Raw genomic sequence first — 243793 nt, forward strand, 5'->3', positions numbered from 1 at the left:
ACTGCAGGTCTCTTGCAATGTTAACCCCACCAGCAGGATTAATCCTAACTGACAGGGGGCCTACAAGACAGCTGGGGAGGGACTTTTGAGGGTGTCAGGGAGTGATAGGATTGGGGGGATGGAGCAAAACTAGAAAGGGGTACATTGAGATTGGATGTGAGGAAGAAGTTGTTCCCCATGAGGGTGGTGAGAGCCTGGCACAGGTTGCCCAGGGAGGTGGAGGAGGCCAGGCTGGATGTGGCTGTGAGCAACCTGCTGTAGTGTGAGGTGTCCCTGGGCATGGCAGGGGGTTTGAAACTGGCTGTTCCTTGAGGTCCCTTCCAACCCTAACAATTCTATGATTCTGTGATGCTGGTCTCAGAGGAAAACCTGTTGGGCCAAGCCCCTGTGCAACTGAGGGGCATGAGCTCCTCCCTGGGCTGCGGTGGGGCAGCTGGGGTGTAAGACACAGCCAGGAGATCCACTCCTTCCAGCTGGTGGAGCCTAGCTCCATGGCTGCTTGCTTTCTGAGCTTCTGATGAAAGAAGATTTGGGCATTTCAGATAACCCTTCCCCATGAAAAACAGAGAGAGTCCTTTCTCCATCACACAGGACCACATCTGAAGGTCTGACTTGTGCCCTGTGACCTACTGATTGAAGAACATAAACCACACTGTGCTGCCATCAGGAAGCTTGTTAAATATTTGATCCCTTTCTGAAATGTCATTTATGAGAGCTGTGAGCCTTCCCTGGGGTACAAGAGGGAGATGGAGCTGGGGAAAATACTCTCAGTGCTCTTTATGACCCAGCTGAACTGTGTGACTTCAACAAGAGCTTTATGATGAAGCAATATGGACTTAACATCATTTGTGGCACAGAAGACAACAGGGGCTCCACCTCAGGTCTCACTGAAGGCTTGAGAAAACAATTCCAGCTCTAGACAGGCTGAGAGCAACCAGAGGTGTCACTGACCCTGATTTTGCCCTGAGTCAGCTGCTAAAAAGCCAGCAGATGCTGGAATAGAATAGAATAGAATAGAATAGAATAGAATAGAATAGAATAGAATAGAATAGAATAGAATAGAATAGAATAGAATTAACCAGGCTGGAAAAGAGCTTTGAGATCATCAAGTCCAACCTATCATTCAACACCATCTGATCAACTAAACCATGGCACCAAGTGCCTCATCCAGGCTCTTTTTAAAGACTTCCAGTGATGGTGACTCCAGCACATCCCAGTGGCCAATCTCTCTTGCTGGGAAGAACTTCTTCCTATCCTCCAGCCTGAACGTCCCCTGGCAGAGCTTGAGACTGTGTCCTCTTGTTCTGGTGCTGCTTGCCTGGGAGAAGAGACCAACCCCCACCTGGCTACAACCTCCTTGCAGGTAGTTCTGGGTCAGAGAGGAAGCTCCTGGACCACTCAAGTGCTGCTACAGGGGGGAAAAAATGAAGCAAACAGGGTTTGTTTCCAAAAATAATGGCAAGATGTCTGAGAGGAAGCTGTGAAGGGAACACAAAGCTGGAGGCACCTGCTGGTATTCCCCTGAACCTGAGGTATGTCCCCAAGAAGGGGTGGAGCTTGGGGATACGGTTTAGGGGTGAACCTTGTAGAGCAGGGCTATTGGTTGGGCTTGGTGATCTTTTGGAGACTGAATCATAGAATCAGTAAGGTTGGAAGAGACCTCAAAGATCATCAAGTCCAAATCTGATGAAGAGCAACTGAAGGAGCTGGGGATGGTTTGTTGGGAAAAGAGGAGGCTGAGGGGAGACCTCCTGGCTCTGTACAACTACCTGAAAGGACATTGCAGAGGTTTGTGCTGGTTTCTTCTCACAGGTAATTAGTGACAGAGGCTGAGGGAGCTGGGGTTGTTTAGCCTGGAGAAGAGGAGGCTCAGGGGAGACCTTCTTGCTCTCTGCAACTCCCTGAAGGGAGGTTGTAGCCAGGTGGGGGTTGGTCTCTTCTGCCAGGCAAGCAGCCACAGAACAAGAGGACACAGTCTCAAGCTGTGCCAGGGGAGGTTTAGGCTGGAGGTGAGGAGAAAGTTGTTAGGCATTGGAATGTGCTGCCCAGGGAGGTGGTGGAGTCCCCAAGCCTGGATGTGTTTAAAGGAGGTTTGGATGTGGTGTTTGGGGCTATGGTTTAGGGGTGAACCTTGCAGAGTAGGGGTCTGGCTTGGACTTGGTGATCCTGAGGGTCTTCTCCAACCTGAATGTTTCTGTGATTCTGAGAACAGAGTTCTTCATGTACAACACAGCAGATTCTTGGTCTAACAGTAGGACACCAGGACTTCTTCTGGGACTGGGGATACCAGTGTCCTCCCTGGTGCCTTCCCTCTTCACCTTCCTACCACCCCCACATGTGTGCTGTGGCTGTGGCAGGTCAGAGCAGCCAGGAGGAGCTCAGGAGCAGCCAGGACTTGGTGAGGACAGCTGGTGTGACAAGGACCTTCTCTGGGTCCTCAATGCCTTCTATAGTTTCTGAGGCCTGCCAGGGGCAGTTGGTTGTGCTGGGAACACGGATCAGTGTGAACAATGCTATCCAAGTCCGTGACAAGGCATCCTTGCTGTGCAGTTCCTTCAAGACAAGCTCATGAAGAGCCCTGACAAAAAGATCCTTTATTTTTGTGCTAATGTGCCTAAGCCAGAGGCAGCCCAGGGGATGTCACAGCATAGATTAGCTGAGTTTAAGAGCCTGAGTTATGAAAGGAGCCTGCTCTGCACGAAGCATGGGGTCACATTTGATGATTCACTAAGGCCTTTCTCTTGACCATTAGCTGAACACTTTGTGTCAGAAATGTGATCCACATCAAATTGCTGCAGCCATCCAGAGAACACTTCCCAGCTCTCAGTGTCCAGCAGCTACAGGAGGAAACTTTTGCTTCTCTGCCAGCAAAGCCAGGGCAATGGTATGGCAGCTCCATGCCTTGACATAGTGAGGACAAATTCCCATCTCACTTCACATCCCAGAGGAGGGCAGGTGCAGCACACACCTTCTCTGGCAGCTCCCCCTCTTCTCCTTCCCCTCTGGCAGCTCCCCCCCTTCTCCATCCCCTCTGGCAGCTCCCCCTCTTCTCCATCCCCTCTGGCAGCTCCCCCTCTTCTCCATCCCCTCTGGCAGCTCCCCCTCTTCTCCATTCCCCTCTGGCAGCTCCCCCTCTTCTCCATCTCCTCTGGCAGCTCCCCCTCTTCTCCATCCCCTCTGGCAGCTCCCCCTCTTCTCCATCCCCTCTGGTAGCTCCCCCTCTTCTCCATCCCCTCTGGCAGCTCCCCTTCTCCTTCCCCTCTGGCAGCTCCCCCTCTTCTCCATCCCCTCTGGCAGCTCCCCTTCTTCTCCATTCCCCTCTGGTAGCTCCCCCTCTTCTCCATCCCCTCTGGCAGCTCCCCCTCTTCTCCATCCCCTCTGGCAGCTCCCCCTCTTCTCCTTCCCCTCTGGCAGCTCCCCCTCTCCTCTTAGAATCATAGAATTGTCAGGGCTGGAAGGGACCTCAAGGCTCAGCCAGTTCCAACCCCCCTGCCGTGGGCAGGGACACCTCACACTACAGCAGGCTGCTCAGAGCCACATCCCATCTTCTCTTGCAGCTTCCTACCTTCCCTCACTCACAGAAACTTCCTGAGCTGGAGGTTGTGTCTGTCTCTGTTTCAGAGCATTGTTTCATTCCTCTGCTTTCAAGCACCATGAGTTCTTCCAGGAAATACTCAGCACCATCACTGTGCACTGTTTGCAAAAATACTTCCCTGGCTTTTTTTTTGAGGTTTTTTAAGTCTCCTCTTGGTGGTTTCATTGGCTGCCTCTTAGGTCTGGTGCTGTGAGAAAACAGCAAGGATCTGTTCTCTGTTCTTTTCCGCTGTGATGGTGAGGAGATGAGGTGGTGGAGTCCCCATCCCTGGAGGTGTTCAAGAGGGGATTGGATGTGGCACTTGGTGCCATGGTCTAGTAGTCAGGAGGTGTTTGGTGACAGGTTGGACTCAATGATCTTTGAGGTCTTTTCCAACCTTATTGATTCTATGATTCTAAGAGAAAATGGCCTGAAATTGTGCCAGGGGAGGTTTAGGTTGGAGATTGGGAACAATTTCTTCCCTACAAGAGTTGCCAGGGATTGGTACAGGCTGCCCAGGGAGGTGGTGGAGTCCCCATCGCTGGAGGCACTGAAGAGACGCGGCCGTGGCACGGGGGATGTGGTTTAGTGTCCATGGTGGTGTTGGGTTGCTGGTTGGACTGCATGATCTTGGAAGTATTTTCCAGCCCAGGCCGTTCTGTGATGCTCTGATGCATTTGGGACTGACTGGCACTGAAATCCAGGCCTTCCTTCTGCAGGCATTGGCTTTTCTGAGGGACTCATTTTGTTCCGCCGCTGCTGCAGCCGATTCAGGTTTTGATTGCCCTGATTAGTTGTGTGTCGTGAAGAGATGTTGTTGCCTCTCTCCTCACTCTCCTCCCGTCCCCAGAGGGTTTGTTAATAAGTGAGGAGAGATCTGTTTTGCCAGTCTCTCTCTGGGATGACAATAAGAAGTTGATTTCATGATGAAAAGATTGTTTGCTTCCTGCTTGCTTTCCCCCTCCCCCTCAGGAGGGAGAGCAATGCACACAGGTCACTTAACCTCTCTGCTGTGCCCTGTCCCTCCTGAGTACCTGCTTTATTTGGCCAAGACCTACTGGCCACACCACCTCCCTGGCTAACTTCATTTCCCTAATGCTTCTGAAGTGCTTTTATTGTGACCTCTTGTGTCTCCTCAAGCTGTTGTTCCAAAGCCTTTCTGGCCTGCCTCATTATAGAAGGATTGAATCAGTAAGGCTGGAAAAGGCCTTCAAAGTCCAACCATCAACCCAAGACCACTATGCTCACTAAAGCATGGCCCCCAAGAGCCATGTCTGTGTGGTTTTTGAACACCTCCAGGAATGGGGGCCACTCCACCTCCCTGGGGAGCCTGTTCCAACGTCTGACAACCCTTTCAGTGAAGAAATCTCTTTTCATATCCAAAACCTCCCTTGGTGCAACCTGAGGCCATCTCCTCTTGGCTATCACTAATTACTTGAGAGAAGAAGAGCAGAGAAGAAGTGTCCAGAGAAGGGCAAGAAAGCTGGGGAGGGGTCTGGAGCACAGCCCTGTGAGGAGAGGCTGAGGGAGCTGGGGTTGCTTAGCCTGGAGAAGAGGAGGCTCAGGGGAGACCTTCTTGCTCTCTGCAACTCCCTGAAGGGAGGTTGTAACCAGGTGGGGGTTGGTCTCTTCTCCCAGACAACCAGAACAAGAGGACACAGTCTCAAGCTGTGCCAGGGGAGGTTTAGGCTGGATGTTAGGAAGAAATTCTTCCCAGCAAGAGAGATTGGCCATTGGGATGTGCTGCCCAGGGAGGTGGTGGAGTCACTATCACAGGAAGAGCCTGGATGAGGCACTTGGTGCCATGGTTTAGTTGATCAGATGGAGATGGGTGATAGGTTGGACTTGATGACCTCTGAGGTCTTTTCCAATCTGCTTAATTCTACTCTATACTATTCTATTCTAAGAGACCAACACTCACCTCAGTGAAACCTTCTTTTATGTTGTTAAGAGCCAGAAGGTCTCCCCTGAGCCTCCTTTTCTCCAGGCTGAACAACCCCAGTTCCTTCAAGCCACTCTTGTGCTCTCGACCCTCCACCAGCTTCATAGAATCAGAGAATCCCCAAGGTTGGAAGAGACCTCCAAGATCACAGTATCACAGTGTCACTAAGGTTGGAAGAGACCTCAAAGCTCATCAAGTCCAACCTGTCACCACAGACCTCATGACTAAACCATGGCACCAAGTGCCACGTCCAATCCCATTTGCCTTTCTGGGGAGCTGCTCAGACCCAGCAGCTTATACACAGTTCCCTCAGCTGCTCCTCAGCAGACTCACTCTCCAGACCCTTCACCAGCTTTGTTGCCCTTCTCTGGTCCAGCTGCTATTGTTCCTTGTTCCTTTCTGTACAATTGATCATGCTCAGGGTTCTGCTCTCTCCTTGAGCATCCTTTGTGCTTTCAGAGCAATGCCTTTGAACTCTTGTTCTCTGCTGCACAAACCTTGTCCCTTTAAACTCTGGGTGGTTTGGAGGTGTCAGATTATTCTGGCCATGAAAGAGAGTTCTAAAACATTTTGCTCTCTCAACTTCTCCTCTTTTTTTCAATCTCTTTTCAAGCAGCTCCTTAATATTTAATATACTTTATATATAGTGTGTGTATATATACAGATAGATATATATAGTGTAGTGTGTGTGTATATATAGTGTATGTATAAATATTTAAGGTCATATGAGCAATGCTTACATCCTGAATCATGGAATAGTTCAGAGCCAAGCTGAGAGTAGCTTTTTCTTTTCCTTTCTGCTCACAGAGTTGATGGGTTTAGCTCCAAGGGTTATTTATAATGTCCAAAAAGTTCTTCTTAGAACCAGAGAATAGAGTCACAGAATCAACAAGGGTGGAAAAGAACTCAGAGATCAGGTCCAACCTGTCACCCAACACCTCCTGACTAACTCAACCATGGCTCCAAGCACCACATCCAATCCCCTCTTAAACACCTCCAGGGATGGGGACTCCACCACCTCCCTGGGCAGCACATCCCAATGGCCAATCTCTCTTGCTGGGAAGAACTTTCTCCACACCTCCAGGGATGGGGACTCCACCACCTCCCTGGGCAGCACATCCCAATGGCCAATCTCTCTTGCTGGGAAGAACTTTCTCCTCACCTCCAGCCTAAACCTCCCCTGGCACAGCTTGAGACTGTGTCCTCTTGTTCTGGTGCTGCTTGCCTGGGAGAAGAGACCAACCCCCACCTGGCTACAACCTCCCTTCAGGTAGTTGCAGAGAGCAAGAAGGTCTCCCCTGAGCCTCCTCTTCCGCAGGCTAAGCAACCCCAGCTCCCTCAGCCTCTCCTCACAGGGCTGTGCTCCAGACCCCTCCCCAGCCTTGAAACAAACCCCAACCATCTCACACAGCACTGCAAATTCTAGCAACATTATTTTTCCCCTGCAACACATTAGCACAGCATATTTAGGGCTGACCCCAACCACCATCCTCATTTTCCTTCAAACATTTCAATTATGACTTCATTTAGGCCCACTCAGATCGTTCTGCCACCTCTAATGTGACCATTGCCAGAGCCCTACTGCAGCATCTCCACGATGAAAGAGGTTTTTAATTGTCTGGAAAAACCATAGAGTCCCAGACTGGTTTGGGTTGGAAGGACCTTTAGAGGTCATCTAGCCCAACCCCCCTGCAGTTAGCATGGACATCCCCAACCAGAACAGGCTGCTCAGAGCCCCAAAACCTGACCTGGAAAGGTTCCAGGGATGGGGCATCTCCCACCTCTCTGGGCAACCTAGGCCAGGCTCTCACCACCTTCAGCATCAAACATTTCTCTCTTCTTTCCAGTCTGAATCTTCCTCTTTCAGTTCAAACCATCACCCCTTGTCCTGTCACGACAGGCCCTGCTCAGGAGCCTCTCCCCAGCTTTCTGATCAGCCTCTGTTAAGCACTGAAAGGCCACCAGAAGGTCTCCCAAAGCACTGATGTTAATGCAATGCATTTATTCAACAGGGAGGATTCTACCTCTGCACACTTACCCTGTCTCCTGGAGATGTGGCTCAGGTGGGAAACAACAAGGCAGGAAAACAACAGGGCTTGCCTTGGGTCAGAATGGTGCAGAGGAGTGGTGCACAGGGCTGGAATCCAGGCCCTCCCCCACAGCCCTGTCTTCTGCTGACCCACGGCTGAGGATGCACTATGGGCAACCTCCAGCTGGCATTGCTTCATTCTCAGAAGTGGAAACCAGCTCCTCCTGTTGCTGCTGTTTTATCAGCACCATCTGAAGCAGGCAGGAGCGTAGAGCACAGTCCAGAGCAGTTGCCTGAAGGGAGGTTGTAGCCAGGAGGGGTTTGGTCTCTTCTCCCAGGCAACCAGCACCTGAACAAGAGGGCACAGTCTCAAGCTGTGCCAGGGGAAGTTTAGACTGGATGTTAGGAAAAAGTTCTTCATAGAAAGAGAGATTGGCCATTGGGATGTGCTGCCCAGGGAGGTGGTGGAGTCCCCATCACTGGAGGTGTATAGGAAGAGCCTGGATGAGGCACTTGGTGCCATGGTTTAGTTGATTGGTGTTGGGTGAGTTGGTGGTGTTGCTCTCTCCAACTCCCTGAAGGGAGGCTGTAGCTAGGAGGGAGTAGGTCTCTGCTCTCAAGCAACCAGCAGCAGAACAAGAGGACACAGTCTCAAGCTATGCCAGGGGAGGTTTAGGCTGAAGGTGAGGAGAAAGTTCTTCCCAGAGAGAGTTGTTAGCCATTGGAATGTGCTGCCCAGGGAGGTGGTGGAGTCCCCATCCCTGGAGGTGTTCAAGAGGGGACTGGAGGTGCCATGGTTTAGTCATGAGGTCTGTGGCGACAGGTTGGACTGGGTGATCTTTGAGGTCTCTTCCACCCTTGGTGATTCTGTGACACACAAGAGTGTGGTTAATAAGATGCAGGTCCAATGAGAACTTAAAAGCACAGTGAGGGAGAACTTTGGAGTTTCAAATCAGAATAGGTTGTGTTTAACACAACAAAAAGACAACCCAACCCTGAACGTTTGAAGGTTTGGCTACAATGTGCATCCCCTGCTTGATGGAGTGTTTATCCAGCACCTGAAAGCTGGGGAAATAGAGCAGCTTTTGCTATGTAATAGATCAAAGTGCTGCTGGAAAGTAACCTAAGCACAGAAAGAGCTGTTTGAGGGAACTCAAGAGCTGCTAGCAAAGTGCTGGTTTAGGAAAACAGAGAACTTCAAACGTGGTAGCTAAAAGAATCAAGAGCACAGGAGCAGATGCTGAGGGGAAGCAAGTCCAGAGGGGTTCTCATAAATCCTCACATTTGCTTTCTTGACCCAGGGCAAAGCCTTATGCCTGGATCAAGCAGCCCAGGACAGTTGTCTGCCCTGCTTGCAATTTCACCAGCAAATCAACTGCTGTGTGCTGCAAGAAGGATGCTGAGGTGCTGCAGCGAGCACAGAGAAGGGCAACAAAGCTGGGGAAGGGTCTGGAGAACAGAGCTGGGGAGGAGCAGCTGAGGGAACTGAGGTGGTTTAGCCTGGAGAAGAGGAAGCTGAGAGGAGACCTCATTGCTCTCTGCAGCTCCCTGAAACAAGATGGGAGCCAAGTGGGGGTTGGCCTCTTCTCCATAGTAAGAGTGATAGGACAAGAGGAAATGGCCTCAAGTTGCACCAAGGGAAGTTTGGGTTGGATATTAGAAGAAACTTCACTGTAAGGGCTCTCAAGGGCTGGAGCAGGCTGCCCAGGGAGGTGGTGGAATGCCCATCCCTGGAGGTGTTTCAACGAGGCAGAGCTGTGGTGCTGAGGGCCATGGTTTAGCACCAGCCTTGGTAGAGTTAGGGCAGGGTTGGACTTGGATGATCTTAAAAGCCTCTTCCAAGCAAAACAATTCTGCTTCTATGATTCAGTGCATCAGCTTCCTGTCACCATGGCACAGAGCAGCCCTGAGAGGAGCATGAATTAAGATGCTGGAGCAAGTGTCAAGGTTTTTGATATTCATCACCTCAAGCCCGGTCCCACCGTGTTCCTTACTGCTGGGATCAAGCCTTAAGGCTCTCAGAGCCCTGAGGGCACATTTAAGGAGCCCATTTCAGTTCAGCTGTGGGCCTTACACCCAGTTTGTGCTGTGGTTGTGCCTGTTTTCAGCTGGTCTGGAAGCATCTCCGAGCTATATTGCAGGTAGGTTTTCTCCCACCCAGCCTCCTGGCTAGACCTACACTGTAGCTTTGTTTTCAGCCCCATCTGCCCCTGTCTGAGCTTCTTGGGTGGACCTTGGACCTAATTTCTCACCTTGTCTGGGCCTGTTGCTGGACCCTGTTACCAACCCTCAGCTCTGCTCATCAAGTTCCGCTCCTGTAGGATCTGTTGGTGAGGGTACTGCTTGCACTAGGCTCAGCTTTGGCTCCTGGGTCTGTTTTTCCTACCATGGAGCAGATCTCTCTCTGCTGATAAAGCTGGTCTTGACCAGACATTTCATCTCTGAATCTGAATTCTTAATCCTCTGCTGAGTAGGTGTCAGTGTTAGTAGTAGTGGTGGGGCTGGGGTTGAGCTTGGCTTTGTCAGGGCTGGGGTTGAGTTTGGTTTTGTCACCTGCCTAACTGGGAGCTAATGCTAAGGAGGTCAGGAGTAGGACATGAAAGTGATTTTAGAGGTCTCCTTAGCTGGATAGAATCATAGAATTGTTAGGGTTGGAAGGGAGCTCAAGGCTCAGCCAGTTCCAACTCCCCTGCCATGGCCAGGGACACCTCACACTACAGCAGCTTGCTCACAGCCACCTCCAGCCTGGCTGCAAACACCTCCAGGCAGGAGGCTTCCACCACCTCCCTGGGCAACCTGTGCCAGGCTCTCTTCACCCTCATGGGGAACAACTTCTTCCTAACATCCGATCTCAATCTCCCCATTTCTAGTTTTAGAATAGAATGGAATAGGATAGACCAGGTTGGAAGAGAACTTCAAGATCATCAAGTCCAGCCTATCATCCAACACCACCTAATCAACTAACCCATGGCACCAAGCACCCCATCAAGTCTCCTCCTGAGCACCTCCAGTGGTGGTGACTCCACCACCTCCCTGGGCAGCCCATTCCAATGGGCAATCACTCTCTCTGTGTAGAACTTCCTCCTAACCTCCAGCCTAAACCTCCCCTGGCACAGCTTGAGACTGTGTCCTCTTGTTCTGCTGCTGCTTGCCTGGGAGAAGAGACCAACCTCTGCCTGTCTACAACCTCCCTTCAGGTAGTTGTAGAGAGCAATAAGGTGACCCCTGAGTCTCCTCTTCTCCAGGCTAAGCAACCCCATTCCCTTCAGTCCTATCACTCTCTGACACCCTAAAAATTCCCTCCCCAGCCTGTCCCTGCCCTCTTGACAGCAGGGCACATCCCTGTGCTCAAACAACTGCTGAGCACCTGCCAGATTTTGACCCAAACCCTATTTCCCTTTGCTTCCCTGGCTGCTGCCTGCACTCCTGGGTGGGTCTTTGAGGACAGGAGCCTCTTGTTTTGCACAAGGTGGGAAAGTGGTGGTTGCACCTTCCCAGCAGAAACATCTCTGGCAGCTGAGCTGCAGCTCGCAGTAATTATGCCACGGAAGCTGGGTGAGAGGGAGCAGGAATGGTTTGCAAGTCCTGCCAACAAAATCCCTCTCATTTTTGTTGATGTTGTTGTGGGTTGAGGGTTTTTTTTCCCCCCCCTCCCCATACCTTGGCAAGACTCTTTCCTGTTTTTCTTGCATTAGATGGCAAATGCATAATAGGAACAGGAGGTCATTTACTCCAAATCCTTCATTTAGAATTTCTCTCTCTCATTGCTAGTTGCTTTTTCTAAGGACAATGAACTAGGCAAAGTTATTGCTTAGCAGCAGTCATCATGAGAAGCTTTCTCAGTGTGCTCAGCACACTCCCTCCCTTAAAATCCTGTGCTTCCATATTTACCCTAATAGATGCTGGGGAGAGCAGGGATAAGTCGTGGTGCAGTGGCCAGGACGAGCAGTGACTCCAGCACAGGAGGTTCCACCTCAACATGGGGAGGAACTTCTTCCCTGTGAGGCTCCCAGAGCCCTGGAACAGGCTGCCCAGAGAGGTTGTGGAGTCTCCTTCTCTGGGGACTTTCAAACCCTATGTGGATGTGTTCCTGTGTGACCTGGGCTGGATTCTCTGCTCCTGCTCTGGTAGAGGCTTGGGACTTGATGATCTCCTGAGGTCCCTGCCAACCCTTAACATCCTGTGTGACCCTCTGTCCAACTGACCCCAAAGCTGCTGCCCTGCAGGTCTGGGGAGCAGTATATGAAGGTATAAAAGGGATAGTTGGAATGGAAGGAATGTGTCCAGAGAAGGGCAAGAAAGCTGGGGAGGGGTCTGGAGCACAGCCCTGTGAGGAGAGGCTGAGGGAGCTGGGGTTGCTTAGCCAGCAGAAGAGGAGGCTCAGGGGAGACCTTCTTGCTCTCTGCAACTCCCTGAAGGGAGGTTGTAGCCAGGTGGGGGTTGGTCTCTTCTCCCAGGCAAGCAGCACCAGAACAAGAGGACACAGTCTCAAGCTGTGCCAGGGGAGGTTTAGGCTGGATGTTAGGAAGAAATTCTTCCCAGCAAGAGAGATTGGCCATTGGGATGTGGTGCCCAGGGAGGTGGTGGAGTCCCCATCCCTGGAGGTGTGTAGGAAGAGCCTGGATGTGGCACTTGGTGCCATGGTTTAGTTGACCAGATGGTGTTGGGTGATAGGTTGGACTTGATGATCTCACAGGTCTTTTCCAACCTGGTTAATTCTATTTCTATTCCTATTCAATTCTATTCTATTCCCATTCCATTCTATTCTGTTCTATTCCCCTCATGTCTAGATTGGTAGAGAAATAATATTTTTGCCTAAGTTCTCCCCAAAAAGCTGACACAGGAATCTCTCAGGGATCTACTTGAGACAGTCCAAGGGAGGGCAACCAGGATGCTGAAGGGACTGGAACACTGCCTGGTGAGGAGAGGCTGAGAGCCCTGGGGCTGTTTAGTCTGGAGAGGAGAAGGCTGAGAGGGAATTTAACAAATGTTTATCAATATCTGAGGGCTGGGGGTCAGGAGGGAGGGGACAGCCTCTGCTCAGCTGCACCCTGGGATAGGACAAGGGGCAATGGATGTAAACTCCAGCACAGGAGGTTCCATCTCAACATGAGGAGGATCTTCTTCACTGTGAGGGTCACAGAGCACTTGAACAGGCTGCCCAGAGAGGTTGTGGAGTCTCCTTCTCTGGAGGCTTTCCAGCCCTGTCTGGATGCATTCCTGTGGGACCTGTGCTAGGGTCTGTGGTCCTTCTCTGGCAGGGGGGTTGGACTTGGTACTCTCCAACCCCTAACATCCTGTGATCTTGTGAAGCAGTAAGAAATTGTTGTTGCAGCTCCATGTGGTCAGATGAGCGTGGTTGGGTGGATAGGAAAGCCAGAAGTGCTGCCTATGAAAGTAAAACTGAATGAACTTTCACCTGGCTGGGGATGAAAAAGGCAACTCCAGGGAGGCAAAAGGAGACTCTAAGTCAATAGGAGGAAGCTGAGAGCCCTTTTTCCTCTGTCACAATGAGACCCTCTGGTTTTGGCCTGGAAGTGTAGTTTTGGATCAGCTGAAGCAGTTCCTGGCTTGGGTGTGTTGAGATTGAGAGGAATTGTTTACTTTGTTTTCCCTTCAGCAGATCGTTTTAGTTTGCATGGGAAGTTCTCCAGGGGGTGTAGTGGAGAGCTGAGTAACCCACCCCTGGGCTGGGAGCAAACAAGCCAGCAAGGTCTGCTGGAGATGCCTGAATCAGCCACAAACCCCAACCCAGCTCCAGCCTGCAGTGTGGGTCCTGTCTGTAACCCACTTCCCCCAGATCTCCTGGGGCAGGGTAGATGCCTTGTGGTTCCTGACCACATGAAGACTGGGAGTTGCAGTCTCTAGGGTCAGGGAAGCATGCCAGGCTTTGAACCAGCAGTGAGTCAGGAGGTGGGATGTGTTGGCTGATGGCATCTCTCTGCTCAGTTTTTAAGAAGGTCTTGAGCCAAGGACTTTTGCCCTCCTAGTGCAAGTTGCCTCCAAGATTGTTTCCTGCCTTTGGGTTCCCCTGCTGCTGCTCTGCACTGCATAAACAACTGGCTGTTTGCTGGGCATGAAGAAATGTTGGACTCTGTGATCTCTGGAGGTCCCTTCCAACCTCTAATGTACTGTAAATGTCAATCTGCTGCCTGGGTTTTCATGGTAGGATGAGATGTGTGAGCTCTGATCTCTGTCTTCTTATAACTGGGGCCAAACCAGCTCCTCATTTCTGACAGCCTGAAGTTGGACTTTGGCTTGCATCTGGCCAACTGAGCTCTTGGGCTTGGGTCATCTGCCTCTCACTTTGAGTGTTTGAAACCAGTGGGGGGTGGTTGTAGCCAGGAGGGGATTGGTCTCTTCTGCCAGGCAGCCAGCGCCAGAGCAGGAGGACACAGTCTCAGGCTGCACCAGGGGAAGTTTGGGCTCGAGGTGAGGAGAAAGTTCTTCCCAGAGAGAGAGATTGGCCATTGGGATGTGCTGCCCAGGGAGGTGGTGGAGTGCCCATCCCTGGAGGTGCTCAAGAGGGGATTGGATGTGGCACTTGGTGCCATGAGGTCTGTGGTGACAGATTGGGCTTGATGATCTTTGAGTTCTCTTCCAACCTTGGTGATTCTGTGATCCCATGACTAAACCATGGCTCCAAGTGCCACATCCAAGCCTTCTTTGAACACCTCTAGGGCTACTTTGAACACCACCTCCCTGGGCAGCACATTCCTGTGGCCAATTACTCTTTCTGGGAAGAACTTTCTCCTCACCTCCAGCCTAAACCTCCCTTGGCACAGCTTGAGACTGTGTCCTCTTGTTCTGGGGATGCTTGCCTGCCTGGGAGAAGAGACCAACCCCCACCTGGCTACAACCTCCCTTCAGGGAGTTGGAGAGGGCAAGAAGGTCTCCCCTGAGCCTCCTCTTCTCCAGGCTAAGCAACCCCAGCCCCCTCAGCCTCTCCTCACAGGGCTGTGCTCCAGACCCCTCCCCAGTCTCGTTGCCCTTCTCTGGACACCTTCAAGAGTCTCAATGTCCTTCGTAAATTCCTCCCATCACTTCTTCCATCAGGCCAACACCTCTTCATCCTGGGGAATTCAACATCTGTTACATAACTCAGAGAACAGCTGGTTGTTTTCCAGGCTTATTAATAGCTCAGACCCAAAGATCTGAGCTGCAAAGTGGCAGCTGCTCCAGACTTCACCTCTTGGAGAAGTAGGTGAGAGCAGGTACAATGGCTGGCTGAGCATCAGGGCTTTCAGGCACTCCAGTGCTCCTAATTGCAAGGCATAAAGGGCCTAGCTTGGACTGCTGCTGAGACATCTGGATTTCCAGATTTTCCTCAATACTTTTTTTTTCCTTTCACTTTCTCCTTTTTGTTTTCCCCCCAGTGGAGGCAGAGCAGAGGATCCCAGATGTAAAGAGTGGGCTGGAGGAGTGCAGAGAGAAAGAGAAGTGGGATAATGCCTCCTTGTCCCCTTTCATACACAAACCACTTCCATTCACAGGGTGCTCAGTAACACCCAGGATGACTAAGAGTGGCTTCCAGGAGCTTTGATGCAGGTTCTTTTCTTAATGCATGCATTGCCTTGAAAGTTGGAGGGAAGGCTGAAGAAAAGTATACTTTGGCACCTGGAGCAGTGAGAAGGTTGATTGTAGGTTGGGCTGCTGCTGTTCCTGGTGGGGATGGGAGTGCACCACCATGGGCATACCTCTCCACTCCCATGTCCAGTTCTGGGGCCCTCAATTGAAGAAGGACATTGAGACACTTGAAGGTGTCCAGGGAAGGGCAACGAGGCTGGGGAGCTCTCTTTTTTCCTCTGAGCTGGGTTTCTTCTCTTATTAGTGATGCTGGTTGGAGGCTAAAAAAGGAGAGCAATAACATCACCCCCCCCCAACCCCTCCCTCCCCCAGCTTGACCCAACCCAACTGTGCCTCACCTCTTCCCTTTGCTCCCATGTTTATGCATCTCCTGGCTGGCTCCAGCATCAGGTTTTGAAGACAAGTGCCATCCAAAACAAAGTCCCATTGAAAGAATGTGTTGTGATGAAGAGCTGTTGAATGAGTCACGGCGCTGGTGCTGGCAGAGCAGGCTGGGGAGCGGGCCAGAGCCTTACGCTTGGCACCGGAGAGCGAGAAGCGAAAGAGGAAAGTGAACTCGCGGCCAGCAGCTCGGCCAGCCAAGGGGCTGGGCTGGAAATGCTTTCCCACTTAACCCTTGCAGTGATGCAGCTGCCACCAAGGCAGCTCCAGCGAGGTTCTTCTCTCCCTCTTGCTTTGCCCTGCTTGGGACCGCAGCTGCAGTGCTGTGTCCAGTTCTGGGCTCCCCAGTGCGAGAGAGGCAGAGACCTGCTGGAGAGAGTCCAACAGAGAGCCACGAGGATGATCAGGGGGCTTGAGCATCTCCCCTGTGAAGAGACCAGCACCAGAACAAGAGGACAGAGTCTCAGGCTGTGCCAGGGGAGGTTTAGGCTGGAGGTGAGGAGAAAGTTCTTCACTGAGAGAGTTGTTAGCCATTGGGATGTGCTCCCCAGGGAGGTGGTGGAGTCCCCATCCCTGGAGGTGTTCAAGAGGGGATTGGATGTGGCCCTTGGAGCCATGGTTTAGTCATGGGGTCTGTGATGACAGGTTGGACTTGATGATCTTTGAGGTCCCTTCCAACCTTGGTGATTGTGTGAGAGACTGAGAGCCCTGGGGCTGTTTAGTCTGGAGAAGAGAAGGCTGAGAGGGCTCTGATCAGTGTCAGAGGGGTGGGGGTCAAGTGGAGGGGGCCAAGCTCTTTTGGGTGGTGCACAGCAATCAGTCAGGGAGCAGTGGATACAAACTTGAACAGAAGGTTTCAGCTCACTGTGAGGAGAAACTTTACAGCGAGGGTGACAGAGCCCTGGAGCAGGCTGCTCAGAGGGGTTGTGGAGTCTCCTTCTCTGGAGACTTTCAAAACCCACCTGGATGCATTCCTGTGTGGACTACCCTGGGTGACCTTGCTTCTGGCAGGGGGGGTGGATTGGATGATCTCTTGAGACCCCTTCCAACCTCTAACATTCTGTGATTCTGTGTTTGCAGCCTTGAGTAGAGGGAGAAGTGCTGAAGGCAAATACAGAGGAGGTGTCCTAAGGGGCAGAGGATCAAAAAGGGTCTAATTTCTGCCTCCTTTCTGCTAACCATCTCTAATTTGTCTTCTCCCTGATGCAGCTCTGTCTCAGAGTGTGCACTGGTGACTCGACATGAGCAAAGATCCTCAGCAGCTTGGGGGCAGTGGGTACAAGCCAGAACACAGGGGATGAGGTTTCACCTGAACTTCGGGAGAAACCTGGATTTTGATGAAGGGCTTCACACAGCCAGGCCTGGGGCTGCTGTCTCTCCTCACCCCTCCACAGTGAGGAAGTGCATGGATATAGGTGGAGATGGATGGTGGAGGTCACAAGGATGGGGCTGGGCTCTTCTCAGTGGTGCCCAGTGATAAAACAAGGGGCAACAGGGACAGAATAGAACACATGAGGCTTCGCTTGAACATATGTCCTCTGAGGACAGACTGAAGGAGTTGGGGCTGCTCAGTCTGGAGAAGAGAAGGCTCTGAGGAGACCTCATTGTGGCCTTCCAGTATCTGAAGGGGGCTACAGGAAGGCTGGGAAGGGACTGCTCAGGATCTCAGGTAGTGATAGGACTAGGGGGAATGGAATGAAGCTGGAGGTGGGGAGATTCAGGCTGGCGGTGAGGAGGAAGTTCTTCCCCATGAGAGTGGTGAAGCCCTGGAATGGGTTGTGCAGGGAGGTGGTTGGGGCCCTGTCCCTGGAGGTGTTTAAGGCCAGGCTGGATGAGGCTCTGTCCAGGCTGATCTAGTGTGAGGTGTCCCTGCCCATGGCAGGGGGGTTGGAACTAGCTGATCCTTGTGGTCCCTTCCAACCCTGACTGATTCTATGATAAGGAAAAACTCGAGTGTGACAGAGCCCTGGAGCAGGCTGCCCAGAGAGGCTGTGGAGTCTGCTGCCCTGGAGAGATTCCAAACCCACTTGGACACTGGGTAGGCAAATCTGCTTCAGTAGAGAGATTGGACTAGGTGATCACCAGAGGTCACTTCCAACCCCCACCATTATATGGCACTTAAGGCTCCAAGGAAAAGAGCCATCCTGGTTGTCTCATGCCTTGCACAGAGCTGGAGAGGAGCTGCCGTCGGCTGCCGGCACCGCAGCTGAGCAGCCCCTTGGGAGAGGTGTTTAGAAATGCAGATTGAAGACATTGGGCCCCAAGGGTGCCACATTTTCTCTGCCTGGTAAATCAGCCTCTGCACTAATGGAGATGGCTGAGCTCTTGTCTCTGACCCTGCTGGCTGCTCTCTGAGGGGTGACTTTGCTCCGGCACTTATTGCTGAGCTCTGCTTTAAGCATCCCCTGCTACACTCCCGCTGGCATGACAACTGCAGGAGCTTGTTCCAACACAACGTGCCCTTGCCTCCTGGGGATGCTTCTGGGGATGCATAGCTCCAGTCAGAACAAGCTTACAGGGGGAGAAAGTCCTGCTGGAGGTGTGAGCTGTGTCCTACCACCACCCCTGTCATTAATGGGATTGTAGGGAGGAGCCCTCATGGATTCTTCCCTCTTATTTTTTTTGTGTGTGGTCTGTACCAGGGAATGGAAGAAACTGCAGAGGGTGAGTTCCTGCTAAGGAAGGACTGTGAATGTAATAGAGACCTCTCAAGTCATGAGTCTGGAGTGTGTCCAGAGAAGGGCAATGAGGCCCTATGAGGAGCAGCTGAGGAAACTGGGGTTGTTCAGCCTGGAGAAGAGGAGGCTGAGGAGAGACCTTCTGGCTCTCTGCAACTCCCTGAAAGGAGGATGGAGGCAGCTGGGGGTTGGTCTCTTCCTCAGGCAACAATTGATAGGATGAGAGAATAGGGTAGGGTAGGGTAGAGTAGAGTAGAGTGGAAAAGACCTTCAAGATCATCAAGTCCAACCCATCAGGAAATGGCCTGAAATTGTGTCAGAGAAGGTTTAGATTGGAGACTGGTCAAAATTTCTTCCCTGGAAGAGTGGTCAGGGATTGAAACAGGCTGCCCAGGGAGGTGGTGGAGTCACCATCCCTGGAGGTGTCTAAAAGACATTTAGATAAGGAGTCCAGGGCCATAGTCTGACAGTTGAGTACAGGGAGATACCAGGTCATGGTTGTGCTCGATGATCTCAAGGTCTTTTTCAGCCAGGCAGTTCTATGATCTAATTGGAAGAGCAGACTACCTGACACACATCCTGGGCAACAGGTACAAGCCATGAAGGGTCCTGGCAGTGGAGGCACTGGCTTGCTTGGATGCAGAAGAGAAAGGGGAGTGTGGAGAGGTACACCCACAGTGGTGGGGAATGAATATTGCAGGTGTCTTTTGAAGGGCAATGCTACAGCAAGGGGCATGTGGAGATGGAGGGGAGTTTAGTATAGGATCATAGAATCAGTAAGGTTGGAAAAGACCTTTGAGATCATCAAGTCCAACCTGTCACCCAACACCATCTGAACAACTAAACCATGGCACCAAGTGCCACATCCAATCTCCTCTTAAACACCTCCAGGGATGGGGACTCCACCACCTCCCTAGGCAGCACATCCCAATGGCCAATCTCTCTTGCTGGGAAGAACTTCCTCCTCACCTCCAGCCTAAGCCTCCCCTGGCACACCTTCAGACTGTGTCCTCTTGTTCTGGTGCTGGGTGCCTGAGAGAAGAGCCCAACCCCCACCTGGCTACAACCTCCCTGCAGGGAGTTGGAGAGAGCAAGAAGGTCTCCCCTGAGCTTCCTCTTCTCCAGGCTAAGCAACCCCAGCTCCCTCAGCCTCTCCTCACAGGGCTGTGCTCCAGACCCCTCCCCAGCTTTCTTGCCCTTCTCTGGACACCTTCAAGAGTCTCAAAGTCCTTCTTAAATTGAGGGGCCCAGAAGTGGATATGATGATGCAGGTGGTGCTGGTCAGACTTGGAGGTCTAGTGTGTCACACCTGGAGAAGAGATGTTCTCTGGTAGAGGCTATCCTGCCTGAGGGCTTGGGTGTACCTGCACCTGCATCCCTATAGCATGGGAGCAGCAGCTGGACCCAGCTCACTCCCAGCACCAGTCCTCCATGGGAGGGAGGTGGACACGTTCTCAACTGGGTGCAGGGACCCTGTGCTCCAGGTTGGCACTGGTGGCAATGGACATAGAGCACAACAGGTTGTTGGGAGGACTCCTGGCACGGTGTGTCCACGCTCAGAGGTGTCATGCCAGCACCTCCCCAGCTCCTGAGGAGATGCCTGCAGCTGCTGCAGGACTGCTCCCTCACCAGTGCTGGGCTGCAGCTGAAGCCAGCCCTGGGTGTTTCGTTTGATGTGTGCCAACTCTGCCTTGCAAAACAAACGTTGCCCCCTGGAAGGAGCAGCAGGGCTGTGTCCCAGAGCACACTATCCCCAGGGCATTTAACCATTCTCTGCAGAGCCCAGCTTTTTTAGCTGGAACTGAACATCTGTTCCAGATGTGGTTTATTCCCTGCCTGCCTCGCCGCGCTCCTGCCATTGTTGTCCTGCTCCCCAGCGAAAGGCTGGCATGAATTATTGAGAGATGGAGCTTAAATAAATGATAAAGTGGTGCTGTGTGTGCAGTGAAGTTTCTGTCCACTCCTTCCAGAGTCACACTCCCGGCTTTGATGTCCCCATGATGAGCTCGCACGTCTCCCGCAGCCTGCCGTCTCATCTGCCTGATGGGGCTGATCGAAGAGCGTGGAGAGGGGCAGCCCAAGCATGAAGGTGGCCAAGGGGAAGAGTCTCCTGGGGAGAAGGAGGAGCCGCAGCACGGAAGCAGGCAACCGGAGTTCCCCTCCTGGCAAGTGCCCTTCTCCTCTCCAAAGGCTTCTGGCACGGGGGGAGGGGGGCGGAGGGACAGCTGCTCGGCCCGGGGCGGTCGGTGGGGCAGGGAGGGATGCTGCCAGCTGCCAGAGGTGGGAGTGGGCACAGCGCTGGGGCTGAGCTGGGGGCATTTCTTTTCAGTGTCAGGGAACTTCAGTTAAAATCCTGGGGGATGAGAAAAAAACCCTCATCCCAGGGACTGGATGGGGAGCTTGGTGCCATGGTTGAGTTGATGAGATGGTGTTGGGTGAGAGGTTGGACTGGATGATCTCAAAGGTCTTTTTCAACCTGGTTAATTCTATCCTATCCTATCCTAATTCTATCCTATTTCTATGCTTATTCTATCCCATCCTATTCTATTCCTGTCCCTATCTCTCCCTTCCTATCTCTCCCTTCCTATCTCTCCCTTCCTATCTCTCCCTTCCTATCTCTCCCTCCCTATCCCTCTCCCTATCCCTCTCCCTATCTCTCTCTCCCTCCCTATCCCTATCTCTCTCTCCCTCCTTCTCCCTCTCCCTATCTCTCTCTCCCTATCTCTCTCTCCCTATCTCTCTCTCCCTATCTCTCTCTCCCTATCTCTCTCTCCCTATCTCTCTCTCCCTATCTCTCTCTCCCTATCTCTCTCTCCCTATCTCTCTCTCCCTATCTCTCTCTCCCTATCTCTCTCTCCCTATCTCTCTCTCCCTATCTCTCTCTCCCTATCTCTCTCTCCCTATCTCTCTCTCCCTATCTCTCTCTCCCTATCTCTCTCTCCCTATCTCTCTCTCCCTATCTCTCTCTCCCTATCTCTCTCTCCCTATCTCTCTCTCCCTATCTCTCTCTCCCTATCTCTCTCTCCCTCTCCCTCTCCCTATCTCCCTCTCCCTCTCCCTCTCCCTATCCCTCTCTCTCTCCCTATCCTATCCTATCCTATCCTATCCTATCCTATCCTATCCTATCCTATCCTATCCTATCCTATCCTATCCTATCCTATCCTATCCTATCCTATCCTATCCTATCCATCTCGTGGGTCTGTGCTGAATGCAGATGTCTCCAGGTCACACACATGGTGTGCTGGGGGTGAGCCCACTGTGGGGGCCAAACCCCTCCTGGGTTTTGTTGGTTGCCAGCTGGGAAGTCTGAATGGATTTTTGATTTTAATTTCTTTTGGAAGCCTGCTAGTCTTGGAAATCAATTTTTGAATTTTATTTGGATTTGTTTTTTAAAGTCTATTTTTCCTCCTCCCTCACCTTTCTTTTCCCCCCTCCCTCACCTTTCTTTTCCCCCCTCCCTCACCTTTCTTTTCCCCCCTCCCTCACCTTTCTTTTCCCCCCTCCCTCACCTTTGTTTTTCCCCTCCCTCACCTTTCTTTTCCCCCCTCCCTCACCTTTTGTTTTTCCCCTCCCTCACCTTTGTTTTTCCCCTCCCTCACCTTTTGTTTTTCCCCTCCCTCACCTGTTTTTTCCCCTCCCTCACCTTTTGTTTTTCCCCTCCCTCACCTTTGTTTTTCCCCTCCCTCACCTTTGTTTCTCCCCTCCCTCACCTTTGTTTCTCCCCTCCCTCACCTTTGTTTCTCCCCTCCCTCACCTTTGTTTCTCCCCTCCCTCACCTTTGTTTCTCCCCTCCCTCACCTTTGGTTTTCCCCTCCCTCACTTTTTGGTTTTCCCCTCCCTCACTTTTTGGTTTTCCCCTCCCTCACTTTTTGGTTTTCCCCTCCCTCACCTTTGGTTTTCCCCTCCCTCACCTTTGTTTTTCCCCTCCCTATCACCTTTTGTTTTTCCCCTCCCTATCACCTTTTGTTTTTCCCCTCCCTATCACCTTTTGTTTTTCCCCTCCCTATCACCTTTTGTTTTTCCCCTCCCTATCACCTTTTGTTTTTCCCCTCCCTATCACCTTTTGTTTTTCCCCTCCCTATCACCTTTTGTTTTTCCCCTCCCTATCACCTTTTGTTTTTCCCCTCCCTATCACCTTTTGTTTTTCCCCTCCCTATCACCTTTTGTTTTTCCCCTCCCTATCACCTTTTGTTTTTCCCCTCCCTATCACCTTTTGTTTTTCCCCTCCCTATCACCTTTCGTTTTTCCCCTCCCTATCACCTTTCGTTTTTCCCCTCCCTATCACCTTTCGTTTTTCCCCTCCCTATCACCTTTTGTTTTTCCCCTTCCCCCTTTTTTCCCCCTCCACCACTTTTCCTCCAAGTGGCTTGACTCACAGCTGCCTGAGGCTGTGGGGATTCACAGCAGACCATCTGCTTCAGCTGGTAGCACTCATTAATTGGTTTCTTTTTGGTTGTTGGTTTGGTGTGTTTTGGTGTTTGTTGGGAGGTTTTTTTCCCCCCATATTTATTGCTACTTCTGAGATACTTTGGGAGGAGGGGGAAAAAAAATAATAGTGGCCTTGGTGGCATTGGTGGACTTCAGAGCTGCTTGCTTTTCCTCCTCTCAGAGAAGCAGTAGGCAGTGGCTGCTGTTGTCACAGAAGCATTGCCTTTTTATTGAGCCTTTCTCATTTGTCTCCTGTTGACAGGCAGGAGTTCATGGTGTGGTGTTTATCTGCTTTCCCCCCATGCATTTGGCTGATACCTGCCTTGCTGCTGCTCTGCAATCCATCTACTAAAGGGGTTGTTTGGTGGTTGGTTTGGGTTTGTGTGGTGGGGTTTGTTTTTTACCCTGGGTTAACTGTACTGCAGAAAGGTTTTCTTTTCACTTAATAAGAAAAAATGGAGTGAGATTTGCTTTTAAGCCTCTGTGTTTCTGGAGCTAAGCACTGACTGATTAAATCAACCTTATTGTCTCCACTTATTCTACCCAGAAACTGGAAAATTACTCAGCTCCTTGACAGGTGTTCACAGCTGATGGCTCAGATTTGTGGATGGAGTGCTGGGGCATATGGCACGATAAATAATAGAGCAAACTAATCCTATTGACACTGTCCACCCTCCAGCCTGCTCACATTTATCCTCCTGCCTTGCTCTTGATGTCTGACAGCCTGCTCCTGAGCCAGCTCCTCTTGGAGGTGCTGCTCCCAAGCCACTGACCAAAGAGTTTGGCTCATCAACATTTGAACAAAGTGATGTAGAGCTGCTTTAGCAGGGACCTCAGCTCAGCAAGATGGGCAGATGTCCACTATGGGCTTGCTGGTGGCCTGCTTCTAATAGGAGTTTGTTCAGCTGCTGCTTGTGATGACACACCAGAGAATCAGAGAGCTGTTTTGCTTGGAAAAGACTTCATTGAGTCCAACCAACAACCTAACACCACCATGGCCACTAAACCATGTCCCAAAGTGCCTTGTCTACATCTCCAGGGACAGTGACTCCTCCACCTCCCTGGGGTATCATGCTGGGGTTGGGCCAAGAGCTCCAGTGGTGTTTCCTTGTTGGCTGTGGAAAGCAGGGCCAAGAGCTCCAGTGGTGTTTCCTTGTTGGCTGTGGAAAGCAGGACCAAGAGCTCCTATTCCTATGTAAAGCAGGGCCAAGAGCTCCAGTGGTGTTTCCTTGTTGGCTGTGGAAAGCAGGGCCAAGAGCTCCAGTGATGTTTCCTTGTTGGCTGTGGAAAGCAGGACCAAGAGCTCCAGTGGTGTTTCCTTGTTGGCTGTGGAAAGCAGGACCAAGAGCTCCAGTGGTGTTTCCTTGTTGGCTGTGGAAAGCAGGGCCAAGAGCTCCAGTGGTGTTTCCTTGTTGGCTGTGGAAAGCAGGGCCAAGAGCTCCAGTGGTGTTTCCTTGTTGGCTGTGGAAAGTTGGGCCAAGAGCTCCAGTGGTGTTTCCTTGTTGGCTGTGGAAAGCAGGGCCAAGAGCTCCAGTGGTGTTTCCTTGTTGGCTGTGGAAAGCAGGACCAAGAGCTCCAGTGGTGTTTCCTTGTTGGCTGTGGAAAGCAGGACCAAGAGCTCCAGTGGTGTTTCCTTGTTGGCTGTGGACAGCAGGGCCAAGAGCTCCAGTGGTGGTTTCTCTGTTGGCTGTGTAGAGTTTGAGATGCAGCAGAAAACCAAACCCAAACCACTTCCTTGAGTTTAAAGGGTAGTAGTCATCTCTAACACTGGGGAATGACAAAGGCTGGTAGCAGGAGGGAGGGTACTGTGTCTTGCATGGGAATATGTGCTGTGGAGATGTTGCCAGCTCCTCCAAAGGATGCATCCCCCTGGCTTTGTTTAAACGTGAAGCTGTGGGCACAGCAGAGAGCTCTGCACTGGGCTCCTGCTTTGTGCTGGTTTGGGTCATGGATTCCTGAAAGGGAGAGATGTGGACAGGATATAAAATGTGAGCTGTGAAGCTTCAGACCTGCTCCTGAGTCTTGTGCTGGTGGGAGACTGCAGAGCAGAGAGCACCTCAGCCCTGCCTGTGACACCTGGCTGGAGTGGCAGCCAGAGAGCCATGGAGCATTTCCAAGCGGCCATTAGGACTGCGGCTTTCAGCAGGATGACAAATGTGTCCTGGAAAATGCTCCTCTGAGCTGGCCAGGGAGCTGTTAGCATCTCTGGGCGTGGGAGCTGGTTCTGCTCTTGGCAGCCACCATGGGGCTGTGCTGCAGCCAAGCCCAGCGTGTGCCTCTGCGGAGCCAGCCGGCACCCAGGGACACCACCACGGGGCTGGTGGCTTCCCTGTCCTGCTGCTTGCTTCAGGGTGGCCCAAGCTGGGGAAGCCAAGATGTGTCTGTAGTGCACAGCAGAGTCACAGGCTCACAGGATGTCAGGGGTTGGAAGGGACCTCTAGAATAGGAATAGAATAGAATAGACCAGACCAGGTTGGAAGAGACCTTTGAGATCATCAAGTCCAACCTCTCACCCAACACCAATCAACTAAACCATGGCACCAAGTGCCTCATCCAGGCTCTCCCTACACACCTCCAGTGATGGGGACTCCACCACCTCCCTGGGCAGCACATTCCAATGGCCAATCTCTCTGTCTATGAAGAAATTTTTCCTAACATCCAGCCTAAACCTCCCCTGGCACAGCTTGAGACTGTGTCCTCTTGTTCTGCTGCTGCTTGCCTGGGAGAAGAGACCAACCCCCACGTGGCTACAACCTCCCTTCAGGGAGTTGCAGAGAGCAAGAAGGTCTCCCCTGAGCCTCCTCTTCTCCAGGCTAAGCAACCCCAGCTCCCTCAGCCTCTCCTCACAGGGCTGTGCTCCAGACCCCTCCCCAGCTTTCTTGCCCTTCTCTGGACACCTTCCAGCATCTCAACATCTTTCCTAACCTGAGGAGCCCAGAACTGGACACAGGACTCAAGGTGTCAATGATCAAGAGATCATTGAGTCCAGCCCCCCTGATACAGCAGGACCAGAGAATCCAGTACAGGTCACACAGGAATGCATCCAGGTGGGTTTGGAAAGTCTCCAGAGAAGGAGACTCCACAACCTCTCTGGGCAGCCTCTTCCAGTGCACTGCGAGCCTCACAAGGAAGAAGTTCCTCCTCATGTTGAGGTGGAACCTCCTGTGCTGGAGTTCATATCCATTGCTCCTTGTCAAATCCAGTGGTGCAACTGAGGAAGAAGTTCTTCCCAGCAAGAGAGATTGGCCATTGGGATGTGCTGCCCAGGGAGGTGGTGGAGGTGTTTAGGAAGAGCCTGGATGAGGCACTTGGTGTCCTGGTTCAGTTGATCAGATGGTGCTGGGTGATAGGTTGAACTTGATGATCTCAGAGGTCTTTTCCAACCTGGTTAATTCTATTCCATTCTATTTTGAGCAGAGCCTGGCCCCTCCCTCTTGACCCCAGGCCCTGAGATATTTATAAACATTTATTGAATCCCCTCTCAGTCTTCTCTTCTCCAGACTAAAAAGCCCCAGTCCATGGGATGGGATGGGTTGGGATGGGAGCTGTTTGGTGCCTGTGTGGTTTTCATTTGGGACACCTTAGAATCAGAATCACAGAATCAACCAGGTTGGAAAAGAACTCAGAGATCAAGTCCAACCCATCACCTAATACCTAACACTTCATGACTAACTAAACCATGAGTCCAAGTGCCACATCCAAGCCTTCTTTCAACACCCCCAAGGATGGTGACTCCACCACCTCCCTGGGCAGCACATCCCATGGAACCATAGAATCAACAAGGTTGGAAAAGATCTCAGAGATCATCAAGTCCAACCTGTCACCCGAGACTTCATGAGTACTAGACTATGGCACCAAGTGCCACATCCAATCCCCTCTTAAACACCTCCAGGGATGGGGACTCCACCACCTCCCTGGGCAGCACATCCCAATGGCCAATCTCTCTTGCTGGGAAGAGCTTTCTCCTCACCTCCAGCCTAAACCTCCCCTGGCACAGCTTGAGACTGTGCCCTTTCCATGTCCTTTCCATCCTTCTTGTAGCCCCCTTCAGGTCCTGGCAGGCTGCTATTAGGTCTCCCCACAGCCTCCTCTTCTCCAGGTTGAACCACCCCAGCTCCCTCAGCCTGTCCTCTCGTAGCAAGATCAGCCAAAGCACCCTGGTGGCAAGGAAACGCTGCTTGCCCTTGTTGATTGAGGAAGAAAAACCAAACCAACCAAGCAACAGAAAAAGGGCAAAAAGAGAGAGGCAGGCAGGACTGAGCCTGTTTTTTTGTCTCCTTGTTGTTGTTGCCTGGTTCTGAGGGCTGCAGAGCCCAATTCTCATTCTGAAATTGCCTTGGCTTTTTATTTTTAAAGCTCCCCAAGAAGATCCTGAGCTGCAAACTGAAAAGGAGGCGTCAGACTCTGCACAGCAAACCCCAGCCCAGCTCCACTGACTCACTCAAAAACCATTTTTCTGTTTTGCAAAGTTAATTCTCTGAGAAAGGAAGGGGAGGGGGGGGGGGGAGGGGGAGAGAGAAAAGAAGAAGAAAAGAAATATTTCATTTCTTTTCCAGATATATTCATTGCTTTTTATAACTTCTCTCAAGTCACCAAGGTACCTAATGTACCCCTCAAGGGTTTCTTTTTGTGCCCCCAGTAAGGAGAAATCTTGGAGTCTTCTTTTCCTAGGGGACTTTCAAAACCTGCCTGGATGCAAACACCTGATCTAAGTGAAACTGCTTTGGCGGTGGGCCTGGACTAGAGGGTCTCCAGAGGTCCTTTCTAGCCCCACCAAGCCATGAATCTGTGAAATGTGGTTTGGTTCCTTGATTCTGGGCTGCTCTCCCCTCTTAGAATCATAGAATCAATAAGGTTGGAAGAGACCTCAGAGATCATCAAGCCCAACCTGCCACCCAGCACCTCAGGACTAACTGAACCTGGCTCCAAGTGCCACATCCAAGCCTTCTTCCAACACCTCCAGGGATGGGGACTCCACCACCTCCCTGGGCAGCACATTCCAATGGCTAACAACTCTCTCTGGGAAGAACTTTCTCCTCACCTCCAGCCTAAACCTCCCCTGGCACAGCTTGAGACTGTGTCCTCTTGTTCTGGTGCTGATTGCCTGGGAGAAGAGCCCAACCCCCACCTGGCTACAGCCTCCCTTCAGGCAGTTGGAGAGAGCAATATGGTCCCTTCCAACCCAAACCATTCTGTGGATAGGAGGGAGGAAGGTAATTAGTTATCCTGTAGCCCCCACTTGCTCTTCATGCCCCACTGTGCATCTTCTTTTGCTTGCAACCATCCTCCTCCTCCTTGCTGCATCAGGCCAAACCTCAGTTCATCCCCAAGACACCCCCACTTGTGGCATAGGCTACAGCCCTGAAAATCCCTGCCCACATGCTGAGAGAGAGAGAGATGTAGAAGCAAGGCAAAGGAAGAGATGACCTCCCCATGGGGAAATTTTGCCTTTTAACACCCCAGGCACAAAAGTCTCAATGGAGCTCTTCCCCTCTGACCCAGCTGAAATGCCTCTCTCCCTGATGGGAAGTCTAAAAATAAGCTCCCTCTCCACAAACAGCTTAAAGATGTTGAAAAGGAAAAGCAACAAAGGCTGTAGAACGTATGAGTCATTAAATTACAGGGCTATCTTTCTAAGAGCAAAACAAAACACACACACAAGAGGGAAAAAACCCACCCTTCCCTCCCTCCCTCTCTCCCCAACCCTCCCTGCTGAAATCCATTGTGAGTGCTCTGGGGCTGGTTTGGGGCTGTTGGTGCCTGAGCAGGCACTCATCTGATTTTTGGGGGCTAGAGGAGGGCTGAAGCCTTCCCTGGTTTCCTTCCACAGTGTGCCAGAGCAGCTGGGTATGAATAATGCAGAGCTACAGGCTGGGGTCAGAGTGGCTGGAGAGCAGCCAGGCAGAGAGGGACCTGGGGGTACTGGTCGATGGTAGGCTGAACATGAGCCTGCAGTGTGCCCAGGCAGCCAAGAGGGCCAATGGCATCCTGGCCTGCATCAGGAAGAGTGTGGCCAGCAGGAGCAGGGAGGTCATTCTGCCCCTGTACACTGCACTGGTTAGGCCACACCTCGAGTCCTGTGTCCAGTTCTGGGCCCCTCAGTTTAGGAAGGAGGTTGACTTGCAACGAAGTTGGTGAGGGGATTGGAACACAGCCCTGTGAGGAGAGGCTGAGGGAGCTGGGGTTGCTCAGCCTGGAGAAGAGGAGGCTCAGGGGTGACCTTATCACTCTCTACAATTACCTGAAGGGAGGTTGTAGACAGGTGGATGTTGGTCTCTTCTCCCAGGCAGCCAGCACCAGAACAAGAGGACACAGTCTCTGGCTGCGCCAGGGGAGGTTCAGGTTGGATGTTAGGAAGAAGTTCTACAGAGAGAGTGATTGCCCATTGGGATGGGCTGCCTGGGGAGGTGGTGGAGTCGCCATCATTGGAGGTGTTCAGGAGGAGACTTGCTGGGGTGCTTGGTGCCATGGGTTAGCTGTTTGGGTGGGATGGATTGGTTGATGGGTTGGACACCATGATCTTGAAGGTCTCTTCCAACCTGGTTTGGTTTATTCTAAATAAAAATAAAGGTAAAATAAAAGGAGAGCAAACCCACTGTGCTCAGCAGCACGAAGAGGAGGTGCTTTGCTCTCACACATGGGAAGTTCTGTTGGTTGATTGATTGATTGATTGATTGATAGATATTTGGGTTGGGAGATAATCCTCCTTGCCAGAGCTTGCTGGATGTGGAGCTGTCTAAGCAGGGAGGATGTGAGCATGCATTCATCTCAGGAGCATCTTGGAATCATAGGGTTGTTTTGGTTGGAGAAGGCTTTGAAGATCAGCAGGTCCAACCTTCAACTCAACACCACGGTGCTCACTAAGCCATGGCCCAGAGTGCCATGGCCACAGGTTTCCTGAACACCTCCAGGGATGGGGACTCCACCACCTCCCTGGGCAGCCTGTTCCAGTGCCTGACCAGCCTTGCAGGAAAGAAATTCTTCCTAACATTCAACCAAAGCCTCCCCTGGTGCAGCTTGAGGCCATTTCCTTTTGTCCTATCACTTGACACTAGGGAGAAGAGGCTGAGCCCAACCTCATTGCAACCCCTTTTGAGATAGTTATAGAGATCAATGGGGCCTCCCTTCAGCCTCCTCTTCTTCTGGCCCTGGTGAAGCCACAAGTCTCTGTTGAGGGCAAGCAGATTTTTGGGGGTGTAATTGTGTTTGCCCCTAGATTGAGTTTGTTGAGGTAATGTCATTAAAGGGAGTGCTTGGTTTGTTGTTTTTCTCCTCCTCCTTGAATGTCTCATTTCATGATGAGCTCCACTAGGGTGGACTCTTGCAAAACTGAAGCTTTTTTAGTGCTAGCAGATGAGCCTGAATCAAAATCTTGGCGTCTGAGGCAGCAGGAAAGGGGATGGACTGATGCCAAACCTATGCCTACATCTGATGTTTGCAGCCAGCCCCAATCTCTCTAATAGGCTGAAATGAAACCTTGGATCCAAGCAGATGGCAGGGCTGGAGATGTGAATCTGCTATAGCTGTCTCATCCCAGACCTGCTGCTTGGGTGTCCAATCCCCTCACCAGGCTTTGAAGGACCTGGAGGCTGCCCCTTTCTGCCCATCACTACTTTACTGTGGAGGTGACTGAGCCCTGGAGCAGGCTGCCCAGAGAGGTTGTGGAGTCTCCTTCTCTGGAGCCTTTGGAAACCCACCTGGATGTGTTCCTGTGTGGCCTGCTCTAGGTGATCCTGCTTTGGCAGGGGGGGTTGGACTGGATGATCTCTGGAGGTCCCTTCCAACCCCTACCATTCTGTGATTCCCTGCCTCTGTGAAGGGACCTCTGGAGATCACCTAGTCCACTCCCTGCTAATGCAGGTACACCTGGATCAGGTTGCACAGGGATGCAGCCAGGTGGCTTTTGAAAGCCTGCAGAGAAGGAGACTCCACAGCCTCTCTGGGCAGCCTGCTCCAGGGCTCTGGCACACTCAGAAGTTTCTCCTTAAATTCAAGTGAAACATTTAGACAAAGTTCTTCACAATGAGGGTGGTGGAACACTGGGCCAGCTTGCCCAGAGAGGTGGTGGAGGCCCCATCCCTGGAGACATTCAAACTCAAATGTGATGGGGCCCTGAACAACCTGATCTGGTTGGAGGTGTCCCTGCTGACTGCAGTGGGGTTGGACAAGATGACCTTTGAGGGTCCCCTCCAACCTGAGGCATTCTTGGTCTCTTCTCTCAGGCAGCCAGCACCAGAACAAGAGGACACAGTCTCAGGCTGCACCAGGGGAGGTTTAGGCTGGAAGTTAGGAGGAAGTTTTACACAGAGAGAGTGATTGCCCATTGGAATGGGCTGCCTGGGGAGGTGGTGGAGTCACCATCCCTGGAGCTGTTCAGGAGGAGCCTTGATGGTGTGCTTGGTGCCATGGGTTAGTTGATTAGATGGTGTTGGATGATAGGTTGGACACGATGATCTTGAAGGTCTCTTCCAACCTGGTCTGGTCTATTCTATTCTATTCTATTCTATTCTATTCTATTCTATTCTATTCTATTCTATTCTATTCTATTCTAATTCTTCCTGGGTTCTGGTTTGTGCCTGTTGCCCCTTGTCCTGTCACTGAGCATCGCTGGAAAGAGCCCAGCCACATCCTTAAGACTTCCTCCATGGAATCATAGAATGTTCAGGGTTGGAAGGGACCTGCAGAGATTACCCAGTCCACCCCCCCAGCCACAGCAGGGCCACCTCGGGCAGGCCTCACAGGAACCCATCCAGCTTGGCTTTGAAAGTCTCCAGAGAAGGAGACTCCACAATGTCTCTGGGCAGCCTATTCCAGGGCTCTGTGACCCTCACAGTAAAGAAGTTCCTTTTCTTCCTTCATCCATCCTCTTCCTAGCTGTGGTGGGTTGAGGAAGGACAGCAGCACCACACCAGGCCGTGCAAAGCCCTTCCCTGAGCCTGTCCTGGTTCCGGGGCTGCCTCATTCCTGGCCCAAATAAGCCATTGATCAATAAATCAGTTCCCTGAGCTGGCAGGTAGAATGGAAGCTGTGCAGAGTGACCATAAATCCTGGAGCAGAGCTGGCTAGGCAGTGATTTTAATCTAGATATTCAGTTCTGAAATGCGCTAATTAAACTGCAGGATAAAGCATCCCGCTCGAAAGCCAGGAGAATGAAAAGGTCCAACTGAAAGTTTCACCTGGAATAATTAACCCTCATAAAAACAGGGAAAATCCAGCCTAGGGAGCAATTGTACAGCCTGCCACCCAGTGTCTCATCAGGAGTAATGGGGGGGGAAATGAAGCACTAGGAAAATAGTAGGCTGTGAGATGAAAAACCTTCTCCTGCTCTTGGGGGCCATCAGAGTGGGAAATGTCCCTGCAGCTTCCCTCCAAAGAGGCTGAGTGTGAATGTCTCAAGACGTGAGGAGGCTGAGGGAGCTGGGGTTGCTTAGCCTGGAGAAGAGGAGGCTCAGGGGAGACCTTCTTGCTCTTTACAACTAACTTAAGGGAGGTTGTAGCCAGGCGGGGGTTGGTCTCTTCCAGGCAAGCAGCACCAGAACAAGAGGACACACTCTCAAGCTGCACCAGGGGAGGTTTAGGCTGGAGGTGAGGAGAAAGTTCTTCCCAGAAAGGGTAATTGGCCACTGGAATGTGCTGCCCAAGGAGGTGGTGGAGTCTCCACCCCTGGAGGTGTTCAAAAAAGGCTTGGATGTGGCACTTGGAGCCATGGTTTAGTTGTCAGGAGGTGTTAGGTATTAGTTAATAGGTTGGACTTGATGATCTCTGAGGTCTTTTCCACCCTGGTTGATTCTGTGATTCTGAGTCGTTGTGACCCCATTGTAGAGCTGGCAATCATGCTCTGCCTTGCCCTGCCTCCCTGTGGGTGCCACATTTACCACTGCCCTATTTATCCCATGCTCACCTGCTGCTTTCAGCCACCTCTTTCCTTTGCCTCAAAACAGGAACCCAAAATGAAACCAAGGCCTCACCCTGCCTAGGTAGCTGTGGGCTTGCTGAGCATCTCCCTGTGAGCTGGGTGGTACCCAAAACTCATCAGCCTGACTGCTGTTTAACAGCTTGATAGCAAATTGCATCAAGCCATAATCCACTTGTTATTGGAGTGACAGCTCTGCACTGAGAGTGACAACTATCACTGCTCCCCAGCAGGCAGCTGGGCAGGTCTCTGACAGCAACCTGCCCTGCCCTGCAGAACGTCTCAGCCCCTGGCTTTGTCACATGAATATTATATTGTCTCTCGCTGTGTCATTTTCAGGAGGGGAGATGTGAGTGTCATGGTGTAGCCTTCTTGTGCTGCAGAGGGTGTCCTCCTCCTCCTGCCACCCCACAGCCCTGGGAGCTGCCAGGCTGCTGGGACCTTCTTGCAAACAAGGATTTGGACACTGTCAGCCCTGTGGAGTAAGCAAGGAAAGGAAAAGAGCCATTGACTGGGCTTGTTCATGTGGAGACAATTTCACAGGAGCAGAATCATGGTAGAGTTTGGGTTGGAAGGGACCTTAAAGATCATCTAGTTCCAGCTCCCCTGCCATGGGGAGATTCAGACTGGATGTGAGGAGGAAGTTCTTCACCATGAGAGTGGTGAAGCCCTGGAATGGGTTGTCCAGGGAGGTGGTTGAGGCCCCGTCCCTGGAGGTGTTTAAGCCCAGGCTGGACGAGGCTCTGTCCAGCCTGATCTAGTGTGGGGTGTCCCTGCCCATGGCAGGGGGGTTGTGGTCCCTTCCAACCCTGACTGACACTATGATACCTCTTAGCTGACTAGGTTGCTCAAGGCCCCATCCAACCTGGCTTTGAACACTTCTGGGCTTGGAGCCTCCACAGCTTCTCTGGACAACCTGCTCTAGTGCCTCAACACCCTCATGGGGAAGAATTTCTTCTTAATATCTTATCCAAATCCAGCTTCTTCCAGCTTGAAGCCTTCCCCCCTCATCCTGTCACTCCATGCCTTTGTCAAAAGTCCCTCCCAGCTCTCCTGTAGCCTCCTTCAGGCGCTGGAAGGCTGCTCTAAGCTCTCCCTGGAGCCTTCTCCAGGCTGAACAGCCCCAGCTCTCTCAGCCTGTCCCTCTAGGAGAGGTGCTTCAGCCACATAATCATCTTTGTGACTTCTCCTGGACCTTCTCCAACAGTTCCAAGTCCTTCTTGAGTTTGGAGCTCCAGAGCTGGGCACAGTTTGGAGACATTCTGGGTGTGTTTAGGGATGTGGCTCAATTAGTAGCACATAAGACCCTTAATGGGAAGGTCGTGAGCTCAAGCCTGCAGTGGGCAGTAGTGTCCTCTCTACTCTAGTCATGAGGTCTGTGGTGACAGGTTGGATTCAGTGATCTTTGAGGTCTCTTCCAACCTTAGTGATACTGAATACTAATGAGGACTTGGTCCTTTAACAATATTTAATTATGAATGGATAAGCCTAATGGATTTTCCAGCTACTGTTTTCAGCCATGAGGTTGGGACCTTTCTAACTAATGCCTTCCAGAGCTGGAGGAAAGGAAATTAGCTGAAGGCAGGAATAATGTTCTGCAAATGAGGGGCTTTGCCCTCCCTGTACTCACTTAAGCAGCCCAGATGAAGCTGAGGGAGTCACAGGTGAATGTTCCCTGATGGAGCAAGAAAAACAGGTAGCTCTTTACAACTCCCTGGAAGGAGGTTGGAGCCAGGTGAGGCTTGGTCACTTCTTCCAAGTAACAGAATCACCAAGGTTGGAGGAGACCTCAAAGATCATCAAGTCCAACCTGTCACCACAGACCTCATGACTACTAAACCATGGCACCAAGTGCCACATCCAATCCCCTCTTGAACACCTTCAGGGATGGGGACTCCACCACCTCCCTGGGCAGCACATCCCAATGGCTAACAATTCTTTCAGTGAAGAACTTTCTCCTCACCTCCAGCCAAAACTTCTCCTAGTGCAGCTTATCATAGTATCATAGTATCAGTCAGGGTTGGAAGGGACCACAAGGATCAGCTAGTTCCAAGCCCCCTGCCATGGGCAGGGACACCCCACACTAGATCAGCCTGCCCAGGGCCTCATCCAGCCTGGGCTTAAACACCTCCAGGGACAGGGCCCCAACCACCTCCCTGGACAACCCATTCCAGGGCTTCACCACTCTCATGGGGAAGAACTTCCTCCTCAGCTCCAGCCTGAATCTCCCCACCTCCAGCTTCATTCCATTCCCCGTAGTCCTATCACTACCTGAGATCCTGAGCAGTCCCTCCCCAGCCTTCCTGGAGCCCCCTTCAGGTCCTGGAAGGCCACAATGAGGTCACCTGGGAGCCTTCTCTTCTGCAGACTGAACAGCCCCAACTCCTTCAGTCTGTCCTCATAGGAGAGGTGCTCCAGCCCTCTGAGCATCCTTGTGGCCCTTCTCTGGACACCTTCCAGCACCTCCAGATCCCTCTTGTAATAGGGGCTCCAGAACTGGAGGCAGTACTCCAGGTGGGGTCTCACCAGAGCTGAGCAGAGGGGGAGGATCACCTCCCTTGCCCTGCTGGCCACACTTCTGATGCAGCCCAGGATCTGGTTGGCTTTCTGGGCTGCAAGTGCACCTTGAGAGCTCCTGGTGAGCTTCTCCTCCCCCAGAGCCCCCAAGTCTCTCTCCTCAGGGCTGCTTTCCAGCCAGTCCCTGCCCAGCCTGGATTTGTGCCTGGGATTGCTTTGACCCAGATGCAGGACCCTGCCCTTGGTCTTGTTGAACCTTGAGACTGTGTCCTCTTATGGTGCTGGTTGCCTGGGAGAAGAGACCAACCCCCACCTGGCTACAACCTCCCTTCAGGTAACTGGTGATAAGATGAGAGGAAATGGCCTTAAGCTCCCTCAGGGGAGGTTTAGGTTGGACATCACGGACAATTTCTTCACTTCAAGAGTGGTCAAGTGTTGGAACAGGCTTCTCAGGGAGGTGGTGGAGTCACCATCCTCAGAGGTGTTCATGTGGATATGGCAGTTGGGAAGGTGGTTTAGTGGGCATGGTGGTATTGGGTTGATGGTTGGACTTATCTTAGAGGTGTTTTCCAGCCTTAATGATTCTATGGTTCTGTGGGAAAGGAATGAAATTAGAAGGACTTGAAGAGGTCAACCTGAGTGTCACCTTGATGAAATAGTGTTTGGCCCCATCCTTCACCTCTCACTGGAGGTGCTGAGGGCCACATTGCTGGGGTAGGAGACTTATTTTCTTACTAGACATAGGAGTGGCAATGAATTAATGAACATGCTAAAATTGCAGGAGGTACCTGGGCCTGCACAGCCCTGATGGTTTAGAAGGGACTTGGGCTGTGATTAGATGGTGTTGGGTGATAGGTTGGACTTGATGATCTCAAAGGTCTTTTCCAACCTGGTTTGGTCTATTCCTATTCCTATTCTATTCCTATTCCTTTTCTATTCCTATTCTATCCCCATTCCAATTCTATCCCCATTCCTATTCTATCCCTATTCTATATTCCTATCCTATTCTATTCCATTCTATTCCTATTCCATTCTATTCCTATTCCATTCCTATTCCAGTCTATTTCTATTCCCATTCTATCCCTATCTTATTCCTATCACTATCCTATCCTATCCCATCCCTATCCCATCCCTATCCCATCCCTATCCCTATCCTATCCCTATCCTTATCCCTATCCTATATTCTCCATCTAGGCCCAGAGGTGCTGAGCAAGCAGCATGCAGGCACTGGGTGAGGGGCAGCAGGGTGCAGAAAGCCCAGCTTTGGGCAGAAGAGCTGAGCTGATGAAGCCAAGATAGTTTAGTATCAATGACAATGAAATTTCTAGCTTGCACAGTGACCAGAGGCAGCAAAAATCCCTCTGCTCGTGGTTCTTGAGCTGGTGATCATGTTCCTTCTGATGGTAAAATCCCAGCATGACCCCTGAGGCTGGAGGGAAGGAGACAGGAAGGATTTTACATCAGCACAGTACAAGGCAGGCAGGATGTGAATTAAACACATGAAATCCACACTTGCTCTGAAGGCCTCATTTGGTGCTTCCCATCACGGGAGCACTGCCTGGTGGCTCTCCAGGCTGCTTTCTGGAGCCAGCCAAGGTGGTTTTAGTTGAGTGCTGGGTTTCCATTAGAGACTCTTCTGCAGCCACCCACTTCTCTCCATGTGTTTAGCCTACATTGTCTCAAATTAACCTGACCTTAAGCTGATTGTAGTGTGAGGTGTCCCTGCCCATGGCAGAGGGGTTGGAACTGGATGATCTCTGAGGTTCCTTCCAACCCTGGCAGCTCTGTGATGTTGCACCCCACTGGAGGTGCCAGGGTCCAGCTTTCCCCAGGTATGACTTTTTCACTGGGTTGCTGATACTGGGCAGTGAGTGATGCAAAGGGTGTGTGCCTCTGGAGCATTCAGACAGGGAACTGGGAAGATGAGCAAGCTCAGCCAAACTCTGGCAGCCAAGGAGAAGACTGAGAGGGGAATCAAATGAATGTCTATAAATATCTGAGGGCTGGGGGTCAGGAAGGAAGGGGCAAGGACAACCTCTGCTCACTTGCACCTTGTGACAGGACAAGGGGCAATGGATATAAGCTACAGCACAGGAAGTTTCACCTCAGCATGAGGAGGAACTTCTTTACTGTAAGGGTCACAGAGCCCTGCAGCAGGCTGCCCAGAGAGGTTGTGGAGTCTCCTTCTCTGGAGACTTTGAAACCCTGTCTGGATGCGTTCCTGTGTGACCTGTGCTGGATTCTCTGGGCCTGCTCTGGCAGGGGGGCTGGACTGGAAGATCTCCAGAGATCACTTCCAACCCCTAACACCCTGTGATCCTGTATCTCCTGCCTGATCTGCAGTGGTAGTTTTAGGGCAGCTGAGAAGCCTAAGACAACTCTGAGGGACCTGGGGTTGTTCATCCTGGAGAAAAGGAGGCTGAGGAGAGACTTTATTGCTCTCTACAACTCCTTGGAAGGAAGTTGTAATGAGGTGGGTGTTGGTCTTTTCCCCTTAGTAATGATAGGACAAGGGGAAATAGCCACAAGTTGCCTCAGGGGAGGTTTATGTTGGACCTGAAGAACAATTTCCTCTCTAGAGGGCTTGTCAAGCCCTGGAACAGGCTGCCCCAAGCAGTGTTGGAGTCACCATCCCTGGAATGATTGAAAGGCTGTGGTAGCTGTGGTGCTGAGGGACATGGTTCAGTGGTGACCTGTCAGTGCTGAGTTAATGGTTTGACTCTCTGACTTTCAACCAAACCAGACCTCATCCAATGAAAACAATTCTCTGATTCTCTGCTTCCCAAGCTGGGAGGACTTCAAACACTTGCTCTTTCACTCTGGTGAAGTTACCACCCCCTTGGAGCCGCCAGCATTAGAGAAGGGCAGAGAGTGAGAAGCTCTCCCCTCAGCCTCCTCTTCTCCAGACTGAACAATCCCTGTTCCCTCAGCCACTCTTGTGCTCTAGACCCTTCACTGCATTAATTCTCCTTCTCTGGACTTGCTCAGACCCAGAAGCTTATACTCCCCACTCCACTCCATGTTAAAAAGAGATCTAGAGAACAGTCAGGGAGATAACCTTGGAAGGGGCTCAGCCCCCCATTACTCATTCCTTTCAGGACATGGACTTCTCTGGGGGTCGTGTCCCTTCTTTGGAACATGCTTTAGAGGTGGTGGCTTAGCAATAGCCGTGGGGCTGCGAGCTCCAGGCAAGCAGTTGGACTTGATGATCTCCAAGGTCTCCTCAAACCTCAGCACTTCCACGGTTCTCTGATTCCCAGCCTCCGGGAGGGAGGCAAAAGAGGGGTGGGGAGGTGGGCTGGTGGGATCTGCCGGAGGATGGAGCCCCTCTCCTCTCGCGTTTAGCATCTCTCGGCGGGGCGTTGGGATTTAGGGAAGGGAGGGCCGAGGGGGTGGCTGGCAGCGAGGTGCCGGCGAGGAAGGGGTTAGCGGGGGCCTTGCCGCAGGGTGGGCTGCGGCGGAGGCCGGTCCCCGGGCGGGCGCTTTGCGCTGCTCCCCCCGCCCTGCCCGGGGGCTGCCGGGGCCATGGGGCTCTGAGCGGCAGCGCAGCCCCGCGCTCAGCCTGCCCCTCCGGCGCTGCTTTGGAGGGGGGCGGGAGGGGGGGCGTTAATTGTGTTTAGTGGCATCATTTGTTTCTTTTATTTTCTCTCCCTCCCCCCCACCCCTCCGCCATCCTCACCGCCCAGATCTCGCTCTCTGCCTCCTCCCTCCATCCTCCTTTGAATAACTCAGCCAGGAGAGATCTGGAGGGGGGAGGGGGGGAGGGTTTGGGGTGGGGGGTGGGGGGGTGAGGAAGAGGAGCTGAACAAACCTGTAGCGGAGAAGCCGGCTGGTGGAGAGGTGAGTTCAGGGGGGCGGGCGGGAGGGGGGGGGGGGGGGGAGGGGGCGAGAGCCTGGAGAAGGATGGGGAGCACTGCCTGCTCCCCACCCTGGGAAGAGGGGAGGGGGGGAGGAGGGGAGGGGGATTACAGGGAGCTGGCTACACGATCGCAGGTCTGTCCCCCGCCTTCTCCATCCCCGGGTAGGGAGCAGCTGGTGCTCCACGGGGAACCGACCTGTTGACCGGAGAAGGAGCTGGTCCAGCCCTTACACCTTGCTTAGATGGAGTGGTCCCCCGTGGGGTGCAGCGAGGTCCAGAGATGGTGGCTGGGAGGGCGTGTGTGTGTTAATATATGCAGGTTGGGGATGCTCATCCCCATTGCTTGATCCCCCTGACCCCTGCAGGTGTGCTTTGTTCGTGAGTGAGGCGGTTTCTCCCCTTCCTTTTTTGGCTGTGTGCAGTTTGGCTCCATGAGTGTGTGTGGAAAGGGGCATCAAGTTGCCATGGAGCGGTGGAACATCACTTTCCCTGCCCCAAAAGTCTTTTTCTTAATTTCGGGGCCCTCTCCTCACGGATGATGTAATAAGTGCTCGGTGTCTATGCGGTGTCCTGCTCTCCTGGAGTTAGATAAGGATGAAGATCCCAGAGCAGAGGAAGCAACCCCCATCCGTTTGAACAGATGGGTCTTAATCAGCCTCTCCAAACCAGCCAGTGTACACAACGGAGGAATCTGGCCCCAAACAACGCCCTGATGCCACTGTCGGGCACCCAAAAGACTCTCGAAGAGAGTCCTGCCTGTCGCCCAGATGCCTGCTGAGAGCTTTAACGTGTCGAGCCCAGCCTTGATTTGTCTCAGATACCGTTTCAGCCACCACATTTAACTCACCATTTGCAGTGGTTGCCTCCTGCTTTACCCACGGAACTAGCAGAAGGGATGCGCTAAGGAAGGCTGAGCTGCCCTGCCTTGCTGGTGTCCTGACTGGGAGCTGCTCCTCCTGTTACTCACCAGCAGCTCAGACCTTTTCCACCCACCAAGTTTTCCCTGTTTCCCATCTAGCAAGCTGCATCCCCCTTAGCGCACGCCGCGCCGTGCCGCGCTCCTTCACCGGGCGCCTTGCGAGCTTCCCTTGGCTCTCGGTGCCTTCTGGAGCGTGTTGGAAGTCGTCGGGATACAGATGGGCTCCGCTGGGAAATAATAGCGGGATGAGATCAGCTGCGGGAGCGACTCGCTGAGGTCTGGCCGGGCTGTGGCTGCCTGGAACTCCGCTGGAGAGAGGAGGTGTGTGTGTGTGATCCTGTCTCCCCCGATGTGCTTGCTGGACTACAAGAGGAGCTCCTCATTGCCTGGGAAATCGAAGGTCCCCATTGTTCAGCTGTAAAATAGCTGCACCAGGCTGTGATTGCCAGCGGACTGGATCACCCAGGTTGCTTGCATCACGTAGGCAGCTGCCACCGAAATGACACACTTGATTGAAGGCCAAAAGAACCATATACGTAACTGCCTGTGATTAAGCTCCATATGATGCCTCAGAGCAAGTAAAAAAACCCCTCCTTCATCTCATCTTGTTTGTAACGAGACAACCGTTGCAGGGATCTCATTTGGGTCATGTTGTGGCTTTTGGGGGATTTGGGGGGTTTGGTTTGGGTCGGTGGTTTGGTTCTTTTTTTCGGTTTTGGGGTTGTTTTTTTTTTCGCTTCTGGCTGTAAACTTCCATGACCTGCACCAATCTGCCGTTGCACCCTCGCACGATGCCCCATGAGAGCCTGGTGCTGTAGGTGTGCTGGTAGCTGGGAAAGCAAATTTTACCAGGTAAGAGCTCCCAATGCCATATATATATATATATATTTATTTATTCTTATTTTATGTTAATGTTCTATTTTAACAAGGAATATTCCAGCTGGCTTCTTCTGGGGAGGGGGAAGGTCTTTGCACGACTCCTTTCCCCACCAGCATGCATGAGCGGCTGCCCGGCTGTTGATTGCCTGGGAAGGGGTCTGGTAGGGGAAGCTTCATCCTTTCAGTTTCGGGAGTCTTTGTTGGATGCTTAACTGTTTGCTCAGAGTATGCACCGTACCTGTAGATAAAGCCTCTCTGCACTGCACCTGTAGATAGATAAATCCTCCGCTCTGGCTCCAGCGAGGCAGTTTCCGTATCTCCGGGCAGAATCCCGGTCGGGTGGTGAGGGATGGAGAGGTTTGGTGGACCCGTGCCAAACCCTGCACCAGGTGAAACTTCCAGGTAGTGTAAGGATCGCAGGGGTCTGCTGTGGGGGAGGGCTCGGTCCTGCAGGAGCTGACTTCTCCTCCTGTGCTCTTTGGGAGCTTGTAGATTCCATCTGCTTCCTGCAGCACCTTCCTTGAACTTTTCGGTGGGGCAGGGTCGGGCCGGGGCTTGATCCTGCAAGCTGATTTGTTTCATCGGCGACCAAAAGCACTTTGCAAGCAGCTCTCTGCTACTGAACGCCAGGGCAGAACTTGTCTTGCCAAAGGGGAAAAAAAAACCAACCCAACCAAACCCCACAACATCCCAGTATTTCACTTAAAGAGAAATACTTTGCACAAATGCTAATTGAACCAAAATCTTCATCCTTTCCTGGCTGAGCTGCATGGGGAGCCAGGGTCGTACCTCCTCCCTCCAAGACTCACACTCTCTCTGACTTTCATTATCATGCAGTTTTTGTCCAGTCATAACCTGCTCGAGTGTTATGCTGATGCAGCTTGTTCCCACCACATCATGACATATGGCTACCTGTGTCACCCTAGATGGAGAGGCACAAACAGCCTTCGGGTGGCCACTTGGCCCGGGGGCTTTCCTTCCCCGGCCCCAATCTCAGCCCAGGCTCGGTACGTTTTAAATGGCTGGTCCCGTGCCTCTCACACAGCCTCCAGAAAACCTCTGCCTGTAAGTTAACAATTGCAATGCAAGCCTTCTCGTTTCATTTTGTTGGGTTTGGTTTTATTTATGTATTTTTTTTTTCCCTTGACAAGACCTCATTTCAGAGCAGAAATCAGGGCTTGGCCGGCAGCGAGCCGATAGCGCCGTGCGTGGCTTTATCTCCCGGAGTTATCACAGACTGAGCAAAATGCCCACTGAGGAAACTACTTGGTGTTAAGGAAATACCAGCAAGCATCATTTCAGTCCATCTCTGCACATAGAACTTTATTGATTTGGCATGAAAGATGGCAGGCAATCTATCAGGAGATGTAAACCGAAGCAGGCAGAGCCCTGTCAGGATGCGTCGGGAGTGTCAGATGGGTCTGAGAGCGTTCATTTTAGCTGGGTGGCTTAGCTAAGGTAAGCTGAAATGATTCTCTCTCTCTTTTTCTTTCATGAGTCCTGTAAACAATAGCAAGTCAGTTTTGTACAGTTTTATACCCTGCTGAAGATATCTCTGTCAGCTTGGCTCTTAACTGCGAGAAGGGAGCCTGGAGGAGCTGTGCAGGACCAGGGAGGATTTAATTGCCTTTTTAACCTGGGACTGTGGTTAGTGTTAAAAGTGTTGAGCAGGAAACTAAAGCAAATCCTGGCTATTATGCAACGGCACTTGGGCCATCGTGAGCAGAGGGCAAGAGAAACAGAGTGGGGGTTAGGTCTGCTTTTAATTAGATGCAGTCTACTTTGATAAAAAGCACTAGAATGCAGAAATGTTCCTCAGGAGAAAGCCATGAAGCAGTGGTAATTGGAGCCCCGGTGCAAATTTAGTCTGTTGAACCTGAAGTCTTTGGGCAGGACGTGGAAAATGTATAGAAATTCAGTGGGTGGTTCTAAAACTGCTCTCTCATTCCTCCAACTTCAGATCTGCTGGTGGAGGCTTACTGGGCATAATTGGATGTACATTTTTACAGCATGATAAAAGCAAACCTGAAACATCTGCACTGCACGCTGTCCTCGGGTCTGCTCCTAGCTGGAGCTTCCAGGCAGCATACACCTCCCCTTTTCATACCTTCCCAAAGCGTCTAACCCAGATGGAGGTTTTGCAGCCGCGCCGTTTGCTGCCCGCAGCCCTACCCCGCTGTGCTGGCATCTCAGCAGCTTCCACGGGGACCTGCCGGTGCTCAGGCCTTGAAAAGTGGGGTGCTGAGGCATGGCAGCTGCTGTATTTGTCCCTGAACACCCAGCAGTGAGCTGGTGGCCAGCAGTGCTGGGGAGAGCTTGGTGGAGGTGCTGGGTTGGGGCGCTCTGAGCTGTCCCCTCTGTTATTTCCGTCATCTTTGTGTGTGTTTATTGAAGTTCTTCCCTGTGGTACCTGCAGGAGGGGCTTGGGTATTGACACAAGCAGCAAGGGGCAAAACCTGGCTGCTTTGCCTTCAAAACAGGGCAGAAGCAGATAGTGGCTTTCCCTGTGGTCACTTGAAGTCCTGCAGGAAGCTTGCTGAGGGTGACACAGGTGACAGCAAGGTGGGCACATGTGCATGGAGAGTGTGTTTGTGGGCAAATAGTTTCCTTGGGATCTTTTGATCCTCGGTGCTGGCATGTTGAACAGTAACAGGAGCAAGGCTGAGGAGCTGGAAGCTTGTTCAGGCAGCAAGGGAATGGCCACCACCGATATCCTGCACCAGTTCATAGTATCATAGTATCATTCAGGGTTGGAAGGGACCACAAGGATCAGCTAGTTCCAACCCCCCTGCCATGGGCAGGGACACCCCACACTAGATCAGGCTGGACAGAGCCTCATCCGGCCTGGCCTTAAACACCTCCAGGGACGGGGCCTCGACCACCTCCCTGGACAACCCATTCCAGGGTCTCACCACTCTCATGGTGAAGAACCTCCTCCTCACATCCAGCCTGAATCTCCCCACCTCCAGCTTCATTCCATTCCCCCTAGTCCTATCACTACCTGAGATCCTGAGAAGTCCTTCCCCAGCCTTCCTGTAGGCCCCCCTCAGATACTGGAAGGCCAGTTCCAGTTTGGCTCAGTTCCTTCCTAAGCCAAATTCTCTTGGTGTTTGCACCTGCTTGCTGCCCAGGGCCTGACTCTCCAAAAAGGTCAGTAGGGCAGAGCCTCACTGAAGTTCATTGCAGTTGTGCCTGCACCAGGATTGATCCACTTTAACGAGGTCCTCTTCATTCCTCCCTGTTTGCAGGACCGTAGCTGTTTGCACAGGGACCATGGCCATTTTCGAGGGTTACTCAATCCTGCAAAGCCTTAGACAAACAGCTAAGTAAACAGCCCCTTGGCTTAGGTGAGCACTCCTGATGCTGGCAACCTGTCCCAGCGAAGGGAGCTGGAGTTTTGCCATTGCCACCCCTGACTGCTGTGGCTCCCCGAGGGAAATGTGCCCCACGGCCACACCTTTGAAGAACCAGAGACGTTTGTGCTGCTCGTTGGCAGGCTTCTCAAAGGGTTTGAGGACTTATCTAGAGGCTACCAAGGATGTCACAGTAATGTGGTGTTTGAGCTGTATTTATGTATTCATCCTTGATCTTAGACACTCTGCTGTGACCCCTTTTAGAAAGGGCACTAGAAGAACAATGCCTTTGCTCCCCTCTTTTCTTCTGCACTTCGCTGACCTCTGCCAGGGCTATAGTTTCCCCAGGGAGAGCTGTCAGCACATCAAGTGCTATGCAAATGAGATCCCAAAGAGTTGATCGTCTCTGCCAGGTATTAAGGTTGGGAGCAGCCAGCCCAAGAGCAAATCCCGGGGAAAAAAACAAGCAAACAAAGTCCCCAGAACTGTTTTCAATTATTCAGCCTCGCTGGTTCTCCTTATGTTTCAAGAAGAAACATGCAAACCTCTCTGGGTCTAGCTTGTTTACAGAGTGCTGGTGGGTTTAAACTACAGCCAGCATCACATTTCTGTTCTGCATTTCCTTCGACTCAAGAGTGAAGCAAAAATAAGGATGCTGTAATTTGTGCCACCCCAAAGAGCTAAATGCTGTGCTCCAGCAAGAAAGGATCAGTTTGGTTTCTTGGAACAGCTTTGCTATAATCTTCCAAAGCCCAGTAGCTTGCAAAGGAAGAAGCACAGACTTTCTCAAGGCAGCTCAGCTCTCCCTGACAGGATCTGATTCCTTGTGAAATAAGATCTTGGATGATGAGGTGCTTCAGCACATGCTCGGATGCTGCTGAGTCCAGGCAGTGCTTCGGCACAGAATCACAGAATCAACACACAGAACGTTAGGTCCTCTGAAGATCATATTAATCCAACCCCCTGCTAACACAGGTTCACACAGGAACATGTCCAAGGTGGGTTTTGAATACCTCCCAAGATGGAGACCACAACTTCACAGGGCAGCTCGTTCCAGTGCTCTGCCACCTTCAAGGTGAAGAGCTTTTGCCTTATGTGCCCACCGGTCCTTGTCCTGTCACTGGGCACCACTGACTTGGCAGCATCAGAGCTTCCCCCTTGAGAGGGGCCATTCCTGTGCTTATAGAGAGGTCACTGCAGGTTTGATCTTGCTGGAGGTTTAGCCTGATCTAGTTGGAGGTGTCCTTGCTGACTGCAGGGGGGTTGGAGAGGGTGACCTTTGAGGGTCTCTTCTAACCTGATGCAATCTGTATATACATCAGCAGCCACCTGGTGTAGTGGTTGGTGTTAAGCAGCTGCTTGAGGTGGACAATGCCCTGTTCCATGGATGCCTTGGCCACCTTCTGCAGTTGTGCTACACATCCTGAGCACCCAAAGGCAGCTGATACTTCCTGTTTTCTATATGAAGTGGTTCCAAGAGCACAACAATCTCTGAACCTTTTCTCACCATAGCTTGCTCCTAGCTTAAGAGTAAATAACCAGCCTGGTGACTCTGGAAACTTGTTATTGAAGCAGGTCTCTATTTGGGTCAGTTAACCTTCACCCAGCAAGAGACTTGGTGGTTGTTGTTGTTGTTGTTGTTGTTGTTGTTGTTGTTTTTTAAAGGGTCCTTTCCTAAATCTGCACCCATCTTGTAGTGTGTGCATGAAGAGGAAACCAAGGGCCCTGAATGTCTGCAGTGGGGAAATGCTTGGAGCATAGCCTGGTTTGAATCTCACACTGTGAGACACCTCAATTCCTCTGAAAATGACTACAGTGCTATGGTTACCCTCACCTCTTTAGGATAGGGATAGGATGGGATAGGATAGGATGGGATAGGATAGGATAGGATAGGATAGGATAGGATAGGATAGGATAGGATAGGATAGGATAGGATAGGATAGGATAGGATAGAATTAACCAGGTTGGAAAAGACCTTTGAGACCATCAAGTCCAACCTATCACCCAACACCATCTGATCAACTAAACCATGGCACCAAGTGCCTCATCCAGGCTCTTCCTAAACACCTCCAGGGATGTGGACTCCACCACCACCCTGGGCAGCACATCCCAATGGCCAATCTCTCTTGCTGGGAAGAATTTCTTCCTCACCTCCAGCCTAAACCTCCCCTGGCACAGCTTGAGACTGTGTCCTCTTATTGTGCTGGGTGCCTGGGAGAAGAGACCAACCCCCACCTGGCTACAACCTCCCTGCAGGGAGTTGGAGAGAGCAAGAAGGTCTCCCCTGAGCCTCCTCTTCTGCAGGCTAAGCAACCCCAGCTCCCTCAGCCTCTCCTCACAGGGCTGTGCTCCAAACCCCTCCCCAGCCTCATTGTCCTTCTCTGGACACCTTCCAGCATCTCAACATCTTTCCTAAACTGATGTGCCCAGACCTGGACACAGGACTCAAGGTGTAATTACCTTCTGGCTCATTAGGATATGTTGATGGCTCTGTGGAAGCCATCAGCTGCTGCTTTTCCAAACTAACCCTCAGCAGATGTCCAAAAGCCTCCCTTCAAGACGAGGCCTGGCACGAGCCGCGTTTATTGGGGGGAATTAATTGTCCTGCTAATGATCAAACAAGCAAACAAACAACCAACCCCCAGCCCTTGAATGTTTTGGCATTTCCTTAATAACACAGAATGGGCTATTTGTGGTGGATTGCTTTGTGAAATCTGCTTGGGGGGGGGAAGTCATTATTGATAGGTTTCGTGTTGGTAATTACTCATCTGTGACGCACTGGGTCTGTGGTGAATAATCCATTGTATATTGTTTCCTTCAATGAGGATGTGCTCAGCGTGCTGGGGGGTGCCAGGAATGGCTGCTAGCGGTGTCTTCGTGTCTGATTTATGCCTGTGGAGTGAAGGCAACAGGACGTGAGTTAAATGAGTTAAATGGAGTGCACCCTCAGCGAGTTTGCTGATGACACCAAGCTGTGTGGTGCAGCAGACAGCTGGAGGGAAGGGAGGCCATCCAGAGGGACCTGGACAGGCTGGAGAGGTGGGCACAAGCCAAACTCATGAGGTTCAACAAGACCAAGGGCAGGGTCCTGCAGCTGGGTCGAGGCAATCCCAGGCACAAATCCAGGCTGGGCAATGACAGCCCTGAGGAGAGAGACTTGGGGGTGCTGGTGGACAAAAAGCTCAACATGAGCTCTCAAGGTGCACTTGCAGCCCAGAAAGCCAATCAGATCCTGGGCTGCAGCAGGAGAAGTGTGGCCAGCAGGCAAGGGAGGTGATTCTCCCCCTCTGCTCAGCTCTGGTGAGACCCCACCAGGAGTACTGCCTCCAGTTCTGGAGCCCCTATTCCAAGAGGGATGTGGAGGTGCTGGAAGGTGTCCAGAGAAGGGCCAGGAGGATGAGCAGAGGGCTGGAGCTGCTCTCCTGTGAGGACAGACTGAAGGAGTTGGGGCTGTTGTCTGGAGAAGAGAAAGCTCCAAGGTGACCTCATTGTGGCCTTCCAGGATCTGAAGGGGGCCTACAAGAAGGCTGGGGAGGGACTGCTCAGGATCTCAGGTAGTGATAGGACTAGGGGGAATGGAATGAAGCTGGAGGTGGGGAGATTCAGGCTGGAGGTGAGGAGGAAGTTCTTCCCCAGGAGAGTGGTGAAGCCCTGGAATGGGTTGTGCAGGGAGGTGGTTGAGGCCCCATCCCTGGAGGTGTTTAAGCCCAGGCTGGATGAGGCTCTGTCCAGCCTGATCTAGTGTGGGGTGTCCCTGCCCATGGCAGGGGGGTTGGAACTGGCTGATCCTTGTGGTCCCTTCCAGCCTTGACTGATTCTATGAACAGAAGCATGCTCAGAAAACTGTCCTTCATAAGCCAACCCTTGGCAGTTGTGAGTGAAGGAGCAGGCAGTTAACCAGAGCAGGGGAACATGTCTGGAGAAGGGCTACAAGGATGATCAGAGGGCTGGAGCACCTTCGCTGTGAGGACAGGCTGAGAGGATTGGGGCTGTTTGGTCTGGAGAAGATAAGGCTGTGGGGAGACCTTAGAGCAGCCTTCTGATACCTGCAGGGGGCTGCAGGAGAGCTGGGGAGGGACCTTTATAAGGGCCTGTGGGGATAGGAGAGGTGGCAATAGTCGGAAACTAGAGTAGGGTAGATTTAGATTGGACATTAGGGAGAAGCTCTTTTCTCTGAGGGTGCTGAGACACTGGAATGTGTTGCCCTGAGAAGCTGTGGGTAACTCATCCCTGGAAGTGTTTAAGACCACTCTGGTTGAGGCTTTGAGCAACCTGGGCTGCTGGGAAGTGTCTCTGCCCACGGCAGCAGGGTTGGAACGACGTGATTGTGAAGGTCCCTTCCAACCTAAACCATTCTGCTATTCCATGTTTGTTAGAAGTGCATTGCCAAAGGGTAAGGATGCACAAGTGACATTTCCTCCCTGCTCTGACATTCTCTTCACCTCAGCTGAAAGCTCTGTGATATTTTTTCTCCACTTACTGCCAACAAGGACCTCGTCACCCTGCGCCGTCGGTTAGTTCTGCTTTATCTCCCTGTGCCCTTCCACTTGGAAAGAAAAATGAGCTAAGTATTGCAGGGGGAAAAAAATAGAGAGAGAAACCTGCTAAGTTTTTATTTGAACAGTCAGGGCTGTCCAGGGGATTGTTGTGATGGTGTGAGCAGGTGTGGTGTGGTGATGGTACAGAGCCTCTCGTGCATCACTGACCTGCGATGTGTGCTCAGCTGAATGTCCTCGGTGCTGACGTTTCCCATACAGAATCACCAAGGTTGGAAGAGACCTCAGAGATCATCAAGTCCAACCTGTCACCCAACACCTCATGATTACTAAACTATGGCACCAAGTGCCACATCCAGTCCCCTCTTGAACACCTCCAGGGATGGGGACTCCACCACCTCCCTGGGCAGCACATCCCAATGGCCAACAACTCTCAGTGAAGAACTTTCTCCTCACCTCCAGCCTAAAATTCCCCTGGCACAGCCTGAGACTGTGTCCTCTTGTTCTGGTGCTGGTTGCTTGAGAGCAGAGACCAACTCCCTCCTGGCTACAACCTCCCTTCAGGGAGTTGGGGAGAGCAAGAAGGTCTCCCCTGAGCCTCCTCTTCTGCAGGCTAAGCAACCCCAGCTCCCTCAGCCTCTCCTCACAGGGCTGTGCTCCAGACCCTTCCCCAGTCTTGTTGCCCTTCTCTGGACATCTTCAAGTGTCTAAATGTCCTCAAACTGAGGGTCCCAGAACTGGACACAGGACTCAAGGTGTGGCCTAACCAGTGCTGAGTACAGGGGCAGAATGACTTCCCTGCTCCTGCTGGCCACACTGTTCCTGATGCAGGCCAGGATGCCATTGGCCTTCTTGGCCACCTGGGCACACTGCTGGCTCATGTTTAGGCAGCTATCAATCAGCACTCCCAGGTCCCTTTCTGTTTGGCAGCCTTCCAGCCACTCCAACCCCAGCCTGTAGCTGATTCCTATGTGGGGTGCAGGAAGTCCCTGGGGTAGGCACAGGATGGTAATTTCTCCCCTTGGTAGTGGTAGCTGGACAGTTTTGGAAGGGGCAAAATGAAACAGGGGTGAGGTGGAAGGTGCCCAGAGCAGTGCTGAGGGATCTGGCAGGGCTGAGATGAGAACAGCTCCACACGTTCTCATCTCAGCACTGATGCTGCTCAGCCCTGCAGGGTGTGTTCACAGACTCCTGGGTTTTACAGCCCGGGAGGAGTGTCACAGCCTCTAATCTGGATAAGAAAACATCACAAACCATTGGATTTCACCTCATTAGCTCCAGCACTAAGCTCAGCAGCTCACACTTGGCTAAAGCGTGTCTTGCAGCAAGGCATCTGCTCTTGTCTGGGAGGCAGCAATGTGTCACTTGTTCTGGTAGTTTGTTCCAACACTTAATAACCTTTGCTGTTAAAAACTCTTCTTTAATTTCCAATTTGCATGTTTATAGCCTTCAGCTTCCCACCACAGGAGCCCTGAGCCTTGAGATTTTAGAGCTTTTGAACAGCCTGAGGTTTTTTTTCCTCTCATAAACTCCTACCTTGTCCTCAGACACTTCTTGGCAGCCCCATGCTGTTGGTTCTGTTGAGAAGGACTTGTAGTGATAGGACAAGGGGCAAGAGTTTGACACTGGAGCAGGGGAGAAATAAGTTGACAGTTGGAGGAGGTTCTTCACGATGAAGGTGGTAAAAATGTTGGAACAGGTTGCCCAGGGCTGTGGTTGAGGATCTGGCCCTGGAGATACTCAGGATCAGACTTGATGTGGGCCCTGGGCAGCCTGATCTAGTTGGAGGTGACCCTGCTGGCTGCAGGGGGTGGGATCTGGACAAGGTGACCTTTGAAGGTCCCTTCCAACCCAATGCAATCTGTGAACAGGAGTCTGGTGCATTCACACTGGGTAGAAGCTCCCTTTCCAAACTTAAATTGTTATTGTTTCCAGGTGCATTATTAGAGCAGGGAGGTCAGAAAGGGTCAGAGATTTTTTTGTTCTGTGGGGTTTGGGTTATGGTTGGTTGGTTGGTTGGTTGGTTTTGTTGTGTTGCTTTTTCTTTTACTCCTTAATATCAGCTCAGAAGCTTTCGAAGCCATCTGCTTTATGTGAAGATGGAAATTTTGACTAACCCTGGTGAAATTCCTCTCCTGCAGCCAGAGGCTGGAAGCAACAGTGACAAAAAGTGGTTCTGGTGGCGGAAAGTGGGGGAGGGAGGGCAGGGAAAAACCATGGGATTACTGGCTGCTAAAGCCTGAGGGCCAAGAGGAGAAGGGCTGCCTGAGGAGGTGGTGGAGTCACCATCACTGGAGGTGTTCAGGAGGAGACTTGATAGGGTGCTTGGTGCCATGGGTTAGTTGATTAGGTGGTGTTGGATGATAGGTTGGACACAATGATCTTGAAGGTCTCTTCCAACCTGGTCTGGTCTATTCTATTCTATTCTATTCTATTCTATTCTATTCTATTCTATTCTATTCTATTCTATTCTATTCTATTCTATTCTATTCTATTCTATTCTATTCTATTCTATTCCATCCTAGTCTAGTCTATTCCATTCTAGTCTAGTCTATTTGAGGTGAATGGATGGAATGCTGGTGAGTTGATTATGATAGGTCTTCACTTCTGGAGCTTTAAGCCTGTTTGGGAATGGGAAGAGGTCTTTAGCCCTTTAGTGTGTGATGTGCTTGCCTTGGTGGTACCAGCTCTGGATGTGTTTAAAGGTTGTTTGGGTGAGGTTCTTGAGGATATGGTTCAGAGGTGAACCTCCCAGAGCAGGGTTCTGGGTTGGACTTGGTGATCCCGAGGCTCTTTTCCAAGTTGAATGTCTCTGGGATTCTGTACAGAGCTCTCAGAGGATTGCAGCCCTCTCCTCCTGGCACTTTAAGCTGAGGATCAGCCTAGGCCAGAGTTAAAAATTAACAAACCCCAGCCATGGTTCAGAACTGTCCCACTGTGTTCTGACACATTCAGCTTGCAGAAGGGAATGTGGATTTGTGGGGTGGTGTTTTTTTCTGCCTGACCTGGCATCTGCAGCTCTTCCTTTCGGCCATGCAGGATTCAAAGGCAGCCGTGAAGCAGCAGTTGTTTAGCAGTGTGATACCTTTTGAAGTGACCTTCCTCTTCTCTTCTCTTCTCTTCTTTCATTTCAAATGTTCTGGAGAAGGTGGGGAAAATGCCAGCCCCAAACCATCTGAAGCTCCTGTCACTTTGTAGTCCTCAAGCCGGGAAGTCTGTTGCTCACGCAGCTCCTCTGTGGCACTACATCTGTTAGGCTTGTCACTCACCCCTTGTTTGCTGCATTTCAGAGGGTTGGTTTTTTCCCAGTTCACAGAATCACAGAATCACCAAGGTTGGAAGAGAGCTCGAAGATCATCAAGTCTAACCTGTCACCAGAGACCTCATGACTAAACCATGGCACCAAGTGCCACATCCAAGCCCCTCTTGAACACCTCCAGGGATGGTGACTCCACCACCCCCCTGGGCAGCACATTCCAATGGTGAATGACTCTCTCAGTGAAGAGCTTTCTCCTCACCTCGAGTCTAAATCTCCCCTGGCACAGCTTGAGACTGTGTCCTCTTGTTCTGGTGCTGCTTGCCTGGGAGAAGAGACCAACCCCCACCTGGCTACAACCTCCCTTCAGGGAGTTGGAGAGAGCAAGAAGGTCTCCCCTGAGCCTCCTCTTCTCCAGGCTAAGCAACCCCAGCTCCCTCAGCCTCTCCTCACAGGGCTGTGCTCAGGGCACAAGGACTTCCCTGCTCCTGCTGGCCACACTCTTCCTGATGCAGGCCAGGATGCCATTGGCCTTCTTGGCCACCTGGGCACACTGCTGGCTCATGTTTAGGCAGCTGACACTAAGCACCCCCAGGTCCCTTTCTGTTTGACAGCTCTCAGCCACTCCAACCCCAGCCTATTTCATCCTTAAATGCTGGGGGAGGGGGGAGGGAATGGCCTAAGGTTTCTGAAGTACTTTGAGCCATTGATCACCACGGGGAACTTGATTGCTTGGATCTTAACCCAGTATCTACCAGCAAGGAGACCTCCATTTTCTTGGTCATTGTCTGAAACAGGGGAATATTTCCTCAGGTTTATGCCACGAAATGATCACAGAGCATCAATGCCATGTGTGGTGTGATGAGGGTGAGGACAGATGGGTGTGGAGAGTTAGAGCTGAAAGTGATCTCCAGGAGCCAGTTTTAGTTTGTCCCTCACCACCAGCAAATGCATTGTGAATCTTACTGGGAGGGTGTGGTGTGTATGCACTGTGGGTTTGAGTCTCATGTTTGCAGTCTATACATCCTTGTAAAAGGTAGGCAATCAATCTTGGATAGATTAATTTGCTGAAGATATCATCTGTGGAGATGCTGGGTTGAGCTTCTGCTTTGCCAGGGGTGTGGGTTGGACTCGATGATCTCTAGAGGTCCCTTCCAACCCCTACCGTTCCCTGCTTGTGCTAAGCAGCCCTGCTTTCAGAAATTGGAGGCACTCTTGTTCTCAGAATGAGAGAAGAACCCCTTCAGAGGATGCTTAAGGGCTCACTTTTGCACTCACAGCCTGATGACTTTGCATTACAGTCTGAGGAGATTTGGCTTCCAAGACCGGCCCAGTGTGTTTACCGCTCTGTGCAGGCTGCAGCCGTGCCCTGGGAGCAGGGAGGCTCTTCTCTTTCTCTTCTTCCTGCCAATAGATGTGTTTATATATAGCCCAAATGTGCCTTCCCATGTGGTTTGGGGGGGTTTGGCTTTCTTGGTATCAATAGTCAGGAAACACAAACATCCTCAAAGATTTTTCCTCCCTGGGGGGATCTCTCTTCAGGCTTTCTTTTAAGGATCCTTATGCACCAGACCTTATTCTTCTCAATCCCAAGGGGCCCTTCCAAGACCTAGCAGAATTGATTTCTGTAGCTACAGCAAAAGCCATCTGCCTGAGCAGGCTTTCATTCCTGTGTCTCTTCTGAGTTGAGGCTGATTAAACAAGGCTCCTGCATTTTATTGCAGCAGCTTAAACCCTCACACCTCGTGGCTGATCTCTTGACGCGCTCTCCTTCTCTGCACCCTCACAGCTTGTCCCAGTGCCAAAATGAGACTCTTTGGGCCCTTCAGACATTCCTCTGGTAGCTTGGGCTCAGATTGCATTGGAGGTGCCAAGTTGGGGTGGTTTTTTTTTGCAGAAAAGAAATTAAATAAAAGTCATCTTGAAAGCTATTGTCAGCAGCAGCCAGTGCAGGGGATAAAGGACAGAGTGACTTAGTGCTCTTCCTAGCAGAAGGATTTTGCCCAAGCCAAGAGTCTGCAACAGATGCTTGAGTTGGCTTCTCAGAACTGTATTGGCCACAGACAGAGATAGAATGGAATAGAATAGAATGGAATGGAATAGTGTAAAATGGAATAGAACAAAATGAAATGGAATGGAATAGAATAGGATAGGATAGAATAGGATAGGAGTAGGATAGGATAGAAAAGAGTAGGATAGAATAGAATAGAATAGAATAGAATAGAATAGAATAGAATAGAACAAAGTTGGAAGAGACCTTCGAGATCATTGTGTCCAGCCTATCATCCAACACCATCTAATCAACTAAACCATGCACCCAAGCACCCTATCAAGTCTCCTCCTAAACACCTCCAATGATGGTGACTCCACCACCTCCCCTGGCAGCACATTCCAATGGCCAATCTCTCTCTCTCTCTGTAGAATTTCCTCCTAACATCCAGTCTGAACCTCCCCTGGCACAGCTTGAGACTGTGTCCTCTTGTTCTGGTGCTGCTTGCCCAGGAGAAGAGACCATCCTGGCTAAAACCTCCCTTCAGGTAGTTGTAGAGAGCAATGAGGTCTCCCCTGAGCCTCCTCTTCTGCAGGCTAAGCAACCCCAGCTCCCTCAGCCTTTCCTCACAGGGCTGTGCTCCAAACTCCTCATCAACTTTGTTGCCCTTCTCTGGACACATTTCAGCAGGTCAACATCCTTCCTGAATTCTATGGGGATTTAGCTCAGCTCAGTGGCTCCATGCCACAGAGCACAGGCTAACCACAACCCTCTGTCTCCTTGGGGAGATAGAATGATAGAATCAATAAGTTTGGAAGAGACCTCAGAGATCATCAAGTCCAACCTGTCACGCAACACTTCATGACTGCTAAACCATGGCACCAAGTGCCACGTCCAGTCCCCTCTTGAATACCTCTAGGGATGGTGACTCCCTGGGCAGCACATTCCAATGGCTAACAACTGTCTCTGGGAAGAACTTTCTCCTCACCTTGAGCCAAGGAAGGCTTTTGTGCCTGGGCAGCAAAGTAAGGGAAATGTCATAGAATCAGAGAATGGTGGGGATTGGGATGGACCTATGGAGGTCATCCAGTCCAACCCTCCCCACAAAAGCAGGTTCACCTAGACCTGGTTGCACAGGATCACAATGCCCAGGTGGGTTTTGAAAGTCTCCAGAGTCAGAGAGTGAGAGTCATTAGCCATTGGAATGTGCTGCCCAGGGAGGTGGTGGAGTCCCCATCCCTGGAGGTGTTCAAGAGGGGATTGGATGTGGCACTTGGTGCCATGGTTTAGTCATGAGGTCTGTGGTGACAGGTCGGACTTGATGATCTCTGAGGTCTCTTCCAACCTTGGTGGTTCTGTGTAACCCCTCTGGGCAGCGTGGTCCAGGGCTTTAGCACTCTCAAAGTAAAGAAGTTTTTCCTTAAGTTCAAGTGGAACCTCCTGTGTTATAATTTGTGCCCATTGTCCCTTGCCCTTTCACTGGGCACCACTGAAAAGAGCCCAACCCCATTCTCATGGCTTCCATTCTTTAGGTATTTATATGTATTTATAAGGTCCCCTTTCATCTCCAGGCAAAGTAGCTCCAGGTCTCTCAGCCTTTCCTCCTCACAGAGATGCTCCAGTCCCTAGCCTCTGTTGGACTCTTCCCAGTAGTTCCCTGTTCCTCTTGAACTGGGGTCCTCAGGACTGGACTCAGGGCTCCAGACATGGCCTCACTAGGGCAAAGCACAGAGGGAGGAGAACTTTTCTTGGCGTGCTGGCCACACTATTCTCAGTACAGCACAGGAAACCATTCATGGCCATGAGGGTTCATTTCTAGCTCATGAGGAGCTTCTGCACCCCCAGGTCCTTCTCCACAGAGCTGCTTTCCAGCAGCCTAACCCTTCACCTGTACTGGCACAGGAGTTACTCCTCCCTGGATGCAGGACTCTATCCTTGCCCATCTTGAGCTGGGGTAGCAATGAAAACTGTTTGGAAAGTTGGTTTCATCCTCTGCCTGCTGCATCCTGCCTGGAGCATCAAGCACCAAATAGCCCAGGCATTTCTCAGGTGATGCTCACCCTTGTAGCCTCTGTTGGACTCTTCCCAGTAGTTCCCTGTTCCTCTTGAACTGGGGTCCTTAGGACTGGACTCAGGGCTCCAGACATGGCCTCACTAGGGCAAAACACAGAGGGAGGAGAACTTTTCTTGGCATGCTGGCCACACTCTTCTCAGTGCAGCACAGGAGATCATTCTTGGCCATGAGGGTTCATTGCTGGCTCATGGGGAGCATCTGCACCCCCAGGTCCTTCTCTACAGAGCTGCTTTCCAGCAGCCTAACCCTTCACCTGTACTGGCACAGGAGTTACTCCTCCCTGGATGCAGGACTCTACCCTTGCCCATCTTGAACTAGGATAGCAATGAAAACTGTTTGGAAAGCTGGTTTCATCCTCTGCCTGCTGCATCCTGCCTGGAGCATCAAGCACCAAATTGCCCAGGCATTTCTCAGGTGATGCTCAGAGGGTGTGTTTGCTTTGCTCTTCCCTCTGGATCCAGCTAGATGTTACACAGCCTACCTGAAAAGATAATGGCAGTTGTTCAGCTTGGGGGAAAATGAGAGCCTTTTTTTGTGAGAAGCCACTGCTCTTACTTTGCCTTAGATATTCTAAACGCTGCTCTGCCCAGGGAGAAGCATCTTTAACACCCTCACGTTGTTTGATGCATTTTTAAAGGCTTTTAGAGCAAGCTGGGGGACTTTACAGCTCCTGCTCCTCTTTCCCTGCCATCTGGTTGCCTTGTGGATTTGCTGTGTATTCTTCTATTTGTTTGAGCCTGGTTACCTAAGAAAATGAAGCTTGCATTGTGGTACCAAAGCAGCTCCACCTGGGCTGGTGTGAGCTTTACATCTCTTCAACTGGTTAGGGTTTGGAAAAGCAGTGTAATGGATTTTGTATTGGGCATGTAGCACCAGAACAGGCTCCCCAGAGAGGGATCTGAATCCCTCCATCCCTGGAGGTGTTTAGGGGATGCAGGGGTGTGGTGCTGAGGGATGTGGTTTGGCGCTGGGCTTGATGGAGCTGGGTAGTGGTTGGACTTGATGATCCTGGAGGTCCTTTCCAACCACCCATGTGTGTGTGTTTCCCCATGCTATCAGCTTGAACCTTCTGCTCAACCTCAGCCAGACTTGTGGGAAGAGATGGTACTATTGACAAGGGCTTGTGGTTACAGGATGAGAGGGAATGGATTGCAGCTTGAGGAGGGCAGATTTAGACTGGAGGTTAGGAAGACATTCTTCACAGTGAGGGTGGGGAGACACAGGCACAGGTTGCCCAGGGAGGTTGTGGATGCCCCCTCCCTGCAGGTGTTGAAGGCCAGGTTGGATGAGACCTTGAGCAACCTGGGCTGGAGGGAGGTGTCCCTGCCCTTGGCAGGAGGTTGGAACTAGATGATCTTTAAGGTCCCTTCCAACCCAAGGCATTCTGTGACTCTGTGAATCTCAATTTTACCATCTTCCCTTGTTTTTCTACCTGCATAATTTCTGCCCAGTATGTTTGACATCCATAGGCTGTCACTGAGGGTCTGGTCAGCATCCAGGACCCCGGGGACCTGTGAGCTCATGTGGTGGGCAGCAGCTAGGGTCCACCAAATTACATCTGGCTAAAGGAGGCAAATGCATGGAAGTGGCTGGGCCTGACACCCAGGCAGTGGAAATCATGGGATTGTTAGGGTTGGAAGGGACCTCAAGGAACAGCCAGTTCCAATTCCCCTGCCATGGGCAGGGACACCTCACACCAGATCAAATTGCTCAGAGCCACATCCAGCCTGGCCTTAAAAACTTCCAGGGATGGGGCTTTCACCACCTCTCTGGGCAACCTGCTGGAGGGCTGAGCCCACGACAACCTCGTGAGGTTCAACAAGACCAAGTGCAAGGTCCTGCATCTAGGTCAGGGCAATCCCAAGCATTGATATAGGCTGGGCAGGGACTGGCTTGAGAGCAGCCCTGAAGAAAAGGACTTGGAGGTGCTGGTGGATGAGAAATTCAATATGAGCCAGCAGTGAGCATTTGCAGCCCAGAGAGCCAAGCAGAGCCTGGGCTGTATCAAGAGAAGCATAGCCAGCAGGGCCAGGGAGGGGAGTTTCCCCCTATTCTCCACTCTGGTGAGACCTCACTTGGAGTAGTGTCCAGTTCTGGAGCCTCTATTACAGGAAGGATGTGGAGGTGCTGGAAGGTGTCCAGAGAAGGGCCACGAGGATGAACAGGGGGCTGGAGCTGCTCTGCTATGAGGACAGACTGAGGGAGCTGGGGAAACTATGAGTTGATGCTGTGCATGATGTGCCCGAGGCTGTAAACCCAGGATCAGCTCCTGGGTCTCATTTTGTGCTGCAGGGAGCAGAAAAGTTAGTGAAAAATCTGTTCCAAACGGGTAACCACCAAGGGAGATCCAGTATCAATACAAATTGATCCTGATTCCATCTCCTTGAGCAATACTTAAGCTGAAGCTTCCAGCTTCGCAGCCGTGCGGGTTTGCAGTCGGGGCCGGGCAGCCTGTTTGAAACCCAAAGCGCAGGAGGTGGTGAAGAACGCAAACCAGAGCGAGTGTAGACATGTGAGCATCGGGTAGCTGCCTTTTTCTTCCCCCCCCCCCCCCCCCTTTCTTTTTATTCCTGATGGCAAATTGCTTGTGAACATCTCCTGCCTTTCACAAACGTGGTTGTGCTGAGAGGAAGGAGCGCTGCTGGCAGTGCTGCTGCCGGGCGTTGCGGGGGATATAACCTGCTGGCGAGCCTGGCTTCGAGACCGAAACCTTGGCAAGGTACCATGGTAACATTTCCACACACATGTTCATGGGTTCTTTGAGGGCTTGCCTTTCTTTTTCTGGTTAAATGTCAGTGTTTTCATGCTATTGTTCGAGGAGGTCTCGGTGCTCCCGAATCCCACTCTGCCTTTGAAAACTGCACTCGGTTCGCTGGGTGCGAAAATGCGTCTGGCTCGAGTGCTGGGAGGCAGAGAGCAGAGCTCACTGCTTAGTTGCTGCTCACAGGCTTGTGGTAGAGCTCTGCAAAATGGGGCAAGAGGCAGGGCACCTTCCCCGTTCACACCCAGGGGAGGTGAGTGCTCAGTGCTGCATTTAACAGGCTGAAGAGCTGGGAAGCTGTCAGCACCCTGCGCTCCCCACGCCAGCATCTGCTGCTGATCAAACACCCAGGAAGGGCATCGCTCTTGGGGGATGGATCCCACCAGCACCAATTCACTTAGGGTTTCAGTTCACCCAGGATCTCAGATGACACTGAGACCTCCCTGTTTCTAAGACCTTTTGGCTAACTTCAGAATGAGCTTGGCCCAGCCTGGCTGTGCCAAGACCAAACCTTTTGTTCCCAGACACCTACACGTTTCCATCAAGCTTCTCATGTGCTCCAGCACAGGCTGCTTTGCTTTCCTTTGTGAACTCTCCCACAATGCACACCTTGCAGTGCTGTTTCCTCCCCTTGTGCAGGCTCGGGTTTGTCAGCAGGGCCCTGTCTGCAGGCTGCTGAGAGCTCCTGAGGCTTGGCTGAGCACCCTTGTTTGGACTGCTGGTGCTGGAGCTGCTGCTAGTCCAGTTTTGAGCATTGATGACGCTGGAGGCAGGCTGAGAGCTGCTGAACTCCAGAAACACTGCAGGGCTTCTGTTGAATAACATTACAAATTTTGGGGGAAAAATATATATATAAATATACTTAGGAGGTAGAATTTAATCTGGAATGTCTCACTCTGGAATATGATGGGTCCCTCCTAGTAGAAAAACATATTACAGGGTCCCAGGTGGGAGCTGATTTTAAGCACTTCAGCCCTCAGGGGAGATGCATTGTCATTTTTTCCTGATGGCTGTAGAAGAAAGGCCCAGAAAGTGATTTCAGAAATGCTTTATTGCTCCTAAATTCATGGTTTGAAGCTACTCCAGCTGTGGGTGAAGCTCAGGGAATGCCAGGAGCTGAGCTCTTGTTGTTCAGGGGCCAGGAGAGGCAGGTGCTGGCATCACCCAGCCCCATGGGCTCATCACATGCTGTGCTTGCTGCCCCCCCAGCTCCACCTGGGCTGGTGTGAGCTTTACATCTCTTTAATTGCTCAGGGTTTGGACTTTAATTGGTCAGGGTTTGGAAAAGCAGTGTAATGGATTTTGTATTGGGCATGTAGCACCAGAACAGGCTCCCCAGAGAGGGATCTGGCTCCCTCCATCTCTGGAGGCATTTAGGGGATGCAGGGGTGTGGTGCTGAGGGATGTGGCTTGGCACTGAGCTTGATGGAGCTGGGTAGTGGTTGGACTTGATGATCCTGAAGGTCCTTTCCAACCCAAAGAACTCTATGTTTCTATGGTTGTTGAGAGTGAGCATGAATTGATGGCTGCCTGAATCCTTTGTGGTGGGACTGGAAGCTGGTGAAGGTGGTGCAGAAATCACAGACTTGCCTAGATGGGAAAAGACCTTTGAGAATCTTGAGTCCCATCATTAACCAAATATTGCCAAGTTCTTAAGTAAATCATACTCCTAAGCACCACATCTCCATGACCTTTAAAACCCTGCAGGGATGGGGAACTCCACCACCTCTCAGAGCAAGTCATTTCAGTGCCTGAAGACCCTTTCAGTGAAGAAATTCTTCCTAATATCTAATCTAAACTTCCCTTGGTGCATCTTGAAGCCGTTTCCTCCTGTTGCTATCACTTGGTTGAACTGACCAACCCCCACCTGGCTCCAACCTCCTTCCAGGGAGCTGCAGGAAGCCACGTCTCCCCCCTCAGCCTCCTCTTCTCTGACCAAAGCTGTGTTGAGAGCTGCAGAGTGATTTTAACCTCAGAGTTTGTCACTTTTTGTCCTAGACAAAGAAGTGGCTTTCTGAAAGAGGGAGGCTGCTTTTGGTGGGCAAAACTTTGCAAGAGAAAAGGTTGGGCTGAGACCTTATTATAAAGCTGTCTTCAGCCTTTCCTGGGACCCTGCAGAGCAGAATCTCTCTTCCTAGCAAGGCTTCTCATTTGCTTTGGGGCTTTTCAGAAGGGAGGTTTCTCTCTGTCTCTTAGTATAAGCAGATGGTCAGAGGTGGCTTGTGGCTTAAGGAGCTGGAAAGAGCTTTAAAATTCCCTTTTCCAGGCCAGTGATTGGGAGCACAGACCAGGTTCAGGCTGGCAAAGGCTCTCAGGATGTGAGCCCCACCTGGCTCCAACCTCCTTCCAGGGAGCTGCAGAAAGCCAGAAGGTCTCCCCCCTCAGCCTCCTTTTCTCCAGGCTGAACGACCCCAGCTCCCTCAGCTGCTTCTCACCAGCCCTATTCTCAAGACGAGGTCTGGTGCTTTGTTGCCCTTCATTGGACACACTCCAGCACCAAAGCATCCTTAAATGTCCTCAATGTCCAAAGAGCTGGAAGTGTGCCTCCAGCCCTGCTTGTCAGAACCGAGAGCAGTACCCAAGCTGGCATCACCTGGGTGACTCCCCGCGGGTAGGTGAAATTCCCATTGGTGCGCGGAGCAACCTGTCAGAGGGAAAAGACCTTAATTGGCAAGTGGCTGGGAAATTACAGATATGCCTAATGAAAAAGGAAGGGAAAAAAAAACCCACCTTGTTTACAGCTTCTAAATGTGCTGCTGAAGAAAACTGGCTCCCCAAATAAAAATATTTGAAAATGACGATTAGGATTTATTTACATAATTACCGCGAGAGGAATTCTCCCTACGTGCTGAGCAGTGCAAGAGAAGCCTCCTGGCTCTTCCTCCTCCCTTCCCTGGCTCTTGAGGTTACTTTCATAGAATCAGAGAATTGTCAGGCTTGGAAGGGACCTCAAGGTTCAGCCAGTTCCAACCCCCCTGCCATGCCCAGGGACACCTCACACTACAGCAGGTTGCTCACAGCCACCTCCAGCCTGGCTGCAAACACCTCCAGGCAGGAGGCTTCCACCACCTCCCTGGGCAACCTGTGCCAGGCTCTCACCACCCTCATGGGGAACAACTTCTTCCTCACAGCCAATCTCAATCTACCCACTTCTAGTTTTGTTCCATTCCCCCCAGTCCTATCACTCCCTGACATAAAAAGTCCCTCCCCAGCTTTCTTGGAGCCCCCTTCAATTACTGGAAGGCCACAAGAAGGTCTCCTCAGAGCCTTCTCTTCTCTAGACTGAACAACTGCAAATCCCTGTCTGTCCTCATAGCAGAGCAGCTCCAGCCCACTGCTCATCCTCATGACCTTTCTCTGGATACCTTCCAGCACCTCCAGATCCTTCCTGTAATAGAGGCACCTTTTCTTCAGGGCTGCTCTCAAGCCAGTCCCTGCCCAGCCCTGCTCTCACTAGAGCAGAGCAGACAGCACAAATCCCCTCCCTGGCCCTGCTGGCTATGCTTCTCTTGCTGCAGCCCAGGCTCTGCTTGGCTCTCTGGGCTGCAAGTGCTCACTGCTGGGCTCCTGTTGAGCTTCTCATCCACCAGCATCCCCAAGTCCTTTTCTTCAGGGCTGCTCTCAAGCCAGTCCTTGCCCAGCCTATATCAGTGCTTGGGATTGCCCTGAAACAGATGCAGGACTTTGCACTTGGTCTTGTTGAACCTCATGAGGTTCTCATGGGCTCACCTCTCCAGCCTGTCCAGGTCCCTCTGGATGGCAGCCCTTCCCTCTAGTTTGTTCTCAGCGAGTCTATTAATGCTTTTAGTGGCTCAGTGAGGCAAGAAGGCATTTGTTGGAGAATTAATGCACACAGACAGAGACACACACACACACATATATATACATATATTTGTTTAATTGACTGTGATAAGAACATATGGCTGAGTAAGAGCCAGATCATCCTTATAATTGTAGTGTTGGCTGGAGAATGATTCTGTAGTGGCACTTTATCTCTTCATGGCAAAGGAAACTGATGTCCCAGCCTGGCTATAGTGAGGGTGCCCTTGGAGTTTGTTTCCAAGGGGCTGCGTTCCCCACTGGTGTGACTGCTTAAGCTGCCATGGGAGTTTATATTAATGGTCTGCTCCAAACCATACTGCCCAGCACGTCCTGGCCACCTTCCAGCCCCTGTGGAGCCCCTGGGCCAGATCCTTGGTTGATGTTTGGGTGGCTTTATTGACTCTGCTGATTTATATCTGCTGGAAACGCGCAGGCGAGAAGGCTCTAGGCCCATGATGGGGCTGCTCTGATTGAAACCAGCCAAGGGGATGACAGAAATGCCTCTTAATATTTCAATTGACTTTGGCAAACTTGCCTCTTTCCTTGTGGATCTTAAATCAATGTGTAAGTGCTGCTGACAGTAATTTCCACTTTTGTCTGTGCAGATGGCTGCCCTTCACCAGGCTGCGGTGTTTATACCTGCTAAGTTTGCAAACACTTCTCAGCTCCAGCCTCCCATCGAGCAGCATTCCCCCCCCCCCACCTCCCCCCCTTTCCCTGTCATATCTGCAAGATGAAAATGTTCTTTGTTGGGCCCCTGCTGAAATGTGAATTTTCTTCTCTCAGTCAGGGCTGCTGAAGCCTGGAGTTGGGGTACTGCTGTGATGGGCGTCTTGCCCGGCACAGAGCGTAAAGTCGTTGAAGCTGGAATTGATCTCTGAGATCCTCAAGCCCAACTATCACCCCAACACCACCAGGCACACTAAACCATAGAATCACAGAATCACCAAGGTTGGAAGAGACCTCAAAGATCATCAAGTCCAACCCTTCACCACAGACCTCATGACTAAACCATGGCGCCAAGTGCCACGTCCGATCCCCATGTCCCAAAGGGCAATGTCTACGTGGTTTCTGAACCCCTCCAGGCACAGTGACTCCACCACCTCCCTGGGCAGCCTCTTCCAATGCCTGACCACTCTTTCAGGAAAGAAATTCTTCCTAATACCCAACCTAAGCCTCCCCTGGTGCAACTTGAGATGATTGCCGCTTGTCCTATCACTTCTTATTCTAGGGAGTAGAGCCCAACCTCCACCTCACTGGTGGGCCTCTGGGTGAGGAGGCTGTTGAACCATCTTTGGGGGGGGGTCTAGATGCCCTAGAGTGGGATCTAAGAGCTGGTGTCAAGACACTTGCATGGCATTGGAAGCTGGATCCCATGACTTTTTAATTGCAGGGCAGTGTAGACCTCTGTGCACTTTGTAGTTATTATCAAACAGGAAATCTCCAGGCTGAAAGCTGCCTGGTGCCTCCTGTTTTCCTAAGGCACTGCTGTTCTGTCTTTGCTAATTCAAGCCTAAAGAAGGAGCTGCTGCTTCCCCCCCCCCACTTTGTTTAGCTCCTGGCTTAGGCACTAAATCAAATCTGCAACCCATCGCTCACGCACCCACCCTCGGCGCAGGGCCGGCCCCTGGTGTAGGATGCCTCGCTCCAGCTCCTCTCTCCAGGCAGCTTTATTGTACTATTCAAAGGCAACTAATTAAAAGCAAGCCTCCTCTTCCCTTGTGCCCAGGGAGAAGATGCCATTCCACCATGTAACAGCTGGCTTGTTGTACAAAGGCAACTACCTGAACCGCTCACTCTCCGCCGGCAGCGACAGCGAGCAGCTAGCGAACATCTCCGTGGAGGAACTGGATGGTGAGTAACATCCTTGCGGCTTTCCAAAGTGGGGGCTGAGCATGGGGAAAGGCTCACTTCTCATTTTCCACCTCCTCTGGAGCGTTGTCATGCAGTAACTGAAGGTATTCGTGCCGGGAAGCAAAAGGCAGGTCAGAAGCGAGATGGCTGAGAAGGTCAGGGTCAAAGAAAAGGTCTCCTGACCAAAGCTGTGTTGAGAGCTGCAGAGTGATTTTAGCCTCAGAGTTTGTCCTTCTGCCTGGACAAAGAAGTGGCTTTTTGAAAGAGGGAGGCTGCTTTTGGTGGGCAAAACTTTGCAAGAGAAAAGGTTGGGCTGAGACCTTTTTATAAAGCTGTCTCCAGCCTTTCCTGGGACCCTGCAGAGCAGAATCTCTCTTCCTAGCAAGGCTTCTCATTTGGTTTGGGGCTTTTCAGAAGGGAGGTTTCTCTCTGTCTCTCAGTATAAGCAGATGGTCAGAGGTGGCTTGTGGCTTAAGGAGCTGGAAAGAGCTTTAAAATTCCCTTTTCCAGGCCAGTGATTGGGAGCACAGACCAGGCTCAGGCCAGCAAAGGCTCTCAGGATGGTTGTCCACGGTTGCTGCCTGTAGGATCCCTTAATTTTCTTCCTAGAAGCTGGTTGTTGCTGATTTCTTCTGCACCACAGGTGGGATGTGAAACCAGTTAGAGTCCCAGCGTGGTTTGTGGTGGGGTGATCTCTTTTGCAGGCACTTTGTTGGCTTACCAGGGTCATTTCTAAGGAAGAGTTAATCTTGTTGACAGCTGGACATCGAGGGTTGTGGAACGAATTGAAGCTCTTGGTGCTCTTCTCAGTGGAGGAGCTCATGATCATATCAGTGGTTTCAACAGAGAACTTGATAGGAAATGAGCAAGGGAATGGTGTAAAAGGGAAACTATCCTTCTAGGACAGGCTGGAAGTATTTTGGCAGAGCAGAAGCCCAATATTTCTGCTCACCCTCCTCCTTTCCCCCTGTGTTTTGGTGAATCAGACCTTAGTTTCGAAACCTTTTCAACTCAGAGCCTTAGGATTTGGTTTTGTGAGCTTGACATTAACTTCTTTAAAGCACAGACAGTGTCCTCTGGGTATCTGTAACTGCTTCTCCTCTTTACAACATGTGCTGAACGCAGTTTGGGTGAGAGATGCAACGTGAGAAACTGCTTTCAGTGCAGCTTAGCTGAGACCCCAGGAGCACAAGAGCTGCAGGAGCACCTTCTGGCTGCTTCCCCTGGGTTACAGCAGCTTTACTTGAAGATTTGAGTTGGTGAACTGGCTTGGCCTCTCTGCATCTTTGAGGTTACATGTTGCAAGGTAAAGCTTATCTGGTGTCCCTCTTGCGATGGCAGGGGTTGGCTGAGCAGACAGGAGGATGTTGGACGAGGTTTCAAATGCAGAGACAAGGGGGTTTCTGCTCTGCCTACCCTGATTAGAGCACATCTGCTGTAGTTGCCTTTGAGATTTGCAAACAGTTGTCAAGAGCTGATTCAAGAGGCCTCGAGGCTGCAAGCCACGGCCAGGGCCATTCCGCTGCACAAGGGAGACTCGTCCTTGGTTCGTTCCCCTGCTGTTTGCATGGAAATGGGCTTTGGCTGTACGTGGCAAGGAAGCTCAGGCTCATTCAGCCTTCCCATGTCTCCCTGCTGTCAGCCCATGCCTCCTCAGGTGGTCTGCACGCTCGGTGAGCCTTCTCAGCATCCTCCTCACTAGCTGCTCCGGGGTGGGAGCAGCGGCTGCGGGAGGCGGCAGAGCTGCTCCCCGGTGCCAGACCTGCCTTCACCGAGGAGAAACCAGCGCTCCAGGGGCTGTGGATCATCTCCCATTAATTAACGGCAAAAGGAAGGGAATTAGGTGTCGAGGAGGCTGTCCTTTGAGAAAGCAGCAGGCGAGTGGCTGCTAATGCGAGTGGCGAATCCATTGAAGGTGGTGGGCGCCCATTGTAGTGTTGCTATTGAACTGGAGAGCAGCGGAGTTCATTCATCACTGGTGACAAAGAGTGTCCCCCTCCTTCCTCGGGAGGATGGTTACAGCTCTTTAACTAATCACCCATTTATTCTCTAGCTGTTAAGCACAGGCTTCTTGTTAGAATTCAGCGGTGATCATTTTGTTTTCGTTCCCCTGACAGCCTTTTGCTTTCCAAACACCTATTTCGGAGGGCTTTGTGTCTCTGCCTTGAAGAGATGCCCCGCTCCTTAGCTTAGCAGAGAAGAACTCAGCCTCAGGATCCTTTGTTTTTTTCTCTTCCACCTGCAAAGACAGAAGTGGTGCTGAATTGATTCATGTCTGCTAAAGCCAGAGCAGCATAAGAAGCTGGTAATAGTTTTCCCCATGCCAGGTGCCAGAGCACAGCCTAGGCACTGTAAATCATGTGTGGGCATAGAATCACACAACCAGAGAATGCTAGGGGTTGAAGGAGAACTCTAGAGATTGAATCCAGGCCCCTTGCCAAAGCAGGATCATATAGGTGCAGCTCACACAGGAATGCATCATGGTATCAGTCAGGGTTGGAAGGGACCACAAGGATCAACTAGTTCCAACCCCCCTGCCATGGGCAGGGACACCCCACACTAGATCAGGCTGCCCAGAGCCTCATCCAGCCTGGGCTTAAACATCTCCAGGGCTGGGGCCTCAATCACCTCCCTGGACAACCCATTCCAGGGCTTCACCACTCTCATGGGGAAGAACTTCCTCCTCACCTCCAGCCTGAATCTCCCCACCTCCAGCTTCATTCCATTCCCCCTAGTCCTATCACTGCCTGAGATCCTGAGCAGTCCCTCCCCAGCCTTCTTGGAGCCCCCTTCAGATACTGGAAGGCCACAATGAGGTCACCTCAGAGTCTTCTCTTCTGCAGACTGAACAGCCCCAACTCCTTCAGTCTGTCCTCATAGCAGAGCAGCTCCAGCCCTCTCCTCATCCTCATGGCCCTTCTCTGGACACCAAGAAAGCTGGGGAGGGACTTTTGAGGGTGTCAGGGAGTGATAGGACTGGGGGGAAAGGAACAAAACTAGAAATGGGGAGATCCAGATTGGCTGTGAGGAAGAAGTTGTTCCCCAGGAGGGTGGTGAGAGCCTGGCACAGGTTGCCCAGGGAGGTGGTGGAAGCCTCCTGCCTGAAGGTGTTTGCAGCCAGGCTGGAGGTGGCTGTGAGCAACCTGCTGTAGTGTGAGGTGTCCCTGGCCATGGCAGGGGGGTTGGCACTGGCTGATCCTTGAGGTCCCTTCCAGCCCTGACAATTCTCTGATCCCATGTCAGCTCAGCAGTCGCTGTCTTACTGTGCCTTGCCACTAACACCACATGTGCTGGTAGCTGGGGAAGACACCACTGTGCACTGCCCAAACCCAAACCAGAAATAGTCTTTCTGCCTTTCAGCACAAAACTGCCTCTGAGGGTGAGTAACAAAATGTTCTTTCTTGAGAAGCTAATGTCAGCGTAGGGGAGAGCTTGGTGGATCCATCAATCTGTGAGAGCCCGATGCCAGCAACATATTTGCATTCAACCTTACAGGCTGGCAAAGAGATGCCAAATTCTCCTTGGTTTCTTCTTCTTCTCTTCTTTCTTTTTTTTTTTCCCAGTGAGAGTTTGATCCTGAGGGAGTTCCAGCCCACTGAGAAACTCCAGGCACACATATTCAGTTATCACAGGGTGGAAGCTGGGGAAGTCAGTGGGAAGTTTCCACTCCGCTCCTCTGCGCTCGAGGCTCCAACAAGTGCCTGATCTCTCAGGGGTTCCTTTTTCCACCAGACTTTCTGGGGTTTCCTTCCTTTTTCTTTCTGTGGTGTCTAGCATTGTGTGTCTCAATGCTGTGCCCAGGGATTGGAGGAATGTTTCTCTAGGGGATGTTTATTGTGTGCTGGGTGAATGGTGCAGCCAGTCAAGGCGTTTGGCTGCATGCCCCTGCACTCAGCACTGGTTAGGCCACACCTTGAGTCCTGCGTCCAGTTCTGGGCTCCTCAGTTTAAGAAGGACATTGAGAGACTTGAAGGTGTCCAGAGAAGGGCAAGAAAGCTGGGGAGGGGTCTGGAGCACAGCCCTGTGAGGAGAGGCTGAGGGAGCTGGGGTTGCTTAGCCTGGAGAGGAGGAGGCTCAGGGGAGACCTTCTTGCTCTCTCCAACTCCCTGCAGGGAGGTTGTAGCCAGGTGGGGGTTGGTCTCTTCTCTAAAGCAACCAGCACCAGAACAAGAGGACACAGTCTCAAGATGAGCCAGGGGAGGTTTAGGTTGGATGTTAGAAAGAAATTCTTCCCAGCAAGAGAGATTGGCCATTGGGATGTGAGGTGTTTAAGAGGAGCCTGGATGAGGCACTTGGTGCCATGGTTTAGTTGATCAGATGGTGTTGGGTGATAGGTTGGACTTGATGATCTCAAAGGTCTTTTCCAACCTGGTTGATTCTATTCTATTCTAGTCTAGTCTAGTCTAGTCTATTCTGCTCTTCAAACTCCTTTTCTGCAGACTAATCAACTCCAAAGTTTTCTACTAGGAAACCTTTTCCCCCTCGGCTCAGCCATCTGTCGATTTCCACTCTGCTCTGGGTGCGTTTTTCTACCCCCCCCCCATCCTGCTTTAAATACCAGGCTGGCAGCAAGGAAAGAGGATGGAGAGACAGCAGGTCACTCTGATGATGGCTTTTCTATTCCTAGCAGTGGTGTTTGCTATTTGCAGTTCTGGAGGAACGTGAGGGTGTCTAGAAGCTGTCACCCTCACACAGGGAGCTGGCTTGCAGGGAGCTATATTAGGTGAGAGGCCTCCAGCACAAGCCCTACGAGGAGAGGCTGAGGGAGATGGGATTGCTTAGCCTGGAGAAGAGGAGGCTCAGGGGAGACCTTCTTGCTCTCTCCAACTCCCTGCAAGGAGGTTGCAGCCAGGTGGGGGTTGGTCTCTTCTCCCACACAAGCAGCACCAGAACAAGAGGACACAGTCTCAAGCTGCACCAGGGGAGGTTTAGACTCAAGTTGAGGAGAAAGTTCTTCCCAGAAAGGGTAATTGGCCACTGGAATGTGCTGCCCAGGGAGGTGGTGGAGTCCCCATCCCTGGAGGTGTTCAAAGAAGGCTGGGACGTGGCACTTGGTGCCATAGTGTAGTCATGAGGTCTATGGTGACAGGTTGGACTTGATGACCTTTGAGGTCTCTTCCAACCTTGGTGATTCTGTGATGCTTAACTTTGTACCATCAAGCAAATGACCAAGCTGGAAGTGACAGCCCATCCATAACCTGTCTCCTAGGGCCTGTGAATTTCAGTGGAGCCTTGGATGGCTCTTACTGCTGCATGCTCAGTGGTCTCCCTGTGGGAGATCATAAATTCAGGCTGGGAGGAACTGGTTTGCATCTAGGAGTTCTGGTTGTCGTTGGCTGATCTGAAATTAGGGCACAGTTTGGAATTCAGAGTCACAGAATGGTTTGGGTTGGAAGGGAGCTTAAAGATTCTCTGGTTCCAACCCCTCTGTCATGGTTAGGGACACCTGCCATTAGCCCAGGTTGCTCAAAGGCTTATCCCTCCTGGCCTTGAGCAGCTCCAGGGAGGGGACATCCACAACCTCCCTGGGCAACCTGTGCCATTGTCTCCCCACCCTCACTGTGAAGAATTTCTTCCTCATCTCCAGTCTAAATCTGCCCTCCTCAAGCTGCAATCCACTGCCTCTCATCCTGTCACTGCCAGCTCTTGTCAAAAGTCCCTCCCCATCTCTCCTGTAGCACCCTTCAGGTACTGGAAGTCTGCTCTAAGGTCTCCCTGGAGCCTTCTCTTCTCCAGCCTGTCTTTGCAGGAGAGGTATTCCAGCCCTCTGCTCACCTTTGTGGCCCTCCTCTGCACCTGCTCCAGCAGGTCCATTGCCCACATGCCCAGGTGGGTTTCAAAAGGCTCCAGAGGAGACTGCAGCCTCTGATCATCTTCATGACCTCCTCTGGACCCAATCCAACACTTTGATGTCCTGCTCATTTCCACATCCCTTCTGAAGCCAGCTTCTGCCTTCACATTAGGAGCTGCTAAGAGTATTTTTAATGAAAAATGGTGGATGGAAATCATCCTGCCAGGCTTGAGTCATCCTCCTCCATAGGCACTATCTAAAGGGTATTGTCAGGAGGTAAAAACATTTCCATGGCAGGAATCTGACAAATAACCACCTGAAGGGAGGCACATGCATTGTAAGCAGGCTTTGCAAATGGTGTTTGTGAAATGCATGCAGGGAGAACCCAAATGTGGACCACAGCAGCAGCTATTCGTCCAGAAAGATGTGGTGATAAACCCTTACCTGGCCCAGATTCCTTTGAAACCAGCAGTGCCTGTGCAGGAGGAAGCATTGCTGCATGGCAACAGGACAGCTGCTGACATCTGCTGCTTTAGACCATGTAGCCTCTGTCCCCACTGGGGTCTGGTGCCTGCAAGGTCTGGGATCTACAATGCCTGGTGTCTACAAGGCTCTTTCTAGGCTGGGAGGTATTTGATGTTGTTGGGTTTCTTTGTGGTTGTAAACATCAAGTTGGAGAGCTTGATGCAGTCCTTAAGGTGGAGGGAGCTGGGGTTGCTTAGCCTGGAGAGGAGGAGGCTCAGGGGAGACCTTCTTGCTCTCTCCAACTCCCTGAAGGGAGGTTGTATTCAGGAGGGGGTTGGTCTCTTCTCCCAGGCAAGCAGCCCCAGAACAAGAGGACACAGTCTTTGGTGTCTGGCATTGTGGGTCCCAATGCTGTTCCCAGGGATTGGAGGAATGTTTCTCTAGGTGAAGTTTATTGTATCCTGTGTGATGGTGCAGCCAGTCAAGGCGTTTGGCTGCATGCCCCTGTGCTCAGCACTGGTTAGGCCACACCTTGAGTCCTGTGTCCAGTTCTGGGCTCCTCAATTTAAGAAGGACATTGAGACACTGGAAGGTGTCCAGAGGGGGGAAGAAAGCTGGGGAGGGGTCTGGAGCACAGCCCTGTGAGGAGAGGCTGAGGGAGCTGGGGTTGCTTAGCCTGGAGAAGAGGAGGCTCAGGGGAGACCTTCTTGCTCTCTCCAACTCCCTGAAGGGAGGTTGTAGCCAGGTGGGGGTTGGTCTCTTCTCCCAGACAACCAGAACAAGAGGACACAGTCTCAATCTGTGCCAGGGAAAGGTTTAGGCTTGAGGTGAGGAGAAAGTTCTTCCCAGAAAGAGTTAATTGGTCATTGGGATGTGCTGCCCAGGGAGGTGGTGGAGTCCCCATCCCTGGAGGTGCCACATCCAATCCCCTCTTGAGCACTTGGAGCCATGGTTTAGTTGTCAGGAGGTGTTAGGGATTAGGTAACAGGTTGGGCTTGATGATCTCTGAGGTCTTTTCCAACCTGGTTGACTCTGTGATTCTCTGAGATGCAGAGTGCAAATGCCAGCGGCTGTGCCTCCTTGATCTGCAGCAGAGCAACAGAGGAATGGGGGAAAGCTGCTGGCTGCAGGAGTTTGGGGTGCAGTAGACTTCAAGGCAGAATTCTGGAGGCTTTCCTCACCAGGAGGCTTTTCTGTCTTTATATATTAAACACCACTTTGCAGGACTTGCTTTACCTGGTTTCTGCTTCTTGCCAGCAGCCTCCCTTCTGTTACCTGAAGAAGCTCTTAACTGGGTGGCACTTCCCTGAGTTCCTGCATACAAGTCACCCATGAGCAGCTTCAGCATGGAACAGCTCTGGAAATCAGTTAAAGGCCATGGTTTCATGATTCCCCAAATGGATTTGAAACCAACAGTTGTCTGCTGCATGCCAGAAATACAGGCAGTGAAGGTGTGTTGGGGCTAAAGCTGATTAAGGAGCAGAGTGAGGTGGTCAGCTGTAGGGCTGGTGGTATGCTGGGTCTCTGCTGGGGGGGTGGCACTGGGTGGAATAGTCCCACCCTGCAAACACAGTCTTACCATCTTAGTGCTGCCTCTGAACACCAGGCCAAGATCAGGGGGATTTGTCCTCCTGTGCCTGTCTGATATGAAGGTCCTTGGTTGCTATTAGCCCTGGGAACCATAGAATCATAGAATGGTTTGGGATGGAAGAAACACTTAAGGTCATCCAGTCCAAACCCCCCTGCAGTCTGCAGGGACATCTGCAACTACAGGAGGTTGCTCAGAGCCACAAACACTCTGACCTGCAGTGGTTCCAGGGATGGGGCATCTCCCACCTCTCTGGGTAGCCTGGGCTAGAGTCTGCCCACAACCACTGTAAGATATTTTCCTTCTCTCCAGTCTCAATCTCCCTCTTAGTTCAAACCATCACCCTCTGTCCTGCCACATCAGGCCCTGCTCAAAAGTCTGTCCCCAGCTTTCTGCTAGTGGAAAGTGCAGAGCACTGTCCCCATGCAGAGCACTGTCCCCCTGCAGAGCACTGTCCCCTGCAGAGCACTGTCCCCATGCAGAGCACTGTCCCCTGCAGAGCACTGTCCCCCTGCAGAGCACTGTCCCCATGCAGAGCACTGTCCCCTGCAGAGCACTGTCCCCTGCAGAGCACTGTCCCCATGCAGAGCACTGTCCCCTGCAGAGCACTGTCCCCTGCAGAACACTGTCCCATGCAGAGCACTGTCCCCTGCAGAACACTGTCCCCACTCAGAGCACTGTCCCCTGCAGAGCACTGTCCCCTGCAGAGCACTGTCCCCTGCAGAACACTGTCCCATGCAGAGCACTGTCCCCTGCAGAACACTGTCCCCACTCAGAGCACTGTCCCCTGCAGAGCACTGTCCCCCTGCAGAGCACTGTCCCCTGCAGAGCACTGTCCCCATGCAGAGCACTGTCCCCTGCAGAGCACTGTCCCCTGCAGAGCACTGTCCCCCTGCAGAGCACTGTCCCATGCAGAGCACTGTCCCATGCAGAGCACTGTCCCCTGCAGAGCACTGTCCCCTGCAGAGCACTGTCCCCATGCAGTCTCCTTTGGGGGCTGTAATTCAACAGGAGCCCCAGAGGCCAGCAGGGCTGTGCCTGGTCCAGAAAGGGTTCTGTGTTGTCAGGCAGGTTTGGTAAAGTGTCCCTGGCTTGCTGACGAGTTGGGGCTGCTGTGCAGATCCTCATCCCTCTCTCCAGGTGTCCATTTCCCTCGGGCTCTGCTTGTTTGCTAGCAGAGATTTAATCCTGTTGATGAGCACAGGAGGGGAAGGGGCAGGCAGGTTCCCTGCGCTGTGGCAGTGGCTGAGGCTGCTTGTTTGCGGTGCCCCAGGTGAGATCAAACGGTGTTCTGGAGAAGCAATGAGCTCCAGGAGGGAAACCCAGCAGGGAGAGGCATTAGTCACTTCACTGACTCATGTAGCAGCAACAGGCTGAGTCTGCTCTGCTCAATGTTTTTGTCTGTGGGGAAGTAAAAACCACATCACAACCACCCCACCCCCACCAAGAAACCACACAACTAAGTGCCAGGTGCTGCACATTGGCCACAGCAACCCCAGGCAGTGCTACAGGCTGGGGGCAGAGTGGCTGAGAGCAGCCAGGCAGAAAGGGACCTGGGGGGACTGGTTGACAGCAGCTGAACATGAGCCTGCAGTGTGCCCAGGAGGCCAAGAAGGCCAAGGGCATCCTGGCCTGCACCAGGAAGAGTGTGGCCAGCAGGAGCAGGGAAGTCCTTGTGCCCTGTGCTCAGCACTGCTGAGGCCACACCTTGAGTCCTGTGTCCAGTTCTGGGCTCCTCAGGTTAGGAAAGTTGTTGAGATGCTGGAAGGTTTCCAGAGAAGGGCAAGAAAGCTGGGGAGGGGTCTGGAGCACAGCCCTGTGAGGAGAGGCTGAGGGAGCTGGGGTTGCTTAGCCTGGAGAAGAGGAGGTTCAGGGGAGACCTTCTTGCTCTCTCCAACTCCCTGCAGGGAGGTTGTAGCCAGGTGGGGGTTGGTCTCTTCTCCCTGGCAAGCAGCACCAGAACAAGAGGACACAGTCTCAAGCTGTGCCAGGGGAGGTTTAGGCTGGAAGTGAGGAAGAAATTCTTCCCAGCAAGAGAGATTGGCCATTTGGATGTGCTGCCCAGGGAGGTGGTGGAGTCCAAATCCCTGGAGGTGTTTAGGAAGAGACTGGATGAGGCCTTGGAAAAATACCCTCCCCTTCAGGTACTGGAAGGCCTCCCTGAAGGCTTCTCTTCTCCAGGCTGAACAACTCTAACCCTTTCAGCCTGTCTTCACAGGAGAGGTGCCCCAGCCCTCTGATCATCTTTGTGGCCCTCCTCTGGACCCTCTCCATCAGCTGCACGTCCTCCTTGTGTTGGGAGCTTCAGAGCAGGGCGCAGCACTCCAGGCTGTGTCTCACCAAAGCAGAGCAGAGGGGCAGAATCTCCCTTGACCCATTTGTGCATGGATCTGTAAGTCTTCAGTGTCAGTGCTGTAAGCAGCCTGTTCATTAAGTGGATGAAGCTGTGTAAAGCTCATTTGCTCTTTTGAGGAGCTCTCTTTAAGGAGAGGTTTATCCCCAGTGCCTCCACTGTGAGTGCTCCTGGCTGGGAGTGGAATAACTCATGTCTTAGATTGGCCTTGAACAGTGTTTTGTGCCCCTGAATGTAAAACTGGGGCATCACTATGCAGATTCTTCTGTGGCCAGAAGCAGCTGGAGCTCCCACCTCTGCTCAGCTCCTTCTGCTCATTTGCCAGTTCCATATTTTAATTGTGCTGTGGCTTTCCTTGGGACTTGATAGCTTCAAGCATGAAGCAGCTTCCATTTAAAACCCCCTGGCACAATATTAACCCTCTGCAGAGTGTTCTTCTGTTGCTCCTGACAGTCCATGTCCAGTGGAGAGGGGAGATGCTGATGGAGAAACTGTGGCTCCTTGGCCAGGCTGTGTGCTGGCTTAGCCCTGGGGAGGCTCAAGGGGGTTCATCCAGGGAGAGATTTGTAGTTAGAATTCACTGTGGTCTGCCCCAGCCTCATTCAGTCAGATAATTGCTGCAGTGCACCTGGAAGGACTCCATTAGGCCATACCGACTTGGGGAAGCTTTTCCCTGCCTTGCACAGAGCAGCAAAGAGGTCCTGTTTACCACAAACACCCATCCACCCTTCCATCCATCCACCCTTCCATCCATCCACCCACCCTTCCATCCATCCATCCACCCTTCCATCCACCCACCCTTCCATCCATTCGTCCATCCATCCATCCACCCTTCCATCCATCCATCTACCCTTCCACCCATCCATCCACCCTTCCTTCCATCCACCCTTCCATCCATCCATCCCTCCATCCATCCATGCATGCACCCTTCCATCCTTCCATCCCCTCATCATTATCATCCCCCCACCCCAAACAGGCAGTGCTAATGTTTGGACCCCCAGAGTGGCTGAGCACAGGGAGGTCTGGCTCCTCTGGGTTTCATGCAACATAGGCAGTGGCATTGAGTGCACCCTCAGCAGGTTTGCTGATGACACCAAGCTGTGTGGTGCAGCTGACAGCTGGAGGGAAGGGAGGCCATCCAGAGGGACCTGGACAGGCTGGAGAGGTGGGCACAAGCCAACCTCATGAGGTTCAACAAGACCAAGTGCAGGGTCCTGCAGCTGGCTGGGCAGGGGGTGGCTTGAGAGCAGCCCTGAAGAAAAGGACTTGGGGATGCTGGTGGATGAGAAGCTCAACAGAAGCCAGCAGTGAGCACTTGCAGCCCAGACAGCCAAGCAGAGCCTGGGCTGCAGCAAGAGAAGCAGAGCCAGCAGGGCCAGGGAGGGGATTCTGCCCCTCTGCTCCACTCTGCTGAGACCACACTTGGAGTACTGTGCCTCTGATCCAGGCAGGCTCTGGAGGTGCTGGAAGGTGTCCAGAGAAGGGCCACAAGGATGAGCAGAGGGCTGGAGCTGCTCTGCTATGAGGACAGACTGAGGGAGTTGGGGTTGTGCAGTCTGGAGAAGTCTCTGAGGAGAACTTCTTGTGGCCTTCCAGGATCTGAAGGTGGCTACAAGAAGGCTGGGGAGGGACTTTTTAGGATGTTAGGGAGTGATAGGACTGGGGGGAATGGAGCAAAACTAGAAATGGGGAGATTCAGGTTGGATGTGAGGAAGTTGTTCCCCATGAGGGTGGTGAGAGCCTGGTACAGGCTGCTGCCCAGGGAGGTGGTGGAAGCCTCCTGCCTGGAGGTGTTTGCAGCCAGGCTGGATGTGGCTGTGAGCAACCTGCTGTAGTGTGAGGTGTCCCTGCCCATGGCAGGGGGGTTGGCACTGGCTGAGCCTTGAGGTCCCTTCCAACCCTGACAATTCTATGATTCATCAGAGAAGGAGTCCATGTGTAGAGAGTTTTAGCTGCTGCATTGTCTTAGGGACAACTGGAGGTGAAGATCAGCACTGAGTTTTCTCCAGAACTAGAGATCCCCATCAGGAGAGTGGCAGAGAGCTATGGACTGGGGGAAAACTCCAGAACAGGCAAAGGTTTCCACCCTCCAACCCAAGCCCTACAGAAGGCACCCAGTGGCAGGCCAGTTACCCAGTGGGACAGGTAGCCTTGGGGTAGGGCTTTCTGTTCCCCTTGTGCCAAAGGACAATGTGTCACCCTGCCCCCAAAGCACAAGAACAAGCAGCAGCAGCATCTCCAAGGAAAGAGTCCTTGTGGCAAGAGAGTATAAATAAAATGAGAGTGGCTGCCAACAAATTAGAGTTACAGAGATGCCATCTGGACAACAATTAAAGAGACTGTCTGAACTCCAGCTATGCTGACATAGTTATAGGAACTGGCTGGCAGGAGAGCTGCTAGTGCTGGGTACTCAGGCATCCTTGGTCAGAGGTTTGAGGGCTTCTGCCATATTGCAGTGGAGAAAGAGCCTCTTGAATAGAATAGAATGGAGTGGAATAGAATGGAATGGAGTGGAATGGAATGGAGAGGAATAGAATGGAGTGGAATGGAATAGAATAGAATGGAATGGGATGGAATGGAATGGAATAGAATAGAGTGGAATGGAGTGGAATAGAATGGAATGGAATGGAGTGGAATGGAATGGAGTGGAATGGAATGGAATGGAATGAAGTGGAATAGAATGGAGCGGAATGGAATAGAATAGAATGGAGTGGAATGGAATAGAATAGAATGGAATGGAGTGGAATAGAATGGAATGGGATGGAATGGAATGGAATAGAATAGAATGGAATGGAATGGAATGGAGTGGAATAGAATGGAATGGAGTGGAATAGAATGGAATGGAGTGGAATAGAATGGAATGGAGTGGAGTGGAGTTGAATTGAATTGAATTGAATTGAATTGAATTGAATTGAATTGAATTGAATTGACCAGGTTGGAAAAGACCTTTGAGATCATCAAGTCCAACCTCTCACCCAACACCATCTGATCAACTAAACCATGGCACCAAGTGCCTCATCCAGGCTCTTCCTAAACATCTCCAGGGATGGGGACTCCACCACCGCCCTGGGCAACACATCCCAATGGCCAATCTCTCTATGAACAACTTCTTCCTAACATCCAGCCTTGGAGCTGGAAGAAGGTGGTTTTAGGGAGAGGGGTGCAGATTTGTGTCCTCACCCAGCTCCTTCCAAAGCAGCTGGCTTTCTCTGGCTGCTGAGGCGCTGCTGATCACAGAATCACCAAGGTTGGAAGAGACCTCAAAGATCATCAAGTCCAACCTGTCACCACAGACCTCATGACTAACTAAACCATGGCTCCAAGTACCACATCCAATCCCCTCTTGAATACCTCCAGGGATGGGGACTCCACCACCTCCCTGGGCAGCACATCCCAATGGCTAACAACTCTCTCAGTGAAGAACTTTCTCCTCACCTCCAGCCTAAACCTCCCCTGGCACAGCTTGAGACTGTGTTCTCTTGTTCTGGTGCTGGTTGCTTGAGAGCAGAGACCTACTCCCTCCTGGCTACAACCTCCCTTCAGGGAGTTGGAGAGAGCAAGAAGGTCTCCCCTGAGCCTCCTCTTCTCCAGGCTAAGCAACCCCAGCTCCCTCAGCCTCTCCTCACAGGGCTGTGCTCCAGACCCCTCCCCACCTTTGTTGCCCTTCTCTGGACACCTTCAAGTCTCTCAATGTCCTTCTTAAACTGAGGGGCCCAGAACTGGAGACAGGACTCAAGGTGTGGCCTAACCAGTGTGGGTGCTTCCTGAGGGGCTGTGCATGGTGCTGGTTCAGTCACTGCCCACCCTTGTGAGGTGGGCTTTTGGTGGAGCAGGTGGATAGCTCATTTGCCTGCCTTGCCTCAGGCCATGGGAGAGGGAGCAAGTTCAGATCAAGAGCTAAATATGCTTTAAAGGGGGTTTCAATCTTGCTGTGACACATTTATACAAGCTTTAATAAGGATTTTTAATTTTTTATGCAAGCTTGTAGTCTGGATCATTAATTTTACAAGTTCCTTCTCTTCTGCAGGCTGAGCAAGCCCAGCTCTTTCTGCTTTCCCTTGTAGCAGAGGTGCTGCAGCCCTCTGCTTGGTTTTGTGGCCCTTCTCTGGTCCCTCTGAAGCAGGTCCAAGCCTCTCTTGAGGTGCTGCAGCCCTCTGCTTGGTTTTGTGTCCCTTCTCTGGACCCTCTCCAGCAGGTCCATGTCTCTCTCGAGGTGCTGCAGCCCTCTGCTTTGTTTTGTGGCCCTTCTCTGGACCCTCTGAAGCAGGTCCAAGTCTCTCTTGAGGTGCTGCAGCCCTCTGCTTGGTTTTGTGGCCCTTCTCTGGACCCTCTGAAGCAGGTCCAAGTCTCTCTTGAGGTGCTGCAGCCCTCTGCTTGGTTTTGTGGCCCTTCTCTGGACCCTCTGAAGCAGGTCCAAGTCTCTCTCGAGGTGCTGCAGCCCTCTGCTTGGTTTTGAGGTCCTTTTCTGGACCCTCTGAAGCAGGTCCAAGTCTCTCTTGAGGTGCTGCAGCCCTCTGATTATCTTTGTGTCCCTTCTCTGGTCCCTCTCCAGCAGGTCCCTGCCTTTCTTGTGCTGAAGGTCCCAAAGCAGGACACAGCACTCCAGGTGAGGTCTCAGCAGAGCAGAGTAGAAGGACAGAGCCACCTCTCTCGATCTGATCTGGAGGTGCTGTGCCTTTTGTTGGTTGTGGTGCTGTGGGGTTGTCCCTCTGAGCTCTCCTGGCAGATAGTTTAGCCAGGCTGTGTTGGCTGGCAGTGGGTTTCAGCACCTCAGCTTTAATCAAGTGATGGCAAACCATGAGCAAGCCATGGGCAAACCTGAACCTGTTCCCTTGCCTCCAGCAGAGCAGACACCTCACCAAAGCACAAACATCTGCAAAGAGCCTCTGCTCTGCACCATGTCTGCACAGAGAGGAACACCTGTTGCCCCCTAAATCAGGGTGTTTAGGAGTTAGAGGTGCAGAGGGGGAAGGAGAAGTCCAGGTTGTGGCTTTCCAGGACTCAAAAGGGCTGTTCAGAAGGTTGGGGACAGAGTTTTGAGCAGGGCCTGTTGTGACAGGACAAGAGGTGATGGTTTGAACTGCAAGAGGGAGATTCAGACTGGGGAGAAGGGAGAGATTTTTGATGCTGAAGGTGGTGAGACCTTGGCCCAGGTTGCCCAGAGAGGAGGTAGAAGCTCACTTGCTGGAACCATTCCAGGTCAGGTTGCTTGTGGCTCTGAGCAACCTGCTCTGGCAGGGGGGTTGGACTTGATGATCTCTGGAGGTCCCTCCCAACCCCTAACATCCTGTGAGCCTGTGGTGTCCCAGCTGCCTGCAGGGGGATTGGATGAGATGAGCTTTTAAGGTCCTTTCCCAGCCAAACCAGTCTGGAATTCCATCCTGTGACTCTGGGATCATTGTTTGTAGCTCTTCCCTGGGATGTTTTGGCCATCACTGATGTTTCTGTGCCTTGTGATGGGAGAGGGAAGCAACATCCACCAGTGCTTGGGGGGGCTGTAAGACCTCTGGGTCAAGCTTCATCTGTGGATCCCCATGAGCAATGGCTCAGCCTTGACTCCACAGTGCCTGTGCTCACTAATGAGCTGGTGGTGATATGAGCAGGGGGAAGGCTGGCACAGAAAGATGATGTCTTGGCACAACACTGCTGCAACAATGTCAGGGAACAAAACTCAGTGATCCAGAGATGGTTTCACCTGGCTCTCTTGCACAGAGTGTTTTCCAAATGCCATTCCAAGCTCTGCCATGTCAAGGTTAGTGCTCCTGGCCTCGTTTGGCTGTTGGGGCATCTGCTCAGCGGCACCACAGATCATCCCAGCCCTGCTGTGCTCCTGGGCAGCAGCCATCACCTGCAGCTGCTCTTTGTGAGCTGGTTCTGCTGAGCTCTGCTGATGGCCTTTGTGGTCCAGGTCCCCTTGGCACTGCTCATGAGAAAGTGCATTTATCTCCCTTGGCAATGGGAAAAGTCACTTAGCAGGGTGAAAGTCCAGATGAGGGAGGTGGATGATAGTAGTCATGGAATGGTAAGGGCTGGAAGGGACCTCTGGAGATCATCTGGTCCAGCAGCCCTGATAACACTGGTGCTCCTGGGTCAGGTGGCCCTGGATCAAGTAGCCCAGGATCACAACATCCAGGCAGGTTTGGAAAGCCTTCAGAGAAGGAGACTCCCAAGCCTCTCTGGGCAGCCTGCTCCAGGGCTCCAGCAGCTTCACAGCAAAGAATTTTCTCCTTAAATTCAAACAAAAACCTCCTGGGCTCCACTTTGTACCCATTGCTCCTGGTCCTGTTGTTGGACAGGACTGAAAAGAGCCCAGCCCTACCCTCCTGGCCTCTACCCTTCCGATGCTCTGGGAATGAAACAAACAGACCTCAGGGTCATAGAATCATCGAATCAATGAGGTTGGAAAAGACCTCAGAGATCATCAAGTCCAACCTGTCACCCAACACCTCCTGACTACTAAACCATGGAGGCCTTTCCCTCTGTCTGGAAATCTTAGCTTCCCAGTTTGCCTTGCCAAGTTGTGGGTCCTGAGACCACCCCAGCCCTAGCTGGGTGCCTGTGTTCCAACCTGTTGTGCCTGGTGCCCAGGACAAGGAACAGTGTGTACAAGCTGGAGTGCAGAAGGTTCCACCTCAACATCTCTGCTGTGATGGTGCTGGAGCCCTGGAGAAGGCTGCCCAGAGAGGTTGTGGGGTCTTCTTCTCTGGAGGCTTTCACAACCTGCCTGGTTCCTGTGCAGCCTGCCCTAGGTGATCCTGCTTTGGCAAGAGGTTGGACTCCATGGTCTCTGGAGGTCCCTTCCAACCCCTACTGCTCTGTGATTCTGTGAAAGCCTGGGGGCTGGCTGCACCCACAGCAGGATGGGTTCTGGGTGGGAGGGAGTGGAGGGGCCAGAGGGCAGAGTTTAGAGCTGGAGAGGAGGTGAGAGGATGTGCAGCTGCATCCAGGGCTGGATTTGCTGTTCCTGGAACTGACCAAGCTGGCAGCCAGAGCTGTGTGCAGCAGTTGTCAGCTTTCACAGGACCCTCTGGCTACAGCCACCAGCCAGATGGGTACAGGGGATGGAGAAGGAGCCCCGTGGGGAGGTGCTGCTTTCCCAGCTTGACTGGCTTTGGTAACATCAAAGGGGATCAGCACAACCCCTTTGAAGTCAGACTTAGCTGCAGCCTGCCTCAGAAAACAAAGGGGTGCAAATCTCTCCGGGTGCCCACGATGCTCTGAGGAGGAGGAGGAGGGTGCTGAGGAGGAGAAGGAGAAGGTGGAGAAGGAGGAGGAGGATGCTGCTTCAGTAGCAGAAGCCATGCAGGTGCAGCACTGCTCCTGGGCACACTGGGGCAAGGCACAGCAGCAGCTCAGCCCCCTTTGCATCTCTGCTCTGACACTGGATGTCATGGAAGTGTCCAGGGGCACAGGGCATGCAGCAAAACTCAGGAGAGCCAGGCAGGGGCTGGCAGTTCTCAAAGTGCTTTAGGAGCCTTCAGTGCCAGAGCAGCCACTGCAGGGAGGGTGGATGGGCTGAAACCACTGCAGTTCCTCAGGCTGATGCCAGCCTGGCTCAGCTTGTTCACTCTCCAAATGAAATGAGTTAAAACTACCCTGGGTTGGTGCAGACTAAGGTCAGCCCAAGGTCCTCCATCTCCTGTGTCACTGGGTGATGCTGCTTCTTCCAGGGCTATGTTCCCAGTGCAGCAGAGAGGGCTGAGCCAGGGGCTCTCTGGGTTTGTGGAGGATGAGCTGAGCCAGGACCTTGCTGTCTGCCTTGGTCTCTAATTTGTCTCCCCACTGAATGACTGTGGTGGCCTGGGTCCAGCTGGGAGGACTGGAAGAGGAGGATTGCAGCAGTGCTTCTGGGACCAGCAGCAGGACCTTGTGTGAGCATCACATGAAGCAATTCAAAATGAGTCTTGACACAGATTGTAGACCTTGGTGTCCTTGGGGAACCAGGATGCAAAGTCCTGGCACCATTCAGGAGGGGGAAAGCAGAGAGGGCCAAACATCTGCCTGGAATGTGAATGGGTTTGGCAGGTAGTGGGCTGCTCAGTCCCAAACCATGTCCTGCCCAGAGCTGAGGTGCTGGGGCCAGAGCTGCAACCCTTTGCAGCAGCAGCCATGAGAGAGTGAGAGCAAGAAAGGGAACTTCCAGAAGTGGCAACATTTCTAACCTGAGCCCTGAAGAGCAGTACAAAGCCTTTCAAAAATCCCAGAATCCCAGCAGGGTGAGGAGTTGGAAGACACCTCTGGAGATCATCCAGGCCAACCCCCCTCCCAGAGCAGGGGCACCACCCAGCAGCTTGCCCAGGATCACAATGGCCAGGTGGCTTTGGAACCTCTGCAGAGGAGGAACCTCCACAGAGGAGGAACCTCCACAACCTCTCTGGGCAGCCTGCTCCAGGCCTCCAGCACCCTCACACCAAAGAGGTTTCTCCTCATCTTCAGATGGAACCTCCTGGGTTCCAGGCTGTGCCTGCTGCCCCTTGTGCTGTCACTGGGCATCTTCTTCACCCATTAGCTCTTTGCTGATCATTGATCAGATCCCCTCTCAGGCTATTCTTCTCCAGGCTCAACAGCCCCAGGGCTCTCAGCCTTTCCACCACACAGAGGTGCTCCAGGCCCCTCAGCATCTCATGGCATCACCATTTGGGTTGGAAGATTCCTTTAAGCTCCTCCAGTCCAACCACTCTCTATCTCTACCATGGCTGATGTAAACCATGGCCCTCAGCACCACCTCTTTGAAACACCTCCAGGGATGGGGGATTCAGCCAGCTCTGGGGAGCCTGTTCCATTGTGGCCCCAAAAACATTTCCTTTATTTTGAGAAGAATTCTGTAAAGCAAAATATGGAAGACTGCAAAGCCTTTGAGGAGTGACAGACATTTATTTATGCCTTGTGCTCTGGAATGCACAGCATTAGGATGGCAGAGAATCAACCAGGCTGGAAAAGACCTCAGAGATCATCAAGTCCAAGCTGTCACCCAACACCTCCTGACAACTAAACCATGGCTCCAAGTGCCACATCCAATCCCCTCTTCCTAAACACCTCCAGGGATGGAGACTCCACCACCTCCCTGGGCAGCACATCCCAATGGCCAATCTCTCTTGCTGGGAAGAACTTTCTCCTCACCTCCAGCCTAAACCTCCCCTGGCACAGCTTGAGACTGTGTCCTCTTGTTCTGGTGCTGCTTGCCTGGGAGAAGAGACCAACCCCCACCTGGCTACAACCTCCCTTCAGGGAGTTGTAGAGAGCAAGAAGGTCTCCCCTGAGCCTCCTCTTCTCCAGGCTAAGCAACCCCAGCTCCCTCAGCCTCTCCTCACAGGGCTGTGCTCCAGACCCCTCCCCAGCTTTCTTGCCCTTCTCTGGACACCTTCCAGCAGCTCAACATCTTTCCTAACCTGAGCCCAGAACTGGACACAGGACTCAAGCTGTGGCCTCAGCAGTGCTGAGCACAGGGCACAATGACTTCTCTGCTCCTGCTGGCCACACTCTTCCTGATGCAGGCCAGGATGCCCTTGGCCTTCTTGGCCAGCTGGGCACACTGCTGGCTCATGTTCAGCTGCTGTCACCCATTACCCCCATCTCCCTTTCTGCCTGGCTGCTCTCAGCCACTCTGCCCCCAGCCTGTAGCACTGCCTGGGGTTGCTGTGGCCAAAATGCAGCACCCAGCACTTGGATGTGTTCAGTCTCATGCCCCTGGCCTCTGCCCATCTGTCCAGCCTGGCAAGGTCCCTCTGCAGAGCCCTTCTACCCTCTAACACTCAACTCCTGCCCCCAGCTTGGTGTCCTCTGCAAATTTACTGCTGATGGCCTCTCTCCCCTCATCATCATTAGGATGTCACCTGAGCAAAGCCCTGCTGTAAGCCATTAGGACCCCAGCTTATGAGCAGCACCTGGGATGAGGCTGTAGTTTGTGGTTTAGGATTATTCTTTCAGGTAATTTCGATTTCACTTGCTAGGCAACACACATCTCATTAGTTTTCTTTCAACTCAATCTAATCCAGGGCAGGAGGCTTTGTGAATAGGGCTGGGTAAGGGAGATGGGGGGAGAGGGGGAGGTGGGGAAGACATATTGCTGTGTAAGTGATTGTAATTGCTGGCACTTCCCAAAGGTAACCAAGATGTAAAGTCATTGCCTTTTTTTGTCCCCTCCAGTAATCCTTCATGTTTGCCCAGAAGCAGCAAATTGTGCTTTGCAGTGACACAGTCATTTCTGCCTGGAAAATGTGAACCTGTGGCTGCCAGTGGGGCTGATGGATGAAATGCCCATCACCAGGACTGAAGTGTAGCTTGTCACTGCCTTGTGAAGTTGATTTCAGCCTTGCAGAAGTGAAAATGGGGAAATAGAGATGGAGCTGGAGACTGGGACCTCGCTACAAGAGGGACACTGAGGGGCTGCAGCAGGTCCAGAAACAGACAGTGAGGATGGGGAAGGGTCTGGAGGGCAGGGCTGGTGAGGAGAGGCTGAGGGAGCTGGGGTTGCTTAGCCTGGAGAAGAGGAGGCTGAGGGGAGACCTCATTGCTCTCTACAGCTACCTGAAAGGAGATTGGAGCCAGGTGGGGGTTGGTCTCTTCTCCCTAGTAACAAGTGATAGAACAAGAGGAAATGTGCTCAAGTTGCACCAGGGAAGGTTTAATTTGGATATTAGAAGAAACTTCTTATTGAAAGGGTTCTGAAAGACTGGGACAGGCTGCCCAGCAAGGTGGTTCAATCTCCAACTCTGGAGGTGTTTCAAAGAGGCAGAGACATGGCACTGAGGGGCCCAGAACTGGACACAGGACTCAAGGTGTGGCCTCAGCAGTGCTGAGCACAGGGCACAATGACCTCCCTGCTCCTGCTGGCCACACTCTTCCTGATGCAGGCCAGGATGCCCTTGGCCTTCTTGGCCAGCTGGGCACACTGCTGCCTCACTTCTTGGCCATCTTGGCCCTCTGGAGGAGGATCCCCAAACCTGGTGGCATCATGGAGTCACCTGGAGACTTTGTGTCTGCAGGACCTCACTCCCTTCATGCAGCTGCCCATCAAATGGTCTCTCAAGAGCTTGAATTGCTTCTTTGCAGGGCTTCTGTGAGCTGAGCCTGGTCTGCTGGTGATCCCACAAGGGCTGGGTGTTTCTGAACAGTAAAATTATACAAGAGTTTGCTTTGGCTTGAGATGCAAAGAGAAAGCACACTCCCCCCACCCTCCATTTAGGGGCTGCTGAAGGGGTTAGGTAGCCAATGAATCCTTCAGAGCTCATTGCAGATGCTTTCCAGGCTCCCTTCTCAATAGCTTTATTCTGCTGCATTCCCCATCATCCTTTTTCCTCTCTCTCTCTTTCCCTTTTCACCACAAAGAGAGGAAGACACAAGCTGAGGAAGTGGAAGCAAAGCAAATAAAGGAGCTGGTTAAACAGAGAGCTCTGGGGGGAGGTTCTGGCTGGCCTCAGGTTTTTTCCTGTTCCATGCTGAGGTCCAGCATTTTATACCTGCCTTTTTTTTTCCCCCCCTCTGATAATAGCAAACAGGAGATGTGCATTGGTTTCTCTGACTACTAACAGGCTAAGATTTAGTTGTCCTTGTAGGGGGAGAAGGTCACATCCTTGGCATGGCTTGTCCAGAGCAGCAGTGATGTCCCCACCCCTGGAGGGATTTAAGAGTGGTGTGGATGCGGTGCTTAGGGATGTGGTTTAGTCAAGGGTTTGTCAGTGTTAGGCTCCTGATTGGACTCAGTGATCTTAAAGGTCTTTTCCAATCTGGGCAATGCAGTGATTGTGATAATCAACAGGCAGAAGGACATTGGATTAGGCAAGCAGCCTCTCACTTACAAAGCTGTTTAGCATTAGCTGTTCTGGGGGTTTGGAGGGTTGATTTTTTTTTAGTGTTTTTAGTGTTTCAGTGATTTTTTTGTTTGTTTTTAGAAAGGGATTGGAGGAATGTCTCTCTAGGTGAAGTTCATTGTGTCCTGTGTGATGGTGCAGCCAGTCAAGGCGTTTGGCTGCATGCCCCTGTGCTCAGCACTGGTTAGGCCACAGCTTGAGTCCTTTGTTCAGTTCTGGGCTCCTCAGTTTAAAAAAGACATTGAGATGCTGGAAGGTGTCCAGAGAAGGGCAATGAGGCTGGGGAGGGGTCTGGAGCACAGCCCTGTGAGGAGAGGCTGAGGGAGCTGGGGTTGCTTAGCCTGGAGAAGAGGAGGCTCAGGGGAGACCTTCTTGCTCTCTGCAACTCCCTGAAGGGAGGTTGTAGCCAGGTGGGGTTTGGTCTCTTCTGCCAGGCAAGCAGCACCAGAACAAGAGGACACAGTCTCAAGCTGTGCCAGGGGAGGTTTAGGCTGGAAGTGAGGAGAAAGTTCATCCCAGAAAGAGGAATTGGCCATTGGAATGTGCTGCCCAGGGAGGTGGTGGAGTCCCCATCCCTGGAGGTGTTCAAAGAAGGCTTGGATGTGGCACTTGGAGCCATGGTTTAGTTGTCAGGAGGTGTTAGGTATTAGGTAGTAGGTTGAACTTGTTGATCTCTGAGGTCTTTCCCAACCTGGTTGATTGATGCTATGAGCCTGAGGGGCACCTTCTGTTTATTGGTATACTGTGGAAGGAGCTCTGCTGTGGGAAAGTGCTGACTCAGTGGTGCACTGGGGGATGCCTCCAGTGGTGTTTATTTGCAGTGCCAGAGGCCTGGAACTGCTTTTTTCCCAGGTATTTTGTGCAGTTCTTGTGCCTTCTGAGGCTTCCAGAGTGCTTTGCAGCACACAGTAAATTCAGGGTCGGAATCACAGTGTGAAGCTCCAGCAAATAAAAAGCTTTCCTGCTGGCTTGTTGACCTTGGCAGCCTGTGTCTCTCCATCAGAACCATGTTTATAGCTGAACACAGCACACCTCTGAATCCCCTAATTGCTTGGCTTCATGGAGAAGCTGCCCATGAAGTGTTTCTTGTGAGGCAAGAGGGTTGATCTCCTCCTCCTCCTCCTCGCCTAGCCAACAGAGGAGCTGCTTTCAGCTTGCTTATTTTGCCAATGTGAATGCTGATCCCAGTAGTGAAAGGAGCAAAATGCCCCTTGGCAGAGCTGGGCTTGCACTCTCAGCAGCTGAGCAAGCTGGCTAAGTGGTTAATCTCCTCAGTGTCTACTCCTGTTTCTCAGGGAAAGCTTTTTACTACTGATTCCTGGAGAAAGTTTTTGTTCTCCCAGCTTCCCAAGCTTAGTGCTAACAGATTGGACATCAGGTCTCACCACGGGGTGCTTCTGGGCTGGAGCTGCCTGTGTGTCTCTGTGCTTACCTCTTATCTGGATATGCCAGTTCTGGATGGCCTGAACACCTTGAGTCCAGTTCTGGGCCCCTCAATTTAAGAAGGACATTGAGACACCTGAAGGTGTCCAGAGAAGGGCAAGAAAGCTGGGGAGGGGTCTGGAGCACAGCCCTGTGAGGAGAGGCTGAGGGAGCTGGGGTTGCTTAGCCTGGAGAAGAGGAGGCTCAGGGGAGACCTTCTTGCTCTCTCCAACTCCCTGAAGGGAGGTTGTAGGCAGGTGGGGGTTGGTCTCTTCTCCCAGGCAAGCAGCACCAGAACAAGAGGACACAGTCTCAAGCTGTGCCAGGGGAAGTTTAGGCTGGAGGTGAGGAGAAAGTTCTTCCCAGAGAGAGAGATTGACCATTGGGCTGTGCTGCCCAGGGAGGTGGTGGAGTCCCCATCCCTGGAGGTGTTCAAAAAAGGCTTGGATGTGGCACTTGGAGCCATGGTTTAGTTGTCAGGAGGTGTTGGGTGAGGGGTTGGACTTGATGATCTCTGAGCTCTTTTCCAACCTTATTGATTCTATGGTGATACCAAAGCAGGAGTGGCTGGCACTCCATCAGGCTGTGCTGTCATTCAGCCAGAACTGGACAGGCTGGAGAGCTGGGCAGAGGTGAACCTCATGAAGTGCAACAAGAGCAAGTGTAGGGTCCTGCACCTGGGAGAAATAACTCCCTGCACCAGGACCTGCTGGAAAGCAGCTTGCCAGAGAAGGTCTTGGGAATGCTGGGGTGCAACTAGTTCAACATGTGCCAGCAATATGCCCCATTGGCCAAGAAGCTCAGTGGTCTCCTGGGGTGCATGAGGAACTGTATGGTCAGCAGGTCGAGGGAGGGTCTCCTCCCCCTCTGCTCTGCCTGGTGATGCTACATCTGGCATCCTGGGTCATCAGTTCTGGGCTCCCTAGCTCAAGAGGGACAGAAAACTACTGGTGGGAGTCCAACAGAGGGCTGCAAGGATGTTGAAGGGCCTGGAGCATCTCTGAGAAGGGAAAGCTGAGAGCCCTGGGGCTGTTTACCCTGCAGTAGAGCAGCCTGAGAGGAGATTCAGGTGGGGGTCAGGAGGATGGGGCCAGTCCATGGTGCCCAGTGATAGGACAAGGGGCACTGGGCACAAACTGGAGCCCAGGAGGAGAAAAATCTTTGCTTGTGAGAGTGCTGGAGCCCTGGAGCTGGCTGCCCAGAGAGGTTGTGGAGTCTTCTCTGCAGAGATTCCAACCCCACCTGGTGGATGTGGTCTGGGCAGGCTGCTGTGGGTGCCCTGCTTTAGCAGTGGGGCTGGACAAGATGATCTGCAGAGTTCTATTCTAGCTCCCAGTGTGCTGTGCTTCTGTGAACCCCAGTCCCACCCCAGCTTGTGATGCACCTGAGCAAGGCTGCCTGTGTGACCTGGGCAGCCCAGGGCTGCTGTGGGTGCTCAGACTGAGGACTGATGTCTGAAATGAGAGAAGCTCTGTTGAGCCTCAGTCCTTTGGGTAATTACCACTGTGGTCATTATGTGGTGCATCAGGAATCAGCTTCCTCCTTTCCCACTTACCTCTTCCAACACCTGAGTTCAAGAGGCCTCTGAGGTTTTGATGGGATGGGGGAAAAAAGGGGCAAATTAAAAACATAGACTAAAGGGCAACAAGGCTGGGGAGAGGCCTTGAGCACAGCCCTATGAGGAGAGGCTGAGAGAGCTGGGGTTGCTTAGCCTGCAGAAGAGGAGGCTCAGGGGTGACCTCATTGCCCTCTACAACTACCTGAGGGGTGGTTGTGGCCGGGAAGGGGTTGGTCTCTTCTCCCAGGCAACCAGCCCCAGAACAAGAGGACACAGTCTCAAGCTGTGCCAGGGAAGGTTTAGACTCGAGGTGAGGAGGAAGTTCTTTACCGAGCGAGTCATTCGTCATTGGGATGTGCTGCCCAGGGAGGTGGTGGAGTCCCCATCCCTGGAGGTGTTCAAGAGGAGATTGGATGTGGCACTTGGTGCCATGGTCTAGTCATGGGGTCTGTGTTGATAGGTTGGACTCAATGATCCTCGAGGTCCTTTCCAACCTAAGTTATACTGTGAGACTGTGATACTGTAAAGAGAGGAACTCTGAGGCAGGAGGACCTCTCTGGTTTAACCCTGAAAGACACTAAACAAATTGGTCTGATGCCAGCTGACATTTTCTTCCTGCCCATGTGGAGAGGCACTTTAGGTGCTCCCATCATGGCCTCAGCCCTGCTTTGGCTGGTGGTGGTTTCCCCATGACTTTGCTAGAATCAGGACTGCCATCCAAAGGACTAACACAGACCTCAGGCAAGAGCAAGGGGGAAACCCTGGTGTGGTTCTCAGCTGTGGGCATGGGCAACACTTTATTCCCTCTGCTGGAGAATTCCCCACACCCTGCTCTTCTGCTGTCCATGGGGACAGATGGGCAACTCCCTTGGGAGTTTACCAGGGAGCAAGGCAACCTCTGCAGCTCTTTAGCTGGTGAGGCACCCTGAGCTTCAGCATCACTCTGCTGGGGGAAAACGCTGGACAACTGTGACAAGCTTTTCTGGGTGTCAGCTCGGAGGACATGTGTAGGAATCTTCAAGCCATAAATACTTGGGGAGTGCTGCAGTGACTTTTAAAAACCTCCCTGGGAAAACCAAAATGTGGCAGCCAGGGGGAGGGAAACAAAAAAAAAACAAATGAGAAGGAGCCACAGAAATAGTAGTAGCCCTTTTGGGAAGAGGAAATGGCATTCCCCTAAGAACAGCAACCCCAATTAAATGGGAGCCTGTAAGGAAGCAGGGAGCTAATTACCTAGCTGAGGAGGAGGCAGAGTCTCACACATGGAAGCCAGATTTATTGGGGCACTTTTTATCTCTGTGCATATGTCCCAGATGATTTATTTTCTGGCCACAAGGCCCAGAGTTGGTCTCTGCTTTGTAAATATTGTGGTGGGTGGCTGTGAAGATTTCCGATGAGGGCAAGTTGGGAAGAGTCAGAGGGGCAGCCACAGGCACCAGCCCTGGGGAAGCTCATTATGGGCTGCAGCAGCTGAGCAAGGCTTGGGGGCAAGGCCAAGCCCAACACAACCCTTCCTCTAAAGTACCACTGGCACATGAAGGCAAGGCAGGGCCTGCCCTGTAAGCATCCAGTGGGAGGTGGTGGAGTCCCCATCGCTGGAGGTGTTCAAGAGGGGATTGGATGTGGCACTTGGTGCCATGGTCTAGTCATGAGGTCTGTGGTGACAGGTTGGACTTGATGATCTCTGAGGTCTCTTCCAATCTTGGTGATTCTGTGATTCTGTGATGAAGGGAGGTTGTAGCCAGGTGGGGGTTGGTCTCTTCTCCCAGGCAAGCAGCACCAGAACAAGAGGACACAGTCTCAAGCTGTGGCAGGGGAGGTTTAGGCTGGAGGTGAGGAGAAAGTTCTTCCCAGCAAGAGAGATTGGCCATTGGAATGTGCTGCCCAGGGAGGTGGTGGAGTCCCTGACCCTGGAGGTAGCTGTAGAGGGTGATGAGAATAGAATAGAATAGAATAGAATAGAATAGAATAGAATAGAATAGAATAGAATAGAATAGAATAGAATAGAATAGACCAGGTTGGAAGAGACCTTTGAGATCACTGAGTCCACCCTATCACCCAGCACCATCTCATCAACTAAACCATGGCACCAAGCACCTCACCAAGACTCTTCCTAAACACCTCCAGGGATGGGGACTCCACCACCTCCCTGGGCAGCACATCCCAATGGCCAGCGTCTCTCTCTGGGAAGAATTTCTTCCTAGCATCCAGCCTGAACCTTCCCTGGCACAGCTTGAGACTGTGTCCTCTTGTTCTGGTGCTGCTTGCGTGGGAGAAGAGACCAACCCCCTCCTGGCTACAACCTCCCAGCAGGTAGTTTTAGAGTTGTTCAAAAAGGGATTGGATGTGGCATGTGGAGCCATGGTTTAGTTGTCATGAGGTGTTGGGTGACAGCTTGGACTTGATGATCTCTGAGGTTTTTTCCAACCTTATTGGTTCTGTGATGCTATGATCTTGGTGGCCTGGTATGACTTTGGTGGGGCAAAACATATTTAACAGCAGGTTTGTGTTACAACCTGACACAACTGTGCAAGAGGAATTGGGAATGGAATGAAGCTGGAGGTGGGGAGATTCAGGCTGGAGGTGAGGAGGAAGTTCTTCCCCATGAGAGTGGTGAAGCCCTGGAATGGGTTGTGCAGGGAGGTGGTTGAGGCCCCAGCCCTGGAGGTGTTTAAGCCCAGGCTGGATGAGGCTCTGGGCAGCCTGATCTAGTGTGGGGTGTCCCTGCCCATGGCAGGGGGATTGGAACTGGCTGATCCTTGTGGTCCCTTCCAACCCTGACTGATACTATGATACTAAGAGAGACCATGTATGATCATGTGCCCTTGCACCCAGCATTGGTGAGGCTGCACCTTGAATGCTGGGGTCAGCTCTGGGCCCCTCACTCCAAGAAGGACACTGAGGAGCTGGAGTGGGTCTAGAGAAGGGTAACAAAGCTGGGGAAGGGTCTGGAGAACAGGGCTGGGGAGGAGCAGCTGAGGGAACTGGGGGTGTTGAGTCTGGAGAAGAGACTGAGGGGAGACCTTATTGCTCTCCACAACTCCCTGAAAGGAGATTGCATTGAGGTGGGGGCTGGTCTCTTCTCCTTAGTATCAGGTGATGGAATGAGAGGAAATGGCCTGAAATTGTGGCAGGAGAGGGTTAGGTTGGAGATTAGGAAAAATTTCTTTCTGCAAGAGTGGTCAGGGATTGGCACAGGCTGCCCAGGGAGGTGATGGAGTCCCTATGCCTGGAGGTGTTCAAGAAACCTGTGGCCATGGCACTTGGGGACAGGGTTTAATGGCCATGGTGGTCTTAATTTGACAGCTGGACTTGATGATCTCGGAGGCCTAATCAATAGAATGGAATGGAATGGAATGGAATGGAATGGAATGGAATGGAATAGACTAGACTAGACTAGACTAGACTAGACTAGACTAGACTAGACTAGAATAGAATAGAATAGTCCAGACCAGGTTGGAAGAGACCTTTGAGATCATCATGTCCAACCTATCATCCAACACCACCTAATCAACCTCTCCCAAATGAAACAGTTCTAGGATCAGTTTCCTAACTGGGATGTGGGAAGTGTCTCCTGGTGTCATGCTCTGAACATGGCTACAGTGTGGCTGTGAGCAACCTGCTGCAGTGTGAGGTGTCCCTGCCCATGGCAGGGGGGTTGGAACTGGCTGAACCTTGAGGTCCCTTCCAACCCTGGCATCTCTGTGATTTGTGCTTGCATTGGATGGGGTGGGGATGGCTGCCTGCACCCTTGCAGGGCTCCCTGCTCCCCATAGGCTGTTGTTGTCACCTCTGCCAGTACAAACTGTCACCACATCTTCAAGTCACTTTTGTTTTGACATTACCAAGAATAGCAAAGAGTTTGGAGAAAATAGGGTTTTTTTTTGGCATCTACTGTGTTTAATTTGCACAAACTTTCATGTGGAGTTTAATTTAGACTGATGAGAGAGGCAGTTTTATGAGTCTAAAACTCAATTAATTACAGATCCTGTCTTAATTATAAATGGCTCCATTTTAAAGTGAGTTTTACAACTGAAATTAAGACTTGGAGCAGTTCAATCAATACAAACATCAATTAGACCTGACTTTGTACTCCAATTAATTTATAAAGCTTCCCAATGAAGTGTAAAAAGTGTGCCACTTTGTACTCCTCTTGCTGCCACTCCTGGGCATCTGGAGGTCTCTGTGGTTTCATTAACAGCCTCCTGATGATCAGTGTGGATGGAACAACAAACCTCTCCCCATGGTCTGCTAACTGCTGGCGTGGTCAAACTGGCACAAGCACAAGGGACAAGAGCTGTGTCTTGCAAGTACTCAAACTGCACTTGTTGGGCTCCTCACCCTCTGCTCTGCTCTGGTGAGGCCACATCGGGAATATTGTGTGCAGTTCTGGGGCCTTCAATTCAAGAGGGACCTCAGGGAGCTGAGGGGAGACCTTGTGGCTCTCTACAGTGCCTTGAAAGGAGGTTGGAGGCAGATGGGGTTTGGTCTCTTCTCCCTGATAACAAGTGACAGGATGAGCAGAAATGGCCTCAGGTTGCACCAGGGAAGGTTTAGGTTGGACATTAGAAGAAACTTCTTATAGGATCAATAAGGTTGGAAAAGACCTCAGAGATCATCAAGTCACCCAACACCTCATGACTATTAAACCATGGCTCCAAGTGCCACATCCAATCCCCTCTTGAGCACCTCCAGGGATGGGGACTCCACCACCTCCCTGGGCAGCACATCCCAATGGCCAATTTCTCTTTCTGGGATGAACTTTCTCCTTACCTCCTCCCCTGGCACAGCTTGAGACTGTGTCCTCTTGTTCTGGGGCTGCTTGCCTGGGAGAAAAGACCAACCCCCACCTGGCTACAGCCTCCCTTCAGGGAGTTGCAGAGAGCAAGAAGGTCTCCCCTGAGCCTCCTCTTCTCCAGGCTAAGCAACCCCAGCTCCCTCAGCCTCTCCTCACAGGGCTGTGCTCCAGACCCCTCCCCAGCCTCATTGCCCTTCTCTGGACAGGTTCAAGTGTCTTAATGTCCTTCTTAAATTGAGGGTACAGGACTCAAGGTGTGACCTAACCTGGGTATAGAAGGAGATCAGGTTGGTGAGGCAGGACCTTCCCTTCCTAAATCCCTGTTGGCTGGACCTGATCCCTTGGCCATCCTTCAGGTGTGCAGTGACTGCCCCCAAGGTGATCTGCTCCATAATTTTCCCTGGCACTGAAAGGGCTCTCAAAGACTGGCACAGGCTGCCCAGGGAGGTGGTTGAATGCCCATCTCTGGAGGTGTTTCAGAGAGACAGAGATGTGGTGCTGAGGGACGTGGCTTAGCCCCAGCCTTGGCAGAGTTATGGAACAGTTGGATTTGACCTTTAAGGTCTTATCCAATCTAAAAGATTCAATGTAGGAAGAGAGGGGGAGGGATGGAGCTAGGGGTTAACAGAGCTTTTAGCTCCTTTCTGGTGCAACTGGGGGCTTTAGTAAAGCCAAGCTCCGGGCTGTGCAACTGTTTGACACCAGGAATCAAGAAGCAAGTGACGGGCAGGCGAACAAACCCCAAATCTGCTCTGAATTATCTTCGGGGTTGGTTTTTGTTGCTTTGCTGCTGCTGTTGTTGTTGTTTTAAACCCTTTCAAGCAGAGCCATTTGCACTGGAGCAAATTCTCCCAAGATATTTTTAGCTGATACCAGCAGAAGCACATTACTCCACGGCAAGCTGTTTACAAATCTGCTAAGCTTGTTCGGTGCGAGTAAAACTCGCAGCTTGGTGTGCTCTGGAGCACCCTAATTACTCGACAGAAATTACACGAGGCTGACTTCCCCAAGTGATCCACCTTGGCTTGGCCCTGTGCAGCCTTTGGTGTAATTAAGTGTGAATGGTTTCTGCTGCTTTTCCATTAAAATAAGGAGAGCCAGGCAGGCAGGAGACAGACCCTGCCAATTATCAGCTGCTCTCTGGCCTCTCCTCGTTTCTGTAATGTGACCACTCTGCAAAGTGTGACTCTGGCCATTAGCAGCTGATTTGAGCAGCACCAGAGACATTTCTTTCCTGGAAGAGTGGTCAGGCATTGGAACAGGCTGCTCAGGGAGGTGGTGGAGTCACCATCCTTGAAGAGGTTCAATAGAATCATAGAAGGACTGGGCTCTCCAATCTCTAGGAGTTCACAGCAATCTTTAATGCATTCATATGCCCTATTACCTGAATGCCACCATGCTACAGGCATTTGTGCACCCAAGATGTCATAGAAGCAATGAGGTTGGAAAAGACCTCAGAGATGTCAAGTCCAACCTGTCACCCAACACCTCATGACTACTAAACCATGGCTTCAAGTGCCACATCCAATCCCCTCTTGAACACCTCCAGGGATGGGGACTCCACCACCTCCCTGGGCAGCACATCCCAGTGGCCAATCTCTCTTGCTGGGAAGAGCTTTCTCCTCACCTCCAGCCTAAACCTCTCCTGGCACAGCTTGAGACTGTGTCCTCTTGTTCTGCTGCTGCTTGCCTGGGAGAAGAGACCAACCCCCACCTGGCTACAACCTCCCTTCAGGGAGTTGGAGAGAGCAAGAAGGTCTCCCCTGAGCCTCCTCTTCTCCAGGCTAAGCAACCCCAGCTCCCTCAGCCTCTCCTCACAGGGCTGTGCTCCAGACCCCTCCCCAGCTTTGTTGCCCTTCTCCGGACACCTTCCAGCATCTCAACATCTTTTCTAACCTGAGGAGCCCAGAACTGGACACAGGACTGAAGGTGTGGCCTAAGCAGTGCTGAGCACAGGGCACAATGACCTGTATGGATATGGCACTCCCAGACACAGCCTCATGTCTATGGTGGTATTGGGTGGATGGTTGGACTCTGTGACCTTAGAGGTCTTTTCCAGCCTTAATGGTTCTGTGCTTCTATGACCAGAGGCACTGCTGGGCAAGCTGCTGCTGCTTCCACCTCCCCAGGAAGTTGGTGGAAATGATTTCTTGGGTTCCCACTGGACATGGCCAAGATGCATGGCTGCTGCTGGCCCATTGTGGGTGTCTAGTTTAGAAGTCCAGGTGTTGCTCTCTGTCACTCCCTCAGCCTTGGCTGGTCATGGAGTGGAGATAACAGCCATTCCCCATCACATGAGGACACAGTCTTTAGTATGCCAGGGGAGATTTAGGCTGGGGGTGAGGAGAAAGTTCTTCCCAGCAAGAGTCATTGGCCACTGGAATGTGCTGCCCAGGGAGGTGGTGGAGTCCCCATCCCTGGAGGTGATCAAAAAAGGCTTGGATGTGTTACTTGAAGCTATGGTTTAGTTGTCAGGAGGTGTTGGGGGACAGGTTGGGCTTGGTGATCTCTGAGGTCTTTTCCAACCTTATTGACTCTATGATTCTGTGACATCTTGGATGCACAAATGCATGTAGCATGGTGGTATTCAGATGATAAGGTAATAGGGCATATGAATACACTAAAGATTGCTATGGGCTCCTATAGATAGGAGGTCCCAGTCCTTCCCAGTAGAGCTCCCTAGCCTGTCCTTTTCATGAGTGGTGGCTATGGGACTGTGAGCAAGCTCCTAGCCCTGGTGAGCTTAGAGGAGCTCCTGCTCCTATGGGAGCTGCTTCCAGTACTGCTGATGACTGCAGTGAGGGATCTCCACCTTGAACAGAGCTGGGATTTATGTAGAACTGCATAAGTGATGGGAGGGAGTAGAGGAGGCAAAGCAGCTGATGTGCTACAGCCCTAAACTAACTGACCTGCTTGGGACTTCTCCTCCTTTTAATGCCCTCCTGCACTGTTGCTTACAGAATCACAGAAACATTCAGGTTGGAACAGACCCTCAGCATCACCAAGTCCAACCCAGACCCCTGCTCTGCCAGGTTCACCCCTAAACCATAGCCCCAAGCACCACACCCAAACCACCTTTAAACACATCCAGGCACCACCTCCCTGGGCAGCACATCCCAATCCCTGACCACTCTCGCTGGGATAAAGTGTTTCCTACCATCAGAAATTGAATCAAATCAATGCAAACTAAGAGCAGGCAGCAAACTCAGCCCTGCAGCCTCACAGCCACAACCTCAGCAGGGCTGGAGCACCTCTGCTACGAGGACAGGCTGAGGGAGCTGGGGGTGTTCAGCCTGGATACACCAGAAGGGAATCTCAGGTGGAGATGGAGAGCAAATAGCTGTCTTTATCCTTCCCTCATCTCCTGGCTCATGTTGCATGGTTGTAAAGCAGTGGTCTTGTGTCCAGGACATTCCAGTGTGCTCTTGCTGGGGCGCAGGCCTGCTCTGCAGGCAGCTGGCACACGGGATGGAGCCTGTGGAAGGAGCACAGCTGGGATTTCCCTCCTCCTTGTTTTCCTTGGCCATCGTGAAATCCCCTGGAGCTATTGGCAACCTGCATAACTTGCAGCAGCTTTCCTAATGGCTCTGGTGATGTTGCTTTAGTGTAGCAACCTCTCCAAGACAGCAGGGAGGTTTTGTCCAGCCCAGCAGGCTTAGCTGGAAAGGGAAGCAGGGAATCTCTGTGAGAAGGAGCTACACGCAGCTCGGGACACCAACCAGCAGCAGGGCTTCTGTTTTGGGAGGAAAGGTCCTTTTGTGGGACAGGGGGGTGGAAATAAGAGAAAATTTCCCCCAGCTTCTAAAAAACATCATCTTCTCTGAGCTAATTTAGAAAGTGTCCCTCAGGGGTCCATCCTGGTGTCCCTCAGGGGTCTGTAGTGGGACCAGTGCTGGTTAGCCTCATGGAATTGTTAGGGTTGGAAGGGACCTCAAGGATCAGCCAGTTCCACCCCCTGCCATGGCCAGGAACACCTCACACTGCAGCAGGTTGCTCACAGCCACATCCAGCCTGGCTGCAAACACCTCCAGGCAGGAGGCTTCCACCACTTCCCTGGGCAACCTGTGCCAGGCTCTCACCACCCTCCTGGGGAACAACTTCTTCCTGACAGCCAATCTCAATCTCCCCATTTCTAGTTTTGCTCCATCCCCCCCAGTCCTATCACTCCCTGACACCCTCAAAAGTCCCTCCCCAGCTTCCTGTAGCCCACTTCAGATCCTGGATGGCCACAATAAGGTCACCTTGGAGCCTTCTCTTCTCTAGAGTGAATAATCCCAAACCTCTCAGTCTGCCCTCAAAGGAGAAGTGCTCCAGCCCTCAGATCATCCTCTAATCATCAATGCCACAGCAGCACTGAAGTCATCCTCAGAAAGCTTATGGGTGGGGTGTGGTTGACCTGCCAGGGGTACCTGGACAAGCTGTAGGATTGGGCCCATGTGAATCTCATCAGGTTAAATGAAGTTAAGTATAAGGTCCTGCACCTGGGTTGGGATAGTTCCCAAATCACCACAAACTGGAGGAAGAGCTGGAGAGCAGCTTTCTGAAGGAGGACATGGAGGTATTGGTAAGTGAAGAACTAAACAAGAGCTGGCACCTAGCCCTGCCAGCCAAGCCCCATCTGTGTCCTGGGCTGATCCCCAACAGCGTGGGACTGGGGTGATGGTTTGAACTGAAAGAGGGAGATTCAGCCTGGAGAGAAGGAAGAGGGTTTTGATGCTGAAGGCGGTGTCCTAGGTTGCCCAGAGAGGTGGGAGCTGCCCCAGGGCTGGAACCATTGCAGGTCAGGTTGGTTGTGGCTCTGAGCCACCTGCTGCAGATGTCCCTGCTGACTGCAAGGGTGTTGGACTGGATGGGGTTTAAAAATCCCTAACCACCAAACCAGTCAGGGATTCTAGGATTAGAAACATTGCTTCCTTGTCCCTGTTTTCTGAGCAAGATGCTTCCCTGGTCCTCTCTCTCTCTCCCTCTCTGTCCTAAGGTGTTTCTCTGGCCGAGCCCAGAGAGTGGTGGTGAATGGTGCCGCAGCCAGGCACCAGTGGTGTGCCCCAAGGATCAGTGCTGGGCCCTGTGCTCCTTAACATCTTTATTGATGATCTGGAGGAGGGCATTGAGTCCATCATCAGTAAATTTGCTGACGACACCAAGCTGGGGGCAGGAGTTGATCTGCTGGAGGGTAGAGAGGCTCTGCAGAGGGACCTTGCCAGGCTGGACAGATGGGCAGAGGCCAAGGGCAGGAGATTGAGCACATCCAAGTGCCAGGTGCTGCACATTGGCCACAACACCCCCAGGCAGAGCTACAGGGTGGGGTCAGAGTGGCTGAGAGCAGCCAGGCAAAGGGCGACCTGGGGTTACTGGTTGATGGTAGGCTGAACATAAGCCAGCAGTGTGCCTAGGCCGCCAAGAAGGTCAATGGCATCTTGGCCTGCATCAGGAACAGTGTGGCCAGCAGGAGCAGGGAGGTCATTCTGCCCCTGTACACTGCACTGGTTAGGCCACACCTTGAGTCCTGTGTTCAGTTCTGGGCCCCTCAGTTTCAGAAGGAGATTGACTTGCTGGAAGGTGTCCAGAGAAGGGCAACAAAGTTGGGGAGGGGTTTGGAACACAGCCCTGTGAGGAGAGGCTGAGGGAGCTGGGGTTGCTTAGCCTGGAGAAGAGGAGACTCAGGAGTGACCTTATTACTCTCCACAACTCCCTGAAGGGAGGTTGTAGACAGGCAGAGGTTGGTCTCTTCTGCCGGGCAGCCAGCACCAGAACAAGAGGACACAGTCTCAGGCTGTGGCAGGGGATGTTTAGGCTGGAGATTAGGAAGAAGTTCTATACAGAGAGAGTGATTGCCCATTGGAATGGGCTGCCCGGGGAGGTGGTGGAGTCACCATCATTGGAGGTGTTCAGGAGGAGACTTGCTGGGGTGCTTGGTGCCATGGGTTAGTTGTTTAGGTGGTTTTGGATTGGTTGATGGGTAGGATGCGATGATCTTGAAGGTCTCTTCCAACCTGGTTTATTCTATGTATTCGTAGCAAACTTCTGAGTGCAGCTGTGCAGATGTTGGAACAGGGTCCTTGAGCTGTCCCCTCCTCAGGGACTGCAGTTGTGCACCTCTGGAAGGGCCCTGGAGCCTCTTGCTCACTTTAGGGAGTTGTGTGTTGGTTGCTCTAGGAAAGGGATTAGTGCTGCAGCCTTTAGCCTTCTTGCAGTTGGTTTCTCTGTGCTGAGAATCTAGACTAGGGACTAGGTTTACTTTGAATTTAATTATGCATCTAATGGCAAAGCTGCCAAGAGCTGTGAGGTGGGAGCTGGCTTTTTCCCCCCCCCCTTTCTTTCCTGTTCTTATTTTCTTCATTATGTTTTTTAATGTGTCTCAATAGATTAATATTTGCAAGAAAAGCTTCCAGAGTCATTTTATCAAACAGCTTCCCTACTGCCAAGGGGAATTCGATGCAATTTTAATCTGGGAGCAGTTCCACTTTGCAGTCTGGCTCGATGATGAGCTTCAGAGGCAGGCACTGTGCGAGTGCTGCATCCATGGTGTGTGCTGGACATGCACGTCATGGTGATAAACTGAGCCTGCTGGTGCTGCTCTGCACGGCCTGCCTAGGTGCCTGTGCTGAAGTCTGTGCAGGTGACCAGTTAATAGTTGACAATGAATGCAGTCCCCTCCTTGCAGGTTCCTTTTTTTCACTCTGTCTCCTTGCTGTGCTTTGGGGATGCTGGCTGGCAGCCAGCTGAACATAAACCAGCACATGTTTAGAAGAGGAGGCTCAGGGGTGACCTCATTGCCCTCTAGGACACAGTCTCAAGCTGCACCAGGGGAGGTTCAGGCTGGAGGTTAGGAGGAAGTTTTATGCAGAGAGAGAGATTGCCCATTGGAATGGGCTGCCTGGGGAGGTGGTGGAATCGCCATCACTGGAGGTGTTCAGGAGGAGACTTGACAGGGTGCTTGGTTGCATAGGTTAGTTGATTAGGTGGTGTTGGATGATAGGTTGGACATGATGATCTTGAAGGTCTCTTCCAACCTGGTCTATTCTATTCTATTCTATTCCTCCCTGAAGGGTGGCTGTAGCCAGGTGGGGGTTGGTCTCTTCTCCCAGGCTAAGCAGCACCAGAACAAGAGGACACAGTCTCAAGCTGTGCCAGAGGACGTTTAGGCTGGAGGTGAGGAGAAAGTTCTTCACTGAGGGAGTCATTAGTCATTGGAATGTGCTGCCCAGGGAGGTGGTGGAGTCCCCATCCCTGGAGGTGTTGAAGAGGGGATTGGATGTGGCACTTGGTGCCATGGTCTAGTCATGGGTCTGTGGTGACAGGTTGGACTTGATGATCCTTGAGGTCTCTTCCAACCTTGGCTATACTGTGATGTCCAGGTGGCCAAGAAAGCCAACAGCATCCTGGCTTGTATCGGCCATAATGTGACCAGCAGGACTGGGGGAGTGCTTGTGCCCCTTGTACTCACCTTGAGGAATGGGTTCAGTTTTGGACCCCTCACTCTGAGAAGGACATGGAGTTGCTGGAGCAGGTCCAGAGAATGGCAAGAAGAAGCTGATGAAGGGTCTGGAGAACAGGGCTGGGGAGGAGCAGCTGAAGGAACTGGGGGTTGTTTAGTGTGGAGAAGAGGAGGCTGAGAGGAGACCTCATTACTCTCTAAAACTCCCTGAAAGAAGGTTGCAACCAGGTGGGGGTTGACCTCTCCTCCCTAGTGCAAGTGATAGAACAAAAGGGGATGGCCTCAAGCCGCACCAGGAGAAGTGTAGGTTGGATATTGGGAACAATTTAGGCTGGAGGTGAGGAGAAAGCTCTTCCCAGAGAGAGTTGTTAGCCATTGGGATGTGCTGCTTGGAGAGGTGGTGGAGTCCCCATCCCTGGAGGTGTTCAGGAGGGGATTTGATGTGGCACTTGGAGCCATGGATTAGTAGTCATGAGGTGTTGGGTGAGAGGTTGGACTTGATGACCTCTGAGGTCTTTTCCAACCTTCCTGATGCTATGAATTTCTTTCCTGCAAGAGTGGTCAGGCATTGGATCAGGCTGCCCAGGGAGGTGGTGGATTCCCTATCCCTGAAGGTGTTCAAAAAGCACTCTGACATGGCACTTCAGGATATGGTTTAGGGGCCTTGATGGTTGGACTGGATCTCAGAGGTCTTCTCCATCCAAAGCATCTCTCTGATCCTCTGTGTCGCAGTATAACAAGCGAGGCAAGCAGTGCACCAGCAGCTGCTGAGAGGCTGCCTGAAAGCTGCAGCCACATCAGCCCCTCCTTGACTAAAACTTTAGCCCCAGTGTGTGTTTGAACAGCAAGCTGCTACCCACTCAGCAACCTGAGACAGCAAATGAAGGCTGCACGTGGCAGCCCTGCGTGGCAGCCCTCAGAGCCTGCTGTCAGATTGATTACTTCGAGTGCATCCGAAATACAGTGCTGCACAGGCAGCTCTAGATCATTTCACAATCATTTTTCATCTGCCAGTAAGTAAACCCAGGGTGAATAATGCAGCCAGTTGAAAATGGGGAAGCTGCTCTGTCTTGTAAATCTAAATGGACCTCACTGGCTCTTCCCTCTGCCCTTGAGCTCGGCACAGTCCTGGTGATGCCAAAACCTACTGCAGAGATCTCATGGAGTTGTACAAGGGCTGCTCTGGGGAGTGCTGTGGGAAACATAGAAGGCATTGGGTTGGAAAGGATCTCTAAAGGTCATCCAGTCCAACCCTCCTGCAGTCAGCAGGGATATCCCCAAGTAGAGCAGGCTGCTAGAAGCCCCATTGAAGCTGCCCTTCAAAGTCTCCAAGGATGGGGCATCCACTAACTCCCTGGGCAACCTGTGCCAGTGTTCTACCACCCTCAGAGTAAAGAACTCCTTCCTAATGTCCAGTCTAGTTTCAAACCACTGCCCCTTCTCCTGGTGCCACAGGCCTTTGTAATCAGTCCGTCCCCAGCTTTCTTGTAGGCTCTCTTCAGGTACTGGAAGGCCACAACTAGGTCTCTCCAGAGACTTCTCTTCTCCAGCTCCCTTAGCCTCTTGTGTGTGCTGAAACCACCACACCTGTCCTCAGACAAGAGATGCTTCAGCCCTCTGATAATTGTTGTGGGCTCCTCTGCCCCCTCTCCATCAGGTCCATTTCCTTCTTGTGTTGAGGACTCCAGAGCTGGATGCAGCACTGCAAGTGAGGTCTCACCAGCCCAGAGGGGCACAATCATTTCTCTCCATCTGCTGGCCATGCTGCTTTTGATACAGCCCTGGATGTGGCTGTCCTTTTGGGTTGCAAGTACACATCAATAAGGTCAGCAGTGCTTGAAGGAGCTGAGATGAGAGCAAGGACTGAATTGATTTCCTTTTATTTTCATATGTCAGGAGAGAAGGAAAAGGAAGCAAGTTGGTTACAGGTTGGATTTGATGATCTTTGAGGTCTCTTCCAACCTTAGTGATACTGTGATACGAGTCCCAGGATGTTTGTGAAAGATTCAAGGATTTGCCTCTGCAAGGTGGTGGAGCAGTAGACATCCACCTGTGGCTGCTTCTGAGCTTTTGGTTCCATCCCCTCCCAAGGCAGCTGTGGTGCTGGGTGAGGCATAAGCTGCTGGTCTGGAGGTCTGATTGATCTGTGGTAGTCAGCACTTGGCAGTACCTGAGATGTGGGATGGGACTGCAGTGTGAGATGTGGCTGCAAGGCAGCAGGAGGGAGCACAGCAAAGCCAAGGGAGCTGCTCCTCTCCTTTCAGTCCAGAGTTTCAATTCAAAGAGTCAGGGCAAGGAAATATCACAGAATCACCAAGGTTGGAAGAGACCTCAAAGATCATCAAGTCCAACCTGTCACCACAGACCCCATGACTAATATGCTCCTTATTCTCAGTCTTGGCTGGTCACCACCAGCCAGCAAGGTGAGTTTGATCCACTGCACAGGCTGGTGGATGAAACTGTGGCATTTAGCCACTGGGGTCCTCATCTCAGTAGCCCTCTCAAGGAGCTGCCCATGGCAGAGGAATGTTCCTGGTGCCTACACTCCCAAGGTGATCCTGTCTCCTGGGTCTCACACATGCAGACCCTGTGGTTCTAGCCCCACTCATGCTGGCCAGAGAGGATGGGATTTCAGCCAAATCAAGCCAACTTCAAGCTGAGTCCTGGGGGACAGAGGGAGAAGTTATGAGTTGATTTGTCAGATGGAACTGGAGCCCTGCTGGGAAATAAGACTCCAACTTTAGACTAGCTTATTGAAGTACTGTCTCCTGAGACACGTTCCTGTTCTGTGCTCAGAAGTTTGCTCTGTGTTTGTGAAAGAAAATAGTCAGAACTGGTGGGTGGACAGCATGTGAGCTCCATGAGGACAGGAGACCCAGTCGATGAAGTTGCTGGGTGTGATCCCTTCCATGTTCAAAATGCTTTCATGCACTTCTGCAGCACCCTCTTTCCTGTGGTGTCCTGTGGCGGGATCTGGAGCATTGCACACAAACTGGAACCCAGGAGGTTCCATCTGAACATGAGGAGAAACCTCTGTAGTGTGAGGGTGCTGGAGCTGCCCAGAGAGGTTGTGGAGACTTTCAAAACCCACCTGGATGCCTTCCTGTGTGACCTGCCCTAGGTGGCCCTGCTTTGGCAGGGTGGTTGGACTGGGTGATCTCCAGAGGTCCTCAGGCATTCTGGGACTATGTGGACACTCTGCCTTCCTGCAGAGGACCTTGAAGTGTTATTTACCTAAGGAAAGCTTACCAGAAGTGTGCACTTCTGTGCTGGGCTGGAAGGAGCAGATGTGACCGTGGGAGTCAGCAGCCCTTTCCAGAACTCCTGTTGGAGGAAGGAAGGCATCGAATGGCTCTTCCAGCACTGGGCTGAAAACACAGCAGGCAAGAAAAGTGAAGCTTTCCTTTAGCTCACCCCTGCCCACTGCTTAAAGGCTGCCACCCAAATCAGATCCAGATGGAAGAAAACAGTTCTTTCCATTATTCCTCCCCCAACACTTTCTTATCTTATCAGTTCTTGCTACTCCTTTGGTTACATTCAGCTTCTCCTCTCTTATCTCGTTCCTCGCATGAAGCAGATACGCCACACGTTTCCCTCACGTGCCTAAATGCTCTGTGGAGAGAGGATATGGAGTCAGCTGTGTGTATGTACACTCTGTACACATCTAGAATCCCAACCACCACTTTCCCACTGCCGTGCCTTTCATGACAACCTGCTGCTGAGGTGCACAAAGGGCTGCGGGAGACGGCGGTTCCACCGCGCTGGCTTCGAAACACAAAGAGTACTACGGTTGCTAAGAGACCGCTACCTCCAGTTTGGAACTCTTCAGCCACACTGGAGAGATTGTCTTGGCAAAAATTGGGCTCGGGGAGCTGGCAGCAAAGAGGAGAAAAGAGTAACTTGTAAAAATAGAGATAATGTGGCTGACGTCAAAGGCATCTGGTGTCCTTTGCTAGAAACGTGAGCCTGATGGCTCCTGCACCTAGTGTCAGCTCCAGCTTGTGGCTGCAGCTGAGTCTCAGCAATCACTGAACTCACTCCAGGTGTAAGCTAGTTAGCCAGGTGCATTTGAATGAAATTGGCCCTGTGTGTTTACAACAGACAGTGCCTGCCCACCCTGCTTATCTCAGGAGGGCCTCAGCTTTGTGCCCTGCGTGAAGCACAGGCTCCTAGTGCCCAGAAAGATCCATCAGGCTCCACAGAGGATGGTCACTGAGTTATCTCCTTAGTAAATCTACTCCTCATCCTGGAGCACTGCCCTGTGAGGAGAGGCTGAGAGCCCTGGGGCTGCTCAGTCTGGAGGACAGAAGACTGAGAGGGGATTTAATAAATGTCTGTAAGTACCTGAGGGCTGGGGGTCAGGAGGGAAGGGACAGGCTCTGTTCAGTTGCTCCCTGGGATAGGACAAAGGGCAATGTCTATAAACTCCAGCACAGGAGGTTCCACCTCAACATGAAGAGGAACTTCTTCATTGTGAGGGTCACAGAGCACTGGAACAGGGTCCCCAGAGAGGTTGTGGAGTCTCCTTCTCTGGAGACTTTCAAGCCCCATCTGGATGCATTCCTGTGTGACCTGTGGTCCTTCTCTGGCAGGGGGGTTCGACTTGATGACCTTCACAGGTCCCTTCCAACCCCTAACATCCTGTGTTCCATGTAAATACCCTGGCAGTGGGTCCTCAGGATAGTATGGCTGCAGACTTGATTGTCACCTTGCTAATGGATTGCATCTCTCATCCTAATTCCCCACCCTGAATTGATGGGAGCAGAGAGAGAGGCAAGGTGTGTCTGGGCTTAATCATGCTTTATCATCCTTAATGTATTTTGGTCTTGAGAAGTGCTTCTGAATGGCAAGGAAGCTTTGAGTGACAGCTGGAAGGCAGCTAGGGAATGTCTCAGGTGGTACATGAAAGGCAGGGGAGAAGAAATGAGAGAACTGCAGGAAGAACTGAAATGGGCAGCATGAGGCTGACACAAGAGAAAACAAACACATTAGAAATGAGTCAAAGATGGATGTGTCAAAGATGGAGGGTGGTTGTAGCTAGGAGGGGGCTGGTCTCTTCTCTCAAGCACCCAGCACCAGATCAAGAGGACACAGTCTTAAGCTGCGCCAGGGAAGGTTTAGGCTGGAGGTGAGGAGAAAGTTGTTAGGCATTGAGAATGTGCTGCCCAGGGAGGTGGTGGAGTCCCCACCCCTGGAGGTGTTCAAGAGGGGACTGGATGTGGCACTTGGTGCCATGGTCTAGTCATGAGGTCTGTGGTGACAGGTAGGACTTGATGATCTTTGAGGTCACTTCCAACCTTGGTGATCCTGTGAGATGGCACCAGATTGTCAGGGGAGAAGGATTATGCTTGCTTAGTGGGTGCAAGGAGCAGGAGAGGAGGGGAGTGATGCAGCACCGTGCAGATAGGGCAGCCAGGGTGCAAGCAACGAGAGCGGTCTCGTGGAGGATCAGCAAGAAGAGGCTCAAACATCTGCCAGAGGCTTCAGGTAGCATCTTTCCTAGGTGCCAGCACCCGAAGTCACATATCACAGTATAACTTAAGTTGGAAAGGACCTCGAGGATCATCAAGTCCAACCTATCAACACAGACCCCATAACTAGACCATGGCACCAAGTGCCACGTCCAATCTCCTCTTGAATGCCTCCAGGGACAATGACTCCACCACCTCCCTGGGCAGCACATTCCAATGACGAACGACTCGCTCGGTGAAGAATTTCCTCCTCACCTCGAGTCTAAACCTCCCCTGGCACAGCTTGAGACTGTGTCCTCTTGTTCTGGTGCTGGTTGCCTGGGAGAAGAGACCAACCCCTTCCTGGCTACAACAACCTTTCAGGTAGTTGTAGAGGGCAATGAGGTCACCCCTGAGCCTCCTCTTCTCCAGGTGTAGCTGTCTCTGTCATCCTTTCCCTCTGGCTTGCAATGCTGAAGAAGGCTGTTCCCCCAACTTCAGGCATTCTGCTTTCCCAGACAGAGATGGATGGGCAAGCATAAATTCTTTCCTCCCAGGCTGAAGCTGGACTTCTTCAGAGGTGGGAAGGAACACCTCTGAATTTTAATCTGGGCTCAGAAAGGCAGCTGCAGCCTGTGCACTGGGTTGTGTGCTCAGGTGATGAGCTTTCCTATTATATATAATGGGTTTTTTTTAAGAGGTGTTCACTTGTTCCAAGGAGCAGGAGACAGGCAGTGGCCCCTGGAAGGTGGACATGGGAAAGCATTTTGGAAGCAGCAAGCGAAACTCAGAGCGGAGCGGGGCTCGAGGCGAGGCTGCGTGGGCTTTCAAGCTCAGACAATGCACTGTAATTGTGTGTCAGAAGTCGTTCAGGTTTGATATCACACCAGCTAATTAAACCATCCTCTCTGAAAGGGACTTTCTGTGCTTTCAGCTTTGGCTGCTGCCTTCTCAAGAACAAAAAAGAAATAGTAAGAAGAAAGCCTGGAAGGCAGCTCTGGAGCGCAGTGCCCACATTGGCATGAGTTTGGATGGGAACCAGCCCATGGGAAGTGTGAGCCCTGATCAAATCCTCCTCTTGTTTGGCTGCTGTAAACCAGCTTCATTTCCACCACAGGTGATGGAAGGGAGAATCATTGAATTTACATACACAGAATTGTTTCCATATGAAAAATTAACCAGGTTGGAAAAGACCTTTGAGATCATCGAGTCCAACCTCTCACCCAACATCATCTGATCAACTGAACCATGGCACCAAGTGCCTCATCCAGGCTCTTCCTAATCACCTTCAGTAAGTGCCCCATCCACTCTCTTCTCAAACACTTCCAGTGATGGTGACTCCACCACCTCCCTGGGCAGCACATCCCAATGGCCAATCACTCTGGGAAGAATTTCTTCCTAACATCCAGCCCAAATCTCCCCTGGCACAGTTTGAGACTGTGTCCTCTTGTTCTGGTGATGCTTGCCTGGGAGAAGAGACATTGTTTTGGTTGGAAAAACCTGCAGGATTATCAGGTCCAGCAGCACTATGGACATTAAACCTTGTCCTCAGTGCCATGGCCACACACTTCTTGAACGCCTTCAGGGACTGGAGCATCACTGTGAGGAGGAAAGGCTGAGAGCCCTGAGGCTGTTGAGCCAGAAGAGTAGCCCCAGAGGGGATCTGCTCAATGCTCAGGAAGAGCTGAAGTGGCTGTGGGGCACAAGAGGCTGGGGCCAGACTCTGCGGAGTGGTGCCCAGTGACAGGACAAGGGGCAGCAAAGGGCACAAACTGGAACCCAGGAGGTTCCATCTGAACAGGAGGAGAGATTTCTTTGGTGTGAGGGTGCTGGAGCACTGGAGCAGGCTGCCCAGAGAGGCTGTGGAGCTCTCTGCAAGGGATTCCAAACCCCCTCCCTGAGCATTGTGATCCTGGGCAAGCTGCTGTGGGTGCCCTGCTTTAGCAGAGGGGTTGGACTGGGTGATCTCCAGAGGTCTTGTCCAACCCCCACCATGCAGGGCTTCTGTGCTTCTGTTATGGGTGAACCTTCAGGCAGAGAGAAGGAAAGTCTCAGAGGCTGCAGCTTCATGGCAAAACTCAGATTTTAATGTGGAATTCTTAGGGACTTGCAATGAATTTTCTGCTCTCTGCCTAAGGAAATGCTTTGGAATTGCTGAAGCTGTGTCAGAGTTTCACACAGGCTGAAGATGCTGCTGTGGTGCATTTCAACACTCCCCATCCCTAAAGGACGATGTTCCACTGATGCTTTGCAGTCAGGGTGGAGTGGGGAGGGGAAAAGCTTTCTCCAATTGCTTTCTACTCTCTAAAGCAATACACTTGGGCCCACAAAGCATGGAGGGAGCTGGGGAGCAGCAAGAGCTGATTGTAATTCTTGCTGTGGAAACATTTTTTTCCATCAGAAAAATGCAGATTTGATTACACTCCCTGTTGACAATGGCCCTTTCAACAGGAAAATAACAGAAAAAGCCTCATTCCAGCAAGGCTGCAATATTGCATTGTGAATTTTTGATTTCACTGAAAAAAAAGGGGAAAGAAAGCCAAACAAATTAAGTAATGGAGCCATAAAATATCAGGGACTTCACTGTGGTGTAGCCCTTGCTGGGAGCTATTCCTCAACAGAGTGGTGGCACTGCAAAGCCACCACCAGAAAAGCAAAGGGCAGATTGTTTCAGGATTCAGTTTTCCTCTCCTCCCCCACCAAGTCTTTCTTTCTGCTGGCTCCATCCTGTTTAATCTCTTCATTGATGATCTGGATGAGGAGGTTGAGTCAGCCATCAGTGAATTTGCGGATGATACCAAGCTGGGAGCAGATGTTGATCAGTTAGAGGGTAGAAGGGCTCTGAAGAGGGACCTTGACCGGCTGGACAGATGGGCAGAGGCCAACAGGATGGCATTCAACAAGTCCAAGTGCCAGGGGCTGCACTTGGGCCACAACAACCCCAGGCAGAGCTACAGGCTGGGGTCAGAGTGGTGGGGAGCTGCCAAACAGAAAGGGATCTGGGGGTAATGGGTGACAGCTGGCTGAATATGAGCCAGCAGTGTGCCCAGGTGGCCAAGAAGGCCAAGGGCATCCTGGCCTGCATCAGGAAGAGTGTGGCCAGCAGGAGCAGGGAAGTCACTGTACCCTGTGCTCAGCACTGGTTAGGCCACACCTTGAGTCCTGTGTCCACTTCTGGGCTCCTCAATTTAAGAAGAACACTGAGAGACTTGAAGGTGTCCAGAGAAAGGCAAGAAAGCTGGGGAGGGGTCTGGAGCACAGCCCTGTGAGGAGAGGCTGAGGGAGCTGGGGTTGCTTAGCCTGCAGAAGAGGAGGCTCAGGGGAGATCTTGCTCTCTCCAACTCCCTGAAGGGAGGTTGTAGCCAGGTGGGGGCTGGTCTCTTCTCCCAGGCAAGCAGCACCAGAACAAGAGGACACAGTCTCAAGCTGTGCCAGGGGAGGTTTAGGCTTGAGGTGAGGAGAAAGTTCTTCCCAGAGAGAGTTGTTAGCCATTGGGATGTGCTGCCCAGGGAGGTGGTGGAGTCTCCATCCCCGTAGGTGTTGAAGAGGGGACTGGATGTGGCACTTGGTGCCATGGTTAAGTAGTCATGAGGTCTGTGGTGACAGGCTGGACTTGATCTCTGAGGTCTTTTCCAACCTTATTGATTGTATGAATATTTGGAATCAACCCCTTTGCTCCATTGTCTCCTGACTATGGCTACCACAAGGCTGAGGAAGTGGCAGTGAGCAGCCAAGCTGCCCAAAAGCCAAGCAAGCACAGGATTGTAATTTATCACCTGGCAGAGCTCACACTCCAGGCAGTGTCTCTGTTGCATTCCCCTCTTGCCTGCATCCAGGCTCGCTCCCATCACTGTTCTCTTCCCTTGCAATGAGCTCTCACCTCTGTCTGCATCACCCAGAGCTTGCAACCTCCTGTTCTGTCTGCTCTTCAAAGCAAGCTTCTTTATCTGGTGGCAATTCTGAGTCTGTTTGGATAACTAAGGGAGTTCCCAGTGGAATTAGCAGCTTTCAATGGAAGTGGTGAAGCACTGGTGCTGTGGGGTTCAGGTACTGAGGGGCAAGGCAAAGCTCAGCTCTTCTGTCAGGCTGTTAATAGTTTCTCTGGGATTTGAGGACAGAAAAAGACCACTTTGATCACCTCAAAGTGATCTTCATATGCCCACCAATCCCTGAGATAAAGCACTCAGCAGAGTTCAGAGACTGAGGTGGTTGTCAGCCAAAGGAGATGAAGAGGTACCAGTTTTTGCTGTGCAACTGGAAGTGAAAAGAAGGGGGGGGGGGAAAAATGGCCTAAAGCAAGGGGGGTGTGGGGAAATAGGATTTGAATTCACTGCATTAGAGTTTGAGTTTCTGTGCATAAAAAGCAGAGATGACAGTTTGCCTCTGGCACTCAGACCAAGACAGCATTTCTGGCATTGCTGAGTGCTTCCCAGAAAGTTTCATTTCAAACCAGAGCCAGCTTGGCATTTTTCCTCCTTTTGAGGCAGGATTGGTGTTTGCAGGATGAAACTCGTGTTCCTGAGCTTCAAAATGGTGAAGAGGGAGGAAATGAGAGGCTGCATTACAGGCAGATTTGTTGTGCTGAGCTCCTGTTCACAAGACTCACTCTCAGTGAAGCAATTTGTGTTACAATCACTTTGGCTTTTAAGGAGGGAAAAAGTATTGTTTAATTCTTTTCCCCAGAATGGAGCAGATTCTGGGACTTGGGGAACAGCAAACGCATGAGATCATGAAACTCTGAGCTGAAACCCATGAGATCATGAAACTCTGAGCTGAAACCCATTAAATGCTAGGTGTAGTGTGGTAGAATCACAGAATCAGTCAGGGTTGGAAGGGACCACAAGGATCAACTAGTTCCAACCCCCCTGCCATGGGCTGGGACACCCCACACTAGATCAGCCTGGCCAGAGCCTCGTCCAGCCTGGGCTTAAACACCTCCAGGGCTGGGGCCTCAACCACCTCCCTGAACAACCCATTCCAGGGCTTCACCACTCTCATGGGGAAGAACTTCCTCCTCACCTCCAGCCTGAATCTCCCCACCTCCAGCTTCATTCCATTGTACTTCCAAGGGGCAGGTTGTCACCTTGGGTGGTGGCACTGGAGAAGCAAGTGGGAAGATTGAACCCAAGTGCCAGGGAATAAATGTGTGGAGTAGAAAAGGACTAGGGGGCTACTGAGGGTGCTGCTCCCATCCCACCTGCAGGAGTCAGTGGAAGAACAATGAGCAATATCTTATAGACTGGCTTAGGTTGGAAGGGACCTCAGAGATCTGCTCCAACCTCCCCACCACAGGCAGAGATGTCTCTCAACTAGACTCAGCTTCTCAAGGCCTCAGCCAACCTGGCCTTCAGCACCCCCAGGAGGAGGAATCCCCAACCTTCCCAGGCAACCTGTTCCAGAGTCTCACCACCCTCATACTGAAAAGACTTCTTTCTAAGATCCAGTCTAAACCTACTCTCCCTTAGCTTCAAACCATTCCTCCTTTTCCTGTCTCTAGACACCCTCATGAAAAGTTCCTCTGCAGCCTTCCTGTAGGATCCCTTCAGGTATTGGAAGGCAGCTCTGTGGTCCCCCCAGGGTCTTCTCCAGGCTGAACAAGCCCAGCTCCCTCAGCCTATCCTCTCAGCAGAGATGCTCCAGCCCTTGGATCTCGTCTGGGCTTAGGGGTGTGAGGGTTCATCTCCTAAGTCCTGAGCAGGCGCTGCCAAGACCCAAGACGTTTCTCTGGTCTTTAGTATAACCGTAGTAAGGACATATTAAATTTGGTTTAATGTGCCTCTGAGCAACCACGTAGGAGCAAATCAAAGGCAGAGGGTCTGGGGAAGCAGTTGGACGCCAGTAAAACTTGCTGCAGGTACTGCCTGTCCTGCCTGGAGGGTCATTTTGCAACGGGAAGAAGAATGTCAACTTATCACAAGGCTCCGGCTGCTTGAGACGCTGGTAACAAATGGGTCTCTGCGCAGCTGTTTCAAGGACATTATCCTAAATGGCAGGTACTTATGCTGCAATATTGGGCAGTAAATCTCCCACAGAGATTGTTCAAAGTCTGAGTAAGCCTCTCTTGCAAAGTCTCTTGCAGGGAAGTCATTGTGCCCTGTACTCAGCACTGCTTAGGCCACACCTTGAGTCCTGTGTCCAGTTCTGGGCTCCTCAGTTTAAGAAGGACATTGAGAGACTTGAAGGTGTCCGGAGAAGGGCAAGAAAGCTGGGGAGGGGTCTGGAGCACAGCCCTGTGAGGAGAGGCTGAGGAAGTTGGGGTTGCTTAGCCTGGAGAAGAGGAGGCTCAGGGGAGACCTTCTTGCTCTCTCCAGCTCCCTGAAGGGAGGCTGTAGCCAGGTGGGGGTTGGTCTCTTCTCCCAGGCAACCAGCACCAGAACAAGAGGACACAGTCTCAAGCTGTGCCAGGGGAGGTTTAGGCTGGAGGTGAGGAGAAAGTTCTTCCCAGAGAGAGTTGTTAGCCATTGGGATGTGCTGCCCAGGGAGGTGGTGGAGTCCCCATCCCTGGAGGTGTTCAAGAGGGGATTGGATGTGGCACTTGAAGCCATGGTTTAGTCATGGGGTCTGTGGTGACAGGTTGGACTTGATGATCTTTGAGGTCTCTTCCAACCTTGGTGATTCTGTGATTCTGTCTGGGGAAAGGGCTGCAAGTTATACAACCAGAGAATGGTTGGAAGGGACCTATGGAGATCACCTTGTCCATCCTTCCACTGAAGGCAGGATCATCTAGATCAGGTTAGGCAGGAGCACGTCCAGGCTGGTTTGGAAAGTTTCCAGAGAAGGAGACTCCACAATTTCTCTGGGCAGCCTGCTCCAGGGCTCCAGCACCCTCCAAGTAACTAAGTTTTCCCTTATGTTCAAGTGAAACCTTTTGTGTTCTAGTTTGTATCCACTGCCCCTTGTGCTGTCACTGGCCACCACTGGAAAGAGCCCAGCCCCATCCTCATGATTTCCACCCTTCCCTCTCAGGTTGCTCTTCCCCTGGCTACACAGCTCCCAGTCTCTCAGCCTTTCTTCTTCACAGAGATGCTCCAGTCCCTTCATCATCCTCCTAGCTTCTGTTGGACTCTCTCCAGCACTTCCCTGTCTCTCTTGAACAGGGAAGTCCGGAACTGGACCCAGCTCTCCATATGTGGTGTAAGCAGGGCAGAGTAGAGGGGGAGGAGAACCTCCCTTGACCTGCTGCCCACACTCTCCTCAATCCACCACAAGAGGCCACTGGCATTCCTGGCCATGAGGGTGTGGTGCTGGCTCCTCAGCAGCTGCTTGTCCACCAGCACTCCCTGGTCCCTCACCTGCACTGGTGTAGGAGATTGGTGGTTCCTCCCCGGGTGCAAGACTCTACACTTGCCCTGGCTGAACTTCATGAGGCTGCGCTCTGCCTGAGTCTCGAGGCTGATGGGAGAGGCTCTATTTTGCATGCAGCTATTGCCAGGCAAGCCTGCAGACTGGGAAGAGATGTGTGAAGGCTGGTCTGGCAGTAAATCACTACAGGATGCAAATTATATATATTAAAAACAAAGGAGGGGGGGAAAAAAAAGGCATAATGGGCAACCATTATCTCCTCACCATGAATGTGAGTCCATCCCCAAGCAATCTTGAATCCAATCACTCTCATTCTCCATGCTGTTGCAGGGTGGAGTCCTGAGCTCCTTGCCTATTGATGCCCAGCAAATGTTGCACTTGTGATGATGAACTGAGCCTTGGTGTCAGTAAACTAAGTCAGCAGCTCTCAGATGTTAGAGGGTTATGTCTGAGCAGCTTCAAAAAGACAACAACTGTAGTGGAGTTAAGCAAGTTCTGTACATGGCTCAACTGTTCCCTGGAGAATCCATGCTGTTCATGAGCTTTCTCTGAAGTTAGATCATGGAAGGGGGAAAAAATGTTTTGTGCCTGCTGTATGTGAAGGGCAAGGGAAGGATAAAGATCGTTTCTTAGGAAAGAGAACCAGAGGTGTCTCTGGGCAAACACTGGAGGTCTGCTCTCTGCTTATTCACCTTTTTAGCAGCAGGTGCTCCAGTGGTAAAGAGAATCACAGAAATAATCAGGTTGGAAAAGAGCCTCAGGATCACCAAGTCCAACTGAGAACCCTGCTCTGCAAGGTTCACCTCTAAACCATAGCCCCAAGCACCACATCCAAACTGTCTTTAAACACATCCAGGGGTGGTGACTCAAACATCTCCCTGGGCAGCACATTCATAGAATCAGCCAGGTAGGAAAAGACCTCAGAGATCATCAAGTCCAACCTATGATTCCAATTTTTCCCTAATGCCCAGTCTAAACCTACCCAGTCACAGCCTGAGGCCATTCCCTCTTGTTCTGTTGCTAACTACCTGTGAGAAGAGACCAGCACCAACCTCTCCACAACCTCCTTTCAGGGAGCTGTAGACAGCAATGAACTCTCCCCTCAGCCTCCTCTTCTCCAGACTAACCATCCCCAGCTCCTTCAGTTGCTCTTCATCAGATTACTTCTCCAGGCCCTTCACAACTTCCTTGCCCTCCTCTGCCCTGGCTCCAGCACCTCCAAATCTCTCTTGTATTCAGGTGCCCAAAACTGGACACAATACTCGAGGTGTGGCCTCACCAGAGCTGAGTACAGGAAGTAGGAGGCATCTGACATTTATCTGGTTGTGGAGTGGTGCTCTTCTTTCATTGGCAGGAGTGTTTTGTTGGGTCCCCCTCTCCACTCCCCCATTTTTCTTTTCCCTGTTCTTTTCCCTTTACAGCTAGAGAGGGTAGTGAATTTTTTACCCTGCTGTAAACACTCTGGATTAGAATAGAATTAATCAGGTTGGAAAAGACCTTTGAGATCATCGAGTCCAACCTATCACCCAGCACCATCTGATCAACTAAACCATGGCACCAAGTGCCTCAGCCAGACTCTTCTTAAACGTCTCCAGTTGTGGGTACTCCACCACCTCCCTGAGCAGCACATTCCAATGGCCAATCTCTCTTGCTGGGAAGAACTGCTCCCTAACATCCAGCCTAAACTTCTCCTGGTGCAGCTTGAGACTGTGTCCTCTTGTCCTGGTGCTGGTTGCCTGGGAGAAGAGCCCAACCCCCTCCTGGCTACAACCTCCCTTCAGGGAGTTGTAGATGGCAATAAGGTCTCCCCTGAGCCTCCTCTTCTCCAGGCTAAGCAACCCCAGCTCCCTCAGCCTCTCCTCACAGGGCTGTGCTCCAGACCCCTCCCCAGCCTCGTTGCCCTTCTCTGGACACCTTCCAGCACCTCAACGTTGTATTGAGTGCTGCAGTGTGTGCTGAAGTAAGCCTTTCCTCAGCATGCTGAGGAGTAGGGTCACCCACAAAACCTCCCTGGACAACCTGTGCCAGAGCTTCACCACCTTCACTGGGAAGCATTTCTTCCTGATCTCCTGTCTAAATCTGCCCTGCTCAGCCTTCAATCCATTCCCTTTCATCCTATCACTACAAACCCTTCTTGGAGGGGGGGGGAGGGGGGAGAAACTGAGGATCATTTCCATTAATTTTGTAGCAATTTGCGGGGAAGGGGAGGAGGGAAAAAAAAAAAGGCAGAAAAAAAAAAGTGTAAGGCTAGCAGATGGAGGGTTGGAAATTTCCATGTTTCTCCTTTTTTTTTCACCAGAGACATAGTAGTTATGAGATTCGCTCAACAGTTCACTCAAGGACGCGCTGCCTGCAACTTTGAGAGCCTTCACTTTGTACTTTGGTGCCCCAAATGAAAGGGAAGGAGATGACTTGCAGGATTTGGGGGCAGTGCTATTGTCTGCCTCTGCTCGCACTGATGCAAATAGCCACTCTAGGACTGGGAGGGCAACCCCTGTGCTCTCAGGGTACGGCAGTTACAGGGCAATTACGGCGCTGATGGTGGTGTTTAAACCCGGCTGAAATAACCTGAGAGCATCTGCAGTGCCCGAGGGGAGCTGGTGGACACCAATGGCTTGAGCTGAATTTATTTCCCAGAGGATCGTGATTCATTCTCATGCAGGAAGCAAAACAAAAACCCAACCAAAATAACGATGGCTTTTTGCCTCTAGTAACCAGGCTGAGGGAAATCATCTGTAAATAAAGCTGCTGCCGAATGGGGAGAAGGGATGAGCCGGGGAAGGGAGCGCAAGGTCAGGCTCCTGCTTGCCCCAGGCGGCTGGGAGTGCAGAGAAGAGCTTGGAAGGGAAGGGCTGGAGCGGGTGCAATGGGAGCAGGTGGGTGAGGACGTTTTAGAGGGTGAGATTAAACGACCTCAGGTTACACCAGGGCAGGTTTAGGGAAGAATTTCTTCAGTGGAAGAGTGGTCAGGCATTGGAACAGGCTGCCCAGGGTCTACAACTACCTGAAGGGAGGTTGTAGCCAAGAGGGGGTTGGTCTCTTCTCCCAGGCAACCAGCACCAGAACAAGAGGACACAGTCTCAAGCTGCACCAGTGGAGGTTTAGGCTGGAGGTGAGGAGAAAGTTCTTCCCAGCAAGAGTAATTGGCCATTGGGATGTGCTGCCCAGGGAGGTGGTGGAGTCCCCATCCCTGGAGGTGTTCAAGAGGGGATTGGATGTGGCACTTGGTGCCATGGTTTAGTAGTCATGAGGTGTTGGGTGACATGAGGTGTTGGACTTGATGATCTTAAAGGTCTTTTCCAACCTTGTTGATTCCATGATGGAGTCACCATCCCTGGAGGTGTTAAAAAATGCTGTAGACACCTTGATGGGCATGGTGGAGTTGGGTTCACAGTTGGACTCAATGCTCATGGAGGCCTTTTCCAGGCTTAATGATTCTATGATCTCTTCTGGATGCAGAAGGAGAGAGTTAATATCTTGCTAGGCTGTGTGGCAGTTCCAGCTCTGACAGTGGTCACAGAATCACCCGAAGTTGGAAGAGACCTCAAAGATCATCCAGTCCAACCTGTCACCACAGACCTCATGACTAAACCATGGCTCCAAGTGCCACATCCAATCCCCTCTTGAACACCTCCAGGGACGGGGACTCCACCACCTCCCTGAGCAGCACATTCCAATGGCTAATGACTCTCTCCATTGGGTCTTGTTTGTGCCCTTTGGCAAAGCAGTGAAAGCAAGTCATCCTGTGCCCTGCTTCTTCCCCTCTTCCTTCCCAGAGGAGCTCAGGGTAATAGGATGTGCTCTGTAACAGGGAATCTGGAAGGTGCAGCTGCTAAATGTGAGGGGAGAATGAATCAAAAGCAAACCCCCCCCCCTCCCCACCCCAAACCCAACAACCCGGAGTATGTGACTGATGAGATAACTCTGTGAGGGCTGTGCTCTCACTTCCCATGGAACTTCAGTCCTCACCTGGCAAAAGCATTGGGCTGAATATTCCTCAGAAATGTGCCTTCCCATCCAGCTCTCCAAACCTGGGCAAGGGCCAACTTCTGCTCCCAAATTTTGGCTGATTTGCACAGCTCTGTCTCCTCCTTCCTGGACTTTTTGTCCCAAGCACTCTTTCCAGCCTTGTGTCATTTAGGAATTTAATTAATCACAGGATGTATTTGGTTGGAAGAGAGCTCCATGTTCATGCAGTCCAACCTTGGACCCAGTTCACCTTAGGGAGGTGTAGTGGTTGCTCCTTCTTTGAGATCACTAGCAAAGATGCCAGTTAGGATAGGGCCAGATGCTTATCCCTTCTCTCCCCATGTTCCCTTGTGTGATGTTCAGCATCATGTAAGGCCCATCTGAGAAGGTCTTTGTCCCTGCAGTAGCATAGCTTGCTGATGCTGGTTGAGTTAATTCTGGGAGTGAGATGGATTTGTGTTGCTGCTAGTCACTGGCAGTCAGGTGAGCAGATTCAGCTCAAAATCACCTTGCACAGAGGAGCAGTGTCACTGCTTTCAAGGCAGGAGAGGCTGAGACCTGGAGAAAAGCATTCAGGTCCTAGCCTGGGCACCTTGAGAAGAACTGGTGTTTCCTAAGACTCAGGCTAGTGCCACCATGAGCAAAGAGATTTAACACATCTAAGTGCTGGGTACTACACATTGACCACAACCCCAGGCAGTGTTATAGGCTGGGGTCAGTGTGGCTGGAGAGCAGCCAGGCAGAAAGGAACCTGGGGATGCTGATTGACAGTAGGCTGAACAAGAGGCAGCAGTGTGCCCAGGTGGCCAAGAAGGCCAAGGGCATCCTGGTCTGCATCAGGAAGAGTGTGGCCAGCAGGAGCAGGGAAGTCCTTGTGCCCTGTGCTCAGCACTGCTTAGGCCACACCTTGAGTCCTGTGTCCAGTTCTGGGCACTTCAGGTAAGGAAAGATGTTGAGATGCTGGAAGGTGTCCAGAGAAGGGCAAGAGAGCTGGGGAGGGGTCTGGAGCACAGCCCTGTGAGGAGAGGCTGAGGGAGCTGGGGTTGCTTAACCTGGAGAAGAGGAGGCTCAGGGGAGACCTTCTTGCTCTCTGCAACTCCCTGAAGGGAGGTTGTAGCCAGGTGGGGGTTGGTCTCTTCTCCCAGGCTAAGTAGCACCAGAACAAGAGGACACAGTCTCAAGCTGTGCCAGAAGAAGTTTAGGCTGGAGGTGAGGAAGAAATTCTTCCCAGACAGAGAGATTGGCCATTGGGATGTGCTGCCCAGGGAGGTGGTGGAGTCACCATCCCTGGAGGTGTTTAGGAAGAGCCTGGATGAGGCACTTGGTGCCATGGTTTAGTTGATGAGATGTTGTTGGGTGATAGGTTGGACTTGATGATCTCAAAGATCTCTTCCAACCTGGTTCTATCCCATCCCATCCCTCTCCAAATCTTTGTCTTCTCCTCTTATTTTCCCTTTTATCTTCCAATATAGCTTTGTGTCAGCCGCCTGCATTCAGAAGCAACAGAAGGTGTTACAGAGTGCAAAGGGGAATAAATGTCAGTATTTACTGACACCCCAGGGGAGGTGTAAGCTGAGTGTACGTGCTTGGTTGGGTCTAGAGGCTCTGCTGCCAGCCAGACTGGGCCAGGGGAAAGACAGCTGCAGGGGCAGCAGTGTTTTGCAACCCCCTTCCTCCTCCCTGGCCCCATTATCTTTGCTCCTCTTTTTATAGCCAAAGCAGGGCTCTGCTTTTCTTGCATCCCTTTGCAGAGCAGCCTGCAGCCAAAAATCAAAGAGGTCTCAAAGTTTCTCCCAAGCCCTGGCAATGTCTTTATTGAGAGATTTACTCCGTGGACCACATCCGCTCCCGGTTCTGAGCCAGGAGCATCAGTTGCCATGGAGACTTCTTGGGGAAAGTCATATGGGGAAAGTGCTGGCTGTATTTTTAGCTTTGGATAATGAAACTGAACAGCTGGAAATAAAGGTGAGAGCAGCCAGGCTGCCACAGGTTCATGGACCACTATTTGGGAGCAGCTCTTTGTCAGTGCTGCTGAGGAGAGCTGGGGGAGCAGCAGGTAGGAAGGATGCTCGTGGTCTGGGTGCTGTGCAGGACAGCACTGGTGAGTGGATGGGAGGAGAAAGGATCACTGTAAGGAAAAGCTGATAGGGAGGTGGTGTTACATGTAAAGATAAAGAGGAGGCACTGACTGAGGTCATAGCTGCTTCATGTACAGTGTGTTCAACCTATTAATAGCTCCTCAAATATACCTCTGCACAAGAGGTATTTATAGAGTGAGGAGTGAAAAAAAGCTCCACTGGGTGTCAGCAGTTGAGGTGTGAAGGGTGTTTCAGGCTTGGCCAAGAGTTCAGGCTTCTGACAGGTGTGGGGAAGAGCTGGGACCCAAATGTGTGGGGTGTCCTCCTCTGATCATGGCTCCAAGGTTGCAGCTCTGTTAAAGGTGCCTTCTGGAATCAGTGTCTCTGGAGAAGAATCATTGAACACTTCGGGTTGGAAAGGATCTCTAGAGGTCACCCAGCCCACCACTCTCAACTAGATCAGGCTGCTCAGGGCCTTCTCAAGCATGACCCTGAATGTCTCCAGGCATGGTGCCTCCACCACCTCCTTGGGCAGCCTGTTCCAGAAAGATGTTGAGTTGCTGGAAGGTGTCCAGAGAAGGGCAAGAAAGCTGGGGAAGGGTCTGGAGCACAGCCCTGTGAGGAGAGGCTGAGGGAGCTGGGGTTGCTTAGCCTGGAGAAGAGGAGGCTCAGGGGAGACCTTCTTGCTCTCTCCAACTCCCTGAAGGGAGGTTGTAGCCAGGTGGGGGTTGGGCTCTTCTCCCAGGTAGGCAAGCAGCCCCAGAACAAGAGGACACAGTCTCAAGCTGTGCCAGGGGAGGTTCAGGCTGGATGTTCGGAAGAAATTCTTCATAGAAAGAGAGATTGGCCATTGGGATGTGCTGCCCAGGGAGGTGGTGGAGTCACCATCACTGGAAGTGTTTAAGAAGAGAGTGGATGGGGCACTTACTGCCATAGTTTAATTGATTTCTTGGGTGATAGGTTGGACTTGGTGACCTCTAAGGCCTTATCCAACCTGGTTAACTCTGTATTCAGGCTTTCATAGTTTCATAGAACCAGTCAGGGTTGGAAGGGACCACAAGGATCAGCTAGTTCCAACCCCCCTGCCATGTTTTATTTTAGGAAGTATTGATGGGTTTATTCTTGTTGCACAGAGGCAAAGCAAACCATGAACTGCAGTTGTGCATTATGAAAGATTGGTGGAAAATGAAGTTGTTGTAAAACCCCCTCCTTTCACCACCCCCTCCCCTTTCCCACCCTATCTGCCCCTTTTCCACCCCACCCATCCCATTTTTCTCCTCAAATCATAGTATCATAGTATCAGTCAGGGTTGGAAGGGACCACAAGGATCAGCTAGTTCCAACCCCCCTGCCAGGGGCAGGGACACCCCACACTAGATCAGCCTGGCCAGAGCCTCATCCAGCCTGCTTTTAAACACCCCCAGGGATGGGGCCTCAACCACCTCCCTGCACAACCCATTCCAGGGTTTCACCACTCTCATGGTGAAGAACCTCCTCCTCACCTCCAGCCTGAATCTCCCCACCTCCAGCTTCATTCCATTCCCCCTAGTCCTATCACTACCTGAGATCCTGAGCAGTCCCTCCCCAGCCTTCCTGTAGCCCCCTTCAGATACTGGAAGGCCACAATGAGGTCACCTGGGAGCCTTCTCTTCTGCAGACTGAACAGCCCCAACTCCTTCAGTCTTCAGTCTTTCACCACCCTCAGAGCTTCTTCTGGGATGCTCACTGGATAGGATATCCTGCAGCAGAACCCTGACACAGACCCCACATTAACAGCAGCAAACCAGATCAGTGTACCTCCTGTGTGAAGCTCTCTGAAGCTACACTCACGTTTTCCTTCCTGAACCTCTCTCTCCTCTCCCTGCAATATTTTTAGTTCTTTCGTCTTCAGCTGTCAAAAGTTTATTTTAACATTAATTGATCTCAGTGTAATGTTTACTGCACTTGAGCTTTCAGCACAGCATATGAAAATAAACTTCACTACAGTTGGCAGTGTCTAATGGGATTTGTTCCTGCTCCAAAGGCTCTCTGCATTATGTGCTGATACCTCCAGCCGGGCTTGCTTTGAGCAGCCTCGCCACTCCTTCTTACCACGGAGCTTACAGAGCCATAGAAGCACAGAGTGGTTTCAGCTGGGAAAAGACCTTTAAGCTCAGCCAGTCCAACCATTCCCTAAAGCTGCCAAGGCTGGTGCTAAACCATGGCACTCAGCACCATATCCCTGCAGCTTTGAAACACCTTCTGGAATGGAATCGCAGAATCACCAAGGTTGGAAGAGACCTCCGAGATCATCGAGTCCAACCTGTCACCACAGACCTCATGACTAAACCATGGCACCAAGTGCCACATCCAATCCCCTCTTGAACACCTCCAGGGATGGGGACTCCACCACCTCCCTGGGCAGCACATCCCAATGGCCAATCTCTCTTGCTGGGAACAATTTCTTCCTAACCTCCAGCCTAAACCTCCCCTGGCACAGCTTGAGACTGTGTCCTCTTGTCCTGGTGTTGGTTGCCTGGGAGAAGAGACCAACCCCCACCTGGCTACAACCTCCCTTCAGGGAGTTGCAGAGAGCAAGAAGGTCTCCCCTGAGCCTCCTCTTCTCCAGGCTAAGCAACCCCAGCTCCCTCAGCCTCTCCTCACAGGGCTGTGCTCCAGACCCCTCCCCAGCCTCGTTGTCCTTCTCTGGACACCTTCAAGTGTCTCAAAGTCCTTCTTAAACTGGACCATCTTCCTGGGCAGCCTGTTCCAGTCTTTAAGAACCTCTTCAGTGAAGAAGTTTCTTCTAATCACCAACCTAAACCACCCCTGGTTCAATTTGAGGCCGTTTCCTTTTGTCCTGTCACTTGATAGTAGGGAGAAGATTCCTACCTCCACCTGGCTCCAACCTCTTTCCAGGGAGTTGTAGAGCACCAGACGGTCTCCTCTCACCTTCCTTTCCTCCAGGCTGAATCCCAGTTCCCTCAGCTGCCCCTCCCCAGACCTTTTCTATGCATCCTTCACTAGCTTTGCTGCCCTTCTCTGGTCCTGCTGCAGCCCCTCAATGTCCTTCTTGGAGTGAGGGCCCCAAAACTGAACCCAGGATTTGAGGTGTGGCCTCAGCAGCGCTGAGCTCAGGGGAACAATCCCTGCCCTGGTTCTGGTGGCCACACCATTGCTGATCTAAACCAGGATGCCATTGGCCCTGTTGGCCGGCTGGGCACACTGCTGGCTCATGTTCAGCAGGCTGCTCAACAGCCCTCTCAGGTCTTAACACCAGCTTGGGCTGGCAGGGAGTCAAGGTGAAGCATTTCAATTTGAAGAAGCCACAGTTGCTGCATACCTGAACTCAAAGTGTAGCTACTGCAGACCTGCTCCAACATTTCTGGGTGTTAAGAGGCTTTTCCACTTTTTGCATCTGTGGGCTCTCTGGGCTGGATTAAAAATGGATCATATCTCATTGTGATCACCAAGAGCAGTGGGGAAGAATTAAGCAGGAGGTCGTGGAGGTGCCCAGGCACGTCAGCAGGGTATCACACCTGGCAGAAAGCAGCACATGGAAATTGGAGCAGACTTTGCTCACACACTGGTGGTGCCAAGGGAGGTGGTGAACTTTGATGTGAGCTGATTTAGAAGCAGCTTTTGGATTGCAAAGCTTTTAATAACCTATTAGCCAAGACGTCACTGAAGCCAGCTCCTGGTGGGTTGTGATGGCATTCAACAAGTCCAAGTGCCTGGTGCTGCACTTTGGCAACAACAACCCCAGCTACAGGCTGGGGACAGAGTGGCTGGAGAGCAGCCAGGCAGAAATGGACCTGGGGGGAATGGTTGCTAGTAGGCTGAACATGAGCCAGCAGTGTGCCCAGGTGGCCAAGAAGGCCAAGGACATCCTGGCCTGCATCAGGAAGAGTGTGGCCAGTAGGAGCAGGGAAGTCCTTGTGCCCTGTTCTCAGCACTGCTTAGGCCACACCTTGAGTCCTGTGTCCAGCTCTGGGCTCCTCAGGTTAGGAAAGAGGTTGAGCTGCTGGAAGGTGTCCAGAGAAGGGCAACAAAGCTGGGGAGGGGTCTGGAGCACAGCCCTGTGAGGAGAGGCTGAGGGAGCTGGGGTTACTTAGCCTGGAGAAGAGGAGGCTCAAGGGAGACCTTCTTGCTCTCTCCAACTCCCTGAAGGGAGGTTGTAGCCAGGTGGGGGTTGGTCTCTTCTCCCAGGCAGGCAAGCAGCACCAGAACAAGAGGACACAGTCTCAAGCTGCACCAGGGGAGGTTTAGGCTGGATGTTAGGAAGAAGTTCTTCATAAAAAGAGAGATTGGCCATTGGGATGTGCTGCCCTGGGATGTGGTGGAGTCCCCATCCCTGGAGGTGTGTAGGAAGAGCCTGGCTGAGGCACTTGGTGCCATGGTTTAGTTGATCAGATGGTGTTGGGTGATAGGTTGGACTTGATCTCAAAGGTCTCTTCCAACCTGGTCTGGTCTGGTCTGGTCTATTCTATTCTATTCTATTCTATTCTATTCTATTCTATTCTATTCTATTCTATTCTATTCTATTCTATTCTATTCTATTCTATTCTATTCTATTCTATTCTCCCCTAAGCAAAGCTGCAGTGGGTTTTCCTGTATCCCCATTTGCAATGAGAGATGGGCAGAGCATCCTGTGTTTCCCTCTCCACAGCATGGTGCCAAGACCAGTTACTGAGGACTAAGAAACCAGCACCTCTTTTGCATCCCCCTGCCTCCTCCAACCAAACCCTGTCAAGGCTCTCCCAGGTGGCTTGAAATATCAACATTTCTCAGTTTGACATTTGCAACAGCCAGATCTGGTGGTGGGGTTTCAAGTTGAGAAGTCTGTGAGGAGCAGGGAGGTGCAGAGGTGCTGTGGAGGCGGTGGACGTGTGGGGGGTCCTGCGGTGTGCCGCACGTGCGGCTCTCAAAGGCTGGGGAGGGGGGGGGGAACGTGCCAGAGCTAAGATGCAAAACAAAGTCAGATGTGAGCAGCTGAGGCAGGCTGAGGAAGAATGATGGAAGTGATTCCTTTGATGGTGTCAGCGTTTTTATTGATCTGAGGCTGTTTATTGCTGTAACCCAGTCATAAATTAGAGCAGAGCTGCGAGGAGGAGTGAGAGATGGAGGCTGCCCGGGGATGGTTTCAAAGGTGTCCATCCACATTTGTCAGACAAGGGAGAGCCTGCACAGCCAGCTTTGGGCTGCAGAGTTCTGTGCCCTGCAGAGCAGGCGTTCAGCACCCCACCATTGCCCTTCACAGAGCTGCATGCCAGGTTGGAAGGGACCCCAGCAGCGATAGTGTAGCTGAGATGCCTCAGCACTCAGTGAAGCCGAGTCTTAGAGCTGCCCAGAGTAGGGGAAGCCACTGCTTCTCCTGGGAGATGGTTCCAATGTCCAACTGTTCTTCTGGGGAAAATATTTCTTCTGGAAATCAATGGGAATCTCCCTAAGAGTATCTTGAAGCCATTGCCCCTTCTCTTTTCCTTAGGATTCCTTGTAGAAATGAAATCTCCATCTTCTTGCTAGCCACCCTTTATGTACTGGCACATGGTAATAAGGTCTCCCCTAAGCCTTCTCTTCTCAAGGATGAGAAGACTCAGTTCTCATAGAATCAAGCAGGTTGGGAAAGACTTCAGAGATCATCAAGTCCAACCTATTACCTAATACCTAACACCTCCTGACAACTAAACCATGGCTCCAAGGGCCACACCCAAGCTTTTGTTGAACATCTCCAGGGGCTGTGACTCCACCACCAACCTGGGCAGCACATCCCAATGGCCAGTCTCTCTTTCTGGGAAGAACTTTCTCCTCACCTCCAGCCTAACCTTCTCCTGGCACAGCTTGAGACCGTGTCCTCTTGTTCAGGTGCTGCTTGCCTGGGAGAAGAGACCAACCCCCACCTGGCTACAACCTCCCTTCAGGGAGTTGGAAAGAGCAAGAAGGTCTCTCCTGAGCCTCCTCCAGGCTAAGCAATCCCAGCTCCCTCAGCCTCTCCTCACAGGGCTGTGCTCCAGACCCCTCCCCAGCTTTCTTGCCCTTCTCTGGACATGTTGAAGTGTCTCAATGGCCTTATTAAATTGGGGGGCCCAGAACTGGAGGCAGTACTCCAGGCGTGGCCTAACCAGTGCTGAGCACAGGGGCATTTTTATTCATATGGCAGGGCTTCCACTCCTGTGATCATTCTCATGGTCCTGCTCTGGACAGAGAAGAAGAAACTTAGAACTTGTTTGCAGAACATTAGAGCTTGGTCTGCCTGTGTGATGTGGAATTAGATCTGCCTTGTGGACAGTCTGAAAGGCTTGGGGAAATGCTTCTAGAGAAGGAGGTTAAGGTCTGCAAGACTTTACTGTAGATCAGGATGGTTCCCCTACAGCAGTCCAGGTCAGATGCTGCAGAACAAAACCAGAGTTCCTTGTGCAGTGACTTTGTTAGAGGAAACTTCTTCACTGAAAGGGTTCTCAAACACTGGAGCAGGCTCCCCAGGGAAATGATTGGATGCCCCTCCTTAGAGGTGTTTCAAAGAGGCAGAGATGCTGTGCTGAGTGTCATGGTTTAGCCCCAGCCTTGGATAGAGTAGGAGAATGGTTGGACTGCATCATCTTAAACCAGAACAAGTCTGTGACTCTGAATCCTTTTCCAACGATATTTAGCAGAGAAAAGAGGCAGCAGGAGTGTGGATGCTGGTGAATTTGTCTGTCTCCATGGAGCTGTGGAGGTGTGACTGCACAGAGATGTGTATACATGTGTATGAGCACATCATGATGACCCTGCCATGAATTGAGCATTTAGGTGTCATGAATAGCAGAAAAAAATCATAGCATGGTAAGGGTTGGAAGGGACCTCTGGAGATCCTCTGGCCCAAGCCCCCTGCCAAATGCAATACAATACATGCTGCTTCTGCAGCCCAGGGGTTCAGATGCAGGGACTTTTAGAATCATAGAATTGGTAGGGTTGGAAGGGACCTCAAGGATCAACCAGTTCCAACCCCCCTGCCATGGCCAGGGACACCTCACACTACAGCAGGTTGCTCACAGCCACCTCCAGCCTGGCTGCAAACACTTCCAGGCAGGAGGCTGCCACCACTTGCCTGGGCAAACTGTGCCAGGCTCTCACCACCCTCATGGGGAACAACTTCTTCCTAACATCCAACCTGAATCTACCCATTTCTAGTTTTGCTCCATCCCCCCCAGTCCTATCCCTCCCTGACACCCTCAAAAGTCCCTCCCCAGCTTTCTTGGAGCCCCCTGCAGATCCTGGAAGACCACAATTAGGTCTTCTCGGAGCCTTCTCTTCTCCAGACTGAACAACCCCAACTCTGCCTGTCCTCAGAGCAGAGCAGCTCCAGCCCACAGGGGGAAGAACTTCTTCCTAACAACCAACCCGAATCTACCCATTTCTATTGTTTTTTCCCATTCCCCTTAGTCCTATCATTACCTGCTGTAGTGGTTGAGATGGTTTAATCCACCCACACCCACATGAAGCCCAGCTAAACTCAGCCAGAGAAGTGAATGCGAAGCTGTGTTTGCAATGCGATGAATAGGTACAAAGCACACTGCATTTACAGCATCATAGAGGAATCTACAGGAAAGAACACCACACAGAAATCCTCCTGAGGAGAATCCCACCTCAGGTTCCCCCCCAAACTCTCTTCCCCTTCCCTTTCTGTCCAGTTAATTAGATGAAAAAGGAGAGAGAGAGAGAAAATGAGCTCTCAGTGTGCACTTGCAGCCCAGAAAGCCAATCAGATCCTGGGCTGCATAGGTTACAGGTTGGACTCGATGAGCCTCGAGGTCTCTTCCAACCTTACTGTGATACTGTGATACTGTGAAGAGAAGTGTGGCCAGCAGGTCAAGTGAGGTGATTCTCCCCCTCTACTCAGCTCTGATGAGACCCCACCTGGAGTACTGCATCCAGCTCTGGAGCCCCTATTACAAGAGGGATCTGGAGGTGCTGGAAGGTGTCCAGAGAAAGGGCCACGAGGATGAGCAGAGGGCTGGAGCACCTCTCCTGTGAGGATAGACTGAAGGAGTTGCAGCTGCTCAGGTGACTAATTATGAGGTGACCTAATTGTGGCCTTCCAGTATCTGAAGGGGGCTACAAGAAGGCTGGGGAGGGACTGCTCAGGATCTCAGGGAGTGATAGGACTAGGGGGAATGGAATGAAGCTGGAGGTGGGGAGATTGAGGCTGGAGGTGAGGAGGAAGTTCTTCCCCATGAGAGTGGTGAAGCCCTGGAATGGGTTGTGCAGGGAGGTGGTTGAGGCCCCAGCCCTGGAGGTGTTTAAGCCCAGGCTGGATGTGGCTGTGAGCAACCTGCTGTAGTGTGGGGTGTCCCTGCCCATGGCAGGGGGGTTGGAACTGGCTGAGCCTTGTGGTCCCTTCCAACCCTGACTGATTCTGTGACAAAAGGACATTAAGGGAAATCTGTTAGCTCAAAGCAGTTGGTAAGAAAAGTTAGCTGTTTCTCCTCTCAGTTTCAGTCCAGGGTCAGCAGCATGCATTCTGGCCAAGCAACAAAAGACAGGCTGGGACAGAATGTGAAATTCATAACCCTGCATCCCAGGCATCTACCACTGAAATTCGTTCAGGATTAGTCTTTGTTTTCCTTTTTTACCCCCAAACATTTAGCTAGAGAGCTCTGCAGCTATCCTTTGATTAAAGGCACAGCCTAAACTGTCACACCTGCACACCCTAAGCAGTCCCAGCCCACCACAGACAGCTTCTCTTTTCTCCCTTGTTCTTTGCAGAGATCCGTGAAGCTTTCCGTGTGCTGGACAGGGACGGCAATGGCTTCATATCCAAGCAGGAGCTGGGCATGGCCATGCGCTCCTTGGGATACATGCCCAGTGAGGTGGAGCTGGCCATCATCATGCAACGCCTTGACATGGATGGTGAGTCCTCCCTGCTGCTGCTTCTCTCTTGCTGGTGGAGGAGGGGCTTTCCCAGCGCGTTGCACCCCCTGGTTTTGGCTCAAATCCTTTACGGCCACCAAGGAAGGTCTGGAGAGGAAGCTGTGAACTTTTGCCTCTCCCCGCAGCAAGGAAAGGGCAGTCTCCATCTCTGGAGTCAATCAAAGCCTGCCTGTCCTGGTGCAGCCTGCTCTGGGTGATTGTGCTCTGGCAGGAGGGGTTGGACTAGATGATGACCCCCACTAGGTGCTAGGGTCCCTTGCAACCCTCACCTTCTGTGATTCTGTGACTGTCAGCCATCAGCCTCCCACAGATAAACCCAACCCATGCAGGGGGTAGCCTGAGCAATTCTTAGGTGACCCACACCTTGAGTCCTGTGGCCAGTTCTGGGCTCCTCAGTTTAAGAAGGACATTGAGAGACTTGAAGGTGTCCAGAGAAGGGCAACAAGGCTGGGGAGGGGTCTGGAGCACAGCCCTGTGAGGAGAGGCTGAGGGAGCTGGGGTTGCTTAGCCTGCAGAAGAGGAGGCTCAGGGGAGACCTTCTTGCTCTCTCCAACTCCCTGCAGGGAGGTTGTAGCCAGGTGGGGGTTGGTCTCTTCTCCCAGGCAAGCAGCACCAGAACAAGAGGACACAGTCTCAAGCTGTGTCAGGGGAAGTTTAGGCTGGAGGTGAGGAGAAAGTTCTTCCCAGAGAGAGTTATTTGCCACTGGAATGTGCTGCCCAGGGAGGTGGTGGAGTCCCTGTCCCTGGAGGTGTTCAAGAGGGGATTGGATGTGGCACTTGGTGCCGTGGTTTAGTTAGTCAGGAGGTGTTGGGTGAGAGGTTGGACTTGATGATCTCTGAGGTCTTTTCCAACCTTATTGATTCTATGATTCTGTGACTGCTACAGCTGGGTGAAGGCAGAGCAGCTTTTGGAAGCCTGCTCTGCAAACATGCACCTGGTCTTTTGCAAGGCTATTGAAGCCTCTCTCATTGCTTTCCTGAGCAGCATCTGGCCCTGTGATGCTGGGAGATGACCTGAGCACCTCATCCTGCCAGAGGTGCCCAGTCCTGTGGCCTCACCAGTCCTTGCAAGGAAAAGATGCCGTGGATGGGAGCTGTGCTGTGTTGCAAGGGAGTGTTTATGGGTTGGGAAGGAGAAGTTTAGCAGGGTGGAATAATTTTGAGCAAAGTCCTGCTGTGAGAGCTCGTCAAACGATTACTGAGAGGTAATAAAAGAAACAGAACCCACCATTAACGGGAAGAGAAAGGCAGCATCAGGATGCTGGAGCCAGGGGGGACTTTTTAACTGCTGCAAGGCTACAATCAGGGCTGATCACAGTGAGCAGCCTGCCTTTAAAATGTCCTTGGTCAGAGCAGGAAAGGAGACTTTCCTGATGCCTGAAAAGTGCAGGGAAGCTGAGGTGAAGATCCAACCTTCTCCCACCCTTCTGCAGGTGGCCATGGTGAGGTGGAGATGCTGTGTACAAGGCATCACAGCAAACCAGGGTGCTGGATGCAGCCCTGGTCTGAAGTGGGATCCTTGGCAAGCTGATGTGGCCAAGACCATCAATGACATCCTGACCTGCATCAGGAAGAGTGTGGCCAGCAGGAGCAGGGAAATCATTGTGCCCTGTGCTCAGCACTGCTTAGGTCACACCTTGAGTCCTTTGTCCAGTTCTGGGCTCCTCAGTTTAGGAAAGATGTTGAGATGCTGGAAGGTGTCCAGAGAAGGGCAAGAAAGCTGGGGAGGGGTCTGGAGCACAGCCCTGTGAGGAGAGGCTGAGGGAGCTGGGGTTGCTTAGCCTGGAGAAGAGGAGGCCCAGAGGAGACTTTCTTGCTCTCTCCAACTCCCTGAAGGGAGGTTGTAGCCAGGTGGGGGTTGGTCTCTTCTCCCAGGCAACCAGCAGCAGAACAAGAGGACACAGTCTCAAGCTGTGCCAGGGGAGGTTTAGGCTGGAGGTGAGGAGAAAGTTCTTCCCAGAGAGAGTTGTTAGCCATTGGGATGTGCTGCCCAGGGAGGTGGTGCAGTCCCCATTCCTGGAGGTGTTCAGAGGGGATTGGATGTGGCACTTGGTGCCACAGTTTAGTCATGAGGTGTTGGGTGACAGGTTGGACTCGATGATCTTTGAGGTCTCTTCTATCCTTGGTGATTCTGAGGTGTTCAGCATCTCCCCTAGACAGGCAGCCAAAGCAGTGCAGAAGCTGGCAGATAGAGAAGATGGTTTGTGGAAATGATCTCATTCCTAAAAGAAAGAAAAGAAGGAAAGAAAAAGAAAATCCATCACTTTTAAAAGGCTTTATTTTATTGTTGTTTCCTCCAAAAAAATTATTGTCTGCACCTTGTTCTGTTCTGCTGGCCCTGCCCAAGCACACCAAGTGATTTCCCTTTAGCTTTTGCAAGGGCCAGACTCAGCACCATGCCAGTTCCTGAGGGATTGTACTGCAAATCCCTGCTTGGGGCGGGGGGAAGAGGAAAAAAAAGAGTGCTGGGGACTTGGCTTCCAGTTTTGATTCGCCTCCAGTTGTTCCCTGCCTCTCAGTCTCGCAGACTCGAGACTTTGGCACGGCTTGGGATACGCTCCTGGTGCGCAGGGAGCTGTAATCGGAGAGGTGGAGTTCAAAACGTTAAGAGTAATGGGCTGCAGATGGGAGGTGTCAAATTCCTGATGGAGGCTTTGCCGGGAGCTCGGTGCGCTTTCTGCGGCAGCGATGGGAGCTGAGCCTCCACCTCTTCCAGCTCACCGCTTCCAGCAGCTCCGAGGAGACAGCCTGCTTGTGCTGGGTGGATGTTTTTTTTCTGTTGTCCTCCCGTCTCAGCTGCCTGTTGTTGGAGAGTTTGGAGGAGAGGGTTTGGAGGCTGCAGACAAGCCTGAGCTGCCGCGGGCAGGTCAAATGGGCCATACATTAAACAAAGAGGCAGAGTAATGGGAAATTCCTCAGGCGCTGAGTAAAGAGTGGAATAGTATGTGAAAGATTTACTTTGCCTGCAGATTGAATTAAGGCTTGCATTATATATACCTCTATGGCTTGAATCTATATTCCATGGCCTATGGCTACTTTTTCTCCCATGGATTGTCTTCATTTTTTCCCTGAGGTTTAACTTGGACTTTGTTGGACTCAGTGACCTTTAAAGGCCTTTTCCAAGCAAAATGATTCTATGGTTTTGTAACTTGAAATGTGTAGTGAGAGAACCAGCAGCAGCTTCCTCCTTCCTCTCCCTCTCTGTGTGAGCATCATTCAGTAGCAGGGCTCCAACCCAGCAAGCTCCCAGGGATATCATCCATGCCCTGCGCTCCCAGGCACAGCCTTTCCCTCCTTCCTGCCTGCTCCTCTTCAGGGCTGCTGAGTTTTCCCAAGGCTTTGGCTCGGCATCAGGTGGGTGGGAAGCCCGGGCTGGATGAAAGGTCACATTCAGGGAGGAGTCTCCTGTGGTCAGGAAAGCCGTGGAGGAGATGGTGATCCTCCTGAGCATCTCCCAGCACCTGACATGAGTTATGGTGTGCCGGGAAGCGCAGCCAGACGTCCGTTTCCCCCTGCAAGGCTGCTGCCAGTGTCTGCTAATAATGAGGTAATACAATTGGCAGTGGCTTATACTTAATCTGAACCAGCCTGAGCAGACCTAGTGCAGACAGATGGTTTGCATCAGAAACTACCTTGGGAGTGCCTTCACCTTGCAGCATGGCAGAGTGGCTGCATCTGCCATGGCTTATTTAACTGATGGGCTTCAAGCAGTGAGCAACCAGAGCTGGTCTGAATCTGGGGTTCATTCCAAATGCTGTTTGCTGCAGGAATATGGAGGGAAGCTCAGCCCTGTCCAGGTCAGGCTGAGGAGAGGTTCATGCTGAGTGAGCAGGGCTGCTAGGTTGGACAAAACATGTTTTTAAGAGGAGCAGACTCGGTGTATGCTGGCATGGCTTTGTGGCTGAGCATAACCCGATGTGACAGGAGCATTTCACACCTGTGTGCCACCTTCTGCCACAGAGGATCTCACCAGGCTCTGTGGATGAGGTAGAGATGAACTCCAGGGGCACCCAAGGAGAGCTGCTGCTGGGACCGTAGCGTGCAGCTGCTCAGTAACACGCAGAGAGCCTCCCAAGGCACAGCAGAAGTGAAGGCACAGTTCATAATTCATTGAAGGCAAAAGGTAGTTGGGAAATGCTGCCTGAACTTCAGTGAAAAGTGGCAATTGCACAGCTTGGAATTTGCCCAGGAACTCTTCCCAGGTCTTGTATTGCTCTGTGGCTCTTGAGTGCTACCATCAGCCTCCCTTCAGCTTGCATTTGCTTGTACACAGGGAAATAGGTCTTGCTCTGCTTGCCAGCCTGGAGCCATCCTCATTCTAGTTAGATTGGCCATTAGGAAAAATGTCTTTGCTACAGGAGTGCTCAGGCATTGGGGCAGGCTGCCCAGGGAGGTGTGGTGGAGTCACCATCCCTGGAGGTGTTCAAGAAACCTGTGGGCATGGCACCTGTGGCCGTGGTTTGATGGCCATGGTGGTGTGGGGCTGATGGACTTGATGGCTTTTCCAGCAGAAACAGTTCTCTGATTCTATGAAGGGATGTAAGGAATGGGGGTTCCAACACATGTCAAAGCATGAGATTCACATTAAGCCAAAGCTTTGCTTACATCTTGGTGGAAGTGGTGCATGACCACTCTACTCCACTCTGGTGAGAGCACTGCAGCCAGTTCTGGAGTCTCTGTTACAGGAAGGATCTGGAGGTGCTGGAAGGTGTCCAGAGAAGGGCCACCAGGATGAGCAGAGGGCTGGAGCTGTTCTGCTATGGACACAGACTGAGGGAGATGGGGCTGTTCAGTCTGGAGAAGAGAAGGCTCCAAACTGACCTAATTGTGGCCTTCCAGTATCTGAAGGGGGCTCCAAGAAAGCTGGGGAGGGACTTTTGAGGGTGCCAGGGAGTGATAGGACTGGGGGGAATGGAGCAAAACTAGAAATGGGGAGATTGAGATTGGATGTGAGGAAGAAGTTGTTGCCCATGAGGGTGGTGAGAGCCTGGCACAGGTTGCCCAGGGAGGTGGTGGAAGCCTCATCCCTGGAGGTGTTTGCAGCCAGGCTGGACGTGGCTGTGAGCAACCTGCTGTGGTGTGAGGTGTCCCTGCCCATGGCAGGGGGGTTGGAGCTGGCTGATCCTTGAGGTCCTTCCAACCCTGACAATTCTCTGATTCCATGAGCATGTGCCAGCAGTAGGTCCTTCACTGTAGCTGGGCATCTCTCCAGTGTCCTGTGCCTTATAGGGACACAGTGCTTTTGGTGTGGAAATAGAGGTCAAACTCTTGCCTTGGTTTGTGGTACCCTTGATTTGCTTTATTCTTAGCCACAATTAGGTATTGCATGGATGCAAACACTGCAGATGCTGAGAGGTGCCTCCATTTCTGTCTGCAGTCTGGAGAGTGACCTGAAACGTTCTGCCAGCATGCAGGAAGCAAAGCATCTTATATATTGATGTGATGGAGAGGAAGGGAAGAGGGAGGAGGGTGGAGGGGGGGGAGAAAGCACATCAAATTATTTGTAAATTCTTCCAATTGGCAGTAATGTTAACAAAAACTGCAGGGAAATGGCACATTAAATGTGTTGCTTTATCTGGGCTGCCTGCTCCTTAAGCAATAAAATAGATGAATGTGTGAGTGAAGTGTCAGAGTGTTTCCTTACAACAGAAGACACTTTTATCTGAGGAATAAAATAAGCACTCAGGCTACTAATTAGAGGAGCAGCTGGTTTGCAGGCCCCTAGAAAAATAACTTCAGGCTAACTTCAAGAGGAAGGGAGGGGAGGGGGAAAAAAACCCCCCAACCACACCAAACCCAACCCACCCCAGTGTGTGTCAGGTTGTTTATTATAGTACAACTAGGGAATACTTTGATCAAGCTAAAGACGAGCTGGTTCCAGCAGCCCACAGGCGAGCTGTTACCTTTTATCACATTAGGTGATGTGTCAGCAGGCGTAGGGAAAAGGCAGCTGAGGCATCCTCCTGAGCACTGAAGCACACAGGGGAGAGAAAGCCCAGTTGCAAATGGTGTAAAGCCCCAAGCTGCTTGCCACTGGCTCTTGGTTGCAGTGGGGGTGGGTCTCTTCTCTCAAGCAGCAAGTGATAGGACAAGAGGGCAACCTGATCCAATGGGGAATGGCCCTGCTCAGTGCCAGGGGGTTGGACTAGATGACCTTTGGTGGTCCCTTCCAACCCAAACTATTCTATGATTCTATGATCTTATGATCAAAGAATCATAGAATCAACCAGGTTGGAAAAGACCTCAGGCAGTTTCAGGCCTCTGGCACTGGAGACATCACCCAGTGCACCACAGAGTCAGCACTTTCCCACAGCAGCACTCCTTCCCTGCCATACCATGACACACAAGGTGCCCCTCAGGCTCATAGCATCATAGAATCAACCAGGTTGGAAAAGACCTCAGAGATCATCAAGTCCAACCTATTATCTAATACCTAACACCTCCTGACAACTAAACCATGGCTCAAAGTGCCACATCCAAGCTTTTTTGGAACACCATCAGGGACAGGGACTCCACCACCTCCCTGGGCAGCACATTCCAATGGCAAATTACTCTTTCTGGGAGGAACTTTCTCCTCACCTCCAGCCTAAAATTCCCCTGGTGCAGCTTGAGACTGTGTCCTCTTGTTCTGCTGCTGCTTGCCTGGGAGAAGAGACCAACCCCCACCTGGCTACAACCTCCCTTCAGGGAGCTGGAGAGAGCAAGAAGGTCTCCCCTGAGCCTCCTCTTCTCCAGGCTAAGAAACCCCAGCTCCCTCAGCCTCTCCTCACAGAGCTGTGCTCCAGACCCCTCCCCAGCCTCGTTGCCTTGATCTTTAGCTTGATCAAAGTATTCCCTGTTTGTACTGTAATAAACAATTTGTAGTGATCTGATGATCTGATGATCCTGTGATCCAATGATCCTATGAATGGCTTCAATCTACACCAGAGGAGGTTGAGGCTGGGCATCAGGAAACCTTTCCTCACTGCAAGAATGGAACAGACTGCCCAGGGAGGTTGTGGAGTCACCATCCCTGGAGGTGTTTAAAAGCTGTGCAGGTGTGGTGCTTGGGGCTGTTGGCTTAAGGGTGGACTTGGTAGAGTAGTGTTGCTGGTTGGACTCACAATCACAGACTGGTCTGGGTTGGAAGGGACCTCCAAAGGTCACCTAGTCCAAGCCCCTCCGCTGTAAGCAGGAGCACCCTCGACTAGATCAGGTTACCCAGAGCCCAGACTCGGTGATCTTGAAGGTCTTTTCCAATCTAAATGACTTTGTGATATATGGAGCAGGGAATTGGGGAGAGGAAACAATGGTGACATTGACAGGTTGAAAACATTTCATCTTCCTTCTGTCTCTCTCTATATCTCTTCTCTTTTTTTGCCCTTCGGTTTTGGTTTGTTGGGCTTTTTTTCCCCCCTCCACTTTACTGCCCTGGATAATTCCTTGTGTGTTTAATGCTGGAAGGAGACCAGGAGCAGTTTGTGTGTTTAAAGTGCAAAGTTAACAGGGGGTGGGGGGGAGGAAGCATGGCCAGGTCGTTGCAGACTTTGGGCTTGCCCTCTGCACTCAGCTTCTGCTATGTGAGAAGTGATCTAGCAGCATTTCAGCGTGGCTGTCCTTTGCAGTGTGTTGCTGGGCTGAGAAGTTTGGTGGGGGAGATGGATTGGATGAGACTTGCCTTTATTTACAGAGGCCACTTTCCTCCTGCCTGCTCTGATTTGTAAGAGGCAGATTATCATATTATTGTCTCCTGGCTGTGAAGAATGAAGAGTAATTACTGTGGCTGCTGAAGCTACTCAGATTTGCAGCTCACTAAATGGGAAGAGGTTCATAAGTAATGTCAAATCCTGTCTGGGATGCAGTGCCTGGGTGCAGCCACTGTGAATAAAGAGGACAAGAGCAAACACTGAATAGCAATTCCCTCCCTGAAGCGTGTCCCCCCTGTACTCCCAGCAGGGCAGAGTCCTCTGCAGAGCCAGGGGGTCTGTAGGTTGGTTCATAGAGTCACAGGGGTGAGAGCCCTCAAGCACAAACCCTGTGAGGAGAGGCTGAGGGAGCTGGGCTTGTTTAGCCTGGAGAAGAGGAGGCTCAGGGGAGACCTTCTTGCTCTCCACAACTTCCTGAAGGGAGGTTGTAGCCAGGAGGGGGTTGGTCTCTTCTCCCAGGCAAGCAGCACCAGAACAAGAGGACACAGTCTCAAGCTGTGGCAGGGGAAGTTTAGGCTGGGGGTGAGGAGAAAGTTCTTTCCAGAGAGAGTTGTTAGCCATTGGGATGTGCTGCCCAGGGAGGTGGTGGAGTCCCCATCCCTGGAGGTGTTCAAGAGGGGATTGGATGTGGCACTTGGAGCCATGGTTTCGTAGTCAGGAGGTGTTGGGTGACAGGTTGGACTTGATGATCTTTGAGATCTCTTCCAACCTTATTGATTCTATGATTCTATGACTTCCTCTTCTCCTATAACTTGTTGTTTGGGAGAAGAGATTGGCCAACCTGTCACCCAACTCCTCATGACTAACTCAGCCATGTTCTTTCTTTGTGTCCTAGTTTGATTTTACTTATTCCTTCCAATGCAATATCCTGGTGTTATGCTTTTGGTGTCAGAGTGTGTGCCACAGGGAGCACATCTTCCTCTTTTTTAATGAATCTGTGCCTTGCTGGTTGTCTCAGAGCTGTGTCAAGCTGTCTGATAGCTGCTGTGATGCACACAGAGCTCTCCTGATATTCTCTGAGCATGGGAAGCAAAAATAATTAAAGTCCTGGGTAGTAAGGATGTGATTTTGCTCCTCCTGACCCCTTTGACAAAGGCAATGACTTGTTACAACTTGCAGAGGTGGAACTTGCCTCTTTACAAGGGCAGGTGGTGCCAGGATGAGGGGCAATGGTTTGAAAGTAGAGCAGGGTAGATTTAGACTGGACTAGACTGGACTGGTGCCATGGTCTAGTCATGAGGTCTGTGGTGACAGGTTGGACTAGATGATCTTTGAGCTCTCTTCCAACCTTGGTGATTCTGTGATACGGAAGAAGCTCTTTGCTGTGATGGTGGTGAGATGCTGGAACAGGTGGTGAAAGCCCCATCACTGGAGTCATTCAAGGTTGAAGGTGCTCTGAGCAACCTGCTTACTGCAAGGGGGTTGGACAAGATGAGCCAGCAGTGTGCCCAGGGGGTCAAGAAGGCCAAGGGCATCCTGGCCTGCATCAGGAAGAGTGTGGCCAGCAGGGTCAGGGAAGTCCTTGTGCCCTGTGCTCAGCACTGCTTAGGCCACACCTTGAGTCCTGTGTCCAGTTCTGGGCTCCGCAGTTTAAGAAAAACACTGAGACACTTGAAGGTGTCCAGAGAAGGGCAACAAGGCTGGGGAGGGGTCTGGAGCACAACCCTGTGAGGAGAGGCTGAGGGAGCTGGGGTTGCTTAGCCTGGAGAAGAGGAGGCTCAGGGGAGACCTCATTGCTCTCTCCAACTCCCTGCAGGGAGGTTGTAGCCAGGTGGGGGTTGGTCTCTTCTGCCAGACAGCCAGCACCAGAACAAGAGGACACAGTCTCAAGCTGTGCAGGGGGAATTTTAGGCTGGAGGTGAGGAGAAAGTTCTTCCCAGCAAGAGAGATTGGCCATTGGGATGTGCTGCCCAGGGAGGTGGTAGAGTCCCTGTCTCTGGAGGTGTTCAAGAGGGGATTGGATGTGGCACTTGGAGCCATGGTTGAGTTGTCAGGAGGTGTTAGGTAATAGGTTGGGCTTGGTGATCTCTGAGGTCTTTTCCAACCTGGTTGATTGTATGATTCTATGATCTTTAGAGATCCTTTCCAAGCCAGTGCATTGCAGGCTTCTCTGGTAGCAGTTCAGCACAGACCTGCCAAATGAGCCCTCTCTGTCTTGCTTGTTGTCTGCCTTTGCACAGGGGAGAAGATCCAGGCCCCTGGGGTTGGAAGAGACAAGGGCTAGCAGTGGCCACGCTGGAGGCTGCCGCGCTCTGTGGTCTCTGCAGTGCCTTTCCTGCAGATGCTTGGTTACAGGGCCAGTAATGAGGGCATCCTGTGGCTTCCTAGGGCTGGCATGAAGCTGGCATGCTGCTGGGCAGCTGTCTGGTGGATTGGTTTTTTTTTACTGCAGCTTTCTTGGCCTTTTCTTCTTGCCAGGCATTAGCAGCATCCTGCTTGGTTTAGTGCTCATGGTGGAGCTCAGGGCATTTCACATGTGGCACCACAGAGGCAAAGCCCTCACTCCTCTTCCATCACTGTCTCTCAGGGCAGCTGCCAGACAGGCTCCTCCTGGGCAAACATGGGGAGTTAATAGATCTTTGTTTTTAATGGGGAAGCAAACAAGCCCTCTGCAGCCATTTCTTCTTCCTTGCAAGACGAGCCAACTGCCTGTCAACAAGAGCATCTTTCAAGGTCTTTTTCTCAGGGTTAGGTGGATGCACCCCCAGCTCCATCTTTCTGGGCTCTCTGAGCTTTTCAGGCTCCATGGAATTTGCCCTCCCCCAGCAATATGTCTGCACAAGTTGCTAACCTTTTCTGGGTGGCTGTTGTTGAAGCAGAGCTCTGCACTGCTGCTCCTAAAACCTCAGGACCTGGAGGTGCCCTCAAGGGGCAGCTGGGCTTCGGTGGAGATGTTTCACTCTTTCCTTCAGCTCCACTGAAGTTCTTCCTCACAAAAGTCACTAAGGCAGTGGGATGTGTGGCAGAGCTGGTGGACAGGAAGATAGTGGCTGGTGGGTATGCTCTGGCTGTTCCCAAGGAGCAGGAGGAAGGAGAAATTGAAGACATTCAGGGTCAGGCTCGATGGGGCTTGGAGCAACCTGCTCTGGTTGGGGGTGGCCCTGATTGCTGGAGGGGGGCTGGGCCAGATGGCCTCTAAAGGTCTCTTCCAAGCTAGTGTATGTCTCAGTGAGATTGTGTATTTTACATGTATGGTTTGTTAGGGGACATCAGAGACCCTCTGCAGGGGGCTCTGGGGCACAAAACGCCAAGGGAGTGCAAAGAGAACTCTTTGGAAACAGGAGAGGCTTTGTTGTTGTCTTTCTCCATCCTGGGGCCTGGTTGCATGTCCCATGCCAAGGGAGGTCTAGTACCTGACTCTGCTGGCAGCCTCTAATCTGGTACTATCTGGGGAGGTGATGCTCCATGCCTCAGTTTCCCCACTGTGAAATAGCTGTGCCAGCACCGTGGTGGAGCTTTGTCTCTTTGTATCATTAGATGTCCTGGGAGGCTATGATTAAAACTGTTTTCAAAGTCAAAAGTTCTATGAGAGACTTCTCCCTAAGCTCTCATTGAAGTTCTGGATTGAGGCTGTAATTAGGCAGAAAATGCCTGGGTCCTGCTGGGGGAAGGGTCAGGCTGGCAGTCCGACTGCTCTCCCCTGACCTTCAACTCTCTGAGATCAAAATCCTAGCCTGGGAGACATCCCCTGGCTGGAGCTGTTCTGTGCACATCCTCTGCACCATTTCAAGGCACAGCAGCAAGAGCCTTCCCCAGACTGCATTGGGACTGCACAGGTGACTTTATGGGCACCAGCAATGACACAGAGTGGGGCAGAGAGTCACTGCAGCTAGCTATTAAGAGCATAAAAATAAACAGGAGTGTTGTGTGTGCCTGGGACCCAAGCTGCAAAAGACTAGCTCATTAACTTTAAATATATCACCTAGCTGCACTCTGGAGGTCAAACTCCAAGGGGAAAAAAAACAGTGGAAGTGTGAATACTTATCAGTCTACACACAGCAGATCCTCATCTCTCTTCAAAGGTGTGCCTCCATTTAGTGCCATGACAAGCAAGCAGGCTTTAAGGAGGAAGGAGAACCTGCTTATCCTGAGACTGGCCAGGGAAAAGGCTGATGTGGGAAGCAATCAGGCTGGATTATCCAGATTATGAAGGTGGTGGAAACCTGGAAGAGGTTGCCCAGGGAAGGTGGTAGAGGCCCCATCCCTGGAGACATTCAAGGTCAAGCTTGATGGAGTGCTGAGCAACCTGACCTAGTTGGGGATGTCCCTGCTGACTGCAGGGGGACTGGTCTGGGTGACCTCTAGAGATTCCTTCCAGGCCAAACCATTCTATGATTCTACTGCAGAGGAATCTGAAGCCCAGGTGTAAGTCCCTGTTCTGCCCTTGAGCAGGGCGATGCAATCCATGCACGTATTCCCCCCTCTCTCTTTGTTTCCCCCCTCTTCCATTCTGTCTCTCTTCAGCCCAATGAATATTTAATTATGTCCTCCAAGGGAGCTGCTCCAATGGGAGACATTTGGACAGGCAGCAGCTGACAGGAGGCTGAGGGTTGGGGCTCTCCCATGGGATGGAGGGCGAGGAGGGTTCACACTGCTGCTCTTCCAAGCATTTAATTATTTCTTCAAAGCAGAAGAGCTCTGGCAGCAGAGTTTGCAAGAGCCCCCACACAGGCTGCTGCTCCCTGAGATGCAAAGATTTAGCAGCTCAGCTCAGCCCAATCCCTCTCTCCTCTTCCAGGTCCTGCATGGTTTAAGGGTGATCTACTGCTATGTCTCTGTCCAGCACATCCAGCCTGAGCAAACCACTGCAGATGGTAGATCCTATGTGGGATCAGGAGAGAGGCAAGGTGGAGCTTGGTTTGGTGTAAGAATGCAGCTGGAGGTATCTCAGGCTGTTGTTTTCCTCCTGGGTGTCCTGACAAGGTGACTACAGAGCTCTGCCTGCCCTCAAACACTTCATGTTTCCTACTAAACATCCTCCAGCAAATGCAACCTTCCCTTCCCTTAAAGTCAAAGGGGCTGAGGGGAGACAAAATCCTTGGGCTGGAGCTGAAAGCTCATCAACTTGGAGAGAGGGCTTTGATTTTCTGTGCACAGCTCATCTCCCAGAATCCCAGTATGAGGAAGATTGGAAGGGTGGAGATCATCTACTCCAAACCTTCTGCTAAAAGAGGCTCATCCACAGCAAGGTTGCCCAGGAGCAGAATGTCCAGGTGGGTTTGGAATCTCTCCAGAGAAGGAGGCTCCACAGCCTCTCTGGGCAGCCTGCTCCAGAGATCCAGCACCCTCACACTAAAGAGGTTTCTCCTCATCTTCAGATGGAATCTCCTGGGTTCTAGTTTGTGCCCTTTGCCCCTTCTCCTGTCATGCTGCACCACTGAGAAGAGTCTGCCCCCATTCTCTTGCCTCCCCACAGCTCCTTTAGCTCTTGCTGAGCAGTGCTCAGCTCCCCTCTGGGGCTGCTCTTCTCTAGGCTCTCAGCCCCAGGGCTCTCAGCCTTTGCTCCTCAAAGAGATGCTCCAGGCCCCTCAGCATCTTACACACCAGCATCATGCACACTGCTCCAGTCAGAGGATCCAAGTGCCGGGTTCTGCACATTGGCCACAACAACCCCATGCAGTGCTACAGGCTGGGGTCAGAGTGGCTGAGAGCAGCCAGGCAGAGAGGGACCTGGGGGTGCTGGTTGATGGTAGGCTGAACATGAGCCTGCAGCCAAGAGGGCCAATGGCATCCTGGCCTGCATCAGGAAGAGTGTGGCCAGCAGGAGCAGGGAGGTCATTCTGCCCCTGTACACTGCACTGGTTAGGCCACACCTCGAGTCCTGTGTCCAGTTCTGGGCCCCTCAGTTTAGGAAGGAGGTTGACTTGCTGGAACGAGTCCAGAGAAGAGCAACAAAGTTGGTGAGGGGTTTGGAACACAGCCCTGTGAGGAAAGACTGAGGGAGCTGGGGCTGCTTAGCCTGGAGAGGAGGAGACTCAGAGGTGACCTTATCACTCTCTACAACTCCCTGAAGGGAGGTTGTAGACAGGCAGAGGTTGGTCTCTTCTCCCAGACAGCCAGTACCAGAACAAGAGGACACAGTCTCAGGCTGCGCCAGGGGAGGTTCAGGTTGGATGTTAGGAAGAAGTTCTACACAGAGAGAGTGATTGCCCATTGGAATGGGCTGCCTGGGGAGGTGGTGGAGTTGCCGTCACTGGAGGTGTTCAGGAGGAGACTTGATGGGGTGCTTGGTGCCATGGGTTACCTGTTTGGGTGGGTTGGATTGGTTGATGGGTTGGACACGACGATCTTGAAGGTCTCTTCCAACCTGGTTTGGTTTATTCTAATAAAGGTTTATTCTAATTCTAGTAAAGGGCACTTTGAAACCTCTTTGGCCTAGGGTTCTGGAAGTAGAACCCCAATATGAATGAATTGAGGTTGAAGGCAAGTAGTTGAGGAGGGTAAGTCCTCCTTCAAAAGTGCTGGAGGTTCCTTCAGCTTGCACAGATGTGTGTCCAGCCCTGGGAGTGCAGTGTTGGTTTTGCAGGCTTCTTTACATGCTGAGTCTCTGGTGGTTTTCCTTTTTCCCCATCCCATTGGGGTTTTTTAGAGGACCTAGCAGACATATTTCAGAGGTGCAGATGCCCCTTCCTTGGGGCAGCTGGGTCCAAAGCACATTTCCTTGGGCTGCAGTGTGTTGTGGAGCTGGAAAACAGTTTGATTTCCCAGCTCCACATTGCTTTTAGCTGCTGTTCTGTCATCTTTGGTGTGCTTGGCATAAATGGGTATTGGACATGGAGCAGGTTCCAGTTATTCCCCACTGTGGCTTTGTTGGGCTCCATGGTTGAAGCCACAGTGAGCTCACAGCATGGCAAACATCAGTGTTGGGGCTCTTCAAACTGAAATAGTCCCCAAGGCCTTTCTGCACCCAGTGAGTGAACAGTGCACACTGTGACTTTGTCAGGTCCAGGGCCCCTTGCTGGCCAGCTGTGGTCTCTGGGCACCAAAAAAGGTTCCCAGAGAACCCAAGGACGTTGCTGGGTGCCTTCAGCCTCCTCTTGCTGCCATGGAACAATTGGCCAGGCTCACACGATGCTGCTGGGGCTGTTGACAGCACATCTAGTTGCTGTTCCCTTTTATTATCACATTTGCCTGGTTTTTGTCAGAACTGAGACAGTGTCTTGCAGAGAGCAAACCTTAGTGGGTATCTGGAAGCACTTAGCACCCAGTCGATGCTAACTGCCTAGTAATGATAAGCAGATCTGCCTTGTCTCTGATGATGTGGCCAGAGATGTTGAGTCATAGAATTTAGTCATGCAAGGTTCAGCCACATGATTGCTAACCCCCTTCTGACTCTTTGACATTAATGCCAAGATCAAAGGGAAGCATTTATGGGGGAGGAAAAAAAGTCAGGGCATCACTGTAAGTGGCTATATGAATGGGTTAGGTGGTTTAAAGCCAGGGGTAAAGCTCAGCTCTGGTGTTTTGCTAAGAATCCCCTCACAAACAGTGACCATCCCTTGGCTGCTGGATGGTTTCAGCACTGGTTAGGCCACACCTTGAGTCCTGTGTCCAGTTCTGGGCTCCTCAGTTTAAGAAGGACATTGAGAGACTTGAAGGTGTCCAGAGAAGGGCAAGAAAGCTGGGGAGGGGTCTGGAGCACAGCCCTGGGAGGAGAGGCTGAGGGAGCTGGGGTTGCTTAGCCTGGAGAAGAGGAGGCTCAGGGGAGACCTTCTTGCTCTCTCCAGCTCCCTGAAGGGAGGTTGTAGCCAGGTGGGGGTTGGTCTCTTCTCCCAGGCAAGCAGCACCAGAACAAGAAGACACAGTCTCAAGCTGTGCCAGGGGAAGTTTAGGCTGGAGGTGAGGAGAAAGTTCTTCCCAGCAAGAGAGATTGGCCATTGGGATGTGCTGCCCAGGGAGGTGGTGGAGTCCCTGTCCCTGGAGGTGTTCCAAAAAGGCTTGGATGTGGCCCTTGGAGCCATGGTTTAGTTGTCAGGAGGTTTTAGGTAATAGGTTGGACTTGATGATCCCTGAGGTCTTTTGCAACCTGGTTGGTTCTGTGATTCTGTAGCTCAGGGATGGGATGCAATCTGCCCCACACCTTGGCTGGAATCTCTCTGGACCTCACCCACCTTGCCACCTGATGGTCTTTACCTGCCTCAGAAGACCTGCATCACATGCCTTGGGGTTTCCCTGCTCTCCCAGTCTGTAGAGAGGTTATTGCAATTTCTGAGTGCCCTCATCCATCAGGGACTTGGGTTAACAAACTTGGTCTGTGTTTGTAACTGGTGGGAGCAGGGAGAGGACAATAGCTGCAGGCACCACTGGATGGGAAGGACAGCCCACTCCATCCTGGCTGTAACTTGTTGCCTGCTTCTGCCCCATCCCTCCTTACTACAAGGTTATTTTCCTTCAGTGTGCTGAGTTCCTGCTAAAGAACAGGAGGTTTCACTTGAACTGAAAGAACTTCTTTACTTAGAGGGTACCAAGGCACTGCACCAAGCTGCCCAGAGAGGTTGTGGAGTTTCCTTCTCTGGAGCTTCTCAAAATCCAGCTGGACATCCTGATCCTGGGCAGGCTGCTGTGGGTGTCCCTGCTTTAGCAGGGGGTTTGGACTGGATGATCTTTAAGGATCCCTTCCAACCCCTACCAGCTGGGACTCTGTAAAACAGTTTATGTGAGCTTGGAGTCAGAGTAGGGGGGAGGATGGGAACACTGCACACATTATACATTGGCCCAGGGGCACAGCAAGGAGGTGGAGCTGTGTGGTCACCACTGACCACAGTGTTGTTTGGGGCTTGCTGGATGGCTTGTGGAAAGGAGCAAGGGAAGATGAGAGTCGTGTAGAAGGCACACATGCTCCTGCCTGGCATTGTCCTTCCCTTCCTCCCATCCCTTCAACCCACCTGAAAGTTCAGTTCTGAATAAGCCTCATTCTGAATGTCAGCTCCTCCTGAGTGAGGAGCACAGCTGGAGGCACAACAAAGCCAGCCATGGGGATGTGTGTGCTGGGTTTGGTTTGCCTCCAATGCAGATCTCAAGCAGATGCTTGATATGTTCATCACACAGCAGCTTGTAGCACCCTGTACGTGACTATGGCTCGGAGGAGGAAGGCATTTTTTGGCTCTACCCAACCCATTTCAAGCTGAGTGCTCCCAGGAGCTGCTGGGTGGCCTGATGCTTGTAGGTCCTACAGGCAGTGTGGGAATTGGGCTTTACCTGGTTATGCACTGCTTAGGCCACACCTTGAGTCCTGTGTCCAGTTCTGGGCCCCTCCATGTAAGAAGGACATTGAGACTCTTGAAGGTGTCCAGAGAAGGGCAATGAGGCTGGGGAGGGGTCTGGAGCACAGCCCTGTGAGGAGAGGCTGAGGGAGCTGGGGTTGCTTAGCCTGGAGAAGAGGAGGCTCAGGAGAGACCTTCTTGCTCTCCACAACTCCCTGCAGGGAGGTTGTAGCCAGGTGGGGGTTGGTCTCTTCTCCCAGGCAAGCAGCACCAGAACAAGAGGACACAGTCTCAAGCTGTGCCAGGGGAGGTTTAGGCCAGAGGTGAGGAGAAAGTTCTTCCCAGAGAGAGTTGTTAGGCATTGGGCTGTGCTGCCCAGGGAGGTGGTGGAGTCCCCATCCCTGGAGGTGTTCAAGAGGGGATTGGATGTGGCACTTGGTGCCATGGTTTAGTCATGAGGTCTGTGGTGACAGGTTGGACTTGATCATCTTTGAGGTCTCTTCTAAGCTTATTGATTCTATGCTGTGGTTGTGGAGAGCGACACCTGTGCCTTTTCATCTTGCCCTGGGTGCAGCTTGGAGCCTGTGTGTTGGGGTTGGTTTTGTTTTTCTGATAATCTCCTGGGTGCTGAACACTCTTAAAAGAAATTTTGCAGCCAAATTAGTGAGTTCCCTGTCTCGACATTATGGTGTTGCATCCTCCTGAGATCCTGGTGGCAGGGAGGTTTGTTTTCTGCTGCCTGAAATGAATGTTCATGGGCTATTTCTACCAGGCAAAATGTTTTGAGGTCTAGTTCCCTTGTTGTTAACAGTTTTAATTGAAAAAGCAGTGAGTAAGGAGATAATGCTTTGGGTAATGGCATCTTGCTTCTGAGGTTGTGGCAAATGTTATAATTATGCTGATAATTAAACCCTGTGAAGTTAGTTATGATCCCTGGCAAAGGTGCAGGGAAGTCATGAGCAAGGGTTTGCCCAGAGTCTTGCTCTGAGTCAGACACAGAGACCAGGAGCCCTGGCAGCAGCTTTCTCATGAGTCATGTGTTGGACTAAGCCCTGCCCCTGCCCCCTGGGTGAAGTGACATTGTGGGCAAGGCAGCCTGAATCGCTCAGCCTTTTGGACAGACCACAGCTATGCACGGGCAGGTGCTAGGAGCTCTTTAAAATGCAAATTGTTTCCTTGCTAATCTGGTTAATTTATTTAACCCAATTTCCATCAGAGGGCACGGTTTTGTCACTGCCTTTCCCTTGAAGTGATGTGCTGCAGTGTAAACCACCCCCCATCCACTGTCACCTTGCATTACCTTCCCCAGCGTGAGCCAACGTGATGCGACTGAAACAATCCGACTTGATGTCATAAACTGAGGCCTCCCCTGGGGAAGCAGAAGGAACACATTTCCTTGTAGCCCAGAAATGTTTTAAAGGATGGTTTTTCCAGGTGGTGAGGGGCCCAACCCTTTCCTCTTCTGCTTAATAAGCTGTCCCAGGAAGCAGCTTCAGCCTGAATGCAGAATTAACCAGGTTGGAAAAGACCTCAAAGATCATCAAGTCCAACCTATCACCCAACACCATCTGATCAACTAAACCATGGCACCAAGTGCCTCAGCCAGGCTCTTCCTAAACACCTCCAGTGATGGTGAGTCCCCCATCTCCCTGGGCATTGCATTCCAATGGCCAATCTCTCTTGCTGGGAAGAATTTCTTTCTAACATCCAGCCTGAACCTCCCCTGGCACAGCTTGAGACTGTGTCCTCTTGTTCTGGTGCTGGTTGCTTGGGAGAAGAGACCAACCCCCACCTGGCTACAACCACCCTTCAGGGAGTTGGAGAGAGCAAGGTCTCCCCTGAGCCTCCTCTTCTCCAGGCTAAGCAACCCCAGCTCCCTCAGCCTCTCCTCACAGGGCTGTGCTCCAGACCCCTCCCCAGCTTTCTTGCCCTTCTCTGGACGCCTTCCAGCAACTCCACATCCTGCAGGCCCTCAGCTGGCTGCAGCCCTGAGAAGCCCTTCAGCATGTGCTGGGCCCCGAAGGTGTGAGCAAATATAGCAGTTGGATGAGGTCTTTTTGCACGTTGCAGGATCAAAGCTACTCTGAATCCCTGCTGGGTTCCCTCGCCGAGTCTCCATCGCTGGCTCGCCCCCAGGATATTCATTCTTGTTCCTCACGAAATTCTGGGCAGAGCCCAGTGAATGGAGATCACTGTTCTGGCAAAGGAAGCCCATTTGACTCTGCTTATTTTCACATTGTGTTTCTGTGAAGATAAGGACATGGAGAGATTTCAATCAGCAGTGCATCTGCTCAGATGGAGCCCATGAAATGAAATAGAAAGGACAGATAGCAGCGGCGCGCAGTCCGCACGGCAAAGCTGTCACGCAGGGCTGCTGCAGGAGCTGCAGTCAATAGTGACATTTTAATAGCAGCCCTTGCATTGATCTGCTTTTGTCTGCTGGGTTTAGACACTTCTTACACCTAATAATTTAGCAGCAGCAACTACCTGGAGAGGTGGATGCAGCCAGTTCCAGCTGAATTTGAATAAAACCCAGCCAGAGGAGTCTTACAGTTGCTGGGGTTTTTATGCTTCCAGACTTGGAGGAGGGTTTCAAACATCCACCCATGTCCGCTGGCCTAATCATCTGGAGGTGGGGACGTGCCTGTGGACTTCCAGAGGGTGGTTGGACTGGAGGATCTAACAGTTCTTCCCCAACCTTAATGATTCTGTGAAGGAGAGGCAGACAGACCCCGAGCTATGCTGTTCAGAGAAGCAGATAGAGCGAAGAGCTTTCCCCAGAGGTGAATTTCCTTTCTCCAAGGGAAAAGTACCATTGAACACCACGCTCAGATACACTCCAAACAGCAACGTGCCTCCTTTGCAAAAACACAGGATGTACTGGAGGGGCTTGGGACTGCACAGCCTCACTTCATTAAGGGCAGGAGCAGGCTCTTCTTCCTGCTAACGGCACCAAAGCTGCGTCTACGCCGCCCGCTCTGCATGCAGGGCACACAGGGCTTTGAGGAGCTCTGGATGCTGATGGAAAGCTGAAGTGAGATGCCTTGTGGAGTCATCACTCACAGGGTTGTTTGGGTTGGCTTTTAAAATCATTGAGTCATAGGATCATAGAATTGTTAGGGTTGGAAGGGGCCTTAAGGCTCATCTAGTTCCAGCCCCCCTGCCATGGCCAGGGACACCTCACACTACAGCAGGTTGCTCACAGCCACATCCAGCCTGGCTGCAAACACCTCCAGGGATGAGGCTTCCACCACCTCCCTGGGCAACCTGTTCTAGTGTCTTACCACCCTCCTGGGGAACAATTTCTTCCTAAGATCCAACCTGAGTCCAACCATTCTCTAACTCTACCAAGGCTGGTGCTAAATCATGTCCCTTGGCACCAGAGCTCTGCCTTCAGGGATGAGGATTCAACCACCTCCCTGGGGAGTCTGTGCCAGCATTTGAGAACCCTTTCAGAGAAGAAGTTTCTTCTAATATCCAACCTAAACCTCCCCTGGTGCAACTTGAAGCCTTTGGCTCTCATCTGGCTCTTCCCTCTGTACTCCCTTCCTCTGGGGAATGGGATTGGACCCATAAAGGGTGTGCAGAGCCCTGGCTCTTTGGCAGCTCTGTAGAGAGGAAGAGCTGTGGCCAAGCTCATGGCTGCTATCCTCCTGCCAAAGTTGTTGGGAGCTTTGTTAGTTGTAAGTGACTTGCCTATAAACTCTCCAGGGCTGGGGAATCATAGAATGGTCCAGGCTGGAAAGGGTCCTCCAAAGGTCATCTAGTCCAACCTCCCCACACTCAGCAGGGACATCCCCAGCCAGACCTGTTCATTTTTATTGTCTGGTCCTCTCCTCAGGGTATGCCACAATATCATAGAATCAATAAGGTTGGAAAAGACCTCAAAGATCATCAAGTCCAACCCGTCACCCAACACCTCCTGACAACTAAACCATGGCTCCAAGTGCCACATCCAATCCCCTCTTGAACACCTCCAGGGATGGGGACTCCACCACCTCCCTAGGCAGCACATTCCAATGGCCAATCTCTTTATGGGAAGAATCTCTTCCTCACCTCCAGCCTAAACCTCCCCTGGCACAGCTCGAGACTGTGTCCTCTTGTTCTGGTGCTGGGTGTCTAGGAGAAGTGACCAACCCCCACCTGGCTACAACCTCCCTTCAGGGAGTTGGAGAGAGCAAGAAGGTCTCCCCTGAGCCTCCCCTTCTCCAGGCTAAGCAACCCCAGCTCCCTCAGCCTCTCCTCACAGGGCTGTGTTCCAGACCCCTCCCCAGCCTTGTTGCCCTTCTCTGGACACCTTCCAGCATCTCAACATCTTTCCTAACCTGAGGGACCCAGAACTGGACCATTCTTTGGGATATCAACAAATTTGGGTCTGTAGGCACCCTGAAGCTGCTGCAGGAGATGCCCTAGTGCATGTATGCATCTATGATGTGTAGTAGATCCAGAGCACCATGTGAGACCTTGGCACAAAGTGACACTCAGTGAAAACCTTTGATCTTTTTCTTTCCTTCCAGGGGATGGCCAGGTTGATTTTGATGAATTCATGACTATTCTGGGACCTAAGCTGGTATCATCAGAAGGCAGAGATGGCTTTCTGGGCAATACAATAGACAGCATATTCTGGCAGGTAAGTGGCCAATTTTGGTTTCCAAATGCACCTTTAGTCAGCTACCAGTAGCTCCCAGAGTGGATTTGCTGAGGAGCAGAAGATGTTTTGCTGGGTGTGACTGCTTGTGTAGGAGCTCCTGAGATCTGTCTCGTTGTGTGCTGTGTAAGACCATCCTGGAGGGATCTGCTCTCACCTAAGCCCTGTTTGGGCAGGAAGGGAAAGGGCTTGCTGTGGATGAGCTGCAGCTGAACACAAACAGTGCACCCAGGTATTTGTGCAACATGCTTGGGAGCATTCTGGAACTCCTTTATGGAAGAGCAAAGCTTTGTTCTTGGTGAGCTCTTTTGAGTTGGGAGCCTCGAATCTGCCTGGCTGCTCTCAGAACTCTGGCGCTGTTCACCATCCCCTGGCTGTGGTAGAGGGCTGAGGTGCCTGTGCAGGTCATGTCTGCTCAGGGCTTCTGAGGTTGACTGAGCTCTGAGGGTCACCACGTTGTGCCAGCATAAGCTTTACTCATGGTGCTGCCCTGGGCTGGTTTGGTCCTGCTGGTTTCAGGCATTGGAGCAGGTCTGGCAGCAGGAGCTGCCTCGTGGCTGTTGTGCAGTGTGATTTGAAACAGACCTTTCTGGAAAAGCAAGGAAAGTCCAGGCTCTTATGGCAGGGATTAAAAAGCTCCCCCCCAAAACACATTTCTGGCCAATGTGTGGCTTGCTGGGAGTTTACTGCTTCTTGACTGATCATCCATCAGCCTTTGCTTGCTAATAAACTTTAACTGTTACCAAGTTTATGAGAGTCAGAAGAGTCTAACCCGGATATAAGCAGTTCTGCCTTCTTTTACTGCCCTCCAGAACTGTCCAGACTGAAGTGGGTGGAGCTTTGTAAAAAGGCTTTTAAAAACTCGTTCCTGGCCTCTTGGCAAGTGATAGAAATAACCCTGGAAATCCTACTCTGGATTCCAGGACTCCGTTGTCAAAGCGATGGTTTGGCCTGGGTGGAGCCACGGTGGTTTGCAATGTACCTGGGGGGGGACATGAGCTAAACACACACCACAAAGGGCTCAGCTGTGAGAATCACAAAGCTCTTACTGCCCCCACTGCACCTTGCAAGCTTCATCCCAGCACAGGAGCAAGGGGGAGAGGAGGGAGCACCATCCTGCCCCACTGGTGTCCTCCAGTAAGGCTGGTCTCACCAGAGCTGCTCAGGAATCAAACATATTGACAGCTGCCTGAACATGAGCCAGCAGTGTGCCCAGGTGGCCAAGAAGGCCAAGGGCATCCTGGCCTGCATCAGGAAGAGTGTGGCCAGCAGGAGCAGGGAAGTCCTTGTGCCCTGTGCTCAGCACTGCTTAGGCCACACCTTGAGTCCTGTGTCCAGTTCTGGGCTCCTCAATTTAAGAAGGACATTGAGAGACTTGAAGGTGTCCAGAGAAGGGCAATGAGGCTGGGGAGGGGTCTGGAGCACAGCCCTGTGAGGAGAGGCTGAGGGAGCTGGGGTTGCTTAGCCTGGAGAAGAGGAGGCTCAGGGGTGACCTCATTGCCTTCTCCTACTCCCTGAAGGGAGGTTGTAGCCAGGAGGGGGTTGGTCTGTTCTCCCAGGCAAGCAGCAGCAGAACAAGAGGACACAGTCTCAAGCTGTGCCAGGGGAGGTTTAGGCTGGAGGTGAGGAGAAAGTTCTTCACCGAGCGAGTCGTTCATCATTGGAATGTGCTGCCCAGGGAGGTGGTGGAGTCCCCATCCCTGGAGGTGTTCAGGAGGGGATTGGATGTGGCACTTGGTGCCATGGTTTAGTCATGAGGTCTGTGGTGACAGGTTGGACTCGATGATCCTCGAGGTCTCTTCCAACCTTAGCGATACTGTGAGACTGTGATATCCATTGGGAGAATCAGGCTCATGAGCTGAGCTCTTTGATGGGCAAGCAGGAAAGTGTGGACCCATCCCTAAAATTCAGCTCACAGATTAAACCACTGTAATTTATGAATAGAAATGTCTGCAGTGGCTTTGCTTAGAGGAAGCAAGGAAGGGAGGATATGTGCTCTGGTTTTAGAGCAGCAGGACTCCAAGACTCAGCTTTCATGCAGCCAGGGACTGTGACCCTTGTGTCCCCCACTGGCTGGCGTGGGATGAGTGAAAGGAGCCAGAAACTTCAGGTAATTGTCCCCACAGTGGGAAGGGGCAGCCCTGGGGGTTGTCTGCAGGCAGCAAAGCTTTGTCTGAGTTTCACAAGTGCTCCAGGGCCTTGGGAAAAAAAAATGTTTGTGGTGTTTTGCTTGTAAGGGTAAAAATACATCTCTCTACATTGCACTCTCCTGCATCTCAGAGCTCTTGAAGAGAGAGCTTCATCTCAAGTTTCATCTCTCCTGGGACATGTAGAGCTTCTGAAGAATACAATCATTTTGCTGCTTAGTCTTCCCCCCCACCCCCAGAAAAAAAAAGCAAACAAGGAGAAACCAGCCAGGGAAGTGTCATTCAGGGAACAGGTTCCCTGTGCCAGTTCCTACCTGGCTTTACCCAGACTGTCTGCAGAGCCACAAGTCACCTCACCTTTCAGCAAAGCATGTCTACATCTGCACTACCTCCAGTGGGATTACATCTGTCTGGAAACAAAATCCTCTTCTGGAAGGGGGTTTGGATGTGTTTCCCATATCCCCTGGATGTGCAGGGTTCATGCTTGTTGGAAAGGAATGGCAGGGAGAGGAGGCTGACTTTGAGTTGTGGGGAGAGCTTTCCCCCCCTGCAGTCATCCCCAAGGAATGATCTTTAAGGGCAACATAGTGCCCACAAGCCTGTGGGTCTGGGGGGTGCTGGGTGACAAGGGCAGTAAAGGTGGCACTTGGTACCATGGTTTAGTAGTCATGAGGTGTTGGGTGACAGGTTGGATTTGATGCTCTTTGAGGTCTCTTCCAACCTTATTGATTCTGTGCTTCTAAGAAGGGACAGCTCTATCTTGGTGTCATAAGGCCAGGCAGAATCATTTTGGTTGGAAAAGACCTCCAAGATCATCCAGTCCAACCATCAACCCAACACCTCCATGGCCATTAAACCGTGTCCTCAATTGCCATGGCCACACCTTTATTGAACACCTCCAGGGATGAGGACTCCACCACCTCCCCAGTCAGCTTCCCCCAATGCCTGACCACTCCTGCAGCAAAGAACTCTTTCCTAATCTCCAACCCAAACCTCTCCTGGAACAACTCCAGGCCATTTCCTCTCATTCTATCACCTGATACTAGAGAGAAGAGACCACCCCCCACCTCATTCCAACCTCCCATCAGGGAGCTGCAGGGAACAATGAGGTCTCCCCCCAGCCTCCCTCTCTCCAGGCCAAACAACCCCAGTTCCCTCAGCTGCTCCTCATCAGTCCTGCCCTTCTCGCTCTTCACCAGCTTTGCTGCCCTTCTCTGGACACACTCAAGCAACACAATATCCTGCTTGGATATTCAGGGGCCCAAAACTGAACCAAATAGTCAAGGTGTGGCCTTGAATTGTGTTTTATTTTAGGAAGTATTGATGGGTTTATTCTTGTTGCACAGAGGCAAAGCAAACCATGAACTGCAGTTGTGCATTATGAAAGATTGGTGGAAAATGAAGTTATTGTAAAACCCCCTCCTTTCACCACCACCTCCCCTTTCCCACCCTGTCTGCCCCTTTTCCACCCCACCCATCCCATTTTTCTCCTCAAATCATAGTATCATTCAGGGTTGGAAGGGACCACAAGGATCAGCTAGTTCCAACCCTCCTGCCATGGGCAGGGACACCTCACACTACATCAGGCTGGCCAGAGCCTCGTCCAGCCTGCTCTTAAACACCTCCAGGGATGGGGCCTCGACCACCTCCCTGCACAACCCATTCCAGGGTTTCACCACTCTCATGGGGAAGAACCTCCTCCTCACATCTAGCCTGAATCTCCCCACCTCCAGGTTCATTCCATTCCCCCTAGTCCTATCACTACCTGAGATCCTGAGCAGTCCCTCCCCAGCCTTCCTGTATCCCCCTTCAGATACTGGAAGGCCACAATGAGGTCACCTGGGAGCCTTCTCTTCTGCAGACTGAACAGCCCCAGCTCCCTCAGTCTGTCCTCACAGGAGAGGTGCTCCAGCCCTCTGATCATCCCTGTGGCCCTTCTCTGGACAAGTTCCAGCACCTCCACATCCATCTTGTAATAGGAGCTCCCTATCCCAGAGCACCTGGGCTGTGTTGGTGTCTCCTCCCACCCCAGGTGTGAGCCATATTGCCCTCCCCACCCACTCCCCTTTTTTATCCCCGCCAGGAAAGGCAGAAGCCCCAAAGTGAGCCCATCTGGGCTGCGGGATCCTCCTCTCATCGCTGGTGAGCCCTCGTGGTGCACACTGGGTGATGGTGGTGGTGGTGACAACAATGGCCGGGGGGCCTGGTGGCCCCCCGGTTAGGTAGGGCAATGATTGATGAGTACTCCAATATCACTCCTGAGTGCTGGCTGGGCCTCCTGACTGGGGCTGAGCTCCTCTATGTGGTATCTTGGCTGGTTGAGGGTCTTACTCCTGGCTGTGGGCTGGGTGCAGAAATGGTGGTGCTCTCTTTCTAGCTTTACAGGAAAAACATGCTGCTAAGAAGTTGCAGCCCCTCTGTGTTTCTGAAGGCTGCATCTCCCAGGACAGGAAATCTCCATTGTTTTTCAAGACATGTGAACATCATCTGTACCTTGGTACCTTCTGAAGCTGAAAAACACACTAAAACGTGCTCCTCATTTTTTTGTGGTTTAATCTGGCAGGCAGCTAAACTCCACCAGCCATTTCCTTACTCCTCTCCATGAGGGAGAGAGTCAGAAAGAAAACTTACAATTTGTGGGTTGAGATAAGGGTGGTTTAGTAGGATAGAAATGAGAAAATAATAATATGTCCTGGTTTGAGCTAGAATGGAACCAATTCCACCCAGTAACTTTACTTATCAGCTGTCATAAGTAACTGCACTTTCTGAAGTGAAGAGCACATTTTCACAGGCAGCTGCTGCTTACAGAAGTGATAAAGCTTGATATCTATAGTTGGTATTAAGGAGTAGTATGCAGAAATACTCTTGCTCATACTTGCTTCTGTGGAGACCAAGGTCACTGCTAAATCTTATGCATAGTGTTGGAGGTGCCCTAAGTAAGAGGCTGCACCTGCAAGGAGGAGGGGACAGAGCAGGTGACCCTAAACTGATTGTCAAGGTGTTCTATTATCACAGTATAACTTAGGTTGGAAAGGACCTCGAGGATCATTGAGTCCAACCTATCAACACAGACCCCATGACTAGGAAAAAAAAAAAGCAGCCTGCTGGCCTTGAGCGTAGCTCTGAACTTGCCTGGGAGTCATCGGTGGTGATGTGCAGCACTAGCTTGGCTTTTGGGTGGGCTCTTGCAACTTTCATTAGCTCTACTTCACTATCAAAGGTCATCATCTGCACACCACTGCTGGCAGCATGTTTGATCTGGGAGACTTGCTTGCAGGGATTTGCATAGATGATTCACTCTGGAGGCACCCCAAGGCTCTGCACCAGCTGGATCTCTGTCTTGCTGGCACAGTCAAAGCCTGCCCCAAGGGTAGCCAGGGTCTTCACCACAGCTCTGCTGTTGTTGCACTTCACGGCGCAGAAGGGAGTCACCCGAGGCAGGGCCTTGGCCACCGCAGGTGCTTCTTCACTATGTCCCTGAGGTCAGCCATGTAGAAGGCATCTTTGTCATCAGAAGACGACACTTCATTGGTTTTCTGGTCAAGGATGTCCTTGGCAGTGAAGCCTTCATCAAGGAAGGTGAATTCAAGCTCTTCATTGCTGCAGCTGCTCATGATTCCCAAGGATCAGTGTCAGGTGGAATGGCTCAAGCACAACCTCGCCTTGGTACAAGCGGCTGCCAGGCCTCGGCAGCTGGTCCGGTCACTCCAAGCTGCCTCCTCCTCCTGTGAGCTGGGTGCAGAGCCGGGCGGGAGGCGCCCTGGCCACTGCGGAGGAGCGGGGCTGGCAGAGATGGGAGCGCGGTGGCTTACAAATATGTCATACTCAGTATAAAGTTCTCTTCTTCAATGGCCAGTGTGCAAGGGCTCTGTCCATTGTACTGTCAATCATGATCCATGCATTCCAGAATCCAGCTCACATCTGCCATGAGTCCAGCCTGGGCCTTCCTCCATGTCTTCCCATGGCACCACTGGTGATGGTGACACAATTCATAGTCTCACAGTATCAGTCAGGGTTGGAAGGGACCACAAGGATCATCCACTTCCAACCCCCCTGCCATGGGCAGGGACACCCCACACTAGATCAGGCTGGACAGAGCCTCATCCAGCCTGGGCTTAAACACCTCCAGGGACGGGGCCTCAACCACCTCCCTGCACAACCCATTCCAGGGCTTCACCACTCTCATGGGGAAGAACCTCCTCCTCACCTCCAGCCTGAATCTCCCCTCCTCCAGCTTCATTCCATTCCCCCTAGTCCTATCACTCCCTGAGATCCTGAGAAGTCCTTCCCCAGCCTTCCTGTAGGCCCCCTTCAGATGCTGGGTGGATTGCCATCAGGTGGCTTGGATTTGATACTGAGATTGTGTGTGTTTGTATGTATGTAATTTTGTTGTTGTTATTTGAATTAAAGCTGGTTTATTTTTCGTTTCTAATCCCCAAATCTCTCTCCCTTATTCCCTTTCCCTTATGGGAAGTCAGGAGGTCTTGGGTGACAAGTTGGACTTGATGATCTTTGAGGTCTTTTCCAACCTTATTGATTCTATGAATGCCTGGAGCACTCTAATGCCATATAAGTTCCTGACATCTGTGTGGCACTCATCAGTGAAGAATCTCCCACTGCTAGGTGTCTTCTTAATAACTCCAATTGCTTTGAAGTTCACCCTGTAGATGCAAAACTATTCCCACCTATCATCTGTAGTTTATTCAGTGATCAGGTCTTACCAGGTGTTACCAGGAAACTTCACCCCAAAGTTGCAGGCAGCAAAAGGCCTCTTGAAGAGGATCTTGTATCAGTCCCAAGGAGAGAGAAAATCCATGCTGGTAGCCAGGCAGTGCCTTCCCCTCTTCCAGCCAAGCCTAGGTTCCCTCCAACTGTCACAATTTTGGCTCTCAGGTACTTTTGCTGAGGGTCCAGCTTCCTCTACCATGACTTTTCTGTGCAGACTCTGTTCCAAACAGGCCTTGATAATGCTTTAAATAATGCAATGGCTGAGTTAAAGACTAAACAGCCGGAGAAAGAAATTGAAAGGAGCAGGTGAGGGCCTGGAGCTGCATTTGCAGATGAAGCTGGCAGTGAGCTGGTGGGTTACACCATGGTGGCTCCAGATGGCAGGAGTTGCCAGGAAGGAGGATCTTGGACCAACAGCAATGGGACTGCAGGAGGTGAGCACGGGATGGAAGCAGTGGGAAACCATATAGGGGAGAGAGTTAATCATCAGTGCTTTGAAACAATAAAGGGAGCATCCCTCCTTTAGCATGTATTGCCTGAAGAGTGATGGTCAGCCTTGGAGCAGCAGGATTTGGCCAAGACCTGAGCATAGGCAGGTAGTAGAGATGTGGAAGGTCTCTCAGATATATTTTACCTCCTTGATTTCCCATATGGGCTTTAAATTGCATCCTATCAGTGTGTAAAGCAGCTGACTTTCACTTCCTTAGGTAGCAGCGATCAGTTCTGCTCCAGTTAGAATGGCTCTCTGTGGTCCCTCAGCTGGCTGAGGAGGTATTTAGAGGGAGGGAAAATAACCATCCCTGCAAATACTATTTCAGGCTGAGTCAATATAGATCTGCCCTGGTGAGACCTCATCTTGAGTACTGTGTTCCATTTTGGGCTCCCCAGTTCAAGAGGGACAGGGATCTGCTGGAGAGGGTCCAGCAGAGGCTACCAGGATGCTTAGGGGACTGCAGCACTGCCTGGTGAGGGGAGGCTGAGGGACCTGGGGCTCTTTAGTCTGGAAAAAAGAATATTTAGAGGGGATTTAATAAATGTCTGAGGGCTGGGGGTCAGGAGGGAGGGGACAGTCTCTGCTCACTTGATCCCTGGGATAGGACAAGGAGCAATGGATGCAAGCTGCAGCACAGGAGGTTTCACCTCAACACAAGGGGGAACTTCTTTACTGTGAGGGTCATAGAGCACTGGAGCAGGCTGCCCAGAGAGGTAGTGGAGTCTCCTTCTCTGGAGACTTTCAAGGCCTGTCTGGATGTGTTCCTGTGTGACCTGACCTAGATTGTATGGTCCTGCTCTGACAGGGGGGTTGGACTGAATGATCTCTTTGGACATCCCCAGCCAGACTTGTTCATTCTTAATGTCTGGTCCTCTCTTCAGGGTATGCCACAATATCATAGAATCAATAAGGTTGGAAAAGACCTCAAAGATCATCAAGTCCAAGCTGTCACCCAACACCTCATGACTACAAAACCATGGCACCAAGTTCCATGTCCAATCCCCTCTTGAACACCTCCAAGGACAGGGACTCCACCACCTCCCTGGGCAGCACATCCCAATGGCCAATCTCTCTTGCTGGGAAGAACTTTCTCCTCACCTCCAGCCTAAACTTCCCCTGGCACAGGTTGAGACTGTGTCCTCTTGTTCTGGTACTGCTTGCCTGGGAGAAGAGACCAACCCCCATCTGGCTACAACCTCCTTTCAGATAGTTGTAGGCAGCAATAAGGTCTCCTCTGAGCCTCCTCTTCTCCAGGCTAGGCAACCCCAGCTCCCTCAGCCTCTCCTCACAGGGCTTGTGCTCAAGGCCTCTCCCCAGCCTTGTTGCCCTTCTCTGGACAGGCAGAGGTGCAACCTGCTCAACCTGCTGGTCACACTCTGCTTAATGCTTATTGTCCTGGAAGTGTTTTTTTCTGGTGTGCTCTGCAGTGGTTCTGCAGTGGTACAGAGGCTCCTTCATGGTCAGAGAGATGCTATTGGATCAATTTTCAGGCATGAGTATTTGTTTTTCCCCAACTCAGAGAATATGACTCTGGTTTCAGTCATGCTCTGAGGACAGTGGTTTGTACAAATGAGTTTTGAGGCGTTTCCAATGCCTGGCTGTTCAGGTCTGTTAAAATGCTTTAGATCAAGAGCACTAGAGAGAAGGCAAACATTGCTACTGGTAAATATCAGCTCCTCTTTTTGGCAGGCTCCATATCTGCCCGCTGTGCCCTGCCATTCTGAGCCAGAGAGAGGGACAAAAAGAGAGGGCAGAAGCTGGGGGTTCATATTCATTTACAGTGTGTGCCCAGGTTGTTCCTAGGTGCAAAACACTTTCAAGTACAAGTGTTAAATAGTTTGCACAAAATCACGGAATCCTTAAGGTTGGAAAAGACCTCTAAAGATCATAGAATCAATAAGGTGGGAAAAGACCTTAGAGATCATCAAGTCCCACCTATCATCCAACACCTCATGACTAACTAAACTATGGTGCTCCCAAGTGCCACACCCAGTCCCCTTTTTGAACACCTCCAGGGATGGGGACTCCACCACCTCCCTGGGCAGGACATTCCCATGGCCAATCTCTCCTTCTGTGAAGAACTTTCTCCTCACCTCCAGCCTAAACCTCCCCTGGCACAGCTCGAGACTGTGTCCTCTTGTTCTGGTGCTGCTTGCCTGGGAGAAGAGACCAACCCCCACCTGGCTACAACCTCCCTTCAGGCAGTTGTAGAGAACAAGAAGGTCTTCCCTGAGCCTCCTCCTCTTCTCCAGGCTAAGCAACCTCAGCTCCCTCAGCCTTTCCTCATAAGATCATCAACCCATCACCTCCATGCCCACTAAACCATCTCCCAGAGCACCACAGCCACATATTTTTTGAACAGCTCCAGGGATGGTGACCCCACCACCTTCTTGGGTGACATAGACTTTACATCCTCCCATGCAGAGGTTCTCCAGTCTCTGGGGCTGAGCAACAGAAACAGAAGGTGGAACAGACTCTTGGATTAGAGGTTTTTAATTAAAACCAATCTCTCTCTCTCGGCTAAAATGCTTGTGGAAGTCAGAACAAATCGGAATGGTTAAACAACAGGGCTGCACCTGCCCCAGCTTCAGAATAAATCCTGTATCCAGCAGCACTGATGAGATTAGTTTGAAAAGTCAATATTTTCTGTGGTGATCAGGCTGCCTGCTCTTTTCCCCACACCCCCACCCCCTTCTCTCTTTGCTGTGTGCATGTGGAAGCTGCAGGGAGCATCACTGAACTGAACACCTTCAAGTGTCTCAATGTCCTTCTTAAACTGAGGAGCCCAGAACTGGACACAGGACTCAAGATGTGGCCTAAGGAGTGCTGAGCACAGGGCACAATGACTTCCCTGCTCCTGCTGGCCACACTCTTCCTGATGCAGGCCAGGATGCCCTTGGCCCTCTTGGCTAACTGGGCACACTGCTGGCTCATGTTCAGCTGCTGTCAATCAGCACCCCCAGGTCCCTTTCTGCCTGGCTGCTCTCCAGCCACTCCAACCCCAGCCTGCAGTACTGCATAGAAGGTCTTTTCCCACCTGGTTAGTTCTATTCTTACTCTATTCTTACTCTATTCTTACTCTATTCTTACTCTATTCTTACTCTATTCTATTTTCACCCAACATTAATGCTCTGCCCCTGAGAGGAGATCTGGAAGCTTTGTCTTTCGGGGGGGGGACGGCACCCTGTCGTCTGCTCAGACTGGGTTCCCATTTGTCACATTAGATATTGCCCAGCATAACTCACTGGGATTCAGGAGGAGACTGCTTGGGTTGGGATAAATAAGGCTGCTTTGCAGGAGTGGGAAGACCAGAATACCAATGTGGTGATTTGGGCTGGGGAGATGCTGCTCAGAGATCTCATTTTTCCACTCTAGAGATATCTCCAGAGTTTGGGGGGGTGGGGAGGAGGGAAGGGGGAAGGAGCAGCTGGAGGATTATGGAGGCAGGTCCTGCAAATGGAGCTGCTCAGTGACTTCTCGTGTTTTCTGGGCTTGGGAAAAGATTTCATCTCTCCAAGCTTCTGCATGATTTTGCTGGGAGGGGAGTACATTGGGGCTTGTCTTTGGTGGACAAGTGGCTACAGCCAAAGCTAGACCCCACAGCACCCTGGTGCAAGGAAAAAGGGACAGTTTAGGGACAGCCCAGAGGCAGCAGAAACCCCTCTGCTCCTCAGCCAGCCAGCTCATCAGCATGGACCCAAGGGCAGTTTGTTCCTTGAATGCAGGAAAGAAACAGAGTAAGGGGCAAATCCAGCTGTGCAATACTTCCTTCTGCAGCTGGCTGGGGACACAGAGGGGCATGGCTGGGGTGGGACACGGTGGCTCTGTCCTCCTAGCAGAGCTGCTGCTGCTTTCGTGGCTTGTCGTGCAGAGCTGCCCATCCGTAATCTTGTTTGCAGTTGTCGCTGCAAACGCAGCAGCATCCCAGGGGAGAGACCTGGGCTCTCGTGAGCTGGTCAATTAATTAGTGCTTTAATAGAGTGAAATGAAGGAGAAAATGTGTGGGAACCTCGGCAGTGCAGGGCAGGGAACGGTGAAGCTGCAGCGAGCAATGGTGTGGGAGGGAAGGCAGGGGACAAGGGGACTGTGTCGGAGCCGTGCTGCCTCCAGCAGCCCTTGGCTCTCCACAAAGCCAATTTTGCTCACAGAGGGAGTTTGACATGATGAAGCCCAGTAGATAAACCTCAGGGGAGACCTTCTTGCTCTCTCCAACTCCCTGAAGGGAGGTTGTAGCCAGGTGGGGGTTGGTCTCTTCTCCCAGGCAACCAGCACTAGAACAAGAGGACACAGTCTCAAGCTGTGCCAGGGGAGGTTTAGGCTGGGTGTTAGGAAGACGTTCTTCCTAGAAAGAGAGATTGGCCATGGGAATGTGTTTCCCAGGGAGGTGGTGGAGTCCCCATCACTGGAGGTGTGTAGGAAGAGACTGGATAGGGTGCTTGGTGCCATGGTTTAGTTGATCAGGTGGTGTTGGATGATAGGTTGGACTTGATGATCTCAAAGGTCTTCTCCAACCTGGTCTTTTCCTATTCCTTTTCCTATTCCTTTTCCTATTCCTTTTCCTATTCCTTTTCCTATTCCTTTTCCTATTCCTTTTCCTATTCCTTTTCCTATTCCTTTTCCTATTCCTTTTCCTATTCCTTTTCCTTTTCCTTTTCCTTTTCCTATTCCATTCCATTCATCTTCCAGTGCTGTGAGCATCTCCTCTCCCTGCAATCAGTCCCACCACACTGTCTGAGCCAGGCAGGCTGTGGTAGCCCCTTCCCCAAAGTCTTGTCTTTATTAATTCAGTTTTCCAGCAGAGGCACAATCTGCTTTTACCAAGTGGGTGGAAGGATGTTGATCTTCAGGAGAAATTCTTTAAGTCCTTTCTTTCTTTCTTTTTTTTTCCCAAACAAATTTACCACTTCATTGAGAAGCTCTCTCTTTGTCTGTGTGCTTCCTGCACCATCATTAGCCTATCTGTGGAGGTTTGAGTTTATTTCTGTGCTGGCAAAGGAGGAAGGCTTACACTCTGAGACACATGCAGCCTCCAGAGCTGTGAGTCCTGATGCCACAGGGAATTTTTTTGTATGTGGTTTTTTTTTTACTGTTGAGTAACAGCCAGCCCTCTAATGTGGCAAGTAAAAGAAATAATTGTGTAGCCCAGTACATGTGCTCATGGAATCACAGAGTGTTAGGGGCTGGAAGGGACCTCCAAAGCTCACCCAGTCCAACCCCCCTGCCATAGCAGGGTTACCCAGAGCAGCTCACACAGGAACATATCCAGGTGGGGTTGGAATATCTCCAGAGCGAGAGACTCCACAGCCCTCCTAGGCAGCCTGCTCCAGGCCTCCACCACCTCCAAGGGCAGCACATTCTTGATGATCTCAAAGAACTTTTCCAACCTGGTCTATTCTATTCTATTCTATTCTATTCTATTCTATTCTATTCTATTCTATTCTATTCTATTCTATTCTATTCTATTCTATTCTATTCTATTCTATTCTATTCTATTCTATTCTACCCTATCCTATCCTACCCTATCCTATCCTACCCTATCCTATCCTACCCTATCCTATCCTACCCTACCCTATCCTACCCTACCCTATCCTATCCTACCCTATCCTATCCTACCCTATCCTATCCTACCCTATCCTATCCTACCCTATCCTATCCTACCCTATCCTATCCTACCCTATCCTATCCTACCCTATCCTATCCTACCCTATCCTATCCTACCCTATCCTATCCTACCCTATCCTATCCTACCCTATCCTATCCTACCCTATTCTTCCCTACCCTATTCTTCCCTACCCTATTCTTCCCTACCCTATTCTTCCCTACCCTATTCTTCCCTACCCTATTCTTCCCTACCCTATTCTTCCCTACCCTATTCTTCCCTACCCTATTCTTCCCTACCCTATTCTTCCCTACCCTATTCTTCCCTACCCTACCCTACCCTACCCTACCCTACCCTATTCTTCCCTACCCTATTCTTCCCTACCCTATTCTTCCCTACCCTATTCTTCCCTACCCTATTCTTCCCTTCCCTATTCTTCCCTTCCCTATCCTATTCTTCCCTATCCTATTCTTCCCTTCCCTATCCTATTCTTCCCTATCCTATTCTTCCCTATCCTATTCTATTCTATCCTATTCTTCCCTTCCCTATCCTATTCTATTCCAATGGCCAATTACTCTTTCTGGGAAGAACTTTCTCCTCATCTCCAGCCTAAACTTCCCCCTGGTGCAGTTTGACTCCTTAGGTTCAAGTGAGACCTCCTGTGTTCTAATGTCCAACTTTCCTCCTCTGAGCAGGGGCACAAAGCTCAGGAGACAACTCACCAAGTTCCACAGGTAGAGTTCACTCCAGAGGTGGAGGAGTTCACTCCAGAGGTGGAGGAGTTCACTCCAGAGGTGGAGTTCAGAGCGGTGCCCCAGTTTCGGAGCAGAGTGTAGGAGACAGTAGCTTTCCCCTGGAGGAGAGCTGGGGAGGGAAAGGTAAAACCACATAACCACAGAGCAATGATTTGCATCTTTTTAATCTCTCTCTGCTCTTGCTGAGAGTGTGTTAGTTTAGATGTTTTTCCCCCCGAGGCTGCCTTGCTTAGGGGTTTATTAGTACAAGACGTCGCTGTCAATCCATCAGCTTCCCCCCCACCATGAGCACGAAGCTCCCCATTCCTTTGAACTTTTGGAAGTGACAGAGGAGTGAAAAGACAAATGAAATAAATTGATGCCTTTTAGGGGAGCAGAATCTGAAAGGAGCTGTCAGCAGAGCAGACAGGCTGCACGTAGGTGCCAGCTTCCAGAGCTCTCGGGAGCTGTGATTCCCTGTGAAGATAAACCTCTGAACTTCAGCTTCCAGCCCTTGTGTCCTTCGTGTTAAGAGACAGCTGAGACAAGAGTAATATTTATTTTATGGGTAGCTGGCCTGCAGGCACGTGGCTTCACACAAATATCATTAAATTTGCTGACAACACCAAGCTGGGGGCAGGAGTTGATCTGCTGAAGGGTAGAGAGGCTCTGCAGAGGGACCTCGACAGGCTGGACAGATGGGCAGAGGCCAAGGGCAGGAGATTGAACACATCCAAGTGCCAGGTGCTGCACACTGGCCACAGCAACCCCAGGCAGAGCTACAGGCTGGGGTCAGAGTGGCTGAGAGCAGCCAGGCAGAGAGGGACCTGGGGGTACTGGTTGATGGTAGGCTGAACATGAGCCTGCAGTGTGCCCAGGTAGCCAAGAAGGCCAATGGCATCCTGGCCTGCATCAAGAACAGTGTGGCCAGCAGGAGCAGGGAGGTCATTCTGCCCCTGTACACTGCACTGGTTAGGCCACAGCTTGAGTCCTGTGTCCAGTTCTGGGCCCCTCAGGTTAGGAAGGAGGTTGACTTGCTGGAATGAGTGCGGAGAAGGGCAATGAAGTTGGTGAGGGGCCTGGAGCACAGCCCTGTCAGGAGAGGCTGAGGGAGCTGGGGTTGCTTAGCCTGGAGAAGAGGAGGCTCAGGGGTGACCTTCTTGCTCTCTACAACTCCCTGAAGGGAGGTTGTAGACAGGCAGAGGTTGGTCTCTTCTCCCAGGCAAGCAGCCCCAGAACAAGAAGACACAGTCTCAGGCTGCACCAGGGGGGGTTTAGGTTGGATGTTAGGAAGAAGTTCTATACAGAGAGAGTGATTGCCCATTGGAATGGGCTGCCTGGGGAGGTGTTGGTGTCACCATCACTGGAGGTGTTCAGGAGGAGACTTGATGGGGTGCTTGGTGCCATGGGTTAGTTGTTTGGGTGGGTTGGATTGGTTGATGGGTTGGATGTGATGATCTTGAAGGTCTCTTCCAACCTGGTTTATTCTATGTAAATTAAAGTCATGGAATCATGGAGTGGGTTGGGTTGGAAGGGATCTTTAAAAGTCCTCTAGTCCAACCCCTTTGCGGTTGGCAAGGAAGTCTGTTACCCGATCGGGTTGCTCTGAGACCCAGACAACCTGACCTGGAATGTTTGCAGGGATGGGGGGGCTTTAAACCCCCCTGGAGGTGTTTAAAATATCAAGAGATGAGGTGCTGAGGGACATGATTTAGCACCAGACTTGATAGAATTAGGGAATGCTTGGACTGCATGACCTTAAAGGTTTTTCCCAACAGAAACTAGTCTGATTTTATCTCCCACCTGGGCCAGGCTCTCACCACCCTCAGTGTCAAACATTTCTTCCTTCTCTCTAGTCTAAATCTTCCTCTCTGAGTCTAAACCATCACCCCTTGTCCTGCCACAACAGGTCCTGCTGAAAATTTGGTCCCCAGCTGTCTGATCAGCCTCTTTAAGCACTGAAAGGCCACAAGAAGATTTCCTTGCAGCCCTCCCTTCTCCAGGCTGGACTGTCTCAACCTGTCCTTGCAGCAGATGGCTTCCAGCCCTCCCAGCATTGCTGTGGGCTCCTCTGGCCTTGCTCCAATAGGAATCCAGTGCTAGTCTCATCAGAGCAGCAGTATCCAGTGCTCCAGGTTCAAATACTTCCTTTCCCCAATGCCAGCTGCTGCTTGCTGATGGTTGCTGCATAGCAGCCCCATCCTTGCATTCTTCTAATGCCACATCTTTATCACAGACTGCTGTGAACCCTCTGCTGAGCTCCTGGCTCAGAAGCACTCCCATAGTCATTCAAATAGCCTTCAGTAGACTGTGTCTCTTTTGCCTCCTGGCATTCTAAAATACTTGAATCCCAAATGCAGTTTCAGAACAAAAGTGGAATATATTACAATCATAGAATCCAATGATGGTGAAGCACTCCAAGAAGTGAAGGTTTGGCAGAGGAAAGGTGTGCAGTGGGGGCGCTGCAGCAGGAGAACTCCTCTTCCCCAGGGTTTATGTTGTTTTGCTAAGTGCAAAAGAACAAGAATCATAGAATCAATAAGTTTGGAAAAGACCTCAGAGATCATCAAGTCCAACCTGTCACCCAACACGTCCTGACTACTAAACCATGGCTCCAAGTGCCACATCCAATCCCTTCTTGAACACCTCCAGGGATGGGGACTCCACCATCTCTCTGGGCAGCATTTTCCAGTGGTCAATTACTCTTTGATTACTTCACATGATTCATTGGTAAACAGGGAAGGACACTCATGTGGGACAGGGCTGGACTGATCCAAAATGTCAGCCCAGAGCAGCCTTAAGGGCTGGAAGGAGCTCTGTACCAGCTGTCCTGAGCCAGGCTTTGGGGTCTTTTAGTGTGCCCAGGTGGCTAAGAAGGCCAATGGCATCCTGGCCTGCATCAGGAAGAGTGTGGCCAGCAGGAGCAGGGAAGTCCTTGTGCCCTGTGCTCAGCACTGCTTAGGCCACACCTTGATTCCTGTGTCCAGTTCTGTGCCCCTCAGTTTAAGAAGGACATTGAAGGTGTCCAGAGAAGGGCAACAAAGCTGGGGAGGAGTCTGGAGTACAGCCCTGTGAGGAGAGGCTGAGGGAGCTGGGGTTGTTTAGCCTGCAGAAGAGGAGGATCAGGGGAGACCTTATTGCTGTCTGCAACTATCTGAAGGGAGGTTGTAGCCAGGAGGGTGTTGGTCTCTTCTCCCAGGCAAGCAGCACCAGAACAAGAGGACACAGTCTCAAGCTGTGCCAGGGGAGGTTTAGGCTGGAGGTGAGGAGAAAGTTCTTCCCAGAGAGAGTCATTAGCCATTGGAATGTGCTGCCCAGGGAGGTGGTGGAGTCCCCATCCCTGGAGGTGTTCAAGAGGGGATTGGATGTGGCACTTGGTGCCATGGTCTAGTCATGAGGTGTTGGGTGACAGGTTGGACTTGATGATCTCTGAGGTCTCTTCCAACCTTATTGTGTCTATGATTCTGTGTCTTGCTCTCAGCTTGCAGAGGTGATTTCAGTTTGTGCTCAGGATTGTGTCTCCTTGATTCATGCAAGACATAATGGTACAGGCAGAGAAGTGCCAGCATAAATCCTTCAAGATCAGGATCTTGGGAGCTAAAGGAAGAGCTGAGCCTTATCTATCAGTGCTGGGCTCCCTCCTCCCCTGTTGAAATGATGTTTTGTTTTAGTGTAGCTGGCTGATACCTTGGGGAGTAGTTACACTGATGACTGGAGATAAGCAGAGTGGGTTGGTGAATCCAATTTGGTTGAAAGATTGCCTTTTGTTGTTGTTTTTTTTGTCCCCAAGTGCAACTTTCCTCAGAGCCTCTCTCAAATTGCCTTCATCCCCAGAATTTCTGCAGCATTTTTGTTTAAGGTTTGTGGGTTTTTTTTCCCCCCCCTCCCCTTTTCCTCCCCCAGTAACACAGCATTCTTATTTACCTGGAGCCTGTTGTTCAGCAAACAAATGAAGTGGAGTTTCTATTATATCATTTGTAACATGGGGGAAAAAAACAACAATGGAACCATTTAGGACCTGGCACAGGGAAAATGACTTTAACACATTGGCTGGGGTTTGTTTTCCCCCATTGTTTAAATTCATAGGCATTTGTTATACAGAAGTGTTGGGCACAACTTTCTGCTTACCAGAGATAGCCTGGCAGCCTCCCAAGGCAGTAGAAATGCAGCTGGGTTGCAAAAGGCATTCAAAGTCATCAAGTCCAATCACCAGTCCAAACCCACCATGCCCACTAAACCGTAGCCCAAAGTCCCATGTCTAGATGTTTGCTTCAACACCTCCAGGGAGGGTGACTCTGCCACCTCCCTGGGCAGCCTGTTTCAGCTCCTGACCACTCCTTCAGCAGTGGAATTTTTCCTGATTTCCAACTTAAACCTTCCCTGGTGCAGCTTGAGGCCATTTAATCTCATTCTGTGTCTTGTTGCTAGGGAGAACAGACCAGACCCCACCTCACTCCAACCTCCTTTTAGGGAGTTTAGAGATCCAGGAGGTCTCCTCTCAGCCTCCCCTTCTCCAAGCTTTTCTCCAGACTAAACACCCCCAGTTCCCTCAGGTGCTCCTCAGCAGCCCTCTTCTCCATACCCTCCACCAGCATCATTACCCTTCTCTGGACCCACTCCAGAACCTCAATGTCCATCTTGGAGTGAGGGGCTCAAAACTGAACCCTCTATTCAGGGAGGTATCTCTGTGACTGGTGACAGACACTTGCAAAACCTCCTGCACTGCTATTTTTAGAGTGCACTTTTCCTGTTGCAGTGGTTGAACTGTCCTCTCTACAATCTTCCTACAGACTTCTGTGAGTTCCCAGGGGGTAAAGATGATCATGATTCACATACTGAAGAATAATCACTCCTCTGGCAGCCTGAGTCTTGTGTTCTGACAGCCCATCTCTCTGTGACAGTAGTCACTAATCACAGGCTTACAGGATGTTAGGGGTTGGAAGGGACCTATGAATATCATCAAGTCCAACCCCCCTGCCAGAACAGGACCAGAGAATCCAGCACAGGTCACACAGGAATGCATCCAGATGGGGCTTGAAAATCTCCAAGAGAAGGAGACTCCACAACCTCTCTGGGCAGCCTATTCCGGGGATCTGTGAGCCTCACAGTGAAGAAGTTCCTCATTGTGTTGAGGTGGAACCTCCTGTGCTGTAGTTTCTATCCATTGCTCCTTGTCCTATCCCAGGGTGCAACTGAGCAGAGCCTGTCCCCTCCCTCTTGATCCCCAGCCCTCAAATAGTTATAAACATTTAGCAAATCTACTCTCAGTCTTCTCTTCTCCAGAGAAGGCTCTCAGCTTCTCCTCACCAGGCAGTGCTCCAGTGCCTTCAGCAGCCTTGTAGCCCTCACTTGTACTCTCTTCAGAAGATCCTTGTCCCTCTTGAACTGGGAAGCCCAGGTCTGGATGCAATATTCCAGGTGAGGTCTCAACAGGGCAGAGCAGAGAGGGAGGAGAACCTCCCTCAATCAGTTGGACACACTCCTCTTAATACACTGTGGGATCCCATAATGCTGTTTCTGGCCACAGCCAAGGATACAGAGGGCTCTGCCATGGCAAAGTCTGGGGAGGAATGGCATTGGGTGGAAGCTGAGGCATAGGAAGTTTCATGTAAATATGGGGAAAAATTATTTCCCTGTGAGGATGGCAGAGCACTGGAACAGGCTGCCCAGGGAGGTTGTGGAGGCTCCTTTCCTGGAGATATTCAAAACTCACCTGGGTGCATTCCTGTGTGATCTCAGGCAGGGTGTTAGGAAGAAATTCTTCCCAGCAAGGGAGATTGGCCATTGGGATGTGCTGCCCAGGGAGGTGGTGGAGTCACCATCACTGGAAGTGTTTAGGAAGAGACTGGATAGACTAGAATAGAATGGAATAAACCAGGTTGGAAGAGGCCTTCAAGATTATTTCATCCAAACTATCATCCAACACCATCTAATCAACTAAACCATGGCACCAAGCACCCTATCAAGTCTCCTCCTGAACACCTCCAATGATAGTGACTCCACCACCTCCCTGGGCAGCACATTCCAATGGCCAATCTCTCTGTGTGAAGGAGGAGGGAGGTCTGAACCTCCCCTGGCGCATCTTGATGGGGCACTTGGTGCCATGGTTTAGTTGATTAGATGGTGTTGGGTGATAGCTTGGACTCGATCTTGAAGGTCTTTTCCAACCTGGTCTGGTCTGGTCTATTCTACTCTACTCTACTCTGCTGTACTCTCTACTCTGCTCTCTCCACTCTGCTCTCTCCACTCTGCTCTCTCCACTCTGCTCTCTCCACTCTGCTCTCTCCACTCTGCTCTCTCCACTCTGCTCTCTCCACTCTGCTCTCTCCACTCTGCTCTCTCCACTCTGCTCTCTCCACTCTGCTCTCTCCACTCTGCTCTCTCCACTCTCTCTACTCTCTCCTGTCCTACCTTGTCCTACCCTACCCTACCCTATCCTATCCAGTGTAGGTGATCCTGCTCTGGCAGGGGGAGATTGGACTGGATGATCTCTTGTGGTCCCTCCCAGCCCCCAAAGTTCTGTGATTCTATGATTAAGCAGCGCCAGCCTCAGGAGCAGGGGCAGAAGCAGGGTTAGGAGCACCTCAAGCCCTGCTGAGCTCTTCTCATCACCGTACACGGGCTGGGTCTGATTGCTTTGGAGACAGCTGACTGTTGATTACTGTACAGGAATTAAATTAGGCGAGTTAAAACCCCGTATCAATCACCGCCGCGCACGCTCGCCGAGCGAGCGGAGACTCCGAAGCGTTATGGTAATCAACGTGGAGTGGCTGATTAAAGGCCATTAAAATTCACTAGGAAAAAAAAAAATTGCAGTCCTCTCTCCACTTCCACCCTGGCTCTTTTCCATCTGTTTGATAATTGCTGCTGACTTCACTTAGCATCCCTGACAAAGTGCCCCCCGGGCTGGGCACGTCGCTCCTGGCATGGCGAGCCCCTCAGCGTGGGCTGCAGGCACACGGAGGAGCGGCTGGGAGGGGAGGTGTGGTGGCTATAGAGGCTGTGCCTTCGAAATGTCATTGCACATTTTGAGCAGAAAAGTAGAAAAATCAAGAAGGATATTGGGGCACTTGAAGGTGTCCAGAGAAGGGCAGTGAGGCTGGGGAGGGGTCTGGAGCACAGCCCTGTGAGGAGAGGCTGAGGGAGCTGGGGTTGCTTAGTCTGGAGAAGAGGAGGCTCAGGGGTGACCTTCTTGCTCTCTTCAACTCCCTGAAGGGAGGTTGTAGCCAGGAAGGGGTTGGTCACTTCTCCCAGGCAAGCAGCCCTAGAACAAGAGGACACAGTCTCAAGCTGTGCCAGTTGAGGTTTAGACTGGAGGTGAGGAGAAAGTTCTTCACTGAGAGAGTTGTTAGCCATTGGAATGTGCTGCCCAAGGAGGTGGTGGAGTCCCCATCCCTGGAGGTGTTCAAGAGGGGATTAGATGTGGCACTTGGTGCCATGGTTTAGTCATGAGGTCTGTGGTGACAGGTTGGACTTGATGATCTTTGAGGTCTCTTCCAACCTTGGTGATTCTGTGATATTGAGGCACTCAAATGTGTCCAGAGAAGGGCAGCAAGGCTGGGGAGGGGTCTGGAGCACAGCCCTGTGAGGAGAGGCTGAGGGAGCTGGGGTTGCTTAGCCTGGAGAAGAGGAGGCTCAGGGGAGACCTTCCTGCTCTCTACACCTACCTGAAGGGAGGTTGTAGCCAGGTGAGGGTTGGTCTCTTCTCCCAGGTAACTAGCACCTGAGCAAGAGGACACAGTCTCAAGCTGTGCTTTAGCAGTGGGGTTGGACTGGATGCTCTCCAGAGGTCCCCTCTAATCCTTACCATTCTATGACTCTATCATCACACTCATGCATCCAGGACATAGAAATACAGATGATGCTCACTTCAGGACATGGTTTAACACGTAGTGGTGTTGGGTTAAAGGTTGGACATGATGATCAGAAAGGTCTTTTCCAGCCAAAATTGTTCTGTGATTCTATGGCAGTGTTCATTGCAGCAGGAAGTGACAGCTGCAGGGATCCTGTGGGGTGTGCTTTAGTACACTGCAGAGCTTTCCAGTGACTAAGCTGTCTTGGGTATATATATTCTTTGCTGAATGTGAAGCAAGAATAGGCTCCACTGAGGAGACTGCTGCTAACTTTCCTTCTCTGAATGCCTCCTCTTCCCCAGCTTGCAGAAATCTCCTGGCTCTTACTCACACAAGGTCAGTAAGGACCTTATCAAGAGAAGTTGTCCACAACTAGACCCTTCTGTAGGATTGTTTGCATGATTGCTGCCTGGCTTCAGATGTTTTCAAAACCTCCAGGGCTGCCTTGCCTGTGGCATTTGCTCTAGCATCTAAATTGATCCTGGGGTTAAATCTCCATCCAGTTAATTTACCACCTGCAAAATGAAATCGTGGGCTTTAGAGTCTTCTGGTGAGTTTGGGTCACAACTGTTAGTGCTGCTTTTGAGTAGATGCTTGGGCTCTGATGTCTCCAAGATGCCACTACACCAAGAGCCCCAAGTTAGATGAATGCATGGACCACTGCTGCCTTCCCTGCTGCAGTATGACTTGCAGCAGATGCCTTTCCATCTCTTGACTGGTTTTAATGCACTCCAGAGGGATTGCTAGAGAGCTGAATGGGTAATGGAGCCCAAATCAAGTCTTTATGTGGCCTTTTGTCATTCCCCTGTGGTACTCTTGCTGTTGTGTCAGCAGTTTGCCCTGTGAGGCTCAGCCGGATCTCCACTTGGTGGTAGCTGGCGTGGTGCTACACACTGTAGCCCTGCTTCTGTCACCTCTCTCATTGTCCCTTCCCCTCCATGGCAGGGATAACTCCTGTCACATGGTGGTGTGGTGCTCCCATCACAGGATGTCAGGGGTTGGAAGGGACCCAAAGAGATCATCGAGTCCAACCCTCCTGCCAGAGCAGGACCATACAATCTAGCTCAGGTCACACAGGAACACATCCAGACAGGGCTTGAAAGGCTCCAGAGAAGGAGACTCTACAACCTCTCTGGGCAGCCTCTTTCAGTACTCTGTGACCCTTACAGTAAAGAAGTTCCCCCTTGTGTTGAGGTAGAACCTCCTGTTCTGCAGCTTGCATCCATTGCTCCTTGTCCTATCCCAGGGAGCAAGTGAGCAGAGCCTGTCCCTTCCCTCCTGGCCCCCAGCCCTCAGATATTTATGTGGCACTCGGAGCCATGGTTTACTTGTCCGGAGGTGTTGGGTATTAGGTAATAGGTTGGACTTGAAGATCTCTGAGGTCTTTTCCAACCTGGTTGATTCTATGATTCTGTGATTGCTGTCTACAGCTACCTGAGGGCAGGTTGTAGCCAGGTGGGGGTTGGTCTCTTCTCCTAGGCAAGCAGCACCAGAACAAGAGGACACAGTCTCAAGCTGCACCAGGAGAGGCTTAGGCAGGATGTTAGGAAGAGTTTCTTCATAGAAAGAGTGATTTGCCATTGGAATGTGCTGCCCAGGGAGGTGGTGGAGTCACCATCACTGGAGGTGTTTAGGAAGAGACTGGATGGGGTGCTTGGTGTGGTGGTTTAGTTGATTAGGTGATGTTGGATGATAAGTTGGACTCAACAATCTCAAAGGGCTCTTCCAACCATTCCATTCCATTCCATTCCATTCCATTCCATTCCATTCCATTCCATTCCATTCCATTCCATTCCATTCCATTCCATTCCATTCCATTCCATTCCATTCCATTCCATGATTCTGTGATTGGAGCCTCTGCCCTTGGAGATATTGAGAGCTGGAGTGGATACAGTCCCAGGCAACCTGCTGAAGCTTTGATCAGGCAGTGCAATGGTAGGGATCCTGCAGGAAAGGAGCGAATGGGAGGTATTGTCCAAGAACAGGTTTGGGCACAGGTTTCCAGTGGACTGTGTGGGCTCCCATGTGTCTATAAAGCTTTCTAGCTCTGTAGAGGCAGAGGGACAATCTGGAGTAGCTGTGTTTGCGTTGGTGTCATCTGCTGATGCAGAAGCTCCCATGATGCTTGACATACCCAGAGCCACAAAGGCTGCCAGCCCTCTCCTCCTTCACACCTTCACTGAGCCTTGTTCAGAAGTACATTAAAGCTTTCCTGGCTCTCTGTGCTTACAGCAAACATAAAGTGATGATCTGTGACAAATCTAACCAGGAGCTGGGTCTGGCTGTAGCAGTGCCACTGATGCCTGGCAGGCAGCAGCCTTCTGGCCATTGCACAGGGCCAGTTCCCCTCAGCTGGGAGGCAGGAACTGGTTTCTGTGTGTGGATGCTACTCTGAGCCTGAGTGGCAGGTAGAGAGCTCCAGCCCTCACAGAGGAACACTGCCAAGGTTAAAGCTTGAAATGAAGAGGAAAATTTCTGACAAGGATCTGGAAAGCACTGGGGATGATTTAATTTGTTGGATGCTGTGTACAAGCAATTCCTCAAGTTGTTCAAGGTGTGTGGATCATGGAATCAGGGGATAGTGGAGGTCGAAAGTCCAACCCCCTGCTAATCATAGAATCAATGAGGTTGGAAAAGACCTCAGAGATCATCAAGTCCAACCTCTCACTCAACACCTCCTGACAACTAAACCATGGCACCAAGTGCCACATCCAATCCCCTCTTGAACACCTCCAGGGATGGGGACTCCACCACCTCCCTGGGCAGCACATCCCAATGGCTAACAACTCTCTCTGGGAAGAACGTTCTCCTCACCTCCAGCCTAAACTTCCCTTGGCACAGCTTGAGACTGTCCCCTCTTGTTCTAATGCAGGTTTGGCTAGATCAGGTTGTGGAGGAATGTGTCTAGGTGGGTTCTGAAAGTCTCCAGAGAAGGGGAATCCAACACCTCTCTGGGCAGCCTGCTCCAGGGCTCCATCACTCTCAAAGTGAAGAACTTTCTCCTTAAATTCTAGGGAAACCTTCTATTTTCTGGTTGTTAGCTGATGCCAAAAGCCTCTTTGGTGTCTCCTGACAGCATCCAGGGCTGTCACTTCATCCCCATTCACTTGGTTTGTCACAGGCAGGAGATGTGTCCCTTAACACCATCAGGCTGCATTATGGAGTGATGTGATTTGCAGCCACCCGAGCAGTGGGGTGTTCAATGCTGCTCTTTGATAACTCATCTGGAGGAAGTGGGACACAGCTCCAGAGAGTCCCTCTCTGTCAGCAGGCCCTGCTGTTGTCATGCTGGATGTGCAGAGAGCTCATGCAAAATAACTTGATGCTCTGCTGGAACACAAAACCCGAGCCAGTGAAGTAATCACATCCAAAATAATGAATTGCAAAGGAAATGAGATCTGGAAGCCAGTTGGGAAGGCTGTCCTGGAGCTGGGGATAAAGGAAATACTTGATTAGGAGAACTTGGGTTCTTGGTGCTTGCATCTGAAAACTTGCAGCTAGAGGTCAAAGCCTTGACTTGCCACGGTGGTGGTTAATAATCACAGAATCACCAAGGTTGGAAGAGACCTGCAAGATCATCAAGTCCAACCTGTCACCACAGACCTCATGACTAAACCATGGCACCAAGTGCCACATCCAATCCCTTCTTGAACACCTCCAGGGATGGGGACTCCACCACCTCCCTGGGCAGCACATTCCAATGGCTAACAACTCTCTCTGGGAAGAACTTTCTCCTCACCTCCAGCTTGAACTTGACCTGGCACAGCTTGAGACTGTGTCCTCTTGTTCTGGTGCTGGTTGCCTGGGAGAAGAGACCAACCCCCACCTGGCTACAACCTCCCTTCAGGGAGTTGGAGAGAGCAAGAAGGTCTCCCCTGAGCCTCTTCTTCTCCAGGCTAAGCAACCCCAGCTCCCTCAGCTGTGCTCAAGGCCTCTCCCCAGCCTCCTTGCCCTTCTCTGGACACCTTCAAGTGTCTCAGTGTTCTTCTTAAACTTAGTGGCCCAGAACTGGACACAGGACTCAAGGTGTGGCCTAAGCAGTGCTGAGCACAGGGCACAAGGACTTCCCTGCTCCTGCTGGCCACACTATTCTTGATCCAGGCCAGGATGCCATTGGCCTTTTTGGCCACCAGGGCACACTGCTGGCTCATGTTCAGCTGCTGTCAACCAGTCCTCCCAGATCCCTTTCTGTCTGGCTGCTCTCAGCCACTCTGCCCCCAGCCTGTAGCACTGCCTGGGGTTGTTGTGGCCAAAGTGCAGCACCCAGCACTTGGATTTGTTGAATGTCAGCATGTTGGACTCTGCCCATCTGTCCAGTCGGTCGAGGTCCCTCTGCAGAGCCCTTCTGCCCTCTAACAGATCAACATCTGCTCCCTGCAGATGGTGTCATCTGCCAATTTGCTGATGACTGACTCAATCCCCTCATCCAGATCATCAGATATTAAAGAGGATGGGGCCCAGCACTGATCCCTGGGGGACCCCAAAGTGAAGAGCAGAAACTGGATGTAGCAAACAGGAAATGGGACCAAACACAGGTGAAGCCTTACACTTGAAGCAGAATATTACTTAGTTGGGAGTGTAAAGCCTTAATATTGGAGATGAGCTCAAGCCTCAGTGCCTGGACTCAGATTTCAGGAGCCCTTTGAATTGCTGGATTGCAATGCTCAGAGGAGCATTAATTTAGATGGTGATTGAAAACCCTCCACAACTGCAGAGAGGGAGGGCATCTGCTGTCAAGGTGTTTTGAGCCAATTGCAATCTATTTACTAAATTGGAGGACTTCTTGGGCATAATGGCAACTGAATTGGATGTGAGGAGGCAGTAATATTATATCTCAATCTGCAGGTCATTGTGGGTGGCTGGATGATGAAGTCCCCTTCACTTTTAGTACAAGCAAGGCATTTGCAGGCTTTCTGAGCTGCCTTAAAATATCACTTGCCAATAAGGTGGTCACACTCTTTCAATATGATAAACTCAGTGATTCATCTGTCTCTTTGCTTTGTGGAGTGGGGTGCAGTTACCTAAGCTGAAAGTATTTCCTGAGTTCTGGGCTAGGCAATCCGGGTTTCAGGGTGTGGTGATGGCTAATGACCCTTGCTGAAGGTTAGGCACAGCTTTAAGTGGAGGTGGGGCCAGGGGTAGAAAGCCAGAGCCTCCCAGTGGAGCTTACACCTGTAAGCTGACAACAGGCTGCATTAGGGTGTGCCAGCCCCCCACCACCAGAAATGACACCCATCATGTAGCATAATCCCACGAGCAGATGCTGTCTCAGTAATTAGCTCTGATCCTAGATGAAAGGCCCAGGCTGCATCGTGCTAAGCCTGCCTGCTTCTTTCCTCTAATTGCTAAAACACAGCCCTAGAATCATAGAATCAACAAGGTAGGAAAAGACCTCAAAGATCATCAAGTCCAACCTCTCACCCAACACCTCCTGACTAAACCATGGCACCAAGTGCCACATCCAGTCCCCTCTTGAACACCTCCAGGGATGGGGACTCCACCACCTCCCTGGGCAGCACATCCCAATGGCTAACAACTCTCTCTGTGATGAACTTTCTCCTCACCCCCAGCCTAAGCTTCCCCTGGCACAGCTTGAGACTGTGTCCTCTTGTTCTGATGCTGAGTGCCTGGGAGAAGAGACCAACCTCCTCCTGGCTACAACCTCCCTTCAGGTAGTTGTAGAGAGCAAGAAGGTCTCCCCTGAGCCTCCTCTTCTCCAGGCTAAGCAAGCCCAACTCCCTCAGCCTCTCCTCACAGGGCTGTGCTCCAGACCCTTCCCCAGCCTCGTTGCCCTTCTTTGGATATGTTCAAGTCTCTCAATGTCCTTCTTAAACTGAGGAGCCCAGAACTGGACACAGGACTCAAGGTGTGGCCTAAGCAGTGCAGAGTACAGGGGCAGAATGACTTCCCTGCTCCTGCTGGCCACACTATTCCTGATGCATGCCAGGATGCCATTGGCCTTCTTGGCCACCTGGGCACACTGAGCTTACACCTGTAAGCTCACAACAGGCTGCATTAGGGTGTGCCAGCCCCCCACCACCAGAAATCAGTCTGCATGACACCCATCATGTAGCATAATCCCACGAGCAGATGCTGTCTCAGTAATTAGCTCTGATCCTAGATGAAAGGCCCAGGCTGCATCGTGCTAAGCCTGCCTGCTTCTTTCCTCTAATTGCTAAAACACAGCCCTGCACAGGCAGAAGCTGGGGCTAGTGCTTTGGAAATTCATTTCCAGGCAGCTCAGGGGAAAAGTAAATCAGTTAATGGTTTTAATTAGCAATCTTTTCATGTCATCCCCTCGTGGTCTGTGAGGAGCTCTGCAGAGACCAAGCTCTTCCCTCTGCGCAGATTGCAAAGGGATGCAGCACTTGCCCATGCTGGGTTTTGCAGTCAGCTGTGGTGGTGGGATTCAAACCTCCTCTCTTGCATTTTGATGCATCACACATGGACAGAAACATCCTTTTCCCCCCACCACCCCTGCTCAAAATGGACTTGGGGTTCCCTTTTAAGCACCCTGTCCTATTTGCTCCATAAGACCGCTGTGTCTGGCTCACACCTCTGTGAGCCTGTATCATAGGATCAGTAAGGGTTGGAAGGGACCACAAGGATCATCTAGTTCCAACCCCCCTGCCATGGGCAGGGACACCCCACACTGGATCAGCCTGGTCAGAGCCTCATCCAGCCTGGGCTAAAACACCTCCAGGGACAGGGCCTCAACCACCTCCCTGCACAACCCATTCCAGGGCTTCACCACTCTCATGGGGAAGAACTTCCTCCTCACATCCATTCTGAATCTCCCTACCTCCAGCTTCATTCCATTCCCCCTAGTCCTATCACTCCCTGAGATCCTGAGCAGTCCCTCCCCAGCCTTCTTGTAGCCCTCTTCAGATACTGGAAGGCCACAATAAGGTCTCCTCAGAGCCTTCTTTTCTCCAGACTTTATCTGCACTAATTTCTTCCTGCAGTAATATAGGCTCCCCAGGCAGATGAATCTCCATCCCTGAAGGGATTTAAAAGCTGTGTGGATGTGGTGCTGAGGGCCATGGTTTAGCACCAGACTTGGCAGTGTTAGAGAGTGGTCGGCCTCTGCGGTCTGAAAGATCTTTTCCCACCAAAACAGTTCTATGGTTCTGCAATTTCTCTTGTTTCCCTCATTCCATTTCTCCTCTGGCTACTTGGAGAGCAAGCCCAAGTGGCACATATTTCATTTCTTTAAGTCTGTGCAGCAAGCAGGGATTGAACACCTCCTGGAGTGCTGTCTTGGTGCCTAATAAGGCATCGAGGGAGCGTGACTGCTGAAATCCCAGTAAGCAATCTTCTCACCCAGGCAGAAGGCACAGTTGCTTTAGGATAGGATCAGGTCAAGGAGATAAGTTTTTAATTAAATTAGAATGATCCCTGGGTTTGATAGCTGCTTGGTTGTTCACACTTCCTGAAAGCAGACCACAGAAGGGCTGGAGCAGGTTTGTGATGCTGTGGCTCAAGGTAGTGATTGGCCTCAACCTCCCAGGGACTGCAGAGCAGAGCCAGGCTGCAGCCTCAGCAGGTAGCAGAAATGTAAATGATGGCCTTGGGATGGGAATGGCTAATGAATGAGGTCATCTGCTTGGTGATTGCTCACAAGGTCCAGCTGCAATCTTGCTGAAATGCCACCTGCTAGTATTTAGAGTAACCTTTATTTAGAATAAACCAAACCAGGTTGGAAGAGACCTTCAAGATCATCGTGTCCAACCCATCAACCAATCCAACCCACCCAAACAGCTAACCCATGGCACCAAGAACCCATGGTATCTCAAGAAGCTCAGGGTCATCCCTCTAAGGAGCAAACAACCAAATGTTTTGGGGTGCATTGGAGTGAAGTTTTAAGTGGTTGGCTACATAAACCAATAAATCATCTCTCTTTCTCTCTCTAGTGTGGCCAGCAGGAGCAGGGAAGTCATTCTGTCCTGTACTCAGCACTGGTTAGGCCACACCTTGAGTCCTTTATCCAGTTCTGGGCCCCTCAGTTTAGGAAAGATATTGAGATGCTGGAAGGTGTCCAGGGAAGCACAGAGAGGCTGGGGAGGGGTCTGGAGCTCAGCCCTGTGAGGAGAGGCTGAGGGAGCTGGGGTTGCTTAGCCTGGAGAAGAGGAGGCTCAGGGGAGACCTTCTTGCTCTCTCCAGGTCCCTGAAGGGAGGTTGTAGCCAGGTGGGGCTTGGTCTCTTCTCCCAGGCAACCAGCAGCACCAGAACAAGAAGACACAGTCTCAAGCTGTGCCAGAGGAGGTTTAGGCTTGAGGTGAGGAGAAAGTTCTTCCCAGAAAGAGTAATTTGCCATTAGAATGTGCTGCCCAGGGAGGTGGTGGAGTCCCCATCTCTGGAGGTGTTCAAAAAAGGATTGGATGTGGTACTTGGTGCCATGGTTTAGTTGATTAGATGGTGTTGGGTGATAGGTTGGACTTGATGATCTCTGAGGTCTTTTCCAACCTGATTATTTCTATTCTATTCTTTCAAACTTCTAGATGTCAGGCAGATTTAGCCCTGGGGAAGGTCTCAGCAGTGTGGCTGATGTCTCTGGCACATAATCCAAGCTGTCACCACTCTGGCACCAGCACAAAAAACCTCCTTCCTGCAGAGAGGGCCATTTCCCAGAGCTCTGGACCAGTGTGTTGAGTCCAGCCCAGGAAAGCCTGGGTTTTACCCAGTCCCTCATCCCTGCCTGTATTTGCTAGCCTGCCTGCACTCCTTCCCACTGAGCTGCTGCTGTCCCAAAGTGTTGTTCTGCTTATCTTGCATCAAGAGCTTTTAGCACAGACTGTGTGGTTTTACTGCTGGCCATGTGCATCTTCCTTCCCCATCTGTTTCTTCATTGCCTCTGAAGTACTTCAGAGCAAAAAACCTCATCTTAATGAAACTAGACCTGATGGGCCCTGGGAACAGAGATGAAGGGGGCACCCACTCCCCATGGATTGTTCTGAGTGGAGTGGGTTATTGGAAATTACTGCAAGCATGCTGTGTGTGTGTGTCTGTAGTCTGTATTTATCTTATGAATGACCTCTCTGGCAGTGTTAGAGAGCCTCACAGGTTGCTTAGGCAGTGGACAGCTGCTGGACTCTTGCCTGTCAGAAAGCAAACCCTCGTCTGTCTAAACCCTTTGGCTGCACATGTCAACAGCACTGTGCAGAGGGAAGGATGCTAAAAGCCATCATTTTGAAGCCATCAGAAGTGATAAGTTAAAAAGGAGCAACTGTTAGATGCTGCTGATGCTGCACTAAACCCAGGAGCTTCTGCCACTTCCATGCTCTGATGATTTCTGGAGCAAACCTCTGCTGTGACCAGCAGGAGCAACGCCAGCAGTCACCCACCCACCCTGCAGGAGGCAGAGGAGGGGTTTGCCACCTTGCCTTGTTCCCAGTGAAACAGCCAAGGAGCACTTTTTCCTCTCCTCAACCTGTCATTTTATCAGGAAAGATTGGTCTTTGGGGAAAACTAAACATTTCACTTGTGCAGATTGGATTTTGCTCCCCTCTCGCCTTGCTGTTGAGGGTAAGCACTGGGGCTTGGATTTTGCTTAAAGCAAGATCAATACATTGCTGTAATGTGTATAAAAGGATTTCAGATGAAAACCCCAACACAGACACATGGTTTTATTTCAGCCTCACCAGCTTTTCATACCACTGAGCTTATAGACCCATAAAATCATTGTTGTTTTAGTTGGAAAAGACCTTTAAGCTCATCCAATCCAACCATTCCCTAACTACCAAGGCTGGTCTAAACCATGGGCCTCAGCACCACATCTCTGCCTCTTTTGAATCCCTCCCAGGGTGGGGTTTCAACCACCTCCTTGGGCAGCATGTTCCAGCTCCTGAGAAACCTTGCAGTGAAGAAGATTCTTCTAATGTCCAACCCGAACCTCCTCTGGTGCAACTTGATGCCATTTCTTCTTGCTAATAGGGAGCTGTAGAGAGACAGAAGGTTTCCCCTCAGCCTCCTCTTCTCCAGCCTGAACGACCCCAGTTCCCTCAGCTGCTCCTCACCAGCCCTGTTCTCTAGACCCTCCTGACTAACTAAACCATGGCTCCAAGTGCCACATCCAGTCCCCTCTTGAACACCTCCAGGGATGGAGACTCCACCACCTCCCTGGGCAGTGCATCCCAATGGCAAATTACTCTCTCTGGGAAGAACTTTCTCCTCACCTCCAGCCTAAACCTCCCCTGGCACAGCTTGAGACTGTGTCCTCTTCTGGTTGTCTGGGTGAAGAGCCCAAACCCCACCTGGCTACAACCTCCCTTCAGGGAGTTTTAGACAGCAAGAAGGTCTCCCCTGAGCCTCCTCTTCTCCCAGATAAGCAACCCCAGCTCCCACAACCTCTCCTCACAGGGCTGTGCTCCAGACCACTCCCCAGCTTTGCTGCCCTTCTCTGTACCCACTCCAGCCCCTCAATGTCCTTCTTGCAGTAAGAAACCCAAAACTTGACCCAGTATTGCTGGTGCAGCCTCACCAGTGCTGAGCATCTTCAACTCGATCAAGCTGCTCAGAGCCCCGTCCAATCGGACTTGAAATGTTTCCGAGGACTGAACATCTACCACCTCTATGGGCAACCTGAGCCAGTGTTTCACCACCCACCACACAGGAAGATCTGCTCCATTCTTCTCCAGTCCTCAGTGAAAAGCATTTATCTGCTTTGCTGTGCTGGTTGGGTGTCTTTTTCCTCCTGCCTTGGCTGCGATTCCCTCTCTGCCGCATTTTCGCGTGCGTGTGGAGCCGCGTACGAGGGAAGGAGCTCTCAGAAGGACTGCCAAGCAGGGGAGCAGTCTCAGATAATCACAAAACTCATAAAACCCGCCCCCCTCCCAAGCCCCAAGCCATCACTTTCTTGCAGCCAGCCTGAAAATGCAAAATCAACTTATTAGCTGAGCATTCAGGCCTGATTTCATGATTCTATGTTTGCCTTTTCTAGAGGCGAGATCCATTTTCCACTTTCATAACACCCAGGGAAAAAAAAAGCACACCACACAACCACCCAGCAGCCCACACCATCATTTCATAATCCACTCCTGTGCTATTTTTGCCTGTTTCCAGTCCAAACTCAGCAAACATCTGGTGGTTCCAGATGCAAGTGCGATCACAGCCTACCGTGGTACGTGGAAGGCGTTTCAGACCTACCACACTGAAGCTGAGGTAGTAACTAAAGCTTGTGTCAAGATGTTGCCCCTGGCTGACTGAGGAGATCTGCTGCCAAAATTAGACTTCTGACAAACAAAGCTGGTTTCCTCTCATCTTTTTTTTTTCTCCCCTTCTTCTTTCTTTCAGTGGGAAAGTGGAGTGGTAGTCAGGAGTATTAAACAGCCTATTTGCAGCATGGAATTGTTATGAAACCCCATAAACTCGGAGGCTTTACGATGGGAGTGATGGCTCAGCTTGTGCTGCCGTAAAAAATAAGGTGTGAAACCAGTGAGTTCCCATCAATGAGAGGCTGAGGGAGCTGGGGCTGTTTAGCCTGGAGAAGAGGAGGCTCAGGGGAGACCTTCTTGCTTTCTACAACTACCCGAAGGGAGGTTGTAGCCAGCAGGAGGTTGGTCTGCTCTCCCAGGCAATCAGCAGCAGAACAAGAGGACACAGTCTCAAGCTGTGCCAGGGCAAGTTCAAGCTGGAGGTGAGGAGAAAGTTCTTCCCAGAGAGAGCTGTTAGCCATTGGAATGTGCTGCCCAGGGAGGTGGTGAAGTCCCCATCCCTGGAGGTGTTCAAGAGGGGATTGGATGTGGCACTTGGTGCCATGGTTTAGTTAGTCATGAGGTGTTGGGTGACAGGTTGGACTTGATGATCTTTGAGGTCTTTTCCAACCTTATTGATTCTATGATTCTATGATCAGGTTCTGTATGTTGGTTGGGCCATGCTGCAGTGTTTGTGCCATGCTGGGGCTTGGGGTTACAGCTGGATCTCCCAGCCTTACAATGGTGCTCACCCTACAGCTGTAAATGGTGTATGTACTTCACATGGTCAGGTTTGATGGGGCTCTGGGCAACCTGATCTGCATGATCTGCTTGTGGGAGGCAGATGGTCCAAATTCCTGTGGACAATGAGACAGGAAGGAGCAGGGAGTGTCAAGTTTCCCTGTGAGCTCTCAAAACCTGAGCTGATTTCCACCGACCATTAAGATGCTTTTCACTCCTCTCAGCAGGAAAAGGGCACAGCTCTCCAAACTGTACACTTGGCTCAGGGGCTCCTCGACTCAAGCAAGGTTTGAACTGTAGCTCAGAGGATTGGAAAGATCTCAATGAAGTCCACATGTGCTTCCAAAGTCAAGGCTTGGGTTCTTGGCCTGTCAAAACAGCAAGTTTCTTGAATAGCACATTCACACGGAAGGCTGCTTTTGGCTGGCATCTCTTGTGATCCAACTCCTCTGTGTGTGAAAACTGCAGCCCCAAATGATGTGTGGCTTTGTGTGACTGCTGACACAGTGTGGTGGTTGTCATTTCTGCAGCAGCCTGCCCATGTTTCTGCTTATGATAGGATCAGGGAATTGTTGTGCTTGCAAAAGACCTTTAAGATCATTGAGTCCAACCAAGGCTAGTGTTAAACCATGGCCCTCAGCACTGCATCTCTGCCTCTTTTAAACATCTCCAGGGATGGGGATTCAACCCCTGGGTGATTGTAGGCAAGGGGGTTGGACTGGATGATCTCCAGAGGCCCTTCCAACCCTCACCATTCTGTGTAATGGTTAGGGCACTTGGCAACATCAGCAGGTATTACACTAGAATAGAATAGAATAGAATAGAATAGAATAGAATAGAATAGAATAGAATAGAATAGAATAGAATAGAATAGAATAGAATGAAATGGAATGGCATGGAATGGAATGGAATGGCATGGAATGGAATGGAATGGAATGGAATGGAATGGAATGGAATGGAATGGAATGGAATGGAATGGAATTAACCAGGTTGGAAAAGACCTTTGAGATAATCAAGTCCAACCTATCATCCAACACCATCTAATCAACTAAACCACGGCACCAAGTGCCTTATCCAGGCTCTTTCTAAACACTTCCAGTGATGGTGACTCCACCACCTCCCTGGGCAGCCCATTCCAATGGCCAATCTCTCTTTCTGTGAAGAACTTCTTCCTAACATCCAGCCTAAACCTCCCCTGGCACAGCTTGAGACTGTGTCCACTTGTTCTGGTGCTGGTTGCCTGGGAGAAGAGACCAATCCCCACCTGGCTACAACCTCCCTTCAGGTAGTTGTAGACATCAATAAGGTCTCCCCTGATCCTCCTCTTCTCCAGGCTAAGCAACCCCAGCTCCCTCAGCCTCTCCTCACAGGGAAAGCTGTGGGACCAGTCAGCCAGTTGAGAAGCTGAAGTTACAGCCGGTCCTGGGCCTCTCAAACCCAGCAGCAACCTCAGAGCAGAGCTTACTCTTCACAGTGCACCTCCACACACATCCCTGGTACTGATGCAGCAGAAAAGATGGGAATCCTGACTCCTAATCATTGCATATGTTAGGTGATGGTTTAAATTGCTTCTGTACCTACTTCCATTTGGCTGCTGTACAGATTCTGTCGCTCCATTTGGTGCATCAGCTTTTCCTTCAGCGCTGAATCACTCGCCCCTGTTAGGCAGAAGAGGGTAGAGGACACCAATGTTTTTCCAGCTTAAAAAGCCTACAGAATTAAAATTCCAGTCACAAGAGCAAGTGTTGGAGGAAGCCAACTGCTTGCATGTCTAGACACTGCATTGAGAAAAGGGAGCAGGACATCAGCAGGGGCACATTTTCAGTGGGGGGGTGGGGTGTCAGGGAGGTATTTGTACTGCTGCTGAGCACAGGCTGGACCAGAATGTGGGCTGTGGTGCTCTTTGTGCCCACTCAGAGTGTCTTCCTCCAGGTTTGCTCTCTGATGGAAGCTGTGAGACAGTGAGCACACTGCCCATGGTGATGTTCCCCTGCTCACTGCCCTGTCTGGAGATGGTTGCAGGCTTCTGGAGTGAGAGGCTGGCTCTGTGTTCTCCTCACTCTGGAAGGTGGTTGCTCGGTGGTTGCAGTGTACAGGAGTTCAGTCTAGGAGTAAGATTGCAGGCAAGTGCATCACAGAGTCTAGTTTACAGCTGTGCTTGATGCTAGTCCAGGATCTACAGAGCAGTGGAGAAAGTGTTTGTTCTTCTGTAGCTTGCATGGAGCTTTCTTTTATCATTCTGAAGGAGTCAGAGAGACTCCTGAGAAAATATTGGGGTGTTTGCCTGTTTGCTTCTGGGTTTGCAGTGAGTCCTGACAGAGATTTCCTCTTCCAGGCTGCTTGGACTCTCCTAACTCCACAAATCCAGAACAAAAGGTTTGACACAATGACTTTGTTAAGAGCTTGCAGTCAACTGTGAGAGACTTTGGGAGCCAACCAGGTGTTCTTAGCTGCCACCACTTGTTTACTTCCCATATGACAAGAGGTTCCTAGAAAGGAACACAAACCAGGTTTTCCCCATTAACACTTAGGAGCTGTTGAAACTCTTGCCCACTGGTTCTGCCTTATTTCCCCAACTCTTTCTGTCCTGTGTCAAACTAGAAACCATTCTGAGCCCTGCACATCAAGCAAGCACACTTCATACTCTTCATTATTTACCTGAATCTTGACAAGGATGGTTCTCAACCTCAGGAGTTTATTTGCTGTATACTGAGTCATGCTTTCATTGTTAAAAGCCAGCTAAAAGTTGAGGCTGTTGGCATTGGAGGCCACTCAAGGCACCAGATGCTGAGCTGTCTGTTTGAGCTTAGCCTCATGGCCATCACTGAGCAGATTGTGATGTTGCTTGGATACAAAACCCAGAGTTTGCTGACAAGGGCAACACAGAAACACCAAGAGAGGTACTGGACCTAGATCTTTCCATTGGAGGTGCTTCTGCAGCCAGCAGAAGGGCAGCAGCCCCATTTCATGGCTGGCAGCTCATTTCAAAGGTTTGCTGTCCTGGTGGCTTCACTGGCATCTCAGGCCTTAATCATAGAATCAATAAGGTTGGAAAAGACCTCAGAGATCATCAAGTCCAACCTGTCACCCAACACCTCCTGACTAACTAGACCATGGTACCAAGTGCCACATCCAATCCCCTCTTGAACACCTCCAGGGATGGGGACTCCACCACCTCCCTGGGCAGCACATCCCAATGGCCAATCTCTCTTGCTGGGAAGAACTTTCTCCTCACCTCCAGCCTAAACCTCCCCTGGTGCAGCTTGAGGCCTTAGGTATCTTAGAATCTTAAGAACAGCACAAGTAGTGGGCTGGGTGATGAACACCATGCCAGGTGCAGTCACATGCAGAAGTTGAGTCCATAGAATCAGTAAGGTTGGAAGAGACCTTAAAGATCACCAAGTCCAACCTGTCACCCAACACCTCCTGACTAACTAAACCATGGCACCAAGTGCCACATCCAATCCCCTCTTGAACACCTCCAGGGATGGTGACTCATAGTGCAGGTCAGGATGTGGAAGCCATCATGGGATCCTACAAGGCCAGTAGAAGAAAGATGCTGTTCTTGCTGCTCATCATCTAGGACCCACCTCCTGTGCCAAAAATAAGTGAGTGCTGAGTGACACCCAACCTTTTCCATATTGGGCATCTTTGGAGCTCAGAGCTGGCTGTTACCACTCAGGAACGAGATCTTGAAGTTATTTATAACAGCTAGATCCTTGAGAATGTCAGCACAACCCTCAGCAGCAGTCAAAACAGCAAGTGGAAAGTGAGGAAAGTTTCAGAAAGGAGCAGGGAAAGGAACAGAGCTCGTTGCTACACTGGTGTCAATCAGTGGTGTGTTAACATCTTGGATGCTCCACTGCATCTTGGAAGGGAGATGGTGGGATGGGAGAAGCTGACAGAGGAGGACAAGGAAATAGGTCATGAGTGCCAGGTGGTGCCTCCTCAACTGGGAAACTTCAGGTGGAGGGGTGGGGGGAAGTTATCTGGGGAGAGATATGTTAGAAGTCTGGAAAGTGATGATCTGAGAGGGGCCCAAATGAAATGATAGGAGACAGTTTCAGAGCATGTGAATGGAGAGGGTTTCTCCTGCAAGGTGTGAAATGTCTTGCTAGCAGAAGTTTTATGTGCCAGAAGTTTACAGGGCTGCCCAAAATAACTGGGCAAATTATTCAGCCAAAGTCTCTCTTCCTCCAGCTAGCCACAGAGGTAGGATCTTCTGACACCTGCTTTTGGCCTGTCCATACACAGGGACATGTTCAGCTCTAGATTATTGCAGCCATGTGGAGGAGAGCTTCTTCTCAAAGAAGGGGATGGCAGCTCAGGGAATGGCTGCTGGCCACACTTCTCTTGATGCAGCCCAGGCTCTGATTGGCTTTCTGGGCTGCAAGTGCACATTGAAGGCTCATGCTGAGCTTCTTGTCCACCAACCCCAAGTCTCTCTCCCCAGGGCTGCTTTCCAGCCAGTCACTGCCCAGCCTGGATTTGTGCCTGGGATTGCCTCGACCCAGCTGCAGGACCCTGCCCTTGGTCTTGTTGAACCTCATAAGGTTGGCTTGTGCCCACCTCTCCAGCCTGTCCAGCTCCCTCTGGATGGATCCCTTCCCTCCAGCCTGTGTCTGCTGCACCACACAGCTTGGTGTCATCAGCAAACTTGCTGAGGGTGCACTCAATGCCACTGTCCATGGCACCCACAAAGATGTTGAACAAGTCTGATCCCTGAGGGACTCTGCTTGTCCCTGGCCTCCACTGAGCCTCCTTACTCTGTGTGCCTTTAACTGAAGCCTTTAACACCTCTTTTTCCTCTTTGCAAAGTGTCAGGAGATAATCAAATCCCAGCTGTGAGGGACCAGGAGCCTGAATTTCAGCAGTCCAGGCCTCCCAGCTCCCACCACCAGGAGTGGAGGAAGGGAGCGCACACACACACTCTCTGAAGGTCAGCACTTCATCTCCTTCACCTTTCAGGCCTATTTCAGCACCTTTCCTCTTTCAGCAGTCAATATTTCTCGAGGAAATTACTTCTTGTAGGCTTCTAAGCCCCACCAGCGACCTGGAACGGCGCTGGAGTGATGGATTGCACCATTAGCATCTAAATGTGGGGTAAAAAAAGCACCTAATTAATCCTCCCAGAGTTAAACAGAAAACTCCAATTTAAGCAGTCAGTTTGTGTTTTCATTCCATAAATTGCAAATGAGGCCAGTGATGTCCAGGGATTCCTTCTGCCTTTCCTGTTGTTCTCTAGCTTTGCACAGCCTGCATCTTCTTGGCTAATTGCCACGGACTGCCAATCTGGAACAAGTCCCTGCCAAGGCAGAAGTGAAATGAAGAAATGGGGTAGCCTTCAGGCTGAGATTTGCTGCCTGCTGTGGTCGATGGGCTTGCACAGGATGGGCTCCAAAGGAACCACAGCATCAGCCCCAGTGCTGCTGCATGGGGCCCACATCCACAGATTCACAGGTTGCATCAGGTTGGAAGGCGCTCTCAACAGTCATCTTGTCCACCCCTCCAACTAGATCAGGGTGTCCAGGATTACATCAAGTCTGATCTAGAATGTCTCCAGGGATGGGGCCTTAACCACATCCCTCTTCCAGTATTCCTCTTCCAGTAGTTCACCACTCTCATTGTGCAGAGCTTCCTCCTGATGTTCAACCTAAATCTCCCCTGCTCCCCTTTCAAACAGCTGCTCCTCATCCTCTCACTACAGGCCCTTCTAAATAGCCCCTGCCCAGCCCTCCTGTAGGTCCCCTTCAGATATTGAAATGCAGCTCTAAAGTCTTTCTGGATCCTTCTCTTCTCCAGACAGAACAGCCCCAACTCTCTCAGCCTGTGAGGTGCTCCTATGCATCTTTGTGGCCTCATCTGGACCCTCTCCAGAAGGTCCATGTGTCTCTTGTGTTGGGGGCCCCAGAACTGAACACACTACTCCAGGTGACTCTCACCAGGGCAGAGCAGAGCTGAGCCAGCTGATAGCCCCTGGAGATGACTCTGTGTTAACCTGTTGGACATTCTCCTGTGTTTTGTTGGTATTTCCCAGGGGATGGCAAGCTCCCAGTGCTCAGGAGCATGGGAAGCATTTTGGTTCCTCACTGGGATCACCCTCAGCACCAGGATCTCATGCCTGTGGCAACACAGGCAGGCAGAGTCCTGATCCTTCCTGTGCTGTTGTTTGACAGCAATGTGTAGCTCTGCCCAGGAAGGGAAAGAAAAGGCTGCAAAGCTGGATTTCATCTGCAGGCTGCAAGTCCCACGTTTCCCAGCCAGCAGCCAGTGCTGCAGCAGAACAGATTGGGGATGGCTCCTACTACAGGCAATGAAGAGAGCAAGAAAACCCTGTGCCAAGTGATGTTTGTACAACAGAGGCTACAATTCAGTGCCCAAATCTGTAGGTGATCAAAAAAATCATGAAAGCATTTTGGTTGGGAAAGAGTCCAACCATTCTCTAGCTCCTCCACGTCTGGTGCTAAACCATGGCCCACAGCACCACATCTCTGCCTCTTTTAAACACTTTCAGGGATGGGGATTCAACCACATCCTGGGGAGACTCTTCCAGTCTTTTAGAACCCTTTCATGGAAGAAGTTTCTACTAATAACCAACCTTAGTTGGGTTACATCCCTTAGTGCAGCTTGATGCCATTTCCTCTTCTTCTGTCACCTGTTACTAGGGAGGGTAGGCTGAGCCCTACCTGGCTTTAACCTCCTTGCAGGGAGTTGTAGAGATCCAGAAGGACTCCCCTGAGTCTCCTCTCCTTCAGGCTAAACCATTCCAGTTCCTTCAGCTGCTCTTCAGAAGGCCTGATTCTAAAACACTCAAATCCAAGAGCTACCTTTTTGTCTTTCTTTTTGAGGTCTGCATTGAGGACTCCATTTGCTTAAACAGAAGCTACCAAGCTGGGAAAGGACTGAGAAAACAGGCACCAGCCTTATTTGGAGATGACCACAACGACCTCACATCATCCTCTTGGTCCTCTGAGCACAGAGACTATGAAGGCTTTCTTGGCAAGCTCTCTGGCCCAAGCAGGAAATCTTTCAGTCTAGCCTAGCTGGTTCGTTAATCACATAATTAACCATGTTGGAAAGGAATTTCAAGATTATCAAGTCCAATCTATCACCCAACACCATCTAATCAACTTAACCATGGCACTAAGTGCCTCATCCAGTCCTTTTAAACCACCTCCAGTGATGGTGACTCCACCACCTCCCTGGGCAGCACATCCCAAAGGCCAATCTCTCTTTCTGGGAAGAATTTCTTCCTAACATCCAGCCCAAACCTCCCCTGGCACAGCTTGAGACTGTGTCCTCTTGTTCTGGTGCTGATTGTCTGGGAGAAGAGACCAACCCCCACCTGGCTACAACTTCCCTGAAGGGAGTTGCAGAGAGCAAGAAGGTCTCTCAAATAACAGTAAGGTCTCTACAATAATCATAGAATCATAGAATCAGTCAGGGTTGGAAGGGACCACAAGGATCATCTGGTTCCAACCCCCCTGCCATGGGCAGGCACACCCCACACTAGATCAGCCTGGCCAGAGCCTCAGCCAGCCTGGGCTTAAACACCTCCAGGGCTGGGGCCTCAACCACCTCCCTGGACAACCCATTCCAGGGCTTCACCACTCTCATGAGGAAGAACTTCCTCCTCACCTCCAGCCTGAATCTCCCCATCTCCAACTTCATTCCATTCCCCCTAGTCCTATCACTCCCTGAGATCCTGAGAAGTCCCTCCCCAGCCTTCCTGTATCCCTCTTCAGATCCTGGAAGGCCACAATAAGGTCACCTTGGAGCCTTCTTTTCTCCAGACTGAACAGCCCCAACTCTTTCAGCCATGTTTCTCTCTGTGTTTATGCTCTCAGGTAGGGCATAGCAGGCACAATGAGAACCCTCCAGCTGAGGTTTCAGATGGCAGAAGACTTGGCTCCCCAGTGAGGGTGTGCAGCACTGCTCAACCTGTTGACAACCAGTTGTAACTTGGCAGGAGCTTCCTCAGTATTGGTTGCTTTGTTATTGCTGGTGGAGCCACTTGAAGAGCCCAAAACACATCTAATGAAAGTCAAGGAGATCTCTAAGGTCATTGAGTCCAACCATTGGCTTAACACCAGGATATGGCCTCAAGTTGTGCCAGGAGAGGTTTAGGTTGGAGATTAGGAAAGAAATTCTTTGCTCCAAGAATGGTCAGGCATTGAAGCAGGCTGCCCAGGGAGGTGGTGCAGTCACCAGTCCCTAGAGGTGTTCAAAATCCATGGGGATGTGGCATGTGGGACCAGGGTTTGATGGCCATGATTTGAACCAGGAGATGGCCACCAACAGGAAGGCCAAAGCTACCTTGGTTAAACTGAGGTGTGAGGGCTTCTGTATTTGTGACTGATGGTCTACCTTTGTGAAGAGGGAGTTTAGATCGGCAGAAGGCTCAGAAAGCCACACTCTGCTCAAAAATTCCTTTCTTGCTGGACCCCATTTATCACCTTTAGGATTGTTTCAGATGTGTGTTCACAAAGCTGCATGGCTTATAATGAGCTGGCACTCACACAACACACTGTTAAGGAGCAATTAGCTCAAGGAAATTCATCTAAGTGGTTTGCAGGGCTGATCTAAGCTGTGATAGCATCTCATTGATGGAAGCATGTCAAATTGACACAACCTGACAGGAGCCAGTCCCTGGAGTGCTATAAAATCCTCAGGACTCCCCATGCCCTTGCTGATTTTAGGAAGTCTTTGTTAGAGCAGCTACAACAACATCTCTTCCTGGGGATGCTCCTTCCTAGCCTTGCCAGGGTACTTTGTTTGGCTGGTTTTATGCCCTGATGGATTCATTTCAGCTGGAAAGTGGAGTCACCATCCCTGGAGGTGTTCAAGAGGGGATTGGATGTGGATTTGGTGCCATGGTTTAGTCATGAGGTCTGTGGTGACAGGTTGGACGTGATGATCTTTGAGGTCTCTTCCAATGCTGGTGATCCTGTGATTCCTGTGATTCACTTTTAAGATCACTGAGGCCAACCATTCTCACACTCAACCAAGGCTGGGACTAAACCGTGGCCCTCAGCACCACATCTCTGCCTCTTTGTAGCGCCTGCAGGAATGGTGATTAATCCACCTGCCGGGGGAGCTTGTTCCAGTCTTTGAGAAGCCTTTCAGTAAGGAAATTTCTTCTGATGTCCAACCTAAACCTCCTCTGGGGCATCTTAAGGCCATTTCCTCTTGTTCTATCCTGTGTTTTGCGGGAGCTGGGGTTGCTCAGCCTGGAGAAGAGGAGACTCAGGGGTGACCTTATCACTCTCTACAACTACCTGAAGGGAGGTTGTAGACAGGCGGATGATGGTCTCTTCTCCCAGGCACCCAGTACCAGAACAAGAGGACACAGTCTCAGGCTGCACCAGGGGAGGTTTAGGTTGGATGTTAGGAAGAAGTTCTATACAGAAAGAGTGATTGCCCATTGGAATGGGCTGCCCGGGGAGGTGGTGGAGTCGCCGTCATTGAAGGTGTTCAGGAGGAGACTTGATGGGGTACTTGGTGTCATGGGTTAGCTATTTGGGTGGGTTGGATTGGTTGATGGGTTGGACACGATGATCTTGAAGGTCTCTTCCAACCTGGTTTGGTTTATTCTAATAAAGGTTATTCTAATAAAGAAGAGACCAACCCCCCGCTCACTCCAGCCTTCTTTCAGGGAGTTGTAGCGAGCCATGTTGTCTCTCCTCAACTTCCTTTACTCCAGGCTCAGCAACCCCATTCCCTCAGCTGCTTCCCACCAGCCTTCTTCTCCAGACCCTTCACCAGCTTTGTTACCCTTCTCTGGACCCACTCCACCCCTCAGTGTCCTTTCTGGAGTGAGGCCCCCAAACCTGTATCAGTACTCAAGATGTGGCCTCCCCAGCGCTGAGTACAGAGGCAGGATTGCTGCCACGCTCCTGCTTGTCACGCTGAAGCTGGTTCCTCTTTGCTCTCCCAGACCCTAAGCATCTCATTTACAGCCATTCCTTTATTAATTGACATCATGTACACATCTGCAATTGAGTTTTATTCCTCCTTACTGCAGATTAGGTTGACTTGTCGACTCTAATAACTTTTCTCTTCCCTGCCTAATCTGAGAATTATTCATGAGTGCTGCAAACTACTTACAGTCATATTTTACAATGCTTTCCTTTTAATTGTATTCAGTTATGATCTATATGTTTGTACACACATATATATACACAGAGAGAGAGGGAGAGAGAGAACAAGAGGCTGTGCAGTTGCTGTGGGGCTCAGCTTGTCTCAGAGCTCAGTGGCTCGACAGCAGCGAGCTCAAGGGGAGATGGCTTCAGCTGAACTCTTTTCCCTCCAGCTCTTGTCAGCTTTTCCCTTGGAGAATTAGCAGCATCCAGCTTCTCCAACCAGAGTGTGCAGGGGAGAAAGGAAATGTTTAGTATGGAAGGCAGCAGAGTCTGTTATGAATTTAGGCTGCTTATATGTAAATTTTATTCCATCAACTGCGATGGGAAAGAAAGAGCAGAAAATCAAAAAAGAAAATAAAAGAAGGGAGGGAGGAAAGGGGGAAGGAAAAAGCACAAACAAAACACACAGGGAAGAGCAGAGGATGGATGGTGGTCACAAATGTGCAGCCTAAAGCATAGCCATGGGTTTGAAATTGTTGAATCGTGGAATAATTAATTCAGGAAAAGCCCTCTGAGGTCATCAAGTGCCTGGAGAAGAGGAGGCTCAGGGGTGACCTCATTGCCCTCTACAACTACCTGAAAGGTGATTGTAGCCAGGAAGGGGTTGGTCTCTTCTCCCAGGCAACCAGCACCAGAACAAGAGGACACAGTCTCAAGCTGTGCCAGGGGAGGTTTAGGCTGGAGGTGAGGAGAAAGTTCTTCACCGAGCGAGTCGTTCGTCATTGGGATGTGCTGCCCAGGGAGGTGGTGGAGTCCCCATCCCTGGAGGCGTTCAAGAGGAGATTGGACGTGGCACTTGGAGCCATGGTTTAGTCATGAGGTCTGTGGAGACAGGTTGGACTTGATGATCCTCGAGGTCTCTTCCAACCTTAGTGATACTGTGATACTGTAACTGTCAATCCAACACCATCATGCCCACTAAAACATCTCCCCAAGTGCCATGTCTACATGGATTTATGAACCCCTCCATGGATGGTGACTCCACCACCACCCTGATCAACCTGTTCCAATGCCTGACCACTCTTGCAGACAGTGAACACCACTCAGAAGAGCCTGAGAAGATATGACAGAGTCCTCCCATCTCACCTATAGGATCAAATCATGGAATCTCAGGATGGTTTGGGTTGGAGAGGACCTTAAAGATCATCTAGTTCCAAACCCCTGCCAAGGGCAGGGACACCTTAGAATCATAGAATCAATAAGGTTGGAAAAGACCTTGAAGATCATCAAGTCCAACCTGTCACCCAAGACCTCCTGACTACTAGACCATGGCACCAAGTGCCACATCCAATCCCCTCTTGAACACCTTCCACTAGACCAGGTTGCTTGAGGCCTCATGCAACCTGGCTTTGAACACTTCCAGACTTGAAGGCTCCACAAAGTCTGGGTGGATTTGACATACCCAGGCAGAGAGCAAACATTCCAGCCTGGCTGCACCAGTAACAAGATGAATCAAGAGCAAACGGCCACCAGTGGAGGTCTGCAGTGCTGCAGGGACCACGTTGCCAAAGAGCAGCAGCACTCAACATTGTCAGCTGTTCATTACTTTTATTTTTTCATTATCCACTTTTGATGAAATGAGATGCTGTAAAGTGAATGCTTCAGGGCAGCAAAGAGTGAAGGAGCCCAAGAAATTACTGCAGGACCACAAAGCAGACAGTGCAGGAACACCCCAAGGGCAGCAAGCCACAGCTTCACCTGCCCCTCGCTGTGGCTGTGCCAGAGAAGAGAGAGGAAGGTCAGAAAAGGAGCTAGTCAAAAATCTAGCCAGATATGGATTTCTCTCTCTCCTGAGATATTGCAAAGCAATATCAGATGGATGAAGAGCTCCAAGAAAAGCATCAGTGATGGCAGGCTGACGGGAGGCAGTCGGCTGGAACAGCTGGGCAGGGACCGCAGCGTCCTGCAGTCAACACACAGCTTTTGGAAGCAGCTGCTGGGGAGAAGGCAAAAGATAAAACTTGGAATGTGAGACAAAGAGGTTCCTCTGCAAACACTGCATAGCTGGCACCACCCTCACCAGGAGCTGTCCCCTGCACACACCTGCTGGGGAGGCTGATGTTGGTGTCAGGGTGGTCGTGTCCTGCAGCACAACTGCTGATGAAAGCCTCTGCATGGATAGTCCAGTTCTGGGCCCCTCAATGTAAGAAGGACACTGAGACTATTGAAGGTGTCCAGAGAAGGGCAGTGAGGCTGGGGAGAGGTCTTGAGCACAGCCCTGTGAGGAGAGAGCTGGAGTTGCTTAGCCTGGAGAAGAGGAGGCTCAGGGGAGACCTCCTTGCTCTCTACAACTCCCTGAAGGAAGGTTGTAGCCAGGTGGGGGTTGGTTTCTTCTCCCAGGCAAGCAGCACCAGAATAAGAGGACACAGTCTCAAGCTGTGCTAGGGGAAGTTTAGGCTGGAGGTGAGGAGAAAGTTCCTCCCTGAGAGAGTTGTTAGACATTGGAATGTGCTGCCCAGGGAGGTGGTGGAGTCCCCATCCCTGGAGGTGTTCAAGAGGGGATTGGACGTGGCACTTGGTGCCATGGTTTAGCAGTCATGAGGTGTTGGGTGACAGGTTGGACTTGATGATCTTTGATCCTTATTGATTCTACGACCTTTTTCTATGGCTAAAGGAGGCATCTCTAGCAGAGGGGGTGGGATGACAATGCTGCTGTTGAGCCAAGGCTCTTGGGCAAATGATAACCCTTGAAGTAACCTCTGCAAAGAAAGCAATGAAACTCAAGTCCTTTCTAGGCAAAAGTCCACCCCAAAGCTTGTGGTGCTGCTGGTGTCCCTCACAACAGAGCCTTTCTTCCAGGGATGAAATCAGTCAGATAAATTGATGCTTATGTTTTTCCCATGCTCCCTGCCCAGGGTGAGTGTCTGCAGTCAGCTCATGAGTCAGCCTGCTGGGTCTGTGGTGGAAGCAAAGCCCAGCTGCATCTTTCCCTCTCGCTGTCAGGCCTCCAATTAATGAAGTTTTAATGAAATCAGGGTTTAGAACACAGAATTTTCATGGATCAGTGACATTTTCTATTAGGAACAGAAAAAAACTCCCTGATCACACTATTGAAGATACATTCCCTGCTTCAGAGCTAAAACAGATACTGATGACTCCAAGCTAGAGACAGCTTGATTGTATTTTGATAATATATACCACAGTGTGGTGAGAAATTGGGGACTGGCACCTGCAGAGCTGAGGAGGCTTCACAGAGGACACAGGTGAGGCCCTTGGTCCAGTGGGATGGGGAAGAACTGGGAAGTATTGCCAGGAGAATGGGCTGGTGTCAGGAGAAAGCAGTGAGTGAGGGAAGTGTCAATGTGTCCTAGAGCTCATTTGCCAGGTCCAGAAGAGTTGTGAATTTTCATTCCCATGCCTGTTTCTCTCACAGATGAAGTCTTTTAGGGATAGGAGTGTGCAGGGAGCAGACAGAGGCTCTGTCCCCAGGAAGTCAGCAGTGGGGGTGGGCAGCTGGGTGAATTTGTCCACTTTATCCTGTTGTGGCTGGTCAGCCTCTGGGGGAGATGTATTAGACAGAGGGGACTTTGATGCAGACAAAGCCCTGCTGAGACTGAGCAGTGCTTGAAAGCTGCAACGCAAAAAGCCCAGGGAACATTGTCTTCTCTCTCTTTTCTTCCCCAAGACAGCATCTTCTTTAAACATGGGCTGTGTCTGTTCAGCTATTTTGCCTGTGGTTCCTGCTGGAACGTAGGATAGGATGGGATGGGAAGGAATGGAATGGAATGGAATGGAATGGAATGGAATGGAATGGAATGGAATAGAATAGAATAGAATAGAATAGAATAGAATAGAATAGAATAGAATAGAATAGAATAGAATAGAATAGAATAGAATAGAATAGACCAGGTTGGAAGAGACCTTTGAGATCATCCAGCCTAAACCTCCCCTGGTGCAGCTTGAAACTGTGTCCTCTTGTTCTGGGGCTGCTTGCCTGGGAGAAGAGACCAACCCCCACCTGGCTACAACCTCCCTTCAGGGAGTTGGAGAGAGCAAGAAGGTCTCCCCTGAGCCTCCTCTTCTCCAGGCTAAACAACCCCAGCTCCCTCAGCCTCTCCTCACAGGGCTGTGTTCCAGACCCCTCCCCAGCTTCATTGCCCTTCTCTGGACACCTTCCAGCATCTCAACATCTTTTCTAACCTGAGGAGCCCAGAACTGGACACAGGACTCAAGGTGTGGCCTAAGCAGTGCTGAGCACAGGGCACAAGGACTTCCCTGCTCCTGCTGGCCACACTCTTCCTGATGCAGGCCAGGATGCCCTTGGCCTTCTTGGCCATGTGGGCACACTGCTGGCTCATGCTCAGCCCACTATCAACCAGTACATCATGGAAGACAGAGAGGTCTAACCAAGGTCTGTGAGATCGAGCTGCTAATGGTATTTAAGTTATGCATGTATTAGAGAAATATTTAGCTCAGCAATGCTTAAGGACTCTTCTCACACTAAAATAAACTGTCACATGGCTGCTCAAGTCCCTCACCCTGCAAATGGTGCTTTGCTGGTGTGGCTGCTGGAGCTGGGCTCCAGAACAAGAGGACACAGTCTCAAGCTGCACCAGGGGAAGTTTAGGCTGGAGGTGAGGAGAAAGTTCTTCCCTGAAAGAGTTGTTAGCCATTGGAATGTGCTGCCCAGGGAGGTGGTGGAGTCACTGTCCCTAGAGGTATTCAAGAGGGGATTGGATGTGGCACTTGGTGCCATGGTTTAGTTGTCAGGAGGTGCTGGACGACAGGTTGGACTTGATGAAGGGAAGGGAAGGGTCTTTTCCAACCTTATTGATTCCGTGATTCTAAAACCCACTGGGTCATCTCCCCTTTGCTTCCCTGCTGCTGAGAGTCTCGTGGTTGGACCTGTTGTAGAAGATGCCCTGAAGCTTCCAAAGGCTTTAATGGGTTGTGATGTAGCACAGAAAGATCTAACAGTGCAGCAGTTCAGGCAAGCTCATGAAGGAATCTGTGCTGAAGCAGCTACCTCTGTTCCAAGGGAAGTGTCCTGTTTGCCACTCGGGTAAAGACCTGCCCCAGGGAAGTGGTGTAGAGTGCTCATGGGATGAAGTTCATTGCTGGGAGGGTTTCCATGGCATTCCCAGTGGGATCCAAAGAAACAGGACCTTAATGCAGTCAGCAAGATGAATCACTCCTTGTCCCCAGCCCGAGTGTATCACCTGATGTGCTGCTTTTACTCCATTTCACCTCACATGTACGGGTTTAGGCTGGATGGTAGGAAGAAGTTCCTCATAGAAAGAGAGACTGGTCATTGGGATTTGCTGCCCAGGGAGGTGGTGGAGTCACCATCACTGGAGGTGTTTAGGAAGAGCCTGGAGGGGGTGCTTGATGCCATGGTTTAGTTGATCAGATGGTGTTGGGTGATAGGATGGACTCGGTGATCTCAAAGGTCTTTTCCAACCTGGTTAATTCTATTCTATTCAAAGAGGTGCAACATCTATTCTATTCTATTCTATTCTATTCTATTCTATTCTATTCTATTCTATTCTATTCTATTCTATTCTATTCTATTCTATTCTATTCTATTCTATTCTATTCTATTCTATTCCTATTTCTATTTCTATTTCTATTTCTATTATTTCTATTCTTCCTATTCTATTTCTATTCTTCCCTTCCCTTCCCTTCCCTTCCCTTCCCTTCCCTTCCCTTCCCTTCCCTTCCCTTCCCTTCCCTTCCCTTCCCTTCCCTTCCCTTCCCTTCCCTTCCCTTCCCTTCCCTTCCCTTCCCTTCCCTTCCCTTCCCTTCCCTTCCCTTCCCTTCCCTTCCCTTCCCTTCCCTTCCCTTCCCTTCCCTTCCCTTCCCTTCCCTTCCCTTCCCTTCCCTTCCCTTCCCTTCCCTTCCCATCCCATCCCATCCCTTGTGTTCTGAGTTCTCTGCAGCCTGGCAGCAGGCAAGTGACAGAGCTGCTCATTTTCCCCAGGTTTGAAGTGCAAGGGCTGCATGCCTCCCTGCTTTGTCTCAGCCCTGCTGCTCTGAGTCATGCATTAAAATGACTTTCCTGAATTTTGTATGTAATAAGTTTTTCCTTTTTGCCCTGACAGCTGATTTGTATTTTCTTCCCTCTCTGCTCTGGTGTATTGGTAGATGGCAGGAGCTAGCAAAATGCCAAGCGAATTGCTGGAGGGGACTTGAGAACTGATCACCTTGTTTTTATCCTGGCAAGGAAAAGATCCTCTGCTCCTAGCAACAGAGGAACTCAGCAGTTACTCCAGGCTCTAATTGAACTTTCCACCTCACGCTCTCCCCTTGAATTAATCTGGTTTTCAAGCAGTGGCCATTATGCAAACTGTTATATCGAAATAATTACCCAATGCAAATAAGAGAAAAGATGGATCCACCTCCTGGCTCAGTGTGACAGAGGAGAAGCAAATCAGAAAGCGTGAAACCCACTTCCAGCCCTTTCTTCATATCTTCTGAGCTTTGGTGCACAGGCACTCATTTTTCATCTGCTCTGCTCTTGGATTACCCAAGTGAAGTGCAAAAGTGGAGGGGGGAGGGTTGCTGAGTGTTTCTCTTCTGAGTGTTTCTTCTTCTGAACTAGATATTCACCAACTTTCTTCAGAGAGTCTCAGAATGCACTGGCTGGAGGGGACCTCTAAAGATCCTCTAGCCCAACCCCTCTGCAGCAAGCAGGGGCATCCCCGACTAGACCAGGTTGCTCAGATCCCCATCAAACCCAGCCCTGAATGTTTGGGGCTGGGTGATAGGTTGGACTGGATGGTCTTGGAGGTCTCTTCCAACCTGGTTGATTCTGTGATCCTATGATCTTGGAGGTCTCTTCCAACCTGGTTGATACTATGATCCTGTGATCTTGGAGGTCTCTTCCAATCTGGTTGATTCTGTGATGCTATGATCTTGGAGGTCTCTTCCAACCTGGTTGATTCTATGATCCTCTGATCTTGGAGGTCTCTTCCAACCTGGTTGATTCTATAATCTTGGAGGTCTCTTCCAACCTGGTTGATTCTATGATCTTGGAGGTCTCTTCCAATCTGGTTGATTCTATGACTCCATGATCCTATGATCTTGGAGGATTCTTCCAACCTGATTGATTCTATGATTCTTCAAGGCTGTCTCTGATCTTGCAGGATTATGTTACAGAATCACAGAGTGATAAGGGTCAGAAAGGCCAAATTCAAGGTCCTGTAACTGGCTCTTGTACCTCTAAAAGTTCTTTCCAAGCCAAACCTTTCTATGATTCTATAGTCAGATCGGCAGCAGGAGAGTTTGGGAGATGATCACTTTTCTCTTTTGCCCAGTAGCCTGCAGGAAAAAGGAGCTGAGTATGAGCACATTACATAGCTGAGAACCTCCCAGATGCTAAGAAGTGGATAGGATAGGGTAGGGTAGGGTAGGGTAGGGTAGGGTAGGGTAGGGTAGGGTAGGGTAGGGTAGAGTAGAATAGAATAGAATAGAATAGAATAGAATAGAATAGAATAGAATAGAATAGAATAGAATAGAATAGAATAGAATAGAATAGAATAGAATAGAATTAACCAGGTTGGAAAAGACCTTTGAGATCATAGAGTCCAACTTATCACCCATCTAATCAACTAAACCGTGGCACCAAGCACCCCATCCAGTCTCCTCCTAAACACCTCCAGGGATGGTGACTCCACCACCTCCCTGGGCAGCACATCCCAATGGCCAATCTCTCTTTCTATGAAGCATTTCTTCCTAACATCCAGCCTAAACCTCCCCTGGCACAGCTTGAGACTGTGTCCTCTTGTTCTGGTGCTGGTTGCCTGGGAGAAGAGACCAGAGCCAGAAAACTCTTTGGGATGGGGTTGCCCTGAGATGTGTTTCTTCACACTGAAGTCTTTTCCTAATGACACCTTCTCTCCATTTGGGACTCTGTGTATGTGGTTTGGACTTGTCAGGAGAACTCCATGACAGGTACAAGCCAAGTGGGGATTTTCCTCGTCACTGATCCTCACAGCTAATGCGTGATAACGTGAGCCATGGGCTCTGCAGGGAAGGTGACAGACTTCAGAGAAACTTCAGCTTCTGCAGGTGGTGGGGGAGGCAGTAAAAATAGCAAACCCCAGGATCTCTGTGTGCCTTGACAGGGCAGCTTCTAGGGGCCCCCAGGTCACTGTGCAATGTGTCCCCTTCCCCCCCAGCCTGGGGCAGCCTGGTGCAGGCAGTCCCATTTTCAGACCCAGGCCACTCTGTCAGCTCCTGAGCCCTATTAATAATGAAGTTGATGGCTTCTGGCATTACCTCTCCTTAGAAAGTGCCAGTTTGACAAATCACAACTTCCACCTGCAGAGATGAATATCTCCTGTGCCTTCTGTGAATTGCTCACTGTGCAACAATGAAAAAAAAACCACCCCAAAGCCTAAAAATTACTTCTTTAATATTACATGCCTTCTAAATGAGAAGGTCCCAGCTCCGAGGTCACAACCCACATTCAGTTCCTAAATGCAGGCTAAAAGATAACAACAACCCCAGTGTGAATTAATTGAGGTCAGAAAGAAACCCCAAGGATTGTACCAGAAGTAGCAGGAAAATGAGGGCTTTTTACTGACTGCATTGGGCTGTTGCTTCTCTTCCTTCATCTTCTCAGATCCCACAGGCTTTGCAGGCACTGCCAGTTTAGAATGGAATGGAATGGAATGGAATGGAATGGAATGGAATGGAATGGAATGGAATGGAATGGAATGGAATGGAATGGAATGGAATGGAATGGAATAGAATAGAGGGTTTTGTGATCTGCAGAGAGCATAGCAAGGTCTTGGAGTGCTGGTGGTGCAGCTATCCCCTGCCCTGGGCAGTCTGACTAAGGAGGGCTTCTCAGGCCTCCAGTAGAATAGAATAGAATAGAATAGAGTAGAGTAGAGTAGAGTAGAATAGAATAGAATAGAATAGAATAGAATAGAATAGAATAGAATAGAATAGAATAGAATAGAATAGAATAGAATAGGAATTAACCAGGTTGGAAGAGACCTTCATGATCTTCCAGTCCAACCTATCACCCAACACCACCTAATCAACTAAACCATGCAACCAAGCACCCTATAAAGTCTCCTCCTAAACACCTCCAATGATGGTGACTCCACCACCCAAATGATGCAAGGAAGCACATTGCAGGATGGGAAAGAGCCTCTTTATTCTGGTGTCTGGGCAGGATGGAGAGCTGGGGGGAAGGCAAACCTCCTAAAGTTCAATAAGGACAAGTGCAGGGTCCTGCACCTAGGGAGGAATAGCAGCAGGCACCAGTACAAGTTAGGTGTTGCCCTGCTGGAGAGCAGCTCCACAGAGAAAGACCTTGGAGTGCTGGTGGACAGCAAGTTCTGCATGGGACAGCAATGTGCCCCTGTGGCCAAGAGAGCCAATGGTCTCCTGGGGTGCATCAAGAAAGGTGTGGCCAGCAGGGCTAGGGAGGTTCTTCTCCTCTGTTTTGCCCTGCTGAGACCACACCTGCAATACTGTGTCCAGTTTTGGACTCCAGGTTCAAGAGAGACAGAGACCTGCTGGAGAGAGTCCAACAGAGAGCCACAAGGTTGGTTAGGGGACTTGAGCACCTCCCCTGTGAAGAGAGACTGACAGTCCTGGGGCTGTTTAGTCTGGAGAAGAGAAGGCTGAGAGGGGTCTGATCAATGTCTATCAATAACTGAGGGGTGGGTGTCAAGTGGAGGGGGCCAAGCTCTTTTGGATGATGCCCAGCAATAAGCCAAGGATCAGTGGATACAAACTTGGACATAGAAGGTTTCAGCTCAACATGAGGAGAAACTTCTCTACAGTGAGGGTGATGGAGCCCTGGAACAGGCTGGCTTGGAACTAAATAAATGATTGGCCACTGGAATGTGCTGCCCAGGGAGGTGGTGGAGTCCCTATCCCAGGAGGTGTTTAGGAAGAGCCTGGATGAGGCACTTGGTGCCATGGTTTAGTTGATCAGATGGTGTTGGGTGATAGGTTGGACTTGATGATCTCAAAGGTCTTTTCCAACCTGGTCTGGTCTAACCTATCCTATCCTATCCTATCCTATCCTATCCTATCCTATCCTATCCTATCCTATCCTATCCTATCCTATCCTATCCTATCCCATCCCATCCCATCCCATCCCATCCCATCCCATCCTATATGATCTTTAAGGTCACTTCCCTCCATTCTATGATTCCATGATGCATACCAGACCTGTTGGTGCATTTCACAGCCAGTTTCCAGTTGTCTCCTCTTTTTGTCTGGTGCCCACCACCTCAGAGCAAACCCAGCCTACAGAGCACCATTTATCCTGTGCCCACCACAGCACTGCATCCCCCACTTGCAGATGGGGCTGAGCAGAACATCCTGAGCTGTGAAACAGGGAGACCAGCCTCTCAAACAAAGGCAGTTTGGCTGAATACAGCAGCCTGAGAAGCTGATCTCCATCTATCTTAGCTTTCTCTGGTGCTAGAAGGTATTAGAAGGTCTCTTTGCTGCCTTGTTGCTATTATTTTTTGTTAACCTTCATTGGCAGTGTCAAGGATGCCTCAGGTTTCCCACAGTAGCTCTCAGTCTTCCTGGGTAAAGCTTTTATTAATTATTGGTGTCCTTCACACATTTCAGGAGCATGTCTCACCTTCTAAACCACTTCTCTCAGCATTCTGGAACCATTTGTAACTGTTAAGCAAAAAATTGGTTTCCTTTGGCTAAAGGCTTTCAGGAGATATTCAGCAACAGGGAATCAGAGAATTTTCAGGGTTGGAAGGGAACTCAAGGCTCAGCCAGTTCCAATCCCCCTGCCAAGGGCAGGGACACCTCACACCACAGCAGGTTGCTCACAGCCACATCCAGCCTGGCTGCAAACACCTCCAGGCAGGAGGCTTCCACCACCTCCCTGGGCAACCTGTGCCAGGCTCTTACCACCCTCATGGGGAACAACTTCTTCTTAACATCCAATCTCAATCTCCCTATTTCTAGTTTTGTTCCATTCCCCCCCCCCAGTCCTGTCACTCCCTGACACCCTCAATAGTCCCTCCCCAGCTTTCTTGTAGCCCTCTTCAGATCCTGGAAGGCCACAATTAGGTCTCCTTGGAGCCTTCTCTTCTCTAGACTGAACAACCCCAACTCCCTCAGTCTGTCCTCACAGCAGAGCAGCTCCAGCTCTCTGCTCATCCTCGTGGCCCTTCTCTGGATGCCTTCCAGCACCTCCAGATCCTTCCTGTAATAGAAGCTGAAAGAGCTGGTTCCCAAGCAGCAATTCCCAGCTTTAGTCCTAATTAAATCTTGTGAGTTTGCTCCTCTGAGAGGCTCCCACAAGCCTCTCATGGAAGGTCAAGATGTTGCAGCCCTCTTTATATATGCACTTTGATTGGGATCAGACTGGGAGCCTGCTGCTGAGGCCTGGGAGCTTTACAGCTAAGCAAAAGAAATCATTAGATCCTGGTAATTTGTTCTTCACCCTGAGAGCATCACTAATTACAATAAATAAATAAATAAACAAATAAACCTTTTAGTTCAACTATTCAAGGCTAATTGAATGGGCCCTGGTTTAATATTCCTGCTGTGCTTTCTGTGGAGGTGTTTCGCTGATTTACCTGTCAGGAGCCCCATTCCTCTTTGCCCACTTTAATAACCATTACATCCCAGCTGGGAAGGGAGGAGATCAGTGCAGAGGCAAAGCTGGAATGGAATGGAATGGAATGGAATGGAATGGAATGGAATGGAATGGAATGGAATGGAATGGAATGGAGTGGAATGGAATGGACTAGAATAGAATAGACCAGACCAGACCAGACCAGGTTGGAAAAGACCTTTGAGATCATGCAGCCCAACCTCTCACCCAACACCATCTCATCAACTAAACCATGGCACCAAGTGCCTCACCCAGGCTCTTCCTAAACACCTCCAGGGATGGGGACTCCACCACCTCCCTGGGCAGCACATCCCAATGGCCAATCTCTCTTTCTATGAAGACCTGCTTCCTGACATCCAGCCTAACCTCCCCTGGTGCAGCTTGAGACTGTGTTCTCTTGTTCTGCTGCAGGTTGTCTGGGAGAAGAGCCCAACCCCCACCTGACTACAACCTCCCTGCAGGGAGTTCTAGAGAGCAAGAAGGTCTCCCCTGAGCCTCCTCCCTTCCAGGTTAAGCAACCCCAGCTCCCTCAGCCTCTCCTCACAGGGCTGTGCTCCAGACCCTTCCCCAGCTTTGTTGCCCTTCTCTGAACACCTTCAAGTGTCTCAGTGTTCTTCTTAAACTGAGGAGCCCAGAACTGGACACAGGACTCAAGCTGTGGCCTAAGCAGTGCTGAGCACAGGGCAGAATGACTTCCCTGCTCCTGCTGGCCACACTATTCCTGATGCAGGCCAGGATGCCACTGGCCTTCTTGGCCTCCTGGGCACACTGCTGCCTATTGTTCAGCCTACTATGAACCAGCACCCCCAGGTCCCTCTCTGCCTGGCTGCTCTCAGCCATTCTGACCCCAGCCTGTAGCTCTGCCTGGGGTTGTTGTGGCCAATGTGCAGAACCTGGCACTTGGATGTGTTCAATCTCCTGCCCTTGGACTCTCCCCATCTGCCCAGCCTGTCAAGGTCCCTCTGCAGAGCTCTCCAACCCTCTAACAGCTCAACTCCTGCCCCCAGCTTGGTGTCATCTGCAAATTTTCTGATGTTGGACTCAATCTCCTGATTACAGCATTGCCCCAGAGGTTTTCACTCTGTGTCTAGTAAAGGATGGCATATTCCTCACCAGCTGGTGAGATCTAGCAGAAGGGAAGATGTTCTCACACAGCCAGGACTGTGCAGCAGGATTTCTTTGCAGACCAGCTGTCAACAGCATTTTCCATCACAGTACCAAAGTGTGGTAAGGGTTGGAAGGGACGTCTGGAGATCTTCAAGTCCAATCTCTGCCAATGCAGCCTCACCTAGGGCAGGTTACACAGGAATACATCCAAATGAGTCTTGAAAGTCTCCAGAGGGGACTCCACAACCTCTCTTGGCAGCCTGGTCCAGGGCTGCAGCACCCTCACACCAAAGAATTTTCTCCTCCTGCTCAGATGAAAGCTTCTGGGTTCCAGTTTGTGCCCACTGCCTCCTGTCACAGGGCATCACTAAAGAGTGACTGGTCCCTTCTTCTTGACACCTACCCTTCAGGTATTTGTAATCACTGATCAGAACCCCTCTCAGTTTTCTCTTCTCTAGACTAAACAGCAGCAGGTTTCTCAGCCTTTCAAGACCTTCATCATTGTCTTGTTCTACCTGGTCAAGCTGGTAAAAGAGGCTGCTTTGACTCATGCAGAGCACACAGTGTGATCTACAGATGTCAGTCAGTGCTTCTCACAGAGCTGTGGCTACCCCAGCAGTGCTCCTCTACAGTCCCACGTGGGCTGTGGGGCAGCTGTGGGGGCACACATGGGGCAGGTGAGTTTTGAATGCCAGATCATTTCACAGTGCAAAGTCAGAGCAGGCTCTGGGGGTTAGGAGTGCTGGCAATGTGCTCTTAAATCTGATTTTGATTTACCTCCATTTGTGCCATTCCCTGCTGGCAAAGCTGCAGGGGGGAGTGGAGCAATCTCCCATGAGCCAGCACAGTAACCAGGCTGTTACTATGGCAATGAGCTTGGTCCCCCTGCCTGCTTCCTGGCAGGCAAGGTGCTCCTGGCAGCATCTGGGAAGCTGACTCTTCCCAAAGGCTGTGGAGCAAGTGGCACCTGGGTGACAGCCACCCTCAGCTCTCGGTGGGCTGGAGAAGCTGCTGCACATCCCACTGACAGCAGCAGGGCACCGGTGGTGTCACACAGCCCCAGGCACCCTTGTGGGCAAGAATGTAAGTTTCTGTCTACAGGGACACTGGATCCTGCTGGGCACCTTGAGCCTGCCTCCTCCTGCCATGGGAGGGGGGATGCACAGAGGGGGGAAGCACAGCACCATGCTCCCTGTGGGTGATGGGAGGGCAGGATGGAGGAACAGCCTGTGAGCACAGTGGCTGCTGGCACCCAGGGCAAGCAGGGCTGGGTCCTGTGCTGCAGCCTCTGGCAGGATGGGACCATGTCTTTATGCAACAGCAGAGCTGAGCAATGCTGGACCAAGTGCAGGGTCCTGCATCTGGGTCAAGGCAATCCCAGGCACAAATCCAGGCTGGGCAGGGACTGGCTGGAAAGCAGCCCTGAGGAGAGAGACTTGGGGGTGCTGGGGGAGGAGAAGCTCACCAGGAGCTCTCAGTGTGCACTTGCAGCCCAGAAAGCCAATCAGATCCTGGGCTGCATCAGGAGAAGTGTGGCCAGCAGGGCAAGGGAGGTGATTCTCCCCCTCTGCTCAGCTCTGGGGAGACCCCACCTGGAGTACTGCCTCCAGTTCTGGAGCCCCTATGACAAGAGGGATCTGGAGGTGCTGGAAGGTGTCCAGAGAAGGGCCACGAGGATGAGCAGAGGGCTGGAGCTGCTCTGCTGTGAGGACAGACTGAAGGAGTTGGGGCTGTTCAGTCTGCAAAAGAGAAGGCTCTGAGGTGACCTCATTGTGGCCTTCCAGTATCTGAAGGGGGCTACAGGAAGGCTGGGGAGGGACTGCTCAGGATCTCAGGGAGTGATAGGACTAGGGGGAATGGAATGAAGCTGGAGGTGGGGAGATTCAGGGCGAGTCAGGAAGCTGCAGGTTGGACTGGATCAGCTCCACTTTCCCTTCCAGATGTCTCTTGGAACAACATCCTCTAACTCCAGGAGGTGTTTTTGCTGGGGACAGTTAGGTCTGTCAGGAACTGTTCCTGGTGCTCTCCACACACACCTGGAGAACAGATTTTCCTTCAGGGCACCTCCTGCTTTGCTTGGGGCATTTGAGCCTCAGCATCAGGCACAGTTTCTGTGTCACTGCTCACAGTGTGTTCCAAGAGCACAGGTTCAGGAGCAGCATCATTGATTTCTTCTAATTACAAATCCTATAGGAAGCTTTCAGCTTGCAGCAGTTGCTGTTTCCCTCTCAGTGGAGCCAATAAAAGTTAAGAGTTGCTCCCTGGCTACTGCCATTACAGCAGCAAAGAGGCAGAGTAATTGAAAAGAGAATCAGGGAAGCTGCCAGGTGGGAGAGCAGTGAGGATAGGAGAAATTTCCTGGGAGCCCAAGCCCAATGCAAAGTCTTTTCCCTGGCTGCACTGAGCCAGAGCCCAGTCTGATGGACTGGTTTGTATCTGATGGAGAACAGGCCTCCTGCATGGGAGTCCTGGAGCACAGAGCAAAGCAGGACAATGGCCACACGCTTGCCAACAGGGCAGGCACTCACTACACAGACTTAGAGCATTGTTTCAGCTGGGAAAAGCCTCTAAGCTCATCGAGTGCAACCATTAACCCAGCACCACCATGGCCATTAAACTGTGTTCCCAGATGCCATGAACACCTCCAGGGATGGGGATTCCACCACCTCCCTGGGCTGCCTGTTCCAATCCTTGACCACTCTTGCAGGAAAGAAATTATTCCTAACCTCCATCCTGAACCTCCCCTGGCCTAAAATGTCAGGCTATTTCCTCTCATTCTATCACCTGGTACTAGGGAGAAGAGACCAAGAGGGGTGACTCTGAACCCCATCTGAGATACTTCCACTTCCTGAAAGGCAAATTGCCAACATAACAACAAAAAGAAAATCATTTCTCCCTCCATTTAGCATTAAACTTAAAAGCAAGAGCTGAGGATGCAGCAGGAGATGCTTCTTTGTAAGGAGAGCAATTATTTTCCCACTAGCTAGATCAAGTGGTGCAGGGAGACCCAAAATCCCACCAGTCATTATTGTTTCCACATTGTTAAGATTAGATATCAACCGTGGTTGTGTTTGTGGTCATAGGATCACAGCAGCATTCTGGCTGGTAAAGACCTTTAGGATCATCAAGTCTAGCCATCATCCAGGTAGTCTGAAGCAAAGCAACAAGCAGCATCACTGCAGGCTCTGCAGAAGCTTGTTAATAATCATGGAATCATAGAATTGTCAGGGATGGAAGGGACCTCAAGGCTCAGCCAGTTCCAACCCCCTGCCATGGCCAGGGACACCTCACACTGCAGCAGGTTGCTCACAGCCACATCCACCTGGCTGCAAACACCTCCAGGGATAAGGCTTCCACCACCTCCCTGGGCAACCTGTGCCAGGCTCTCACCACCCTCATGGGGAACAACTTCTTCCTCACATCCAATCTCAATCTACCCATTTCTAGTTCTGTTCCATTCCCCCCAGTTCCCTCATTATCTGACACCCCAAAAATAATGCTGCTATAAGAGTGAGACCAGCAGAGACTTCTAAGACTGAGAGGAGATGAGCAGCATGTGGCAGCAGAGGCAATGGTGTGTCCTGAGGTGAGTTTTCACCCTTGGGAAAACTCATGTACCTGCCTCACAGCTCTGGAGGGAGCCTCAGCCAAAATAGAATGGAATGGAATGGAATGGAATGGAATGGAATGGAATGGAATGGAATGGAATGGAATGGAATGGAATGGAATGGAATGGACTAGAATAGGAATAGGAATAGGAATAGGATAGAATTAACCAGGTTGGAAGAGACCTTAGACATCATTGAGTCCAACCTACCACCCAACACCATCTAATCAACTATACCATGGCCCTCTCCTCACAGAGCTGTGCTCCAGACCCCTCCCCAGCCTCCTTGCCCTTCTCTGGACACATTCAAATATCTCAATGTCCTTCACTAACTACACCTCCTGACACCACTGTACAGAGCAACTATGTGAATTAACACAACTCACCCTCTCCCCCTCCCCCATTTCCACACCTCTAGTTGCCAAGAGAAACACTTTTCCTACTGGTGCTGGCTGTGCAGCACACAGCTGCTCCATTCCTCTTCCTCCTGTAACGTTACAGACAGCAGAAGATGGAAGGGATGGAGATCCTGGCCTGTATCAGGAATAGTGACACCTTATTGATTCTATGATTGGTCAGGCACAGGAACAGGCTGCCCAGGGAGGTAGTTGAACCCCATCCCTGGAGGTGTTCAAGGAAACTGTGGGCATGGCACTTTGGGACATGGTTGGTGACAGACTGGAAGTTGGACTCTATTATCTTAGAGATCTCTTCCAACCAAAACATTTCTATGGTTCTGTGATCTGCAGCACAGTGGGAGACTGGGGGTGACTGTGAGAATTTCCCCTGGTGGCTGAGAGAGCCTCCTCTTCTCACCTGGCACTGCAGGTCAGCCAGTGTGAATGCCCTCGCTTCTGCACTATTAGCAGATGCTAACAGCACAAACCTTACCCAGGTGCAAAGGCCCTCTGCTGCAAAATGTTCATTTCTATGTATTCTGCAGGACTCCTCTGGGGTTGATATCTGGTATGTGTAAGAACAGCATTTACCTCCTGGATCCACAGCAGAAGGCAGCTAGAAGGGAAATGTTCTCTGCTTGTGCTCACCATGCAGGCACAACTGGTGAGTTAGCAGGAAAAAAACAGCCACCAGAGGCAGAGACAAGGTGCTGGCTGATGGCAAGGTGGAAGAGCTACCAGGGGAATCTCTCAGGGTTTTCTCAGGGGGTTGGTCTCTTCTCCCACGCAACCAGGAACAGAACAAGAGGACACAGTCTCAAGCTGTGCCAAAGGAAGTTTAGGCTGGAGGTGAGGAGAAAGTTCTTCACTGAGAGAGTTGTTAGCCATTGGAATGTGCTGCCCAGGGAGGAGTCCCCATCCCTGGAGGTGTTCAAGAGGGGATTGGATGTGGGACTTGGTGCCATGGTTTAGTCATGAGGTCTGTGGTGACAGGTTGGACTTGATGATCTTTGAGGTCTCTTCCAACTTTGGTGATTCTGTGACTCTCTGTTGGGATGGTCAGGACTGGTACCGGATCGCTGTTACCTCCAGCCTGAAAGACCATCCCTGGCGTGGGGCTGTGTTTCTCTCCTGCTCTACCAGCATTAAGGCAGCTGGCAAGAGCTCCAGCAACAGTCATTTGCAGCATTCACACTGTTAGTGTTAAATGAACCCAAAAGAGCAAAAAAAATGTGCAAAGTTACACTGAGGTATTGAAATGAGGATGAAAAACAAAACCAGACCAAACCCAAACAAACACAGAACCACCCCAGAAGTCAGGAGCTGCCTCATGCCCACATGCAGAGGGACCTTGCCTGGCTGAACAGATGGGCACCGTCCAAGGGCAGGAGATTGAACACATCCAAGTGCCAGGTTCTACACACTGGCCACAACAACCCCAGGCAGTGCTACAGGCTGGGGTCAGAGTGGCTGAGAGCAGCCAGGCAGAGAGGGACCTGGGGGTAGTGGTTGACAGCAGCTGAACATGAGCCAGCAGTGTGCCCAGGTAGCCAAGAAGGCCAATGGCATCCTGGCCTACATCAGGAAGAGTGTGGCCAGCAGGAGCAGGGAGGTCATTCTGCCCTATACTCAGCACTGCTTAGGCCACACCTTGAGTCCTGGGTCCAGTTCTGAGCTTCTCAGTTTAAGAAGGACATTGAGAGTCTTGAAGGTGTCCAGAGAAGGGCAAAAAAGCTGGGGAGGGGTCTGGAGCACAGCCCTGTGAGGAGAGGCTGAGGGAGCTGGGGTTGCTTAGCCTGGAGAAGAGGAGGCTCAGGGGAGACCTTCTTGCTCTCTAGAACTCCCTGCAGGGAGGTTGTAGCCAGGTGGGGGTTGGTCTCTTCTCCCAGGCAACCAGCACCAGAAGAAGAGGACACAGTCTCAAGCTGTGCCAGGGGAGGTTTAGGCTGGATGTTATGAAGCAGTTCTTCCCAGAAAGAGAGATTGGCCAGTGGGATGTGCTGCCCAGGGAGGTGGTGGAGTCCCCATCCCTGGAGGTGTTTAGGAAGAGCCTGGCTGAGGCACTTGGTGCCATGGTTTAGTTGATCAGATGGTGTTGGGTGATAGGTTGGACTCCGTGATTTCAAAGGTCTCTTCCAACCTGGTTAATTCGATTCTATTCTCTCCTCTCCTCTCTCTTCCCCCAAGCACCATGTCTGCTACTGGTGGCTGAGTCTAACTCCATCCTCTTCCCACAGTTTGACATGCAAAGGATAACACTGGAAGAGCTGAAACACATCCTCTACCACGCCTTCCGGGACCACCTAACGATGAAGGACATCGAGAACATCATCATCAACGAGGAGGAGAGTTTAAACGAGAACTCGGGCAACTGCCAGACAGAGTTTGAAGGTGAGGGACGAGGTGTCTGTGTTTCTCTACAGTTACTCCCTTTCTGCCTCATCTGGAGCACTCAGGTCCACCACACACGAGGGGCAAGGCTACATGGAATCATAGAATGGTCCTCCAGAGGTCACCCAGTCCGACCTCCCTGTGGTCAGCAGGGACATCCCCAACTAGCTCAGGTTGCCCAGGGCCTCGTTGAGCCTCACCTTGAGTATCTCCAGGGAAGAGGCCTCAACCACCTTCCTGGGCAACCTGTTCCAGTGTTCCAGCACCCTCTTAGTGGAGGGTTGGAACTGGCTGGAACAACTAAACAGCTACAAATCATCTCAAAGTGCAGAAAAGTCTAGGGTAACACCTACAGAGGACCTTGGGGTTTGTGAGCAATACCCTGGGACAGCTACTGTGCTTCCTACCCACAGTGATGCCACTTCTTGGCCTCAAGTTACTCCAGGGGATATTTATGTTAGGTATTAGGAAACATTTCTTAACTGCAGGAGTGGTCAGGCATTGGAACAGGCTGCCCAGGGAGGTGGTGGAGTCACTATCCCTGGAGGAGTTCAAGAAAGCTCTAGACATGGCTGTGGTAGTGTTGAGCTGATGGTTGGGCCTTGATCATCTTAGAGGTCTTTTCCAACCTTCAGGATTCTGTGATCCTTTGATTCATACAGGCCATCTTGGGGGAAATTCTGAAGCTCTGAGGGGTTGAAGGGCAGCAGGCAGAGACACTGAAGAGTCTTGAAAAGAAAGCAAAGGATAATCACATTAGAATAGAATAGAGTAGAATAGAGTAGGGTAGAGTAGGGTAGGGTAGGGTAGAATAGAATAGAATAGAATAGAATAGAATAGAATAGAATAGAATAGAATAGAATAGAATAGAATAGAATAGAATAGAATAGAATAGAATAGAATAGAATAGACCAGGTTGGAAGAGACCTTTGAGATCATCGAGTCCAACCTATCCCCCAACACCATCTAATCAACTAAACCATGGCACCCAGCACCCCATCCAGTCTCCTCCTAAACACCTCCAGTGATGGTGGCTCCACCACCTCCCAGGGCAAAACTGGTGCAATTCTCAGCCTGGCTAACGGACAGCATTCAGCAGCTCCCTCCAGCACGCTCACCTTCTGCTAAATACTGCAGAGAAGATGTGGAAGAGCAGAGCTGAATTTTAAGAAGCCTGCAGGAGGGAGGCAAGCAGCAAAGCTCCTTGAATCAAGCCAAGCAACACTTCTCTTATTTTCCCCTCCTCCTGAAGAGCAGCCAGGAGGAAGAGATGCTCGCTGACATGAATGGAGTTGCTAGTCCCCGCTGACCTGCTGATACAGCGGAGACGTGGGCCAGCTGTCACCGTGGGGAGAGGCATGCAGGCTGCTTCCAGCTTTGCTGCTGGGGTGAACTACCCCAGCTGCACACACACACACACACACACACACACACACACACACACACGGAAAGGGTCTGAAAACCCTGAACGCTCAGCGTCTCGTTTTGGAAGTGCCAGCTTCCAAAAGTACAGCGAGAACAGCTTTTCTCGTGGGATGTTGGCACTGCTGGTGCTAGGCAGAACCTAGAAGCAAAACAGAGCCTTGGGTGGTGTTTTTTTTTAGGTGTTGTTAGAAATCCACACACAGAGGCAGGGACCAATGCACCAGGGAATAAAGATCAACTGAACGCTGTCAACGACGTTTTGCTTCAGGTCCCAGCAGGAGGAAGCGGCCCCGGACCACGGCAGCTCTGACGTCATTGTGCCTCCCAGGAATGACAGCCTGAGAGCAGGTTGTGTCCCTGCAAGCTCTTCATGCTGAACATGCCATTATCTGAGTGACCCACTTGTGCCTTCAGCATTCCCACTTCCCAAATGCTTAGATCCCTACAGGGCTCAAAGGCAAACCATGAGAGGGCCTCAAGGCATGGATCAATGGAACTGAGGGGGATGCTGTCAAGGAGGTTGGGCAGCATCCCAGGCTGGCTTTGAAGTGTCTCCATGTGAATCACTCTCTGAAATTGGTGGAGTGGAGGAGATGCTTTTTGGGGACAGCTCCTCGAGCTTCTTTTAGGTGCTGCCTTGGGAGGGGATGAATTACATCTTGAAAAGCACCTTTTTCTTTCAACTGTAGAGGTGGCCTAAAGGGGCTGGCTGAGAGGCTCACATCTATATTTAATGCACATTTTCAGCCACCCCACTGAAGTGCTTTTAATTGTGGGCAGGAATGAAGCCAAAATGAACCCCAGTGATTTTCACTGAGATTTAGGAATGGCTCCTAAGCAAAGAGACACAGCAGAAAGCTTTCAAGATACAGATGACACAGAATTAACCAGGTTGGAAAAGAACCTTTGAAATCATCAAGTCCACCTTATCACCCAACACCATCTGATCAACTAAACCATGGCTCCAAGTGCCTCATCCAGGCTCTTCTGAAACACTTCCAGGGATGGTGACTCCACCACCTCCCTGGGCAGCACATTCCAATGTCTAACAACTCTCTTGGGGAAGAACTTCCTCCTCACCTTCAGCCTAAACCTCCCCTGGCACAGCTTGAGACTGTGTCCTCTTGTTCTGGTGCTGGCTGCCTGGGAGAAGAGACCAACCCCCACCTGGTTGCAACCTCCCTTCAGGGAGCTGTAGATGGCAAGAAGGTCTCCCCTGAGCCTCCACCTCTCCAGGCTAAGCAACCCAACTCCCTCAGCCTCTCCTCACAGGGCTGTGCTCCAGACCCCTCCCCAGCTTTCTTGCCCTTCTCTGGACACCTTCAAGTCTCTCAATGTCCTTCTTAAGTTGAGGAGCCCAGAACTGGACACAGGACTCAAGGTGTGGCCTAAGCAGTGCTGAGCACAGGGCACAAGGACTTCCCTGCTCTTGCTGGCCACAATCTTCCTGATGCAGGCCAGGATGCCATTGGCCTTCTTGGCCACCTGGGCACACTGCTGGCTCATGTTCAGCTGCTGCCAACCACTACCCCCAGGTCCCTTTCTGCCTGGCTGCTCTCCAGACACTCTGACCCCAGCCTGTAGCTCTGCCTGGGGTTGCTGTGGCCAATATGCAGAAGTGCCTTGCTGAAATGGGGGAATCAAAGAGAAGCCTCAAAACCCTTCTCTGTCTTGTGGACAGAGACATTGCTGTTTCTCCACAGGAGGGGCTGGCTGGCTCAGCCCCTAGAGGTGCTAACCGACATTGCCTTGGACACAAATCCTTGCACATTTCTGTCATTCTCACCACTTTGCCATCCTGGCTTCTTGTCTTTACAAAGTCTTCCTGACTGTGTAATATTCTTCCTCTGTCAACATGGTTGCTGTGGCTTCTCTCTCTCCCCCACACTCACACACACATTTGGATAAACACAAATATTCATCTTCAAACAATATTCAGATTATGGTCAGGGGCAAGTCCAGGCTTTTGTTCAGTTCACTGGGAACATTAGAGTCATTAGCAAGATGTCAGATCGAGGCTTATGTGACATCTTTCCCTCCCACACATTTCTAGGGGGTTCTCATTTGCCTTCTCCTTGATGAAGAGCAGTGAAAATGTCCAACTCCCAAGTACAAGCAGCCCCCAGCAGCCCCAATCAAGAAGGGAGGCACAGTTATGTCTTCAGCCTTTCTCTCCATTTTTATTAATGCTTAGGGCAGGAGAATGGAGTTGAGAGCCAAGAAGAATGGGGGGTTTGATGAGAAGAGACACCAGCAAAGCACAACTCTTTGCAGCAACATTGTACTGCCAAAACTTTATAGCACAAAAATCATTTGTCTGGCAGTTCACAGAAGGGGAGGGGGGGAGGGGCTGGAAGGGATTGCTGGAGAGCATTCAGAATATAGAATAGAATAGAATAGAATAGAATAGAATAGAATAGAATAGAATAGAATAGAATAGAATAGAATAGAATAGAATAGAATAGAATGGAATAAACCAGGTTGGAAGAGACCTTTGAGATCATCCAGTCCAACCTATCACCCAACACCATCTAATCAACTAAACCATGGCACCAAGCACCCCAGCCAGTCTCTTCCTAAACCCCTCCAGAGATGGTGACTCCACCACCTCCCTGGGCAGCACATCCCAATGGCCAATCTCTCTTGCTGGGAAGAACTTCTTCCTAACATCCAGCCTAAACCTCCCCTGGCTCAGCTTGAGACTGTGTTCTCTTTTTCCTCCTCCTGTTTAGATGGAACTTCCTGTGTTCAAGTTTGTTCACCTTACCTCTTGTCCTGTCACTGGGTACTAGTGACAAAAGCCTGCTCCCATCCTCCTGGCCCCTATCCTTTCAGTATTGATCACCTTTGGGAAGATCCCCTCCAGATCCTGCACTTCTCCAGGCTGTACATCCCTCAGCCTCTTTTTCATAAGACAGATATTCTGGTTCCTTTTATTGAAGGTTGGAGTAGGTGATCCTTGAGGACCCTTCCAACCTGGTGTTCTGTGAATCCAAACCCTCACAACCCTCATGGCAAACAAGGGTGCTGGCTGGTTTGGGTGACCCAGGCTGCCTGCAGTGGGTATTTATTTCAGCCTCAGCCCTGACACTCACATTAAGTGGATGTACAAGAGCTGCCACCATTCCCCTCCCTCTCCCCCCAGAGAAGGATCTAGGAGCATCCACTCTGCTCCTAGATAAGGGCCTGGGAATGAAAAACTGCCCTCTGAAAATAACTTCAGCCAGCCAGAGAAAGCAAATATCACTCACCTTTGGCAGGGTTGTGACAGAAGCCTCTCTAAATACACTGTAGTTGTTCATGTTAGCAAGCCTTTTTCTTCAGACAAGGTCCTCAGCACTTACCCATGTCATCTGAAACCCACCATGGGCATTGTGACCAGCCCAGCAGCCACAACCAGTGAACTGATGTACCCTGGAATGGGCTGGACCCGTTAATCCCATGTCCTTGTGGAGACATTATAGTGACTGTAGCTCTGTCTCTGTTACCATGGTGAGTCCTCCTCCTGCCTGTCCTCTGCATGTTGGGAAGATGAAGGATGACCCATCCTCAGTTTGCTTTGCCTCTTGAGATCTCACTGACATTGGACACTCTGTGAGTTGTTCTCCCCACTAAGAAGAGTCTAGGAAATCTCCAAAGGATCTTAGGATCTGACCTGACCTGGTCTGTCTCTGACTTGAATGTACAGGGAATCAGCTCACATCCAAACCCTGGCATGTCCCATAGGCATTCAAAACTCCTGCTGGCAACCAGCTGCAGAACAGATCAAGCATCCAGCCCTGTGTGAAGGGCAGCTATGGAAAAGCACAGATGCCAGGCTCAAAGGGTTTATACATTTGGAGAAAGGAGAGAAGAGAGAGCTGAAATTCATCAGTCAGCAGCAGAGGCAAATAGGTCTCCGTATTTAAGAGTGCAGTTCAGAGTGCAGCTTGTAGTGGTGTTCACTTCAGCTGTTTAATCTCCCTGTGGATTGCAAGGAGAACTTCAGCCACTTTATCTCCCTGTGGATTGCAAAGACAAGGAGCAAGAAAGACTGACTTCTTGCTGGAGTAAGTCCTGCTGGGTCCCAACCAATAGCAAGAGGGTGTCTCTGGGTCTGCAGCACACCTATGTTTCAGTGCAGAGCTTCCCCCTTTCTTCTGGAGTTGCTTGGTAGGTCATTTAGCTACTTGGTGCCCTTTTGGTCAGTAAAGAACAGCCTCAAGTTGCACCAGAGGAGGTTCAGGTTGGATATCAGGAAAATTTCTTCACAGAAAGGGTCATCAAGCATGGGAACAGGCTGCCCAGGGAAGTGGTGGAGTCACCATCTCTAGAGGCATATAAAAGACACATGGATGTGGTGCTGAGGGACATGGTTTAGTGGCCAGTAGCTTAGCAGCAGTGGTAGCATTGTGAGCTCCAGGAGGACTTGCTGGTCTCAAAGGTCCCTTCCAACCTCAACAGTTCTATGGTTCTAACAGTGACTTACCTGGATCCTGCTGCTTTCAAGCTCTATTTTTACTTGATGGCTTGCAGAGGCCTGAAGAAATTGCTCAATTCAGGAACACTTCTGCAGGAAGCACTGACCATGCTTCACTCTTTTCCTTTCAGCAGGAGAGTTGCCAGCACAAAAAGCCTTGACCAGCCTTCAGCTGCTGCTCCCAGTCATGGCAATCAGCCCCAGAGCCCCGCACTGAACAGCAATGCTGAGGGTGATGGCTTGTGGCACTGCTTTGTCTGCTGGCTGGGAGTGTTTTCAAAGTACACAAACAACAGAAATCAAGAAGTAACTAAAGCTGTGATTCAAGAAGCTTTTCAAAGTCCCAGGGCATCATGCACAAACCTGAGGAACTGCAGTATTGATTCTGAGTGCATTGTAAAGGAGGGAGTGAAGAAATCAAGGAGCAGAGCAGTGCAAGCAGAAAGCAAATAATTTGGGAGAGGTGCTGGAAGAGGGTTTTGTGGTCTGCAGAGAGCATAGCAAGGTCTTGGAGTGCTGGTGGTGCAGCTATCCACTGCCCTGGGCAGTCTGACTAAGGAGGGCTTCTCAGGCCTCCAGCACTAGAATAGAATAGAATAGAATAGAATAGAATAGAATAGAATAGAATAGAATAGAATAGAATAGAATAGAATAGAATAGAATAGAATTAACCAGATTGGAAGAGAACTTTGAGATCATCAAGTCCAACCTATCACTCAACACCACCTAATCAACTAAACCATGGCACCAAGCACCCCATCCACGTTCTTTCTAAACACCTCCAGTGATGGTGACCACCTCCCTGGGCAGCACATTCCAAAGGCCAATCTCTCTTTCTGGGAAGAATTTCTTCCCAATATCCAGCCTAAACATCCCCTGGCACAGCTTGAGACTGTGTCCTCTTGTTCTGGTTGTCTGGGAGAAGAGACCACCCCCCACCTGGCTACAACCTCCCTGCAGGGAGTTGGAGAGAGCAAGAAGGTCTCCCCTGAGCCTCCTCTTCTCCAGGCTAAGCAACCCCAGCTCCCTCAGCCTCTCCTCACAGGGCTGTGCTCCAATCCCCTCCCCAGCTTTGTTGCCCTTCTCAGTGTGATGAGGTTCAACCCTGGATCATAGATTCATAGAATGCTTTGGGTTGGAAGGGATCTTAAAGATCAACTACTCCCAACCCCCCTGCCATGGACACAGACACCTTCCACTAGCCCAGGTTGCTCAGGGCCAAGGTTTTCCCCACATGTTCTAGAAACATTCTCCTGGACTTTTTTATATATGGGTACTTGGATCCTTTTCCTGCTCACATTTTAGGTTTGGTGTAGTTCTGAGGTGGTTGCAAACCACCTGAAAGTCTCCCATCATCACAAGTCCATGCATGAGTAAAAGGCATGGTTGCATCCCCACTCAGGACAAGCCAAGGCCATGTGTTAGTGACTGCAGCAGCAGGCCAGAACACACTCCATGTGTGAGGGCTTGCTGTGATTCTCTCAAGGGACCATCAAAGCCTTTCCAAACATTAATCTTCATCCCAATACTGTCTAAAAGTTACCCCAGGGGAGGTTTAGGTTGGACAGGAGAAGAAACTTCTTTACTGAAAGGGTTCTCAAAGACTGGAACAGGTTGCCCAGGTTGAATCCCCATCCTTGGAAGTGTTTACAAGTCTGGAGAGGAGAAGGCTCCAAGGAGACCTTAATGTGGCCTTCCAGTATCTGCAGGGGGCTCCAAGAAAGCTGGGGAGAGACTGTTTAGGATATTGGGTAGTGATACAACTGGGGGGGATGGAACAAAATTAGAGTGGGTAGATTGAGATTGGATGTTAGGAAGAAGTTCTTCCCCAGGAGGGTGGTGAGAGCCTGGCACAGGTTGCCCAGGGAGGTGGTGGAAGCCTCCTGCCTGGAGGTGTTTGCAGCCAGGCTGGATGTGGCTGTGAGCAACCTGCTGTAGTGTGAGGTGTCCCTGGCCGTGACAGAGGGGTTGGGACTGGCTGATCCTTGAGGTCCCCTCCAGCCCTGATTCTGAGAGGCAGAGGTGTGGTGCTGAGGGCCATGGTTTAGCACCAGCCTTGCTAGTTAGGAAATGGTTCAACTGCCTGAGCTTGAAGGGTTTTTTTTTTTCCCAACCAAAACAATTCTGTGATTTTGTGAGTGTATGTTTTGATGTTCAACATCACAGCTAGGGAAGCTAAGACAGAGGCATGCACTGGTTTTAGCAAGTCACAGCATGATTCCTCCCTGATGAGCTTGAAACAAAATTAAAATCAAATAAAATAAGTCAAATACTAAACCTCCTAACTCTCTCTGCATTTCAACTGGCACAAATTGCTCTCACCTCTTTGACAACCCCTCTGCAAACATTCCTGTGAGAAGGTTCTTAAGGAGCCTGATTTTGCTTAGGCACAGAACATTTGAGGAGAAATGTTCAACCTGCTGTGCATACTCATGGGAACTATCACAGAGGGGTTTCAAGTGCTGTCAGGGAGTGCATCTTAATTCTCTGCTCATTACTCTGCCCTGGTGAGGTCATATCTGGAATATTGTCTCCAGTTCTGGGCCCCTCAGTTCAAGAAGGACAGGGAACTGCTTAAAGAGTCCAGTGCAGAACCATGAAAATGATGAAGGGAGTGGAACAGCCTCCTTACAAGGACAGACTGAGGGAGCTGAGGGCTCTTCAGCTTGGAGGAGACTAAGGTGACCTCATTGCTGTTGCTAAAGCTGTGCAGGGTGAGTGCCCAGAGGTTGGAGCCAGGCTCTGCTGGGGGATGCCCAATGCCAGCACAAGGGGCAATGGTGGGAGTTGAGGCATAGGAAGTTCCATGGTAGCAGGAGGAAGAATTATTTCTCTGTGAGGGTGACAGAGCCCTGGAGCAGGCTGCCCAGGGGGATTGTGGAGTCTTTCTCTCTGGAGATATTCAAAAGCCACCTGGATGAGTTCCTGTGTGCACTGTTGTAGGTGATCCTGCTTTGGCAGTGGAGCTGGACTGGATGAGCTCTCAAGGTCCTTTCCAGCCCCTAACATTCTGTGATTCCCAGCTGACCTGAGTGAATCAAAGGGGTTAACAGAGGACCACTGTTTCCAAGTAAAGAACATTAGGGAGAATTTCATGAAGAGCCTAAAAGAAAGGGAGGGCCACAAAGGTGATCAGAGGGCTGGAATACCTCTCCTGCAAAGGCAGGCTGGAGAAGAGAAGGCTCTGGGGAGACCTTAGAAATGCATTTCAGTATCTCAAGGGGACCTACAGGAAGGCTGAGGAGGGACTGTTTAGAAGGGGATGTGGGGATAGGACAAGAGGCAATGGCTTGAAACTGCAGCAAGGGAGACTTAGGTTGGACATAAGGAGGAAGTGCTTTACACTGGGAGTGGTAAAATACTGAAACAGGTTGTCAGGAGATGCAGCTGAGGCCCTATCCCTGGAGACATACAAGGTTGAATTTGATGTGGCCCTGAGCAACGTGATTCAGTTGGAGATGTCCCTGCAGACTGCAAGGGGGTTGGACAGGATGACATTTGAGGGTCTCTTCCAACCCAATGCATTCTGTGATTCTGTGACAGTGAGCCTGGCTAACCTGATCTAGGAGAACCTGTGTTAGCAGAGGGGCTGGACTGGATGATCTCCAGAGGTCCCTTCCAACCCTCACCATGCTGGGATGCTGTGATTCTATGAAATATCCCAGCAGGGAGAGGTGAGATGTGGCCAGCACAGGGGGTGTTTGAGGTGTGAACTGGAGGCTTACACCAAGGTAACATCCTGGGCTGCATCAAGAGAAGCAGAGCCAGCAGGTCGAGGGAGGTGATTCTCCCCCTCTACTCCACTCTGCTGAGACCCCCACCTGGAGTACTGTGTCTGGTTCTGGAGCCTCTGTTACAGAAAGGATGTGGAGGTGCTGGAAGGTGTCCAGAGAAGGGCCACGAGGATGAGCAGAGGACTGGAGCTGCTCTCCTATGGAGACAGACTGAGGGAGTTGGGACTGTTCAGTCTGGAGAAGAGAAGGCTCCAAGAAGACCTGACTGTGACCTTCCAGTATCTGAAGGGGGCTCCAACAAAGCTGGGGAGCGACTGTTTTTAGGTGTCAGGGAGTGATAGGACTGGGGGGGGGATGGAAAAAGCTCTAGTTTCTAATGGGTAGATTGAGATTGGATATTAGGAAGTTCTTCCCCATGAGGATAGTGAGACACTGGAACAGGTTGTCATCCACCAGCACCCCCAAGTCCTTTTCTCCAGGGCTGCTCTCAAGCCAGTCCTTGCCCAGCCTATATCAGTGCTTGGGATTGCTCTGACCCAGATGCAGGACCTTGCACATGGTCTTGTTGAACCTCATGAGGTCGTCGTGGACTTACCCCTCCAGCCGGCTGCCCAGGGAGGTGGTGGAAGCCTCATCCCTGGAGGTGTTTGCAGCCAGGCTGGATGTGGCTGTGAGCAACCTGCTGCAGTGTGAGGTGTCCCTGGCCAAGGCATGGGGGCTGCAACTGGCTGATCCTTGCGGTCACTTCCATCAGTTCTATGATTCTATGATTTCTGAGCTCGTGGTGGAAAGCCAAGCCACGTGTGGGGCTGAGGGCCTGACCTTTGCCATGTCTCCCCCGCAGTGCACGCCCAGAAGCAGAACCGACAGACCTGCGTCCGGAAGAGCCTTATCTGCGCCTTCGCCATGGCCTTCATCATAAGCGTGATGCTGATCGCGGCCAACCAGATCCTGCGCAGCGGCATGGAGTAGCCTCTGGCCACCACACTGTGAACCAAACTGACCATGCATGCGCATGCCACCGGGTGAGCTTCCCCCTGAAACCGAAACCGACTCTCCCACGGCAAAGAGGCAAAGAGGCAAGGCAGACAGAGCACCCATCTCCACCAGGAGCCTGAGAGCCAGCAGCGTTAACTGTGGCTTGCGAATCAACTACATCCTTTTGGCAGGGACATCAAAGGGCTGTCTTAATGCTTTAAAGGGGTTTGGGGTTTTTGTTTTTGGTTGTTCTTTTTGTTTGTTTGTTTGATGTTTGTTTGGGGGTTTTTTGTTGGTTTTTTTGGTTGGTGTTGTTGGGTAATTTTTTTTTGTCGGTGTTGTTTCCTAATGCAATAAAAAAAAAACAACAAAAGAAAATGGAAAAAAAAAAGAGAGGGGGAAAAAAACAAAACAAAACAAAAAGAAAGGTATAGGAGTCCCAACTTCTTGCTTCAAAGCAGTAAATGGTAACTTTAAAAGAGAGACTTTCAGCCAGCAGCCTGCTTGGCGGTGGGGGAAGAGGCACGGCCTCACAACCTGCTGCAGCAGGGTTGTCTTTTAACCCAGGGGCCGACTGACTTTGCAGCGTAGCTCCCCGCTGGCCCCGCGTGCCCAGGAAGTTGATTGTAGCATTGCCACCGAGCTGGTTCCCTTCCTGTCCTTTCATCTACTCCAGCTTCACTTTGGGGGCTGGGTTGTGCCGTTGGTTTTGGTTCTTTGGGGTTTTTTTTCCCTTCCCTTATGACCATGCCTTTGAGTTGATGGCATCAGAGGGGAGCTGGAGCAGCCTTGTGCAGCGTCTCCGGAGCCGCAAGGAGGAGCGTCCGCCAGCGCCCCACCAAGTGTCTCTTTTTGCTGCTTCGTGACCGCCGCCTTTGACACGAGACTCTGGGCTAGCATGGGTCCCTTCGCCAGTTCTTCTCCAAGCGTGATTCAGGGCTGGAGAAGCGCCTCTCCCCTTCCCACTCATGGGCATTTTGGAGATCTGTGCACAGTCTTCCAACCGACTGCAACCACCAGCACCAGGTACAACTCCCTCTGCTCTGGGCCTGTCTGCGTAGCCAACAAGGTTTGCTCTCCACCGGTTCTGCCCTTCGTCTTTTATTGGCCTTCAATAGCCTTGCCTGTGATGAAGATCATGGAAAGCCCTCACCTTTCCTGCACAATTTCTGACATTTCAGATCCCCTGCAGTGAGGCCTCCATGGCAGACACCTTCTCGTGGGAGAGGTTCTATGTTCACCTACATGGCAGTTGTGTGGTTTTGACCAGCGAGCTGCTCCAGGCCCTCCCAGGAGTCATCCCACCACCACCCCCACCACCACCAGCCCATGGACCACCTGCTGAAAAGCAGCTTCCAGCAAAAGAAGGAGGAACCAAACCACAACCTCCTGCCATATGTTATGTAGTGTGTCCAGACTTTCAGATCCTGCAAGCATTGGTTCTTTCTCCTGGAAGAGAATTTAATTGAATGGGCAGCAAGGGGAAGATGGAGTGATGCAGACCAGAGACACAACACAGCCCATGGGAAGGGCGAGCCTGGAGCCAGGATTACATCACAAATACATCCTATTTTTCCTTTTAATCATGATGCACAGCCTTGCATTTATCTTCAGATGGACCGTGGACCTGTGTGTCACCTTGGAGAGATTTGGCTTCTTAGTCCTCGTGGGAGGAGTTTCCCGTTTGGTGCTGACAGAGCAGGCATGGGGAGAGCTCCTAGGGAGGCCCATGGAAGCACCTGGGTGTTGGAGTTGTGGCTTCATGGTGTCAGCTGGGCAAACTCCAGAAACACCAAGGAACAGCAAGATCTTGCTTCTGACTGTTTCCTATGCTATGAAAGGGGACAGGATGGCCCCCCAAGGAGTGGAAAACCACAAGCTTCTCTCTCCCACACAGCAGCCATCAGCTTAAGCCTGGATCCATCCCAAAGACTTGTTTCAGGTCTTTCTTTGATTACAAGCTTGACCAATAACATTTAACCTGCGTTTTCCAGCAGCTTGATTGGGAAACTTGTTTCTCATGTTCTGTCTCCCATCACCCCTTGAAACTCATCTCAGCACCTTGGATTTTGCCTTTAGGTGTGTGTCTCAGTTGCCCACCTCCACTTCATGGCCATTTTCCCTGTGCCCCCCTCCACCACTGAAGATGACAGATTTCTTTTCCAGAGCAGCTTCTTTTTCCTGCCTTTCACTCCTGCATTTATGTTCTGCTGTGACTAACAGAGGTCAACTGCAAACCATTCCACACCTCCCAGAAGGTGAAGAGGTTTTTTTTTGTTTGCTATAGGGCAGCAGCAGACTTAAAACCAAGAGTAGAAAAACTTAGGCAAGCTCTGAGGGTGGGGTTTGCACTGCTGGGGAGCTAAGGCTGTGCTGGACATTGCAGGTAGTGAGCTTTGAGATCATTGTAAGGGAACTGTCATCCCCAGTTTTCGGTCTCAGGGGCATGTGAAAAGATGGCAGCAACAGAAAACAAGTCTGAGAGTTACTTGCCACTGAGTAATACCTAATGAGATTAATCTCTTTTCCCCTGGGGCTGTGCTGGCAGTGAAGGTGGGCAGCAGGGGCAGGTGGAGATGGAGCGGAGAGGAGGGCACCAACTCACCAGCCCCATTCAGCAGCTGCAGAAGCCTGGGGCAGAGTGGTGCCAGCACACTGAGCCCAGAAACACGAGCTAAAACACACAGACCAGGCGTTCCTCCACTTGCAGCTCACTCATCTGACAGCTCATGCTAAGGCAGGCTCCAGTGATCTCAGCAACCTTACAGAAGAGATGATCTTTAGTGCTCCTGGAAGCTTTCTGGAAGGCTCCATAATTGATTCCTACATGCATGCCCCATGCTCCCTAAAACCCCTTTGTAAATACAGGCATTTTTTTTTCAGTGTAATTCTTCACCTCAAAGCTCCATTTGCAAAACCAAACCTCTAATTAATATATTGGTAGAAGCCATAGCCTGGGGTCAGTAGAGTTCATTGCAAAACTCCCCACTGATTTTACTGGGTACAGGATTTAAGGGTGGGGGTTGAGGTTTGCTTTTTCTGTAGGGAACCCGATGTATCTGTTCTGAATCAGTGCCATGCCTTACCAGAGGTCCCCTTTTCCTTCCTAGAGCAGGCTTTCTCCACTAAAAGGCCTCTTGAAGAGATCCTTCTTTAATCAGCCAGGTCCTTCTGGTAGCTAGTGGCAACGCAGGATGGATCAGGCCAAGCCATTGCATCCTTCCCTCTCCTTAAAACCTTTCTAGTGACACATTCCCATCCTTCCTAGCCAGCAGCATTGGACCTGTGGCTCTTACCTACTTGCCTGGCTCCATTTATGTAACCTCCATTTATCTTCCTTTCCTTTTCTTCTCATAAGAAGGGGGGGGGGGGGGGGGGGGGAGGGGAAAGGATGGGGGGGAAAGAAGGGCTTTTTGTTGCTTTTACAGAAAGTGGGTAAAAATAGAGCAGTAAAATTTTGATTGGAGCCTGATGGCAAAAAAGCTTAAGGGGGAAGAAAGTAGAAGAGTCAAAGAAGTAGAAATGCAGAACCCCCACACCCCTTACTTTAAGAAAAACATAATAATATATATATATAATACTTTGAAATCCTATTTAAGTGCTAATTAACACAGTTTAAGAAAAATACCCAGGCTGCAGCAGTGCAAGGTAGAGCTGTCAATGAGGGGGGGAAAAAACCACCAGAAGAAAGCAAGCACTCAACTTCTGCTCTTGCCAGTTCCAGGAGAATCTCAGTGTCTTTCCAGCACTGCGATTCTGCACCGAGAGGAGATCGCCATGGCAACCCCCGGCTGCTCGTGACATGGGTGCCACCGAGCTGCAGCGACTGCAGCCCCCCTGCCAGCCAGAGCAAGGCTGGACAAACAGCTGCCAGCAGCCTGGCACGACGTCTGAGCTCAGGGATCAGCCAATTCTTAGCGCACCGTGAGGCAGCCCCAAAGCCAGCTGCGGGGATTTAGCCCTGCGGAAGAGGCTGCGGCTGAGCAGGGAGGTTGTGAGATGGATGTGGTTGTTGTAGCTTGAGGAAGGCTTTGGGTTGGGTTGGGAGTGAGGGAAATTAATGCAGTGTAAGCAAAGCTCGGCTCAGTCTGTCCTGAGCTGGTCCTTCACAGAGGGATTGATGGCTGATGGGATGGATTTGGGTTACTGCTCCTGCAAGACACCAGGCTGCATCGCCAATAATGATCGACTTTGACTTTAGCCATTGAACTTTGAAGGAACATGCTGAGCTTCTGCTCCTGGAGAGATCAATGAGGGAACAGCAGGCACATGGCAGGCTGAAATGCTTTGGAGGCCACAGAGAAGTAAACTCCAGCAAAAGCTGTTGAAGGAACATTGCCTACGTGTCAGGTTCAAAGCCATACCATAAGGTCAGAGGTGAAGGAAACCACGGCCGAGGAGTTACCAGGCAGGACAAGCACAAAATGGTGGTGGCAGTTGCCCTGAGGAGGCAGGATGCTGCCCACAGGAAGCCTTACCACCCAAGGACTTTGTTGGAGCCTGACCCTCTTGATGAGCCCACCACTGAGAAGTAATTTCTAATCAGAAGCAATATCAACAGTAATCTGAAGAATTAACCAGGGTGGGCAACTGGGAAAACTTGTTAGGGAGAATTTGGTCTTCAATTCTTTTGGAGATCCTAGAGGATAAAAGAGGGCTGACAAAGGATAAGTCATCCTTTTTCATTTTGAGAAGCACCCACAAACATGCCAGTTACTGTTAGCAAACACTGCTGGGTTGAAGGTGCTCACAGACCAGCCAGAACAAGAGCCACCTGTCAGCAGAAGGGTGGGAGGTGGTAGGAGACCCCAGCTACTGCTTCTGCTCCCAGGTGAGCTACAGCAGAGTATTTTGGGTATCATCTGGTGAGGTGGAGGGATTTCGTAGAGACTCCTCAGTGGTTACTGGGAGCTCATATGCTGCACTGGGTGCTGGCAACTTTACATGGGAGATTTCTAGCTACTTTGTAAAAGTAACATGCATGCAGAACCACCTCCTTAATCTGGGGCCAAGTAAATGGCTCCCATAAAAAGTAGGATACCAGGCAAATAAATCAAGATAAGGTAAAAAGTGTTCCTAAGGATGGTGTTCTGGATTGCTGAAGTTTGTTGGATGAGCAAAGTACCTACTGGCAATTACCTTTTTCCATGCCAAGCATAGGAATAATCTTTCACAAACCCACCCTCATCCTTCCACCTGCTGCAGAAGACCAAAGCATTTCCTGGGACACCCAGAGGACTGTAATGGCTGTCCAAGGTGCAGTGCTGGCTCTGCTGGAGATCACAGAACCATAGAATCATTAACATTGGCAAAGATCTTTAAGATCATCATGTCCCACTGTCAACCTGACACCACCATGGCCATTAAACCATGTCCCAAAGCGCTATGATGTCTACAGCATTTTTGAACACCTCCAGGGTTGGTGACTCCACCACCTCCTAGGCAGCCTGTTCCAATGCCTGACCACTCTTGCAGGAAAGAACTTCTTTCTAATGTCCAACCTATATGTCCTCTAGGGCAAGTTAAGGCTATTTCCTCTTGTCCTACCACTGGTTCCTAGGGAGAAGAGACCAATGGCCATCTCTCTCTAGCCTTCTTTCAGGGAGTTATAGAGAGCAAGAAGGACTCCCTTCAGTTTCCTTTCTCTAGGCTGAACACACCCAGTATCCTCAGCTGCTCCTCACCAGACGTGTTCTCCAGACCCTTCACCAGCTTTAGTGCCCTCTGCATTTATTCCATCCCCTCAATGTCCTTTATGGAGTGGAGAGCCCAAAACTGAACCCAGTACTCAAGGTGTGGCCTCACCACTACCGAGTACAGCAGCATGATCTCTGCCCTGGTCCTCCTGGCCACACTATTGCTGATACAGATGGCACAGTGCCTGGTACAAAGAGTCTCTCAGCTTTTTCCATGCAAGAATGGAATGGAATGAAGCTGGAGGTGGGGATATTCAGGCTGGAGGTGAGGAGGAAGTTCTACACTGTGAGAGTGGTGAAGCCCTGGAATGGCTTGTCCAGGGAGGTGGTCGAGGCCCCGTCCCTGGAGGTGTTTAAGCCCAGGCTGGATGAGGCTCTGGCCAGGCTGATGTAGTGTGGGGTGTCCCTGCCCATGGCAGGGGGGTTGGAACTAGCTGATCCTTGTGGTCCCTTCCAACCCTGACTGATTCTATGATTCTAAGACTCTGTCCCCCCACTTAGTGCAGACATGCAGAGCACAGGCAGGGCTGCAAGGGGGCTGGCAGCACACGAAGGCAAGAGGAGCAGTCAGACTTAGCTCTGGGAGGAGAGAAGCAGTAGGAGGAATACATTAGGATCACTAAGAATGAGGTTCCCTATTTTATCCACCCGTGCAATAAATGATTGAGTTTCTGCTTTATGGATGAGTATTTGAAAGAAAAAGAAGAAGAAGGAGAAAGAAAAAAACCAACCCAAAAAAACAACTCTTCTAAAATGAGAGGTCTGATGAAGTATCTTTTTTTTTCTTGGCTCTGAATCATGCTTACATTCCACTGATGAAGATGTAGAGAACTTGCTGGGTTTCAATCCATTATTTTACTGTACAGTGTTCTGACAGTGCAATTACCTTTCCCTGGCATCACTTAAAGCCTATTACTTTCCCAGGCATTTAATGCAAAAAGAAATGGAATGAAAGAGAAGGCTCACAGCATTTTCATCTCCCTGCATTGCCAGTTGTTATCAGGACTGGATCAGTTCAAGCAGGATGTTTTGGGCAGCCCTATGAAAGCATAGAAGCTTCACGGAGAGCAAGATGGACAGAAAGTCTGACAACGTTTTACTTAGAGGAATGCTCTGCTCCCACCCCCTCCAGTGGCAAAAAGAAGCTGAAAAACTGCCACAGCTTGGCATCTTCACTGGGAAAGAATTTGTGCCCCAGAAGGGAGGAGAAGAGGGAGAAAGCAGAAAGAGGAAATCCTCTGGATCTACAGATTGGTACTTGGCAATCTGAGGTTGACAATACCTTACAGGTCTTTTAGTTTCCTGTCAAGACAGGCCAAAACACTTTGTAGTCCTGAAGAGCATTTGCTAAAGGAAATTGCCTTTTTCCAACCAATTATTTTCTACAGCTGTTCATGGCTGGTCTTTGCCAGCATCACGATAAGCAGCTTCAAACACTGCTTTAACAGCGCTTTAGGTGAGATCCATCGTGAACTTTCCTTTATCAGCTGCTCTTCTGTCTTCATCAGCCAGCAAGCAGGCATTTGGCCATCCCATCTGAAGCTTTGGAGCTTGCTGTAGCAGGTGCCCCTCAGGTCTTGCCAGCACTCAAGCATGTCTCATCTCCCTCGTGAGAAGTCACAGAATCTCAGAATCACAGAAGGTTAGGGGTTGGAAGGGACCTGAAAAGATCATTGAGGCCAACCCCTCACCAGAGCAGGATCACCTAGAGTAGGTCGCACAGGAACACATCCACTAAACCCAGATCATAAAGGTGATGTGTTTGCAGCACCAGAACACTGAGGCTGCCATTTGACAGCAACCTTCACATAAATCATAGAATCATAGAATGGTAGAGGTTGGAATGGACCTCTGGAGTCCAACCTTCCTGGACAGCAATCCTCAAATGAATCACAGAATCATAGAATGGTAGGGGTTGGAAGGGACCTCTGGAGATCATGGTGTCCAACCTGCCTGGACAGCAATCTTCAAATGAATCATAGAATGGGAGGGGTTGGAAGGGACCTCTGGAGATCATGGTGTCCAACCTGCCTGGACAGCAATCTTCAAATGAATCATAGAATGGGAGGGGTTGGAAGGGACCCCTGGAGACCATGGAGTCCAACCTTCCTGGACAGCAATCCTCAAATGAATCATAGAATGGGAGGGGTTGGAAGGGACCTCTGGAGCTCATGGAGTCCAACCTGCCTGGACAGCAATCTTCAAATGAATCATAGAATGGTAGGGGGTGGAAGGGACCTCTAGAGATCATGGCGTCCAACCCATAGGTAGACCTAGAGCAGGTTTCACAGGATCGCAATGTGCAGACAGGTTTTGAATGTCTCCATAGAAGGAGACTCCACAATTCCACTAAACCAAGAGTGCTGTTATTCCATTTCCTCCCATCTCTTTCAGAGGAGCCAAAATTATTTCAGCTTCTTTTCTCAGATTTTAATTGAGGTGGAGGACAAAAGGATGATGAGGTCCCTCTCAGACTCCAGGGTAAATCACAAGTAACTCATTAGAGTTAATTGGCTTAAACTGGAACGAGCCCAGAATCCAGCCTGTTGCCATTTCATCCATACTAGGATCTAGGCAATCAATGCCTCCTGCTTCATCTCTAGGAACCTCTTCACTACCACATGCATCTCCTTTTTTTTTATCCTGGTCACCATTTCACCCACCACCGGTTCTGAGCCAGTTTTAGTTGCAGGCTGACCATTCCTCGCTCGTTAAGGCCAGACATGGCATTTTAATTACCGAGAAGTCAGCAGCAGCAAGCAAACAAACCAACACCTTTGTACAAAAGCCTGTAAATAGTCATATAAATGACCCTGGCATGCAACTGAAATCGACCCTGTGTTATATTGCAAGTTACCCAAGTGTATAAAGCCGTGTATAAAGGGACAAGAAAACCGAATGCCATATGTATCGGCTCTTTCCTCTAACCAAACACTACTTGTAAATATATAATCTGTATAAAAAGATTTTAATTTTACCATTATTTATGCAATAGAAATAAAGGTTGTTCTTTTTTTTTTCTTCTTTCTTTCTTCCTTCCCCCCCTCCCCCCCCCCCCCCCTTGCTTCTCCTTTTCCTCGTTTTGAAGCAGTTGTTGAGTAGCCGAGTACGAGGCAGATTTGCATAGTATCATAGTGTCATTCAGGGTTGGAAGGGACCACAAGGATCAGCTAGTTCCAACCCCCCTGCCATGGGCAGGGACATCCCACACTAGATCAGCCTGGCCAGAGCCTCATCCAGCCTGGGCTTAAACACCTCCAGGGACGGGGCTCGACCACCTTCCTGGACAACCCATTGCAGGGCTTCACCACTCTCATGGGGAAGAACTTCCTCCTCACATCTAGCCTGAATCTCCCCACCTCCAGCTTCATTCCATTCCCCCTAGTCCTATCACTACCTGAGATCCTGAGAAGTCCTTCCCCAGCCTTCCTGTAGGCCCCCTTCAGATACTGGAAGGCCACAATGAGGTCACCTGGGAGCCTTCTCTTCTGCAGACTGAACAGCCCCAACTCCTTCAGTCTGTCCTCATAGGAGAGGTGCTCCAGCCCTTTGCTCATCCTTGTGGCCCTTCTCTGGACATGTTCCAGCACCTCCAGATCCCTCTTGTAATAGGGGCTCCAGAACTGGAGGCAGGACTCCAGGTGGGGTCTCACCAGAGCTGAGCAGAGGGGGAGGATCACCTCCTTCGACCTGCTGGCCACACTTCTCCTGATGCAGCCCAGGATCTGATTGGCTTTGCGGGCTGCAAGTGCACACTGAGAGCTCCTGTTGAGCTTCTTGTCCATGAAGCGTGAGGACAGAGACTCTTTCTTCTGAGGGATACATCAACATTACAGGGGCTTGTTTGGCTTTGAAAATAGAATCATAGAATTGTCAGGGTTGGAAGGGACCTCAAAGATCAGCCAGTTCCAGCTGCCATGGGCTGGGACACCTCACACTACAGCAGGTTGCTCACAGCTGCATCCAGCCTGGCCTACAAAACCCCCAGGGATGAGGCTTCCAGCACCTCCCTGGGCAACCTGTGCCAGGCTCTCACCACCCTCATGGTGACAAATTTCTGCCTAACATCCAATCTGAATTTACCCATTCCTATTTTTATTCCATTCCTCCTTGTCCTATCATTACCTGACACCTTGAATAGTCCCTCCCTAGCTTTCTTGTAGCCCCCTTCAGATACTGGAAAGCCACAATAAGGTTTCCTTGGAGCCTTTTCCTCTCCAGACTGAACAGCCCCAACTCCCTCAGTCTGTCTCTATAGGAGAGACAGTCAATTCTGTGATTCCCCTAGAGCTAACCACTTTTTTGTTGTTGTTGTTTGGGGTCTTTTTTTTTTTGCAGAAATAGTGATTGCCCATTGGGATGTGCTGCCCAGGGAGGTGATGGAGTCACCATCACTGGAGGTATTTAGGAAGAGACTAGATGAGGCACTTGGTTTAGTTGATTAGATGGTGTTGGGTGATAGGTTGGACTTGATGATCTCAAAGGCCTTTTCCAACCTAGTTAATTCTATCCTATCCTATCCTATCCTATCCTATCCTATCCTATCCTATCCTATCCTATCCTATCCTATCCTATCCTATCCTATCCTATCCTATCCTATCCTATCTTCTATTCTGTTCTAGGTCCTGTCATTTAAACTCTGAACCCAATGAGTGGCTGTCCCCAGCTGATGATGTATCTGGCACACCATTTCCTGGGCTCACATTGTTTATTAATTGCAACCATTTGGACAGCAGCCTGGTGGCTCAGATGCTGTTCCTCATTCCTGGAAGCATCACAACCCTCAGTATGAGCAATTGTCTCTGCATGGCTTAGCACTGGAGAGCAAAGCCATGCAGGAAAGTTCTGTTTACAACATTTCTGAGTAATGGCTTAGAAAAAGATGCTGCACACTCTGGTTGACCTCTTACATTAGGTAACTGGAGAGTGGGGTTTGTGAATGGCTTAGGAATGACCCTGACTTCGTTACAGGAGTGAATTCAATGTGTTGTAGGAACTCCTATGTATTTATCATAGATTCATGGAATACTTTGGGTTGGAAAGGACCTTGAAGAGCATCTAGTTCCAACCCTGCCCCTGCCGTGGGCAGGGACACCTTCCACTAGATCAAGTTGCTCAAGGTCTCATCCAACCTGGCCTTGAACACCTCCAGAGATGGGGCATCCACCACCTCCCTGGGCAACCTGTGCCAGTGTCTCACTGTAAAGAATTTCTTCCTAATCTCCAGTCTAAATCTGTCCTCCTCAAGGTCCAATCCGTTCCTATCACTACAAACCTTGTAAAAAGACCCTTTACCACTTTCCTGTAGGTCCCTTTCAGGTACTGAAAGGAATGAAGGAGTACATTAAGGAATTCTCTGCTGGTAGGAGAAACCTATGGCACACAGCTGACCTTTGGGAACAGTGTTCTCATGTGGATGATTATGTTTGGTGTCCTCTGTAAACCCACAGGTTTGGGCCTTGTATTCCAGGCAGGACAAGCATTCAGACATTGAAATGTGCTGCTACACATCCTCTATGCCCATCAGCCCCAGCAAGGATGAGCATCCTGCTGGAGAAGTTATTGTGATAGCACTGGGAAATCTTCACTGGCTGCAGGCAGAAAACAAACTCTAGAAGAGGAAAACACTTCACATTTGCACTGAGACCAAACTGCTGTGTCCCATCATAAAGAGCTCACAAACATGACCCCCTTTCCTGCACTACCAAAGCTCTAGTGGTGTTTTAATTGTCTCCATACAACAAAGAAATGCAGGTGAAGGAAACCCCCCAGGAGCCCCATCCTTCAGCCCTGCCCCAACAGGAGGTTTTGGGTGCCTGCTGCTGTGGGAGTGGGCACTGGCAATGGGCAGGAACAACCACACAGGTCTAAGCCAGCCTGCAGGGAGTTGGTGGAAGCATTCCCAGACTTAGTGGGATCTGGATTAGGTCATCACACAGCACAGTGTTTCACACCCTGGCTCTGCTTTGTTTAAGTGGAGTCTGGCCAAGCCTTCAAATTGATTTACTGAAACACAAATGCTGAAGGAATAAGAATTTCCTTAGTCTGAATGAAAGTCAGGCTTGGCCCCATCTGAAACCTTTTGCCATCTCTGGGCTCTCCAAGCTCAAAACTCCCAGCAGACAGGCTCTTTGGTTTGACACAACACCTTCCTCCAGGTGGGTACACTTTTCCTCCCCATGTGCAGAGTAGTGCTGCAGTTTGACTGTTCCCTGGGAAATAAGAAACAAACAGTTGGGATGAATTTGTATTAACTGATATTAGACTGAAGGTTAACCTAAGCTGGATATCTCCTTCTGCTGAAGTGGGATGGAATAGTGTGGCCAGCAGCAACAGGGAAGTCATTCTGCCCCTGTACTCAGCACTGGCTAGAACACACCCTGAGTCCTGTGTCCAGCTCTGAGCCACTCAGTTTAAGAAGGACATTGAGACACTTGAAGGTGTCCAGAGAAGGGCAACAAGGCTGGGGAGGGGTCTGGGGCACAGCCCTGTGAGGAGAGGCTGAGGGAGTTGGGGTTGCTTAGCCTGGAGAAGAGGAGGCTCAGGGGAGACCTTCTTGCTCTCTCCAACTCCCAGCAGGGAGGTTGTAGCCAGGTGGTGGTTGGTCTCTTCTCCCAGGCAAGCAGCAGTAGAACAAGAGGACACAGTCTCAAGCTGTGCCAGGGGAGGTTTAGGCTGGAGGTGAGGAGAAAGTTCTTTCCAGAGAGTTGTTGGCCATTGGAATGTGCTGCCCAGGGAGGTGGTAGAGTCATTATCCCTGGAGGTGTTCAAGAGGGGATTGGATGCGGCACTTGGTGCCATGGTTTAGCAGTCATGAGGTCTTGGGTGACAGGTTGGACTTGATGATCTCCGAGGTCTTTTCCAACCTTATTGAGTCTATGATTCTATGAATTCAGATTCCACCAGAGGAGGTTTGGGGGGGGCATTAGAAGAAACTTCTTCACTTAAAGTGTTCTCAAACACTGAAACTGGCTGCCCAGGGAGGTGGGCAAACCCCCATCCCTGGGGGTGTTTCAAAGAGGCAGAGATGTGCTGCTGAGGGATGCAGTTTAGCACCAGCCTTGGCAGCATAGAGAACAGTTGGGCTCGATAAGCCTTTGCTTCTGAGTCTTATAGGCCCTTTCCAACCAAAATATTTCTATGTTTCTATGATTCCCATGTCCCCACAGGCTGGTTTTGTTGCTGCAGTCTCACTCAGCACACACTTGATTACCATCTATAGCAAGTATTGGCTAATACAAATCCAGAGGCAGGCCTTTATTTGGTGCAAACCACTTAATCCTGGCAAAGCTTGCCCCTGTAAGTGCAGACCAACATCATCTTGGTTTAATTGCTGCTTTCAGAGTTTTCTCCACAATCAAAAAGCACTTTAATTAAAAAAATCAAATCAAATCAAATGACCCAGAGTATCTTCCAGATCTTTTGCCCCTTTGTTCTTCTTCCCACCAAAATTATCAGCCTGTTTGTACAGTTCCAAAGAAAGCAATTACAGCAGATGCTGATCGCTGCTGCTGGCACTGAGGGTGCTGAATGCTACACAGCGCCCTCCCAGTCTGTGCTTCTTTGCAGGTTTCTGAGACAGGAAGAATAGAATAGAATAGAATAGAATAGAATAGAATAGAATAGAATAGAATAGAATAGAATAGAATAGAATAGAATAGAATAGAATAGAATAGAAACTGGGTTGGAAAAGACCTTTGAGATTGTCATGTCCAGCTGATCATCCAACACCATCTGATCAACTAAACCATGGCACCAAGGGCCTCATCCAGGCTCTTCCTAAACACCTCCAGTCATGGTGATTCCACCACCTCCCTGGGCAGCACATTTCAATGGCCAATCACTCTTTCTATGAAGAATGTCTTCCTAACATCCAGCCTAAACCTCCCCAGACATAGCTTGAGACTGTGTCCTCTTGTCCAGAGAAGGGCAGTGAGGCTGAGGAGAGGCCTCAAGCACAAACCTGTGAGGAGAGGCTGAGGGAGCTGGGGTTGCTTAGCCTGGAGAAGAGGAGGCTCAGGGGAGACCTTCTTGCTCTCTGCAACTCCCTGAAGGGAGGTTGTAGCCAGGTGGTGGTTGGTCTCTTCTCCCAGGCAACCAACACCAGAAAAAGAAGACACAATCTCAGGCTGTGCCAGGGGAGGTCTAGACTGGATGTTAGGAAGAAATTCTTCATAGAGAAAGTGTTTGGCCATTGGAATGTGCTGCCCAGGGAGGTGGTGGAGTCACCATCACTGGTGGTGTTTAAAAAGAGCCTGGATGAGGCACTTGATGCCATGGTTTAGTTGATTGGATGGTGTTGGGTGATAGGTTGGACTTGATGATCTCAAAGGTCTCTTCCAACCTATCCTATCCTATCCTATCCTATCCTATCCTATCCTATCCTATCCTATCCTATCCTATCCTATCCTATCCTATTCATTTCATCTCATCCTATCACTTGCTACTAGGGAGAAGAAACTAACCTGGCTTCAACCTCATCTCAGGGAGTTGCAGAGAGCCAGAAGGTCTCCCCACAGCCTCCTCTCCTCCAGACTAAACACCCCCACTTCCCCCAGGTGTTCCTCAGCAGCCCTGTTCTCCAGCCCCATCACCCATCTAGTTGCCTCTCTCTTCACACACTCCAGCTCCTCAAAGTGCTTCATGGCGGGAGGGCCCCAAAGCTGAACCCAGTGCTTCTGACTGTGAGCATGGCTGCTACTGAGCTATTTGCAGACTCAACAAGTTCCAGCCTGAAAGCATTTTACAGACACTGTCAAAACCTCCCGAAGTGAAGGATTTCAATTGCAAGGGCTGAGAGCCCCTGGCACTGGCAGTACGAACAGTCCTGCTGTAATAGGGGTAATCACTGCCTGTTAGACAGGAAAACCTCTCAAGTGATTGCTGTTTGCAAAGGCTGATTAAATAGAAATTAAACTCATCTGCGTGTTCAGCAAGAGATGTGAGCTGCATAGCAAAGGCTTCCTTCCCATTGGCTGCAGGCAGCATTTGGGGAGCTCAGCCCATGGCCAGGCATGTCCCACACACAGGCTGCTCTGGGCCAGCACCGCCAACCTTGGTGCCTGTGTGTGACTGAAATCAAATGAGCCACCATCACTTCCAGGGAGAGGTTTCCAGACAGAGTAGGAGCAAGCAGTTCCTTCACCTGAAGCTGGTTGTGGGGAATGCAGCTCCCCCTGTTGCCACAGCCAGATCGGTTGGTGCTGCTGCTGGGTGGTGGTTGGTTCAGCTGGTCCAAATGCATCCCCATCTTGGGTGCCTGGGAGAAGAGGAGAAGGGGGAGGAGAAGAGGGACGGGGGAGGGGAAGAAGGAAAGCGGAGGGGAAGGGGAGGGGGAAGGGAAGGAGTGTGAAAAAATGGGGAAGGGAAGGGAAGGGAAGGGAAGGGAAGGGAAGGGAAGGGAAGGGAAGGGAAGGGAAGGGAAGGGAAGGGAAGGGAAGGGAAGGGAAGGGAAGGGAAGGGAAGGGAAGGGAAGGGGAGAGGGGAGAGGGAAGGGAAGGGGAGAGGGGAGAGGGAAGGGGAGAGGGGAGAGGGAAGGGAAGGGGAGAGGGGAGAGGGAAGGGAAGGGGAGAGGGGAGAGGGAAGGGGAGAGGGGAGAGGGAAGGGGAGAGGGAAGGGGAGAGGGAAGAGGGAAGGGAAGGGGAGAGGGAAGGGGAGAGGGAAGTGGAGAGGGAAGAGGGAAGGGAAGGGAAGGGAAGGGAAGGGAAGGGAAGGGAAGGGAAGGGAAGGGAAGGGAAGGGAAGGGAAGGGAAGGGAAGGGAAGGGAAGGGAAGGGAAGGGAAGGGAAGGGAAGGGAAGGGAAGGGAAGGGAAGGGAAGGGAAGGGAAGGGAAGGGAAGGGCGTAGAGGAGAGGGAAGAGGAGAGGGAAGAGAAGTCTGTTGACTCTGGGCTTGCAAAGTGAACACAAGGAACAATGGGTTTCTTGAATGGTGTGGTCACATATCTAAAGGTTTTTTTCTCACTATTTGAAAAGAAGGCTTTTTTGGCACTCAAGAAGGAGCCTGAAGACTTTGTGAATAGACTGATCAAGGAAGATCCATGGAGAAGCTAGTGCCCAAAGCTAGAAGAGACAGGATGTGGCCTCTTCCCACGGCGCGTGAGCTCCTGCCGTGCTGGTGCCAATTTTAGTGTCTCCTCTCACTTCAAAGCAGAGACAATCTCAAAGCCTGAAGAACACTGAAAATGAAAATTCATTGTTATGGTGAAAGAAAGCTCCAAGTACCAGGAACAGGATGCAGATTAGGACCTGTCAACACGGCCCTGCCAAAATGAAATGCATTTGCAAGTGCCTATCCCACACTTCAGTCCTGCAGTCCTTCAAGCACCTGCTTTCAATATTTATGATTTCTTAAACTCAGTTTCAGAGGGCATTGTTTAAATCACTTAGCTACTGCCCTAGTCATTTGATAATTGCTGCCAGCCTTCAGTGTGTCTTGGACAAATGAAATCAGCAATTACTTTAAAATGTTTGTCCCCTCCGGAGAGGGAAAACAAGCAGCAGTTCAGAGGGCAGAAGGGGAGAAACAGCTCAAGAGGGAATCACATTGTGCCACTGTCTCACACAGCATCCTCCTGGAGAAACTGGCTGCTCATGGCTTGGCTGGGTGGATGCTTGGCTGGGTTAACAACTGGTTTGAGTGGCTGGGCCCAAAGAGTGGAGGTCCACTTGGTGGCTGGGCACAAGTGGTGTTTCCAAAGGCTCAGCAATGAGGCAGAGTTGTTTATCAATGGTCTTTATCAATCCATAAATACCTTTATCAGTGATCTGGAGGAGGGGATCGAAGGCACTCTCAGTAAGCTTGCAGATGACACCAAATTGGATGGCAGTGCTGAAGATAGAAAGGCTCTGAAGAGGAACCTGGACAGATTGGTTTGATGGGCTGAGGTCAACTCGCTGAGGTTTCACAAGGCCAAATGTCAGGTCCTGCACCTGGGTCACAATCATCCATGAATCTTCCAGGCTTGGGGCAGAATGGATGGAAAGTTGCCCAGTAGAGAAAGCCTTGAAGATGCTGCTTGACAGACAGCTGAGCCAGAGTGTGTCCAGCTGGCCAAGAAGATCACCAGCATCCTGGATCAGGAACAGTATGGCCAGGAGGACCTGGGAAGTGATTGTACCCCTGGGCTGGCTACTGGTGAGGCCATACTTTGAGTACTGGGTTTGATTTTGGACTCCTCACTCCATGAAGGACATTGAGGTAGTGGAGGGGGTCCAGAGAAGTGCAGTGAAGCTGGTGAAGGGTCTGGGGAACAGGGATGGGGAGGAGCAACTGGGGGAACTGGGCTTGTTTAGTCCAGAGAAAAGGAAGCTGAGGAGAGACCTCATTGCTCTCTACAACTCCCTGAAAAGAAGTTGGAGTGAAGTAAGTGTTGATCTCTTCACCCAGGTAACAAGTGATAGAATGAGAGGAAGTGACCTCAAGTTGTAGCAGGGGAGGTTTAAGCAGGATATTAGGAAAAATTGCATTGCTGCAAGAGTGGTCAGGCGTTGGAACAGGCTGCCCAGGCAGGTGGTACTCACCATCCCTGAAGGTCTCCAAGAAATGTGCAGACATGGCACTTTGGGACATGGTTTAATGGCCATGGGGGTGTTAGGTTGATGGTTGGACTTGATGATCTTAAAGGTCTTTTCCAACTGAAGAAGGCTTGAGCACAGGGATGTGCTTATGGTGGTCTGGGTAATAGGCTCAAAGAGATAGTGAGGTAGGACATTAGGGGTGACTGAGAAGCATCATTATTGCTGGGGGTGTTTAGCCTGGGGAAGAGGAGGCTCAAGGGAGACCTTTTCTTGCTGGCTACTACTACTTGAAGGGAGGTTGTAGCGAGGTGGGGGTTGGTCTTTTCTCCTAGGCAACCAGCACCAGAACAAGAGAACACAGTCTCAAGCTGTGCCAGGGGAAGTTTAGGCTGGAGGTGAGGAGAAAGCTCTTGCCAGAAAGAGTAATTGGCCATTGGAATGTGCTGCCCAGGGAGGTGGTGGAGTCTCCATCCCTGGAGGTGTTCAAAAAAGCTTGGTTGTGGCACTTGGAGCCATGGTTTAGTTGTCAGGAGGTGTTAGGTATTGGGTAAGAGGTTGGACTTGATGTTCTCGGAGGTCTTTTCCAACCTGGTCGATTCTATGATTCTATGATTATTTCTTGGGAAAGTGTTTCCAGCACTGCCATGATAAATTGCTTCTAAGAATCCAGGGTGGGGAGTGCTGACACCCATCAGGCAGGGAGCTGGAGTTCAGCTCCCCGTCGCAATCACTGCGGCGTTTTCACCCAAATCACAACTCGCGCAAAACAGCGACCGAAAAGCCTCCTTTCAGTGGAAGCTAGCAGAGCTAAAAACCATTTCTGGCTCTCACAAAACCCAAAGCCACCCCTCCCCCCTTCCCCTTCCCCCAGCAGCCTAGGTAAACACAGAGGTTCTTTCACAGCCCTGCTGAACGACTAACCCAGTCTAGCAGCAAGCCCTGCGCTGGCACCGAGCTTGTTAGCGCCGCAGTTCCGCCGACGCCACGCTCCCGGAGAAGGACTTAACATTTAATTCTTTCTAAATTGGGTTGATGAAATATTGACAGGCTGCTGCTGCTGCTGCTGAGGCTGCTGCTGCTGCCTTCACAAGGAGTTATGAAGACATCTTCTGCAGGGTGTTGCAGGGGGAGCCGGGGTGATGTTTATTTGCTTAGCCCTTTCATTAAGGTTTGGCTCCCAGCGCTCGTGCTGAAATCGGTCGAGGCCGCCCCTGGGGGCTGAGCTGAGCAGATAGCAGCAGGTAGAGCTAACAACCAGTGTTAATAAAAATCAATGAAGCATTCTTACAACACAAACCATTATCCTTTTCCAGCTCCCAGTCTCCTGACAGAAGATGATGATCAACAGATGTCGAAGCATCAGCTCGGGGGGCTGAGGGGGGGGAAGCTCCAAAAAGCTGTCTCTGAACCACATCCTTTTTACAGTCCCAACCATCTGATTTATAGATTCACAGACATTTTTTAACACTCCTGGGATACTTTATCTCATTGGCTAAACAAAGCTCCTGATGTCTGCTTCATTTCTAAGTGTGAAATAATATGTTGTTGAAGTTATTGTGACCCTGCTGATAATCAGAACCCTTCCGGCCACAGTGACCTCATTAATGCAAATCCTTTGTGTTGAAAGGGTCCAGCTCTCCAGAGGCCTTACTGCATGGCAAAGAAGTCTTGGGATAACAGCATCCTCATGGCCTTCCAAACACGCTCCAGTCCAAGACATGACCTCACCACAAGGCTTTATTGCCTCTTGCTGGAACAATGGCACCTTCTGTGTCCCGGGGAAATGGTTCACTTCTCTGGTATGTGAAGGTAGGGGTTCAGGAGCAGAGCTCACACCTCTGTGCTAATCCAAACCAGGAGCAAGCAACTTTAAAAAACACTCTTAGAAGCACTAACCTGCTTTCTTGCTCTCTGAAAAAGAGGAAGAGGAACTAATGTTCATTGGCATTTGCAGCAGGAATTGGGATGCTGCACAGCCTCCAGCCAGGAGCACCTCAAAGGCTGCCACAAACCCAGCGTCATCCCCAGTCTCACTAAACTAGTCACACAGCTGGGCTGGTCAAGGAATGGAGGCAGTTGGCATGGGAGACAGCCTCTCTGATTTATTCCAACTGCAACATGAAACATCTTTATCTCTGGCTGTTTGTCTAAAGCAGCAGGAAGGCTGCACTGCAGAAGTCCAGTGGTTATTAGGAGAGGCTGCAGTGACAGTGGAGGTTTAGGCAGCTTTAAGAAGTAGTTTAACGAGCTGCTCATACACATTGTGCCCCAGGCTTTGCTGAGTCATAGCATTATAGAGTGGTTTGGGTCCAAAGGGAACATAAAGATCATCTACTACCACCCCCAACACCATGGGCAGGAACAACTACTAGACCAGGTTGCTCAACCTTGCTTTGAACACTTCCAGGCTTGGAGCCTCCACAGCTTCTCTGAGCACAAGAGTAAGAGCTGCTTATACAGGAAGAGAAGCTCAGGTATAACAAATCACACCAGGTGAGATGGAGTTTGGCTGAAGAGTAAGCTGAAGTAATGCTCT

General features: G+C 51.1%; 1 protein-coding gene across 2 annotated transcripts; it reads left to right on the forward strand.

Annotated features, from left to right (window-relative positions):
* The first annotated feature begins 38830 nt into the window (after window positions 1-38830).
* CALN1 (calneuron 1) lies at window positions 38831-227366 on the forward strand. Of its 2 annotated transcripts, none has more exons than XM_068154428.1 (6): window positions 38831-38889; window positions 64188-64312; window positions 129058-129201; window positions 150628-150740; window positions 213294-213447; window positions 223910-227366. In XM_068154428.1, the coding sequence occupies exons 2-6, from the start codon at window positions 64195-64197 to the stop codon at window positions 224035-224037; spliced, it is 657 nt and encodes a 218-aa protein (XP_068010529.1). In that variant the 5' UTR covers window positions 38831-38889; window positions 64188-64194; the 3' UTR covers window positions 224038-227366. The 2 variants fall into 2 exon arrangements, with proteins under 2 accessions (XP_068010529.1, XP_068010530.1); XM_068154429.1 differs by lacking the exon at window positions 38831-38889 and adding an exon at window positions 40465-40679.
* Window positions 227367-243793: the final 16427 nt, after the last annotated feature.

This window comes from Melanerpes formicivorus, unplaced genomic scaffold (genome assembly GCF_026170545.1).
Source record: "Melanerpes formicivorus ecotype bairdi unplaced genomic scaffold, bMelFor1.0.p_v2 SCAF_29, whole genome shotgun sequence".
Lineage (NCBI taxonomy): Eukaryota > Metazoa > Chordata > Aves > Piciformes > Picidae > Melanerpes > Melanerpes formicivorus.

Coding starts and splice junctions, on each gene's coding strand:
- CALN1 (XM_068154428.1), top strand. CDS start 64,195: ATGCCATTCCACCATGTAACAGCTGGCTTGTTGTACAAAGGCAACTAC. Junction 64,313..129,057: donor CTCCGTGGAGGAACTGGATG/GTGAGTAACATC, acceptor TGTTCTTTGCAG/AGATCCGTGAAGCTTTCCGT. Junction 129,202..150,627: donor GCAACGCCTTGACATGGATG/GTGAGTCCTCCC, acceptor CTTTCCTTCCAG/GGGATGGCCAGGTTGATTTT.